The sequence below is a fragment of the Anolis sagrei genome, chromosome 1, assembly GCF_037176765.1.
Source record: "Anolis sagrei isolate rAnoSag1 chromosome 1, rAnoSag1.mat, whole genome shotgun sequence".
NCBI classification, from domain to species: Eukaryota; Metazoa; Chordata; class Lepidosauria; order Squamata; family Dactyloidae; genus Anolis; species Anolis sagrei.
Window position 1 is genome coordinate 165,535,665 of NC_090021.1, and position 288,358 is coordinate 165,824,022.

At 39.9% G+C, this 288,358-nt stretch overlaps 4 protein-coding genes across 6 annotated transcripts; 3 read left to right on the forward strand and 1 right to left on the reverse strand.

Annotated features, from left to right (window-relative positions):
* The first annotated feature begins 11,070 nt into the window (after positions 1-11,070).
* On the forward strand, positions 11,071-34,181 carry CNBD2 (cyclic nucleotide binding domain containing 2). The gene is given in 14 exon segments (XM_060783077.2): positions 11,071-11,081; positions 11,083-11,396; positions 13,632-13,669; positions 15,382-15,507; positions 16,746-16,799; positions 18,267-18,430; positions 19,229-19,385; positions 20,057-20,208; positions 21,865-22,003; positions 24,859-24,985; positions 26,651-26,843; positions 28,967-29,144; positions 30,663-30,802; positions 33,536-34,181. Coding segments are annotated over 14 exon segments (2,139 nt in total). The 3' UTR covers positions 33,882-34,181.
* Positions 34,182-45,248: 11,067 nt separating this feature from the next.
* NBEAL1 (neurobeachin like 1) lies at positions 45,249-179,432 on the forward strand. 3 transcript variants are annotated; one of them, XM_060783055.2, is made up of 56 exons: positions 45,250-45,367; positions 49,443-49,937; positions 71,121-71,212; positions 84,096-84,257; positions 84,872-84,953; positions 87,417-87,544; positions 89,042-89,124; positions 92,561-92,646; positions 93,739-94,045; positions 95,490-95,596; positions 100,463-100,549; positions 102,105-102,188; positions 104,535-104,633; positions 106,230-106,810; positions 110,409-110,541; positions 110,699-110,818; positions 112,852-113,155; positions 114,727-114,812; positions 115,477-115,566; positions 117,474-117,642; positions 117,912-118,045; positions 120,284-120,443; positions 121,534-121,636; positions 122,293-122,449; positions 124,394-124,552; positions 126,370-126,529; positions 126,773-126,861; positions 129,333-129,872; positions 132,094-132,269; positions 132,509-132,662; positions 134,164-134,292; positions 136,646-136,951; positions 137,052-137,201; positions 137,735-137,892; positions 138,816-138,940; positions 140,167-140,293; positions 143,418-143,566; positions 143,988-144,121; positions 145,862-145,963; positions 146,119-146,214; positions 146,327-146,451; positions 146,984-147,124; positions 150,225-150,355; positions 150,686-150,795; positions 153,160-153,277; positions 154,018-154,115; positions 155,265-155,381; positions 157,855-157,944; positions 158,385-158,494; positions 161,435-161,607; positions 163,594-163,688; positions 165,311-165,427; positions 166,255-166,416; positions 169,597-169,745; positions 172,199-172,334; positions 175,578-179,432. In XM_060783055.2, the coding sequence occupies exons 2-56, from the start codon at positions 49,887-49,889 to the stop codon at positions 175,677-175,679; spliced, it is 8,133 nt and encodes a 2,710-aa protein (XP_060639038.2). In that variant the 5' UTR covers positions 45,250-45,367; positions 49,443-49,886; the 3' UTR covers positions 175,680-179,432. The 3 variants fall into 3 exon arrangements, with proteins under 3 accessions (XP_060639030.2, XP_060639038.2, XP_060639050.2); XM_060783047.2 differs by having other exon boundaries at positions 45,249-45,367; positions 172,199-175,669; XM_060783067.2 differs by lacking the exon at positions 100,463-100,549.
* A 5,341-nt stretch (positions 179,433-184,773) lies between these two features.
* Positions 184,774-194,458, reverse strand: LOC132779341 (alpha-aspartyl dipeptidase-like). Its single transcript, XM_060783036.2, has 8 exons — positions 194,270-194,458; positions 192,670-192,758; positions 191,106-191,180; positions 189,192-189,271; positions 188,209-188,382; positions 187,446-187,505; positions 185,184-185,266; positions 184,774-185,075 (listed from the first exon to the last, which is right to left on the reverse strand). Exons 1-8 carry the CDS (start codon positions 194,380-194,382, stop codon positions 185,000-185,002), a joined length of 750 nt encoding a protein of 249 aa, XP_060639019.2. The 5' UTR covers positions 194,383-194,458; the 3' UTR covers positions 184,774-184,999.
* A 52-nt stretch (positions 194,459-194,510) lies between these two features.
* On the forward strand, positions 194,511-232,829 carry CYP20A1 (cytochrome P450 family 20 subfamily A member 1). Its single transcript, XM_060783026.2, has 13 exons — positions 194,511-194,686; positions 198,636-198,685; positions 199,375-199,541; positions 208,292-208,437; positions 209,812-209,979; positions 210,233-210,311; positions 212,239-212,354; positions 214,800-214,854; positions 217,902-218,022; positions 220,368-220,479; positions 221,839-221,903; positions 229,206-229,295; positions 230,962-232,829. The coding sequence occupies exons 1-13, from the start codon at positions 194,615-194,617 to the stop codon at positions 231,110-231,112; spliced, it is 1,392 nt and encodes a 463-aa protein (XP_060639009.1). The 5' UTR covers positions 194,511-194,614; the 3' UTR covers positions 231,113-232,829.
* The last annotated feature ends 55,529 nt before the right edge of the window (positions 232,830-288,358 follow it).

Below are 288,358 nucleotides of genomic sequence, written 5' to 3' on the forward strand. Positions count from 1 at the left end.
AATCGTTCCAGGAGTTGCATGTGATGTCTGTAGACAGTCCACGTCTCACAGGCATAGAGCAGGGTTGGGAGGACAATAACTTTATAAACAAGCACCTTGGTATCCCTACGGATGTCCCGGTCCTCAAACACTCTCTGCTTCATTTGGAAAAATGCTGCGCTCGCAGAGCTCAGGCGGTGTTATATTTCAGTGTTGATGTTGACTTTGGTGGAGAGGTGGCTGCCAAGGTAGCGGAAATGATCAACATTTTCTAATGTTACACCATTAAGCTGTATCTCTGGCATTGGAGAGGGGTTGGCTGGTGTCTGCTGGAACAGTACCTTGGTTTTTTCAATGTTCAATGACAGGCCGAGCTTCTCGTATGCTTCTGCATATACACATATTCATGCATCTGTGCATGTATATGCGTATATATATTAGTATATATTCGTCCATCCCATTTGAAATGGGATTCCTAGGCTGGATCTAGACTGCGATACAATCCAGGTTCTGAAATCCAGATCTGCCTTGAATGGCAGTGTGGACTCATATAATCCAGTTCAAAGCAGATAGATTATATGCCTTGACAGAATCAAATAATGTGGATTATATGTTTTGATATAATCCTGATTATATGGCAGTGTAGAAGAGGCCTATGAGGCTGGATCTACACTGCCCTATATCCCAGGATTTCACCTCAGATTATTTCTTTATCCCAGATTATCTAGCAGTGTAGACTCATATAATCCAGTTCAAAGCAGATAATGTAGATTATCTGCTTTGACATAATCAAATAATGTGGTTTATCTGCTTTGATATAATCCGGATTGTATGGCAGTGTAAAGCCTATGAGGCTGGATCTACACTGCCCTATATCCCAGGATATGACCCCAGATTATCTTCTTATCTCAGATTATCTAGCAGTGTAGACTCATATAATCCAGTTCAAGGCAGATATGGGATCAGATTCTAGGACAGAGAGCGGTGTAGATTCAGTCTGAGTCTACACTGCCATATAATCCAGTTTAAAGCATTGGGGCATGCCAGGTCCCTTCCACATAGCCATATAACCCGGAATATCAAGGCAGATAATCCGCAATATCTGTTTTGAACTGGATTATCTGCCATATAATCCCATTTAATGTAGATCTGAGTCAAAAGTGGTGTCAAGTTGCATGAATTTCTACAGTGTGGGTGTAGACTCAAAGTGAGTGCTTGCTTTCCTTCTTCCCCCCCCCCTCTCTTGGAAGAGTCGATTGGAAACCGGAATAATGGGGAAAAACAAGACATGCTCACTTCCCCTCGCCTCTTTCCTTCTGTGCGCAAAATTACATCTCACATCCGGCGCGTGCCAGTTTGAGCTCCTCCCCTACGCGCCTGCGCGGAAAGCAGCGCGGCGGTCTCCGGGGTGGCGCCTGCCAGATCTAAGGCGAGGTTGAGTAGACTCGTTCTGGAATTGACTCCTCCCTCTTCCCTGCCTTCCACTCCCGCTGGCGAGAACGCGGACGGTCGCGCGCCTTGGAGTGCCCTCGCGCCAGCCACGCATGCGCCTTGCCTTGCTCCTCTCTCAGAGGGGATCCCTGGAATGGCACTGAGGAGGGGTGTGTGTGTCAACTTGAATAACCCAAATGAAGGGAAAGCCTTCACTGAGGCAAAACTATAACAGGCTTCGGCCTATTCGCTTTCAGTGTTTGATCCACACTTTTGTAATCAAAAATGCTCAGTTAGTGTTAATATTTCTGACAATGTTGCTTTTCGCTTTCTTCAAGTTATTTTAGTTTAAATATTAAGCAACATTGAAAGGGCATCTATAAACATTACAACATATACACAGTCACAGACTACACTGTACAAGGCACACACAGAGGCCCTCTTGCACACAGCTGAATAAAATCCCACATTTTCTGCTTTGAACTGGATTATATGGCAGTATGGATTCAGGTAACCCTGTTCAAAGCAGGCATGGTGGGATATTCAGGGTTATAGAGCCGTGTGGAAGGAAGGGCCCTGAGGGATAACAACTTCCCTTGACCGGAGGTTATATTTAATACAAGTTTAAGTGGTATTTGTGCAGGTTGAGTATCCTTTATCCGGAAGGTTTTGGGAATACCTTCTTATATACATAAGGGGATATTTCACAATATAATAATCATAATTTTTTTTTGTTGTGTGAGGAGTGACTTGAGAAACTGCAAGTCGCTTCTGGTGTGAGAGAATTGGCTGTCTGCAAGGATGTTGCCCAGGGGACGCCAGGATGTTTTTATGTTTTTATCATCCTTGTGGGAGTGTTCTCCTAATGTCCCCGCATTAGGTGCTAGAACTGATAGAGGGAGCTCATCCATCCCGGATTTGAACCTGCGACCTGTTGGTTTTCCGTCCTGCTGGCATAGGGGTTTAACCCACTGCACAGGGGCTCCTTGATAATAATAATAATAATAATAATAATAATAATAACGTTTTATTTATATTCCACCCTATTTATATTCCACCCAAGGGGAGATCACAGTACACATACGCGGCAAATATTCAATACAGAGGCAGGCAGAACAGAAGGAGGTATATTATGTCAACGTCAATGTCCAGCTTTTTGGCGTCTTGGAAGGTTGTGCTTGAAATCCAGCTGCAGGGGGTGCTGCTGCTCCATCCTCTATGATGAAGAGCCACCAGGATTTCCTCCTTCCTTTTGGTTGCCCAACATTTTCTGATCTTTTTCTTTATGATGTCTTAAAATACCTCCCTCACTTGTTTTAGCGGTACCTAATTTCTCTAATTACAGCACAAGTTGCTTTCGAACTGCTTAGGCCAACAGTAAGCTGGACTTGATAGTCAGTAGCTCACGCCGACCCGGAGCTTCTTACTGGCAACCTTTCAGTTGGTAGATCTTTATCATTGCTGGTGATTTACCAGCTATGCTAAACCCCACAAAGAGGGCCCAAATCTAACCACAGAATTTGTTGATGTGAGCAAACAAGGCCTTGATTCATCTACACTGTAGAAATAATGCGGTTTGGTACCACTTTAACTACCATGGCTCAGGCCACTTCCACACTGCTGTATACAATCCACATTGAACTGGATTATATGGCAGTGTGGACTCAGGGCCCTTCCAACCAGCCATATAAATCATTTAAAGCTGAGAACGACAAATACCATCACATGACAGAATTGGCCATTTTGCCCATCTCAATCCTGATAATTTGCCAAAAGTCACTTCAGAAAGCATCTGAAAAGATAACCCTTTGCAACCCCTTTTAAACGCCAAGATATCTCTACCTTATACTTGAAGCCTACGTCATATGAGGAACACAGTAGGTTACCATTTCTTAAGTGGGTGGCTTAGTAGTATTTAATGATATATTGAGTATATTGCAATCTATAAAATAGCAACAAGGTATGCACGGCAGTCCACTAGTTACCATTTGTTATTATATTTTCATCTTGATGTCACTGACGAATAGATACTAAGGCCCCTTCTACACTGCCATATAATTCAGATTATCAAAGCAGATAATCCCCATATAAAATATAAAATCCTCACTGCTTTGAACTGGTTTATATGAGTCTACACTGCTATATACATCCTGTTCAAAGCAGATAATCTGGATTTTATATGGCAGTATAGAAAGGGCCTGAAAGACATCCACACTGCTGACAGGAAGCCCGAAGGCTGGTAACTAACTTTATATTTGTATATTAATTTAATATATTAAATTGCTAAAGGTATTGCGAGTTACTAAAAAGAGAAATAACAAAATGTAACAAAATTTGGAAAAAACGGTTCCTGCTTTGAAAGTGATATTCCTGTTTAATTGTGTGGTACTCACGCTGCAAGTAGTTGTCATACTCCAGAAACTTCATTTTTGTGACTTTTCTAAGCTTTCTTGGGAGCCCCCGGTGGCGCAGTGGGTTAAAGCACTGAGCTGCTGAGCTTGTTGATCGAAAGGTCGCAGGTTTGATTCCGGGGAGCAGCGTGAGCTTCCGCTATCAGCCCTAGCTTCTGCCAACCTAGCAGTTCGAAAACATGCAAATGTGATTAGATCAATAGGTACCGCTCCGGCGGGAAGGTAACGGCGCTCCATGCAGTCATGCCGGCCACATGACCTTGGAGGCGTCTACGGACAACGCTGGCTCTTCGGCTTAGAAATGGAGATGAGCACCACACCCCAGAGTCAGACATGACTGGACTTAATGTCAGGGGACTACCTTTACCTTTACCTTAAGCTTTCTTGAGGTTTTTCTAATATGGAAACTGAATAATCAGTTGAAAATAGGAATATCAAATATATAAATTGAAATGTATTCTGGCAACATTCCAGACCTGAGATTTTGATTGTTTGTCTCTCAGCCTGCACTGTGATGGAAGAAAATGCAGCTGGTCATGATAACTGCATGCAGAGAGACCAGGGTGTCTTGGCAAACTCTAACATGGGAGAATCAGAAGCTGATAGCCAGACATTTCAGGTAAATGAACAGATGCAAACTGTTGTCCTTGTACCAAGAAATAACTCTTGAAGGCATTTTGATTTTCAGAACACTGTGCTTTCTCTAGCTTTTTTTCAGGTGCTAAAATGCAGAGTTTGTTTTCAAAAGGTACCAAATCCATCAAAACAAATTTTACAAAAATAAAAATTTAAAAATCCCCAACAAGCCAAGAATGTACATTCTTTTGCTCTAAGAATACACATCATTCATTTTGTGTGTCAAAATAAATGAATGACTTTATCACACAAAATTGTAGAACTGGGACAGTAGAAGGACTGTCACTCTTGGTGATGGTCCCTATCCCATCATGTTGTGTGATGCCTGTTGATAGTTTGCCACATTTTCGCAATGAAGTTGTTAGGGGATATTAATAGACAAAGCTGGTCAGTACTCTGTGATCGTGCCAGTGTCTTGAGACTTGCCGTGTTCAGTACATCTAAGTTTTTATCTCGTAGTATCTGCTGAACTCCCCTCTCTTTTATTTTATTTTTTACAAAAAAAAATCACTTTGCAGATGCTTATTCCAAAAAAAGAGGAGAAGCAACATGGAGTTAGACTGCTCACACATAAGAGTGACTTCACGCAGCCACAACAATGCAATCACACAATGCCTGAAACTGTGTGAAGCAGCCATCACCATGATGGTAAGATGCTTCTATTCCATGTAATAGGATCAACGCAATATAGTGGCTAGCGTGTGATAGTGCCTCTCGCAAAATAAAAGGGACTACTATGATTGTGCTTGCGTTGTTTGGCAGCTGTCCTTCACAGCAGTTAAATTATGCCATTACATTCTCTTTGCTAACACACTTAATTATTTCCTTCAAAGATTATTTTTGCCAACCAGTCTGAAAATGGACAAGTGCTCCATGTTATTCCTTCAACATTGCCAGGTCTGGCACAAGTGATTATTCCCCAAGACCAGCTTTTGGATGTCACCAGCTCTCAAGGTGAGTTATATTCAGATTTATATCAAAATTTCATAATATCCCAACACTTTAATTCAGTGAGACCTACTGCAGATAAAGGCATTTTATGCATTCTTGTGACAAGACATAACATTCCCATTACTCGGTTGTACTTTCATGCTATAAGATTTAAACATTCTATCTATAATTATATGTATAATGCTGTTTATTTATGAAGTCATCTTGCTACTTTACCACCATATCTTAACACTGGGTAATATGTGTGTGAGCAGCTTACAGAAACCTCAGACACAGAGTGGCCCTTCCACACAGCCCTCTATCCCAGAATATCAAGGCAGGAAATCCCACATTATCTGAGTGTGGACTCAGACAACCCAGTTCAAAGCAGATATTGTGGGGTTTTCTGCCTTGATATTCTGGGATATAGGGTTGTGTGGAAAGGCCCAGACTGAAGACTCTAAGATTTTGAGCATTTTGAACATTGGGCAGAGGCAACAGAACATTTGAGAGAGCAATTGCATGCTAATCATCTATCCTCTGAGCTCACTACCCCACACTATTATAAATAGGATGAAAGAGAAAGTTGTTTGTTATTGTCTGCGCAGTTGTTTGTGGACAGTAACATACTTCAGTGTCATAGGAGGTAGTGTTACTTTCACGTCACTGTATGTTGGAAATGATTTGAAGGTTCCCAAATATAGACTTGTTCACCATTGACTTGTTCATAATTTTTCTGTGCAGTTACATTTAAAACTAATTGTATGTGTACACTGATTATAGATGCTTATTTCAAATATACTCCATATATGATTACAATAAGAATAAATGAATACATACATAAATAAACCTGACTTGAGACCAGGTTGTTTAAAGGAGTGTATATCTCTGTGTGAGCCTATTAGAGCTTTATGATCATCCAAGACTGGGTCTGGACTACCAAGTAACGCAATTTGAACTGCATTATATAGTCAGTGTAGACCCATATAATGCAGTTTGAATTTAACTGAACTCCATTATATGGGTCTACACCAGGCATGGGCAAACTTGGGCCCTCCAGGTGTTTTTGACTGCAGTTTAGATCCCATGCTCCTGGTTCAAGCTATTTTGTTCTGACATTATGTAATTTATCACAAGTATCCCTTTGGTTTTAACTTTGACTATATTTTAATTGATTATAACTTTGAATGTTTAAATACTGTTTTAATGTTTGTATATTTTAAATTGTATGCTAGTGCTTTTATGTCAAGCCGTGCTGAGTCTCCTTTTGGAGAGAGAAAGCAGGGTATAAGTGACAACAACAACAACAACAGTCCATGATTATTTGTAAATTTACTAAAGAAAAACACTCCCTCCCCCCCCCTCTTTTTTTTTTTTTTTTTGCAAAAATGTTTCAGAAGAGAAAAATGGTAATGAGGATTTGCAGACAGTGACTTTGGCTACTATAGCAGACAGTACAAGCAATTACATACTTCAGCCTCAAGTATCTTTCACATTGCTAAAGAAGGCAGCCATCAGGTATGTCAGAAGATGGCTATATGTCATTTGAAACTTTTTAAAGTTATGAGGTTCTACAGTTCTATTGTATTGTTCGATTTTGGTTTTATGTTTCTTCTACTGTAGTTCTGAGATAGCCATACAGTAGCTTGCTTTCCCATGAGTGGTTTATTTGAATTTCTAATCCATTTCATATTTGAATGATCATCATTTTAACTAAACTCCATAAAAATTATAAGCAAATGCAGCAAAATAACTGCTAGATTGTTTCAGACCCTTAAAGAATTTCCCAATTAAAAATAACACATGCCTACTATAATAGAGTTCTGTGACCACTGATACTATGGTTCCCTCCTTTTGTTTTTTTCTTCTTTCTCCATATCAATCTTTTCCCATTTTTAATATAATAATAATAATAATAATAATAATAATAATAATAATAATGTATTTTTAATTTATTACCCGCCTCTCCTTTTGGTCAAAGTGGGGCAATGCCACTCAAGTTTATAATAATTTATATAGGACAAATGTTTATCCATTTTTTGCATTGTTGTTCAGGATAATGAAGGAAACTTTCCCAGTTTCTCCTAAACCATTACCTTCAAATAAGCCTACATGGGCTCGCTATCTCAGGAAGTGTGAGGTAAGCAATTAAAAAAATCTGGGAGCTAGAGTATTGCCATAGCAAATAACCACTAAGTCACCTAGTTAACTCTGTCATGTCTCTGTTTCTTCCAATCCAATACCATCATTGTAAGATAAGAACATGTACAGCAGGGAGGTCAAGTTGATATTCATAGATCGTTAGTGGTTTTAATAACTCAGTTAAAAGAAACCAAATAAATCTCTGTCTTCTTTAGATAACTTAATTTTTCTGCAGAAGAGGTAAATTAATGAAGATGGAAATACTATCAAAGGTTATTCTCCAGTGTCTTACTTGAAATTCAACAATCACAAAGGATTAAGTTTAACTTTTAATACGTTTACAGTTATTCATTATTCAGTTACAATAAAACCCAGGTTAAATGCAGAGATAGAGGGGATGGGGGCAGTGGAGAAAGAAAGCAGAAGAAAACCCAAAATAATTACAGTTAAAACTTTCCCCTGGTTGTAAACAGTATGATAACAGACAAGCACAGAGCACCTGCAATCATAGAGAGACAGAACTACAGAACTAACAATTTTACGATGAAATGTGCTCTCTAAATTGAAGGTCCCAGTAGATCTCAGTGTTGCTGTACTTATTTGGCCCCTGTCTACAGAAACATGGCCAAAGGCTTCCCCCAACCGTTCTGCCTTCTATGAGTCACAGAATGGGAGTGGGTTTCAAGGATGGGGTCAGTGGTACCAGCCTAGCATAGGTTCAATCATGCATTTCAAAATTGTGTCTGACCTAAACTGTGCTAAAATATTGAGGATAATCACTGTGATTTCCAGGGATAGCTGCACTCCAGTTTTTACAAGAGTTTTCTTTCTGGCATCACGCCAGAAGAGAGCTTGTGTTTCTGTCTGGATTAAAAGATGCTTCGGGGAAACTGACATTCACCTCTTAGTAGCTTTTTTTCCTGTATAGGCAATCCCCAAGTTACGAACAAGATAGGTTCTGTAGGTTTTCTCTTAAGTTGAATTTGTTTGTAAGTTGGAGGTACATTTTTGAAGTGTAACTCTAGCATATATATATATATATAGAGAGAGAGAGAGAGAGAGAGAGAGCCCTTTGGGATACCATGGGGAAGGGTAAACACCCCTGTGGTATTTGTTTTGCTGTGTGTTCCCCTGTTCAAAAGATTTCCCCTCACTTTCTGTCCTTGTGATAATTAGATTTTGAAAAAAAAAGCTTGTTGTGGAATCAAGGATTGGTGTTAAAGCTTCAGTTGAGACACCTTTTCCCCATGAAATCTACTCTTCCAAGGAGTAGATTTCTCTCACCCTCTGTTGTGTCACCTCTGTTCTTCACTGTGAATCGTTTCTAAGTCGAATGTTTGTAACTCAGGGACTGCCAATATAGTTCATGCGCAAAGGTAGATGGTAACCAGTAATTAAACATCATGGCTTTCAGAGTATAATGTCATCTATACACTGCTGAATTTAGAATTGTCTTAAAGCAGGGGTATCAAACACATTTCCATTGTGGGCAATATCAGACTTATGGTTGCCTTCAAAGGGCCATTGAATCCATGAATGGAGAACTCCATTGGATCTTTCTGGATCCAATTACATTTTATCTCACTCCCACAACTATATGAATATGTTTTTAACCCTGGGCCTTAATACCATTCTGAAATGTTATTACATTCAATTGAAGTCAGTGTATAAATATATTAATTATTCAATTAGCCTTGTCACAAAAACTACACATGATAGAGAAAAAATAAACACAGATCTGGATTCAACGCAAAAACCCCCCCAAAAAACAACCCTATAAGAATAACCTAAAATTATATCTGATGAAAAATATTTGTTGGCTTGTGTTATCTGTAATAGATACTCAAAAGTAATATCAGACAATCCTTCTACGAGCAAGGAGAGGGTGGCTATTTCTTTTCATGTTCTCTTTATCAGGACTTAACAGTAACTAGTTGTAAAAATAGCTCCTGAAAGTACTTACTAGGAAGTAGTTACTTGTGATCAATTACTTTTGCCAATAAATATGGTAAATTTACATTTCATTAAGACTGAAACTTATTGAAAGATAACTTTGATAGTTTTATGGTGTAATGTTAACTTCAAGTTACTTCTGATTTACGGTGACTCTGAGGCTAACCCACCACAGGGTTTTCTTGGCAAGATTTGTTCAAAGAGGAGTTGCCTTTGTCTTCCTGATAATGAGAGATCGTAACTTGCCAAAGATCACCCATGGATTTCTGTGGACAAGTGTGGATTAAAACCATTATTTTTACAATTACTTGATACAACAGTGACTTATTATAGTTCCTGTGAGGCTGCAACCTCATGAAATGGAGAAGGAATATCACAAGAGTGGTAAATCCGCCCTGAGTCCCCTTGGGGAGATAGGGCGGAATATAAACGTATTATTTGAAACACAACAAGATTAGTACACAGCAAACAAGGTCACTATGTTGGTTGTTGTATTATTATTATTATTATTATTATTATTATTATTAGGTTGAGTGTATTCCACATTTCTCTTAGAATCATAGAATCACAGAATAATAGAGTTGGAAGAGATCATCTGTCCAACCCCCTGCCATGCAGGAAAAGCACAATCAAAGCACCCCTGACAGATGGCCACCCAGCCTCTCTGTAAAAGCTTCCAAGGAAGGAACTTCCACCAGACTTTGAAGCAGAGAGTTCCACTGATTTTTTTTTTTTTGATTTTTTTTTTTGGTGTCAGGAGCATCCTGTTGTGAGAGAACGTCTGCAAGGACGTTGCCCAGGGGACGCCCAGATGATTTTGATGTTTTATCATCCTTGTGGGAGGCTTCTCTCATGTCCCCGCATGAGGAGCTGGAACTAATAGAGGGAGCTCATCCGCCTCTCCTCGGATTCGAACCTGCGACCTGTTGGTCTTCAGTCCGGCTGGCACAGGGCTTTAACCCACTGCGTCACCAGGGGCTCCTTAGTTCCACTGATGAACAGCTCTTACAGTCGGGAAGTTCTTCCTAATGTTCAAGTGAAATCTTTCCTGCAATTTGAACCCATTCTTCCAAGTCTTTGTTTCAAGGGCAGACCCCTCTTCCTTATGACAGCCTTTCACATGGCACCTTTCAACCTTCTCTTCTACAGGCTAAACATACCCATCTATTTTAGATTCTCCTCTTAGGGATTCGTGGTCTCCAGACCTTTAATCATTTTAGGGCCCTTCCACACAGTCCCATATCCCAGAATATTAAGGCAGAAAATCCCACAATATCTGCTTTGAACTGGGTTATCTGGGTCTACACGCAGATAATATGGGATTTCCTACCTCAATATAGGGCTGTGTGGAAGGGCCCTTTGTTGCCCTCATCTAGACATCTTCCAGCTTGTCAATATCTTTTTTAAACTATGTCTCTCATATTGCATCGTGACCATTGGAGCAAAATATTAGCTACCAGAGTCTAATTGTTTATAATGTTTAGCATTTATTTTTCAAGTAACCAAAAGTATTTATTTTAGTTACTTTTGAACACGTTGAAACCTAAGCTCTAAGAGAAGCTGCCCTTTGGACTAAGAAGGATAACTAATGAATTTCAAAACTGTTTTCAGGTTCCTGGGTCATTGCAGGAACCCTTGTAGGTGGTGGAATGCTAGAAGGCATTGGAGTTGAGTTCCAGCCTCTGAGGCTGTGCTTGGGGTTCTCTTTGGAAGAAGAATGGAATGCGGACAACCCTGAGAGTCCACTGGATTGGTTCTGTGACCGTTGGCTCTCATCCTGTAAAAAGAAGAATGCCGCAGGTGGAGTAATCTCAGGCCTCCAGGGTACTGACTCCAGAAAACTGCTCATCATGACTACCCAGCCCTGGAAAAAGCAACTGCACACTACAAAGCTATTTCTGCGCCCTTGGCTTAGTGAGTGTTAAGCAGAATAGAATCCACCTGTTCTTATCTTTGTGTGTGTGTGTTTTGGGAAGGATCTTATCTAGGTTTTTTCAACTTGTGTTATAGTGACCACATTTCTTGCTCTTTTAACCTTCCACCACACCCCAAGCAACATTCCTTTCTGTAGGTATTCCGGTCCCCACAACATCTTCAAATGCAGTATTTCCTGCAGCAGCATAGCTTTGTTTTAATAATAATAGTAGTAATAATAATAATAATAATAATAATAATACTTTATTTATACCCCGCCACCATCACCCCACAGGGGGACTCGGGGCGGCTTACATGAGGCTACATCCATCAATACAGTAAACACAATATAACACAAAACATAACAGAAAATCAAAAAATATAATAACCTAAAATACAAAACCAATGTAAATAAGCAACACAACAATATAAAATCAAAACATTGAGACACTAAAAATGATCACCATGGGCAGGGCCAAATTCAAGGATTAAAATTTTAAAACACTGGGAGATAGGGCAATGCAGGCCCGTAGCCAGGATTTTGATTTGGGGGGGGGGGGGCGTGTCTGAGTGAAAGAGAGTCTACCCTAGCAAACCTTTTGTATCATTACCCCAATACCCCCATGCATATGGGATATATGGAGCGTGGTGATCAGATCATGATATGATTAAACATGACAGTTTGAATAATGTTTCAGTAAGGCCTTCTCGTGGATAACCATGAGAATTTCAGGGGGGGGGGTCTGAAGTCCCTCAAGCCCCCCCCCCCCCGGGCTCCGGGGGATGAGGTAGGATTTAATTGCGCAACAGAAAAATAAAGTGCTTCTGAGGGCATTTTATGCAGAATTTGGTCAGGGATTATCATATAATCAGTCATTGAAGGCATATTGGAACAGCCAAGTTTTCAGGCTCCTCCTGAAGATTGCCACGGTGGGGGCTTGCCTAATATCTCTGGGGATTGAATTCCAGAGCCGAGGGACCACTACAGAGAAGGCCTTCTCCCTTGTCCCCTTATCCTTCTTTACATCAGTTGATCCTGCTGCCAAGAGAGCTTGGGTGGGATTCTATGTCCCTCCCTTTTATATGTATGATTGCATGTCCCTCCCTTTAAAAAAAAAGAAGACTCACAATCAACTTGCGCTCACCAACTGTCTTGGTACCTTTCATGTATTTGGTTTCCCCCTCTCTTTTCTTTTAAAAGGGGTGGGAATCTTGCAGATGTTGTTGGACATCTTGCAGTGACTCAGATGTTGTTGGACTGCACAACTCTGCATCCCTAGTTAGCATAGCAAATTGTGAAAAATCCTAGGAGCTGCAATCTGTCCATTTGGAGGACTACTCATTCTCCACCCCTGAATTGCCCAATTAGTGCATCTGAGGTGCTTCAGTGTTGTACTTTGATTGACCGCATTGTAATGACCAAAACTGTGTTTATATTTTAAGAGCTTTCCCCTTGATAAATAATAACACTATGTAACATATTTTTTGTTCCTGGTTATAAATTCCATTTCCTACTTGGTTATCTCATGAAAACATGGAAAAGTTTATTAAACTGCAAAAACCTTTTTTGCGCGGGACATCCTGTAACACATTTTGCTGTAGTTTTTCAATGAAGATATCATAGAGTCTCAATTCAAATCAGTTTGTAGCAGCCACAAAAATGAAGTTTTTGGAGGATAACAACTACTTTCAAAGTAAGGAACACACAAGTAAACAGGAAAAATAAACCAGGAACAGTCTTTTTTTTTTTTCAAATTTTGTTACATAGTGTAATTCCCACAGTAATCTGGCCACCCCAAATAATATTGAGCATGAGAACTGGCCAAAGCATTTGTGTTTGAGAAGCACCTTGAATACTGAAGAAGCCAATCTTCACAGGTCTTTGTCCCCTCACTGACTTGTTACATGAGACCATGGCCTACCTTGTCTAGTCTCCTGTTTCCAATAATAGTCAGTTATCTGCCTAATGTAGTCTGAGACTGGTGGTCATCTCCTGTTGCTTGTCACCAGTGTCTAATATTCAGAAAGAGATTGTAAGTAAGTTTAATTTGAATTACAGGCTAACTAATAATAATGGCAATTTTCTGAATATGTATCTATATGTAGCCAAAGTAGCTATATCTTCTGCGATATTTTAGTAGTTTTAGAAAGTGTTTGAAAAAAGAGATAGAAAATATTTATGACTATTAAATCAGATTTTTTAAAATAAACCTATTGTTTAATTTTGTTTTGTAGATTACGGGACAGAAGATGGTGGAAAAGGGAAATCTAGGGTATGCATATTCTGTTCAGGCACCTCCAGAGAATCTGGATAATATTGGGAGGGGAAAAAATAAATGAAAATGAAGTTATCAATGAAAGATAAGACTACAGAGGTGTGTGGGTATGTGTGAGAAAAAGGAGAAGAATACAGTCATCCTTCCACATTTGTGGTTTTGTTTTTCAGGGACTTGATTATTCACAGACTTGAGTAAAGAATGTTCTCTTTAGGAATCTCAAAGGTCTTCCCAGTGTCACTCCATTTCCTATAGTCATGCTGCAGGACTTAGGCCCCTTCTGCACTGCCCTACATCTCAGGACCAGATCCTAGATTGTCTGATTTAAACTGGATTATGTGAGTCTCTATTGCTAGATAAACTGGAATAAGAAAATCTGGTATCATATCCTGGCATATAAATGCCGTGAGGAAGGGGGCCTCAGGGATTTTTAGAGAGAACCTAGAGATTTTTATCTGAAAGAACACTTCTCTAGGAGTTGCTTGGTCCTCCAATATGATTCTCTGTTCAGCTTCATGTAGAAGTTCATTAGAGCCATCCTGGAAGATCTCAAAAGTATTAGAGAACTCAGTTCTTGTGGGTTTTTTCGGGCTATATGGCCATGTTCTAGAGGCATTTCTCCTGACGTTTCACCTGCATCTATGGCAAGCATCCTCAGAGGTGAGGTCTGCTGGAGCTGGGAAAAAAAGGGGGTTTATATATCTGTGGAATGACCAGGGTGAGACAAAGGGCTTTTGTAAGTTGGGCTAGGTGTGGATCTTTCAACTGACCACCTTGATTAGCATACAATGGGCTGACTGTGCCTGGAGCAAACTCTTCTTGAAAGGTGATTAGATGTCCCTGCCTGTTTTTCTCTCTGCTGTTTTTGCTCTTGCAATTTTAGAATTTTTTAATACTGGTAGCCAGATTTTGTTCATTTTCATGGTCTCCTCCTTTCTGTTGAAATTGTCCACATGCTTGTGGATTTCAATGGCTTCTCTGTGTAGTCTGACATGGTGGTTGTGAGAGTGGTCCAGCATTTTTGTGTTCTCAAATAAAATACTGTGTCCAGGTTGGTTCATCAGGTGCTTTGCTATGGCTGATTTCTCTGGTTGGAGTAGTCTGCAGTGCCTTTCATGTTCCTGGATTCTTGTTTGGATTCTTGTTTATTAGAGAAGTTTTTATGGGAATGTTGTATCTCTAACCCCAGCAGTCATGTGGCACTGAAGAATTGGTTTCACAGTTCAGGAAGGACTAGAAATCTTAATCCAATTTAACAACTAGATGCATAGCATCATTAGGGAGAGGATTTTTTTATATCAGTAAGTTTGAGTTTTTCCATATTGAAGAAGAATTTTAGTAAAATCTGGATGAAGTCAGTGAAAATAATGTTTTTTTGGTTGTATGGAAGCATCAGAAACTGGCAAGAACAGCATTCCCCAACTAGCAACCCCCACATTTTTGAACTGCAGCTGCCCATCAGCTAAAAGGCCAGTGGTGATAGTAATGGGGAATTAAGTCCAAAATACCTGAAGGCCATAAGGATGAATAAGACTTTGGCCCTTTAAAGCTGGTGGAGACCATCTGTGTATGAGAGAGATTGTGTTTGAATTTTAACTACATGAATGGAGCCACTCTTAAGTGTCTTACCCAATTGCTATTTTAACTATATATTTTTGAAATCGAAGTACATCTTCTCTCTTCTTCTTTTTTTGTCTGCTCACCCCAAGAATTTCTTCAAGTTCATTACCAACCTTATCCGGATGATCAGAGTCTGCCGGTGTTTCCGACGTGGACTGAAGGGATTCCAAGGATATCAACTGATAGAGAAAGACGTCCGTGGGGAGATTGAGGAAGTAAGAACTTTAACTGAAACACCCCGTTTTTGAAAATTACCATTGCCCTTTAGGTTTTGCCCATAGGTTTCTAAGGCTGGCTAGGCGCAGAAAAGAAAACAAACCAATACACAGGCATATACACTAAAACTTGACAAATAAATATGAAGTCTAGTTTACAAACTTTTTTCTGTCCGATGGCTTTTTTTGCTCTAATTAGTCTGCTCCTTTAAATAAGTATTATATAGTCATACTTTTGCCTTTAACAACATACTACTAGCTTAAAAATCCCATAAGTAATTAGTCCTCCCATGATTGTTAGAACATGCTAACCAGTAAATCTGAAATCTTTCTTAAAGTTAAACACATATGTTTCTTCTGTCAGCCTAATTAATTTGGCCATCTTGATTAATTTACAAATCTTCATCAGCTGTTGCCATGAACTCTCAATACTTGTTTGCCATTTGGTTTTTCTCCTCCTCTTCTTCATTTCCCTTTCAATGTTAATTGATGTCGCCACAATAATTCAGCCCAAGCACTATATGGTGGATCCCACAACCAAGAAGACCCTCTTCTGCACTTTAGCCAAATGGGGATTGCATGGCAACAGAACAATAAACCACTCCATTGACTCAAAACATAGAGTCTGCAGAGAAGACGCTGGTCTATCACATACCTATTTTGTGTTCAAGTTCACTTCATGCAAACATGCAGTTGAATTTTGCTTGAAAAACTCAGTCACAGTCAAGATGTGAGTCTTTAAAGAGTAACGAGATTTCTTAATACACAAAGACAACGTATATGATGTTATCGTTTTAAGGAACTAACTTTTAAATAAGTCTATAGATGACTTTTGAGCCCTCGGTGGCGCAGTGGGTTAAAGTACTGAGCTGATGAACTTGTTGACCGAAAGGTTGCAGGTTCGTATCCCAGGAGCAGCATGAGCTCCTGCTGTTAGGCCCAGCTTCTGCCAACTTAGCAGTTCGAAAACATGTAAATGTGAGTAGATCAATAGGTACAGCTCTGACGGGAAGGTAACGGTGCTCCATGCAGTCATACTGACCACATGACCTTGGAGGTGTCTAAGGACAACGGCGGCTCTTTGGCATTGAAATGGAGGTGAGCACCAACCCCCAGAGTCGGACATGACTGGACTTAATGTCAGGGAACAACCTTTACCTTTACCTATATATGACTTTTAAGACATCTGCTTTCACAGTTCTTAAATTGAAATTAATTGTTCAATGTCTTGTTTTTAGGAAAAGACGGGCTCGCACATTGTATTTGAGCAGCATGAATTCATCGTTTCAAAGGTCCTGATATACTGTTTCCTGTTTCTTATATATCTACTCGGGGAAAGAGAGCGGGTTATAAATAAAGTATTATTATTATTATTATTATTATTATTATTATTATTATTATTATTATTGTGTTAAAACTACCATGAGTACAAATTTGTTCGTAATTTTTTTTTCTGGGCAAAGTGACATGAGGTGCCAAGAGTGACATCTCTAGTTCATCCATTAAAACTTGCCTTTGAGCACAAAGCCCTCTCTTTTATTGTTGATAACACCTTCACAAAATTTGAAAAATATCTGTTCCTGATTTGAAAGTGTTACATTTTCTGTTTAATTCTGCAGTACTTACTTTAAAGTAGTTGTTATACTCCAGAAACTTTTTTTTTGTGGCTGCCACAAACTAGGTTGAATTGGTTGAGACTCAAGGAGATATTCATTGAAAACTATAGCAAAATGTGCTGAAGGATGTCCCACAAAAACCAAGTTTTTGCAGTTAATCAACTTTCCCCATGTTTTTATGATAGAACCAATTAGGAAATTTATAACCCAGGAACAAAAAATGTGTTACATAGTGTAATTGTTGCCTCCACTCAGATGTTTGACAGGGTCAAAAAATGCAATTGCCAATATGGTTCAAAGGGGCCTCATAAGGCTATTGGTAGCCAGAACTTGGGAGAGTTACTTGTTTGAACTACAGAATCTGTCATCCAGCATGGGCAGTAGTCCTGCTGACTGGGGGATTCTGGCAACTATGGTCTGCAAATGTAACTTTTCTCAGAGCTGTCAATGACTATCAGTCATTGTAATGCCAGAAATAAAGTGCAAGTACCAGACATAGTATATCTGTATATCAGTTGCTGGGGAGCACTACAGGAAGAAAGATGTTGAATTCACATCCTTATTTTTGGGCTTCCAGTGAGGCATCTGATGGGCCTGTGTTCAAATGTCCATGCAAACAAAATACATGTTTGGGGAAAATTGGTCAAATGTATTTACAGATGTCCAAAATGGAATAAAATTTATTGAGTTAAAATGCCACATTATGATCTCTTGATAGCACTTCTGTGGAAAGAGATATTACTGCTGATTTTAAAACTGAGGCTACATTGGTTGCTGAGGAAGTGCTGATTTAATAGTTTTATATGGAAAAATTGTTGTGAAAACCAACTAAAATACTACAGTATGTACAAAATTGGCACAATTTTGGTATTGTGATTACACAATCATTTGATTTGTCCAGAGCAGATACTGCATCCCTTGCTTTCTCTGTGTAGTTGGGGTGTTGTTGTAAGACCATTTCATGGAGTGCTGCATAAGCGTATCTATAGGATAAGCTAGGCAATTAAATTGATTTGTGTTTGTCTCTTGAAAGCAACAGATATAATCTATCTGTCATGCATTGTCTGCTGGGTACAGAAACGTCAGTTTGGACTGCTATGGAAGTAATTGTTTCATTGAAAAATTGCTTGAAATCTTTTCCAGGATCATTTTCCTTTTAGAGCAATCCAAATAACCAGGAAGCCACCAGCATGGAGGACTGATCATGAAGTGAGGCACTTAAAAAACCGCTTGCAGCTCCTGGAAAGTTTCCGACAATACAGCCCAACTCTGCAAACTCTTCTGGCCAGAGTGGTTCGCTTTGAACAGTACGTCGAAAGAGAAGGAATGAAACAATGCCTTTTTCCTTAGCTTAAAAACATTTCTGTAGTTTTCATTATTTTCCATCTTTTATTCATATTTCTACTCAAAAATAAATCACTCTGAGTTCAATACGTCTTTCCATATGTAAATTGGAATAGGATTAATTGTTCTTCCACTAGAGTCAGGTTATCATTGATAGTGAATACATGCCAAGTTGAACACCTTCAATATCACCATCAGTTCATTCACACAATCAGATTTGCCAGTCTTTGATCTCATGACTGTTCTTCCACCTTTTTAGAAAAAAAACTGTTGTAATTTAACTTAGTAGAGAGAAAAACACTTGAAGTTCTTTATTCTCTCTTGTGAGAACAGAATAAGACAAGATGTACTGTACATCTTTAGTGTGTATCTGCTTGGAGACGGCGCAACACTTTGCAGCTTCACCGTTATCGCTAACTTCAGCCTGGGTTGTTGTAGGTTTTTTCGGGCTATATGGCCATGTTCTAGAGGCATTCTCTCCTGACGTTTTGCCTGCATCTATGGCAAGCATCCTCAGAGGTAGTGAGGATGCTTGCCATAGATACAGGCGAAACGTCAGGAGAGAATGCCTCTAGAACATGGCCTTATAGCCCGAAAAAACCTACAACAATCCAGTGATTCCGGCCATGAAAGCCTTCGACAATAAATATCTTCAGCCTGTTTCCAACCTTCACTTGCTGAAGATATACTCATGACTTCAGCCTTCCAATTGAGCTTTTTTCTTGCTTGCTTGTAATGTCGCCCGATCTTCCATTTCCTAGGTTTGGACGCAGGAGAGTGATTATCAAGAAGGGGCAATCTGGGGACAGTTTCTACTTCATCTATTTTGGTACAGTTGCTATCACTGATGATGAGGATGGGACCAGCGCCTTTGTGCAGCCATCTCCAACTCTAATTCACAGAGGCGCCTGTTTTGGAGTAAGTGTAACGTACCTCATGTCATAACTTATCATGAATGAGACAGTGGGCCTTTAGTATCCACTGAAGTTCTGGGATCCCCCCCCCCCCCGCCCCCATGGATTCCAAAACCAATGGATGCTTATCTCACTACTTAAAACGATGTAGTAAAATGGTACCCTAATTCTGAATTGCAAAACCAAGCTTTTGGAATTGTAAAACAATATTTTCAAGCCATGGATGCTTGAATCTACAGGGGTAACAACATAAAGTTGTTATGTTATTTTATTTTACTGTGTATGATTTTGCTTTATCGTCTTTGTACTCATATGTTGTATGTATTTTACTGTGTTGTTATTGTGTTTTGGTTTTACTTTATTGTAATATGCTGTTGGGCTTGGCCTCATGTAAGCCGCCCCGAGTCCCCATTGGGGAGATGGTGGCGGGGTATTAAATAAAGTGTATTAATAATAATAATAATAATAATAATAATAATAATAATAATAATAATATGTGGAGCACATTTTGCACATGAACATGCAAACAGGAGTCTAGAAACATGAAAAAGTAAAGATAAGGGAGAGAGGATACATGGAAAATTGTAACTAATGGGAAAAGAATAGAAAGCTAGAAATCAAATACAAATTGGAAATCATCAGCCGTATTTTTGCTTTCTCTCTGAATATTAACAGGAAGTTGCCCTCTTACAAGGAACAAAAAGATTGGCAACGGTTGTATGTATGGACGAAACAGAGCTACTGGTTGTGGATAAGAAGGATTTTTTCAAGTACAAACTAGACCAGGAACTTCAACGAGAATCAAAAATTCGGTTTGATTTTTTGAGGTAATGTCTTTTTATGTAATCCTTTTCCCCAGTCTCTTGCATCGCTTCTTTTCCTTTTTTGTTGTTGTTGTTTATTTGTTGGCTGTCGCCACCCTAGGCTCCGTTAAGGTCAAGCCAGTCACCTCAAGGATACCATCTGGTCCTTTGTCGGCCTCCTTCCTTTGTCCTTCCATTTCCCCAGTGTCGTTCTCTTTCCAATCTTTCCTGTCTTCTCATGATGTGGCCAAAGTACTTCATCTTTGCCTCTAATATCCTTCCCATCAGTGAGCAGTTGGGCTTTATTTCCTGGAGTATGGACTGGTTTGATCTTTTTGTGGTCCAAAGCACTCTTAGGATAGAAGTCAGCTCCTATTCTAACACTGTTGGAGTTTGTTTCAGAAAACGAATGGTTTTTATGACTTTTTTCCCCTCAGCTATATAATGTTAGTGCATGTCTCTGTTTCAGACCTGTTGCACCGTGCTGACCTCTTCTATGAATTCTTTCTACCTGGTCATTCTCAATTTTGCCTTCTGGGGGAATTAAAATGATAGATGAGCACAGGTTCTATATGTCAGTCTACAGTCGGAGATGAAAGACATTATCACACCATGTTGTTGTATTATCATTAGCATTCAATAGTTCCATATCTAAGGAAATAGAGCTGATGCGGTCCATACAATGCAATTGTCTGCATCAGCACTCCAAGTAATCTCAATAACAGGTCTGAAAAACAAGACACCAAGAAAATGGTTATTTTGCAAGGGGGGAGCTGTTTAATCAGCTACCCTTATGAGACTGCGTGGAGTAGCTTTCAATAATGTTACTTAAAGGAATTGCTTTAAGTAAAGCCCAAAGAAAAGCATAACAGCAGCGAGGGACTTGATTAAGATCACAATAGCACACTGCCTTGTTCACATTCCTGCCTCCACCTTTTAAATTGGATGCCACATGTGCTTGGTACAAATCTTCTATATAAATAAAAATGTATTATTCGTTTGTGGGATTAACAGAACTCAAAAACCACTGGACGAATTGACACCAAATTTGGACACAAGATATCTAACAACCCAATGTATGTCCTTCACTCAAAAAAATTGGTTTTCTCATTTGGGAGTTGTAGTTGCTGGGATTTATAATTCACCTACTATCAAAGAGCATTCTGAACCCCATCAACGATGGAATTGAACCAAACTTCCCACACAGTTCTCCCATGACCAACAGAAAATACTGGAAGGGTTTGGTGGGCAGTGTCCTTTGGTTTTGGAGTTGTGGTTCACCTACATCCAGAGATCACTGTGGACTAAAACAATGATGGATCTGGACCAAACTCTACACAAATACTCAATATGCTCAAATGTAAACACTTGTGGAGTTTAGGGAAAATAGAATCTTTACATTTGGGAGTTGTAGTTCCTGGGATTTATAGTTCACTTACAATCACAGAGCATTTTGAACCCCACCAACGAAAGAATTGGGCCAAACCTCCCACACAGAACCCCCATGTGGGCCACAGCAATGCGTGGCAGGGGATGGCTAGTTTTGGTATAAAAAGATGGGAATGACACTATTTAGACCTCCATAAAATGTAAGGATTGTTTAAAAACCAAGCATGCAGGAAAGCCTTAAGGTTTTATTTCAATTACAAGAAAAATTACAAGTGTTTCCTTTGTTTTCAGAACACTGGAACTTTTCAAAACATTGCCAGATTCTTCAATAGAGGACATAAGTAACATCTGCAAAGCTGAGCGGTCCCACTATGGACAGGTGATCACCAATGATCTTTCAGACTCCTCCAATGTAGTACTGATTTCGAAGGTGAGATCAGTTTTCATTCAATGTTTCATAATATGGTTTGTGGCATTTCCTTTCTCATCATGTGGAGATCCTTTTCGTGGTCTTTCCATTTGAAAGTGAGATATTTCGGATATCTTTAAAAGGGGGAAATAATTTTCCCTAAAAACTTATGGTGTGAACCCAAACTTCCAAATCAAATCCAGTCCCCTTAAAGCCATATTGATTCCAAGATTTGGGTAAATATAGGATATAAATAATGTTTTGTGTGCGTGTGTGTCACGAGCGACTTGAGAAACTGCGTGTGGGAGAATTGGCTGTTTTCAAGGATGTTGCCTAAGGGATGCCCAGGTGTTTTACCATCTTGTGGAAGGCTTTTCTCATGTCCCCACATGAGAAGCTGGAGCTGACAGATGGGAGCTCACCCCACTCCCCGGATTCGAACTGCTGACCTTTTTGTCAGTAGGCCTGCTGGCACAAGGGTTTGACCCATTGTGCCACTGAGGGCTCCTATAAATAATGTAATATAATGGGGTGGCGGGAGGGGGGGGGGGGGAAGGAACCCAAGGGATTGCTCCTTTCAAGCTTTCCAGTTCCGGAACTTTTAAGTATAAGGGTATCCTGCATCTTATATGACACAAGACAGTCCTCTGTTTCAAGCACAGTGGGAGAATAGTCTTCTATTTGAAAGTGTCACATAGAGTGGAACACTGGTATCTGCTAGGGTTTGCTTCCAGGATTTCCATCCCCAACCTGGATACCAAAATCTATAGATTATGTATAATGGGGTAGTAAAATTATATTAAATTGCAAAATCAATGTTTGCTTATGGGATTTAAAAAATATTTTTATACTATGGATAGTTGAATTGACAAATACAGAATCTGTAGAGATGGAGGTCTAATTGCAATTGAAGAGCTGTGCATTCTGAACCTGTTAATGAGATAACGAATAAGAGAGAACAGACTTTTCACTGCATTTCATATCTGAATAAGGAACTAACCATGTGCAAAGTTGATCTATCTAATCATAATTCACTATAATAAAGTATAAAAGACAGAAATTATCTCTAAATGTGTGTGTGTGCATATAATTCAACATATGCAAATTTTATGCAGCTTTGCATTCTCTTGTTATCTTTGGCAGAGGGATACTTTGCCTTTTTTCTGGTTGTGCAGTAGAGCGTAGATTTCATGGAAATAGAAAGCATGCTGTTCATCTAGTTTTGGTTGGAGTTAAGACTGTGGCTACTAACTAGTTAAACATTCTTTTAATTGACTAGGGACACATTCATTATTAATTGGGAAGCTTTTGAAAAAATGTAAATTATTAATATGATGTATTTATAAAACCTGGCCATGAAGAGCTCTAAGAAGAAACTGTTTGATTCACTCTCTTGTGTGGAGATTGTGTCTCTTCCCAGATGGGGTTTTGTTGATGTTGTTGTTTGCCTTCAGGTCATTTCTGACTTATAGTGATTCCAAAATGAGCCTATCAGGAGTTTTCTTGGCAATGCTTGATCAGAGGGGATTTGCCTTCCTTACAGGTTGAGCGAGTATGAGTTGCCCAAGGTCACCAAGTGGGTTTCCAGGGCCAAGTGGGGATTTGACTAATCGACCAGAGTCCTAGTCCCATGTTCAAGCCACTACACTATGCTTGCTGTGACATATACGTGAAACAGTGACTTAAGAACATGCAGACATGTTCAGATTTATTTAATTTATCTAATTTATTGAAACGGGTGGCAGACTTGCTGGAACTGGGCACATGCCTAAGAAAACCCCAAAACTTGGTTTCTTTTTTCTTCCTAGTTAGAGACAAAACCAGTTCTCTCTTCCTCTCTTTTCATAATTTGGCTTCCAGGCAAGATTTTAAAGTGAAAAAACATGTGGCACATTAAAGGCCAATGAATTAATTATAGTAGGCAATATTGCTGACTGGAGGAAATGATGTACTCATGTTTGGGTAGCTCTGTACACAAGGCACTGCTTGGTTTACATTTGGCAATCAATGCCCCACAAGATAAAATACAGTAAAAAAACAATTGCATATAGTATAAACCATATAAAAACAATAACATTTAACAATTAAAATAATAAAATACAGTTCTCAGCATCTCATCATTAAAATCAATATTATGTAATAGCAATACGTAACTGAAAAATTTAGAGAACAGCAGGTACGTTTGTTGAAAAAACATAGATCAACATTCAGAAATGGAGTGGTTTATAGGCATGTTGTAGGGAAGCGACAGCTTGGAGTGGCACTGAGATCTTCAAAAGGAGTCAAGACCAGGAAATTAGTTTAAGGGCATACAAAAGAGGGAGTTCAAGATATAGTCAAGCAATTGAGATCAGGCCTCTGAGTACCATAGTTTGGAATGCAACTCCTTTGCTTTTGGAACAAAAATTGAACATGATGGCAAAGCTGAAGGATAGAAAAGGCCACACATGAAGGCTTAGAATTGAAGATCAGTCTAGAAGTGAATTTGAATGCTCACGATGTAAACAGAATGCATGATTTCTTGTTTGTGTGTTGTGACCTAGAGTTGTGCTGGAGAACCTGTATCGAGTTCTTGAGAGACTATTTTAATCAAATCTGTGAATAATCTTATACGCAAAAGTTTTATCTGTATTTTATGACTGAAGAAGGGGGACATAATTCCTTCTGTTAATATTATAGCCCACCTATGTTTAAATCAGTCTTCATGCTTTGGGGTTATGGGAGTTGTAGTCCAACGTGTAAAGAGAGTTTCATATTTGGAAGATTTGATTTAGAACTGTGTGGTTATCACCTCCCACCTCCTAGACATCTTGGGGCAAAATCTCTGATTATGGATCCCAGGATCAATTCAACTGCTTTTTGTTTTATTTCGACAGGGCGTTTGTGAGGTTTTGCGACTGGTCGACCTCAGCACGTGTCCATCTTATCACCAGTGGCTCTCCAAGCAAATGCGTTTTCCCAAGCGCAAACTACAGATAAAAGAACGGCAGCGCTTGGCTGCTGGTATATTTCATTTTGGCTTTTGTGTATATCTAGACTTGGCATCTAGTTCAAAACTCTCTCTTGGTCTTAATAGGAAGTCCTCTCAACATACGGAAAAATAATATGGGCAAAGTTAGGTTTTGGTTGTATATTTGTTAAGTGGAAGGCGGAGCAACAAAAGTCAACACACTGATTTTTGTGCAAGACATGATTCTGCTTTTAGAATTATAAAGTTGGAAGAGACCTTATGGGCCATCCAGTCCAACCCCATTCTGCCAAGAAGCAGGAATATTGCATTCAAATCATCCCTGACAGATGGCCATCCAGCCTCTGTTTAAAAACTTCCAAAGAAGGAGCCTCCACCACACTCCGGGGCTGAGAGTTCCACTGCTGAACGGCTCTCACGGTCAGGAAGTTCTTCCTCATGGTCAGATGGAATCTCCTTTCTTGTAGTTTGAAGCCATTGTTCTGCATCCTAGTCTCCAGGGAAGCAGAAAACAAGCTTGCTCCCTCCTCCCTGTGGCTTCCTCTCACATATTTATACATGGCTATAATATCTCCTCTCAGCCTTCTCTTCTTCAGGCTAAACATACCCAGCTCTTTAAGCCGCTTCTCATAGGGCTTGTTCTATGCTTGGGAGATTAATGTATGGCTCTGTTTCACATATATCTAACTTGTTGAAAAACCAACACAAGTTGAGTATCCCTTATCCAAAATGCTTGGGACCAGATGTGTTTTGGATTTTGATGTATTTGCATATACTTAATGAGATATTTTGGAGATGGAACCCAAGTCTAAACAGATAGTTCATTTATGTTTCATATACCTCTTATACATTTTTTTATGACTTAGCCACCTATGTGGAGAATTTTGGATTTTGAATTTCCCGGTAAGGAATTCAATTCTTTAAAGAACACTATAGTCTTTGAAATCCCTGTTGGCTGTGTCCAACAACATTGGAGGAATCTAGATTGTAGGAAATGCCACTAAAATTATATCTATAGCTAGGGCTTGACAATGCTCCTTTGGAAAGTAATGTCTTACTCTTTGGGCATTGTTTCACTCCCAGTAGCACATTACTTGCTTGACCATGAGCCATAATTAAGAGGTAATTCCATATGTCAGTAATACTTTGTTCCATTGTGCCTGTATTATTTTATAGTTTGCTATAGAACAGTGTTTCTCAAACTCTGCTCCTCCAGATGTTTCGGACTTCAACTCCTACAACTCCTGGCTGGGATTTCTCAGAGCTGAAGTCCAAAACACCTGGAGGAGCAGAGTTTGAGAAACATTGCTATAGAACCATAGCACTCGAGTGCTATAGCATAATATGATCCCAGAAGCACACAAACAATAGAAGGCCCATGTACTTTCTGGCAACATGCTACTAAATTTGCAAAGTAGTTGTGCTTTATACATATCTTGATTTTGGTGGAGGGGGGAAAAAGAGATGTTTTGGGGGGCGGGGGCAGTGTGGGATAGAAGTCATGTAAACATTACTTAATGATGACCCATCATCCTTCCCCGGGAACATTTTAGAAGCTGAAATTTTGAAAAGCATGCCATTGTGGACAAGATTGTGATCACAGTGAGTTACTGGCAACTTCAGTACATGATAAAAGAAAAGGCTTGTTTTTTGGTTCAAGTGCAACTAGTTTCAAGGGCATCTTTTCTCTTTGTTTCCAGCGATAACTTGTGTGGACAGGTTTAAAAGCACCATGTGGAGCCCCTGTGCTGAATCTGGGCACAAACTGACTGAGTTGAAAGAACATTATACTCACCAGCCGAGCCAAGGCTACAGTAGATACAAGATGGGAAGTTACACCTCCAACAGGAGTCAAAAAAGTGTAGTGATAGGAGTGGATACGTGTGACAAGAGGTGAGTAGTAGGCTTTTTCTTAAGGGTGTTCACCTAGTGGTAATGGCAGGAGAAAGAAACCCAGAGAGATGCTATGTAATTTCTTTCCAAATAAAAAAAAATGAGCTTTCTTTTATTTTTTCAAATCATCAGATGTGCCATGTTTTGCTTCCAGATAATTTGAGAATAAAACTGGGTTAGTGTTCCCCTATGGGAGAAAATAAGTAGGCTAACGCAAACTATAATGGATGAAGGCAATATTTTGTGCATGGTTTATTAGAGCGTCTCAGATCTGTTGCTTAGCTTATGATAGGCTGCCATGGAATTTGGATCTGACACAACTAAGGTCCCTTCTACACTTCTATATAAAATCCAGATTATTTGCTTTGAACTGGATTATTTAGCAATGTAGACTCACAATCCAGTTCAAAGTAGATAATGCAGATTATCTGCTTTGATAATCTGGATTATATGACAGTGCAGAAGGGACCTAAGGAAATGAGGCCAGAGGCATGCCTATAAAGAAGCTGGAAGCCAGGAACTAAGGGCCAGAATCAGAGATAATTCAGTCACAGAAAGGCTGGTTTTATGCTACATAGGAAGGGATGGTGGGAATCTCCATAGTGAATAATGAGAGAAGTTATATTGCTTGTCCCTCAAGTGAAAAGGGACAAATATCCCCTCTTTAGCTGGTTTAGGATGATTAGGGTTGCAGCCCGGTGCTGTATTCCCCACTATTGTTCTAAAGCCAGGGATTAATGAAAGTAAAAGCAGTGATCTACAGCCAGCCCACCACATTTGCTGGGATTTGGCAGGATTCTGCCAAAGTAGAAAAAACATGAATAAAAAAACCCTGCTATTTTTTCACTTATGAATTAATTTTCCTAAATGTATACCCCGCCCTTCTCCCCTTGAAGGGGGACTCAGGGTGGCCTAACAAAAGCATCATACGATACTAGCATCATAAAAACAACCACAGTACAATCAAAATATTAAAAATTAAAACAACAATTAAAACAATTAATTAAGACACATCCATTAAAATCGAAATCCAAAAACCAGTCCGGGTCAATTCATTGCCATAAATTGTGTGATCTTCTTCCACTTGCTGCTCACTGAACAAACGCTTGGTCCCATAACCAGGTCTTGATTTTCCTTCTAAAAGACAAGAGGGAGGTGGCCAATCTGATATCTCTAGGGAAGGCGTTCCATAGGCCACTGCCGAGGAGGCCCTGTCTCTCATCCCCATCAACCGTGTTTGTGATAGTGGTGGATCTCTCGAACCTTCAGCATGACTGTGGTAAACTTCCACCAGACAATGACCATAGAATCAGGCTGGATTGACCTATACATGCCTAGATAAGTGTTATCTCCAGGAAACAATAGGTCCTCTAGCACAACTGACCATAGAGTTGTGCTGGAGGAGCTAGAGATTCCTACAGAGGCTGTATTATTCAAATCTGCAATTAATCAAATTCATAGGAGGGCTGACTGTATTCATTCTGAAAGTGTTTATACAAGAATATGATTTCCACCTTGCATTTGCTTCTTAGGGGCCTTCCAGATAGGGCTAAATCCAGGGAGGAACTGGGATATAGTCCCTACGCCTCCTCCAAAACCTGCACTTTCCCTGGAGATTTGCTAAATGTCCTCCCAGATCAATCAGAGGCTGACCTGGGAAGGCATGTAGCTAGCCACATAGCCCATTATTTTGCTTAAAAAGCTACTGGAGGGGCCTGGCTGCATGTGCAGCCCCATCGGAGACAGCTTCTGACGTGTCCAATTGATGTGCCGAGAGGTTGTAGGGGAAGCTTGAAGAATTGGGATGGCAGTGGGATATGACCTCCAGGATTGCGCAATGAGGTCCTCTGAGTCAATCCTCACAGGCCTGCGCCTGGAAAGAACTGGATTTTGCATTAAGGTCTGGATTTTTCTAGGTGTCAAATTAATCTGGAGTAAACTGGGAAAACCCAGTTTTCTCCCCATTCATTCAGGTTTACCTGAGGCATCATTTGGATGCCTCAGGTCAACCTGTGACCCATTGCAGAAGGAGAAAATATTGAGGAAAACGTTATATTTATCAAAATAGTGTAACATTAATTTAGGCAAGCCTTGACCAACAAGCTTACATCTCCATTTTCTAGTTCATTTAGTGAAGAACAACATCATCTTGGTGAGGAACAAGAGATGGTTCAAAATATTATATCAGGAAGAGAATTTGAAAAGGATTTAATGTACACCACATCTTACGGAGAGATGCCAGTTTCTGTTTCAGCAGCAGTATACATGAGAATGGATCAGTTGCATAAAGGGGAGTACATAGTGAGTATATTGGTCTATAGGTGGTCATCTGGTGGTGGATCTAAAGCTGGGCTGGCAAATAGATTATGGTTTTGATGCCCCCCTGTTTGCAGTACTTGTCTAAAACCCAGGATGAAAGAGTACTCTTTTCTCGCAGTCAGGTTTCACTCTTCCTTTTTTGCATGAAGGAGAAAACACAGTGAATAAAAGCCAAATATTAAATGATGGTTGTTGGGAAACAACTCAATAAAAGCAATATCATTATTATAGAATCCTAGAGTTGGAAGAGACCTCGTGGGCCATCCAGTCCAACCCCCTGCCAAGAAGTAGGAAAATGGTATTCCTAGCCTCCCCAACAGGTGGCTATCCAGCCTATGTATTGTCGAAGGCTTTCATGGCTGGAATCACTAGGTTCTTGTGGGTTTTTTCGGGCTATAGAGCCATGTTCTAGAGGCATTTCTCCTGACGTTTCGCCTGCATCTATGGCAAGCATCCTCAGAGGTTGAGAAGGTCTGTTGGAAGTAGGAAAAATGGGTTTATATATCTGTGGAATGGCTGGGGTGGGGCAAGGAGCTCTTCCCTGCTGCAGTTAGGTGTGAATGTTTAGCTGATCACCTTCATTAGCATTTGAAGGCCTGCCTGAGTCTGGGAAAATCTGTTGCTGGGAGGTGTTAATCTGTTCCTGGTTTTTTCCTCTCTGTTGTTTAGCTGTTATAATTTTATCCAGCCTATGTTTTAAAGCCTCCAAAGAAGGAGCCTCCACCACACTCTGGGGCAGAGAGTTCCACTGCTGAACAACTCTCACATTTATTATTTCAGACATTTGTATCCCATCCTATCTCGACCTTTGCAGAGGGACTCGGGGCAGCTAACAACTGGCACACCATGGTGCCCATAACCAAAAGTATAAATATACAATATAAAAACAGTATAAAAATTCAAACAGGAAGTTCTTCCTCATGTTCAGATGGAATCTCCTTTCTTGTAGTTTGAAGCCATTATGCCTTACTTATTACTCTCCTTGGGGCCAGAGAAGAAATTGCTCATTGTTTACTATTTTTCTTAAGTAAAGTTTTTGCTGAAAAACATCAACACTGTAATTTTAGGATGTAAATTGCATCAGTCATGCTTAGGGTAAGACATAACATGGAAATGAATTACTCCTGATAAAATACAAATTTAGAAGAGAAGGGGAAAGAGGGGAAAGTAGAAGAAGAAATGTGGCAGCACCATTAAAAATGATTTTTATATTTGCATGAGCTTTTGTGGATATGAAACCACTTCTTCAGCTGCAGTGCACTCTTTTTCAGATCCAATGGAAATTGCCTTGTGATACAGTGCTCCCCACTGTATCACAATAAATACCACAAAAAGGCTAGATCTTTGCATTTTTCTTTAATCAGAGCTGCAAATATAGGAGTGAGGAGCAGAATATTTGTGTGGAAAAGCTCATCCTCAGAGCTGAGCAGAACGCTGGAAACACACAATGGTTGCACTTCTCTTTTAACTGGTCTTTGCATTGTTTGCACTTCTTTTTAGGCCAACCTGCAAGATAACCGCACAATGATTTTGGTCAGTAAAGGGGCTGAGATAATCCGTTTGAAAAAGGAGAAGATTGAGGAATTTTCCGATGATACCACAAGAGCAAGGCTAAACGATATGGCAACTAAATATCCCAGGTATATATGGCTCAAGTATGAAAATGATGGTGAAACAGATGACTTACACTGTGTTTGTGCGTGGAGAAGGAATTATATCATGAGGAAACCATTAAATAGAGCATGAAAAAAAAAACTTTGTGGGGTACATTTCCACAATCTATCAATCAGCATGGAAGTTTTCATGGCTGTAGCATTCTGGGAGTTGTGACCAGAAAAAAGGAATTTCTTCCAAGTTCAGAAATGATTGTATTCTTTAGTATTATTTCTTTGGGTTATTTATTTATTTACTTACAGTATTTATATACCACCTTTCTCATCCCTGGGGGGACTCAAAGCGGGTTGTTGTGTTTCTGGTCATGAAAGACTTCAACATTATTTCTTTGATTTCTTTTGTCGGTTGCTTGAGAGTTCTGGTTACTTGATTTCCAGTTAACAGAGAGTCTGCTGTATCTACTATGTCTGTTTTATTTTTGTTAACACATGTTGCTATCCTGTTACAGCAGTGTTAAAATCTTGGATCTCTGCTTTGATTTGAATAGATATATCTCACTAAGGGGAACCAATAAAAGGGTTTATGCAATGTTAAATCATAAATGATGTGTGCAGAAAACAAGATGCTTGCTTCTTTATTTATCTCTTCCTATGTGACAAGTTCTGGTCATAAAATTCACAGGAGGGACCAAGAGCCAGCAGAGAGAAAGCAAGTGCCATTTCTATCCAGAACCATTGGTTCCTGGGGTAGGAAAAGACCTCAAAATTTATAATATTTACAGCAAATGAGAGTAATAAGTTGGCCCTGGTCTCCAGAAAGAACAGAAGAATGTCATGAGATCTTGGGAACTGTGTCAGAAACAAAGATGGGTGGGGACATGAGGTTCTTCAGGAGGCCATTTGCGCTACACAGTTATAGCATTTTGCTTCCGCTTCTACTTCCTATGAAATCTAGGGATCAGCAGTTTAGGGGTGGGGGTAGAAGTCAGAGAGTTCTGGTTCTCCACCAAAATGCAATCCCAGAAGTCCAGAAGAGGTAGCCATGGCAAATAAAGTGGAATTAAAATGCTATAAATGTGTAGCATGAAAGGACTGCGAGTGTTGTTCAAACTATAACTCTCAACATTAATTACCATTGGCTGTGGGAGTTGGGTAGGTTGGATGCTCTTGGGAGTATTAATCTAAATATATCTAAGGGTAATATGTTGTTCACCTTAAATCTATTATTTATTTATTTATTTATTTTGGGCACTTCTACCCCGCCCTTCTCAACCTCCGAGGGGGGACTCAGGGCGGCTTACAACCAGCACAATTCGATGCCAACAATTCAACAGATAAAATACATAACAGCAATAACCACAATAGTTAAAACGTTCAATTAATACAATAACAACTAAAAAGCCAATCTAGTGGCCAACGTTTACCGAGTTCTAAAACCCATAAGTCCATTCAGCATTACCATAGTCCGTTCCAGATTCTGGCCGTCATTACCTTGTCAGTCTGCCAGATTACCCAAAGGCCTGGTCCCATATCCATGTTTTCAACTTCCTTCTGAAGGAGAGGAGGGATGTTGATGACCTAATTTCCCCGGGGAGTGAATTCCACAGGCGAGGGGTCACCACTGAGGAGGCCCTGTCCCTCGTCCCTACCAGCCTCACTTGTGATAGAGGTGGGGCCAAGAGCAGGGCCTCCCCAGAAGATCTTAAACTCCGAGGTGGGACAGGTACGCTGGGCCGGAGCCGTATAAATCTAAGGCCCCTTCTACACTGTCCCTATATCCCAGGATCTGATTCCAGATTATCTGCTTTAAACTGGATTATATGAAGTCTACACTATCAAATAATATGGGATAAGAAGGTAATCTGAGATCAGATCCTGGGATATAACGACAGTGTAGAAGGGGCCTAAAGGATTTTTCCTTTTTCTGTGTGTGTGTGTATATATATATATATATGTGTCAAAGTAAGTATGTGCAGGCAGTCCTCAAGTTACAAACATCAAATTTACAAATGACTCGCAGTTAAGAACATGTTATCCAAAGCATACATGCATGTGTGTGTGTATATGTATGTATATATGGAATTATGCTTAAAATATACCTATTTTGACTTACATACAAATTCAACTTAAGAACAAACCTACAGAACCTCTTTTGTTTGTAACTTGCAGACTGCCTGTATGTGTATTTGGTTGTTCTGCAAGGACTCCTATATGGCTTGATAGATATTGGCACACATACTCTCATTACACAACTTAAAATTCTATTGGGGTTTGAAGTATAATTATTATTTTTTTCTAATAAATACCACTAGAAAACTCAAGCAACACCGGGTAAGTACACTATTAGTGAATAAACATATACCTTACTGCTGAGTCTATCTATCTATCTATCTATCTATCTATCTATCTATCTACATGTCTACTTATCTATCATATCTCCTGCCATATCTATCTTATGGCAGGAGATGAGGTTTTATGATCAGGATGGAGAAGGGATATATGGGGGAGGAGGTTATGGTTTTATCTGAAATGTAGGAGTTTATTGATTTTTGTTTATTTTGGTTTTATTTATTTTGTCCTCCTGATGGATTGATTTTAACGTTTGTAGTCTGTATGTAAGCCACCTTGGTTCCATGTTGTGGAGAAAGGCGGGATAGAAATATCCGTAAACAAACAAACAAATAAATAAAAGAGTGAAACTGTTCTGGTGAATTGCCATTGAACAACCTGAACTCTACTCATGTTGCCTTTCCTTTTCAGTGATGATGAGCTCTGCCAGGTCTTTCTCCGGCATAATTCCTGGGAAATGTTTAAGAAAGATCTAGTGAACCTTGTGTTGCAGCCCAAACTCATAAAGATGGTCTATCCCCCACACCCGTGCCCCACGGATGAAACCTATGCTTCATGGCTCATGAATCGATCAGGCATCTTGGACCTCACTCTCCTGCGCAACACAAAAGAGCCTTCCCGAGAGAAAATCAGATATGTTCCCACCCTCTTTGGCCGTGACAAAGATAGCCTGCCGATGATTCACTCCAAATTGATTCAGCCAAAATTGATTCATGGTATCAATGTCTTCCGTTCCAATTTGGATGGCGCATTTTAGTGAGCTCCACAAGTTTTACAAGCCATAGCAGCACCGAGACATTCCTGAAAGGTCAGGGAGTCCTACTTGGTGATTCATACAAGTGTACATACATACTTATATTCATTTTATGCAAATTTTGTTCCTTTTATGTGTTGTTATGCTATTTCTCTCTTTTTCTTTACAATAGATTTGTTTTGAATTCTGAAACTGTTACGTCTTATTTTCAATAATAGATGTTTTCCTTTCAAAACGCAGCATATGTGTGTGTATAGTGCTTGTGTGTACACACACACATCAATAAATTATATTTATAATATATTACTGAGGTGTTTCTAGATTTATATTAATTGGGGGGGGGGCAGTTCATAAAACAGTAGATCATAACTGTTTCTTTTAGCTCTTCATCTGTAGGCTTACATCCTAATGCAAGTAAGCAAGCAAGCAAAGTTTATTGATTAGTCCATTGACCGTATCAACATTAAAAACAAAAACAGAAGCGTGCAGAAATAGACAAGAATCACTATCCTAAGACTCCCATAATAGTGAACATACATTCAAACTTGATTAAGTTAAAAGATAATTAAAAATATCATCATTAAAATGCCAAGGTAAAATTTCACACCACAAAAATTAAAAACGAAGGTAACATGGGACCTGAATTCCCCTTTCGTCCCATATTTTTAAATAAACGGTTAAATCATTGCAAGACCTGACTGAGAGAATAAACATGTCTTAATGTATCACACAACAGTAAAATCAAAAATAACATACTGTATATACTTGAGTATAAGCCTAGTTTTTCAGCCCCCTTTTTAGACTGAAAAAGCCCCCCCTTGGCTTATACTCGAGTTAAAATTATTTATTATTTTACACTATTATTAGTATTATTTTTATTACATTTATTATTTTACTCTATTTATTATTATTATAACATTTACATTATTTTACTCTATTATTATCTTTATTACATTTACTATTTTACTCTATTATTATCTTTATTACATTTATTATTTTACTTTATTATTCTTATTACATTTATTATTTTACTCTATTATTATTGGTTTTATTACATCTCCATTATTTTATTCTGTTATTATTTCATTACATTTATTATTTTACTCTTTATTATTATTATTATTATTATTATTATTATTATTGCATTTATTATTTTACCCTATTATGACTATTACCATTACATTTCCATTATTTTACTCTATTATTATTTTTATTACATTTGTTATTTTACTCTCTTTATTATTATTGGAAGGATACGTAAGCACATTTACATTGAAGAAGGTTAGAATAATGGTTTAATCAGAGTTGGACAGTCTTATCTTAAAGTGTAATTTTATGTAAATATTCAAAAACATTTAACCTACTGGTGCCTCATTTAATGTAATTTTATTGGTATCTATTTCTATTTTGAAATTGACCAGTAGCTGCTGCATTTCCCACCCTTGGCTTATACTCAGGTCAATAAGTTTTCCCAGTTTTTTGTGGTAAAATTTGGTACCTCAGCTTATATTTGGGTCGACTTATATTCGGGTATATACAGTAATTCCCAGTCATTTAATTTCTAATGCTCCCAAATCCTCCTGATCTAATTTAACTGCAGTACAGAACGTACCAGATATAGCTGAGACTTTCTGTATTATTACTTAGAGCTTTTGTTGTGCTGGCATCATAGTAAGAACCTAGATCAGGCATTGACAGACTTTGGCCCTCCAGGTGTTTTGGACCTATTGGCTGTTAGGAATTGTGGGAATTGAAGTCCAAAACACTTGGAGAGCTGAAGTTTGCCCATGCCTGATCTATTGGACTCCAAATCCCAGTAATGCCATCTAGTTTTTGCAGTGAACAGGGATGAAGGACGCTGTAGTCTTGCGCCATCTGGAACATTACAGATTTCCCACTCTTTTCACAGGCTGTTGCGATTTTGCTTGTGCAAAATGAAGTGAATCTAGTTTGTAGCTTAGTGTGTGCTTGGGACAAGGATGCCTGAAAGTTATCTTGTTGGCATGCTTGATTTTTAAACCCCTAATCCAACATCTGCGAGAAACAAAAGCCAGCTCCACTCCTTATCTAGTAATCCATAGACGCATTAATCATCTTAGAATGGCTGTTATTTTAGTTTCCTACTAATCAGGGAGGATGCTTTAGAGACTTGGTGCTTACATGAATGAGTTTATGATTTTCAGTCAGCTTTTGTTTTGTGGTTATTCTAAAAGGAGAGCCTTTAGTACATAAGGATTTGTAAATACAGCTGTAATTCTCTCTCAGCTTGTGGTGTTCTATAATTTTTTTTTTCAGGAAGTCTTAGTTCTGTTCTACATTAAACTTCCAGATGGCAATTAAATCAATGACTGTAGTTTTATACTTCCTCTTTTCCCAGCTGTGGGAAATGCAAGGAAGACCTTTAGAGTGAAGACAAGAAACACTGGTGTTTTCTAAACTAAGATTTTATTATTATTCCCAGCAACAATTACTACAACAAGAATGAAACATATATGAAGGGCAAGCAATTGCTTTATTTATTACAGTTATCTACCAATGGACTGTGTCACTGGGCAATATTAACAAAATATTTCACTTGCTCAGGACTGGAACGAAGCAACCACAGTCATCTCAGGCCAAACTCTCAGAAGACACCATCCCACCTGTTTTGCAGAAGAACCAACTTTTTTGTCATCGTTCATGGAGCTAATAAACAGAAACTCAAAGTGGATCAGAAAGTACACACTGTCTCTTCTTTACTGCCTGGTGTTCTTGCGTAGCCAACAAAAGTGTCAAACACTTAATGGGAAAAGACCAACAGGTGCCTGATAACATCTGAGCACTGTTTAGCACACTGTTGTTCTTCGACTGTAGCAGAAGCACTGTAGACACTAAACAACCATGTTGATTTCATCTATCTGAAAGAAAAACTAGTAAGCTGATCTCCTTAAAATCACTTGTAGTTCCATTAGTTACTATAATAATAGACTTTAACTCTATGATGCACTGGACGTATGGTAAAGAACCAAGAAAATAAACTCCCTTCATATTGGCAACTAATATATTGGTGGAGGCCTACTCACTGCTGCCATACAATACAGCCACACTGCCTTTCTAAGATATTCGTGATAGCAGAATATTCAAAACAGGGACACAATTGCCTCTTCCTGTGTAATACAACTCAGACATATACCCCACTGAGTTCAACCCTTCTTCAAACAATTTACTCTCATTTTCTTGACCTCTCTCATATGCAAATTGTATGCTAATCTATTTATTAGGACAGTATGCTAAACTGCCAAGCTTATTGATATTTATCCCTTCCAGCTCAATGTCATCTCCATCCATGAAGTGTTGACAAAGACTGGAGGTGACAAGGTTAGAAATACCTTTTGTTACAGATGGTTATTGATGAATACTGGCATTAAAATAAGGCCCTCACAAAATGTGTTATATCAAAAATTGTTGCTATTGCTTCCATTTAAAAATGCTTTAAGATGCCCTAGCAAATTACTGTAGAATGTCCTTTCTCCAACACTACAGTGGGAGGTTTCTAGAAGTCTTGGAGAACTTTGTTGTGTTCAAGTGCCATTGGATGATTATACTCCGCATATTTTCTTTCAATGAAGCTGGCTTTTTTAAACTAAAAATAGGAGGCCACCATGTCTTTTGTATTTTGTGAAAGCCTGAACTGAAGATCTACTTCTCAAACTATATTTTCAGCATTGGAATTTGGGGGGGGGGGGGGGGGGGCTGTTCTCGAAACAGTTCTAAAGCAACAAAGCTTGACCTTTGATATATAATTTGGAGAAGCAGTAAACAGGTTTTTCAGAAATTATACGTGTGATCATATTTCCCTTTGCTCTTATCCTACATGCTTTGTACACTGAAATACCTATGTTTATTTCCAGCTAGTTAACTGTAACACAACGAAGTCTGTTTTCTATCTGTTCCTTTAAAAGTGGTTTAAACCTATAAAGAAAGGGCCCTTCCAAACAGACCCTATATCCCAGGATCTGCTCCCAGGTTTTCTGTTTATTCCAGATTATCCGGCAGTGCGGACTCATATAATTCAGTTTAAAGCAGAAAATCTGGGATCAGATCCTGGGATATAGGGCCTGTCTGGAAGGGCACTTAGTTGTGAACTCCCTTAGCATTTGCAGTTCCTCATACTGTTTGTCCCTGTCATATGAAGAAAAATGTGGGTACATTAAAAATGGGCATAGAGGAGTGAGGGAAAGTGATACATTGTCTTGGGGGAAGTTTTCAAAGATTTAACAAAGAAGGATTTCTTACAATGTTGTCAACTATTTTCTTATATAAAGGTAGTAAAGGAGCTGAATGTTGACAGTGTTTTCCACCAAGATGTTCCTTCAGTTTAGTGAACAGATGATAGTCACTGGGTGTGAGACTGGGGCTGTGAGAAGGGTGACTTAAAACATCCCAGCCAAATGAAGTCAACAACGTATTGTCGAAGGCTTTCATGGCCAGCATCACTGGGTTGTTGTAGGTTTTTTTCAGGCTATATAGCCATGTTCTAGAGGCATTCTCTCCTGACGTTTCACCTGCATCTATGGAAAGCATCCTCAGAGGTAGTGAAGTCTGTTGGAACTAGGAAAATGGGGTTATATATCTGTGGAATGACCAGGGTGGGACAAAGGACTCTTGTCTGTTGGAGCTAGGAGTGAATTTTTCAACTGACCACCTTGATTAGCATTTGATGGCCTGGCTGTTGTTTGGTGCAGATTGTTAGTGCTTGGAACAATCTTTTGTTGAGAGGTGATTAGATGTCCCAGATTGTTTCCTCTCTGTTGTTTTGCTGTGGTAATTTTAGAGTTTTTTTAATACTAGATTTTGTTCATTTTCATAGTTTCCTCCTTTCTGTTGAAATTGTCCATATGCTTCTCTGTGTAGCCTGACATGGTGGTTGTGAGAGTGGTCCAGCATTTCTGTGTTCTCAAATAAAATGCTGTGCCCAGGTTGGTTCATCAGGTGCTCTGCTATGGCTGACTTCTCTGGTTGAAGTAGTCTGCAGTGCCTTTCATGTTCCCTGATTTGTGTTTGGGCAATGCTGCGTTTGGTGGTCCCTATGAAGACTTGCATGGTACACGGTAGACTCCTGCAGAAGTGAGAGGATTCCTCTTGTCCTTTGCTGAGCATAGCATTTGTTGGATTTTCTTGATGGGTCTGTAGATAGTTTGCATGTTGTGTTTCCTCATCAGCTTCCCTATGTGGTCAGTGGTTCCCTTAATGTATGGCAATTGAACCACTGACTACTGTGTTGGCTGAGTGGTGTGCAGATGCTCATTGCGGTAAAGGAGACAGACTCCCATTGTCAGCATCCCACAACGTTCGTTATGGATGGCTCTTTGAAGTTTCTTTATGGTCTCACAATATATTCCGTATCCATTTTGTCACATTCTGTCTTTACATAAACTGAAACGATTTCGTGATGAATCGCAGCAGCGTTCATGCCCTTAGCATTTAGGTAGTGTATTACAGTGCAAATTCTGCACTTGAAGAGAAACGCAATGAGGATGCTTATCTGTAACATTCACCATGAGACAATGAGCTACTAACGACTGGCACTGCTCATTCACTTCCTCTGGCTTCCCACTCCACAGTAGTGATACCCTAACTTTCCCCGAGAAAATTCCCCACAAGAGCTACGTGCCTTTCTGGATAACCCTCGTATTAACAATTCACATTGACTTGGCATCTCTTACGAGTGGTGGAGGCTCCTTCTTTGGAAGCTTTTAAACAGAGGCTGGATGGACATCTGTCGGGGGTGCTTTGAATGCAATTTTCCTGCTTTTTGGGGGTTGGACTGGATGACCCGCGAGGTCTCTTCCAACTCTAGGATTCTATGATTCTATGAAAGCAATCTGGTTTTGTGTCAATTATGCGAATGTGCCTGACAATATATTTGGATACTTTTTTATTTGGATAGGTCAGCTTTGTTACTTATATCTGCTAAGTTGCTAATACGAAAATGGAAAGCCCACATGTATTGTTGTTTCTTTCAGGTGTTTTTGAGTTCCCTGTTCACTGGCTTGAAACAACTGCCCATTGTTCTCGACCTTTTATTTGCTTACACAGCCACCTTTCCAAGTCAAAAGATTACGAAGGCTAAATAAATTTAGAACAGGACCTTTAGTGTAGGCTAAGCCATTTCCAGATGTGAGTGAAGTAATCAAATAATGAGCATGTACCTAGTTCCTAAGTGAATGTATTTCAGATTCTTTCATGTGAGGCCCATCATTATATGCTGTAAATACGTGGAAACAGTCTCTTGCTTATTTGAAGTCCCACCCAATGACTAGCCTTAGAAAGAGATAATAACACAGAAGACGGGTCCTGCTGGATTAGACCACTGGTTTGATTAGTCCATTTTGTTCTCGCAGCAAGAAATCAGTTGTGTGTAGGAAGGATGTGATCTCTTCTATCCCAGCAAAAGATGCAGAAAGGCTTATTGTACAAATAAGAGGTCAGAACTCCCTGAAAGCAATCATCCCACTGTTCCAGTTTGGTAGGGACAGTCTAGATTAATCCTCTGCTGTCCCACTTTGTCAAAAAAAAAAAATGTTCCAGTTGCACCTTCCCCTTGCTTAAGCCTTTGTACTTAACTTATTGCCATTAATACCAAGTGCAAAAGTATTATGAACAGGGAGAAGGAGGCAAAAATCTTGATTTCCCAGAAGGCTTAGGCAAAAGCCAACTGTAGTTTATGCCTGGATAAGTGTTCTCTAGGAACCTGTAGGCCCTCCAGAATGATGCTATGGTTGACATCTGCTACCAGTGGTTCTCAACCTGGGGTCCCCAGATGTTTTTGGCCTACAACTCCCAGAAATCCCAGCCAGTTTACCAGCTATTAGGATTTCTGGGAGTTGTAGACCAAAAACATCTGGGGACCCCAAATTGAAAACCACTGTTAAAATTACACTGAGAACATATTGATCAAATTTACAAATAATCAGATCCACAGAAATCAATTCTACAAATGTGGAGGACTGACTGTATTTCAGTCCAGATTAGGGATGCTAACCTACTTTGTGTGATTTTCAGTACTGTGATTATTAGTCCTGTCTGAATTTTCTGTTAACCATTGATATACTTCAGAAATGACTGATCTGCAGACTCAACAGTACCTTTGGCTTGTTTACTCTGGGGCATGAAATTGAGGATCAAGTTATATATTCTTTGCTTACACTGCGTGCAGTTTCAAGATTTCAACAGATGATAGATATGTTTAAAAGTAATAAAAGTGGCTGTTAGTTGGAAAAGCAATTTAGAGTGATCATGAAACAAAGCATTGTGTTGTGGTTCTTTATCTCTAACTTGGCCAAGTGCAATTAGTGGTAACTGGGAATGGAAATACTACTTCATCATTAGTTGTTCCAGGTCCTATTTTTTTCTGTATAATTTAAAATTAGTGTAAGAGAACTTACCTTTCAGAAGTAAGGGAAAAGCAGCCTTGATCTGGGCTAGGATATCTTTGGATGTCTTCAATGACATCTCCCATCATTCCTTATCAGTGGTGAAACTGTTTCCACAGGATGTGAAAGCTTTAACCTTTGCCCAAAATCTCTGGAAGTCAAAGGTTCTTCTTCACTTAAAGATAATGTCACCTGTTGATTGGTGCTCTGCAAAAATGCTTGCTAGAGGGGATATTTGCTATTCGCTTTGGGGTGATATCTTACAGGACAGGTCCTCAGTGTTACTGCCATATTTGTTAGAGAGTATTGTACTGTCGAAGGCTTTCATGGCCAGAATCACTAGGTGTCTGAGTTTTCCATGCTGTATAGCCATTCTCTCCTGACCTTTCACCTGCATCTATGGCAGGCATCCTCGGAGGTTGTGACCTCAGTGGGTTGTTGTGAGTTTTCCGGGCTATGTGGCCATATTCCAGAAGCATTCTCTCCTGACATTTCACCTGCACCTATGGCAGGCATCCTCAGAGGTTGTGACACTCTGTGGATGCCTGCCATAGATGCTGGTGAGACGTCAGGAGATAATGCTTCTGGAATATGGCCATACAGCCCAGAAAACTCACAACAACCCACTGTTAGTATTTTTGGCCACAGCAAGTAGCAATAGGAATGCATTAAGCTTAAGGTAACAATGTCGCTCACAGAAGCAATTTAAGGATAAAACGTCTGCAGAGGCCTTAATTATTCATGCCTTTTGATTTATTCATAAATGACCTGATGCTGGGGTGAACTGTAAAGTGGCAAAGTGTTCCAATGGCAGAGAATTATTCAGGGTGGCATTTCATGAGGACTACAACAATACAATGAAGAGTTGTCCAGAGAAGGCAAACAGGCAGTTATAAAGCAAATTATATTCAATATTTGTGAGTACAAAGTGGTGAACCTTTGGTCAAAAATGCTATGCATATATTTTATGGCTCAGTTGCTTCTATCAGATGTGCTGGACTGACATATTTCTCAAGTGTGGCATGGAGCTACACTTGCTATTTGTTTATTGCTATTTGTTTATTGCTTTCTGGAAACCTGTAGCTGATGGCTCATTTTTAGAAGTGCTAGTACAGATGATGTCTGAACGAGTAATGGCTGACTAGTAATATTATTTTTTGAGGTAGTTAAGTGGAAGCATATACTCTATACATAAAGACAGTGAAAAATACATAGAATCATAGAGTTGGAAGAGAGCACATGGGCCTTCTAGACCAACTTCCTGCCATCCAGGAAAAGCACAATCAAAGCACCCCTGACAGATGGCTACCCAGCCTCTGTTTAAAAGCCTCAATTGAAGGAACTTCCACCAGACTCCGAGGCAGGGAGTTCCACTGTTGAACAGCTCTTACAGTCAGGAAGTTCTTCCTAATATTCAGGTGGAATCTCCTTTCCCGTAATTTTAACCAGTTGCCCCGAGGTCTACTTTCCAGAGCAGCAGAAAACAAGCCCGCTCCCTCTTCCTTATGAAAGCCTTTCACATATTTATACATCGCTATCACGTCTCTCATCATGAGGAGACAGGAAAGCTTAGAGAAGACAATTATGCTGTGGAAAATGGAAGGAAAAAGGAAGAGGGGCCGACCAAGGGCAAGAGGGATGGATGGCATCCTTGAAGTGACTGGACTGACCTTGAAGGAGCTGGGGGAGGTGAAGGCCGACAGGGAGCTCTGGCGTGGGCTGGTCCATGAGGTCACGAAGAGTTAGAAACGACTGAACGAATGAACAACAAACATCACGTCTCTGTTCAACCTTCTCTTCTGCAGACCTAAACGTACAATCTCCTTGCCAGGGATTATTAGACATGGAATTCTAAAGACATTAACATCTTTACATACATTTGTGAGATACCATCCTTTGGAGTATACTCAGCCCTTACATCTATGGATCCAACCATTATTTAGACACCGAGAACTGGGAAGCTCTGCCTCTTGAGTGCTCCAATTGGAGGTCAGCTATTACCAACAGTGCTGTGGAATTTGAAGAGGCACAAATGGAGGGCAAAAGGGAGAAACGTGCCAAGAGGAAGACGCGTCAAGCCAACCCTGACTGGGATTGCCTTCCACCTGCAGATTGATGTCCTCACACTGAAAGAACATGTGGATCAAGAATAGGGATCAATGGTCACCTACAGACCCACCAATAAGACGGTCCACTTGGAAGGCAAGCAGACTCGACCACAAGTGATAGCCTGTGATGATGACCCTGAAATTTTTTTAAAAAAATATTTCCAAAAGCAACGTTTGATTTTGCCATGTTGTATAAGGAACATCATTATACATCATGAAACCCACAGTTGAAGAAAGTGCTGGAAGCATAATTTGTCTAAAGGAATTTCACCTGAAATACTGGTAGGTCAAACTCTGCAAGGCCACATAATTCAAAAGAATGTATCATCAGCTATTAGCCAAAAACTTGAAAAGCTTACTTTTACAAATCACAATGTCTTTTGCTTGATACGTTCACAGAACTGCAATAAAAAGTGAGTTGCTGTGAATTTTCCGGGTTGTACGGCCACGTTCCAGAAACATTCTCTCCTGATGTTTCACCTGCATCTATGGCAGGCATCCTCAGAGGTTGTGAGGTCTGTTGGAAACTAGGAAAATTGGGTTTATATATCTGTGAAATGTCCAGGGTGGGAGAAAGAACTCTTGTCTGTTGGAGGCAGGTGTGAATGCTGCAGTTGAAATGCTAACCAAGGTGATAAATTGCAACATTCACACTTGCCTCAAACAGAGTTCTTTTAGATGGGACTACTGTGCCAAATAAAAATATGTTATTATTTAATGTGCTCCAAGATACTTTCTTATCTGGGGAATAGAGAAGAAGCTAAGGCTAGATCTACACTACTCAATATCCCAGGACTTGTTCCCAGATTATATGAGTCTATACTGGCAGATCTTGGGATATAGAGCAGTGTAGATCCAGCCCCATATAATGCCATTCAATACAGCTCAAACTGCATTATACGGCAGTGTAGAACTAGTCGTCCTCACCTAAAAAACTGGAGGCAAAATGTGCTCTCTAAATTCTCATCCACACTACCATATAATCCAGTTTCAGAATGCAGATTAATTGCATTGAATCGGATTATGTGAGGCCCCATCTACACTGCCATACAAAATCCAGATTATCTGCTTTGAACTGGATTATATAGCAGTGTGGACTCATAATCAAGGGTGCTTCCACACAGCCATATAACCTAGAATATCAAGGCAGGCCAGAGCTCCCTGTCAATATCTTGTCAATATCTCTCTTCAATAGTGGTGCCCAGAATTGGACACAATATTCCAGGTGTGGTTAACCAAGGCAGAGTAGAGCATGGGGAGCATGACTTCCTTCCCTGGATCTAGTCACTATGCTCCTACTGATGCAGGCCAAAATCCCATTGGCTTTTTTTGCCGCTACATGACATTGTTGGCTCTCACATATGGCCATCATGTCTCCTCTCAGCCTTCTCTTCTTCAGACTAAACATGCCCAGCTCTTTAAGCCGCTCCTCATGGGGCTTGTTCTCCAGACCCTTGATTATTTTAGTCGCCACAGTCAATCTGCATCCTCCAAGTAGTTCAGGCATGGAATTGTGGGAGTTGAAGTCCAAAACACCTGGAGGGCCCAACTTTGCCCATGCCTGAACTAGATTGTATGGCTGAGTAGGTCCATTCTAATTCGGCGCCGGCTCTTCTAGGGGTTCCGGACTTCAGCTCCCAGGATCCCTGATCATTGGCCACAGCAGCTTAGGCTTCTGGGTGTTGAAGTCCAAAAAAACCCCCATCTAGAGTTGGGAATCTATGTCTGTCAGATTTGTGCCAGGACTTGGCGTCATCTCTGCGCGACTGCGGAAGAGGCAGGGAGAGTGGGCGGGGCGAGAGAGAGAGAGAGAGGGGCAGCGCTGGAATGTGGGCGGGGCTCGAAGCGGGCGATGTGGCTTCCTATTTGCCAATCGCCGCCTCAGCTGCTCGGTCTGTCTGCGGCGCTGGGCCGTGGGAGCTGCCCGCGCGCGCATACCCGCGCGCCCATAGGAGACTCTTCCCAGGTAAGTCAGTCAGACAGGGAGTCAGTCAGGGAGTGAGTGAGTGCCTGGGAAGGATCTGCAAGGCTTCGGCCTGGAAGGAAGCAGAGGGAGGAATAGAGGAGGAGGAGGAGGCTGGGAGGGGACCACAACAACAAGGAAGCTGGGCTATTTAATCTCAGCCCTCAGGATACAGCCAGGCTCTGGGGGAGGAGGCAAATGGCAGCCAGTGGGGATGGAAGCCAGGGAAGGCAATGCTGAGGGGAAAAAGGAAGGAAAACTTAATTGTCAGGGTCAAGGAGAGGCGAGGGACTCCAGCAATGGTTCCAAGCCTTTATTTGCCTCCACCTAAAGTAAAGTCAAGGTATTCCCCAGACATTAAGTCCGATTCTGGGGGTTGGTGCTCATCTCCATTTCTAAGCCGAAGAGCCGGCGTTGTCCATAGACACCTCCAAGGTCATGTGGCCGGCATGACGGCATGGAGCGTTGCTACCTTCGCGCTGGAGTGGTACCTATTCCTCTTAATCATTTTTATTTGCATCCTTTTCAAAGTAACAATTTTTTTTGGTTGTGTCAGGAGCAACCTGAGAAACTGAAAGTCGCTTCTGGTGTGAGAGAATTGGCCGTCTGCAAGTACACCCGGATGATTTGATGTTTTTGTCATCCTTGTGGGAGGCTTCTCTCATGTCCCCGCATGAGGAGCGGGAGCTAATAGAGGAGGCTCATCTGCCTCTCCCCGGATTCAAACCTGCGACCTGTCGGTCTTCAGTCCTGCTGGCACGGGTTTAACCCACTTCGCCACCGGGGGCTCCTAAAGTAACAATAAAAGAAGGGGAACAAAACCAGTGTGAAGGAAAGTAGGAAATAAGATAGGAGGTGAGGTTGACAGTGTGGGTTGAGTATAGGGTAGGATGGGATAGGGTAAGTAGGGAGTGGGATAGGGTAGGTAACCGGGGGGGGGGGGGGGGATTGGGATGCTTCCAGTCCATTCCACAGAGAGATGGTCTTTCTTAACTGAAATTTTTGTGAGATTTCACTGTTTTGTTGTCTCTGGTATCTCTTTTTGTTCCGTCCTCCCCAATTTTTCAAATATTAAGTTTCATTTTCTCCAGCAGGTAAATTCTTATTGGTTGCCACTTGATTTGATTCTCCCTGTTATGATCTTTAAGTAATTGTTCATATATTCAATCATCTTTGTCGTCCACTTTTCGATTGAAGGAAGGTCTTTTTTCCGTCCATTTCTGGGCTACGGTTCTGTAGTCTGGTACCTATTGATCTACTCTTGGGGTCCTTGTGGACAACAAGTTAAACATGAGCCACAATGTGATGCGGTGGCAAAAAAAAACCAATGGGATGTTGGCCTGCATAAATAGGTCTTTAGGGTCTAGATCCAGGGAAGTCATGCTACCCATGCTCTATTCTGCCTTGGTCAGACCACACTTGGAATATTGTGTTCAATTTTGGACACCACAATTGAAGACAGATATTGACAAGCTGGAAAGTGTCCAGTCAGAGGAGGGTGACTAAAATGATTAAGGATCTGGAGAACAACCCCTATGAGGAGCGGCTTAAAGAGCTGGGCATGTTTAGCCTGAAGAAGAGAAGGCTGAGAGGAGACATGATGATGGCAATGTATGTGCAGGGAAGTCATAGGGAGCAAGCTTGTTTACTGCTTCCCTGGAGACTAGGACATGGAACAATGACTTCAAACTACAAGAGAGGAGATTCCATCTGAACATGAGGAAGAACTTCCTGACTGTGAGAGCTGTTCAGCAGTGGAACTCTCTGCCCCGGAGTGTGGTAGAGGCTCCTTCAATTGAGGCTTTTAAACAGAGGCTGGGTAGCCATCTGTCAGGGGTGCTTTGATTGTGCTTTTCCTGCATGGCAGGGGGTTGGTCTAGAAGGCCCATGTGCTCTCTTCCAACTCTATGATTCTATATATTTTTCACTGTCTTTATGTACAGAGTGTGGTGGAGGCTCCTTCTTTGGAAGCTTTTAAACCGAGGCTGGATAGCCATCTGTTGGGGCTGCTTTGGATGCAATTTTCCTGCTTCTTGGCAGGGGGTTGGACTGGATGGCCCATGAGGTCTCTTCCAACTCTATGATTCTATGATGCTACTCACATTTGCATGTTTTCGAACTGCTAGGTTGGCAGAATCTGGGGCTGACAGCAGGAGCTCACTCCGCTCCCTGGATTCGAACCGCCAACCTTTTGGTCAACAAGTTCAGCGGCTTAGCATTTAACCCACTGTGCCACCAGGGGCACCCTGGCCTTACCTAAGCATCTCTAAAACCCCGGCATGTAATATGATTTTTTGTTCCTGGGTTATGAATGCCATTTCCTAATTGGTTCCAGCATAATTATTTTATTTATTTATTATTTATTTACTAAATTTATATACCTGCCCCTTTCAGCCCAGAGGCGACTCGGAGCAGTTCACAAATTGGCAACAATTCGATGCCATAACAAGTAAACAGTAAAAACTATCAAGAAATTCTATTAAAAACAATATGTATAGTATAAAAAAATATAAAACATTGTCATGAGCGTCTCCATGTCAAATCATTATTCCATTGCATTGTTGAGTCGTTCCATAATTCCGTTTAGCTATGCGTATTTGGGAAGGCCTGTTCAAAAAGCCAGGTTTTCACCTTCTTTTGAAAAGTCAGGAGGGAGGGAGCTGATCTAATATCTCTAGGACGTTCCATAGTCGACATGGAGAAAGTGTCTTACACTGCACAAAACTTTGTTTTGGCGGGACACCCTGCAACACATTTTGCTACATTTTTGCAATGAATATCTCATCCATTCTCAGAGAACTCAACATTGGGTTGTTGTATTTATTAATTTATTTACAGTATTTATATTCCGCCCTTCTCACCCCGCAGGGGACTCAGAGCAGATTACAATGCACATATACATGGCAAACATTCAATGACATTTAGAAATACAACATATATAGACAGACATGCTCAATTCTGCTGCTTCACTGTCCACTTGTGACACAGAGTCCTTTGATGGAGTACTTCCTCATTCTTCTGCACGCTGCTGGAAGGTTTTATGGCATCATAAATTAGTTAAATTAGCTTCCCTGCATAAAGCTGTACCTAAATTTCCTACTTGACAGATGCAACTGTCTTTCAGGTTGCATAGGTCAACAGCAAGTTAGATGATTAATGGTCGGGAGCTCACTCCGACCCGGGCTGGCTTCGAACACATGACCTCTCGGTCAGTAGTGATTTAATGCAGTTGGCTGCTAACTAGCTGTGCCACAGCCCTGTCCAAGTATTCTCTCCTGATGTTTCGCCTGCATCTGTGGCAGGCAACCCCAGAGGGTGTGAAATCTGTTGGAAGCTAGGCAAGTGAGGCTTTCCAGCAGACCTCACAACCTCTGAGGATCCCTGCCATAGATACAGGCAAAGCATCAGGAGAGAATACTTCTGGAACATGACCATACAGCCCAGAAAACTCACAGCAACTCAGTGATTCCAACCATGAAAGCCTTCGACAATACAATTAAACATGGTTTGTGACATTCACAAAAACAAAAGTTTCTGTAGTAGAACAACTACTTTCAAAGTAAGGTCTGCACAATTAAACAGGTAATGATAGTTTCAAACCAGGAACAGATTTTTCCCCCCAAATTTTGTCACTTAGTACTATTCAAAAAGCGAACTGTTCACTTGGAGGAAGCCTCAAAGGCCCTTAACTTGGTCTAAACAAGCTCCCTGATGGTGCAGTGGATGAAAGCACTGAGCTCCTGAACGTGCTGATCGAAAAGTTGACAATTCGAATCAGGGGAGTGGAGTGATCTCCTGCTATCAGCTCCAGCTTCTGCCAACCTAGCAGTTTGAAAACATGCAAATGTGAGTAGATCAATAGGTACCTTATCACTTTTTCTGAAATTGGCAGATTTTGGAAAAAGCTTGTACTGAATTATTACTTTTATGCCACCTGTTTTGCAGGTAGTTAGAAAAATAGAACCAATCAATGGACCCTCTATCTGCTAGGTTTGAAATTCTGTAAGATTTTAAACAGCAAAACTAGAGTCCATGCCTTCATGTGCTTTAAAAACATTGTCAGTTGTTCTTTCTACAGGTGATCTGTGCATATTGGCTGATCTTATGAAACACTGAAAAAGAACATTTCCCGCCACCACTATTTGCTGCTGCTTACTGTTCTGTTTGACATTGAGAGGATGATGGACACGGAGTCAAATGCCGCTTTATTGAGATTTCATCCATCAAACAACACATCCTGGGCTTTTGCAATAATTCTGTCTTTCCTGCATCCTCATATCTCCAGCAACCTCCAAGGGGCTCATTTGTACTTTTGAAGATTAAATCTGAAGCCTCATTGATGGAAAGGAGAGTGAAGCAATCACCTTGAACCTTTTGATTTATGCACTAGTATTAGAGGAACTCATTCACTTTCCTCTGGATCGAATCCAGAAATCAAAGCCAATATTTTGATGCTCTGAAAGTGAACATGGTAGGATCTTGAATGTATGGTACTTCCCGACCAAGAAGGAAGGAGTGAAGGATGGCTTCCAGGGAGAGGTTGTATGAACTTTGGATGCTGTATTGCAATAAGGTAACTACAAATATTTGTTGGTTTTATGTTAGTTCATCCTTTTCCATGGAAAAGTTGCCAGATAAGACTTTTGCTTTTTAAAACTTACACAGCCCAATAAAAAAGTTCTTGGTGCCTGTTCCTGGAGTTATTTCAGGTGCTGATTCAGAAAATTGCATCTGCTCTACAAATCTGCTTTAGATTCTTAGGCCCCTTCCACACAGCTGAATAAAATCCCACATTATCTGCTCTGAACTGGAATATATGGCAGTGTGGACTCAGATATTTATTTATTTATTTATTTATTTATTTATTTGCAGTATTTGTATACCACTTTTCTCACCCCGAGGGGGACTCAAAGCAGTGTACACATAAGTAATGGCAAAAATTCAATGCCAGTACAAACAATTACAATTATATACTACAATTAGATATAAATCAAATTTAAAAATGCATCCATGAGCAATAAAACAATAATTAAAACAATAAAACAGTCTCGTCCGTTGAATCGCCGTTTCAGTCATTGTCCTTCCAAAATGCTGCATACATTTACTTCTACTGCCCAAAGGCCTGGTCCCAAAACCATGATTTTAATTTTTTTCTAAAAGCCAGGTGGGAGGGAGCAGATCTTACCTTGTTTGGGAGTGTGTTCCATAGGCCACAGCCGAGAAGGCCCTTTCTCTTGTCCCCGCCAGGAGCATCTGTGCTGTTGACGGGAGTGAGAGCAGGGCCTCCCCGGATGGTCTTAGATTACGAGGTGGGATGTAGATAACCCAGGGCCCTTTCAAACAGCCCTATATCCCAGAATATCTTCTTTGAGCTGGGTTATCTGAGTCCACACTCTGATAATGTGGGATTTCCTGCCTTGATATTCTGGGATATAGGGCTGTGTGGAAGGGCCCTCGGTTAAAAGAAGTTATTGTTGGACTTTCTGCCTTGATATTCTAGGATATAGGGCTGTGTGGAAGGGCCCATAGATGTGATTATTATGGCTTTCTAAGGGTGGGCAGATGGCAACTGGTAGATGGCAAATGTCCTATATTTCAAAACCTGATGGGGGAAACTGGTGCCATTTTTGAAGTCAGCAGGTCAAATAAACCCAGACACAGCGCTAACATTTGAGACACCAAAATGCATGTTCGCCAGTGTTATCATGGACCTATTTAGTTTATGTTCTTTACACAGCTGTTTTCTAGAGTCTTTCATAAAACACAGGTAATTAGGGTTTACTTTGTACATTGTGTCTATCCATGATATTTTCCAAAGTACTATTTTTACCCATAATGTTGGTGTGCTTGCTAAACAGGGTTGGCTTTGGTGTCCTGTGTATGTAAACCTAGATTTATCCGTATATAAACTCTGAAATACATATCTCTTAGTCATAAGGTAACTTCATGGGTGCTGCTGAAGATGATACAGAAATAGAAAAGCTGGTAAATCACAAACGAAAGAGCTGTTTATATGTTCTTTTAGGCTTCAATGTACCTCTTGGTTTTTTTTTCTCATCTTGATTTTAATAATACTAATGTTACTGTTATTTCAGCAGTTTTACTGTCCCAGATACTTAGCATTACATTTTTTTTGGAAGCAAAACATATGCAAAAATGTTCTTCAGAGAGTTGGTGATGCAGAATTTTTCTTAAGCCTGCAAGCTTTTGAAATACAAATGTCCTATTGTTTTGCTAAGAAGCTCATTATTGCTATGCTAATCGAGTTTTCCATTCTCCACATGGAACAGATATTATAATGTAAAAGAGCATTGATGCTCAGCTGGAGATTTTCATTACAATTATTAACTTATTTGACAATTAACTTCTAACTTTTTCTTCCTTGTAATTGTAACCACATCATCTTCTAGGTGGGAATCATCTGAAAACATTGCAGAGAATTGTGACCTTGAGCCCACTCATTTGATGAGAAAATTGGGTAAATTCATGTACACAGAGCTTGGAAGTTTGGTTTTTTGGAGTATAGTACCTGAATCCTAGAATAGCTACTGGTCCTGCAGACTGAGGATTCTGGACATTATAATCCAAAAAACTCCCAACAGTCTTCGTAGGTAGAATAAATGATCGACAATACTGATTACAAAATAACATAATGACAACTTGGATTGGCTCTTGAATATGACTTGGATTGTGTGATTTTAATTGATGTTTTATTGTTTGATTTTTAAATTGTTTTGGATTTGAATGGTTTTGTTTGTTTATCGATATGTAAATGTGGCATCGAATTATTGCCTTTGTAAGGCTGTCCTGAGTCCTCTTCGGAGTGAGAAGGGCAGGATACAAGTGTGGCAAATAAATAAATAAATGAATAATATAGTTTTTCAGTGAATATCTCCTATAGAGTCTCAACCAATTCAACATAGCTTGTGGCAACCACAAAAACAAAGTTTCTGGAGTATAACAACTACTTTTTAAGTCAGGACCTCACAATTAAACAGGATTTTTCAAATTCTGTTACTTAGTGTTATCAACTGTTGATATTTAAAACCCATAGCAGGTGGCAGTGGTTGTGCCACCCGCTGTGGCACAACCACGAGGCATAGAAATGTCCTGAAATTAGTTAGCATTCCTCTCCCTTTTGCCTCACTGTTAGATATTTTGACCCTTGAGGCAAAATTTATGTTGCCGCTCTCTGACCTTGGATTTGGTGATCTTCCAGTTCACCTAAAGAAAACATACAAGCCCAGAACATGGGGGACATGGGGGACAGAAACAACATCTGGACACATTCTCTTAGCAGACCCTGTGTTCTCCAGTAGAGGTGACCAGTTGCATATCATTCATCAAGTGAGCTTCAGTTGGCTTGTTTCCCCACTTGCTTGTCACAAAACTGCTTGTGAAGAAGGAGACCAACAGTGTGTTGCATCACTGCAAACAGTTGGCGAAATTGACAATGGTGGCAGAAGGAACTGGGCAGAAGTCTCTAGGCTCTTTAACTGGAGCCTACTCATTCTCACTTAGGTCTGCTGAGGTTATGTTTTCTTCCATATTGTACGGGGGGGGGGGGGGAGTGGAAACACAACTGAAAGTATAGAGTAGCACAAAACAAATGGGAGACTGTTATATGCAGTTATAGCACGGTGTTCCACTTTAACTATCACAGCAACATCATTTTTGTCCCTATGTTTTGGGCTATATCTCACAGAATTCCTGTTGGTCATGCTGGCTGAGACTTCTTTGAGTTGAAGTCCAAAATTCCTGCAACTTCCAAGTTTGGGAATCATTGCCGTAGTGCAGGCATGGACAAACTTCGGACCTCCAGGTGTTTTAGATGCCAACTTCCACAATTCCTTAGAATGTTGTCTTGGCAATTAAAGTGGAACCATAGTACCTCACGATGTAGTGTGCAAATTCCCCCAGAGTCACCACTATGTATACAAAGAACCCAAGAACCAAGATAACCATATGAATATATAGTTAACTGAAATTGTTTTACACTGAAACCTGTCTCTGCTGCCATTGCTAATCACCCAGTACAACAGCCATTGAATGAGCATCTGAGCTGTGTTTACAACTCCAGATTCCCAAACCTGGGTCCCCATAAATTGTTTGAATACTACTAATTGGATGATAGTGCTGATTGTTGCCGATCATTGTTGTTGTGTGTCATGTTGTTCCCAACTTCTAGCAACCCTTTCACTGAGTTTTCTTGGAAGAATTTATTCATAGGGGGCTGAAAGAGTCTGACTTGTCCAAGTCTCCCAGTGGGTTTCCATGACTGAGCAGGTGTTTGTATCCTGGACTCCAGCATTGTAGTCCATTGATCAAACCACTAAATCACATTGATTTTCCCTACAACATTCAGGGGCCCAACCTAGTATGTAGTCTTACTTCTTATAGCAGTTACAAATGAAGAAAAAATATTATTTGGAAGGAAGTCTCACTCTTTTAACTAGGGCTTATCTTGAATTGCAGTCTTCACATGAAATGAATGAGCATTCCTCCAGTGAGAATATGCTAAGAAATTCAGTTCATTAGTATATTATGAGATAGAGCATAATTTATATTTGGGGGGGGGGCACTTTAAGGAATGCTGTAGTTGTGCATGATGTGCAGGTAATAAAGTAGGTTAAGATGAATTTAATTGGGCCAGCATCTGCTGGGGAGAATGCATGAGTTTTTGAATTTAAAAGCCTATCAGGCAAAATCTACTGCTGTTAAAACTTGAATCTATAAGGGATTTATGGATGGTGTTTATACATGAAGGGCAAAATACTGCCTTTGTACAGCTTGTTATCACCAATTCCATATATCATAGTGTTGTTTGTTTATCTGTTTGTTTATCAGTTGTCCGATTTATGAATTGAGTCAGAAATGGTGTCTCTGTGAAAAAATGTCTTTTTTCTTTGTGTGTAATGGTTTTAAAATGTAATTAATAATAGTTAAAAGTTAAGGGTGACTGCTGTGGATAATTCATATTTGACTTGTTATTTTACATGTTTGTATTTTCATGGTGTGCTAAAGTGGATTGACAAGGCTGGAGTATTATGTAATATGGTCAGCCCTCTATATCCATAGATTTGGCTTCAGTCATCCATGGTCTGAAAATTTTTATCACCCTGCCCGCCTTTCAAATCCAGAAAGTAAACCTGACTTTTACCATTTTAGATGAGGGATACCATTTTACTGTTCCATTGTATATACAATTATCTGTGTTGTTACCCGCCTCAAGGCGTGATGAGAGGCGGCTAAAAAATAAATAAATAAATAAATAAATAAATAAATAATAATAATAATAATAATTATTAAAAGTTAGCTTCACTTCTGATGCCATCTTGGGTTAAAATTCCCCACAAAACATGTTTCCTATGTCAAGTAAATGTCTTACAGGGAAGAAGAAGTTGCCCTGCTTTCTTAAATGTTGTAGAAAATCATCTTCTGATGTGTAGTTTGACTTTGGAGATATAAACGCAGATTAGATTTAGGTATGTTGTTATTAGTAAAAATGGTTGATTTAGGGAAGTTATTTAACCTCCTGCTTTTGACTCCTATTATTTTCAAAGCATGTTTTTGTGAATAATAATGAATAATTACAGAAAAATAACATGTCACATAATAATATTTTTTTAAATTAAATGCAAATGCAAATGCAAAAAAAAAAACCTTTTCCATGCTTTGGTGAAATGTCCTACAGCTTGTTGTCCTGGCAGTGCACTAATTCCAATTGCTGGGAACCCAATGTGTAGATGTCCACAGTTGCATCATTTTAAGTAACCAATACAGTTATGAGCAAGATAGGTTCTGTAGGCTTGTTCTTAAGCTGAATTTGTATGTGAGTCGGAACATATACATTTTAAAAGTCTAACTCCAGATATAATAATAATAATAATAATAATAATAATAATAATAATAGCAACCACTTTATTTTTATACCCCACCTTCATCTCCCTGAAGGGACTCAGGGTGGCTTACATGAGGCCAACCCCAATCAACAAAGTTGAAACATATATATATGTATATATATATAATGTCTGTCATTCAATAGCTGCCATTTTTGTTGTGAGCCGTCCTGAGTTACTGACGAGGAGATGAGATGGGATACAAATAAAGTTTATTATTATTATTATTATTATTATTATTATTATTATTATTATATGCACTTTGGATAGTATAGGGAAGGGTTAATATTAATGTGGTGTATGTTTTGCTGTATCAGATGATTTCATTTCACTTTCTGTCCCTGTAATAATTTGATTTTGAAAGTTTTGGCTTGTTGTGGAAACAAGGATTGGTGAGAAAGTTTCAGTGGAGACCTCTTTTCTCCATGATAACACTTCCAGGAGTGAATTTCCCATCTGAGGGGTAGACTTCTCTCACTTTCTGTTTTCTCACTCCTGTTCTTAACTATGAATCGGATGTTTGTAATTTGGGACTTCCTTTATTTCATATGGCTGTTGGTGTATGACCACACAGAGTTACTTCCTTCGTGCTCTGGCACTTCAAATTCCAAACAGAAATGGGGAGAAATGCAGGTATGCTATACTAGTTGGCTCCTGAGGTGTTGCATTGCAATTTCCTTCTCTATCCTTTCTACCTACCTCCTCTACATTCACTAGGAAAAAGGCAGGTTGGTGGGAGAGTGTGTCTTAGGGGTTTTCTCTTGATTTGTCCCCACTGTTGATTGTGCTGTGGGCGCATGGGTGGACCTTACTTATGCAAATCTTTAATGTGAGCTGGTGATGGGACTTACTCAGGATTTTATGGGCCGCTGGCTGGAATGGATATGCTCACACCCTGAGCAACAAAACAAACATGCTCCAAGAGCCCCAAGCACCAGTGGCCAGCTGCCAAGCATTGCACCTTTTGAGCAAATGTCGTTTCTTGGGGCAGGCACTTGCGTTCTGCATGTAGAGGTTTAGATGAGGAGACAGTGATCTCATGGTTTAACTGGATCTCTGTGTAAATATCTTGCTTGCATAGGAGCAAGCTTTGTAAAAAAGTCTACCCGTTTCCTCCAGAAAAGAAGGGGACAAATCTTCCAGAAATCTGCAGTTTTCTTATAGACTGAATAATGCAGCCAGTTCTCTAAGCTCTCTGTCTTTAACAACAAACAGGAGTTGTGGTTACTGTGTAACACATTCTCACAGATCAGAAGACTCAAGACCTGCAGAAAGTGGAACATATTATCCTTTTCTTTCCACCCCCAGTTTACTTTGCTATTATAAGGCCAGTCTGCCATATAGCCATATTTATATACTAATCTGCCCATTCATTTGCAGCCCTGTAACTTTGCTAAATGAAATGTTTAGTAGGGAAGCAGTTTAGTCATAAGAAAAAAGATCCTACTTTGGGAGTTTTTCATTGTGAAGTCATTTCTCTGTGAAAAGAGTTAAAATATTTTGAAACAACCCTACTACTGACAAGACAAATTCCATAGGTGGACCATTATCTTTATTAGGAATTTTAAAGTATCAGGCCTAATAAATGCCTTTCTGAACTGTTCTGTTCTGTTCCTGTGGATCAGAATGATCATCGTGTTATCATATCTCTTGGATGTTGACTAAAACAGGTTTTCAGGATCTCCCAGCAGTGAGCAACACACACACTGATCCTTCTGTGTCCTAAGGAGATAGGATGACCCATTTTTGTCTATCTTTGCCAGAGAGAGAAAAAAGTTGGATGTTTTCGGAAACTGAACTGGCATTTAGGAGTTCATGGGATGTCTATCTTGGGGAGCTTCATGGTCTTTTATCTTATAGCACCAGATGTATTTTGTCATAAGCGACACTACTATTAGAATGATATGACCACTTCAGGCAATGGATTTTGGATATCATGTAAACACAATTAATTCTTAGTCACTCACATTGTATTTATGGTATTTTTATAGCTGCTCCAAGTGTGAAAATAATTATCTGGCTTTAGGTACATGTACCTTGGGTTAGTGTTATGCTGTGAAAATCGATGTGCAGAGACACAAAACCTGGTTTGTTATTTAATGGGATCAAAGGAAAACTCAACAAGCTTTTGGGCTCAGTCCATTAAAGAAAAGACACATTAAATCAGTGGAAATTTATTAAGTCAACATTTATGTTAGTTCATTAATATGACATGTTTACCCTAGTTGGAAATAATTAGATTTAGGTCATCATACTTCAAAATTGTTTGTTATTTGGCCTTAAATGGCCTTTTAAAAACATATATCCTTTGTGTGTCTTCCAAACCCGCACATTTTTGTCAGTTCCTTTTCAGTGGTATTTCCGTTCTAAAGAATCAGCATTGTGTAGTGGCTTGAGCATTGGACTGTGATTCTAAAGACCATGGTTCAAATTAGACATAGAAGCCTTGGGTTGGTTTTGGTCAAGTCACACTCTTTTATCCTCAGTGGAAGAAGGCAAAGATAAACCCCCCTCTGAACAGGAAAACCTTGTGATATATTCATTTTAGGGTCACCATACACTGGAAACAATTTGGAGGCACACAGCAACAGCAAAATGGTTAGTCCTTCGTCAGAATATCTGCCAATACTAAGTAAGTTATGCATCCATGGATCGGTTCTACAGGTTGAAATGTGATTCATGAACACCATGAATTTCTCCTTTCGAGATATGGTGTAGGTTGAAGGGTTTGTCCTCTAAAGGACAAAAGGGACAGTTTCTGTATGCCTTCTTCAGTTGTATGCTGTGTAGACAATTTTTTTGGGGGGGGGGGACTACTCTGACTGGGATTTTTACATTCATGCTGTTATGCATGATTTATTTATTTATTTATTTACAGTATTTATATTCCGCCCTTCTCACCCCGCAGGGGACTCAGGGCGGATTACAATGTACATATACATGGCAAACATTCAATGCCATAGACACATGACATATATAGACAGACACACAGAGGCTATTTAACATTCCAGTTTTTCATGAGGGTATTCTGGCCACCAGGGGAGCTTTCGCTTCAACGTCTATTTGTGACACTGATGAAGTACTTCCTCATTCTTTGCATGCTTGCTGGAGATTTTTATGACCTTGTAAATTAGTTAAATTAGCCTCCCCGCATAAGCGGTACCTAAATTTCCTACTTGACAGATGCAATTGTCTTTCGGGCTGCAAAGGTCAACAGGAAGCTACAAAAATTGGTCGGAAGCTCACTTTGACCCGGGCTGGCTTCGAACTCATGACCTTTTGGTCAGTAGTGATCTTAATGCAGCTGACTCCCAGCGAGCTGTGTCACAGTCCCAGTGCAGCTCGCTGGGAGTCAGCTGTATTAATGGCCATCTTGCAAGCTTTAACATTAATTTGTATGTTCTAATACAGCTGAAGTATAATAATGTCCCAGTGCTTTTGTATTTCCTTGCTTTTATTTTTAAGGTCGATATTATCAATGGCTAGAAAAATTGTAGTGCATGTTGGTTCTTGAATGAATATGTAGCCATTTTCACTGTATTTCCTCTTTGAAGGAACAGATTACCCAATTTGCTGTCCTTTCATGAGTTGAGAACAAGGCTTCCTGAAGCAGCCATGTCAGTCTACTTAATGACTGGGCCAGCTCACTTTAGTATTAAATGAGCATCAAAGTGTTGGTTACAGCACTCTTTGTGATATATAATGAAGCAAAGAGTCTGTGAAATAAAATGCCCGAAGAAAAATGAATGAATTCACAAAACTAGTGGCCAAATACCTCTTTGATGAAGTATATTATCAAAGGAGTTCATTGTTACAAGTGCATAAGAAGCTAGTCTCTGCACAGGCTGCCCATCACTGGTTGAGAAACTGCATGGATCTAGTAAGAAAGCCTTCATGTGCTGTTCTTGCTGTGTTGGGTTTTACTATGACCATCAGCATGGTCATACACATCCTTTAGGCCTAGTGCAAGATGCTGCTCAGTGACTACTATTGAAGTAAAATTTGATTGCCAGATTATTTGGTTTCTCCATATTTGGAACTGGAGGGGAGAGTGAAATGGTGCTATTTTGTTTCTTAAACCCAGGCAGCAGAATGGTTTGACCCTGCTCTGGTTAGCAATTCTCCATTTAGAAGTAATCTGGAAAGGAACGAGTATGAGAAACTAAGGATCAAGTTGAGGTCATAGAATCCTTGAATCTTACGAGTTGAAAGAGCCTACAAGCGTCATTCAGTCCAATCCCATTCCACCATGCAAGAAAAGCACAATCAGAGCACCCCCGCAGATAGCCATCCCGCCTCTGCTTAAAAACCTCCGTGCTTCACCACATTCTGTGGAAGCAGCATATTTCACCCTAAGACAGTTAGCACAGGAAGTTTTTCCTAATGTTTAGGTGGAATTTCTTTTCCTGCAATTTGAGCCCATTGCTCCATGGTAAACATACACAGCTCCATCAGCCATTCCTTTGATCATTTTGGTTGCTTTTCTTTATCCTTGTAGCAAAAGTTGATAAACAATTGACACTGAGCTGGGGCACTATTTGGTATATAGCACCAGAGTACTGGAAAACTCACTCGAGAATTCTGCCTAACTTAAGAATTTCAATGTTAATTTTTATTCTTTTATAACCTTTGTGGGACATTCCTCTGGCATTTAAGCTCCATGCTAGGTTTCAAAACCTGTTACTTTAAAAAGTATCACTACTCTAATGAAATTGCAGGCAGTCCCTGAGTTACAGATATCCAACTTGCACATAACTCATAGTTAACAACAGAGTGAGACAACAGGAAGTGAGTGGAAATTTCATGGGGAAAAGGTATCTCCACTAAGCTTTGTCACCAATCCTTGTTTCCAAGACAACCTGTAATTTTCAAAATCCAATTATCACAGGAACAGAAAGTGAGGGGAATCTTCTGGACGGGGACACAGACAGCAAAACAAGCACCACAGGGGTGTTAACTCTTCCCTATGCTATTCCAAACGTGTGTGTGTGTGTTTATATATACATATATGTGTGTCTGTCTACCTGCCTATCTATCGATCTCTCTCTCTCTCTCTCTCTCTCTCTCTGGTGCTACACTTAAAAATATATCTGGTCCAACTTACATACAAATTCAACTTAAGAACAACCCTTTAGGACCTATCTTGTTCGTAATCCGAGGAGTGCCTGTATATATGTTAATAAATAGAAAATACAAAGCAAGTTAATAAAAGTAGATTGTAAGGTTTTACATTTTTAAATTATTCTATTGAAGAATAAACAGTGCAATTTTTTTTGAGTTAAACTGGTTGTTTTGTTTAGATGCCTAAAATGAAATGATAGATGCTTAGTAGGACTTCCTAAGAAATGGACAGCAGGCATCCTTTGGTATTAGCCGGAGACAAGGCATTCTCCTTTAGATTATCTCCTGCATATCTGGAAGAACATGGGAATTGCATAGGATACAACTTTCAAGAATTGTGCTTTTTATGCACAATTCTTGAAAGTCATTTACTGGTTGTCTTTTAATTAGTTTATGATTCTTGTAGCTGATGAAAACAATTTTCAATAGAACATTGTTGTTTTGGGGGTGGTTAATAAACTTTCTTTGAACCGCTGCTAGTTCTAGAATTGCTAGATTACTTCACCTCTGTATTCTATGACACAAGTAATTCATATTTTGTAATAGAAAGAGTATGTATAGTGAGGAAAATGGTAGAATACGGTATATTGTTAGAATTCATGGATTAGATCCAGGATCTTTATTGCACTCAATGCTTATTTAAATGAGTGGGGTTTCTGGCATGACCAACATGCCATCGATATGAATGGCTCAGAATTTAGAGAGTGATCAGAATATATAGTCTGTTAAAACAATTAAAAAAATTATTTTAGAATCCTTTAAAAACCTTTAATGCATAAAAATATGGAAGACTGGGAAATAATAATAATAATAGTAATAGTAATAATACACTTTATTTATATTCTCCTCTATCTCCCCAAGGGGATTGGAGTGGATTACAGAATATATATGAGGAAAACATTCAATGCCCCTTATACAGTGAACACCAATGACATACAATACACAAACAAAAGGAAATATTTCCCTTTTCTATCTCTGGCATCTGGAGGCGATGCTCAGCTGTGGCCATGAGGAGGTGCTCTTGTTCCATTTTCCATTCCAAAGAGCCTGTTGTCTGTAGACCCTCCTAGATGTGTTTGATGGCATGGCTGTATGGGTGCCTTTTACCTTCCTGCTAAGATGGTACCTATTGATTTACTCATATTGCATTTTTCGAACTGCTAATTCAGCAGAAGCTAGGGCTAACAGCAGGAGCTCATCCCAACCCACTACTTCAAACTGCCAACCTACCGGTCAGCAAGTTTTTCTGCAGCTAATAGCTTAACCTACTATGCTACCGCAGAAGGTGCTTGTTTTATTATCTCTTTAATGTAGATAGTGCCCCAGAGCCCCTTCAAGGGGATCTTGAAAGCAGTGCTGGAACTTAGTGGATCCTTTGGTGAAAATTATTGTCTGCTGTCTGTTTACCTTCCTGCTCAGATTCAGGGCTCATTTGAGCTCCATGTCTCATCTGGAAGATACAGTAAAGCTGATGTTTCAGGTCTACCCAATAATTTCAGTTTGGAGTAAGGAAGAAATGAGAGTGCCCTCACAGATGAGGTACAACCCTCCTTTTCCTTATGCTGGGAGGCAGCTAACTTTTTATCATCCAGATTACCTCCTTCCCACCCCACCACTCACCTCTGAGACCTCGTCCTGAGTTTAAGATATGGATGCTCGTACACCGTGTCCAAGAAAGTACATGCATGCGTGGAAGCTCCATGTTACTAACAGGGTGTTGCCCAGAGTCTACAGACACTTTATTTTAATCATATCTTTATTGCTTTGGGATTGTAAACTTGAAATTAAAAAAAAACCCAAGTCTTGTTATGATTCGTTTTCTGCTTGTTCCTTTTGTCCTGCAATTTTAAGATGGTTTATTGCTGCTTTTACTGATGCTATTGATTTTTTTGGATTTGCTCTGCCACACTTTTATAGTTTTAAACAGAAAGGGTGTAATGTACAACGCCTGTGTCCCTGGAACAGGGGGCGGGATATATTCCTGGATTATGCATGAAGCCACAAAGCCACAAATGACTCCTATTGAAATGAAGGACCTCTGGTCCAAGAAAGAGTCATGCTGGAGGCCCTAGAAAGTACCCAGATAGGGCTTATTTTGTTGGATGTGAATAAATGAAGCGACATATGTGGGGTCATATTGTATAGAAATATTAAGGAAGTCTCAATAGATACATCTGGTTCCTGAGGCTGATTCCTAACATGCTTTTCCTCCTTGCATTTAAGCATGTCTTACATTTTTCTTCTGTCCTGCCTCTGAGGTACTCAGGGTAGTATGTATAATTTCCCCTCTTTTTACAGCCTGGTAAAATTAACTAGGAGGAGAGCAAGCTAAAAAGGAGTATGTGTGTGAGAAAGGCTGTTTGGATCTATTCTGTAAGCTTCAAGATGGAATTGTAGTCATTTCTTAGCTGAAGAGCAACCAAAGTATATTGTAGGGATGTCTAACTCATGTTCACCGAGGGCCACATTGGTCATTTGGATTGCCTTCAAAGGGCCATTTTAAATTGTAAGACTTTATAAAAGTAACTTTGTTGTCCTGCCATTGAAAGTTTTATGGACCACATAAAATGATATGACAGGCTGGATTTGGTCCATGAGCCTTGTGTTTGACATGCGTTTGGCTTGAATGATTGCCTAGTACTCTGAGAATAGAGTTTGAATCTCTTACTTAGCCATGAAATCCCAATGGCTGACCTTGGGCAAATCATATTCTCTTCGGCCCCTTCTACGCTCCTGGGATCTAAGACTGTGTGGAAGGGGATTTAGCCTCAGAGAAAGGCAAAAGCAAGCCCACTCTGAACAAATGTTGTGAAGAAAAATCTGTGACAGATTTGCCTTAAGATCACCAAAAATCAAAAGCACTTTGAAGGCAAACAATAAGAGTTTCTTGGCAACTTTTGTGTAAAGGAACCATTACAAATAGAGTGTTTGTATGGCTTGAAGCATAACAGTTTTCAAATATAGTCGTTTCACATTCTCAATCACCAGTTATCAGAAATGAGTAATTAAGTAATGTTAAAATGTCAGAAACCATCTAAAGACCTATCTCTTCTGGAAGGTCTACCTAGCCAGTTTTTAGACATGAATTTTAGACTCATTTCCATTGTTTAATTTTTGTTTTGTGTATTTTAATATGTATTTTATAGAAATGCGTTTTAATATGCATCTTTTAAAGAAATACATTTTAATATGTGTATTTGTGGTATTTTTAATGTTTATGTGTTTTAAATATTAGGTTTTAAATTCTCTGTGTTATTATTTATATGTGAGTTATGTTAATTGTACTGTTTTATTTGCATACTGTTTTGGTTTTACTGATGTGTTGTTGGGCTTGGCCTCATGTAAGCCACCCCAAGTCCCCTTGGGGAGATGGTGGCGGGGTATAAATAAAGTATTATTATTATTAATAATAATAATAATAATAATAATAATAATAATAATAATATGTAACCTTGAACCATGAGGAGAGGTGGAAAAGAAATAATAACAACAACAGTAACAGTAACAATAATAACAATAATATACCAGTATGCATATACATGAATATGCATATTGAACCTCAAAGACTTGTTTTAAAAAGAGAAATATTGAAATTAACTGATAAAAATAAAATATTTCATTAAAATTACTAGGGATGAGGGACCAGCCAAGTAAGTCTTCAACTCCTTGCAGATGGCCAATTTTTCACAGTTTCTCAAGTCACTCCTGACATACACCAAAAAGTCTCCCAACAGATAGTGAACCATTATAAGTTACATGATAATATTTAGACTATCACAGTAGAGGTGGTAAACGGTGTGCTTGCCATATATAACGTGTTGAGCAAGTATACAGTGGTTCGTCTTTGGAGATGCATTGATAAGATCTATAGGTACTCTGTTAAAGCTAAACGAGACAAAGTGTTTTGTGACCAACATGATGACTATTTGCACCAGGATGCAAGTTTGACCCGGTTGCGAAGCTGTACATTGAAAGACATATTTTCCCTGAGAGTGTGGAATGCAACACTGAAAATAGGCACCGGTTGATCCAGCTTTTGTTTATCGCAGCCTCTACTTCCTGATGTATCTGTAAACTGTGCTGAACTTTGCTCTCCTGATTGTATCATGAAGTTTAACGGAAGCTCAGGGAAATCTGTTTGGAAATATTCAAGGTTCCAGCCAGGATATAACTCAAGCCCAATTGAAAGATATTGTGTCCACACTGCACACTTTGATAGCTGGTTGTTGTGAGCATCTTATTCACAATATTCAGGACCATACAAATTAAGAACCATATCCCCACCCTCCAGTTTATAGGCAGCATGGTTCTAGTTCAAATTATACTGGATTGGCAAGGATATTTTTGCCATTATTGAGGAAGTAAAGATCAGTACTTTGGATAGATAATTTGAAGTTCAGATTAAAGCCCAGAGATTTTACACACCACACATTTATAATGCTAAGCCTTTCCTTTAATTACCATAGAGACATAGTATAGAATCCTGGTTTTCTTAGTTACAGAAAGGGCAATTACAATTCCTTCTGATGCCCATGAGTCAACTATAAATCCCAGAATCCCACAGGATGCAGCCATGTCATTCGGCCGGCATGTCTACTTATGGTATGGGAAAGATAAGGTTAACAAAGGCTTTAATAGGTACCCGATAAAAAACAAGCCTTCTAGCATTATGGAAAAGATATAATGAAGGGTTGGAGCCAAAGACTCCTTTATAGCTGCATTCTCTGGAAGCAGTTCTAAAACCAACATATAATGAGGAATGGAGGACGTATAGGAAATATCTAATGGAAGAAAAAGGACAATGGAAATAAAAGGGATAGAAGAGCTAAAGATAAATGACTGGTTTAGCTTAGATATTATCACCTACAGGATATATTTAGGAAAGATTTAAAAATGATATCGAAGTTGGAGAATATTTTGGAGAAAGAAAATAAAGGATTGATCTCCAGGTTCTACGAATATATATTCTAGTGTATAACCTAGAAGATAATCAAACAAAAACAGTAATTATTTCCAGGGCTAGAGACCCAGAGAAAAATATAGATTTGGATAATTGGGAATACCTATGGAATAAAAGATTAATTTTTCCCTAATGGGGTCTGGTAGACAAAACATGTGTGAAATGTTCTATAGAAGTTACATAACACCCAAATTAATGGCCAAAATAGATAAAACCCAATAGGGGGGGTTGCTGGAGATGCAAATTGCAAAAAGGCACCTTCTTCCATGTTTAGTGGATGTGTAAGGAGGTAAAAAAATGGGGAAAAGGTGACAAAATAAGCTAATAAAATGATTTCTGAAAAGATCAAGAAAACCCCAGAAAGATGTCTATTGGACTTGTTTCAAGAGAGAATTAAATGTTTTATTTGTATTCCACCCTATCTCCCCGAGGAGGCTCTGGGCAGATCACAGTGCACATATACAGCAAACATTCAGTGCTGTTATACAATTAACAAAGACAGACAGTACATAAACAGAGGTGAGGGCTTCCCATCTCTGGCATCTGGAGGCTGTGTTGAACTCTGGCCACAGGGTGTGTGCTGTCGCTCCATCTTCCATGCCGAGGAGCTTTGTTGTCTTTAGAGGCTTTCCTGATCTAATCGCTGGCATGTCCACATGGTCGCCTTTTATTATCTCTCCTCCCTATTTATCTACTTACATTACTGTTTGCAAACTGCTAGGTAAGCAGAAGCTGGACTGACAATTGGGAGCTCACCCCAATCTGGGCTTGAACTGTCAATCTTTCAAGCTGCCAGATTTTCTACAACTGGCAGTTTAACCCACTGTGCTAAACCCTGGCCAAATGTAATTAGTAAAGATGATGTAGAAATTTGCCAATATAGTTTTGTGGCTGCGGGAATTACAATAGCAAAGTCTTGGAGGGGGAAAAAACAACTAACCATTAAGAAATGGAGAAAAAAATAGTTGAGTATATCCAAATGGTCAAGCTCTCCAATGGCTTAAGGAGAAGAAACAATGAAGAACTTGTTAGAAAATGGAGACTTGCCTTTGGCTATTTAAAAAAGAAGACAAAATAGATTTTGAAATAGCTGCATGAGGAATTTATTAATGTAATGATAAGGATAGAGTTTTGTTAGATACTAGTTCCATACAGCGTGGTGTCGGAAGTCATGGGTGGTGGTTCCCGGGTGAGAATGGAAAGGTGGTGGGACTGGGGAAATAATATGTGTATCTTGATTGTTGAATTTTGTAGATTGTATGTTTTTCCTTCATATACAACAACAAAAATTTGTACCCCCAAAAAGAAAAAGGACGAAGCCATGCCATGCCAATTTAAGAGGCACTGTGAGCCAGTGTGATATAGTGGTAGAATCCCGGATTGCATCCCTACATAGCCCAGGGTTCGAATCCCTGCTTGTCCATGGAAATGACATTTATAACCCAGGAACAAATATCGTGTTACATAGTGTTATCTTTGTGAGAAGAAAAAGATAAGGACATGAATTTGCCTTTGAATGGAGTGGCAACATTATTAAAAAAATAAAAAAGAGGAAGCCAGGGAGGAGAAAGAAAAGAAAAGGAATATAGCAGCACTTCATTTTTATTTTTTTATGAATTTTCAGATGAAGTGGATTTGTATCCATGAAAGCTTAGGTAAAAATAAAAACCAGTCTGTCCTTTCTTTTATCCTTTTTTATGCTGCGGGAAATGAACATAACTACTGTCTTGAAAGTTTGTCCTAATAGGAGCTACGGAGACATTTGTGTTCTGATGTTGATGTCCAATCTCTTGTCAAACAGTGGGCAATGTTCACATGTAATTGTATTTATTTATTTATTTACTTTGCTTGTATACCGCAATTTCTCAGCCTTGTAGGCGACTCAATGCGGTTTACAACAAGAGCAAAAGTCAATCCAACAGCATACAAAATTTAAAAACCATTAACAGCAAATATACAAAATGACACATCAATAACAACACATTAACGTCTCGTAACTAGAATCGTGATCCAATTCGTCTTCCATAATTCCGTTATATTCATCGTGTATATTGCATTGTTTAACCGAACGCCTGTTCGAACAGCCAGGTTTTTAGTTTTCTTCGAAACACCATTAACGAAGGGGCTGATCTAATGTCCATGGGAAGGGCGTTCCACAGCCGAGGGGCCACCACAGAAAAGGCCCTGTCCCTCATCCCCGCCAGCCGTGCCTGTGATGCAGGCGGGATTGAGAGCAGGGCCTCCCCAGAAGATCTTAGAGTCCTGTTGGGTTCATAAACAGAGATATGTTCGGATAGGTAGCTTGGGCCAGAACCGTTTAGGGCTTTAAAGGCCAACGCCAGCACTTTGAATTGAGCCCGGTAGCAAATCGGCAGCCAGTGGAGCTGGTGCAGCAAAGGAGTTGTATGCTCCCTGCGCTCCGCTCCTGTTAATATCATGGCTGCCGACCGTTGGACTAATTGGAGCTTCCGAGCCGTCTTCAAAGGCAACCCCACGTAGAGAGCGTTGCAGTAGTCTAAACGGGATGTAACCAGAGCGTGGACTACCGTGGCCAAGTCACGTAATAGTCAGTAATAAATTGGTTGAGCCAGGAGTAAGGAGTGGGTGACTTTAGTAGACTCTTTCCCTTGTCAAATGTGCTCTTTCATTATTATTATTATTGTAAATATCGCAGGATATGATGTGGGCTTTTAATGTCAGTCTTGTATTTCTTGCCTTAGTGACACCTTTGGATAGACACCTCTGGATAGGTGCTTTCAGCTCTGCAAGTCAAAAACTGAATTGCAAATAAAGACATAAAAAGGCGGGGCAAGGAACAAGGAGATTGATAATTCCCCAGTGTTCACTTGGTTTCACTTTTCTACCCATTTCACTAGTTCAATGGAGTTCTGAATAAATATAGCCAATGCAAGCTGAATTGTGTCCTGTCCCATTTATTTCGCTATTTATATCCCATTCTCTACTCAAAACATCTTGCAGAATTTAAAAGGATTTAAAGGTTAAAACAGTGAGTGTTGGTGGCTTTTAAATAAAACCATTACATAGTAGTACATCTGCTGTGATTTATAAGCAGTGACTATATTTTCATGTGTTTGACCTTTGGAAAATGTTACCATGGATGACACTGGAGCTCATCCTTTTGAGACAGTGTAAAGCTCTCTTGCTCTTTCCCCCAGTGATGTATAAGCATGTTATCGAGAAGTATAAAAGAAAGTATCCACCGTGACATCACTTCAGTAAAGTCTTTGTTTGTCGTGAGTATGTGGGGAGGGAGTATTTCTCTTGCAATTTCAAAAATGTGTGCAACAGTGACCTTCCCCTCTAATCTTCTTAGGACCAACCCATGATGGTAACATTAGCTGAAAATGTGGATAGAGAGTAGACATATGCCCAGGGCCTTTCTTAAAACAGCAATACTTAACCTTTCCTTTACCTTTTGCTGTTACGGAACACCAAGCTGTATGTAATTCAAGATTTAGGATCTCAAAGAGCATCATATATTTATTTCTTTAAGTACATTTTTAAAACATCTAAGAATTCTAGGAAACAATAGATGTTCAGAGGGCTTAGTGGCACATTGTGGATTGCACTGGAGTTCATTGCAGCTACAAGTGCAGTATCTGACCGTATATATGGTAGCAAGAAATGTCACATGCTTTTATCTTAGCATCATTCATGTGCATCTTCTTACTATGTGCAGAAATACCAAGTACAGGCAGTCCCCAAGTTACAAACAAGATTGGTGCTATAAGTTTGTTCTTAAGTTGAATTTGTATGGAAGTAGGAACAGGTACATTTTTAATGTGTGACTCCAGCCATATGTGTGTGCATATGTGCAAGCTTTGGATAGCATAGGGAATGGTTAACAACCCTGTGGTGTTTGCTTTTGCTGTCTGTTCAGAAGATTTCACCTGACTTTCTGTCCTTGTGATAATTGTATTTTGAAAAATTTGGCTTGTTGTGGAAACAAGGATTGGTGAGAAAGCTTCAGTAGAGACACCTTTTCCCCATGATAACTCTTCCAGGAGTGAATTACCCTTCCGAGGGGTAGATTTCTCTCAGTTCCTGTTGTCTCACCCCTATTCTTAACTTAGGAATCATTTGTAAGTTGGATGTTTGGTTTGTGTCCAGCCTATCTTCATGACTGCATCTCCACTATGAACCAGCATGGGCTCTAAGATCTGTCGGGGAGGCCCTTCTCTCGGTCCCGCCTCTGCCTTTAGTGCGGTTGGTGAGGACGAAGGAGAGGGCCTTCTTGGAGGTACCCCCCCCCCGGCTCTGGAACGCCCTCCCTAGTGAACTTAGACAAGCCCCTACACTACAGCTCTTTAGGAAAAAGTTAAAAACTTCTTTATTTCCAGCAGGCATTTGATAATGTTTAGACAGTAACCAGAACTGATTGCCAATCACTTAGCACTTTATATCTACATTCTGTGCATTCAGCTGGACTGCTATATTGATTACTGATTCTATTTTAATAGAGGTTGGTTTATCTAATGTATATACCTGGTTTATATAATGTTATTATTGTTTTCATATTTTTTTATATATTATGCATTTTATGTATGGCTATTTTGTAAGTCGCTCAAGTCTCAATGGGAGATGATGATGGGGTATAAATAAATAAATAATAATAATAATAATAATAATTATTATTATTATGTTTGTAAATCGGGGACTGCCTGTAATGAGTCCTTTTTTGGTATTTTCACAACTTTTTTAAACAGTTTGAGATGTTGTAATGTAATGATGGCTATCACTAACTGGACTCTTCTCTGGGTTCAATATATGGCCATCTAATTCTTTCCCGTCCCCCCTTCCTCCCTTCTCTCAGGGTTTTTAAACAGATGCTGGATGGCTGTCTGTCTATGGTGCTTTGATTGTGTTTACCTGCATGGCAGGGGGAGTGGATGGCCCATGCAGTCTCTTCCAGTTCTATGACTCCTTCTTTCCTCCCTGTAAAAAACCCATCCTTGGAAGTATTGCTCTTTGGAAAATGTTCTTTAAAAAAAGAAAAGGTGAAGAAAGCAAGGATAAACATATTGCTTCCAGATACAAGGTTGCACAGCCAAGGTTCCTTTAAAAGTCAATTTAAAACACAATTTCCCACGCCCAAGCAATTTTCTCATGTTAGGAAAGGACTATCCATTTTGTGTTGCTCTTGGCAGAATACATAGTGACTTTTTAATCTCCCTCTGTGTGGGGGTGAGTCTCCAAGGGCTAAGTTAGTATTATTTGTTATTTAATTTTGTTTTTATCTTGTATTTTTTTTTCCTGCTACTAGACCCATGGCAGCTTACAGCACTGATTATTATGTTTGTTTATACCCCGCTTTCTCTCTCCACAAATGAGACTCAAAGCAGCTAATCTGCCAAGAGATAAATGTCATTTTGTTGCTTTATTTGTTTGCTTATTTTCTTTTTAACTATGTCTCCGCTCATTGAAGATGATGCAGGGATATAATATCAGAAGGCCACTGGTTTCAGGAAGACAGTAATATGTCAGGTTGTAAATCAACTAATTATTAGAAGATAACTGATTTTTTTTTACTTTAGAAAAAAAGTTTTAGGAAACCATATCTCTGGGAAAATGTTTATAAATGTCAGAAATAGACTGATTCGCAGCAAATATCAGGAAATAGACATTAAGCAAAAACTAATTTAGGCTCAGTTCAAAGAAATACATAATTATGATATAATTCTTTGTGGGGAGTGAAAATGTACTTTTAAATGTTTTTGGACAACGTTCAACTTAATACATCTATTTTCCTTCACAGAAAGACCCAGACTATTTGAAGCTATGGCTAGACAGTTTTGTTTCTAGCTATGAACAGTTCCTGGATGTGGATTTTGAGAAACTACCCACTCGGTATGTAGAAATAAATCTTCTTTTTGGTTGCTCCATAATAATAGCATTATGTGACACAATGTTTGTTCCTGGGTTATAAATGTCATTTCCTAATTGGTTCTATCATAAAAATATGGGAAAAGTTTATCAAACTGTAAAAACTTTGTTTTTCCGAGACATCCTGCAGCACATTTTGCTTTAGTTTTTCAATGAATACTTTATAGTCTCAACCAATTAAACATAGTTTGCCGCAGCCACAAAAATGAAGTTTCTGGAGTATAACAATTGCTTTTAAAATACCGCACAATTAAACAGGAACAACCATTTCAAATCAGGACCAGACATTTTTAAAATTTTTGTTACATAGTGTAATAATCTAACTGACTTAATACATATGTTCAATATATGTGTATCTATATATGACTGTAAATGAATATTATTTATATAGAACATAACTACATTGTGGTTTGTATTTTGCACAAAAATGTGGAATATAAAGCTAGTGATTCTGCACATCACTGAACATGTTCTAAATCTAGTATTAGATTTGGAAATAAGTGGAAATAAGTTTTGGAAATAAGTGGAATTGCATTAGTTGAGACTAACTAGATCTAATTATTTCAGTGAACAAAGGCAGGACTAATATTGTGTATAGCTTCCTATCTTCAACCCTCATCTGGTGGGATGGTGCATTCCTGGTAGAGGTAGAACAAATGGTTAGTGACCAGCTGATTAAGATCACAGGTACAGTGATCTATGCCAAGTAAACCAAGAAAATAGGACATAAAAGTCTAGGGCTACAATGCTAAGACAACATATTATCTGAACAGGGATTGGTATGTCATAAGAAACGCATATTATTCTATATATTCACATATAAGTCTAGAAATTTTAGTTGAAAAATCAACCCCAAATCCTTTGGTCGGCTTATTCACAGGTCAAAGCACATACTTTACCTTAATTATTAACAAAAAAAGGAAATACTCCTTTTTTTGAAAAGAGTGATGAGAGGAAAGAGCTTAGTCCACCCAGGAGAACCTCAAAGAAACACTGACCACCCTCTGTTTTCTCCCCAAAGGCTCTGCTTCTGGCTTTTTTGAATCCATGAGTTGCTTTCCTCTCTCTGCGAAATGACCTTCTTTATTCCTGGCTCATATTAAAAGCCATAATTTTAGCCCCCAAACCTACCCTCAATGTATACACAAGGTCCACTTGTACATGAGTATATTACAATTGTAGCGTAGTGGCAATATTATCCAAGCTATGTTTCCATACTGAACAAAACGTGATGGGAGATATATTTTTTTCTATCCATTTAGAATTGGCAGAAAGTCCGCTAATCAAATAATTAACATATCTTGGCACTGTTCAACATACACTGGCTGTTACTTCTGCAGTGTGGTGTTGGGTAAAATAGCCAGCAGACAGTGTGCCAATGTGCTAATTTCCTTGCTGGGATTATTGCAATATTAAAATAATATCCTGCGGTTGCTTGTGAGTGAAGCATACAATGAATGGCCCTTCATTAGGGAAGAATTTCCTCAGCAGAAACAGTTTTACAACTGGGATCGGAAACTTTATCACAGTACTAATTATGTTAGGTCTTTCTACATATAAATAAAAACAAAGATTCTCAGATATTTTGTTTGTTTTGTACTTGTTTCATGCCAAAACAGGCTTTTGGAAATACTAGTACTAAAACACACACTTTTTACATTTTTTGTCACTGAAAGGACTCTAGTTACCTAAAACAAAGATTCCACTACTTGTGATTGTGTGTTACCTGACCTTTGTATTTAGGTATTGAAGCTGCATTCACAAATTCTCCATTCAACATTTTTATCTCCTTCAATAACATTGCAATTTGCAGTAGGCCAGAAAATATCCCAGAAATCATTAAGTGCAAGCTTAAAAATTGAGAATAAAATATTGCTGAAGCATATAACAGGGTCATTGTTATATGTATGTTGCTCTCTGATTTTGTTCTATTGTCATTCCTAGTCAATATTACCATTTCTGTCGCCATAGATTGCACAAAAATGCAGTTACTTAATTCATTTTTTTTTCAAAGTAGAAAAAATGGCTTTATCTAGAATCTAGTAGGGTAAATATTTCTTTGTGTAAATTTTAAACAGGTAGGAAAGCAGAATCTGGATGATGTTGGTTGTTATAGTTCCTGGGGTCAGTGCATGGATTAATGGGGAATGATTATGCTATTTGGACCCAGTGTTGGCAGTTGACTCTCTTGGGAATAAGGATAGGTGGGAATGATGGGTCTGCTCTGGATTTTAGATTTACTTTAAAGAAGATATATAACATGCCAGTGTGGTTTGAGTGTTGGATTACAACTCTGGAGACCAGGATTAGAATTCTTGCTTGTCCCTGGAAACTCACTGGTTGACCTTGAACAAATCACACTCTTGGACTCAAAAGCAAGGCAATGGCAAACTTCTGAACAAATTCTTCGATCAGCTTGCATTAGTTTCCCTAAGTTGGAAATGATTGAACCGTATCCCCCAAAAGGTTCAGCAACACTTGGGATGAAGGGCTGCACAAACACAACAAGGACCAAGTACCAAAAGCACAATAATCCCAATTAAACAGCTCAAGGGAAGATCCCAGGGGCTCACATGTCTTTACACTAATGCACAGAGCATGGGAAATAAACAAGACGAACTCCAACTTCTAGCACTACACCACAAATATGATATCATAGCCATCACTGAAACCTGGTGGGATGACTCCTATCGCTGGAATGTAGATATCGAGGGGTATAACCTCTTTCACAGAAACCGAACAAAGGGGAGAGGAGGCGGAGTAGCCTTATATGTCAAAAACTCTTATGCTGCAGAAGAAATTCAAGACAGCAATCGGGGAAACCAGCTTGAAATCATCTGGATAAGAATCAAGGGAACTGGGACTCAAAAAGATGTCGTTGTAGGCGTCTACTACAGACCCCCAAGCCAGGAGGAAGATCTTGATGAAGTCTTCTGCCAACAGTTGACCAAACAGGCACAGAAAAGAGATGTAGTAGTCATGGGCGATTTCAACTATCCCGATATTTGCTGGAAAACAAACTCTGCCAAGAGCACAAGGTCCAACAAATTCCTCGCTTGCTTGCAGACAATTTCATGGTCCAGAAGGTAGAAGAGGCAACGAGGGGATTGGCTACTCTTGATCTCATCCTAACAAATGCGGAGGACCTGATCGATGCGGTCGAAGTGGTAGGATCCTTAGGGGCAAGTGACCATGTGCTCCTGCAATTTGAGGTACAAAGGAAGGCCGAAACTAAGACAAGTCAAACCCGCATTTTGGACTTTAGGAGAGCTGATTTCCAAAAAATGAAGGAAACGCTGAGCAGCATTCCGTGGACACAGATACTAAAAGACAAGGGAGCTACGGATGGATGGGAATCTCTCAAGAGTGAAATACTCAAGGCGCAATTGCAAACCGTGCCAACAAAGAGAAAAAATAGGACAAGTGCAAAGAAGCCAGAATGGATGTCCAAAGAACTTCTAACTGTGCTAAGACACAAAAGAGACATGCACAAGAAGTGGAAAAAGGGAGAAATCACCAAAGAAGAATTCAAACAAATAGCCAACACCTGTAGGGAAAAGGTCCGCAAAGCTAAAGCAAAAAATGAGCTCAGACTTGCCAGGGACATTAAAAACAATAAAAAGGGCTTCTATTCTTATGTCAGTAGAAAAAGGAAAAACAAGGAGGCGATAGGACCTCTTCGAGGAGAAGATGGGGCAATGCTGACAGGGGATAGGGAAAAGGCAGAACTACTTAATGCCTTCTTTGCCTCGGTCTTCTCACAAAAAGAGAGTCTTCAACCTCAGCAAGATGGAGTGGATGAGGGATTGGAGGACATCCAACCCCAAATTGGGAAAGAAGTCGTCCAGGAATACCTGGCCGCTCTTAATGAGTTCAAGTCCCCAGGGCCAGATCAACTACACCCAAGAGTACTGAAGGAACTAGCGGAAGTCATTTCGGAACCATTGGCAACCATCTTTGAGAGTTCTTGGAGAACGGGAGAAGTTCCAGCTGATTGGAGGAGGGCCAATGTGGTCCCAATCTTCAAGAAGGGAAAAAAGGACGACCCAAACAACTACCGTCCGGTCAGCCTCACGTCGATACCGGGCAAGATTCTGGAAAAGATTGTTAAGGAAGCGGTCTGCAAACACTTAGAAACAAATGCAGTCATCGCTAATAGTCAACATGGATTTATCAAAAACAAGTCATGCCAGACTAATCTGATCTCTTTCTTCGATAGAGCTACAAGCTGGGTAGATGCGGGGAATGCCGTGGATGTAGCGTACCTGGATTTCAATAAGGCCTTCGACAAGGTCCCCCATGACCTTCTGGCAAGGAAACTAGTCCAATGTGGGCTAGGCAAAACTACGGTGAGGTGGATCTGTAATTGGTTAAGTGGACGACCACAGAGAGTGCTCACTAATGCTTCCTCTTCATCTTGGAAAGAAGTGACGAGCGGAGTGCCGCAGGGTTCTGTCCTGGGCCCGGTCCTGTTCAACATCTTTATTAATGACTTAGATGAAGGGCTAGAAGGCATGATCATCAAGTTTGCAGACGACACCAAATTGGGAGGGATAGCCAATAGTCCAGAGGACAGGAGCAGAATTCAAAACGATCTTGACAGATTAGAGAGATGGGCCAAAACTAACAAAATGAAGTTCAACAGTGACAAATGCAAGATACTCCACTTTGGCAGAAAAAATGAAATGCAAAGATACAGAATGGGGGACGCCTGGCTCGAGAGCAGTACGTGTGAAAAAGATCTTGGAGTCCTCGTGGACAACAAGTTAAACATGAGCCAACAATGTGATGTGGCAGCAAAAAAAGCCAATGGGATTTTGGCCTGCATCAATAGGAGCATAGTGTCTAGATCTAAGGAAGTAATGCTACCCCTCTATTCTGCTTTGGTTAGACCACATCTGGAATACTGTGTCCAATTCTGGGCACCACAATTGAAGAGAGATATTGACAAGCTGGAATGTGTCCAGAGGAGGGCGACTAAAATGATCAAGGGTCTGGAGAACAAGCCCTATGAGGAGCGGCTTAGGGAACTGGGCATGTTTAGTCTGAAGAAGAGAAGGCTGAGAGGAGATATGATAGCCATGTATAAATATGTGAGAGGAAGCCACAGGGAGGAGGGAGCAAGCTTGTTTTCTGCTTCCTTGGAGACTAGGACGCGGAACAATGGCTTCAAACTACAAGAGAGGAGATTCCATCTGAACATTAGGAAGAACTTCCTGACTGTGAGAGCCGTTCAGCAGTGGAACTCTCTGCCCCGGAGTGTGGTGGAGGCTCCTTCTTTGGAAGCTTTTAAGCAGAGGCTGGATGGCCATTTGTCAGGGGTGATTTGAATGCAATATTCCTGCTTCTTGGCAGGGGGTTGGACTGGATGGCCCATGAGGTCTCTCCCAACTCTTTGATTCTATGATTCTATCTCTGAAAAAGGAAGACGCAAAATTATATTATTTTACCAGTCTTTCATGTACCCAAAGTATTATTTGATAAGAGGTCCACTGCATAGACCTCTTCTCAAAAAACAGATACAGTATTTTCAGGGTCCTATTTCTACATTTGGATTTACAAAACACAACTTTCAATTAATTCTAAACCATGGCAGGTTAATTATTGCTTAAAGTAAGAATAATCTAACTTAAACCTTCCATATGAATTAGGTGTCTACAGGGGGGAAAGTCGCACTAGTATTTCTTGATTGTCTTGATTTACATTCTTTAAAAATATCTTTGAACTGCTACGTTATGAAGCTGAGTAAACATTCTTGTTTGCAGTGAACCAGGAAATAATTTTGAGTGTACTTCAAAAGCAGAATCCTGGTTGTGTTTACTCAAGAGTAAACACGGTGTGTCCATAGGGGTTGACTGCTTAATAAAAGTGGTTGAATATTCAGGGCAGGACTTTGGAGATGAAAACCCTCTCTGCTGAGTACATACTAAGGAAGATAATAAGTCTGGATTTTGTTGCATTTCTCCAACCTTTCGTGCAATTTCCTCCCTGTTTTATGCGGATAGTGAGGCACCATTTTTCTTTCTCTTATGGAAATTCATATTTTTTTTACACATTTCCAATTACAGAGTGAGTATACCTTATCCAAAAGTGTGTTGTATTTTGGATAATCCCTCCTCTCCCCCATTTTCGAATTTCCTGTATTTGCATGTATGTATATAATGAGGTATCTTGGAAATGGGACCCAAGTCTGAATATGACATTAATTTATGTTTCATATACATCTTTAACACATACCCTAAAGATAGTTTTATTCAGCATTTAAAAATATTGTTCATAAAGCAAAATGTGTGTATATTGAACCATCAGAAAGTAAAAATGACATTATCTCAGCTACCTATATGAAAATTTTTGGATTTGGGAGTATTTATGAATTCAGAATTCCAGATAAAGGATGTTCAATCTGTATATGTAGTTTTCTAGACATTTTGCTTAATGCATGCCCTTTAATACAGCTTCCCTCCACTGACTAATACAGTTTGGTTCTCGGTTTCCAAAGATACATATTTTGAATTGTATGCATTTATTTATAATTCAGAAGTGAACAAGAAGAAGGAAAAATCTACCACCTGGTTTCTTCATGATGATGGGAAGGTGAAAAATACATGGTTATCTTGCAGACTATAAACTGGATTAATTCATTTAATACATTCAAATTACTGCAGATTTCTTTTTCCTCCTCAATACAAGTTGCCATCTAAATTGTTGTGTGTATAAAATCATTGAGCCCAGAAATCTAAAATTTCCAAATTAGATATTTAAATAACAGTTTTTAGAGTTGAAGCCTTAACTTACTTCTCATACAGATGGCTATATCTACCCTACCTTTGGATAGTTTAAACACTGTAGACAAAAATATACCAGTATATTTTTTCCTTCAGCTCTAATTACAGGAGACTTTGCAAAGTACTTCGCCAACTACAATCCGTGACTCGTGGGTCATATTTGGTCTCATGTATTATGTAGATTTGCAGGCACACTGTGTGATTAATTCTGGGTATATTTTTGGGAGAAGAAATAATAACCGTGGAATTTGTCAGAGTAATTTGCATTTTACTGCATTACCTTTTAGATAAGAGTATTACTGTGTTCATTTCTTAACTAATAATATTTTGGATAACAACATGACAAAAGATTAAAAAGGAGGAGGAGTAATCCACAAACTGAAACTCTGTATGAACAATACTTTTCTCATTATTGTGTGGTGTTTTTAGAGTGCTCAGTTTAAAATCTAGTGTTTTGCTCTGAGATTAATGACAGGATTAAGTAGTGACCTAAAAAAACAGCATATGTGGTTGGACTTGTATTGTAAACAGATGTACAAGAGAAAATATCTAGGGGAATGGAAGACTGCTACTTGGATGACTGGCATCCCCAGAGTATCATCCATTTATTATGTCTATATTAGATTAGAAGAATACTGATTTTTGATATCTGTAATGATTTGGATTGATATGAAAGAGAGCATCTTTCAGAATATGCCGCAGTATACTTGTGATATCTTTTTGTAATGCTGACCAAGTAATGAATATAAAATTGGATTTGTATAGGGAGAATGGCAATTGCTTTAAATGTCTGCTTTTATAGAATTGGTTTCTTCTTGTGGAGAGAAAAGCCGAGGTATAAATAAACATACACATACACATAATAACAATAATGGAGCCCCTGGTGGCGTGGTGGTTTAAACTGCTGAGCTGCTGAACTTGCTGACCGATAAGTCGCCAGTTCGAATCCGGGGAGCGATGTGAGCTCCTACTATTAGTTCCAGCTAACAGTTCGAAAACACGCAAATGTGAATAGATCAATAGGTACCACTTCGGAAGGAAGATAACGCCGCTCCATGCAGTCATACCGGACACATTACCTTGGAGGTATCTACAGACAGCGCTGGCTCTTCGGCTTAGAAATGGAGATGAGCACTACCCCCCAGAGTCAGACACAACTAGACTTAATGTCAGGGGAAACCTTTACTCTACTATAATAACAGTAATGCTTTGAAACGTGGAATTTTCCTTTGTTAAAGAACACTTTCCATGAAATACTTATTAGCCGTTTAGCTGAGTTGTTGCTAATTGCATTTATGTTTAGCAGACTTTTCTTTCCCAGTTAATTCTTGAAATAGGTTAGCACTCCAGTGCTATAAGATGCTAAATTCTATAGAAATAACAGTGGGAACATATGTTTAAGAATGTAATGAATCAAATGTATGAAACCCAAGAGCCTTCCTAGTCCACAGTACTGTTTGCAAAGTGTCCATGTACTGGACACTTTGTGAGAAACCTTCCTAGCTGCTGGTGTTCCCTCAAGCAACTGGTCCATGGTGGTGTATTGCCTCTGGTTGTTGTTTCCGACTTATGATGACCATATCAATGATATTTCTGAGGTTGAGTGTGTGACTTTCACCTCACTTTCTGCCCCTGTGATAATTGGATTTTGAAACATTTGGCTTGTTGTGGAAACAAGGATTGTAGAGAAAGCTACAGTGGAGACCCCTATCCCCCTTGATAACTCTCTCAGGAGTGAATTTCCCTTCTGAGGGGTGGATTTCTCTCACTTCCTCTTGTCTCAGTCCCATACTTAACTATGAGTTGTTTGTAAGTTGGATGTTTGTAACTCAGGGACTGCCTGTATTTTCCTTTTGTATTGAGTCCTCCAACATTCAACCTCAATAGATTCTGAGTTCTTAGTTTTACGAGAGGCAGATAGAAAAGCTTTTCTGTATTTCTTCCACTCATACATAGTTAGACATACCTTTACCCAATTCTCCCCTGATTCACCTTTCTCTAATGCTAAGCAAGTACATAGTCTCAAACATTGTAATTCTTCTTCATATGGAAGTTGTTCTGGTCCTGTGAGTATTTTGGTTGCCCCTTTTTCTGGTTAATAATATCCTAATTGAGTAATGTACTGAGAAGTGAGTGTCCTCGCCTCCTAGATGTTATCATGCCAGTTCTTGGTGTGGCTCTTGCTGCTTCTGTTGAGAGGAGAGGCCAAGCACTCGGCAGCAAGATAGGCTTCCTGACAGCTGTGCTTGCAGAACACAAAAAAGATTAATCCACTCCCGGAGCATTTGTGGCATCTTGTTCTACTTACAGTTGAAAGGGTGAAACCTTGCCAGCTGGTGAAAGCCTGTTTACCTCCCTGGAAGGGAGATCTTTTTTCATATTGCGAAAGAAATTCAAATCTCTCAGTCTCTTTTTTAGGGATGGTGCTGAATGTACAGACAAGGAGGTCCCTGTGACAAGGTGTCTCGAACAATAGGGTGTTTGATCCAGATGCATAATACATGTTATCACATAAATATAGCAATACATGTCAGGTTTTTTGTTTAACTATATTTTTGGGGACATTTTTGAAGTAGGCAAATGTTGATCTCCTGTAATTAATCTTGGAAATGATGTTTCTCATTTGACTTCTAACCTTGCAGTTTAGAACCAGTTAGTTCTGTTTAGGGAATTAAATACTGAGCAAAATAATAGGAGTATTAGGTTGTACTGGTACTATATTTCTTCAATTGTAAGACACACCCTAATTTCAGTTCCACCACCACTGACAAAAATATGAGTCCATAAGATACACCTGCTATCCTAAGATACACCCTATTTTTAGAGATTTTTATATAGGAAAAAAATTCATCTTAGAATTGAAGAAATACAGTAGTTTTCTTGCCCTTCTCTCTCTCTCTCTTTTTTTTTTTTTAGATCCAAGGCAATTGCAGAAATGCAGCAAAAATTTAAAGGCTCAGGGTTGTTGTTACCGCTGTTGTTGTTAACTGGAGGTGAAGACATGTCATTCACCACATGCTGTTGGACTACAACTCCAAGCATCCCATGCTTTTTTCTAGGCTTCGACAGTGTAGAATATATCTACACTGTCAAATTAATGCAGTTTAATACCACTTTAATTGCTATGGCTCAATGCTGTGGAATCATGGTATTTATCTTTTGGGTGAGGCACCAGCACTAATCGGGAGAGAAGGCTGAAGACCTTGTAAAACTACAATTCCCATGATGCTGTATTATTCCACCATGGTAGTTAAAGTAGTATAAAACTGCAGTAATTCAATGGTGTAGATGCACTCTAGATGTACGGAGACCTTTTCAGTAACATTTGAAGAGCTGTATGATTCTAAGTGCTCGTTTAAATTAATGAAATTATATTTTGTAGTTAGCAAAAATAGAGAAACATTTTGCAGTAAGGCAGAGAGTACAAACATTTTATGTTTGTGACACACTTTTTAGTCATACATCATTTTGTGACACAGTAATTGGCTTTACCAGTAAAATGGAGGTTTAACCAACTGCTTATAAGAGATATGAACATATATGTAAGTTAGAGAAATGTCACTCATTTGGTTGTTTTGCTATTCAGATTAGATCACTGAAAAATCTGAGATACAGGGATGGGATATCAGAGGACAGAGTGAGAGTAGCATGTGTAGGTACTTGGATGAAATAGACCACTGCTTCTTAAACCATGGGTCTCATACCCAAATGGGGTCCCTGTAGCTCAATGTTGGGGTCACAAAAACTTTGGCAAGAGTAAAACTTTTCCGAATGCCATCCATTTACACCAATCTGTTAGCAACAACACTCAACAACAATGAGCAACAGGGTTCTAAACATTTTATTAAAGGTATAAAGAACTACATTTTCTAGATAGAAAAGTTGGGGTCTAGACTATTTAACTAAATCTAATTAGAGATTGGGTTTATTCTCCATTTCCACCTAACATCAAACAAAAGGAAAGTCTCAAAAACTACATTCTGCATTCAACTTACAGAAAGACTTAGGGAGGAGAACTGGAGAGCACAAGATCTTGGGGGCTTAACACAAAAAGTATTCAACTGAGAACATCACTCTACTTCATCATGAGATGGGCGGAGGGAGTAGAGAGTGAGAAAGGCAGACAGACAGACAGAGCAAAAGGCATTTGGGGAAGAAAATGGGGAAGGTCTTTCTTAACCTAATCTTGTTTGCTCCCATTCTATGTTGTAGTTCAGCCCTTGATTGTGCTTGGTACTCATGGTAATGTGGACATAAGTCATGGGGATTCTGGGCCTGCGAGCCATCATGAAATTTTAAGTCCTGAAAATGAGCAGTTTATATTTCCAACAGTCAGTGAAGGTAACATTCCTCATGGTGCAGAGGAGCTGTTCTCTAGAGAAAAGAGTTCTGAGGCTGAAATCCCAAGTGCAGAAAATAATGAGTTGCTAGATAATGAGCTGGTAGATAGGAGACTTAGTTTTCACAAACTTTGGGCTGCTCAACAGAACCTCTGAAGGTCACAGCGCCTCCTACAGAAGAGACCCATAGCAGAAACTCATGGAGGAGGCATGGCTTCATGTCTTTATTAGACATATTCTGGCCATTTTGGTCAACACTGGTAACTGAGACAACAGCTTGTGCCAAGTCCTAGTCAAGCTTTCTGAGGGAATTCTAGTTTCATGTCTTTGCTCCTGTTTCATGCTTCCAAGTTTGGAGGATTGTTCCTGGAATTTTGCATTGGATTTTATGCTGCCTTGTATTTCCTAGTTTTCTTGCATTCCTGTGCTGGATATCCTGCTGCTTTGGGATTTTGGATTACTCTTGTACCTTGAACTTCGTGGACTATTTTACACTTATAGACTTTGAAGTTTTTACTGTTTTTGCTGAAGTGGATTTTATATAATCTTCAATAAACTGCTTTGCTGATTTAACTTGGTAGAATATGGTAGTTAAGTAAAGAGGCGTTTCCTGTCCTGGAGTGCAACACTCTGTTTCCTTGATGAAGAGTATAGTCTTGGATAAAATGTGGTAGAACTTACTGCTGGAGGCTCCTCTTCTGCAATAACTAAGCCAGGCTGGGAAGGCTGCTGGCCTCCAACTCCTCCACTGGCTCTTCTAGCAACTCCTTGTCCTTATGCCAGAACTGAGCAGTAGCAGGAAGCATAAGAGATATTTATGCTTTGATAATGAATGTCTGGAGAGGGCTTTGCAACTGTATGCAGCTGAGTATGGTTACAGAGTTCCTAGGAACCCCATGATGTCAAGGTTACTGACTGTAGGAAGTCTGTAGTTGTCTTAGCTGAACTTAAGAAAGTCTGTAGTTCTGTTAGCACCCTTCCCCAAATGTCCCCATGTACCTACCAGCATGATGCTGCTAGGTACATGGGGACATTTGGGAAATTGCGCTTGTATGAATACCTGAATTCCATGATCCATTTGGCCTATTCCACTTGAGTAGGCTTTTGATTTGCTGCTAAACTGGGCCAGTTTAGGCTACATTGTTGGTACGTGCCCTGTTCAGTTCAGGCCATACTCAGCCCCCCACCCCCAGCAGTACATTGCTTTAATGCTCTTTTCTTTGATTCCCTGTAAAGCATAGAAATTGTAAAATATATTTGGCATAATCCATCTTAAATTAAGTGCTTCTAAACCCACGATAAAACTGAGTATATAGCTATGTCCTTACTGTTGAAAGTAATGGGATTAAAGTGTGCTTTATTTTATAGGCATTGTGGCCATTGAAACCTTGTTATAATGTATATGTGGATCATCTGTTTCGTATTCAATGTTCGAGCCTGTACCTGTTTATGATCTCATCACTTCATGTGCCAGTTGTTATAGATGATGCCATTAGGAAGATATGCAGCTTTAAAAATCTAATATATATATTTTAGATGTCTGATTATAGGATTAAAGTGGAAGGAAAAAACCAGCCATACTTAAGTTATTGCTATGATTTTAATTTATTGGCCCGTTGGCGCTCAACTGTCAGAATTCTTTTGTGTTCTTCATAAAAACAATAGCGTTGCCAGTACATGCAAACGATCCATGAGTGTTGTTCTGGCTTTCTTGATATTTAGGGTGGATGATGTCCCTCCTGGAATATCGCTGCTTCCTGATAACATTCTTCAGGTCTTGAGGCTGCAGCTGCTGAACTGTGTCCAGAAATTGTCGGAAGGACTGGAAGAACCACAACAGGCCTTGTCACTCCTCCTAGTCAAATTCTTCATAATCCTTTGCCGGTATTTTATTTAAACTGATTGTCTTTTTAGAGAAAACATAGAAGTGCTTTGTGGGGAGAGGCACCAGTAATTCCTCCTTCAGTCCAGCCAACTCCCAGTTCTTTTGCTTAACCCTTCATGAAGCTGCTTCTTTCTAACTTTTTCACAGCACCATGTTCCCACATTGCATGATTTCCATTCTCATAATCATGGTGTGACATCAGTTCGGAAGAATTTGGAGTGATATATGGGCAGGCCATCTGGTGTGAAACACATTATCTTTCCATATTTTTGGTTCTAATTTAATTCAGTTCCAAACATACCACAATGTATAGGTGACCCTTGCAAAGTTTGAATGATTAATGCTCTATTTCTATCTGCTTTTGGGTTGCGAACAATGTTGTTATTGATTAAATGAGGATTCTAAGGCTCATACATGGTAGGATTTCGTGCCAAATAAGAAGGTATGCAGGCTCTTAATGTGAGGTCACTGTGTTTTCACATACAGCACAAAATGCTTTTAGAAATCTTGATATAGATCCCTTCCTGTCAGTCTTTTTTGAAGAATGTTAAATCATGTTAAGTTCAGTTAGTTTTTCCAGAACTTACCTTTCATGTGTTTATTTTTGTTTCAGAAACTTGGCTAATGTGGAAGAGATTGGGACTTGCTCCTATATTAATCATGTCATTACGATGACTACCCTCTATATTCAGCAGGTAACTTTCTTAACTTCTCTTTTCATAGTAACTAATGCCTCTTCCAAATTAACTCTTGATCTTGCTCTATCACCTGTCACTCATTTTTTTGTCCATCCCACACCTACTTGCCATTACAATTGGATTGTACACTCCTACTGCATTGCTAGAGTTCAGATTTCAGTGCCTGGTTGAAAAAAGGCTTGCTGGGCAGAAGGAATTAATAAAAGCTGTTTGAATATTTTTACTCACACCAATGCACTGTAACAGTTCCACAATGACCTATAAGCATTTGGACATTTATTTAGGAGCAGATAAAACCACTCCAGGATTTTCCTTGCCTAAGAAAACATACACTGTGTCGCCATAGTTGACAGGTGACTTGAAGGCACACACACACATTAAGGCTATGAAAGAATAACTATCCCAGAAGGATGTTAATAATTCTGCCTGCTAATCTTAATGTTTGGGCCTAATTTATCTTAATTTATTGGGCCTAATTTATTTAACTATGTTAAAAGTTTGGGTGAAACTTGTCCAAAATACTTGGGACAAGAAATGTTTTGGATTTCAGAATTTTTTAGTATTTTGGATTACCCATATTTGCATATGAATACATAATGAGCTATCTCAGAGATGGGACCCGAGTCTAAACAAAAAATTAATTTATATTTCATATAAACAGAGCCTGAAGGCAATCTTATATGCAATATTTTAATTATAATTTTATGCATGAAACAAAATTTGTGTACATTGAACCATCAATACATTATATCAGCTCCACTGGCTGCCAGTTCGCTCCCGAGCAGAATTCAAAGTGCTGGCTTTGACCTATAACTCCCTAAATGGTTCTGCTCCAGCAAACGCATCTCCCTTTATGAGCCAGCTAGAACACTAAGATCTGCTGGAGAGGTCCTGCTCATGGTCCTGCCGCCTTCACAGGTGCGATTGGTGGGGATGGCCCCTCAGCTGTGGAGTTTAGAGTGGTCACCACCCTCTTAACATTTAGGAAACAACTTAAGACTTGGTTGTTCAAGCAGGCATTCGATGAATGACAGAAATATGGAAATATGGAAGTAGCTAAAGATACTCTGGGATCGATGCAAGGTCAAAAGGTTTTATGTTGGGGCTGTGATAGTTGTTATAGTTATAATGGTTTTAATCTATTGTTATATGTTGTCAATTTGATATGTGATGTTTTATACATTTGAGGCATTGAATTTTGCCATTGATTATATTTACCGCTTTGACTCCCCCCAGGGGTGAGAAAAGAGGTATATAAAAGCAATAAATAAATATATAAGCAAGCAAAGGTGTTACTATTCCATGCAGACAGTTTGGATTTTTTAATATTTTAGAATTCTGGAGAAAAAGATTCTCAACCTGTACCAGTAATAAATGTTGTATTTTCCACACTCCAAATATATTATTGTTAGAAACAGTTTTGTCCTAAATTTACATTGAATGTCCACTGTTATAAATGTTGAAATCTAAGATATTTCTACTAATTTTGCCAACAGTAGTGGTACTTGTTGTAAGCATTTGTGTATAGCATGCTTTACGTGTTCCAAGTTTTTTGAGTAAATATTAGTTACATACACAACTGTAAGTCAGTAAGATTTGTTCCCATATTGCCAGTGGGACTTAAGACTTAGAGAAAATGCCTTCCTTAAATTACTTTTTTTGGATTACAGCACCAGACCGTGCTGAAAGCTTTAGACTTGATAGTGCATTGCTGTTGCTAGACCATGTGCTGCTGCTAGCCTGGTGCCCACATTCATGAGGGAAATTTTACTTGAAAAATTATTTCAAAGCATTAAGTATGATAGTGCCCCCCCTTCCCCCCCCCCCTGCAAACCCTTTGGTGCTGGCTGACTTGAAAACATACACATAGCAGCAGTTTTTCCACTCTGGCGGCTAACTTCTGCCAGTTTTATCTCTAGTGCGAAGCTGCTTTCTAATTTGCGGAGGGGAATTCACAATCTGCTTTTTAAAGTCCTCTTAGTCATTCTTGGCTTTAAAAGTGGTTTGGTGGATGAACCTTGGAAAAATACACAGGAAAAAATATATAGGATTTGACCCAGAGGCACTTTCTCTAGTAGGAAATTTTACACCGACTCTCAAAACTGTTTTTGGACTCGGTCCATTTCACATCAGCTTGCTGCTGAAAGGCAAATTGTGAGATGAGTACATAGGTGGTATAGTCTTTAGTGTATTTCTTACACAGTTATGAAAAGAACTTACTGTACTTCGGATTTTCAATGAACTTTAATCTTTGCTAAAATCTAGGCCCTGATCAGGTGTTTGACTGTTGCTGGTTTAGAACAGGGAGGAGATGCTTCTGTTCTTCTAATTGTGCCCCTAGAGGCTCCTCATCTAAGGGTTAATATCTTTTTCTTCCTGGGACTGCATGCATGCAAAATCTATGTATTTGGAAGCATTTTGATGGATGATAACATCCCCTGTTTCTCTGTCTCTATTCAGTTAAAAAGTAAAACCAAGGAGAAAGAAGTGGCGGATCAAACACCCATAGAAGAGTTTGTGAGGCACGCCTTGGCTTTTTGTGAAAGTCTGTACGATCCGTATCGAAATTGGAGGCAAAAAATTGCAGGGTATGTGTGAAGCTAGTGTGAATGTTTTATTTTCTTTGAATTCAGTCTCTTCCCAAGTTTTTTTCAATGCAATGCAGTTTCAGGCAGTGCTGGAAAAAAATGATCATATTCCCCGTGAAAAATTGTTTTCTTTACATTAATAGTTCCCAACCTTTTTTGACCAGGGTCCACACTCCAACATTAGTACTAAAAGGGTTACGAAACAGTTTTTGGTCAACTTTAGATTTGGTTTGGTTATTTGGGGTGCTGATTCAGAAATTTACATTGGATAGCTCTAGTTTCTGGTACAGAATATTTGCCATCTGGTAGTGGCCATCTGCTGGCCCACAGAAAACCATATTTAATAATCTAGAGCCAATGTGATCTATCTAATGCAATTTTATTAATCAGCACCCCACATAACCCAAGGAACAGGCCTAAAAACGAAGACACCAAGGTGCCCCCTGCTTCCAGACACCACATGGAACAGCTCCGCTCAGTGGGAGGGAGGAGGAAGAGAAGCAGCAGTCAGGAAGCTTGCTGTCAGGCCTTTTGTGGCTAATCAGCCTCTCTCCTCCCAACATCCCCGTTGCCTCGGCACTATAAGAGGCTTTCGCAAGACCAGTCTCTCTCGTTGCAACGATGTAGTAATGGTGAGGCTGCGGACCATACTTTAGTTCTTTCGAACCACTGGTGGTCCATGGACCACAGGTTGGGAACCACTGCTTTACACCAAAGATCCAGTTGTTGTTTATTCAATGATTGAGGCCCCAGCAGTGCCTGTCTTTCAAGCACTGTCCCCTCAATAACACAGAGCGGATGAAATCTGATTTTTGTGAATGTGAAATTTAAAAAGTGTCGAAAACAAATGAAATGAAAGCTATTACAGCTACACATCAGCAAAAGAAAGTTGAACCTTTGATGTATGATATATCAGGTACAATTCTCTTTAGCATGTGTCCTGAGAAATGTTCTCTTTCAGTTATAGTAATTTTAAATTAAATATATGGAAAGTAATATATATGCTGTTCCCTTTATAAAATTGCATTTTTCCAGAAAATATTTTGACATAAAGTCTTGAATGTGTTTGAGTATCACATTTAAACCAAATGTGCTAAATCAGGCAACATTATTTAGACCACTGGGATATTTTCCAATTCATTGCTGTTTGTAATTATTTGACTGTGGTCATTCTCTACAAAGCTACCTAACTACTAATTTTCTAATGTACAAAGCACCTTTTTTGATGCAGGCCATGATAAACTGCTTCTGGGATTTATAAAACTTAAATGGTAAAGCCATGTAATCTAATTTTTTCCATTCCTACCTAAAAGTAGAAGATGTAGAAATAAAGTCACGCCAAACAGTATCTTAGAAACATTGAAAATACCACTGTGTGGAATACTATTTGATTTACTTTGAATAAAGAATTGCTATGTCGTAAATAACTGCACGTATTCCCTAATACCGTGTATAAATCTAAATAAATTTATTTTTTCTTTAAAAAAAATTATGTAGGCGAATTATGACAACTGTTGAAAAAAGCAGGCAAAAATACAAACCAGCTTTGCTCACAGTGGAGTTTGTCCCTTTCTTTTACCGTGAGTATCACATGTTAGTGTTCATGAGGATCAATGTTTATATTATTATATAGGTGTTTATAGGGTAAGATTCACTTTTAAGGAACGAATTTTTTGCTTCCCAAGTGTTGAAAATATATTTAAATATATCAATGCCTTGATAAAATGAAAAAATTGTCCTTCGAATACATATTGTTGATGTTTGTGTCTCTGTATAAAATAGTACTGTATAAAAGAATATGCACGCAAACAGTATCTGACTTAAACTGAATATAATCAGTTTCAATGTTCCTAACAAGAAAAATGTTTTTTTTATTCACACTTTTGAAAGAAAAATCTTCAGGATTAAGGATTTGGAGATGTTAAGTGTGTACCGCTGATGGTTCATTGAGCTCTAATGTGGAACCTCCTATTTACTCTTATGTAAAAGCTATTTGCTTTTAAGTAAAGTTACATAAAAGTTTTAAGTTCTTAAATACAGATTTTGTTTCAATAGTCCCCTTGTTATTAGAATTGAGCTTTTTTTTGTAAGATAAAGTGGTGGCATTTTAACGTTGCTGGCTTATTGGGAGTTTCTCATGTTCCTAATTCCAAACAAAATAATCCTTTCAGTTTTGATTGCAGCTGGTTTATATGTATAGGGTATTGCTATGGCAACAGCTTCCAGGTTAATGTTTATAGCTATGAAAAATTCCTTAGGCCACTTGTTATGCCAGGTATGGCAAGAGAGCAAAAATACAGTGGAGTGGTTTTTTGGAGGAATGTGTCAGGCCTGACCCAATTTTAGCCAAAAGGAGTTGAGCCATCCCAAAAATAGCCTTGATCGCATGGAACATTTAGTCACCTTTTGCTGAGTTAAACTTAAATGTTTTTCATGTTAACAAGTACAAGCTCTGGGGACCATTTTTTCAGATGTCCTGTTTTAAACCACTACAAGGGAAACGACAGGGAGTCTTGGACATGTGAGATCCACCCCCTTTAACACATCAAAAATTTCTATTTCTATTTTAGATTTACCAAAGTTTAGCATTGTGGGTGGACTCTATCATTGTGTTCAGTCAACTTTCTTGTTGGAAAAAAGTTCTCTTGTGGCTTATGGTCATATATATTCCATGTCAAAAGCATTGCATAAATAAGTATAAAACTGCTAAAAAATATATAGAAGGAGCACAAGCGGCTAAATCATTTTTGACCAAAACCGGGCAACAGCAACCACGTTGTCTATAGCTTTCAACAATTATTCCTCTGTACATGAGGCAGGGCATAGTGGGCAAGTATACAAATATGGAGTTGTTTGTTCTGCTCCACAGTCGCACAAGGTGGAGGATTCTGTTGGGTGAGTGGGCTTATTAACAAAAGGCCCTCCTCATAAATGCACAGCAGAGTAATTTAGCAGCAGAAGTGTTACCCTGCACCAGTAGCCCAAAGTGATAAAAAGAACAAAAACACACAGATCAATGTTATCTCATCCATAGGAAGCTTTTCTTTGTAGCAAAATAATATGGTCGCACTATTTACAAGAACAGGTTTCTAAAACACAAATAAAGTTCTTTATACTTCTTTGCTTCCACGCTGGGCTTCTCTCTTGTGCAGATAAATAACTTCGCTCTCACAGAGCCTCTTCTCACACCAAAGTTACACAGGAGCTTCACACAGTAGCTTTTTATACACAGCAGCTTCACAGTGGAGCTTCACACACAATGGCATTCAACCTGAGGCTTCTCTCACTAAAGCTTCACGCACCAGGCCTACTCAAACTGAAGCCTTTCTCCCACTGAGGCCTTTCTCCCACTGAGAACTACCTCAGACTGAGGGCTAATAAACTACAGACAAACCTGCTTATATAGTACTTCAGCTTTTGCTGAGTCATTTCATCAATTTAACTCTTTCAGTGCTTGACTCACATTTTTCTAATTAAAAATACCTAGTTAATTTTTAATAATTTTGACAGATTATTCTAGATAATGCAATTTTACCAGGTTGTCTTTTGATCTGCCCACTCCACGTCTGAGTCTGTTCAGAGACTTCCAAGTTGCCCATATTTGGTTTGCCCCTGGAGGAAGACCCTCATGGGGGTCATCCATTTGGAATTTCCTGGTTTAGCTGCCCAGAGGGATACTCTTGCTGTTGCTGGGGGAACGTTAAGAGGAGTGGTGGTTCTCATGAGGCTTTTCCTTGATTTGAGTCTATTGGGAGGAGGCTGATAACCATGAAGTGGATGGCTTTCACAGTGTTCAACCTTATTTCTCTCACAGAGGGGCAATGCTAGCTAGCTGGTAGAGTTTATCAACAGAGCTTATGGTCATGGGGAGGGATGTAGAGTTGCTACCATTACTTTTAGAAGGGACAGAAGTGGCTCTGGGATTCACATGTGGCCTATAGCCCATGGCTTTCCTACTCCTGGTTTAGTATTTTGGGCCAGTATTTTCAAAAAGAAAAAAAGAAAATAAAAGAGGGGCACATATTTCTCAGCTGAGTAAACACTTTTAAAATTATTTTCCAAGTGGTCTCATGATAGTATTCCTATACAGTAGGATTTGAAGGTAAAGTGTTATTTATCAAATCTCTGAGCCATTGTTCTAGATCACATGTGTCAAACAGGCCAAATCCAGCCCTCCAGATGCTGGACTACAATTCCTGTATTCTTCATCATTAGACATTTATGACTAGATTAGAGCTGGTGGGATACAGTAACATCTGCCAGGTTGCAGTTTGTTCTGTTTAATCAGGAGAGTGGGGCCTGATTTTAGACACAAAGCTTCCGGATATGATATCACATTTGAAAATGTCCTTTAACAGTTCCCCTAACTCATAGCAACAAGTGATGGTGGGTTGTAATTCTCATTATTTCCAGTTCACATGGCGGATAATCAAAGTGATGGGAATTGTCGTTCGATAACACCTGGGGACTCAAACTGGGTAAAACCTAAAGAGCGCTGAGAGCGATGTAAAAAATATATATATAATTGGCCCTCTGTATCCACAAGCTTCCACTAACAGAAATGCACACACACACATGATCCCAAGAAATCAAAAAGATAAACATTTAATAAACCAGAAATGTAGATAGGAATTTAGAATTGACGTGGTGTGTTTGTATTCTCTGGCCTTCCTCAATGGTTGCAGAACCAAGTAAATAGCTATAAAATTAGTCATGTATAATGTTATGCTCTTATTGCTTGTAATGTTTGATCAAGAAATTATCCCTTTTTTCCTTCAGAAGTCTGATCTATTGGTGAATCTTTCTTATAACTGAGCCTGACCTTGTGATAGCTTCCTTTAAACATTTTATATAACTAAATAAATAACACCTGTTATGATGACTTACATTGTTTATATAGCAGTCCAGGGTTAACCTTTATTATGACAGTTAAAGAGTTTATTTGGACATTTGTCTATACATGTTTTTAGGCTCAAGACTGGTGTAGAAACAATTCGTTTTCTTTTTTTTTTTCAGAGTGTTTTCAAGAAAGTGAACATCTCAAGGAAAGCCTAAAATGTTGTCTGCTACATCTTTTTGGAGCTATCGTGGCTGGTGGGCAGGTGAGGAGAATGCTGAGAAGATATTAATATCATATTTTTGTCCATAGGACATGGGGAGTGGTATCTTCAATCACAGATGTTTTGGCTTATAACACTACATGACACAATTTTTTTTCTGGGTTATAAATGTCATTTCCTAATTGGTTCTATAATCAAATATGGGAAAAGTTTATTAAATTGCAAAAATTTTGTTTTTGCGTGAGATTCTGTAACACATTTTGCTATAATTTTTCAATGAATATATCATTGAGTGCCAACCAATTCAACCTAGTTTGTGGCAGCCAAAAAACCACATATATTTTTAAAAAACAGCAGCACAGTTTAACAGATCCATACTAACACAAATATTGAATATTGCATACCAGTGCAATAAAATACAGATTTGTAGCAGCTAAAAGCAGGCTATAAATACAGGGGCTAAAACTGCCATGGGGATTAAAATATGTGATCCGGGAGAAGCGGCGGTTGGACATTTCTCAGACTGTGTTGTAAATGAAGGCTTTCCAAACCCAGCACCCAACACCTTTCAAATCTGTTTAATCTAATTTATAAATTATTGGCTATGCAGGCTAGAATTAAATAGAATGGTAATCCAAGTTGTGGTAGACTCATTCAATGCAAGATGTTCAGCAACACTTCAGTAACCTTCTTCCATAAACAGTCACCAGTGCTGTATATGTCTGATGAATGTACAGAAATTACTGTTTGCAAATTTGCACAGTACACAAATTACACTGACCCTGACATTTGGAATGAGTAAACCCTTATCTTTTTTTTAAATCACTAATTATTAAAAAGAAAATATTTCATTATATATTTTTTCCTGTGTTCCTCTAAGTATCTAGTTTTGCTATGGGAAAAGTTGAAAAACTATTTAGAAAAAATGAGGGATGTTTCTAATAGAATTTTTCTGGCCCTTCATGTCTTTGTATCCACGCCCAAGTATTAATTTATCCATTCTCTATCAATAAAATTATAGCTTTCTAAAAGTTATGTGCTGTTGACTTTGTATATAATAAATAGTTACTGATGCTAAGAGATTTTTAATTTATAATAAATAGTTCTGATACTTAGAGCTTTTTGCTGCTTTAGAGAAATGCTCTTCAAGCCATATCCCCTGCCACCATTGAAGTCTTGATGCGCGTATTAGCAGACTGCGACATGTGGGATAATAGAGACCCAGACGAAGTGAGCCGGAAGGCAGAACTGACACTGATGTGCCTGACAGAAGTGGTTCACATCCTTCTGACCAGCAGCTCAGACCAGCGGCAAGTGGAAACTAGTACCATACTGGAGAACTACTTCAAATTGCTCAACTCTGACCATTCAGCTTTGCCTAACTCCCGGAGGTCTCGGCAGTGGGAAAGCAGGTTCATTGCACTACAGATTCAAATGCTGAGTAAGTAAAAGGATCCTTTGCAAGACGGCAAGATATAGGTGGAGAATGATGCCTGGGACCACATTTTCCTGTTGGAGGGTCATTGGTCCTCTCGGTATGTTGACCTGTGCTCCTCATCAGTCATTCACCGCGGCCAGTGGTAAAGGATTGGGGGAAATGATTTGCTTAGCATGAATGTTGGAGAGTCTTTAGTTGGAGTACAACTACTATTATCTTTTACAGTTGGCTATGCTGGGTAGAGCTGATGAGTGGCTTAAGTCAAAAATTATGAGAGGTAAAAGCTTCCAATCCTTAATTTCCTTTGTTATCTCAACATTGGGATTTGTATTTGGCTTAAGAGTTCTATCTTGTTTGAGAATTACGGGTCAGGAGCTTAGGTTAGGGCCATACATGTCATAAACTCATTTTGATGGCTTTGCATGTTGTGTTTGTGGGAAAAGTGAAATTGCTCACCACAATGTAGCTTTTTCATGGGTCTGCATAATTCTAACATATTTTTGCATTTGGATGGAGCCAACATGTGAATCTCATGAACTTCAGTTGATGTATCTTATGATCGGTGTGTAGGAGTGATGATGGTGGTGGCGATGATTTGTTTAAAAATGTCTATATTGCCCTTCAGTATTGATATTTTAGAATGTGGCAACAATATATAAGTTACAAAGATGACATTTTTAAAATATAGCTCTTGCAATGTCTACCTGGTTCTTTTAGAAGTGGATAAAGCAGATTATTATTCATGGTTACTACATCAGGCCTTTGTAAGTTCTGCAGATACTGTTGATTGCTAAAGAGATAAATAAATGGGTCCCTGAGCTAATAAAGCCTGGATTCTTCCTAGAAGCTAAGATGACTAAACTAAGACTGCATATCATGAAATGACGTTACTCACTAGAAAAGGCAATAATTCTTGTTAGGGGAGAAAGCAGTAGGAAAGATGAAAACTGCATGACTGATGAGTGGACTCAGTTGAGGAAGCCATGCCCTGAGCCTATAAGAGCTGTTGTTGATAAGGTGACTTGGAGGTCCCTCATTCATAGGATAGCCATAAGTTGAAATTGACTTGATGACAGAGTTAATAAGAACTGTTATTAACTGAGCCTTAGTTGCTACGTGGTAATATAAGGAGATAGCTGTTGCTTTTATTCACTAATTGTGGCCTTCTCATAGGCATCTGGATGTCCATTAAAGCAATACGACACTACAATGACCTTTCAGTTAAACACAATGGGACTCCTCTTACTTTCGGTCTTCACAAAAGCGTCCCTTGTCCTTTTGTATCGCACTTAATTCAGCACATTCTACATGTTCTTCCTTAAGCTTCACAGTGAATTCTTGTTATCATCTGTTCTCTGAAAGGTCTATTAATATAATTGTTTTGAAGTTCTAAAATATGTTATTACTTTCTCATTGATTAAAAAAAACCCATCACTTCTGCTTGTAGATACCATCACTGCCATGTTAGACTGCACAGATAGGCCTGTACTGCAAGCAATCTTCCTTAACAGCAACTGTTTTGAGCATCTTATTCGACTGATGCAGAATTGCAAGGTAAACTGAATAGTGTGTCCTAGTTCTTTACTGCTGTGTATGGATGTCTAAACCTCATTGTTCCAGCTTTTATAAGCACTTAGTTGTTCTAATGTCTTGACTATGCATTCGATAAAATCTTCACCATAACAATGTACAGAGTGAATTGATGTAAGGAATATTTTGCCCCTGAGAAACAGCTTGTGCTTCCTTAATGCTATTAATACCATGAGTGCTTCCAGAACATTGGAGGGGAGTCATTTTTGTTTTGTTGCTTAGATGTGCAGCTCACATTCAGTTGTTTTATTGGCAGTTGGACAGGGCATGAATAATAGAAGAATACATTGTACTCACAAAAGAAGCAACCCACATATTTTCATTCTAGTTATGCAGAGCTCTGTATTAATGGTGAACATTAACTGTTAAGAAGTGCTACATACAAACTGGACAGCAGTCCCTTTGTTCCTGAAATAGTTGAATGCTCCCCAGCATACCTTTCTCTTGTAATTTGTCGGTCAGGAGTTATATTAAGGAATATGCCTTCCCACGGCATCTGAAGGATATCTCCACATTCCCTTTTTCAACATAAACTAGTATACTTACCTATGTTTATGTATTATAGAAGTAATTCCTTTGAAACTCTAGGATTTCTAAGTAAAGGTGCATAGTGTCTATTAGTTTCCAGCATAATTACAAAAGGTGGTTAACTGTACTAACCAAACTTCTCTTGTACACTAGATGTGGTCTTTCAGACTCTTTGAGAGGAAGCTGGTGAACATTAACTATTAAGTAGTGCTACATATGTTACTTTAAAACTTAGCTTGGAAAAGAAAGGGGGTTCACGCTGAAGAGGAGAAAAATGAAGTGGAAACAGTATGTCTTCCTTAAGATGGCTCCAAATTTGCAAAAAAAAAAAACATTACAGGAAGCCTGAGGACCTTTGAACACAACCTTAAGTTGCTATTTACCATCAGACAATCAGATTCTACTGAATAAACTCCAGGTTTCCTGACCAGATACATGAAGCTGTACATCCCATTAAAATTGGTGGCGCTTACACCTGAGTAAACCTGAATGTGTTCCCAGTTGACATGTTCCCAGTTGACATGTGGTGTCAATTAGAATATATACAGAAAAAATTCAATATTGTTTCATGACATTTTCAAAGGTTTGGTTACTGTTTATTCAGGGTTGAGTTTTTAATTTGGGCCATTGTCATGATTTCACGTCTGTCCATCATTGAAATACTGAGCAATTATTGGTGTTTTTTTCTAGTTGTCATGCCCAAATACCAATCTTGTATATGTTATTCTACTTATGTCACACAGCAAGTAAAAGATGCAATGCTAGGAAGTTTCATCTGCTAATGTGGAGCTCCTGTTGCCAGATTCCCAATAGGGCCATTGTGAGTAATATAGAAGTAGTTCAGTCTTTCTGTCCTCGGAGTAGAGGGAGAGGTCCTTCTCCTTCCATAGGTTTCACTCTTCAGAATATTGGGAGTATTGAATGCTCGAATTATCCTTGGATCAAGTAACAAATCTGCTCAATTTGCAAGGCAAATCATGCCAGACAAACTCAAGTAGTTTTGTTATCTTAATAGGGAGGCTATAGAAGGGTATGAACTGTATGTTTAAATACTGGAACCAAGTAAAAATAAGATTTTCAGAGAAGTACAGATGTAGAGTGCATGAGGGAAGTTCGATTGCTACATCTTCAGCTTCTCCAAAACAGCTGGTAAAGCTCCTTGCATGACTCCTGCAGAGACAATTACAGTCAGTGTCGACTACAGTTTCCCAGATTTGGAAATACCAGATATCAAGCACTACAATTAAAATAAAAATTGCAGACCTTACTTATTACTTCTGTAGTAAAAACATTACCCTGTTCGAAGAAGGAACATTGGGAATGCAAAACCTACTGGGCACAAGAAACTGAGTACAAAGTGAAAGCTTGACGTGATACCAAAATGTCCTTATATTTGACTCAAGAAACTATAGCAACATACCTACCAGTATTTCATACAAGACAAAACAATTAATTTCCCCAAATCATTGTTAGAATACCCTAAAATAGATTTTCCTTCTAATGTGAACAAGAAAATTATCTCTGGATCAACTTTCTGCAAATGAATTGCACATATCCATATCTCTTTAATGATGATTCCACTACTTGTTCTCTTTCTAATAATCAACACCTGCCCATTATTGGGCATCCACAGATGCACACTCATACTCTTTCTACTCCTTATAATTAGCCATCAGCCATTATCTGATGCTTTTTTCTCTTCCTGTTGGAACCTCACATATTGCTTTTGATTGCAATCTGGAAAGCTAACAGTATCATTCTTTAGGGATCCTAGGTGTTCATATATGCTTGACATCCACAGCTAGTTGGGTTTTGGTGACCGTGCTTATTATTGTATAATGCCAAATTTATTTTTGAGATTTTTTTTTACTTGCTAACTTACCTATACCCTACAGATATCCTAACGATCTCATCAAATTGACAAGTTGACATTATTATTCAGGAACTGACAGCAGCATGAGACTTCAGATCTTATACTAAATTCACTTTGCTGGGAAAACCCTACTTAATTCAGTGGTGCTTCCAGGGAATTGTAATTGTAATTCCAGTAACAGAAAGGAAAAGAATATTTAATTTCCTTTCTCTTTCCTTTATTTTTTCTTTCTTTTGATAATTGTCTTCATAATAGCTTTTGTCTTCATAATGACATTATTATACAATAAGGAAAGCATTATTCCCTGTAACACTGATGACACTGTATGTGTGTGTTTGGCCACGGCAACTTCATTTTTCATTTTGATTTTTGTATACTACGTGGTTTCCAAACTTTTTTTGACCAGGGGCCACTTTGACCAGGGACCACTCTCCAACATTAATACCAAAAGGGTTACAAATCAATTTTTGATGAACTTTATATTCAGTTTGGTTATTTGGGGTGCTGATTCAGAAAATTGCATTGGATAGACCACGTCAGGTCTAGTTTCTGATACAGAACATAAGCCATCTAGTAGTCACCATCTGCTCACCCACAGAAAATCATATTTAATAAGCTTCAGCACTATAAGAGAGTTTCACGAGATGAGTCTCTCTCATTGCAATGGTGTAGAAACTGAGGTCATGGACCATAATTTAGTTCTTGCGAACCACTGGAGGTCCACGGACCACAGGTTGGGAACCACTTGTGTATACGTTAAATTTATTTACATAAACATTATTTTTCTTTGTAAATATTTCTATATTGTTTTTACGTGTGTAAGTATTAATTTGGAGGGGGGGGGGGTATCTCTTGCCTGGAGAACCTAGCCTTTCATGCCCATGATCCTCTTACTTTTAATGGTCTCAGGCTTGAAGGCACACAATTCAGCAGCCTTAGACCCCTTGTACACTGCCATATAATCCATGATCCACATCATCTGCTTTGAACTAGATTATATGAGTCTGCACTGCCATATAATCCAGTTCAAAGTAGATAATCTGGATTTTATATGGCATTGTAGATAGGCCCCTAGTGAAACTATGCCTATGTGGCGCTGATCAGTATATGGATGGAAAACTAACTGATAACTTAGTATAAGCTATCTTAAATTTGGTTAGGGAATATAGAAATAAAATAGAAATGTAACAACATTGTGGTTGTCCCTTCACATTTGCAAGTTAAGCACTGACACATTTGATTATTGCTCCACTCCTACTTTACATGAAAAAAATGATGTGTAGATCATCTAGAACAAGACTGTGGTCAACTTTAACTATATTTAGCCATAGAATCATGCTGGAGAACCTGCAGATGCCTAGAGAGGTGTTCTCTGATTATTTAATTTTATTTATTTATGCCATTTATATGCTACCCTTCTCACCCTGAAGGGGACTCAGAGCGGCTTACAAGTAATATACAATACAATAAGTAAAATAAATACAATATCTTCCTAGACCCCTCTCTTTACTCTGTTCCCAGAGTAGCAGTTGGTATTGCGGGGAGGGACTCTCAACTGATGACACTGAAGACGAGATTAGAAATAAGCATTCATAATTGGCATGGGTTTTCCACTTTTGTGGAAATGTGGAAGGACTGTTGTAACATTGACCTTGATTACAACATGTATGGCAGCAGGACTTTGCATGTGATATATAGTCTTTGTATCTCTTCAAACTTTGCTGGCAAATATACAGTATTTCCTATCTCTCTGACATAGTTACATGATTAGGAGCATAGTATCATTTTCCATTTTCTCATCCTCTCCACTGACAGGTTTTGAAAGCAGATTTTCTCAACTAAATAGGATGTGAAATTTAGATGTAAAATTTGAAGGATTTTCAAATTAGGGGTAACAAAAAACTTGCTTAGTATGAACCTTGGTCAGACAAGTGCTCTTAACTCTTAATAATATTTTAAATGGATCAGAATGAAGACACTGAAAATTTGTGGGAAAATGGCACCCCCTTGGTAAAAAGCTCAAGGTGTTGTATATGGACTATCCCACTGAATTCAAAATGTTTATAGAAAAGTGTTTTGGTGGGTTTTGTTTTTTAAGAGAAGCACATCTTTCACTCTGACTCCATTAATTAGTAAAAGTAAAAATATTAATGCTAGATCTGCCTGGCATTTTTCTGCATCCATAGCCACTTGTGCCAGTTTCCTCTCTCCATATTTCACTCTGCTGAATCCATATTTGGGAAGGAAAAATACTCCTCGCTCTTCCTTTTGGAAAAGAGGACATTCACTTGTGTCTGTCGTTGTGTTAACTTATCAGTGGCAAGGCTTTTGTGATGTTTGCAATGCTTTGCAACAGCCTTCATCGCGCCAGCTGTGGGTGAACTACCTAACACACCAGTTACCATTATTCTTATCTTCCGTTTTAACAGCTGTTTTTAAATGCTAACAATAAGGTGGCAGACAAGAATGAGAAAGACCTTGCCAACAAATTACTGACAGAAATGAATCAGGAACAGGTATCACCAGCAAGACTGCATTTTGCTTATAGTTGAATCTGAGGCACAGTGACCAATCAGTGGAACGAACTGTTTCCTGAACTTCACCTCAGATGGGTTCACTTCAAATACCCAGGCAATTCTGATTTGTTCACAGATCAGCCTTTACACAGAATATCTGCTCATTTTAATTAACTGAAAACTACAATTCAAGTTTAAAGAAGCTCCAAATATTACTTTTACTGTAAACGAACAAAGGTGAAGTCCAGGAATAGAAGTCCAGTTTCAAAATCATCAAGTTGTGATTTCATTTTATTTTAGTTTCTCCCCTTCTTCTTTCTCCCTCACTTCTTTTTAAGATTTGTCTCAGCACTGTGGTGTTTTGGGCTCTGGGCTTTGTGGAATCTGTGTGGTTGGATTGGATGTTTTGATTCTGTTGCCAAAAGCAATGTTCCTAATGGACAGACTGAATCTGGGAGGTGGGAAGAAGAGACCGTGGGTTTTGCTTTTAATGTTTCCTTTTGTCATCATGAAAAACTGCAGACCTTCCAGTTCTTACTTTAACATTTCTTCAACTATCATGTAGAAATTTTAACAACAAATAGGTTCTTGTGCCAAATGACTAAACATGTGAAAATAATGCACTGATGAAATTCTGGTTCTGTCTAAATTAATCTGTTTATAACTCAGCATGGTGATCATTGCATAAGAATCAATTCACTTAACATCTTTTAAAGACCTCCCATTTCATTATTGTGCACAGTATCACTTTATTTTCACACAATTCTATGCAGGTTAACCAATAGACCTTCCTATTTCAGTGGCAAAATATACCGTATCTAGCCTTAAAAAAAAAGAGTAGTAGACAAAATGTCTTACTAAAATGAAATAACTTTTAAGAAAGACTTGTGACTCTTTTGAGTTGAGATACTATTGGCACTGCTTATGAAGGAAGGATTGGAGATTAATACATTGTAGAAACAATAGGCTGCAGACTCAGGCCCCTTCTACACTGCCATATAATCCAGATTATCAAAGCAGATAATCCACATTGTCTGTTTTGAACTGGATTATATGAGTCTACTGTGCCATATAATCCAGTTCATAGCAGATAATCTGGATTTTATATGGCAGTGTGGAAGGGGCCTCAGTGAATGATCTTAGGTCTCTTCTTCTGAAGACGATTTCATGTGCTGGAGAATGCTTTGCTTCTAAACCACTGGTTCTACACATCATCCACAGAGGACTGATTGTTACGAAGCTGGTAGACATCCCTCCCTCTTGAGATTGTCCATTTGCAGCATGAGGAAACTTTGTCAGTCGAACTGTCTTAATGAGTATGTGTGGATGCTCCTCCTCTTCCTCCTTGAAATATGTGGCTACCCTTCTCTGATGTCCTCTCCCTTTGTAGGCTGTGGTGTCATCAAATCCATGCCTTTTGTGGGGTGATGATTGAAAAGCATGTGGATGAGCTCTTGTTTTCCTCCTGGCGAGCGACAACCGGGTGGAATGCCTTCTTCAAAGTATTCACTAATTATGTTTATGTACAATATGTTGTGTATTTTGCGGCTTTCAGGTGTTTCAGGGACAGCTGGACTGCTTGGCTGTATCGGCCATTCGAGCCCTCACAGCAGTGATGCACAAATCGCCAGCTGCGAAGGTAAGCAAGGCTTCTGTGTCGCAATTATAATTCCAGTCTTCTTAGCACCACTTTGGTTGATAATGTCCTGTCGGTGTAAGCCATAGTGTGGCTTGTTGAAACCTGGTTCGTTGTGGTGTGCAAACCAGCCTCTGCTAACAAGCTGTGGTTTGTTAACCAGCTGAAAATTGCATTTTGAATCCATAGCTACTTCTTGGCTTACATAGACTTATCGCAGTTCCCAAGCTTATAACTGTGTGCTGCTTCTCCAGCTGCTTGCCTGGAAATAGAAACTGACAAAATGGGTGGGTGACCAAACAAAGTAAGAAATCAGAAACAGGAAAGGCAAGCTATGGTTTGTTTAAGGGTTTTTTTTTTTTGGTCATTTGCTATGTACACCCAGTTTAAACAACAATGTACGACTTATTATGAAATGTGAACACACCCAATATAATTTATATCAGTGATTCTTTTTGTAGTAATGCTGATTACCGTCACTGTGAGAGTGTGAGATATTATACAGTACACCCCTCCTCTCATCATACTTGAGATCCATGGGTTCACTTACCTATGCTCCAAAACAATTTCCTCTCCTAAAGTCCTGAAAAGCTTTGAAAATATCCTCTCTTGCTGAAAGGTTTGTGGGCTTCTTTAGGATCTCCAGTTCAATTCTGTGGTATGCTTCTGGGCCAAAATTCAAGGCTCAGTATTATCCACTGTTTCAGTTATCTATGGAGGGTCATAATACAGTGATACCTTGACATTTTATATGGCAGTGTGGAAGGGGCCTCAGTGAATGATCTTAGGTCTCTTCTTCTGAAGACGATTTCATGTGCTGGAGAATGCTTTGCTTCTAAACCACTGGTTCTACACATCATCCACAGAGGACTGATTGTTACGAAGCTGGTAGACATCCCTCCCTCTTGAGATTGTCCATTAATCTGTTCTGTGACCAAGTTCGTAACTCAAACTTGCTCATATGTCAAAGCAAATTTCCCCATTGAAATGCACTGAAATGCTATTAATCAGTTCCAGATCTTGGTCACAGAACAAATTAAGCCCATTTGCCAAAGCCCCAAGGGGTTCGGGGCTCCAGACAGTTCTTTCTTCTTTCCTTCCCTCCTTCCTACCTACCTTCCTTCCTGAGCAGCTCTCTCTTGTCTTCTTCACAACCCAAACAATGGCGGGAGGCTGGTGCGGTCAACACTCTGGCTGTTGTCTCTCCAGTCTCCTGGCACGGTTGCCATCTTGGAAGGGGCTCATAACTCTGATCTGGCTCATAAAAAATAAAAAAAATCATATGAGCAATGGCTCGTTAATAAAAAAACTCAAAACTTGAGATGCTCGTAAGTTGAGGTTCCACTGTATATTTAAAATGTCAAAGCACGTGATTTGTTCTTTTCTGCCAATACATGGATGCTATTGTATGCAGACCTGCCTTGTTTACATTTATCAACATGACCTTGTAAGTTGCAGAGAAACTAGAATAGATGGCACTGTTTTTGAGGTATGGGAATAATATCTTTGAATTTTCCTGCCTACATCAAAAAATTACTGCAGTTGGAAAGCTAGCAGGACAAAGGACTAGATCTGAACGTATCTTGATGAAGGGTTTTTAGTTCTTTTTATATATAGGAGAACACTCAGAAGATGTATCTATCATCTGTAGTCCGAAGTAGCACATTGAGCCCTCCCACTTTATTTTGCTTTACGTGTAGATCCGGTTTTAGTTGCCATTTTGCAGAGTATACATTGGGCAGATAAAAAAACAAATACAGTATTACCCCTATATCTGTAGGAGGAATGTGCTTGAACTTTCCATGGAAAATGGAATCCACAGATAATAGGAAACCATATTGAAATTAACGACTTCTGGCAGAAATTACCAAAAATGTGCCCCGAAGGACTAGAACATTCATAGAGAGGTATCTTCTTTAGGAATTTGTAGGTCCTCCAGTGAGACTCTTTGGTAAATTTTGGCAGAAGCATACCACATAATTTAAGGGCACTTTGAAAATTCCGAAGGAGGACCAAAATTTATTACATTCAGGTAAATGAAACCTGGACACTTTATTTCATTTGTGGACTCGTTTTTGGGAATGCTGAGACATTTCCTCTTGGTTTTCCCAAAGATGAGGGAGGGAATCTAGCTACCTAAAATTGTGGCCATTTTGATGTTGTAGAAAAAATATGTAAAGTCACCAGTGGAAGTTGCTTCTTTCTAAAATAAAATATGCACTGTTAAATGAAGAGTTAATATGTAATCTTGGAACTTGTTTGGCAATGAAATTGTGATTTAAAGATACCTCTGTAGATTCACAGACAACGCTGCTTACAGCCCATCTTAATTTTGCCCCCTTTCCCCAGGAAGTGTTTAAGGAGCGGATTGGTTACGCTCATATATTTGAAGTCCTTAAATCTATGGGTCAGCCTTCACGGGAACTACTTGAAGAACTTATGAACATGGTGAGAGGCTTAGTTATTTTGGAGGTTGTTTAACAGGGTCGTTACATTAGTTGCTTGTCACCAAACCAACAGAAATTCTTTGTACAGTCACAGGAGCTTGTGAGGTTTATGATGGCATAAGGCAGTGGTTCTCAACCTGTGGGTCCCCAGATGTTTTGGCCTTCAACTCCTAGAAATCTCAGCCAGTTTACTAGCTGATAGGATTTCTGGGAGTTGAAGGCCAAAACATCCGGGGACCCACAGGTTGAGATCCATTGGCATAAGCTTTTGTGAACTAAAGCACCTTGTTTGGGCATATGCATCAGTACAAAGAAAAAGAGGCAGAAGCAAGGTCTGTGGCATTTCTATGCAAAGGCAAAAGGTACATAAGAAAGGAACAGCAACTTGTATATATTTTGACTTTCCATAGAAATGTCACAGTCCACATTTTTGTGCATGTGTTTTTAATGTATACGTTTCTGTGCATGTATTTATAGATATACACATTGTGGCCGCATGTGTCTTGATTTGCATGTATCCAGCACATGCATGAGAATATATCTTTGTGTAGATTTTTACATTATAGATTACAATAAATCTATAATGATCCTAATCCAGTTGTTGTTTTCAACTAGAATAAATCCACTGGAACAGCAGAAGTGGATTAAGTTTCCATTGATTTAATAAGTCTACTTTAGTTGAATTCAGGTCTGTCTCATTGTGAAATAAATATGAAATCATGATTATTTTAGTCTATTTGTACGATATATATAAATTCTGCCAACTGCAAACAGTAATCATGAAAAAATTCCAAAGCTATCTTTACTGTTTTGTAGCATAAATTTTGAAGACTTTACAGCAGAGCTTTCCAAACTAGTAAAGTAAGTAAATAAACTTTATTATTACGGTCGATGACCAGATCGTAACGGGGGACCCAGTCCACTTCAAACCCAAGGGGTGCCAAACTTTGTGTTGCAACATGTGTGTCCACTACAGTGTGTAGGTATGTTGCATGAATGTAACAAGAAACCTCCTGAGTCTTATATAAAATAAGCAGTACCAACTTGCTTGCATTTTTACACAGCAAAAGTGCTGATTGGTATCATTAACATTTTTAATATTAGTATTAATATTAAAATATTAATATTTTGATATTAGTATAAATAACATATTGATATTTGTAACTTACTATCTTACATATATTTTAAATACATATATGAAAGGTTTTCATGAGATATATTGTGTCCCCTGCACATTGCTTTATTACAATTTATGAACAGTATATGTCTGCACAGAGGTTGGTTTAACCTCTAATTTCCTAGCAAAATTGAATTACTGTATCGCAAAGTGCTTCAAGACTAAAATGTGTGTCACCAGCATGAAATGTTTGGAAAGCTCTGCTTTAAAGACTGATTTATTGTGACTTTTTATACTATTGCTCATGATGATAAATTGGACTCTGTGAATCCACCATAAAAGTTTCCTCCTCAAAGAAAAATCTCCCAGACTTTTATGTGCCAGAGAACATCTTGTTCTCATTTTGAAAGGGCAATTCTTAGACTCAATATCTAGCTATCTGACCTCCTGGTAACTTATTTGATTTGCTTTCCAATATAGGCAATTGAGGGCGACCACACATCTGTTGGCATGTTGGGCATAAGCAACGTCCAGCCCTTGTTGCTGCTGATCCAGTGGCTTCCGGAGCTCGAGTCACATGATCTTCAAGTCTTCATCTCAAACTTGTTGAAGCGGATTTGCTGTATTAATCGGCAGAGTCGTGCCATCTGTGTCAATACAAACATGGTCTCTCGTATCATCGAAACGCTGAATAGACACTCCGTGCTGCATGGGGTCTGTGCAGAGAACCTGATCGGCCTCTTGGGCTCTTTGGGGAGTCAGTCCATGAGTTCTGAAGACCTGCACCAGCTTATTAGGCTACTCAGGACTCAGGACCCAAAGCAGGCACACCCTTACGTTGTCGCTGTGATGAGGGCGATCCTAGCAATGGCTCGAAAACAGGGCCTGGACAGTGCTTTGCAATATTTTGACTTATCACATAGCATGGCGGGCATTTCGTTGCCAACCATTCACAAGTGGCCAGGTTCTGCATTTGCTTTCAGTGCTTGGCTGTGCCTGGACCAAGACCAAGTGACTCTCAATGCCAGTTGCAAGGGCGGCAAGAGGAAACAACTCTACAGGTATGGCCACCATCATGGCAAGATGGAAGAAAAGCTCTTGGTTGATATTATTTGGTAGTGAACTTGGTTTTATGTGCTTTTTGGGGGGTGAAAGGTTTTGCTAACCCCCTGTTTGTGCCTTCATAGCTCAGTAGATTAAAGGAAAAGGCATTTAAATGGCCAGGGTGGTCTTAGTGTGTGATGTCGGTGAAGGAAACAGCATGTGAGTTTGAGAATTGTAGAATTCATGTAAGCTTCAGTCTAGGAGGCCACACTGTCTCTATCATCAGGCAGATGGAGGTTGTTCCCAAAAATCAGTAGCAGATTCTGGATGGTGTGAAAATGTGACTGAGGCCCCTTGTACCCTATATCCCAGGATCCGATCCCAGATTATCTGCATATCCCAGGTTATATGCCAGTGGAGACTCACATAATCCAATTCAAAGCAGATAATCTGGAATTACCTTTACTCACTACTCTGCTGTCAGAGTGGGGATCAGTTTTCTATCTCATGCACCAAAATAACATGGCTGACTTTAAATACTATGCATCTTGTCTTGTGTGAATATAGAGTGCCACTTGTGCTGCTTCAGACAATTAAGTGTTTTCATAGTGTATTTTTGATTTATAAAGCCATTGGGGATGGTGTTGATATGCATGTGAAGACAACAATCAAAGGTATATTTGGGCAGATAAAGTGTGTGTGTTGGAGTGTATTAATGAGTTTGTAGCTTGAACCATTCTTTTTATATTTGAAGAGATCAAAGGTGTTGTTATAATATTGATGCACTGTGCATTACATTTGAGGTATTAACTGGCATATTATTCCAGTCTTATTTCCAGAAAGCTCAACACTCTTGGAAGCTCCCAGGCCCCTTCTACACTGCCATATAACCCATTTTATCAAAGCAGATAATCCACATTATATGCTTTGAACTGGATTATAGGAGTCTACACTGCCACATAATCCAGTTCAAAGCAGATTATGTGGATTTTATTTGACAGTGTAGAAGGGGCCCCAGAACAAGGTTTTGGCCAGTCTTATCCCTGTTTAGCTTACTATTTTGATGGCAGCTTGCATAGGGTATGTTTTGCTCTTCCAAGACTCTCTGCTTTTACTCAGCTAAGATTTTTTCAACAGAGAGACAGGGCCCATAGTATGTGTTGGAGGAATCTGGACCTTTATATAAGGCATGGAATGCAAACAAAGAATCCCTTTGCCAAGAGATCTTCCAATTTTTGGATTAGAAGTTAGAAGCTAAACATAGTATAAACTTGTTTTGAGTAGGTGACATCTTGCACTGTGGGAGGAACTATTGGCGGAGCCCAGGAATGTGGAAACTGTTGTCCTCCAGATGATTGATTTGGGCTTTCATTGGTTCCTGCCAGCATGGTCTATAAACTGGGAGTATGAGAACTGTAGTTGTCGAAGGCTTTCATGGCCGGAATCACTGGGTTGTTGTAGGTTTTCCGGGCTATATGGCCATGTTCTAAAGGCATTTTCTCCTGACGTTTCGCCTGCATCTATGGCAAGCATCCTCAGAGGTTCTTTACTATCTAGAGCAGGCGCCCTGAAATTAAGGCCCATGGGGCGGATGTGGCCCTCCAAGGTCATTTATCCAGCTCCCACCCTAAAACTTTAGATTTAGGGTTGTCCTAAATCTGAAATGACTGGAAGGCACACAATAATAACAACCCTAATTAACTTGACTATCTCATCAGACAAAAGCAGGCCCACACTTCCCATTGAAATACTCGTATGTTTATGTTGGTGAAAATTGTTCTTCATTTTAAATATTGTGGGTTTTTGAACTACAAATAAGATATGTGCAGTGTGCATAGGAATTAGTTCATGCTTTTTTCAAACTATAGTCCACCCCTAACAGTCTAAGGGACCATGAACCAGCCCCCAGCTTAAAAGGTTTGAAGACTCTTGATCTTTAACTTCAGTATTCTAATTTAGTAATATATATGCAACAGTGAATTTGCTTCTTCAAGTGCAGTTGGTCTGTACTCAGAATCCACGCCACCTACAAACAAAGAAGCTGATATCAAGTTATGTAGGGGAACCATACATTTTCCAGAAGATCTTGAGAAAATGAAATCTAAGTATGAGCGGGACCAGAAAACATTAAATGAGGACTACCTGTGTATGATACATATGGAATGAATATTTTTGGCAAGAAAGTATTCAGTTGGGAATGAACTGAAGGAAAGAAAGAATAGGACCCTAAGCAAGAGCTCTTCATAGTAGAACATTTTGTTGCAGGTTCTTGCTTCGAATCATAGACGTAATAAAGTTGGATGAGACCACATGGGCCATCTAGCCCAACCCCTGGCATGCAGGAAAAGCACAATCAGAGGCAATTAGTAGAAACTGAAGCTTGGAAAGACAGGGAATGGAATCACTTTTTGGACTTTCTGGATTAGGAAGCCTTTGTTCCATATAGATATGGTTGCAACCTGTAAATAATTATTTCTATTCATACTGTATAAACAGCTCCATATAAATTAGGAATAACCTAAAATCTGCAACTTACCATTTCTGAATTTTACTGTGAGCCATGAAACGGTGTAATTTTATTATATCCTTATAAACCGGGTGAACCCATAACACTGATTTTTTAAAAGTTAGTATATATTTGAAGCTTTAAGTACAAAGGCAATTTCCTGTTTAATACTAAAATGGTTCAACTGGTTTTCGGGATGTTGTGTGGTTTCCGGGGATCTCTGAAGATGCCAGCCACAGATGCAGGTGAAATGTCAGGAGAAAATACTGCTAGAACACGGCCATACAGCCCAGAAACTATACAACACCCCAGTGAGCCTGGCTGTGAAAGTCTGCAAGAATACAACTGGTTTTTCTCTGCTAAGATTTTTTCTCCTGTTGTTAAGATAAATTGAGAGTATAGATGGCACAATTGTTATTCTAAATGGCTGGAAAAGATTTTTTTTATCATGTCAGAAGCCATTTGAGAAACTGTAAGTCGCTGCTGTTGTGAGAGAATTGGCCATCTGCAGGGACGTTGCCCTGATGTTGTACCATCCCGCATGGGAAGCTGGGGCTGACAGACAAGGACATTGCCCAGGAGATGCCTGGATGTATTACCATTCTGTTTGGAGGCTTCTCTCATGTTCCCGCATGGGAAGCTAGAGCTGACAATGGGAGCTCACCCCTGTCTCGCGGATTCGAACCACTGACCTTCAGGTCAGCAGTTCAGCCAGCACAAGGGTTTAACCCATTGCACCACTGTAGCTACTTACTGGAAGAAATGAGTGATCTATATTCATATTTCACTGAATAACCTAGCATCTTCTCTGTAGTGTTGGGAATGCAATATTAAAAAATGTTAGTGAAGAGTGCCACCTATTGAAAAGCACTTGCATCCTCTCTGTATACTTTGAAGAACAATTTCCTAAATCCTCATTTATGTCTGCTGCATTGTGGTAGCCTAATGAATTTGCAGTGCAGATTGACACCAGGTTAACATTTGAAAACTGCGAGGACTAGAAAGAAGCCTGCATTGTCTCTGTAGTGAGTTAAGAGGAACGTGTGTGAAAACATTGAGTGGGACTCTCAATCCTGAAAATTCCTCCACCCCTTCTTTTTTTGTTTTAGTTTTTTCACAGGAAGCGGAATGGGCTTTGAGGCATTCATTACATGTTCTGGAGTTCTTGTGGTGGCTGTGTGCACCAAGAAGGAATATGCGACTGTGATGCTGTCCGACCATTGCTTCTGTGACTCTCTTTGGGTAAGGGAGGCTGTTTCCCTTTGGCATGCATACAGCACATTAAAAAATGGACGTGGTCTTGTCTGGCCGTTGCTGGGCCCTAGTTTTTTGATTCTGTGATTTTATAGTTTGTAATCATTCTAAACCGACTGAACATTGTTATTAATTGTCTCAACAGCACAACATAACCATTGTTCATATGCCTGGGAAAAGACCCTTTGGTCAAAGCCTTGTCTACATTTATGTAAACGGGCAGCAAAAGCTCTCAGCACCACTCAGATTTCCTGCTATGAATGAAGTAAGTCTCTGCTTTTGTTCTTGTTGTACCCCAAGCTAGGAGAAGTAACATATTTGGATATCTCTGTCTAATTGTTCCAGTTTCTGTTTGTTTTTAAATGCGTTGTACAGAAATCTTGACTTCAGTGATGGTTCCTAATACTGTTTTGTCTCATGTCAATGTGTATTTATTTATCTTGACAGATTTTTCTCAGTGCTTTCTCCTTTGTCACGTCCATGATAACTCTTTGCTTTAAAAAAAAGAGTAACTTGCATTGCAAACTGAGTGTCCAAATCTATTTATATTTCTCAATGGCTACTGCGTCATAATATGACAGGAATGTAGCTTTCAACCAAAGCAGCTGCATTTGTAACTTGCCAGCAGGAACCAGATGTGAGCAAATAGCTGCTCTTCTTGGCCGGTGAAATATATTGACCTAGATACTACTGGAAATTGCAAAATACGTATGTTTATATAAAGTACTGAGGAGCAATACGATCTGTTCTCTCACTCAACGTATTGTACTTTCTTCAACAGCAGGTGAAAATAGGCTTGCAGCAACTGGGAATGTTTATGAGAAGCAAAGGCAAAGGATACTTTATGTAGCTGTAAACCAAGGGGGAAATTGGATCCCAAACAGGAACAATTCTTTAAAAGCTCAACGTATTTTGGAAGATTATTTTGCTTCTTTGGGACAGCCTGAAAACAATAGACAGAACCCAGTGCAGAATTAAGGACTAAGCAGCCTTCCACACAGTCATATAACCCAGAATATAAAGGCAGGAAATCCCACAATATCTTTGAATGCTGAGTTATCTAAGTCCACACTGCCATTTATTCCAGTTGAAAGCAGATAATCTGGGATTTTATTCAGTTTAGTGTTTTCTGTCTGACTTGTCCTCCTTCCCTGTCTCTCTGTTGTTCTTCCATGATCTACTTCATTTTTTCTTTCTATCTGACCTGCCTTTCCTTCCAGAATGGGAAAATGCCTATTTATGGTGCCATGGAACGGGAATGGGTCTATCTGGGAAATCCAAGGAGAACTGGATCCTTTCCTCTGATATTTTTGATATAAACCCTTGTCAACAATGATTGAATTCCCACCCAGTTTGAAATTTTTTTCTTAAAAGTAAATTACAAAAATGTGAAAAGAATAATTAAAAATATCTCATGAAATGGCACTGGGTGGTCCTAGGCAATTCACACTCCCAGACCCAAGAAACCCTGTGTCTTAGGGTTCCCAGGAGTTGGGAATGACTTGAAAGCACACTACAACAACACATGTAAAGAAGTTGTGTTATATCATCCACATGCCACCTTGGAATAGATGTCCTATGTTTTATTTTTGTTATGTGTATATCATGTATTTAATAAATTTTGCACTGCCTTCACACTGAAGCCGCCTTGAGTCCCCATGGCTAGAAATGCGGGGTATAATGTTAATAATAATAATAATAATAATAATAATAATAATAATAATAATATCTTCAAGACAGATTGTGAATATTTGTAGCCCAGACTGTATTTTAAAAAAGGTAAATAACAAATAAGAGTAATTGTCCTGCAGGTCACTTGATTGCAAAAACAGAGTGATAGCATTGGATTTATTATACTCATGTTGATGACCCTTAAGTTACTTGAGTAGCTTGATAAATGCAGTACAGATACAATTCTGATGGTGTCTTTTGATTCCACCAATAGCTTGTTGCTTTTCTCTCTTCTTGCTTCAAAAGGTGGTGTATGTAATCAGTAGCTAATTTTCTTATTAAGTGTCACTGGGCAAAGCTCCGTTTACGCCTGTGAGCCCCTGAATTTGTTTTTATTTGTGCAGTTTGAATTCTGAGATACATGAAGCAGTATGCAGACAATATTTTCTGTACTGTTGAGTACGTGTAGCCTATCCCTCAAAAGTCGGGTCTTGTTTGGATACCAGTATCTCTCTCTTGTCAACATTTAACATGTATGACATTTAGCAGTTAAAGAAATTTGCAATGTGCCATACTGCATTTAATTTCCTCATGTTTTTTTCTCCTCACGTGGTGGAAATCCTACAGGCTTTCACATCTTGTTGCATCGGTTCTGCCGGTCAAAGGACAACCACTCCCCCACCTTCACAAATCCCGGACCCACCTTTTTCATCCCCTATTATGCCCCATCGGACCTCGCTGGGCGGGATCCTCAGTCCAGGCAGCTGGGGCGGGCTGATGTCGAAGCCAGAGTTAGTCACTAAGCTGATCTCAGCAGGGACTCAAGACAGCGAGTGGGGATGCCCTACCTCTCTGGAAGGCCAGCTGGGATCAGTCATCATATTCCATGAAATATTACAGCCTTCGCATGTGAAAGCATTGTATTTGGCAGGTGAGCATTTCAAAATGCACTTTTAAAAAGTACTACTTCAAGCCTCTTCTCTTTTTCTCATCTTCAGAAGTTATTTTACTTTCCAGTTGCTATCATATCTTCAAGTCTCTGAAATTGACTTTCTGATCCACTTTCTCATGTTCCTTGTCTCTGAAACTTATTCCTATCCATTTTGTAACCCTTAACGGTATGCATACAGGTTCTTGTGGGAAAGGGGAAAAGAAAATACAAGGAACTGAATCAGACTATTTTCATGATTGAACAAATAAAATAATATTTTTTAAAAGAGGTAAAACTTTTCTTAGAGGGAGGTGGATGAGAGGGAGAGGGAGAGTCAGGGGAAAACAGATAGATATTAGTAGACAAGTATAGAAATGGAAAGGCTAAGAATGTAAGTTACACCAGAAATATATATGTGGATGTTTTTTGTCTTTTTCCTTTATTTTTCTGTAATGAGAATGTGAAATGTTATATTCCAATTTATTTATTTATCATGTCAGGGGCAGACCAAACAGTTGCATTGCATTTTTTAACAAATAAACAAACAAAACACAAAGTTTGCAAGCTTGGTAGTTGATTAAATGTTCTAATAAGAAATGTAGAAAAAATATAGGTTCTTGTGAGAGACCTCCTCTCTGAGATAGTCCCACGTCGCCCTTTTGCCCTTAAGATCCTTGTTTAGATTTGGTACTTGGCTGCAAAGTGGCTGCCATACTCAGCAAATGTCTGGGTTCACCATCTCCAGTTTTCCTTGCTAAATAACATCTCAGTTTAAAAAAATTAGTACTCTCATTAAATTCTACTCATATTCTCTGCTTTCATTAAGCAAAACCTCTATCCCGATTTCATCCATTCCCTTCTTCCTATTTACCCTGTATTGATTTTAACGGACTCTGTCTCTATTTATGATTGGCTGTATCCTCTGTCCTGTCCCCCCAGCACACCATGACGTGTGATTGGCCGGGTGTGCTCTGGCTTGCTTAGTTTTTATTTTCCTTCCATGGATCAGAACACAGCTTGCAAAATTAACTTTTTACACCTCAGGTTCTTTGAAAGCCCAACTAGCTTGTACTCCTGAGGAATGGGAAAATCTGGTTGGTCTTAAGCATCATTGATAGATATCTGCCAGTATAAGTCTTAAGCACAAGAGAAACTGGAATGTACATAAACCATGAGATATAATAATATAATATAATATACTATCATGTAGATACATTTTGAAGGGATTGGTAGGCTTTCATGGGAGGGTGCTTTTGACAGTGCTTTTCAATAGATCCGGACTTTTGTATTTTCTCGCTTTAGTCTGAAGCAGGTTGTTACATCCCATAACTAGTGACCTCCTTTGGATTAGGAGATGCTTAGCTGGTGGTCATTGGAGCTAGATGTGCATCACAATACAGCTGTGCTTTGAGACCTTGTGCTGACTATGTGTATTGGCCTCTTCTGTTGTATACAAGACTTATTGATGGATTAAGAGAGACATTTTTTTTTAGTATTTACAACAGGATGAAGTGTCCTTAAAACTGTTATTACCCATATTAATTTACTGTCTTCTTTTCTTCGTTTTTAAGGTCCAAATTGCTTAACTCCATGGAAGTCTCAAGAATCGGAAGTGTCTGATTTGCCTAGTAAAATACTTCTTCACTATACTCCCAAGGTAGCAATCCATTTATTTTTCTGCCAACTTGCCACCATTGATGGCTTTAGGGGAATTTAAACAAATTTATAAAGAATTCTTTTATCACTAGGTGTTATATTAGTTAAATTGAAACTTGGTTCAAAAGTTCAGTATAGCTTTCTTTTCCGAGACGCTGCAGAGGACAACTAGGTCATGTTTTGTGCCCATCCAGAGCAATCTTTGTGGCCAGCAATATTGATATTGAATGCTTTCTTAGATGGATTCTGTCTAAGTACTATTCCAGTACTTGGAGCTCCAGCTAGTAACTAAACAAGTACTCTCTGTTGAAAGTGGAAGATCAATCACATATACCTCAATTTACATTGATTTTACATCTGCTCAGTCCCCCAACTTTTCCTTGTTTTCTGTCCCTCTAAAAGTGTTTAAATATTATCAGCATTAGTGAGAGGATGAAGGACTCTTAGACGTAGGGCCCTTCCAGACAGGCCGTATATCCCAGGATCTGATCTCAGGTTTCCTTCTTTAAACTGGATTATATGAGTAAACACTGCCAGATAATCTGGAACAAACAGAAAACCTGGGATCAGATCCTAGGATATAGGGCCTGTTTGGAAGGGGAGACTTTCCCTAGATATATGGAGTACTATCAGAATCTCCTTTTATTTCTCTCTCTTATGAACAGGCTTGCAGAAGTCCAATATGTCTTGACCTTTCACCAAATCTTCTCCATGGAAGGCTAACAGGGAACAAAGTTGTGAACTGGGACATTAAGGTAGGATTCTTCAGTAGCTTGTTGCAAATGCTGTGGGATTTACTATAGATCTGGATGGTTCTGAGAAATGGATGTGCAACCTACCAACTTGTTCAGAGAGTAGGGCATAGTTCTCTCCACTGGTCCTTTTTTCTTATTTTGCAAAAGGTTACAGTGCTAGTGGAAATAGTACAAGACTGATATAAACATGCCCTCTCCATCTACAAATGTGTGTTAGGTTTGCAACCTGCATTTCATGCCTGTACTGCAGTTTCCCACTGCACTGCTAAACTGGAGGAGAAGTTCCTCAGTGGAGAACTATAGTAGTATGTGATCATTTTTGAATTTATCACAGCAGGAAAGGTTCAGAGGCCTCTTCTATGCTGTTATATAAAATCCAGATTATCTGCTTTGAAATGGATTATATCACAGTTTAGACTCATATAATCCAATTCAAAGCAGATAATGTGGATTATCTTCTTTGATAATCTGGATTATATGGCAGTATAGAACGGTCCTAATAGTGATCTGCAAATAAATAAGAACAAGGCAACCTTTGTTCTCAGGGCCAGTTATGATTGCCCATCTGTTACTTGGAGAGTTAGTTTGATGAATTCACTCCACCATATGTGGTTGATCCTAATTTGGTTCTTCTCTATACTGTGTATGAAACAACATAGAAGCCCCATCTCTGTATCATGTGCTGTAATCCATTTAATAACTTTAAAAAATGCAATGTAGGCTGAGTGTCTTGACTAACTTTCCTCGCAAGAAGCAAGCTTCTTTAGATGATAATCTAAAGTGCTGTAGTCAGGAACATATTGAGGTAGAGACACAAGTGGTCTCCTTCTCCAAACTATAGTTTTTATTTATTTTGTGTCAAAAACATTGCATAAATAAATATAAAACCGATAAAATAGAGAGAGCACAAGTTACTAAATAATTTTTGACCAAAAACAGGCAACAGCGGCTGCATTGTTTGTGGCTTTAAACAGTTCTTCCTCTGTGCATGAGGCAGGGCATTGTGAATAAGCATATAGATGCAGAGTGGTTTGTTCTGCTCCACGGTCGTACAAGTTGGAGGATTCTACTAGGCAGTGCCATTTCGCCAGGTTGTCTTTCAATCTGCCAACTCCAATGACTTCCAAGTTGCCCATTCTTGGTTTGCTCCTGAAGGAAGATCCTCGTGGGGGCCATCAATTTGGGATTCCTTGGTTTAGCTGCCCAGAGGGATACTCTTTGCAAGGAGAACATTAAGAGGAGTCATGGTTCTAATGAAGCTTTGATTTGAGTCTACTGGGAAGAGGCTGCTAGCCATGCAGTGGATGGCTTTCACAGCGTTCAACCTTATTTCTCTCCCAGTTCGTAGCAAATTCCCACCATACATCGGGTGGGGTGGGGAGCAATGCAAGCTAGCTTATAGAGTATATCAACAGGTGAGCTACGGTTAACAAATTGGAAGGTTAATAGCTGTGTCTCAGTGGTGTCCCCACTTACTGCCTCCCAAAATAAATAAACGAGAACCCTTGTCTTCTACAAGAAAGGAGGAATTGGTACTTGTTTCAGAAAAGGAGGAGTTATGCTTTTTCCCAGGAGGGGATTGAGTGGTCCTTTAGGTGATGTTGAGCTGCATTTCCAGCTATTTCTCCCTATTAGCTATGCTCAGTAAGTCTAGTGACTTTGCAGTCCAACACACATTGCCTATCTTGCTCTGCCAGAAGCCTTATGTGACCCTAGCCGGCAAGTATTTGCCTAGCTATTGCAGAGCATACCAAAAATTCCTTGCCTTTGAAGTGAGCATTTTATTCTGTTGATGTATTCTTGGAGGTTCATTGGTGTCTTGGTTTAAAAAAAGATCTTTACCCTTGCAGTTGGTTTCAAAAGACTTACTACTGCTTTTTTCTCTTCCCAACTGGTCCTATTTTAAGGATATGATCAATTGTATAGGCGGCCTAAATGTGCTGTTCCCGCTGCTAGAGCAGATCAGCCTCCTGGATGGGCATTTAATTGAGAGGCCAGAGGTAGAATTTGTGCTTCCTGAGCTGCTGACGCCTGTAGAAGGAGACTGGGTGATGTTAACCTCCACCAGAGCTTCAGGTAGGGGAAGAACTGTACAATGAAATTTTCATGTAGCCTTTTTATGTGGGACTGGGGTCTGGGCAGCACATGTAACAGACAAAAAAAAAAAAAAAAAAGTAAGAGCCATATTTTATGTCCTTCTGCCATTCTTCTGTTGGCTTTGGTTTTCCTTAACCAAACCAAGGCATAAATAATTCTGATGGTGATAGCAATAATAGGAACAATGGCCACAGTAAGACTATATTTGCAATGCTATTTTAAGCTGAATTCCATTTTCTGCCTTCTAGAGGCCCGCTTGGAGAAGAACATTGTTTCGACTTTCATCTTGATGATAAAGCACTTTATTCAGAGGCATCCAATCAACCAGGATAATCTCGTTCATACACATGGAGTTGCAACTTTAGGAGCCCTTTTGAAGAAGGTACGAGCAAGTTACAGAAGAATGTTAGCATACTGCACACATTTAGCTCTCAGGGTATAAATGGCACAGTTAAACTCTATCTGAAGTTATTTATGTGTGTCTTTGTACATTTATTGGTGGTGCGCCTTCTTCACAAATCTGTCCTTTCCCTGCCTGCCTGAAGTTCAGAAAAACTTCCAATCTTCTTATTTGTATAATTTTTTTTATTGAACACTAGCCATCCCCTGCCACACGTTGCTGGGGCCCACTCTGTGTATATATGTATATGTGTTTGTATATATTTGGGTATATGTGTTTATATGTGTGTTTGCATATATATATGTGGTTTTGTGCATGTGTTGTAATGTATTTTTTGGCTTTTTAAGTCCCTTCTGCTGTGTTTTTCAGTGTTTTATGAGTGATTGTCACTTGTTGGCCTGATATGTGTATTGTGTCCAAATTTGTTGTCAATTTGTCCAGTGGTTTTTGAGTTATGTTAATCCCACAAACGAACATTATATTTTTATTTATATAGATTTACAGTTTTTACAACACAAAAAGGAGGAAAAAGAAAAGCAGGAAAGAGGGAAAAGTTAAAGAAAAAACATAAAAAGTGGGAGAAGGAGGGAGTTAGTGAATTAAATTATTACAAATATCAAGTGTTCCACAAAAAGGAAGGAAGTTGAAGAGAGGGAAAGGGGGCAATTAGGTTCTTGTGGGTTTTTTCGGGCTATAGAGCCATGTTCTAGAGGCATTTCTCCTGACGTTTCGCCTGTATCTATGGCAAGCATCCTCAGAGGTAGTGAGGATGCTCCTCACTACCTCTGAGGATGCTTACCATAGATGCAGGTGAAACCTCAGGAGAAATGCCTCTAGAACATGGCTCTATAGCCCGAAAAACCCACAAGAACCTAGTGATTCCAGCCATGAAAGCCTTCGACAATACATTAAAGGGGGCAATTGTTGGTGTACTAAGTTATTATCAATACATCTATTTTTTTCATATCAATTACAGGTAGTACCTAAAATACCAAAGACTCCATATTTCCCCTATATCAAAGAGAGGAGTAATATTGTCACCAAGCATCGAGTTCAATACTCATGTCTTCCTTGAGTATTATCCTATGGTCTTCCAGTCTCCTCCCCCAACTCTTCCCTATTACAAGTTCATCTTCATTATTAATTAACCCTTTATCTAATTGTTACTTGATAAATCTAAAAATTTAATTGAATCTGTTAGTAAAGTAGTTTTGTATAAAGCAAACATATAATATATTTCACTATCATCATTTCTTCCCTTTTTAAACAATACACAAAGTTTGTATATCTCTATTTAAAAGATCCAAAAATAGTACGAAAATGATCAGAAATACTGTTTGTTTCTTATGACCTGTTCCACAGTTTAATGGCTCCAGTATGGCTTATTGCTTTTATATTGTACTTCTCTGCCATCCATTAGCCTTAATGGGTAGCCACTCTGCAGAACAATGTTTTTTGCTTGCCTTCCTTTCCCTGCATTCAGAAACAGTTATGAGCCGTAGCACCTCCATTGTTGGGTTGAAATCAGTTGACTGGAGTTGGACAAACACTCAAGCATTTGTCAGTTCTTGTTATATATAAATCCATGCAGGGAAGACTGATCATAGAGTTTGTCCTGACTATTGAATAATTTGGGACTTGTTCGGTTACGACTGGGAGGAATGGCAAACCAGATGCTAATCATGTGCCAGATTGCAGAGAATATGATTTATCTTTCTGGTAAATTAGGTAAAGGTAAAGATTTTCCCCTGACATTAAGTCCAGTCGTGTCTGACTCTGGGGTGTGGTGCTCATCTCCATTTCTAAGCTGAAGAGCCGGCGTTGTCCATAGACACCTCCAAGGTCATGTGGCTGGCATGACTGCATGGAGCGCCGTTACCCTCTTGCTGGAGTGGTACCTATTGATCTACTCACATTTGCATGTTTTCGAACTGCTAGGTTGGCAGAAGCTGGGGCTAACAGCAGAAGCTCACGCCACTCCCCAGATTCTAACCTGTGACCTTTCGGTCAACAAGCTCAGCAGCTCCATGGTTTAACCCACTGCGCCACTGGGGGTTCTGGTAAATTAGCCAGTGTCAATAATATAGGCAGCAGGTGTGATGCTCAATCTGTCAGTTTCTGGAGTAGAACTACTACTTTCAAAGGAAGCACTGCACAATTAACATGTAACAATTTTACATAGTGTAATCATTTGCTTGTGCCTCCTTCCGCCCTCCCCAGGTATCTCCCAGCTTTGTGGATGTAAACATATTGATGGCTGTCCAGTTACTGATAGAACAGGTCTCTGCAGCCAAGAACACACATCTTTTGCAACAGATGTATCAGCACTTACTTTTCGACTTCAGCATCTGGAACCGTGGAGACTTCCCATTCCGAATTGGTGAGATTGGTCATTGCTGACTTGGAGAGGGAAACAAGCTCTCATAAAAGGTTTAATAGCTGACAGCCTCTGGGACTGGGTTGGACAATGGAATGAAAGGAGGCATTCTTCCACTTCTAATCTTGGCTGCTGGCATTGGTATTATCCCTAGAAGCAGAGACACAACTAATAGTCTGCTGTAGTTGGAACTAATATTTGGATTTAGGCCATCAAATTGGATGCCAAATCAAATATATTTTTGCGTATGAATTGTGCATGTGTGTGCATGCATAAGTTCCTTTGCCTTTTCTGTCTTCTACTATTACAATATGAGAAAGTGTCTCCTGTCTTGGATTCAGGCATTCTGTCCAAATCATAATGAAGTACAAGAATTGTGATGTTTAAACTGAGAAGCCAATGTTTTTGATCAGCTAGAAAACCAGAGCCTGAAATCACGGTTCAACAGTGGAATTGGAAGCCATTGCTTTAACTAATCATTGGGAGCCCCCGGTGGTGCAATGGATTAAACCCTTGTGCCGGCTGAACTGCTGACCAAAAGGTCAACAGTTCGAATCTGGGGAGCAAGTGAACTCCTATCTGTCAGCTCCAGCTTCTCATGTGGGAACATGAGAGAAGCCTCCCACAGGATGGTAAAACATTCAGGTGTCTCCTGGGCAACATCGCTTTAGACAGCCAATTCTCTCACACCAGAAGCAATTTGCAGTTTCTTAAGTTGCTCTTGACATGAAAAAAAAACCCTAACAGTTTGGTGGAATATTCAAATTGGCACGTCATAATTATACTTAAATCTATTAATTTGGGTTCACTTCGAGATCGTCCTGTGGGTTTATGTATATGTGACCAAAAAAATAGAAATTAGGATCTGTTTATGTAAGGAAAAGTGTCGAAGTGTTTTCCTACATATATCTGACATCCTCAGATATAACATGGGATATAATTATTATAAATAATAATAATGAATGCAACCTGTTTGCATAGTTAGGTTACCTAGAGATTAGTTTATGTGGAGTGGACAAACATCTGAAAAGTGCTCCACAGTATTTGAAAGGCTTGCTTGGTCTGCTCTAATGACAAATGTTCCCACTTTTAGGCCACATCCAATATATCTCTACAATTATCAGAGACAGCAGGAGGGTTTTCCGAAAAAAATATGGCGTACAGTTTTTACTGGATACTCTGAGGATTTATTATGGGTATGTAGTCTCAAATTCTTTCTTAATTTGCTATGTAGTGCTCTTGAGTTTAGCTTTCCGAAATACAGACATAACCAAAACTATTGAAAGCAATGCTTCAGTAGTTCCTTCTGTGAGCATGACAGTAGAATTAATGGGAAACTACAATGTACCTGTTAGCTCCCATCCCTGGGTCTTTTCTAGGATAATATTCTGGCTATATAGATCTGAAATTTCTTCCATTCAGGATTTGAGGGTGGTTAATAAGTATTCATTATTTCTTAAAGGTGGGTAATAATTTTAAAGCAATTGTCTTAAAAGAGAGCTTTAGCTCAAAATAAATTGGAATTGCAGTGTTTAAATATACGATTAGCACATTTTTAAATTTCCTTTGTCCTCATCTTTATTCCAGTGGTGCTGCCTTTCTATGTTAATTAAAACATGTGAAACATTTTTAAAATTCAGTTATAACAAGGATCACAACATTATTTGTACAACATATTTAAAATGTGCTAAAACTGTGTTTTCAATACCGGTTACAGACAAAAGAGGGTGCTTAGTCAAAGTAAATAATGTGCATAGTGGGAAGTGTTTGTGGAAAAAAGTGAGTAAATTAGTTCCAGTTATGACTTTCATATTCCTAATGTACAAACATTTATCTTTTTTGTTTTTGTTAGGAATAGCTACAAAGAGAGTGACTTGGCTCCAGATGATCTTAGAACCATAAGAACATCTCTTTATGGATTAATAAAATATTTCCTGAGCAAAGGAGGGGCACATGAAGAAGTCCAGAGCATCATGGGATATATAGCAGCCATCAATGATGAAGAACAGGTAGATAGTGTGTCTATATTCAGTTATACATTTTTCTCCATATATCTTCACAGTGATGTGACAAAAACCACACAGTACATAATGTGAAATATGTAAATAAATTAATAGTTTTTTGCAGTACTGCTATTTCATATATTTCTTTCTGGATAGATGAGCCTTTTCAAACGTAACTCCTCCATTGTTTTTTCCTTCTAAAGCAGTTAATATCAGGCCTGTGCAATTCAGCCAAAAAGTATACCATTTTTGGTCCTGTTATTCATTTCATTTACCCTATTTTTATCCCACCTTTCTCTGCCCGAAGGGGGATTCAAGGTGGCTTACATATGGCAATTATTCAATGCCTTAAACACATACAAAACATTACACTTAAAATCATTTGGATTAAAATTAATACATAGTAATCGTTTAAAAATTACATTCAATATTAAAATCATACCATCCAAAAATCGTAGTCTGAGGCCATTCCATTTTCGGATAAACTCTTATTCTGTTTACCGGGAAATTACTCGAATCGGGAGGGGGTTTCTGTTTTCATTCGGCAAAGATTCGGCCCAAACTTTAGGGGCTCAATCCTCAGTCATTTTAGCGCCTATCTGCATGAAGCCTCCCTCAGTTTTAGATCTCATTTACAAATGCAGGCCTGCCAAGTTTCAGAATAATTCACCAATCTATTGATTTTTTTAGAATTTTTTAAAGTTTTTACCATAACAGTTTTTAAAATAAGACAATCCGCAAGATGGGTTCTGGGAATTGTAGTTGCCGGTTGTGTCCATTCTCAGCCAATCAGAGCATAGACACAACCAGGTCTTTTATTAGCTGAGAAACAGAGAGAGAGAGAAACTCCCCTCATGCTCCGAGAGGAACTCAGAGACTTTTAAATGCCCGCCCCATGCAAGTGCTTCCTCTCTGGAGGAAGATCCTAGGGAACTTTTCCAGAAGAAATGGACACTGCTCCCGCTGCTGGGGAGGAAGAAAAGTCGCAGTTAATGCCATCTTCTCCAGGAGCCCCCACGACAGACCCCTGCCTCAAGTATATTGCAGAGTTAACTCCATTCTCTCCAGTATCCAAAAAACCCTGCTCTCTTGATTTGTTTCAGGAGGGGCCTTCCAGTCCCTCCCGCCCCCATCCTGTTTTTGGGGGATATACAAAATAAACTACCAAATTTTACAAATCACTTTTGTTCACACTGATCCGGGCCCAACCACAGTTTATATTGATTTTACTGTACTGCCAGATTTCTTAATCAGGATGTGAAGTAGATTTTTCAAAAACAGCTTAAGCAAATTGATGTCAGACTTTCCTTAGTGTAGTATTCCTTAGGCTATGAGGGATCAGCTAGGGGTTTTGTTTTTTTTGGGGGTTTTTTTTTTTTTTTTTGGTTTTTTGTTTTTGTTCTCAGTGTGCCAGGGCCTGGCATTAAATGTATGTCCATTGAATACAACTATATCTTTCTTTCCCAGTAACCTTCCAGAGACCAGTAGTTAGTGGCTCAGAAACTAGTATTGGTCTGTGGACTTTGATTTCTGGCAAAGGATTATTAGGTTATCAACAACTGCAACTACACATCCTAGATTCCAAAGCATGAAGCTTTGGCAGTGAAAGTAGTATTAAAGGGCTGTAAGTCTGTGGTATGGACACAGCTTGAACAGTGAACATCCAAATCTATCTTACACCTGCTTGCCTGACACATCTCTCCACGGTCCCCATCTTTCAATGTATATGGAAGCAGGGTGTAGCCTATAGTCAGAGTCATATTGGCCTTCTTTCACTCAACCAGAATTCGCTCCCATTTTCCGGTACCTCATGCTTCAGACAACTGCTGCATCTTTGGAGAATGAGAATCAGCACTTCTTTACGGTGAATAATAACCATGAAAATTGCCTAGAGTCTGCTTATGGAGCCTGACTGAATGTGTGCTTTTCTCCCCCTTTGCTCTCTCCAAGCTCTTTGGGATCCTGGAGGTGCTCTTCAGCCTGCTTCACACCAGCCCAACCCGTGACCAGCTTTTCTTGTTACTTTTTGAGCCAGGAAATGCAGACATCCTCTATGCTCTGTTGCTGAATCAGAGGTACTCTGATAGACTAAAGGAGCTTGTCTTCAAGGTATCTTTTTATTTCCTCCTTAAAAATTATAATTCTAGCAAGATGAAGATGAATTTGCATACAAACATCTGCTCTTCGGCAAAAAGTTGTGTTACCCTTGTTATAAAATTTTGTATAGGATACAAATCAGTAACAGTTTTAATCTCTGTCCTGTGTATTTAATATGTATTTTATAGAAATATGTTTTAATATATGTCTTTTATAGAACAATATTTTAATATGTGTGTTTATAGAATGTTTGTGTGTTTTGTCCTGTGACCCGCCTCGAGCCACAAGGAGAGGCAGGTGAGAAATAAAATAATCATAATCATAATATCAAAGGCATTGATGTGCTAGCATGTAAATAAATCTTGTAGCACCTTTGAAACTAACAGAGAGAAAGAAATTTGTGGCATAAGATTTCACAGACTTCGATGTATTTCATTTGATGCATGGAGTGAGGCACGCAGGAACAGGCCTTTATAGCCCTGAATAAGCTGGTTGGATGTGTGAATAGCAATAGAAATGCAAAACTTGTGGGTATGGTGATAAGGTGACATGTTCAGTTTGTCCCTTGGGAGATGAAGCCAGGAGCAAAACAAAATTGCCCACCGCAAAAGTGAGTAGATAGCCATATAAATAGTGGAGGAGGTTATTTGAAAATACTGTTATGTTTACTGTGATCCAGAAAGTAGATGGGTGTTGACTAGTTTTATAATATGTATAGTGTGTCAAGAAACAGTTGTTTCTGTTGAACCCACTGTGGTTAGACTGGACATACTCCAGTTCTGCTGTTTCTCCTTCCACAGAAATATGACTAAGAAATACATACCCGAATGGGGCTATGCAGAAAGAAGCAGGTTTGATTTTAGTGTCTGGGGTTAGTAAGATCAGGGAGAAGATTTATCCCTGGGGTGTGGAATGGATGCTTCTCTAGATAGTGGGAATTTGGCTTTCCCATAGTTTTAACTAACATAGCTCAATGATGAAGAATGATGGGGATTGCTTTTCAGCTTCTGGACACTTTATCCACCCGTGGCTGAGCCACATTTCTGTAGTACTCTCATGTTTGCAACTTCTTCATTCCACGTGAATACAGCTCCTAGAGAGATTTGTATGTGTTCTGTGCTATTTTTGTGAGCAAACCTTACAGAAAAGCACTGCATGCACTTGCGGATGCTTATAATTGACAAACCCTCCTTCTTCATAGACCTCAGATACAAAAATGATGAGCATATTAATATCCCAGATTCCAATAACACTCATTAGTTAATTTCCCCCCGATATTAAGTCCAGTCATGTCCAACTCTGGGGGTTGGTGCTCATCTCCATTTCCAAGCCGAAGAGCCAATGTTGTCCGCAGACACCTCCTAGGTCATGTGGCCAGCATGAGTGCATGGAGCGCCGTTACCTTCCCACCAGAGCGGTACCTATTGATCTATTCACATGCACATGGTTTCGAACTGCTACGTTGGCAGGAGCTGGGGCTGACAGTGGGAGCTCATGCCACTCCCCAGATTCGAACCTGCGACCTTTCGGTCAGCAAGTTCAGCAGCTCAGCACTTTAACCCAGTGCGCCACTGGGGGCTCCTGACACAAATTATGTCCCCGTAGTATCCTAACATCAAAAACTTCAGTGATTAGAGGGAAAGCAAAACCATCTTTGTATATAGACTTTAGTCCAGAATTCACTGTGATCACCTAAAGGTTTTATTAGCATATGAAGAATCTGCTTTCATTCTATTGTCAAGTAAAGAATGTTTTTATATGCCTGACAGCTGCTAGAGCATTTTGGATCTCACTGTGGGTAGTTGGCTTCATGTATCCTTTCTTGGCAGATTGTGGACCAGATGCTGAAGTGCACAAAAGTCTATGAACGAAGCAAACAACGTATGAAACTCAGAGAAGTTGGTTATTCTGGGCTGGGACTGCTCCTGAATGACGCTCCGGTTACTGTATCTTTCATCAAGAACCTTCTCAATCAAATTCTGAGTGCTGGTACATTTATTAAATAGTTATGCAGCATGCCTAACTGGGTGGTATTTGAACATCTATAACTATGGAGGGGACCCAAACATGCTTAAATCTCTTTTTTCACTGGAAATGCACTGGTTATTTCAGTTGATTTTTGTGCTTTCATGGCAAATTTGAAACAGCAAATAAGCAGGTGTGTTTAGGAGTGGATGTAAAATGTAACCTTATCTTCCTCTCACTGTGTGTGTCTTAATTCTTACTCTGCAGATCCAGTTGTGAATTACAGGGACTTCATTGCAGTCATATATTTGGCTCACAGAGCAGATATAAACATCAGAGTAGCCATCTGTCGAAAGGTTAGTAGAACGATGAAGGACCAGGTTATTGTTTATTGGTCAAAACAAAAGGTGCAAACAAATTTGCTTGATTTTTAAGGGCAGAGTGTTTTTGTTTTTTTGCAGAATTTCCAATGTACTTTCTTAATAAGAGATTTATTTGTAAAAATGGGAATCCCAAAACCTCTTTCTCCTGACTCAGCATCCTGTGACAATTTCACAATCAATTTGCCAGTGATATTTTCTTGGTGTTGAAGGGTTAGCAATGTAAACTAAGTCTCATTCTATTCCTGGTGATGACTTTATTTAACTCTCTGTTATTCTGCGGTTTGGATAGTTGGTGTCAGATAAGAATGTGAAGCCTTATGGATTCTACATGTTGACAACTCTTAATTTGGGGTTAATCTGTCACCATGTGGGTGCTTCTGTTCAGGTAACATACTTCAGAGCTGACCCTTTCATTATAAAACATGCAAGCATTTCCTTTTTTAAGTGCTTTTTATGAAAGATCCAGATAACAGGTTGCCTCCTGATTGAAACTCAGTATGGCTTCCCTTCAAGAATTAAATGAGTTTGGGGAGAAGATCTTAATATTACAGATGAAGATAAAACATGGAGAAGCTATGGAATATGGGCCCTATGTGTTCTGTTTCAGCCAAATTTTAGAGAGCATAACATTAAATTGATTTATTCATGGCACTGTGCCCTGTTGTGTATAAATTATATGGCGAAAGGGAAGGGCAGCTGTTGTTGGCAGTGTCATGCTTAACTTAAGTCTTGTATTTGGAGGTCATGCCATTATGCCTTATTGTTTTGAAATGAGGTCTTTCAAGAAATAACTTGCATCCCTAGTCAATAGACTGAACAGAATCCGGTGATGTATCTACTTCCACTGTTTCTGGAAGGAAATGCATCATTTCTTCATAAGGAACTAAATGGGATTTTATTTTTTTGCGGCTAGCTGTAAACAATCCCACAACAGTCCCTCCTTACCTCCTGAGGACAAAGCTGCCGTGAGAATATTCACAGGGCAGCCCCACATTTGGGAGCTGAGTGTGGAGTTGGGTGTGATCCTTCACCTCCTAAGGATAGGGCAGCTCTGTGGGGCCAGCAGCCATTCTTTGTACTTGCTACAAACATACCCCTCACTTTTCAGCATTTACATTTTCCCCTCTTTCACTGGGTTCTTGTGCCTCTGACCCCTGGGAGTGTGAAAGACTGACCGTGTGTTATTTTGACATCTGACAATGGACATTGGGTTTATCGCAGGAAATACACTATTTACTTCTTTGTGATGGTTCTTCTGTTGATGGGCTTACATACTGAAAATGACATCAAGCAGCTGTACCAACCAGCTCTGTGGAACACTGTCTTTGTATGGGCAAACAGGGTGGGCAAATTGCAGCCTTCCACATGTGGCTGGATTATAGCTCCCAGCGTCTCCTCCATCATTAACTATCCTGGATAGCATTAGAAGGAGTTGCAGTACTATAACATCTGGAAGACTTGAGATTGTTTACTCCTTTTCCATAGCTATGTATTCTAAAATTGATCTATTGTGATTGTGAGGGGTTTTCTTTTATAAACATTAATTGTTTTTGTATTTGGATTTTGAATAACGTAATTTTTGATCCTGGGTTATAAATGTCATTTCCTAATTGGTTCTATCATAAAAACATGGAAAAAGTTTATGAAACTGCAAAACCTTTGTTTTTGTGGGACATTTTGCAGCATCTTTTACTATAGTTTTTCCATGAATATTTCAACCAATTCAACCTATTTTGTGGCAGCAACAAAAATGAAGTTTCTGGAGTAGAAACTACTTTCAAAGTAAGCACTGCACAATTAAACAGGAAATAACTCTTTCAAACCAGAAACAGCTTTGCCCCCCAGATTTTGTTACATAGTGTAATTATAAAATGCATTATATGCTTAGGAAGATTAATTTTACACCAGCAAACCAGACTGATTGGATTGGAATTCAACTTAACCATACTTAAACATATAGCTGTAGAGTAAGAATTATACAGCTCTCCAGCTGTTGCTGAACTGCATGTTCTAGCATTCTTACCCAGTATAACTAATGGTGAGGAAAGCTGATGGTTGTGGACCAACATCATCCAGAGGTCCTCTTGATTAACAGTCCTCATACAGATGCACTGATATAAATACAGTGAAATAAAAGAGCTAATCATGGTTAATTAATATCCCATTGATTTTAGTGGGTCTACTCTTATTACTGTTTTCTAAGTCAGGATTCAGGTCAATAGTTCCATCATAAGTCACAATCTAGTTTAATACTTGGCTCATAACACACATGTCTTAACAGTTTTCATTGCCCTTTCCCAGAAATAATGATCTATGGGGAGGAAATATAGTTGTTCTTACAGAGCGAATCTCTTCAAGAAGCAGAACCTGAAGAATAACTACAGGCTTTGCATGGTTCATTAAATCTGGGTCTTCAGCCTATCTTCTTATTTTTTTTTCTACAGCTTTTGCAAATTCTACATTCTCAGCAGGATGCAGCACAACAGATTTCTCAACAGCTTGGCTGGCAGGAGACGTTGACGAGGCTTTTCCTGAAAGAGAATGCTGACGTCAGAAATGGAGATTTTGCTAAAGAGGATGGAAGGCGAACTTCTGTCAAAGACCACCCGAAACGCTGCCATTCCAAGGCAGATGGGGAAGATGGGACCAGTTTTGCATCTGTGAATGGTTCATGTGACCAGTGGAGCCTAGAAGAGGGCAAATCTGTGTCAGTGCTCGAAGACAACGCCCTGGCAGAGATGTCATTTAGACCTGAGGACCAAGAGGAGTTATGGCAAAAGAATCCTTCACACCTAAGTTTGGACTTGTCGAGTGTTGACTCCTATGAAATGGGTGATAATGGGAGCCAGATGGCAGATAGTTTGCCTAGCACCCCTTCACCCAGCGATCACACTAAGACGTTTTCTGGGCAGCTTGACAAAGAACCAGGTGCTGCAGAGGAGGTGGCATTCACCGCCGATCTTTCATTATTTGAAATTCATGAGGTAAAGAAGGGGCTGTCCTACTGCTTCGGAAGGAGGCCTCACTTTTGCATTTTGTGTTTCATTTTATTTCGTTTTATATTACTTTAAAAATGTGTTGGTGTCAGGCATCTTCATTCTGCAACCCATATAGAACAGAGTAGTTTTGCAATTTGTTCAGTAATCCAATCATTTTAAAGGGGAAGGAGCAGGTTCATGTTGCTCCTTTGATGGATTAATATAGAACAACAACAACAAGTAAATAAATAGCCTTAAAGATACTTGGGGGTGTATAAATAAAGTTAAAACAAGTGTAAGTAATTAAAACAATACAAAACTTGGATGTGTTCTTGAAAAAAGCCAAGTGGTAAACGTAATAGAAAAAAACAGCATCAACTTATGAAGTGCTTTGGCATTTGCGATGTTGGCATCAATTTCACCTTCACATTTAGGGTATTCTATAATTGGCATGCCACAATCTAGAGGGCTCTTCCCCTTTTTGACACACAATGCACTTGAGATACTCCTCTGATGGTATAAGGAGAAATCTTTGTGTGTGTGTGTGTGTGTACCTTCACATTGTAGACGTATGGTGGCCCCATGAATTTCATTAGGTTCTCTTAGGCAGGGAGCATTCACAGGGAACATAACCAATGCCTTCCCCTGAAATGCAGCCTTGAGCACCTGGTATTCATTGGCAGTATCTAATCAAAGTACTAACCAGGGCTGACTCTCTTTCGTGACTCCTGCAGATATTTGGATCAAAAGTTATTTGGGGCTTTAAAGGAACTAGTAAATCATTGCCTCCAAAACCCATCCTATATTGAGCCCATTAAAATAGTATGATTGATGTTGATACAAAAATGTAGGACGATCCTCTGTCTTTTCCTGGATAGAGGAAAAGCAATGAAACAATCTCAGTAACTGACCTAAGAAAGTGCCTACATTTAAACTACTGTAACTCCCCTCAGATCGTAGTTTTAAACTGTTTGCTCTTTTACACTTTAGACTTTTGTGTCACTCAAATATTAACCGAATTCATGTTCCTTTTAGTTTGAATGTGTGTTTCTTGATTTTAACTGAATGTTTTAGTAACCATGATATTTAATTCTGTTTTAATGTTTATATATTTGTAGATTTTAATTTTTTTAATGTAAGCTGCTTTGTGTCTCCTTGTGGAGAGAAAAAGTGGGATAATAATAAAAATAATAATGACACAATATGAGGATTTAAAAATCAAACTGCAAAGACTCTGGCACAAACCAGTAAAGGTGGTCCCAATGGTGATCGGCACTCTGGGTGCAGTGCCTAAAGACCTTGGCCTGCACTTAAACACAATAGGCGCTGACAAAATTACCATCTGCCAGCTGCAGAAGGCCACCTTACTGGGATCTGCACGCATTATTCACCGATACATCACACAGTCCTAGACATTTGGGAAGTGTCTGACATGTGATCCAATTCAACAGCCAACCGAGTGTCTGCTGTGGACTCATCTTGTTGTGTTTCAAATAATAATAATAGCATCTTAGAAATCTGTTGGCAAAAAAATGCCTATTCATTTTGAGATAAATAATTTAATAACAAAAATATTAAGAGAGTTTTCAGTGACAAGGGGGTAGGAGTTTTTATATGTATCTAAGCACGTATTTATTTATTTACAGTACTTATATTTCACCCTTCTCACCCTGAAGGGGACTCAGGGTGGATCACAGAACACATATACGGCAAACATTCAATGCCGATTATACAATGACAAGACAGACAGAGGTATATTTAGGCTTTTTCACATCATTCAGCATCTTTTGGAGGCATGTGAAGACAACCTTGTACAATTGCTCACAGATGCTCTGCATGATTTGAAAAGGCATACATCAAAACATCCAGGTGTCCTCTGGGCAACATCCTTGCAGATGGCCAATTCTCTCACACCAGAAGCGAATTGCAGTTTCTCAAGTTGCTCCTTACATGAAAAAAAAATGTTTTGGAGGCTGTGCTTGGTTCTGGCCACAAGGGAGTGCTGTTGCTCCATCTCCTTCCTGAAGAGCTTTCTTTGTTCATAAACTTTTCTCCCAAATGCGGTGCCTAAAATACCTTCCCGCTTAATGCGGTTCCTATTCATCTACCCACTTTGCTGTTTTTGATCTGATAGGTGGGATGTACATACAAGGTGTTGTAAAGCAAAATGAGATAAGTATGTTTTTGAAAATATTCTAAACTTTCTAAATGCCTGACTTTCTTGGAGGCATGTGAAGACGACCTTGTACAGTTGCTCACAGACGCTCTGCTCTGCGTGATTTGGAAAGGCATAGAAAGGTCAGATGATGCTGCTTGGATTGAGAGAGGACAAGTTTTCTCAGCTCTAACCAAACTGGGGATATCTAATGAGCTGTTGAAACCATCTGATGAAATAAAACTCAGGTAAGTTGATGATGAGGTTTACTTATATACATTTTGTATATGCCACCTTTTAAGACTAGTTAGCTAATATTTCTGTATTAAAATATCAATTAATGGGTTAGCTGAACGGGGATTTAAACCCTGATTCCCAGAGTATTAGTCCAGTGCCCAAACCACCATGCTGTTGTGGCTGATCTGGTCTAAATTAGAATCTATGGTAGTTGTTGATTTTGTAGCCATGTTTTCCTTTTATTACTTAGTCTGTTGGAGAAGATGCTTGAATGGGCGGTTACGGACAGCAGAGATGCCAAGTCCCTTCCAGTGTATGCGGAAAATGCCTTTCGGCTTCTTCTTGTTGTGCAAGATTTCCTGCAGGCAGAAGGTCTTGTGAATTCAAGTCTCTGGACAGAAAAGGTATGGATGAAGCCTTAGAGAAAGTGCTTTGAGAAATGGGATCTCCCTTGTCATCCTCTAACTTAAAGTAGATGTACATGATTAGAAAGAAGCAACTGATGAGAAAAACATGAACATCAATTTTGTATGAAACTTATCATTTGTTTTCTTTCTATAGCTTTCTGTGAAGTGTTACAGTTATTGGTTTAGATTTAATTTCCATATGAAGCTTCACCTGGAAATGTATTATTTGTATCCATTTTCTCTTGTTTTGAGTGCTCTGAGAGTGAGTTTATTTGTTATATTTTTAGGACTGACTTCATGAATATCCATCAGGAAATTTTGAATGAATATTTAAAACATTTTAAAGCAAAGAGCTGGCAGTTTAATTTCAGAAATTGACAAATCAAGGAGCCAATTCATAACACAGTGATGTCAAGTGCTTTCCAGCTCTCAGTTTGGCAGAGTAATGGCTGTTTACAAAGACATCTTTTATTTATTTTATTTATTTAAGTCATTTCTTTCTCGCCCATTTCAGCCCGAAGGCAACTCAGGGTGGCGTACAGACCGGCAACAATTAGATTCCATCCATGTATAATACGTTCATTCATATATATATATATATATATATATATATATATAAATGCTCTGTGCATAATGATTAACTTAAAAACAAAAGAACCAATGAAGAAAATCACACCAAATTTGGCAACAAAACGTCTCACAACACAAGGAGTGACCGTCACTCAAAAATTATGATTTTGTCATTTGGGAGTTGTAGTTGCTGGGATTTATAGTTCATCTACAATCAAAGAGCATTCTGAACTTCATCAACGATTGAATTGAACCAAACTTGGCACACAGAACTCCCATGACCAACAGAAAATACTGGAAGGGTTTGGTGGGCATTGACCTTGAATTTACCTTTCGAGATCCAAGGACACTTCCTCTAAATAGCTGTCTATTCATTTCAGCAGAAGAAGTTGCTTAGAAACCCTTTCTGAGTCTCATTTTGAGGCAAAAGGCAGAATATACTGTAGATCACATTACAAAAATAAATAAAGCACATTATGTTGTGCGAGTTGGAGTATAAGTCAAATTTTAACTGATATGAATTTTTGTTCAGTGCAAAAAAGAAGCACCACAACTTAATCAAAGCCAGTTCCATCTGCAAAAATTGATCTGAGCAAATAAACTTCTTTAGTAATATAATCCAGGGTGTCCTTTCACTGTCCATCTCTGGAAATTTTCACACAGAGAAAGGATGAAATTTAATCTTTTTCTGAAAGTACTTTACCTTCCGGAATAGTTGCCAATTATAAATATGGATGTTGGCACTTCATAATAACATTGTTCAATAAAAATGTCCCTGTTGGTTTGTTTCTCAGCTATTCTAATTTTGATGTTTCTGTGATGTTAAGTTGTACATGTCTTGTCTTGTTTTCTCAAGGACTACTTATGGGATTACCATCTTGCATAGTATTTTTATATTATCTTGATTTCTGAATGTTGTTTCACGTAGCTTTTGGAAGAACTGGTGACTCTCATGGATACTTTGTCAGTATGGTACCCATCTGGTCCGGAGTGTGTGAAGCTCTCTCAAGTACAGATTCAACTGCTTCTTGGATTCATTGGACAGGATAATTTACAGGTTTGTTGTTTTGTCAGTAATGTGATATAATTTGAAGCCATGGAAAGGAACAGAAAATAGCACCATCCAGATACTATGTGGTCCAGTAATGAAACATTAGTTATAGAAGTGGAAAGGTCTGAGCTTCCTCGTGATAAGAATATGTTTTGACGAGCATCAGACATGATTTTTCCTGCACTCCTTTTTCTCTTCTTTATGCACAATTATAGATTTCATTTTATAGTTTGGACCAAACCTCAGTTACTTGTGCACTCTTGATTTCTAGAATATGGGTTATTTTGACATGTGAAGTAGGCTAAAAAATAAGGGGCACCCATTTGCTACTTTAAAGAAATAATAATTTCTACTTCAATCTATATATGTGAAACAATGGTTTGGATAAACCATAGATTCATATATATGGATTCAAGTAGAAATTATGATTTATTTAAAGTAGCAAATGGATGCCGCTTGTTTTTTTAGCTCACTTCACATGTCAAGATAAACCAGGGCTCTGAGAAACTCATATGATTTATTCTAGGGTTATTTCTTTGGCTTGTCACAAGTTTTCTAATACAAAACTATGAAGGAAAGTGTCAAATACTGTGGTTCTCAACCTGTGGATCCCCAGGTATTTTGGCCTGCAACTCCCAGAAATCCCATCCACTTTATCAGCTGTTAGGATTTCTGGGAGTTGAAGGCCAAAACATCTGGAGACCCACATCTTGAGAACCACTAGTCTAATAGAAAATGTGTCGTGATCTGTAGAAGATGTGTTATCAAATGCTATCCTCTCCTTTTTTTTATTTTTTATTTATTTTATTTATTTTATTTTACAACTTTAAAAAAGACACACAAAACGATCACAGAAACAAACAGCTGATTACATGTATGACAAAGTACAAATACACACAAACATATACGTTAAAAACTTGGCCAACCTCAGTTGGCAGGACCTCCTCTCACCCACTCTAGTGGATTTTCTCTTTATCTTCGTTTGCAGTCTTCATTTTTATGTAGAAGTGTATGTATTTTCTCCAGTACTTAATTCTTGTATGGGTATATTCGATATTGTTCTTCATACTTCAAAAACTTTCGTGTAAATATCTTTGTTATCCTATCTTTGAAGGTACTCATGTTTTCCTATCTCATGGTTTCCCTTTACTTCTCGCTAGTTCGTTTCATTCCCTGTGTTCCCTTCCGCCCATTAACTTTTGTCTTGCTTCTTTTCCTGATCTATGTTGATTTACTTTTTAATATAGTGTTTGATATTTAATTAAGAGTTTTAACTGGAAATTTGCTTCATGTATTTTGGTTTGCGGCACTTAGAGAAGATTGTACTCCGTACTTGTAGAGAAAAACAAAAACAAAGAGAATGAATAAAATATAAGAAAACAAATAAACCCCTGAATTAACGTATTTGCCAAAAATAAGCGGCGGTTAGAGCCATAGCTGTAGGGGTGGTATTTGCCCATTTACAATTTTAACTTTTTTTCCTCCAACCACTCCTCAATCGGTGACCAGTTTGTCTCTGCAACCGGTATATTTCGTGTAATTGAAAGGATATATGATAAGTGATCCATATTCTTTATGTCCACTATTTTGTTGATCCATTCTGCTTCCGATGGTATTTCCTTTTTTCTCCAGACTTTGGCGAGGAGTATGCGAGCCGCCGTGACCAGATAGACGAATAGTTTGTCAGTCTTATTGTCCCATATTTTTTCTGTTAAACCCAATAGAAATATCTCTGGATTTAAGGGGATGTTTTTTCTTAATATTTTTTGGCAGTTTTCTTGGATTGTTTTCCAGTAAGCTTTTACTTTCACACAGGTCCACCACATGTGTTTGTAAGTTCCCTCCTCTAGCCCGCATTTCCAACATTTATTGCACATGTTTTTCGAGAATTTGGCAATCTTGGAGGGCGTTAGGTACCACTGGTGTACCATTTTAATCCAGTGTTCTTTTATCTCATAGGCATATGAATAGTTTGTTTTTATATTCCAGATGGTGTTCCATTCTTCTAATGATATTGTTCTTCCTATCCTCTCCTTTAATGCTGGCGGTCTTGGTGTATTATAGTTGGCATGTGATCCAATAAGACAAACAGATTTAGTTTTTGTTAGTGTTGAGATAGAAGACTGGAAAACTACCTTGACTGTGTGCCAAAGTGGGCAACTGTATCCCTTCAGATGTTTTGGACTACACCACCCATATTTCTACTCCATTGCCTGTGCTAGGTAGAGCTGATGAGAGCTGTAACCCAACAACATCTGGAAGGACATAATTATCCACCCTGAAATAGCTTTGTGTGATTTTGTATAGTTTGTTAAGGATATGAGTGAATGGGTTTCTCTTTATTTTCCTTGCTCTCCAGGTTTGTGCTATGGCTGCAGCCAAGCTCAACACCCTTCTTCAGACCAAAGCCTTTGACAACCAAGCAGAGTCCTGCTACCTCCTGGGCAAGTTGGAAGGTATCCTGAGCAGATCTATCAGAGAAAAGACAGAAACATATTCCTTCTTGATCCCTCTCGTTCGGACACTAGTTTCTAAAATATACGACCTTCTGTTTATGAACTTGCACTTACCATCCCTGCCTTCTACTAATGGAAGCCCTTCCTTTTTTGAGGACTTCCAGGACTATTGCAGCACTGATGAATGGCAGGTTTACATTGCTAAATATGTAAGTTACAATTCTTTTATTGCCTCTTTGTGCTTTCCTTTCTCTGGCAGAAGAAAAAAAGCTTGTTTTTTTAAAAATCCCTTTGCCCTTTGTGCACCAGATTATTCCAAATATGAAGCAGTATGAACTCAGCACTTTCAGCGATGGTCATGAAAATATGGCAGTATATTGGAAAGATTGCTACGAGGCACTGATGGTGAACATCCATAAACGGGAGCGGGAACGAGGAGAAAGCAAGCTCAAATTCCAGGTAAAGCCATGTTGTTTGTAAGCAGAGAATGAATTGCTCAGGAATTCATCTGATACGGTTATTTTCTGGCTGTAGAATGTTTTTCTGATGCAAGAGTGATGGTACCCCATATATAGGCTTATGAAAGACTGGCTCTGACAATGCAAAGTATAAGCATCCCTTTTGAGGTAGTATCTGGTAAGGTGATACAGGTTGAATGTCCCTTATCTGAAATGTTTGAAAGCAAAATGTTTGGATTTTTTTCCCTTTCAATACTTACCTTTGCATCTACATATGTAATGAGATATCTTGGAGATGGAACCTGGGTCTAAACATGAAAGTAGAAAAACTACTTTAAAAGTAAGGGTTGCACAATTAAGCAGGAATAATATTTTCAATCTAGAAACAGACAAATTTTCAAATTTCTTTACATAGTGTAATAAATTCAGAGAATAACCTTGATTCTGTATCTCTGATACAGTTTCGGTTGTCTTTTTATAGAGATTTATAATAAGTGTTTGTGGGGGGTTTTTTTGGTTTTTATTTCGCTTTAGGAGTTTTTTGTGGAGCCATTTAACAGAAGGTCACGGCAGGAAAATATGCGTTACAATAGCATGCTGAAACAGCTGAATAACCAGCACACGGCAACGCTGAGGCAGTGGAGAGCCACCAAACTCTACCTCACTTGTGAACAGGGTCCCTGGGCTGAAAGGTAGGAGGAAGTACTCTTTTCTCTCTTGCTTTGCCTGATAGTGTCTCATGGTTTCTTCCCTGTACAATTGCCAAATTAATTAGCTACATAGTCTTATATTCAACTTAACCTGAAACAAGGAGAGATGCAATATCAAATCCAATGTTGACAGATACAGTATCAGATGTAATGCTGACATCATCTGCCAGGACCCCAGGAGGACCGCCACAAGCATTGGCTGATGATATCATTATTCTGGGAGATCATTGTCAGCGTTGTACAGTTGCTTATTGGATGTCACTATTGCATCAGATACTCATTGGATGTCAGTATTGCATCAGTTGCTCATTGGATCCTGTGCATGGTCATTTTCCGCTCAAGCCTAGGTGGTTGTAGTTGTATGGGACGAACCAACCCCCCCCCCCATCCTTGTATCTTTTCCATTGTATGGAGTATGTAGGAAGAGTGTGTGGAAAAGCAGCTCCCCATCATAGCAGTCCTTGATAGGTAATGACCTTTTTGTTCAGGCAGCTGAATTGTTGCTGAGGCAGGGACTTTGAATGTGCGGATAAAACAAGGCCTAAATCCACATTACAATAGACTCAGCAAGTCAATAGGAACTTAGCAACACCAAGTAACACCAAGGATTAGTAATTAGATTTAGGTCCAGATAAATACTGTTTTTCATCAGTTTTAAGATGCCGTTTTTATGTGTGCAAAAATCACTCACAATTCTAAGATGTATCCCATTTTTAGAAATGCTTGTATGGGGGAAAAGTGTGTTTTAAAAACAAAGAAATACAGTAATGAGAAATAATTAGGCCTGGGAACTTTGAAACCCATGTTTCTTTTATTATTTCATGACTTTTCCATGTTAATTGCAATAGCAGTTAATGATGTGTATGGCATATTTCAACTTTTTTTGGATTTATTCTTTTAATCAGGAAACCAAACATTACTCACTGGAAACTTTCAAATGTGGAAAATTTTTCACAAATGAGGCTAAAATTAGTGCAGAATTACAATTTCAACTCTCACCTGGAAGCCAGTGCCCTTAGGGACAATCTAGGTAAGATATTACAGTGACTGTGTTCATTTCATATTGTTGTATTTTGATTCCTTTTGGTATAATGTGTGTTGTAGGTGTTTTGTGTGTGTGTGTATATATATACACACACACACATACATATATATTCTTAGCAAATCAGCCTTTTTAATGTAAAATGGATTACAGTGTAATTCAGTTGAGAACACGGCAGGCAGAAAAACAGGATGAGTCAATTTGAAAATTTATGTATTCCAGCATACTGCCCGTGGGTGATTTGAACGAGGAAGCATATGGGATCTTTCCTTCATATTCCTCAGCAATTAGTATGCAGGATCATCACCATGAAACTTAGCTAGTATCCATGATCAATAGCCATTGAATGCAGCAGAGAGTGTTTGAGGGTCAGGACATTCATCAACAAAGCTATTGTCTTCCCAACCCTGTTATACACCTACAAAATGTGGACTGTCTACAGACACTCAACTCATTGCCTCAGAAAAATCCTGCAAATCTCTTGGGAAGACAGGCAGACAAACGTCAGTGTGCTGGAAGATGCAAAGACCACCAGCATTGAAGTGATGATCCTTCGCGACCAAGTCCACTGTCTGGCCACTTTGTCCTAATGCCCGATCACCATCTCCCAAAGCAATTACTATATTCCCAACTCAAGAAAGGGAAATGTAATGTTGGTGGACAGGAAAAGAGATTTAAAGTTGGGCTTAAAACTAACCTTAAAAATGTGTAACAAACACCAAGAACGGGGAAGCCCTGGTCCTCAAGCCTTCTAATTGGAGTTCAGCTGTGACCAACAGTTCTGTGGAATTTGAAGAGGAGTGAAAGGAAGAAATGTGTCAAGAGGAAGGCACTTCAAGCAAACCCGTCAGGACTGCCTTCCATCCGGAAATCTCTGTCCTTACTTCGAATGACCATGCGAATCCAGAATAGGTCTCTACAGTTACTTACAAACCCATCACCAAGACTCTACTTCTGGAAGACAGTCATACTCAGCCTCAAGGGATTGCCTATGATTATTTTGATAATGTCATTAAAAAACCCGTCTTCCATAAATTTGTCAAGTCCCACCTAATGTGGTAGCTATTACTGTGCCTCAAGGTTGTAAATTCCTAGTAGAAATTTGATAGGAGCAGGGTGTTGGAAAGCAACAGTTTTGTCCTCAAGCAGTTACTTCATTCACAAATTAAAAGGACTGTCTTTGTTTACCTGGAAACCTCACTTTCTTCCAAAAGGGGTGCAGCAAATGCCACCATCGAGTGAGACTTTGCTCCTGGAGGCTGTGAAGCAAGTGAAAGTCAGTGATATGGAAGATGATATCCTTGAACTGCCAGATGAAGATCCAGCATCCATTGCAAACATGTATGTAGCCTGATGTGGGAATGCAAGGTCTAGGATCTAAAGGGCTATTTAATACCTTTTTCAGGATGTTAGACATTCTCAGTATCTTATTTTGGTTTGAACAAAGGATCAAGAAATCAGAAAGCACCCATGCCAAATTGTTTCAGTTTTGGTAAGGGTTTGGAAGAGAAGCAGGGTATAGATCCAATAAATAAACAAGTTACTGCTTTCAAGAAGCAAAAGCCTAAGGCAGCCCTTGTTGAACTGGCCTAGATTGAAACTGATCTAGATAGACCTAGAGCAGTGCTTCTCAACCTGTGGGTCCCCAGGTGTTGGCTTACAACACCCAGAAATCCCAGCCAGTTTAACAGCTGTTAGGATTTCTGGGAGTTGAAGGCCAAAACATCTGGGGACCCACAGGTTGAGATACACTGATCTAGTGAGATTTACATAAATGGGATTGGCTTGTCATTTAGTCCTTGATTATTAGTATTTATATCCTGCTATCTCTCTCAAATGAGACTCAAAGTGGCTAATATTAAAAAATTATGCAGGTAAAGGTAATGGTTTTCCCCTGACATCAAGTCCAGTCGTGTCTGACTGTGGGGTGTGGTGTTCATCTCCATTTCTAAGCTGAAGAGCCAGTGTTGTCCATAGACACCTCCAAGGTCATGTGGCTGGCATGATTGCATGGAGCGCCATTTTAACACATGCAATGTGTAAATTAAAACCTAAAGCACATAAACTTTAAAATAGAATTAAACTAGCTTGGGGACCCGGCGTTGCCCGGGTAATTAGAGAAAGTGGGTAATGGTGGTTCTGTATGCCAAGTTTGGTCTGTATTGGTCTTTGGATAACGGCTGCATTATTTTCAGGAAGTGAGTGAAGGTACTTGAAGTCCCATCATCCATGGCCCATCCTCCTACAAACAGCAGCAGGATATAGAGTGGGTCATGGGGGCTCTGTGTGGCAACTTTGGTTTTGATTGGTCATTAGATGAGTTTTGCAGCAGTCTTGGGTAGTGGAGGTACTTGAAGTCCCATCATCCATGATCTGTCGTCCTCCAAACTGCTCCAGGATGTAGAGTGGGTCATTGAAGCTCCATGTGCCAAGTTTAGTCTTGATGAGTCATTGGCGTGGGTCTCAGTGGTCTCAGGAAGTGAGTGAAGTGACTGCAAGTCCCATCATCCATTGTCAAATTCTTCCAAACGGCACCAGGATGTAGAGTGAGTTATGTGGACTCTCTGTGTAAATTGTGGTCCTGATCCATCATTGTTGGCAGCTATAATGGTCTTAGGAAGGGAGTGCAGGTATTGCAAGTCCCATCGTCCATGGTGCATCCTCCTTCAAACTGCACCTGGATGTAGAGTGTGTCATGGAGACTCAGTGTGCCAAGTTTGGTATTTATTGGTAATTGGATGAGGGTTGCAGTGGTATGAAGAATTGAGCAATGGTACTGCAAGTCCCATAATCCACGGTCCATCCCCGGCCAAACCACACCAGGACGTAAAGTGGGTCATGAGAGGTCTCTGTGCGAAGTTTGGTCCTGATCAGTCATTGGATAAGGTTAACAGCGGTCTCAGAATGTGAGTGGTGGTACTGCAAGTCCCATCATCCATGGTTCATACTCCTCCAAACTGCAGTAGGATGTAGAGTGGGTGATGGGGGCTCTGTGTGCCTATTTCGGTCTGTATTGGTAGTGTTGTGACCCAGCCCCCGGCCTTTCCTTTCCTCTCTTTGTCATCTCGGAATGTTGGATTTGAGGCTGGCCAATCAGAGACCATATGCAAATTTCCTTCTTTGATGCCCCGTTTCTGCCATGAACCCTCTTCTCCACCAGGGGCTCCTATTGAAGCTGGCCAATCAGAGACCATATGCAAATAGCACCACAGCGGCAGCCAATCAGAACGCTGCCACATACACTGTCCGCCCTTCCTCTGTCCGATACAAACAAACACTCTTCTTTATTATATATATAGATATAGATAGATATAGATATGGGACTTATTAAAATCAATAAAATCATTAAAAATAATTAAACTACATGACATAACACCCCTGGCTAGTATCTTAAAAATATCTTTAAAAGCTTGCCTCGAAAGAAAGATCTTAGCCTGCTGCTGGACAGCAGGGAGGGGGCCATTCAGGCTTCCCTGGAAGAAGGGAGATTCAGAGTCAAGGGGCAGCCACTGAAAAGGAAGGCTCTCTCTCTCTCCTTCCCCCCAACTGAGCTTGAGATGAAGATGAGACCGAGAGAAGACCTCAGGGCCTGAGCTGGTTCATTCAAGGAGATGCTATCAGCCAAATAGCCTGGACCTGACCCATCTAGGGCTTTAAAGTTCACAACCAGCACTTTGAATTGTGCCCAGAAACAAACTGGCTGCCAATTGAGTTGTTGCAATAGGGGGGTTGTGCATTCCCTATAGTCAGTCTTGGTTACCAGTCTGGCCGCAGCTCTTTGTACCAGCTGACGTTTCCGACTATTCCTCAAAGGCAGCCCCATGTAGAGCACATTGCAGTAATCCAAATGGAATGTACTAAGGCATGTATCGCTATGGCCAGATCCAGCATCTCTAGGAAAAGATGCAGTTAATGTTACAATATTAAATGTGCAAAGGTGCTCTTGGCCACCGCAGGTTCCCACTTAAGAGGTTCTGAAATGCATTAGAGAATCCTGTCAAGAATGTATATCCTGATTAGTGCTAACCACAAGATTGGTGGATATTTGAGCCCTCAACTGTAATTAAGGCTGGAAATGAAATCTGTTTCTCAGACAGAATGAGCTTCCAGATGGATGGCTCATTGTTCTATCAATTCAAAGTCACTGTGAAACTTTCTTCTCCTTCTTAATCACAATTCTATGATAAGGAAAAAAAGTGGAGGAAGCAGTGGAGGAACTTGGTAAGGTTGTAAATTGCAGACAACGTTGTCTTGAAACTCCTGTGACAATGATGTAGAATGATCACATATTGAAAGTCTAGTCTGGGAGCACTCTTGAATTCCCATCTTTTCCCTGCAGATAAGTAACCAGAGCTTTATAAGGATAGAGTGCTAACATAAAATGTTCTGAAGGGTATTTTGCCTTCTTGTAAGTTCTGGAACTCATGTTACTGTTTGAGCCTGTTACTTGGTTTTGTTGTTTCAGAGATGAGAAGGAAGAACAAAGTCAGAAAGAGAAACTAGTGCTGTCTGAAGACTGTGAACTTATTACAATAATTAATGTAATACCTGGCAAACTGGAGGTCACTACGCAACATATTTATTTTTATGATGGAAGCATTGAGAAAGAGGAAGGTAATGCCTCGGACAGACTTTCTTGGTATCACTCAGCCCCATACTGTCTGATATCAAGTTTTGAATGGATGTGAAACTTATTATTTAAAATATTATTTCAACATCCATTTGCAATCCTGCTTTACGTGGGGAAAAACGTATGGGTAGTAACTCCACTTTACGCTTGGTTATTGGGAAGAGAAAATGCTTAATAATGGGAAGCATGAAGTACTGAGTATACCAAAAATCTTTGTTTTAGAATTGTAGACACTTTTCCAGAAAAGTTTTAGGATTTTCATTTACAATAGCATTTGTCTTTCTTATAGGCATCTGATCTTTTCTGAACCACTTTATACCAAGCTTCTTTGTCTTTTATGACAGCAGTATTTGCATACTCAATTAACCTATTTCAGAATAATAACTGAAGATCTTCTGTCTCCAGGTATCGGTTTTGATTTTAAGTGGCCTCTTTCTCAAATTCGAGAGATTCACTTGCGTCGCTATAACTTAAGGAGATCAGCCTTGGAGATCTTCTTTATTGACCAGACGAACTACTTCCTAAATTTCAAAAAGGAGGTATGTATTGTTAAAGACCCTTCCTGCAGAATACTCATTTAGAATGAAATTCTTCAGATACCTTTTCTCATTGCAAGATTACTTCTAATGATTACCAATAATAATTAATTCTGTTTTAATGTTTGTATATGTGCAGATTTTAAATTGTATTGAAATGCTTTTAATGTAAGCCTCTTTGAATCTCCTGGCAGAGAGAAAAAACAGGGCATTAATAATAATAATAATAATAATAATAATAATAATAATAAAATCAAAGTGCAAAGACTCTGGCACAAACCAGTCAAAGTGGTCCCAGTGGTGATCAGCACACTGGGTGCAGTACCGAAAGACCTTGGCCTGCATTTAAACACAATCGGCGCTGACAAGATTACCATCTGCCAGATGCAGAAGGTCACCTTATTCAGGGATCTGTACACATTATTCGCTGATACATCACACAGTCCTAGACACTTAGGAAGTGACCAACGTATGATCCAATACAACAGCCAGTAGAGTGATCTTGTCTGCTTTGGACTCATCTTGTTGTGTTTCAAATAATAATAATAATAATAATAATAATAATAATAATAATAATAACAATAACAACAACAACAACACAACCTCATAGTTAAAGAATGTGGAGTTTCAAGTCAGCTGCACAATTCAAAAACATTTCTCATTATGCTTTTTGAGTAAAAACTTATATGCACCCAAATGTAATACTTCCCTGCTAGAGCTTGAAAGTAATACAGTAGAGTCTCGTTTATCCGATCTTTGCTTATTCAACATTCCTTCTTATCCGACGTTCTTATCTGACACCTTCTTTTCTTCCAATATTTCCCCTTCAATTAAAGGAGTGCTCCCCAACTCTCTCTCCATTCTCAATAAGTGAAAAAGGCAAGACGAGGAGGAGAAGGAGGGAGGAAGGGGGGGAAAGAGGCAGGACCGGAAGTGGAAGTGTCCTCCCTCCTTCCCTCTGTGATTTCCACACTCCTCTTCTGCATTTGGGCACTTCCTGCTGGGCTGTTCTAGCCCCGAGGTCTTGCCTTGCCTTAATTCTTTGAGTCTCTGTTGTTAGTATTCTAGGTGTCTAGCGCCGGGTCGGACGGGTAACAATAAGAGACTCCGTATTATCTGTCATTTTTGTTTATCCGATGTTTGTTTATGTAAGCTACAAATGCCATGGTTGGCTTACAGTGATCTCCTAAAGGAGCTGGGAGATAATGATGGCATATAGAAGTTTCATTTGAAAAACAATAAAGGAGTTCCCATATTGCTGTGACAAGTAGTACTTTCTGAGTCTTTTGAAATCATATTTAAAGATCACTGTAATCATTTTTATGCCAGTCTCTGGCATCTTTTCCATTTATAGCAGACCCAGAAATTCAGCTCTTTAGAAAGATGTCACAGATGGACTGTGCCTTATTGTAGTGTAAGGTGTGAAGATCTATTTTTTTTAATTCTAATGGTTTGAAATATTTTTAGGAATATCTAATGCTTTAAGCAAAAGGTAAATGAACATCAAGAACATGCATTTATTTTGGTTAAGCTGTTGTGTTGCATGCTAATTAGGTTTATGTATTTTCTGAAGTGGCCTTTGAAAAGGCAATTTATATTTTTCGGAAAGTGGAAGTAGAAAATGTTTGGCTAAATCGATGTATGTGTTTATGTGTGCATTTAGGGAGAAATGCCCATTCATTTCAGAACAGTTTCTTGGCATTTTATTGGACGAGTCACACCATGTACCTTCTTTTTTTGTAGGCAAGAAATAAAGTGTATAGCCGAATTCTGTCTCTCTGCTCTCCTAATATTAGTGGGACCAGATCTCCCCAAGAATTATTTAAAGCATCAGGACTCACCCAGGTAGGATGATGTTACCAGAAATGGCCTGGAAATTCTGTTTTTAATTAATGTCAGGATAAATTGTCTAGCTTCTGGTTATTTGAAATATTGGTAAGATGTGTGATTTCCTGTCCTGTGTGTTAATAGCTACGATATTGCATTTGTTTGTTCTTTAGAAATGGGTGAACAGAGAGATTTCCAACTTCGACTACCTCATTCAGTTAAATACTATGGCAGGACGAACCTACAATGACCTTGCACAATATCCTGTAGTAAGTTTTTTTGGTCCATTACCGATACATTACAAATACAGGTATGATGTTAGCATTTTATGATTAAAGAAATACCAGATTTGAATAAGACCTCTTTTCTCCCTTCTTCAAGTTTCCATGGATCTTAAAGGATTACACTTCAGAAGAACTGGATTTGAATAATCCTGCCATATTTCGAGATTTGTCCAAACCTATTGGTGTGGCAAATGAAAAGAATGTCAAAGCTGTACAGGAAAGGTATTTTATTTCAAAATAATTAATTGCTCAAAAGTATTTAGTCAATATTGCCTTATTATGTGCATTCCATTCCTGTTCTGATAATACTGTACAACAAAATTAGATGCATTTTCTGTTCCTGGTTTGAAAGTGGCGTTTCCTGTTTAATTGTGTGGTACTGATTTTAAAAGTAGTTGTTCTAATCCAGAAGCTTTGTTTTTGTGGATACTGAAAACTATGTTGCATTGTGTGAGGTATTCATTGAAAAACTATAGCAAAATGTGCTTCAGGATGTCCTCACTGGAGTTTTGTGTAGTTTCCGGGCTGTATGGCTGTTCTAGCATTATTTTCTTCTGATGTTTTGTCTGTGTCCGTGGCTGGCAGTGTCAGAGGATCCTCAGATGCAGGCAAAACGTCAGGAGAAAATGCTGCTAGACTGCAGCCATACAATCACACAACACCCCACTGTTTTTCTCATCCTTCTCAATATCTACAATATCTGGGACGGGTCCCAGAGTAATGAGAATACTTTTTCCCTCCATCATCATTTTAGGTATGAGAACTTTGAGGATCCTCTTGGAATCGTTGACAAGTTCCACTACGGCACTCACTACTCCAATGCGGCCGGAGTGATGCATTACCTCATTCGAGTAGAACCTTTTACCACATTGCACATCCAGCTTCAGAGTGGCAGGTATGAAATGAACAAATGGGAAAAGTTTTGATTCTTGTCGTCTCTTTTACTGTTGAATTGTTATCTTTCTGTAAAACATGTTTGCCTTGAATATTTTATTTTTCCTCTATTTTCCTCTAATCGGATTATCTGACTGTGTTGCGATGGGTCCACAGATATTTCAAAGAAATCCTTTTTCTCGTTGATGTTATGGGAAGTCTTACGGACCTTTGATCATAACAATAAACCTCTCAAAAGTCTTTCTTCTGACAGAACAAGAATGCCTTTCTCTTATCAAGTGGAAGCTGAACTTCCAGTATAACATGTCTCCCATACCAAACATAGAGTTGAAAATGACTGGTTTTACTGTTCAAAGTAATGAAAGCAGGATATTTGAACCACAAGACCAATCCAGATGGTCAGAATCTGGTTTGCATGAGGCACTCTTGATCGTGGGGACATGTACACTGACCATTTATTGCAACTTGAAGTCAGCTTGAAAGTGTGGTAGCTATTCAACACATACTGTGAAAGCATGCTGCAGCATGCTTTAAACTCTTTTAACCAGGCATGGACAAACTTCTGCCCTCTGGGTGTTTTGGACTTCAACTCCCACAATTCCTAACAGCTGGTAAGCTGTTAGGAATTGTGAGAGTTGAAGTCCAAAATGCTCGGAGGGCCGATGTTTGCCCATGCTTGCTTTAAACTGATACAAGTAAAATCCGAGAATAGATAAAAATGGAGCCCTTAATGTACATCAGGCCTCCAATATAAATAACATCACACAGTGGAAGCAACTCAGCAGAGTGTGAATTGTTGTGCAGAAACCCAAAGTGCTGCACTGATCCACATAGGAAAAAGCTGAAGACCTGGATGTGGGACCAGGCATTTGGACATTCTGGCAGCTAAAGAAAGATCTGATGATGAGCAGGAATTGACGAAACGGAATGGATTTACGGAACTCTGAACGCTGAGCTTAGGATAGTTTACTGTTATGTTATTGTATTGTTTGTACTGATGATTTTAATTTGTCAATTGTTTTAAGTGCTTTTATGTATGTATGTATATTTGATATAGGCATCGAATTGTGCCTTCCTTTGTAAGTCGCCCTGAGTCCCCCCCCCCCCCCCAGGGGTGAGAAGGGCGGGGTAGAAGTAACTGAAATAAATAATAAAATAATAAAATTCATACTCTGGTGAGAGAAATTGAGAAAAAAGATCTCCAAGCTGGCAAACTGGCTACTACAAATCTTGGAAGTGGTTCAAAGACAGACTTTAGACCACAGCTTTCCAAACTGTGGTTAGTGTGTTGGCTGCAGCTTGTAAGTGTGTTGCGTAAGTATAAGGAACAGAACAATTTTTATTGATTAGCCAGTTGACCTTATCAAAAACAGACAGTGCAAACACAACATATAACATATGTCTAGTCCTCTTAAAATAAAATACAAATATACAGGTATTTGTCAGTTTGAAACCAGTGTAGCTTGTGGCGTTATTATAAGGGGAAACGACAGAGTCTATGCGAAATAAGCAATAAATCATAATATAAGTAGAAGGTTTTCATGAGATACGTTGTGTCCCCATAAATCTCATTATTATCATTCATGCATGTGTCCGTATCTCTTATAAGGGGTTGTTTTAACCTCTAAGGTTGGATGTGCATTACTCTTTATCCCAGGATCTGATTCCAGATTGTCTGCTTTGAACTGATACATATGAGTCTCCACTGCCATATAATCTGGGAGTAGTTCCTGGGATATAGACCAGTGTAGAAGGGGCCCGAGTTGCTAGTAAAACTGAATTATTGTGTCAGGAAATGAGGCATGTCTAAAAGGTGTGTTACCAACATGAAATGTTTGGAAAGCTTTGTTCTAGCCGTTCAACCAGCATTTCCAGTCTACTAAACTGCCCACAACTTTCTTCTATGCTGGTTTGAAATTGATGTAAGGGTTGATGCAGATGTGTCCCCTGTCTGCTTCCCAAGAGAAAATAGTCTTTGCCATGTAAAATCTCTGCTATGGGATAGTAAAGATGCAATAATAATAATAATAATAATAATTATTATTATTATTATTATTATTATTTATTTATATACCGCCCTATCTCCTCAAAGGGACTCAGGGCAGTTTACAGACAAAAGAACAAAGTGGCAAACATTCATTGCCAAGACAAACAAACATCAAACAACAATAAATTGACTAGAGCTGCTGCAGCCTTGGGGAAGGTGATGGCAAGGCCTTCCTGGGCCTGTTGGTACTGTGGGGCCTTGAGGAGAGCAATGGCGAGGCCCTTCTGGGCCTGTTGCTGCCAGGCCGGCCTTGAGGAAAGCAATGGCAAGGCCCTCCTAGGCCTGTCTACAATCTACCACCGTCAGTGAGAACTTCCAGGAATTGTAGAGAAGGGTAGCTTTTCTGTGGTCCCTGCCTCTATTTGAGTTTTTCTCCCCTAGTTTAGATGTAGAAAACCTTGGTTTAAAGCTCCCTCATCCATGCAGGAGCTCTCATCCATAACAAATCTACCTCATATGACCTCATCAGACAGCTGGCAGCAGAAGATGGTGGTGCTCTGCTTTGCTGCGAGGTGTAGAGAATCTGGTGCCTACATCTTGTATCACCAGCTTGGGGGGGGGGGGGGTGATCACATGGGGGGCGAGTTGGAGTGCGTGGCTTCCCCCCAGGTACAGGCACAACATCGTCTGCCACCAATTCTATGATGAGGTGGATAGAATTGTTCTGTGGGAAAAGTAGTGTAGTTCACTGTTTGCAAACCTCCCCATCAAAACTGTTAAGCTTTTTTTTTTTTTAAAAAAAAAAAACCCTTAAAGCTGAAAGCAGACTTCCAGCCAATTCCAATCTTTGCCCCCACTGTTTTCTGGCATTTTGGGCAGTTTGTGACTCCTCCAGGAGATCCATGGGGGCATGATATTGGTCTCTGGCCACACTGTACTTGCCCACTCCTGATTTAAATGATTATGGAGAAGATATGTACACAGGGCTGTGTCTTGTGGGTGGAATCTTAGTGCAGTTATGTTTTGGATAGAAATGAAGGACAACTTGTTTTTGGAATTTGAAACTATATTCCAAGCTTTCTCAGAATCCACTTGTGTGTTTCCTAACCCACAGATTTGACTGTGCGGATCGGCAGTTCCACTCAATTTCTGCTACCTGGCAGGCCCTCATGGAGAATCCGAATGATGTGAAGGAGCTGATCCCAGAGTTCTTCTACTTCCCAGAGTTTTTGGAGAACCAAAACAGTGAGTCGAGTCAAGCCAATAATGGACATGTTTTCCTAATGGACTCTGCATTATATTACATAAGATGCTTGGCTACAGTCATGATCCCATAGATAAAAGGTGATAGAAAATCAGATTTGCCTGACAAAAAAAGAGTCATTTTAGCAAGGTGATGATGTATCATTCATTGTTATGAAGGTATAGTTTTTTCCTGAATTGATTTTTTTCTGGTAATGTATTGAGTACCCCTTTTTTATTTTGCTTTGGCAGTAGGAACGTTGGATAAATATTTGTTTGTTTGTTTCGTATGTTCCATTGTGGAAATCATGTTGTTTTATCTGCACTCTACAGATTTCAATCTGGGTCAGCTACAGATCTCAAAAGAGCCCGTGAATGATGTTGTTCTCCCAAAATGGGCACATTCCCCAGAGGACTTCATTTATAAACACAGGAAAGCTTTGGTAAGTTATTGCCCTGTTTCCCTGGGTGGAGGAAACAGAGAACACTATATGTTCTATCAGTGTGTGCATGTGTGAGTACACAAACAGAGACACATACTGATAGCACATTTGGCCAAAAAGGATAAAGTGACTGAGTGGAAATGAAGGATACATTCAACTGAGGATAAAATCAGATTTAAGACGCAAACATTATCCAGATATTTCTCAAAGGAAATCACACATAGACGTGTTTTAACTGGGCTAAGTCCTTGCAGTGGTAATGATGTAAACCACATGTGTCAAACACAAGGCCCACAGGCGAAATCCAGTCACAGCATTATTTCATGTGGACCACAAGGTTTCAATGTCAGGGCAACATATCGTGCATACATTTATACAGTCTTACAACTCCAAATGGCCCTTTTAAGGAAACTATAACGCTGATGTGTCCCTCGGTGCAAATGGGTTTGACACCCCTGATGTAAACAATTAACTGGAAAAGGTTTTGAGAACGGTTCTGTAGCACATAAACAATGTAGCACATAAACAAGGGGAAACAAGGAACTCAAGTATAAGAACTGCATGTTTATGGTAGTACAGGCGGTCCCCAAATTAGGAACAAGTTAGGTTCTGTAAGTTTGTTCTTAAATTGAATTTTTTTGTAAGTTGGAACAGATACATTTTTTCAGTGTAACTCCAGTCTATAAAAGGTTTGTTTAACTTAGATAAAGTAAAGAGAAAGATCCCCTGACATTAAGTCCAGTCGTGCCCGACTCTGGGAGGTGGTGCTTATCTCCATTTCTAAGCTGAAGAGCCAGCATTGTCCGTAGACACCTCCAAGGTCATGTGGCCGGCATGACTGCATGGAGCGCCATTACATAGGGAAGGGTTAACTCCCCTGAAGTGTTTGTTTTGCTGTTTGTGCCCCTGATCAGAAGATTTTGCCTCACTTTCTATCCCCCGGGGCAGATTTCTCTCATCTCCTGTTCTAAACTATGAGTTGTTTGTAAGTAGGATGTTTGTAACTTGGGGACTGCCTATACTTTACTTTCCAGAATTCTCCATCTTTACTAGAATGTGATATATAGCTGTGTATTTATTTATTTATTTATTTATTTGTAATAAAAATAATACAATAAGCAGATTTTCCCATTTAAAGTGAGAGCTGATCAAAGCCAAGGGAGTAGCATCTATTATTTGTTTGTTTTTTGCACTGATGTTTTGACTTTTATATAGAAAATAGTGCTTTATCTGCGGATAACTGGGGTGACTCATCTAAACATGAACTACACCTTAAGCCTCAGATGCAAAGGAAAACAAAACAGCTATAAAAATTGTACTCTTGCTCCATTCTGGTTGAGGAATTGTGTGGACTCCGGCAGAAATAAAATAACCAACCTCCTTTTCTCCCAACCAGGGCCAGAAAGACATCTTTATTTGATTAATGTGGCTTGATTTGTTTGTTTGGGTGTTTTTGGGAACGGTACTTCCTGTCCCTCCCATTTCTGAGGAGCTTCCTTGTCGTTTGTCACCTCCCTATGATGTGACTGCAAGAAAAAGAAAAGCTTCTGTTTGTGTTTCAGTGATGGGTACCTTTATTCCAATAAATGTTTTGGTCTATAAAATCCAGGAGTGCCATTGGGAAAGGGATTTGGGGTCTATAAGGCAAAAAATACCCAGAGAATTGATGGCTTCCTGGATTAGTGTTGCGTCCAAACCCTTTAAAGCAGTTCTCCCTTTCTAAATCACTGTTTGAAATCTCCCCGTGTTTTTTATAAAAAATATTTTGTTATGATTATGTTTTGGAGATACAAAATTTTTGATGTTGTGTTTTTTACTTTTGTAAAAAGTTTCTTCTATTTTTATTTGTTCGTTTTTTTAAAAACATGATTATTTTATCTAATAGTGTTAACAAGCTGTATTCAGTTTTATTTTGGGAAAATAAGTGGGATGTAACTCTGGTATATGATCAAATATATTACTACTTTGGTATGGAGAGCATTACCTCCTAGTTTGGAAGCCAGCACAGAATCGGATGTTATCTCTCTGAGTACTAGCTTTGATACAAGATGCATTTTTCTTGTAAGCTGGTTTTTCATTTGTTTTTCCTTTAGACAGATTACTGGTTCACAGTGTTTTCTAACACTTCAATGTTAACTCCTTTTTTTGCACTTCCCAGTATACTTGTATATATATCCTCATTTGAGGATCTTTATGATACTTGTTGTGTAAATGGGTAAATAACACTCCTTTTGAAAAATTGAACTTGTGCATAGTAAATATTTCTCCAGTTGGTGTTTTGTATCTCTGTTGTTATTTTTAACAAAAGCAAAGCTGACAAGAAGGAATTCCTGTTCTCAAGAATTTACTTTCTGTCTGTCTTAGGAGTCAGAATACGTCTCTGCTCATCTGCATGAATGGATAGATCTGATATTTGGATATAAACAGAGAGGACCAGCTGCAGTAGAAGCATTTAATGTTTTCTATTACTGTACTTATGAAGGTAACATATTTTCTTCTCATGTATTAATATGTCAACGATGATGATAATAATAATGATGATGATAATAATAATAATAATAATAATAATAATAATAATACATTTATTTGTTACCTGCCTCTTCTCTGGGAGAGTGTGGTGGAGATTGTCTGATAGCTTTCTTGTAGCAAAATTATGACACTTATGGCACAGTACTTAGCTCATAAAGAACTGACATAGCTTCTTCTGCATTTACAATAAACAGAATTTGCCTTCTTTGGAAGGCGATAGAAGCTTTTGTGTTCCTACCTCTTTTTGTATGTAATATTAAGCAAAATAAAATATGTGTGGTTTGTATATCCTATTGATAGTGTCCACTAGATTAGAATTATTAAGTCGATGAAATTTAGATAAGTGTTGTCTCATCACTGAATAATTGATACAATGGGTCATCTCTAGATTCAATGGCTCTTATAAGTTTTAACTAGAGCTTAACATATGATTTTAAGTTAATTAAAATATAAAAGACTGCATTATATTGGCAGTGTCAACTAAAGTAGATCACTTGAGTTTACAGATTGTAGATAAGCATTAACACACCACTGAGCAATTGATTCAACTGGTTGTATTGAGTTGGAATTAAACAGTGGGATTCAGGCCAGTGTGATATGCGATAGAGAATACATGCGGAGTTATCCATAAGAGGGCTGTCTTGAATCTTTTTTTCACTTCATTTATTATTTCCCATTTCCTACCACCTCCAGGAGCTGTAGATCTGGATGCCTTGACTGATGAGAAAGAAAGGAAAGCCTTGGAAGGGATGATTAACAATTTTGGACAAACACCTTGTCAGCTGCTGAAGGTAAACGCTTTGACTGTATACTTGGGGCACATCATGAGAAAACATGGCTCACTAGAAAAGACAACAATCTTGACAAGGTAGAAGGCTGTATGGAAAGAGGGAGACCACATTCCAGATGAATGGACTCAATCAAGGAGGCCACAGATCCTGAGTCTGCGAGACCTGAGCCAGATTGTTGATCATGGGGTCACTTAGAGGTGTCTCATTCATAGGATCAACATAAGTCAAAGTTGATTTGACAGTAACTAGCAACAACAAAGCAAATGAAGGCTTAACCCTCCAAAGAAACCAAGCTGAGGCTTTCACATTTCTATGATTCACTATAAAATATGATAATGCTTGGGAAGATAGAGGGCAACAGGAATAGAGTTAGACAGCATTTTATGGATGAATGGACTCAATCAAGGAAGTCATGGCCCCGAGACTTTGAGATCTGATGATATTGGGACTTGGAAGTCTCTCATTCATAAAGTTGCCATAAGTTGAAGTCATCTTGGAGGCAGTTAAACAACAACAATGTATGCTATGTGGGGCTCTCCTTGCCAAGTATTTAGATGTTACCAGTGATGAAGAATGTAATGATCAGACTGTCATCATGTATGTGTTTTAGAGAGCAGATGTCACTATAGGTAGTTCTCAAGTTATGAACAAGATTGGTTCTGTAGATTTGTTCTTAAGTTGAATTTGTATGTAAGTTGGAACATATGTATATTTTAAGTGATGAGCCAAAAATAAATAGATAAGATCTGTGGTGTTTCCTTTGCTTCTGTCCCTCTGATAATTGGATTTTGAAAAATTTGGCTTGTTGTGGAAAGGATTGGTGATAAAGCTTCAGTGGAGACCCATTTTCCCCATGCTAATAACTCTTCCAGGAGTGAATTTCCCTTCCGAGGAGGAGATTTCTCTCACTTCCTGTTGCCTCACCTCCATTCTTAACTATGATTCGTTTGTAAGTCAGGGACTGCCTGTATTATTGTATTAGCTGCATTGGTTTCCAGTTTACTTTTGGACACAATTCAGAATACTAGCTTGGAGTGAGAATATATTAAAAACTAAACTGTGGAGGGAGCGTGTGTTTCTGATAAATAGGCTTATTTTAGTTGGGACTTGTGCTTGGATTTAAACTTAAATTGTTATGATTTTCCTCAGGAACCTCATCCTGTGAGACTTTCTGCTGAGGAAGTGCTACAGAAGCAAACCAGAAGTGAAAGCTCTACACTTAATCTGTTTCACCATCTCCCTGAGTTGAAGTCCTTCTTCATTGAGGTAACAGCAGATAATATCAACTATGATTTAAGCCTAATTGAAATAGGCAGCTGGTCAATAGAGGGATCTGCCCCATGTGGGCAGACCTTTGCTTCCACATTTATTTGAATGTAACCCCACACTTCTTCCTTGGCTCCCATGGTGGGCTCCCATGTGATGAGCTACCAGGAAGGCCACACTATGAGGTATCCAATCTGACCTTAGATGGTTGGAAATCCAGGGGCGGCTGAAGTCCCCATCTGTTCCACAATTGCTTCTTCCCAAATTCCATTTGGAATATGTCTTACTCATTGCAAAGATTATTTTGTGAATGCACAAGGCTTATTTAAGTGGTTAGAGTTTCTTATAAAAAAAACTTGGAATAGTGTAGGTTGTCACTTCATTCTTGCAGCAAAGTGGGAGATTATGAGAGTTTGAGCATATTTTGATGGTTTTAACATGTTAGAACTAGTGTTTATTGACAGTAAGAAGAGAAAGGAAGAGAGATGAGAAACCTCTATTAGCTGAAAGGCAGGAGATTGAAAAGTGGAGTAGAAGAGAGAAGAGTTAACATTTATAAATAGAGAGAATTTGGACTTTTCCTCAACAGGTGTGGGAGGGAATCCCCAAGTGTGGACTCCAGCCACCCAGAGAAGCATTTTTTGTACAGAAAACAGTTTATCTTGTGCAAAATGCACAGCATTCTTCATAAAAATATTTACCTACAAAACTTAACTTTTCTGGCAAAAAAATGTATTTTCCACAACAAAGCTCTGAACCATTTGAAAACAGACTTTTGATCAGCTTATTTTGGCTTTTGATACTAACTGACCACTGCAAATGTTTTAAAAAAGCAATGCTTTGGGGTTTGGAAGGATTAGCTGCTTACAAGAAATGTTGCCTGGGGGACACCCGACTGTATTTACTCAGTCTTCAAGGAGGCTCTTTCCATATCCACTATGCCCTGCCTCATGTACAGAGGAAGTATTGTTGGAGGCTACAGACAATGCCATTGCTGTTGCCCATTTTTGGTCAAAAGATATTTAGCTGCCTGTGCTCCTTCTATTTTTTTATTAGTTTTATAATAATAATAATAATAATAATAATACTACTACTAATAATAATAATAATAATAATAATAATAATAATAATACTTTATTTATACCCCGCCACCATCTCCCCAAGGGGACTCAGGGTGGCTTACACAAGGCCAAGCCCACAATACAATACATCAATATACAATAGAACACAGCAATAGAATAAAAAATAAAAATAAAATACAAAACAGTACATTATAAATAATACATCAACAATATAAAATTGCAACATTTGAGATGGAGGGATAGATTTCAGTGGGTGGGGCCAATTCCAAAGGATTAGAAAATTAAAAACACTAGGTGAGACAGCAGTTTAGTGTGTCTGGACAGGGGGTCCGGGGGATAAGTGAGATTTGATTGCACTACTAGGGGAGATAAAGTGCTTGCAAGGGCATTTGCAGGGCTTGGTCAGGTCAGGGAATTCATTTATTCATTGAAGGCACACTGGAACAGCCAGGTTATACTAATTTATACAATGCTTTTGATACGAAATAAATAAATAACCAATGCAAAGATATGAAATACTTCAAAGACAGCACACAGTTCTGAAGATTTAGGATGAAGGTCATGGCTATTTCCCCGTTTGTATGAAGGCCTGTTTTTACTCATCCTGAGTTTTTAGTATTTTATCTTGCACATGCAGCCCGCTCATTGTCATTATGATCGTGAATGATTTTGTTTTGCATTTTATATTGTTTATTGTATTCACATGTTTTATGCATTTTACTATGTTGTTGTTGTGTTTTGGTTTTTATTTTATTGTAATATGATGTTGGGCTTGGCCTCATGTAAGCCGCCCCAAGTCTCCGCTGGGGAGATGGTGGCAGGGTATTAAATAAAGTTTATTATTGTTATTATTTGTTATTATCTTTCTGAATTCTGTTATATTCCATCCCACCCAGAGACAGCTTTATAAATAAGTGTAAATAAGTGTAATAACCTGAGATTTTAATATCACTGTATTTGCATCTCACTGAGTACACTGATATCCATGGAAGCTATCTATTTTTTTTTTAAAAAAATGAGTCTTTCAGATGTTTGTAGCTTTCTTTTTTCTCAACCCACCTCTCCCTTCCTCCTTTTTGTGCTATAACTGGCTAATATGGCTACCTCTTTGAAAACTATTCCAAAAATAATCTCACAATGTCAATTTATCTCTGTTTTTCCTTTTTCTTCATTCCATTTGCTGATATAAAGCTGCATGATTTGAATCCATTGGTCCATGTCTGGCAGTTGTTTCTGATCTTAGTTTTTGAAGTTGGATGGGGAAGTTCTCACCAAATCGAAAACTGTGGTTCCTTTGGTTTAATTTCAACCGTGGTCCGAGAATGGCCAGTACATTTGTCCTATACTTTTGAGTTGCCAGCTTGAAATGTTTTTCTGCTCCTCTCTTTTAGGGAATCAGTGATGGGATACCTATTGTTAAAGCCATGGTTCCCAAGAATCAGTACCGTTCTTTCATGTCGCAGGGGAGCCCGGAGACCCTGGTAAGTCGGAAATGCAAAAAAGTTTGTCCTGAAAGAACTAATCTGCAGTTATCTAATACACAATTTAAAAAATAAATTTATAGTCAGCGTTAAGCTGTTGCCTTACAGAACAGTGGAGCACTACAATTCGAAGTACTGTAATTGTGCAGAAGCAAATAATGAAAGGGCAATTAATCAGTTCTTCAAATGGATAAGATTCTTCTTATTGATTATTTTACATTTGGTACAGAATCTAGGCATTATACCTAAACCAAGTGAAGATACACAGGTCTTCCCTTAAATTTGTGGTCTAAAGACACACAGTAAAAGAAGAAAGGCAGTGAAAGAGGATGAATTGTGCTCATACTTGTTCACTGTCATAAAATAATGATTTTATATTTTATTTTATTTTAACTTTATTGATAGTTTTTCTGTTTTCCCTTGACTGTGTCTTTCTGAAGGTAACAGTGAGTCTCAACTGTGTCATTGGAACCCATGGGTGGCTACCTTATGATCGAAATATTTCCAACTATTTCACTTTCCTCAGAGATCAAACTGTGACAAATCCCAAGTGAGTGAAATGTTTTGTTTTCTGGGACTTACTGTGAGATAGCATTGATAGACTAAGAGCCTACTTTATCAAAAGCAATATGAAATTTATTGTGAAAAATACATATGTAGTAAAAAATATAGTCATGTTTACACACGCGTCATAAATACCTGTGGTTGGATGTGTTTTCAGTGGAGGGTAATACTTTCTTAATGAAAATAAGCTCTAAGCCAGGGGAGACGCACCATAATCATCTTAGTCTAATAAATGATAATGCTCTGCTCCTGGTTTGATACCCTAGCTAGAAGGAAATCTTTAAACCATGGTTTTTAGGTTCCATCATAGAATCATAGAGTTGGGAGAGACTAGATGGGCTATCTAGTCCAATCCCCCGCCATGCAGGAAAAGCACCCACAAGAGATGGGCATCCAGCTCTTATTTAAAAGCATCATGGAAACTATTTTAGGAAACAAGTTTTTCTGAAGCCAGATACAAAAGGATGTGTGATGGGGAAATGCACTGTTGCTTATCAGCCTGACATTTCCTTTGTTTGTTGCAAGCCTTTGAAAACATGTATAATGCAATAGATAAGAACTGCCAGCAGACTGAAAGCATTCATGCTCCCAATTTAGACCTCAATTCATCCAGGTCTGAATTGAGAATACAAGTGCTTACAGTTTGCACTCTTAAGGTAAAGGTTTCGCCTTAACATTCAGTCTTGTCATGTCTGACTCTGCGGTTTGGTGCTCATCTCCATTTCTAAGCTGTAGAGCCGGCGTTGTTTGTAGACACCTCCAAGGTCATGTGGCCAGCATGACTGCATGGAGCACTGTTACCTTCCCTCCAAAGTGGTACCTATTGATCTACTCACATTTGCATGTTTTTGAACTGCTAGGTTGGCAGAAGCTGGAGCTAACAGTGGGAGCTCATCCTGCTCCCAGATTCAAACAGTCAAGCTTTCAAACAGCAAGTTCAGCCGCTCTGCAGTTTAACCCACTGCACCACCAGGGAGCCATTGCACTCTAAACAAGGGCATCCTTCCTTTCATAGCCACCTCTACAGATTGCACCCAACAGACAGTCATTCCCTACCCTGGCTGTACAAATATGCTGTTAATTAATATCCATAGTACAGTAGGCCTATTTTAGTGGGGAGTTGTCAAGATAATGTATGTAAAGAATCTGTGAATATTTAGAGTGGGCTAGGAATTGTGTAGCCCATTGAGTGTTGTTAAACTATAACTCTCATCAGTCTCAGCCAACATTGACAACGGTGAAAAATTGAGAAATGCACTTTAACATCAGCTTGGGGGGCACATATTTCCCACCTATGTTTTAAATCTAGGCAGCCCCAAGAAGTTGCTGGAATTGTTGAAGGCTTTCATGACGAATCACTGGATTGCTGTATGGCCATGTTCCAGTAGCATTCTTTCCTGACGTTTCACCTGCATCTGTGGCAGACATCCTTAGAGGTTTGTTCAGAGATCTGTTAGAAATGAGGCAAGTAGAGTGTCCAGGGTGGGGAAAAGAACTTTTGCATGTTTGAAGCAAATAACTCTTATCTATTGTCGAAGGCTTTCATGGCTGGAATCACGGGGTTGTTGTAGGTTTTTCAGGCGATATATCCATATTCTAGAAGCAGTTTCTCCTGACATTTCGCCTGTATCTGTGGCAAGTATCCTCAGAGGTTGTGAGGTCACCTCTGAGGATGCTTGCCATAGATGCAGGTGAAGCGTCAGGAGAGAATGCTTCTAGGACATGGCCACATAGCCCGAAAAACCTACAACAACCCAGTAACTCTTGTCTGTTTGCCAGTTGCAACATTTACTTTTGCTTCAAACAGACAAGGGTTCTTTTCCAACTCTGGAAAGTCCACAGATATATATACACTCTACTTGCCTCATTTCCAACAGATCTCTGAACAAACCTCTGGGAATGTTTACCACAAATGCAGGCAAAACATCAGGAAGAATGCTACTGGAACATGGCCATACAGCCCGAAAAACTCACAGCAGCCCACTGTTGCTGGATTGCAATTCCCAGCATGCTTTACCATTGGCTTTCCTAGGCAGACCTGCAATGAAACAATGCCTGGAGGAATCAAAGGACTACATAAATGCTAATTACTGTTTGTACTTTTACATGATATTATTGTACATCTACGTAGATGAGTTTAGCATATCCTACTTCCCTGTACAGCAGTGTTTCTCAACCTGGGGGTCGGGACCCCTGGAGGGGTCGCGAAGGGGTGTCAGAGGGGTCGCCAAAGACCATCAGAAAACACAGTATTTTCTGTTGGTTATGGGGGTATCTGTGTGGGAAGTTGTTGGGGTTCAGAACGCTCCTTGATTGTAGGTGAACTATAAATCCCAGCAAGTACAACCCCCAAATCTCAAGGTCTATTTTCCCAAAACCCCACGAGTGTTCACATTTGAACATATTAAGTATTTGTGCCAAGTTTGGTCCAGATCCATCTTTGTTGGAATCTAGTGTTCTCTGGATATAGGCGAACTTCAACTCCCAAATTCAAGGTCAATGCCCACCAAACCTTTCCAGTATTTTCTGTTGGTCACGGGACTTCTTTGGTTCAATTCCATTGTTGGTGGGGTTCAGAATGCTCTTTGTTTACAGGTTAACTATAAATCCCAGCAACTACAACTTCCAAATGGCAAAATCAATCCCCCCACCAACCCCACCAGTATTCAAATTTGGGCATACCGGGTATTTGTGCCAAATTTGCTCCAGTGAATGAAAATACATCCTACAGATCATTATTTACATGGCGATTCATAATGTTAGGGTTATGGTTGGGGGTCACCACAACATGAGGAACTGTATTAGGGGGTCGTGGCATTAGGAAGGTTGAGAACCACTGCTGTACAGTATTATTGCTTGATTTGAGGATTTTCAGTAGAGCAAGCACGACATGTTAGCAGCTGTTAACATAAGCCATTGTTTGCAGGACACAGCGAAGTGTGAGCGGTCCTTTTGCCCCAGGGCTTGAGATCACACCTAAGCTATTTGTGGTGTCCCACGATGCAAAGTTGCTTTTCAGTGGAGGGCATTGGGACAACAGCATCCGAGTCACCTCGCTCACCAAGGGGAAGTTGATGGCACAACATATTAGGCATATGGGTAAGTCATTTTACATAAAGGAAGCCAATATTTACATGAATGAGTTGGGCCAGCTGCTGCCTTCCAAGGGATGTTCCACTATTTTTTTTATGTTTTGCCTTTTTAAAAACAGATTTGTGTAAAATAATTGGTAAAAATAGGTAAAAAATCAAATGAATGTTTGCACTTACTTCTTTATGTGTGGTTTTATTGTATTTGTTGTAATTTTTGTAGGCCCTTTACTCCTAGTTTTAGGGGGAAAGCAGGATACAAATGTGATGATGATGCATAAAATGGCATGCCAGTATGGGCCCTTCCACACAGCCCTATATCCTAGAATATCAAGGCAGAAAATCCCACAATATCTGCTTTGAACTGGGTTATGCTTTTGGAGAGTGACCACATATCTCTTTCCTGTTGTCTTCTCCTGTTGTCCTTATATTGCCCTTCCCCTTACCTTTCTTAAGGCCTGACTCCACTGTCCCGTCCCCTACAAGCTCTTCCATTACAAATACAATTTTTCATTGTTATCTCATCCAGAGTTTTATCATTTTATGTGTACATCTGGCCCGCCCATTGTGCTTGCTTTTTACTGTATTTTGCACTGTTCTGTTTTGTTCTTATGTCTCACTTATTTTATTGCCTTATTTTATTGCGTTGTTATTTTTGCTATTTTGTATTTATTTTATTGTAATTGTATTATTGGGCTTGGCCTCATGTAAGCTGCACCAAGTCCCCTTTCGGGAGATGGTGGCGGGGTATAAATAAAGTTTATTACTCGGATAATATGGGATTTTCTGCCTTTATATTCTGTGTGGAAGAGCCCTGAGTTGCTCTGTTCAATGAGAAAGAGTGGTATACAAAGCAAAAAGGAGCAAAAGATGTCAATCACTGAACAGATATTTTTGTTGCAGAGAATTAGAGCTGTGCTTGTAATTTTGGGGTGCAGGGTGTTGACCGTGTTGATTCCAGGGGATGATTCAGAGCAAAGATCAACATTGAATGGATTGTGTGCAAGTGCTTTTGTTCTCTCTCTGTCTTGACAAAGAACGGAAGCCCCTTGTGTGGTCAATGTGTGATAATGTGATATGGTGTCCACTCTTCTGATTTGGCCTGCTGAGAAAAAGATAATTGAAACAACTGCGACTTAACCAGTGAAATGTTAGATAGGGCAATTTAATGCCATCATGGTTGTTAGCATACTGCTGTTAGTAGTAATAGAAAGAGGAGTAGGAATAAAAAGCAGTAGTACTTCTTATTATTCCACCTCCTCCTCCATCCCCACCATATCAGTTTACATCTTACATCTCCCAAAGACTGAAAGTGGCATGTATAGTCCTTCCCTTATGTTATGCTCGCATAAATTTGTTAGACTGAGACTTTTGCAAAAGCTGTGACTTTAAAAAAATATTTTTTTCAAATACATTATCTGCTTTGAACTAAATTATATGAGTCTACACTGCTGTATAATCCAGTTCAAATAAAATAATCTGGATTTTATATGGCAGTGTAGAGGGGGCCTCAGTTCAGAAGCAACAGGAAAGTGTGGTGGTGTCATTGTTCGAAACATTCTGGTGCTTCAACCCTGCTCGCTGTGGTTCATCATCACCCCATTTGTTCCCCAGCAACTACCATTCAGAGGCATACCGTGTCTGCATATGAAAACTACATTCCCTATCGCCATGAATATTGATGTACTACTCAGTCCATTTTGAATATCCCATTCTGTGGAAATGAATAGCAATTGTTCAAGAGCATCACCGCTCTCTTTAATAAGTACTTGTACTAATTTAAATTGGTTTTGTGTATGTGAAAGTTTGTGTCTGCTGGAGTGAATACTTTTTTAATTTGGTGACAGCATTCTCCTGCTGCTTTGTTTCACAATTGAAAACCACGGCTCTGTTTTGTAAAGCACATCCCATCTGTCTCTAAATCAGACAGTGAAAAACTGGGGGATGTTAAAAGGATCCCTGTATTAATTGCTTTCCCCCTCCCACCTTCATACAGATATTGTGACATGCCTAGCTATGGACATCTGTGGGATCCATTTAATTTCGGGCTCAAGGGACACCACTTGTATGATATGGCAGATAGTTCAGCAGGTATGTTAACCTTTGCAGATCCTTTGCAAGCAACCTGCAGAGGACCAAAACACTACAAAACAACATCTTTAGATGGGGTAAGCTTCAAGGGAATGACTGAGCTTCAGATGAGCTTATTTTAAAAGCTATCTTTTCTTTCTTTCTTGACAATTGATGCTTTTTCTGAAGTGTGGGGAATTATAAACCACACAAAGATTGTGTCTCAGAATAGTTGCATTATTCAGTGGATACGTGCCAGAAAGCCATGATGATAACATACACAGTGAATTAGGTGCTACCACCTGAAAGCTTTTCTTAAAGTGCCAAAAGATTTGCTTTGTATATTGATTGGACATAATTCCTTGGAGGATTCAGCTGCATATTTGGATACAAGTCTCTTCTTCACACTTTCTATCAGCAGTGTATTTAAGATGGATGTGATAGAATGGATCTACTGCTACAAGCAGGCTAAAATGGAATTGGTTACAAGTAACTCATTTTTTGTAACTGGTTCCGTCTAAACCAGTGATTCCCAAAGTGGGCATTACTGCCCCCTGGTGGGCGCTGCAGCAATCCAAGGGGGGCGGTAATGGTCACAGTTGCATTTGGGGACGATGAATAACTGTAAGGGGGTGGTGAAAGCATAAAAAAAAGAAGAGAAGATTTAGAAAAATTGATTTCCAGGGGGTAGGCCAAATAAGTTTGGGAACCACTGTTCTAAACTATAATCCCCTTCTACATTGGAAATCCTATCCTCCCAGAGTCCCCAGTGGTGCAATGAGTTAAACCAGTGGTTCTCAACCTAGGGTCCCCAGATGTTTTTGACTTACAACTCCCAGAAATCCCAGTCAGTTTACCAGCTGTTAGAATTTCTGAGAGTTGAAGGCCAAAAACATCTGGGGACCCCAGGTTGAGAACCACTGGGTTAAACCCTTGTGTTGGCAGGACTGCTGACTGAAAGGTTGCCAGTTCATATCCAGGGAGCGGGAAGAGCGGCTGTCTGTCAGCTCCAGCGTCCCATGCAAGGACATGGGAGAAGCCTCCCACAGGATGGTAAAACATCCGGCATCCCCTGGGCAACATCCTTGCAGATGGCCAATTCTCTCACACTAGAAGCGACTTGCAGTTTCTCAACTCACGTCTGGCACGAAAAAAGTCCTATCCTTTCAGGCCATTTGTTTCAAATGGGCCTTCCTCCAGTTTAATAGCTTAGAATCATAGAATCAAAGAGTTGGAAGAGACCTCATGGGCCATCCAGTCCAACCCCCTGCCAAGAAGCTGGCAGTTGTGGGAAGACCAAGAAACCTTTACTAGAATGAGAAGGTTTACAGGTGACAATGAGGCCTCTGTTCAATTTTTGCTGAGAAACCTCTGTTTCAATGATAATTCAAAGCCATTTTGGAATTTGGATCTTGTTACTCTGGGGTTGACAACACTGGTATTTGATTTATGAATAAGACAGCAGTATACCGTTAAAACAAAATAATGTTATTGCATGGTATTATAATATTTTTTAGCACTGTTGCTTTAAGTAAAATTGCTTCATGTTGCCATTAGGTAAAGAAAGGTAGCGATGAATGAATGATATGAGTGTTCAACCAGAGGCAAACACATCTAATTTATTTTTATTTTTAATATTTTAGGGAGGAGCGCCTGTAGGTTTGTCCCCTAAACCTCTGCAAATTCTGTACGGACATACCAGTGAAGTCTCTTGTGTTGGTATCAGTATAGAGCTGGACATGGCAGTCTCAGGGGCCAAGGTCAGTTTATTTATCATTTTCCCTTTGGGCTTCTAGCTCCAATGTGCTTCTGTGGTATACATTTTGCTTTTTTCGTAGACTAGGATCACTTGGGTTTATTTTTGTCCTTCCATTTATGACCATCAGTTCCTCTACAGTACTATAAATGTGTATGTCCTATGCATTCTTCTCTGAAGGTAGGTCCCCCTGAACACAGTGAACACAATTTCCAAGTATGTGTTTACGACTAAAGTGGGTGCTGGAGAGAGTGTGGGGCTAAATGGTGTCCTCTGATTATTCAGATTGTATGTTATGGGTACAAAACGATATGCCGTTCAAGTTTAGTCATAAGATTTTTTACCTCTTTTTAAAAAATATTTCTTTTTATATATTTGTATTTCAGCCTTCTTTCTTTGATTTTTTTAAAGGAGAAGGAACTGAATATTGAGGATATGATTTGTAGAATATTTTTGAAAACTACAGTATGTTCACACAATGAAAAGCAGTGTTTATGCGTGGGTGGAGGGGTATTGTTAAAGAACAGCATCACATCATCCTTTGTATAAAACAGTATTATAAATACTTTCCTTGAAATGATCTGGGCTTCCCCGAAAACATAGTCTGAGGCCACTTGAAGAAAGGAATTTCAAAATTGCGAGATTGCAATTGAGGATGCCTTGTTCCATGGTCTGTCATAGCAGACATTGCGGTGTGTCTTTTGTTGGTTTATCTAAGTAGCTTTTATAATTGGATTGTTTAATATTATTTCATGTATGTCAAGTAAATTTGCTGGAAGTAACATTCAGAACAATTGGGGCCAGAACTTGTCTTCCCTTCGTTTTCAATAGGATGGAACTGTGATTGTTCACACCATTCGGAAAGGGCAGTACATGAGGACTTTGAGGCCGCCTTGTGAGAGTTCACTCTTGCTCACTGTTCCGAATCTGGCTGTATCTTCAGAGGGACACACAGTTGTCCACACAAGTCTAGAAGGAAAGACATCCCTTAAGGTATGAAGTCAGACTAAACTCACAAAGCGCCAAAATAATGTATTGCAACTTTTGGGGTGTGTGTGTGGGGGGGGGGGGGGTGACGTGGCATTAGGGCTTCTGGCCATTCCCTTTCTTGGTAACCTTTTTATGTATACATTCCTTTCCAAAGAATATTGGATGCATAGATGTGCACCTGCAGTGTACAACAGCACATACTTGAGTGTGTTGGTGCACAATGTGATATGGCTAGGTTGAGGTCCGTAAAAAAGGAATGGCTAGGCTGCCAACCTTAATCATTCTAAGACTTCAGGGCAACCCTCCTGCTTAGGATGCATCTACACTGTAGTATTAAAGCAGTTTGACATCAGTTTACATACCATGGCTTAATGTAATGGAATAATGGATTTGTAGTTTCACAAGGACATTCGCTTTCTTCGCCAAAGGATGGCTATTCCTTCACCAAACTATCCCAGAATTCCATAGCATTGACCCATGGCAGTTAAAGTGGCGTCAAACTGCATTAATTCTACAGTATTGTTGATTAACAGTGTCCCCTTTAGTCCTTCCCAATTAAGACTAGGAATTGAGGAGATTAAAATACAATGGTTTAATTCTGCAGAGTAACTAAGGGCTGGCTTTCACAAACAAGGCAAGCCAAGATAGCATCCTGAAAAAGTGCCACATGTGCCTGCCTCTGAATCATGGGTTTTATAGTCTATTTATTGTGTCTTAAGCAAATTAAGAATACAGTTATAATATTTAGAAAAACCTTAAACAAGGTTAAAAATTTGGCATTATACTAAATGTCCTTTGACCAGAAGCTGGCCACTTGGAGTGCCTCTGGTGTCACTGTACGAAGGTCCTCCATTGTGCATGTGGCGGGGCTCAGGCTACATTGTAGTAGATGGTCTGTGGTTTGGTCATCTCCACACTCGCATGTCGTGGACTCCACTTTGTAGCCCCATTTCTTAAGATTGGCTCTGCATCTCGTGGTACCAGAGTGCAATCTGTTCAGCGCCTTCCAAGTTGCCCAGTTAATTGACCCAAGGAAGCCATGGGCTTGTGTTCGCAAGACCCAAGGAGAGCTGTTGGTAAATAGGGCTGCCATAAATCAAAGTTAACATGAAGGCAGGTAACAACAATAAGCTCATGGGAATAAGGCTACTCATGTCCAAATGTATATGAATAGTGAGAGAGGATGGATAAACTGATAAGTAATGAATCTTCCAACTTTGGACAACAAATGGAATTTGTTGATAACCTTAAAATGACCAATTGTTAAGTAACATTTGGTTCTGTTTTTATGAGTATCTGAAGGGTATCTCCTAATCTGTCTCACTGTCCTTGAATCAAGGCAGTTATACCTTAATGCAGGGGTCCTCAAACTTTTTAAACAGAGGGCCAGGTCACAGTCCTGCAAACTGTTGGAGGGCCGGATTATAATTTGAAAAAAACGTGAATGAATTCCAATGCACACTGAACATATCTTATTTGTAGTGCAAAACACTTTAAAACAATAAAATAATTAAAATGAAGAAAATTTTTAACAAATATAAACTTATTAGTATTTCAATGGGAAGTGTGGGCCTGCTTTTCGCTGATGAGATAGGATTGTTGTTGTTGTTGTGTGCTCTCAAGTCAGACTTAGGTTGACCCTGAGCGAGGGCCAGGTAAATGACTTGGAGGGCCGTATCCGGCCCCGGGGCCTTAGTTTGAGGACCCCTGCCTTAATGAAACCTAATCTCTAGCTTGGAAATTGTGGCAATATTCAAGCTTCATATGTCTTTTTGATCATGGTTTCTATAGAAATCACTGCTCGTGTATGAAACACATGAAGGGAGAGAGAGAATGTTGGCAGTAGCATTTCACAAGGCATTTGACATCTCATTTCTTGACATATGTTTCCATGTAGTGGCTGGAGGAATCCTGCCTTTTTGTCTTTACCGTCTCATTGGTTCATAGCTGTGAGCTACATAAGTACTCAACATAGTGGAGATCTAGAGCAAGCCTTCACAAACCGTTGCCCTCCCAGGTGTTTTGGACCTCAGCACCCAGAATTCTTGTCCATTGGACAAGCTGGCCAGGGCTTCTGGAGCTAGAGATCGAAACACCCGAAGGACCACAAGTTATGCAGACCTGGGTTACGTGTTTGATCTCATATCTCCCTTCTCCCCTCTTTCTCACACTGGGAAATATGAGGCATTTTTGATAGACCGTGATTACCAGCAGCATAGACAACACATTCAACAGTAAGGAATCATGGAGAAAGCTGTTTAGTAACATCTGGAAGCCCCAGATGTTCCTTCATTTTGTGTGATCATGTGTGATGAACTTCTTATTGACCTACTTATTGAACAGCAGGAGGGGGGAACTGTTTAGTCACTGGAATTATTTTTCTTTCCATTGAGTAGAACTGGGTCTTTCCTTCTGGCACTGTTTTCTAAAAGGTCCTCTCTGTTTGCTAATATATTACAGAAAGACTGAGCTAAAAAAGAATGAGCAGGGATTGTGACTTTGGATTGGTCTTGCAGAATAATTGGCAAGTCAGAGGGAAACTTCCTAGTTTCTCTTAGACCTTGCAACAGAGGTTGTCTATCATACACTTTGTAACAATATTTGAAAAAAAATGTTCCTGGTTTGAAAGTGTTATTCCTGTTTAATTGTGCAGTACTTACTTTGAAAGTAGTTGTTTTACTCCAAAAACTTCATTTTTGTGACTTTCACAAACTATGTTTAATTGAATAAGACTCATGATATTCATTGAAAAACTATAGCAAAAAAATGTGCTGCAGGATGTCCTGCCAAAACAAAGTTTTTGCAGTTTAATAAACGTTTCTCATGTTTTTATGATAGAACCATTAGGAAATGACATTTATAAGCCAGGAACAAAAATCATGTTTGCGTAGCCTGCCTCCAGAAAGAGGTGAAAGATTAATCTAGTTCAGACATACTTTGCACATGCATCCATTCACACTATCTTCTATATATGATGGAAGGGTCACAAAATTTCAGCCCTACCTATTCCACTCTAGAGTTCTCTCTCTCTCTCTCTCTCTCTCTTTTCCACCATGTAGGAAATTGGTCACAAATATGATTTTGTATTGCCATGGCCTATTGAGGAGAAGTTACCTCTCTGTCCTATAAAATGTCTTAACTGCCTAATATCTGTAGACTTATTTTGTCTTTCATCCCAAATAGGATAAAAATGCACTCCACCTCTATTCTGTGAATGGAAAGTATTTGGGCTCTGAGAGCCTGAAGGAAGAAGTGTCCGATCTCTGTGTGACTGGAGAATATATTGTAATGGGGAGTGTGCAAGGATTCCTATCCATAAGAGATCTCTACAGGTAATGGAGAAGATTGAAAATAGTGTTGCTTAACTGTTTGCTGGCCTTGAGGCCTGGGATTAGCCACAGAACAGCAGTCGTAGTCTTCAAACACCAGGGAAATTTGACATCGAAACACCTTAGTTAAATGGTCTTGTATCTCAGAAACATGCAGACAACTTCCCAGGCAAAATCCACAATAGAAACATGGGTATTTATTATTCGTTATGTTTATATCTTGCCTTTCCTCCACTCAGCTCAAGATTATTTTTGTGATTCTCTTTTCCCCATGTTATCTTAACAGCAACTTTGTGAGCCTTTGTCAGGCCAACAAAGACTGACTTAAGATGCATCTACAGTGTTGAATTACTGCAATTTGAACTCATTTTAATTGCTATGACTCAATGCTATGGAATCACGGGTATTGTAGTTTTAAAAGGTCTTTAGCTTTCTCTGCCCAAGAGTGCTGATGCACCCCAAACTACAAATCCCATAATTCCACAGCATTGAACCATGGCAATTAAAGTGGTGTCAAACAACATTAATTCTACAGTGTAGATGTACCCAGATGTGTACACAAAGAGTGTTAACAGCTCATTGAGGATTTTAATCTGGATTTACCAAGTCTCAGCCTAGCCCTCTAAGCATTAGATTACATTAGCACTTAAATAGTCCTGAAATCTATGGGTTCTTCTTAACCATCTGAACTCTTTTGTGATTTCTTTATTAGTGGTACTCAACCTGTGGGTCTCCAGATGTTTTGGCCTTCAAGAAATCCTAACACCTGGTAAACTGGCTGGGATTTCTGAAGTTTGTAGGCCAAAACACCTGGGGACCCACAGGTTGAGAACCACTGCCTTAGATGATCTAGCCCAGGCATGAGCAAACTTCAGACCTCCAGGTATTTTTGACTTTAGCTCCCACAATTCCTAACAGTCTGTAAGCTGGCTGAGGTTTCTGGGAGTTGAAGTCCAAAACATCTGGGGGACTGAAGTTTGCCTATGCCTGGGCTAGCATGAAGAATTGTGAGCCATGCTGTTAGATTCTGAAAAACAGATGTTGCTGGTATCAGATTTCCGGTGTGTATTTTATTAAGGGTCTCTGCTATTTCTTCTTCCTTTTTAATGGTCTGTTTCTAAGCTTTAAACAGGATTGTGGGTACAGTTTCCGGCTACATTGCTTTGATGAGCATTGTGGTTCCATCTTAACTATCCTTATTATTGTGTTGTTGGTCTGATTCTTCGGGGTGCCTGTCTTTGTCTTTTGGCAATTCCTCCTTCCCATTGCAATTTCTAACTGAGCTGCCATCCCTGATACTCTGAGAAAGATTTTTGGGATAGCAGGAGACTGTTAGGCAGACTTGAAAAGAACATCTTCTGTGAGAGTTGATGCCCAATTTTAGATCCAACCCAGTCACATTGGGTGCTTGTTTTAATTATTATTTTAGTATTGTAACTGAGTTTTTAGCTGTATCTGTTTTTAACAGTCATGTTGTGAGCTGTACTAGAACTCAGTCTTAGAAATATAAACAAGATATGTAAATAATGTCACTATGTAATACTTTTTTTGTTCCTTGGTTATAAATATCATTTCCTAATTTATTCTAGTATAAAAACATGGAAAAGGTTTATTAAACTGCAAAAACTTTGTTTTTGTGGTCTGCACAAAGCTTAAAAATCGCATATTATCATTAAGGAAAATTACAAATGAAGTGCCTAGACCATGGGTCCTCAAACTTTTTAAACAGAGGCCGGGTCTCAGTTCCTCAAAATGTTGGAGGGCTGGATTATAATTTGAAAAAAAATATTCCTATGAACACTGTACATATCTTATTTGTAGTGCAAAAAACACTTTAAGACAATACAATAATTAAAATGAACAATTTTAACAAATATAAACTTATTAATATTTCAATGGGAAGTGTGGGCCTGCTTTTGGCTGATGAGATAAGATTGTTGTTGTTGTTGTGTGCTTTCAAGTCATTTCAGACTTAGGTTGACACTGAGCAAGTGCTGGGTAAATGACCTTGGAGGGCTGTATCCGGCCCTCGAGCATTAGTTTGAGGACCCCTGGCCTAGGAAATAGTAGTACTACCCTCAGCCACAAAAACTTGCATTTCTGGAATATAACAAAGTAGTTTCAAAGTACCACACAATTAAACAGGAAATAATAATCAGGAACATACAATATTTTAAAATTTTGTTACTCAGTGTTATTAGTAGCATCCCTTTGAGAAGACAGAATAGTCAACAGTAATGCCAATAGATTTTTTTCTGAACTGTATGTACATTGAAACAAAGCCTTGCCTCAATTTTCACAGCTTGGATTTGCATCTTAAAATGACCTTAACCTATATGCGAGGCATTTGTTTGGTGTCACTGTTCTCTATATGACTTATCTCTGTAAAATACAGATTCTGTGCAGTTCTTCTGCCTGTTGTAAATTTCATAGGATGTTTGATCTCTTTGTTTCAGCCTGAGCCTTAGCATCTCCCCTCTAGCCATGCGACTGCCCATTCGCTGCCTCTCTGTTACCAAAGAGTTCAGTCATATTCTGGTGGGCCTCGAGGATGGCAAGCTGATTATCGTTGGCGTTGGGAAGCCAGCAGAGGTAAAACCTACCCTCAAGAACTTGATCTATCGAACAGTGGGAAACTCGCTTATTTCCGCTTTCCAGCTGAGCAAGCGATCGCCTCTTTGGCAGGACAAGTCTGAGCTCCCTAAAGGGAAGAAATAATTTCCTGTCATTTCTTTGCAACACAGCCCTTCTGCTAGAAACAAAGAATCGATGGGAAACATTTAGAAAAATCCATGTGTGCCAGTACTCATATACAGATTGTACTGGCTTGGGCTGAGTATGCTAACAATATTTTATGGTCCTTGCTTGTTTCAGTCACCAGGTAAATTGCTGCCTGCCCTAGAGCAATGTAATTCTGAGGACTTCATCAGACGGAGTTGCGGAAAATAAGGAAAAGTGAGGGAAATAATCTTGCGTGTAAAATTGTCTTCTTTGCGTGGGATTCTGTCTTTAAATAAGACAGAGAATTTTCTTACCCCCGCCCCCATTACACAGAATCACCTCCTCCCACCTCTCCACTTAGGGGAGACCTAAGGCACTGTTCTTAAGACAGACACTTCTTCTGGGCTCCTCAGTCCCATTACTCTAGAGCAGTGGTTCTCAACCTGGGCTCCCCAGATGTTTTTGGCCTACAACTCCCAGAAATCCTAGCCAGTTTACCAGCTGTTAGGATTTCTGGGAGTTGAAGGCCAAAAACATCTGGGGACCCCAGGTTGAGAACCACTGTGCTAAAGCTTTCCCCATGAGAACTCTTTCAGGAGTGAATTTTCATTCTGAGGGGAAGATGTCTCTCACTTCCTGTTGTCTCACCCCTGTTCTTAACTATGAGTCATTTGTAAGTCAGATGTCTGTAACCCAGGGATTGCCTGTATTCCTTTTTCGTTCCTAGGAGTACTAGTATTTTCGTTACTACTACTACTACTGGGAATTGAGGAGATTAAAATACAATGGTTTAATTTACCAGCTGTTAGGATTTCTAGGAGTTGAAGGCCCAAAACATCTGGGGACCCCAGGTTGAAAACCACTGCTCTAGAGGAAACCCAGGGCTCCATTTTTAAGAATGCCCATTCCTCTGCGTCACTGATACAATTCAACACGGGTGAATCTAATAGATCCTATCCCACATGCTTTTAAGCACTTCCCCCCAATTCCAGGGACATCAGGAGCTAAGAAGATGATTTCTCACCAGCTTCAGTTCCCCCTGGTTGCTCCACATTTCTGATACACTGAGTTCACTGACAAAAAACTATGGATGACATCAAGAGGTCAAATGATAGGCTCCATGGTACTTTGTCCATGAACTGTTTTAGAAGTATGTAGAAACAGGGGGTGGGGTGGTGACTTTCATGTGATGAAGTCCTAAAGCATCAATGCTACTTGCAGTTCTTGACATTATCTTATGTCAGAGTCTTCTGTAGGCTGTCATTCTCCTTTCAGAGCCATGACTTTCTGAGTCATCATTGCTAGTTAGCACATCAGTACAATGCTCCTGTCCTCTCTTTTGCACCCTCCAACCAGCATTTGTCTTGTCTTACTTGGACAATAATTATGGTTTTGAACTAGGGAAGGCCAAACATTACTGGGAGATGAGAGAATAGTTTCAGAAGAAAAGAGCCTAGACTCATCCTGAGACCAGGGAGGTTCTATGGGCTGCACTTGCATGTGATGAAGTCCTAAAACAGTGGTTCTCAAGCTATGGGTCCCCAGATGTTTTGGCCTTCAACTCCCAGAAATCCTAACAGCTGGTAAACTGGCTAGGATTTCTGGGAGTTGTAGGCCAAAACCCTTGGGGATCCACAGGTTGAGAACCACTGTCCTAAAGTATCAACACTACTTGCATTTCCTGACATCAGACCTTGGAAACAACACTAATTTAGACTGTTATGAGATGTTTTTAGAATATTATTTAGGTTTTCACTTGATTGCTTTCTGGTTTATAGTTAAGCATTGACTGAATGGCACATTTTGCCATGGGTTTGGATGGTAAATAGAAAGAAATTGGATGCAAGTATCCATTGCACAGTGTTCACTAGGCCTGCACCTTAGCCCTGCTGCACAAAAGGGGTCTCACCAAAGGTATTTCTCAGAGCAACTACGCCAAAGTCCTCCAGTGCCACTGAGGAAAAAGGCAAACGTAAGCGTTCTGAACTGATGGAATTAACCAACGTCTTCTGTGAGAAAACTTCTTCTGATTTCACAGTGATGCCTCACAGGGTGTATTCTTAAGTCAAGCAAACCTCAGCACTAACACCTGCAGAAGATGCCAGGAAATAACTGAGAATTTTCTTATACTTTTTCCTGAGGGGCAAGTAACCGCTTTTGCCGTTTGTTTCTCAAATGTCATGCTGGGGGAATCACGCAAGCACTTGCACATTTCTGGAAGATTTTTGCACTGATTGCCTCTGATCCAAAACCTAAATGGGGCCTGAGCCATAGGTCTGAGAAAGGCAAAAGCACCCACGCACTGCACTATTGCTTAGGAATTATGGCACATTTGCCAAAAAATTTTGGCGTGCTTCTAAAATCATAGAAAGGCATGTGCCTCTAAAGTCACCAGCCTAATCAGGCCATTATGGATGTGGGCAAAGGCTTTCATTTCTTATTTATTTTGAAATTTTATTTTATTTCATAATAGATTGTATGATATGCTAATTATTTCACTCAAGAACAATTTCAATATGTATTTTGAATTGGGACCATGACAGTTTTATCTTTCCATTTTCTCATTGCTCTTGTGCAGAATCATATTTTATTTTGCTGTCCAACCTTCACCACCCCAAAACATTGTCAAGTGCTTAGTTTTAGCTCTAAGCGCTGTCCTATGCAAGTCTAGAAATCTCCCATTGTGTTCAGAACCTTGTACATTCACTTATGAATTCAGCATTATGTGGATATTCCTGCTTAATATGGTGCCTTTTTTACGAAACTGGATTCCCCCCCTCCAAAAAAGCACCAAAATGAGTCCAAATTCCTTTTTCTTCAAGAAGTAGAACATTTTAGCGAGATGCCAAGTGCTGTCTCTATAAAAACACTTGACAATGTGACCCATACCAGTTCCAGTATACAACAGAGACATCCACATTGTTTTGCTTGTCTGTCTGCTTTAGAATTTTCCAAGCACTATTGCCAAAATAAATGGCCTTTTTTTTTGTATGTTCGCTCTGTATCTTGTGCTGCCTACGCTTTTGCAGATTTGTCTGAAGTTTTTATTTAATTTATCCCTTTTATCCGCTCCCTCCCCCCTTCCTTTTTGTTTCTCTGAATTATTCTGAACAGATGCGGGCAGGCCAACTCTCCCGAAAGTTATGGGGTTCAAGCAAACGGATCAGCCAGATTTCATCAGGAGAAACTGAATATAACACTCAAGATTCCATGTGATTTCTGCTTCTGCCTTCTCTTGAGAGATACCACACATTTATTTAATTCTTTCTGATCAAATTTCAATCATATCTCTGAACTTTCTCAGTTACGTTGGGGCAACAGCACAATTTCCACAGGCAGATATGCAAATTGGCATCTGTTGTTTCTTCTACTTTTAATAGAAACAGAAGCAATAAGCCAATTCAGCATTAAATATATTGAGTGTTTATGTGTGCACGTACAGGTGTCAGAGGTTAACAGGTGTTGGCATTTGCATATGAAAATCACAATCCTAGGTAATAATAATAATAATAATAATAATAATAATAATAATTATTATTATTATTATTATTAATATACTGCCCTGTCTCCCCAAGGGGGCTCAGGGCGGTTTCCGACAAATAAGGCAAAACATTTGATTGTCAAAAAAGGAAAACCATACAGACAAATAAAATATAAAATCCTACTAAAACATACATACAAATTTTAAAATCTGGCAATGTGAAAATCAAGATGTCTAAACTCTTTGGACTCATATTTTGGAATATGGCAAATATTTCTGGGTTAGCATTCCCTCTTGTAAAAACACTTACCTGGGCTTGCTGATCTGAATCACCACAATGCTGCTATTCAGTGTCACCTATAAACTATGAAGGCCATGATCCAGTGATCCAATTTGCTAGATCATGATACTTTGCTAACTTGCTGCTAAGCCCCACTTCTTTTTCAAGTCCTTATAAACACATTCTAAAGCAGCCTTGTGATCAAAAGTCTTTAGGGGTAGGAATATTGTTGCTGTACCAAAAATAGAACAAAACAAACAAGAAGAAAATTTCCAGTTTGACCCCCAGATATGAGCCATGTGATCTTCTGCATTTTAGCAATTCCTTTAAATTATTTCACATTTTGTTTTTAAAAACCTCCCTCCTTTCACCGTGAGTCCTTCTTACTTTGATAAATCTGAACTGAAAAAATGCAATTTTTTAGACCCAAGGAATGGGGTAAGTTTGTCCTGGTCAGGGTGTGTGTCTTTTGATATATTATTTAGATGAGCCTTTTTGTTGTTTGCTACAACCTGCTTTAAATATTGTATTTTCCGTCTCCAGGCAGAATAGTTCTTTCGGAAGTGTCTCTGTTGCATTGTTTTCCTGTCACATCCTGGCTTGCTCATGCATGAATATGAATGGCAACATAGCAGAGGTAGAGAGCAGGACAGTGCTCTTCATATCATGCTAGTATGATGTACTTCCCTCTTGAACACAAAACTTGATTCACTTCCAAAATTAAGAAAATATTTTTGAGTATTACATTCAGACTTAGAGGGAAAAGGAATTGAATATTCCAAGGTTATTGAAGTATGTATTTATAGCTGAAAACTGTAGATAAGGAAGGATTATTGAATGTAGATAAACGTCTGATCCATCAGACACCAACCTGTAATTAGAAATATCCACAAAGAGTTCCTCCTGAGTCTGATCCTGTATGTGAGATAAAGGTATGAGAAAAGATGTCACTGAACACTCAAGTAGTTGTTTTGTATGGTGATGTAGTATTTGAACAGCAATATTCACTTTTTGGAGTATGCGCGCTTAATGTAGAGACCTAAAAGTGTGACAGATAGTTAGCTTGTCATGAGGAAGTCTCATGCAAAGAGGAATGGGGTGCTGACATTTATTTAGTTTGATTTAGAAGTATTTGAGAAAGAGGAAAAAATTAATGAGAGGAAGCTAAGCACTACATGTAGTTATAGTTATTTATTTAGACTGTACATTTCACAACTGACATCTATATTTTTTCTGCACAAGTGGAACTATATTGCCCAGAAACAGTAGCATATGCACTGGAACATTTTATCTTTGTTTTTCTTATAATTAGTTGTTTGGGACTCCTGTGTGTATTTTACTTATGAGAAGAGTATTATCTAAAGATAGGGTGGATGAGCAGTAATTTGTTATGGTGTTGCCATATGTCTGCTTAAGACAATTTTATGAAAATGGCTGTACCACTTCTTCCTGATTTGCTTCAAGGCTGAAAAGGACACTGAACCGGTAGGAGAAACACATAAAAGCATGGAGATAGTGTCAGGAAACCTTACTGATGTGTTGAACTACATTTTTTTAACCATGCTGTCTGGTTTAATGGGAGCACATCTGAAGGACAACAGGATGATGAAGGCAATTTGTGTGAACCATGTTTGTCTTTTGTGAGAACAAAATTGTGTTCTCGTATTACACTCAAACTAGTTGCAGTGAGGATTCTGCTTGTCCAAAGGTGCAGTCCTAAATTCACCTCCAGTGGGTATGAGCCCCACAGAAATCAACTGGATGTACTTTAGAACAAACTAAACCAGTGGTTCTCAACCTGTGGGTCCCCAGGTGTTTTGGCCTACAACTGCCAGAAATCCCAGCCAGTTTACCAGCTGTTAGGATTTATGGGAATTGAAGGCTAAAACATCTGGAGACCCACAGGTTGAAAACCACTGGAATAGAGGATTTTTCTGTAAGAAAAATCCTGTTATCTTTATTGCTGTTATCTTTTGAAAAATAAAAAATAGACACCTGATTTGGATGTAAAAATTATGATTAAGATATGGAATACAGAGACATATGGAATAGTTCTGCTAATTTGTTATACTTATACAAGCTTTGCTTACTAGGGATGTCAGCTATGATTTTAAGGGATTAATAGAATTTTCACACAACACAGAATTTTGAAAATAATATCAACACTAACAACATGGAAACAAGTTTAAAACGAAAATAGTATAGGAGCAATACCAGAGATAACCCAAAAACTGTTTATGAAAGTGGTTTGTTAGAATGTAAAAAAAACTTAAAGGAGTATTGCTAGAAGTTTGGATTGGGTGTTTTTATGGTGACGTCACTAAAGGAGCAATTTGAGGACCGTATGTTCATGGTTCTGTAAGTGTGTGGGTGAAAGCTGTATGTTTCAGATTGTTTTTAATGTGAGTGACATTTCAACCTGGCAAATGCCAATTTGCATTAGCGTTAGACCAGAAAGTCAAGTCTGGTGGGTTTCCATGTACATCTCTTTCTTGAATGAGATCCAACGTGATGTTCCTATAACTGCACCAGTTTCCTCCCCGCTTCCATGGTTCAAGTAGCTAATAAGTCTTACCATGTTGTTGAGTCAATAAATAAAAAATGTTAGGCCATTTTCAAAATTATTATTCTGAAAAACAATATGTTTCCATTCAACAGTGCAGTTATAAAGAGCCCCTCCTTTAAGTATAATTCCATTTCCATCCAGAAAATACTGAATGCAGTCCATAAGACTAAGGCCAGGAGGTATGGAATTTGACTGGAATAAGAAATAGGCTGAGGCATGTTTTCTTCTGTTTCTTTAGTATTATGCAAAGACACATATCTTTGTGTGATAGTTGACATTCATAAAAGGTACTGATTTGCAGCCAAGCTATGCAAGTGGGATTCAGTGCTCTGTTGCCTGGCTAGATTCCCGTTTCTTTTTTGAAATCTATTTTTTTTAATATGATTCTATCTAAAATGGCAGAAGCAAATGGTGGAACCTGTTAGTTATTTTCATGTCCACATGCTAGGACTTGAGTAATAACTTTGCAACCAAAGTCAGAACAGATAAAAACTATCCTGAGTACAAACACTGGACCATTTTTCTAATAACTATCATTCCTTTTGTTGTATTTATTTATTCACACCTTCCTTAGAAAACTGGAAGGAACTTAAGGAGTATTAAAATGATAAAATATACAATGGCAAACAGCAACATTAGCCTACCTAGTTTGCTTTAATTGAGTGGTACTTGTCAGTCAAAACTTTGCAATTTCAGTATCTTTCCTTTCAGTAGAACTAAGATTGCATTTTGCATAATATAAATATTATATTAATATAAATATTATAATAAATACTAAAAATGGCACTATTTCAATTGCGGGCATGAAAGGTGATGACTAAATATAATCCCACTGAAAATCCTTCTTGTTCATTATGTGTAACATGGGAAATAGCATTTGCCTTTTGTTCAGAAATTCTTGATTGCTTTTCACCATATTAGAACAAATTAAGACAAAGAGCAAACAGATTGCAGAGAACAGCTATTGTCTTTAAGCTGTGAGAGGTGAGGTTATTTGTGTGAACAAAGGACTGTGTTGCTGTGAATTTTGTGGGCTATAGCTATGTTCCAGAAGCATTATCTCCTGACGTTCTGGAAGATGGCAATACAGCCCGGAAAACTCACAGCAACCCAGTGATTCCGGCCATTAAAGCCTTCAACAACACATAAGGCTGTGTGTAAAACAAATGCATATTCACCCTTTGGTCCCACAGATTCTGGGATGGAAAGAAGGATGTTTCTCTGAAATCCAGTGGTATCACAACCTTGCATGTCTCTTGTAATCCCATTGGAAAAGAAGGAGAACTAGGACAGGCAGAGTCTTTCCCATTCTGTCTCTTCATATATATCTCCCAGATTGTTTCTTCTCTCGTTGGGTTTCAGAGCAGGACATGAATCTGAATGGGATCTGTCCAGGTTGGGGATTCATAGGAGAGAATTGCAGAGCATTGGAAGTATTTTGTAGTGTTTTGTCTTTCCCATTCTTTCCTAGTTTTTGTTACCTAGAGAAGTGCTTATTTTGTTTTAGACCTCATAACATACTCCTTTTCAGGTATCAGATCAATGATAAGCCCTAGCCAGCATAGTCAATGCAGAGAGGCTATAGGAGTTTCCCATCAGTGTTATTTCAGGAATGCTTTCCATTAAAACATGTGTAGATTTGATTGAAATCAAACCTACATATGTTTTAATGGAAAGAATTAATGAAATAATTGCATTGTCCAAAAATGCATAATGCAATAATGAAAGACTGAACTATCATACTAGCAAATACTATTTTAACCAGGGAAAGAAACACTAATATATATCCTAGAATAGCTGGACTTTGCAAAAAAGGAAAATCAGTCACTTGCCATGCTTCATGGGGGATAACATGTTTTTATTCCTGAGAGTGGAAACTGGCATAATTTGCATTCATTTCAGTAAAGCAGTGGTTCCCAATCTTTGGGCCTCCAGGTGTCTTGGACTTTAGCTCCCACCATTCCTAACAGCTGGTAAGCTGACTGGGATTTCTGGGAATTGAAGTCCAAAACATCTGGAGGCCCAAAGGTTGGGAACCACTGCTGTAAAGTTTTATCTCTAAGCTCAACAAAGGAAGGTTCTGATTTGATGTGCTTCTTGCAGATGGTAACATTTCAATCTCGATGTTTAAATTGCGTCATCATTTTGCACAGCTTCAATTCAGGCTTGATGAATGTGCCTAGCTTTTGTCCAAGTAACACAGAGCACCAGATTCATATATGTGCAATATGCATAGTGTATGTTATGTGGGCATTATGCATTCCTGTGTCACTGCTTCATCTCGTACTTATTACCTGAGTAGTATGGGTTTTCCTGCAGAATCAGAGTGGTTTGGGTTTATTTTGTGTTTTCTCCATGCATATAGCTGCTTGTGTACAGTGATAGACTCCTCGTCTGAAGGACATTAAAATTAGCTTTTAAAGTAGTGGGAAGTGATTTTGGATCTGTGTATGTAAGCTAGAAGATATATTGAACAGTTTAATGAAGACTGGAGAAATGACGTCTGTTAAGAGCATGTCAAGGGGATTCTGGAGATGATAGTCTAAGAAACTTTTCCAGGTTCTGCTGCTGAATAATAGTGTTTTGTTAAAAACCACATTTAAATTAGCCACTCGCCTTGGAAATTGTGCTGCTGTTTAAACCCATTTTTTTCTGAATCTCACAAACATATACAACTCACTTAACATGTGCCTCTGCATTTATATAATACACTACACACTGTAAAAATGGAACACTAAGCCTTATGTATATACAGGCAAATGATGATCTTATACTGATTATTCTGATTGTGCAATTGTGACTGATTACAAATGGGTTTTGATGCCAAAAAATGCCTTCAGATTTTAGACAGAAGTGTTTTGATATAGTTAGTTATCAACTAGCTTTTACGTAAACACAAAAATATTTGTTAGTCTTGTGTGCAATACCTTTCCTCATCTTTGGGTGCTTTGGAGGTTAAATAATATCCTGTTTGTATTATTTTAAAAGTTTTGTTGGTAAGGTTTAATAATTTTAAGCTTGTATGTATGTATGTATATTGGCTAACATTGGGTTTGTTTCTGTACAGCATGGTGGACAATGTTTTCCAGTTTGCACTTTGTAGGATTTACCAATTTGTAATTTAACTCTTTTTTAAAAAATGCTTGCTGACTTTGTACATAAAATGGATTGTCAAATTGGGTTTGTATATAACGGAAGGGTCTGAAGCCAATTAAATACAAAATGGGACACTTGGTTTGCTTATTAATGAACCTGGCAGTTGTTTTTCACTTTCCAAAAAAACTCTACACATGTATTTGGGGGGTGGGGGGGGGGGGGAGAGAGAGAATAGATGGATTTTGCAGAGGTTTCCTCTTTTCAGTCCAAACCATGGGATGATGTTCAAAGCAAATTCAAGAAGGTTCAGAGAGGAGAGAACTGGATGGAATCCCATCTATTTTCTTTGCCAAATCGAGCAGGATCAATAACATTTCCATCCAAACTGCAAGTTACCTCCCCTTATCTATGGGAAAAGTATTACAGGTAAGACAAACATTTTTTTCTTCTTCAGGCAGGGCTAGAGTTCCCACACAAAAAGGAGGGAGTGTTCTTTTTCATTCTTTTTAGTTAAGATGGTATCTAGTTTTCAACGAAACCATGGATACGCCTGTCAGCACACCAGCAGCAAGCATCTCTCCCCTAGTATTTTAACCAGAATCACTGAGAAGGAAATCAATGTATAATGAAGGAATCATGCACACATGTTTGGTTTTGGAAGGAGGTGTTCAGACACTGTGGAAGTGGAGAAACTTTGTTGGTGCTCACACGTCTCTCTTGATCACAAAGATGGCCTCAAAACATTTGTGTGAGATCTCCTTCAGCACCGAGTGAGAAAATGGAGCACACACATGGTTTCGTGGAATGGAGTTGTGTGGTCATGGCTGGAGACAGAATTATAACAATCATTCAGTGACGGTAACTTAGAAGGTGACAAAAGAAGTCACAAAAAAACACGGCAAGGTCTTTTCAGGAGCGAGATTTCATGTAGCAGCAGAAGTGATGTGTGCACTGTCCCTTTCCATCACTTCCCCTGTGCCATGGACTCTGACATCAGAAAAGGGGTATACAGTGGAACCTCGACTTAAGACTGTCCCAACTTAAGAGCTATTGAGTTAAGAGCTGTCGCTCAGCCCAGGTTTCACTTTGACACAAGGGAAAATTTGCTTTGACATAAGAGCAATTCGAGTTTCGGTCACAGAACAAATTAAACTCCTAATTCAAGGCCTCACTGTATCAACTTTACAATTAGAGGCCTAACCCGATCTTCCCCACTTGAAAACTAAATCCTTCTCAGACTTCAGTTGTCCTGTGTAATCATCTGAAATCAGTGGCAAACTAACAAGATGAAAAGCAAGTACCACAAGTCGCCTTTCTTTTCATCCTGCCCTGATCCTGGTCTTAAACTCAGAATTTTGCAGCAGTTTAGGGGGAGGTGCCCTTTGTAAAATTTTAATCAAGGCTTTCTAAATTACTGAACTTCAGAATTTTTTTCTAATGGCAGGACAGAAGAGATTTCTAATGTGAAATGTATATGGCATCATTAACAAATGTGTGAACACAGTGAGGGGAGCCACCTTTGTGGAAAGAAGGTAAGGTTCATGCATGAAGGGAACAGAAAAGATGAAGCAGCTCTATCCCAGACACAAAAAGGCTTTTTCTGTTTTATTTGGGCCAACTTGTAATGGCTAGGTAGGAAGACTCTTAAAAGAAGTCTTTATCAGTTGGTGCTGGTTGTATGCCTTCTATCATGGGGTTTTCTTGACAAGTTTTGTTCAAAGGAGGTTTGCCACTGCCTTTCTTGGAGGCTGAAAGAACATGACTTGCCCAAAATCACCCAGTGGTCATTTCTGTCTTATGGCAGAGTCTTCTGTAGACTGTCATTCCCCTTTCAGAGCTTTGACTTTCTGAGTCATTGTTCCAACAAGTGAGCACATCATTACAATCCTCATGTCCTTTCCTTTGCACCCTCCCACCAGCATTTGTCTTGTTTTGCTTGGACAACAATTATAGTTTTGAACTAGGTAAAGGTAAAGGTTTTCCCCTAACATTAAGTCCAGTCGAGTCACTTTGGGGGTTGGTGCCCATCTCCATTTCTAAGCCAAAGAGCTGGCGTTGTCCATAGATGCTTCCAAGGTCAGGTGGCTGGCATGACTACATGGAGCACCATTACCTTCCCGCCTGATTGGTACCTATTGATCTACTCACATTTGCATGTTTTCGAACTGCTAGGCTGGCAGAAGCTGGGGCTAACAGCGGGAGCTCATGCCGCTCCCCAGATTCGAACCTGCGACCTCTCGATCAGCAAGTTCAGCAGCTCAGCGGGTTAACCCACTGCACCACTGGGGGCTCTGGGACTTAGTTTTGAACTAAGGAAGGCCAAAACGTTGGGAAAAGAGACAATAGTTTCAGAGGGAAAGGACCCAGACTCATCCTGAGGCTAGGAAGCTTCTATGGGTTGCAGCAAACCAAGCAGTTTTCAAAGACTGACATTCTGTTGGTGAGGGTTATGCCTATATGCATACTTTTTCAGAGCTTGTGGAAGCTTTTTTTGAAATCGCTCACTTCTATGTGCAACATCTGGAGGATTGCTGTGATTCCCTGGTTCCTGGTCAGATGTGGAACTGCATTCAGTTCTTGAGCTCTGAGGGAAGATGGGGCAGCCTTTCTCTGACTGGCAGCACTGAAACAAGTAGTACTCCAGAGAGGGAACTTTCTAGTGTCACTGGCAAATGTGGGTGTTCAGGAGTAATCCAATGAGAGTGTGGGAAGTTGGACCATTGTAATGTTTTATTATTTTTGCAGGTTTTATTTTATTGTTTTTTCAGATAAGTGGGAAGTAGAGTATCAGGCAGATCTTGCTCTGGTTGATCTCTTCCTCCACTAAACTCAGATTTGGAAATCCTTTCACCAGGGAGTAGCTATGAAGTAGTGAGAGGAAACACTGTATGCTCTTGCGGCAATTTTTTTTATTACTATGTCTTTTTTCATAGCTGACTTGAGTATCTTTCCCAGTGAATGTGCTATGGGAAAGCACCGATTAATTCTGGAACCATTTACTAGGCTCTGGATGCCAGTAGCTGCTGGATACTGGATTTGTGCACACACAGTTCTTGCTCTGTTGCATAGCTGCTGCTTGAATTATTGCTCTGTTATGGTCTTTTCAATGGACATTACAACTTTTGAGGGCCTTCATTCAATAGAAAACTGAAATCTGCTCCAGGCTCATGTTCTGTTGGGTTGGTCCCCCTTAAAAACAAACAAACAACAAAACACAGTATTAACAACATTTGTCATCACTATCTTGTTTAAGGATTACATGCCAAATGGCGAGATGGAATGGTTTCTTTCTTTTACCTCACAAAGAGCCGAGCCCCTGTCTTTCCTTGCAAGGTGGCTTTGTCTCCTTCCACAAGTAAAAGGCATCCTTCACGTAAACCCTTCATGGGAGAGGAACAAAGTGTATGGTTAAAATAAGGAAAGAACAACAAGAACGTTACTCCTCCCAAAACACAGGGCACACTTTTCAGCCAGAGTTAAGTTGGAACACAGTTCTTGAGCAACTTGTCAGACCACAGTTAATAAGCGGTGGGCATATTGGGAAGAGATCACCATAGGTTGGACCACATCTTCGACTTGCCAACTTGACTGTGTCAGTTTCAGGTTTCAACTTACTAGTGTGAGACAGGTCATTCAGCTCTGTGCTCAAGCCATGCTTTGCATAGGAAAGAAGTGATTCTCAATCTCAAGCATGGAGAAAAAGAAGGACTCATTCTCTGAGATGGAAAGCTGCTGTCATTCAATGGCCCAACCCTTAAAACACCCGTAATCACAGAGTGAAATGTCTTTTGCTCACCAGCTTCACGTTGTATAGGTATTTAAGAAAAGCATCGCATATATCAGAAATGAGCGACCTGACATTCTTCGAAGATTGCTGACCTGTAAATGTCTACCTGCTCCATCTTTGGATGGTAGGAACTATAGGCCACCAACATGGTATCCTTCTGTGGTGGCTCTCCAGAATGGGTCTTGGGGGGATTGCTTTGCAGTGGCTCTGCTCCTTTCTGGAGAATTGTACCCAGTTGGTGAAGTTGGGACACACCTGCTCAGACCCCTGGCCATTGACCTGTGGGGTCCCCGCAAAGTTCCATTATTTCCCCCATGCTTTTTAACATCTACATGAAACCGCTGGGTGAGGTCATCGAGAATTTTGGAGTTCGGTGCCATCTGTATGCAGGTGACACTCAACTCTATTACTCCTTTCCACCAAATTCCAAGGAAACCCCCCAGATTCTGGACCAGTGGCTGGCAACCATAATGGACTGGATGAGGGCTAACAAGCTGAAGCTTAATCCAGACCAGAGGTCCTCCTGGTCAGCTGCGAGGTCGACCAGGGTATAAGTTGGCAACCTGTGCTCGAAAGGGTTACACTCCCCCTGAGGATACAGGTCCACAGTCTGGAGGTCCTCCTGGATTCAGTGCTGACACTTGAAGCTCAGATGTCGGTGGCTGGGAGGGCCATTGCACAGTGAAAGGTTGTGCACCAGCTACAACCGTACCGCAAGAAGCCTGACTTGGCTATGGTGGTCCATGCCTCGGTTACATCCAGAATGGATTATTGCAATGCACTCTTTATGGGACTGCCTTTGAAGACGGCCTGGAAACCAACTGGTGCAAAGGTCAGCAGCCAGGCTTCTCACTAGAGCCAATTACAGGGAGTGCAGAACTCCCCTATTAGAGCAGCTCCATTGGCTGCTGATAAATTCAAGGTGCAGGTTATGACCGACAAAGCCCTAAACAGTTTGGGCCCTGCCTATCTCTGTGATTGCATATTCCTTTTTGAACAGGTGTGGGTTCTAAGATCATCTGGTGGCCTTCTCGATGGTGGCCCCTCGACATTGGAACACCCTCCCTAGGGAGATTAGCCAACCCCCCACACTGTCCTCCTTTCACAAGGATCTGAAAACCTGGATGTTCCAGCAAGCATTTGAAAATGACTAGTCCCTAGTTATAAATGCCCAGTCTGTAGGTGCACCTCATCTAGTTCCCCAGCCCCATGGTATGTTGTTTTGCACTATCCCATGCCCGACCCTTTTACAGCCTGGTCACACCCATTTTAGTAATTTTTTTGTTGAACATTGTCTGATAGAGCTTCAATGCTGCTGTTTTATTCTTTATGTTTAATTGTGTTTTATCTGGATTGTTGTATTTTATGATGATTTTATTTTTGGTGTTTTTATTTTAATGCATTGTTTTGCTTTTTTGTCTGTTGGACATTCTGTCCATATGTAAACTGCCCCAAGTCCCTTCAGGGAGATGGTGGCGGGGTATAAGAATAAAGTTATTAACATCTGGCCAGCCACATGTTCATCCTGATAAATCCTGCTGCCATCTGTTGGTTGATCATTTTATAATCCATTCATTCACACTTGCTCTGTCTGTAGGTGCAAAGCCAACTCAGCACATTCCAATAATTTAAGTATTTTGCAGTCAGCAATGTTAATTCTGCAACAATTAAGGAACATACAGCTTTGTGGTATGTTTCAAATGAATATGTATCAAGAAGTTATCTGGGAGCAGAAATGGGTCTAGTATCCGGAATGAAAACATCTGACTCACTAATACTGGTGGGGTGTTTGGTTCTTCATGGTATTGCTGAATCCTTTTTTCACGGGTTTCCTGCAACAATGGAAAAGGGTTACCAGGAGCTAGGACTTTAACAGCATATTACAAATATGTTACAGAACACAACCAAATATTTCCATGTAGATTATGGATATAGCCTACTTCAAATTTTCTCATCTACCCCAGGAATCATGTATCACTGGTACTTGAGTTTCTGTTATTTATTATAATTCTGATCCAAATTAGATAAACAGATCTGCCCTTTAAAAAGGATGTAACAATGTCCTCACAGAGGGATCTAAATTGGGACCATGCTGGATGAGTGAGGACAGATAAACCTTTAGTTAAGATTCCTTCCACTTTCGCAAAAATGCTTCTGGCCTTGTTGATTATCAGAGGACTGTTTTTATGAATTGCTTTGCAGTAATAATAGTGATTTTAATCAATAAAAATGCTGTGGACTTCATCATAGCTGCAAGTAACTCTAAAAACTGTGAATGATCCTATTTATCAACTGGATATCCCACAGAGTCTCTTTGTTTCACCACCTAATGTTAAGGGACTCTGTGCTGCTTCTCTTTAGATGTCACACTAAATCATGCACATATTAGGAGTCTAAATTATGGTTTGTGTTTGCTGAAATGAGGGAGTAGGTAATCACTGATACTTTAGATGTTGGGGAATTACCACCCCTTTATCCCAGCCCGCGAAAGCCATTGGTCAGTAACGGCCTGTTACAAAGGTATACGATACTTACCCCCATGTGGGTGCTGTTAACATCTGGATCCAAATAATGGGGATTGATGTTGAAAGGAACCAGTCCCAAAGCCAGCAAAGAAGGTGGGTATACGATTGGCATGTCATTAGTTGTGTTGATACTGATTGTTGCTACATTGGTTCCGGCACTGGATCCTATGTATGGGACCCCATCCTGTAAGACAGAGAGCTCCATAGGTTGGATTTACACTGCCAAATAATCCAGATTATCAAATCAGATAATCCAGATTATCTGATTTGAACTGGAGTATATGAGCCTACACTGCCATATAATCCAGTTCAAAGCAGATAATCTGGATTTTATATGGCTGTGTAGAAGGGGCCCGAGTCTACATTTCCATATAATCCAGTCTAAAGCACATAATCTGGATTTTATATTGCAGTGTAGATGGGGCCTTAGAAAATCTGGGCAAGCCATCCTGATTGGCAAACAGCAATATCAACTAATCAAGAAGCTCAGATCACAATATTTTTAAATGTATTTCAGAATGCGGAAATGTATTTAAAGCAAGACTGAAAAAACAATGATCTTTCAGACCTGAATGCTACCAAATGCTACCAGCCCCAAATGGCCTAGTAAAGGTGAAGCATCAACCTCTGGAGGACTGAATGTTTTCCATTCCTGATTTAGAAAATGACCATTTCAAGTCGTTGCCCCCCCCCCCCCCCCCAATTTCAAATCATAGATTTGGAAGAGGCCACAAGTACCATCTAGTCCAGTGGTTCTCAACTTGTAGGTCCCCAGGTATTTTGGCCTCTAGCTGTTAGGATTTCTGAGACTTGAAGGTCAAAACATTTGGGGACCCACAGGTTGAGAACCACTGATCTAGTCCAACCCCCCTACCATGAAGGAATGCATGATTAACTTAATGCATTATTGCTACAACAGATTAAAATAGCCACACTTTGGGGGTAGGTTGCACTCATCCCTCCATATTTTGTTTGCACACTAAATCATACTACCTCAAGAACTCTTTTCCTGATTGGCTGTACCAGACCATGGTCGTAAAGGGTTTTCAAGAGACGAAAGGTATTGCCACCACCTGCAGGAGAAGAGAGTTCTTTTTGTCGTGTTTTTTTCCCTTGCTTTGAGCCCACAAGACCTATAGTTGGTCTGGGAGAAGATGAACGGGGCATCTATACTCTTTTTCAGGGCAGGGCTATTCCAGATAGTCTAGATAAGAGAGTTAGCATTACATACTTTGCATATCTACTCATGGAACTAGATGGTAATATAATGGAGGTTTAGCACAGCGGATAAATCGTCAGCTATTGTAAGATCTATCAACCAAAAGGTTGCAAGTTCGAACCCCGGGTTTGGCGTGAGCTGCCAAATGACACCCTAGCTCATTGTTTACCTAAGAAATTCAAAAATTAGAGAAATTAGCTACCGCTGAAATTAGCTACCGCTGGGAGGTGTTTTATGACGCCATAAAGAGAGAAGATCAGAAAATGCTAGGCGACCAAAAGGAAGGAGGAAGTCCTGACAGCTCTTCATAATAGAGCACAGAGCAACAGCACCCCCTGGACTCAAGCCCAACCTTCCATGGCATCAAAAACAGCTGGACACTGAATCGAAGCAAACCACCTCCTTCTGTTGTCTGTCTGTCTGTGTATTGTCTGTGCATTGAATGTTTGCCAAGTATATGTACTGTGATCCGCCCTGAGTCCCCTTCGGGGTGAGAAGGGCAGAATATAAATAAAGTGTTATTATTATTATTTATTATGGAACTAGATGGTAATATAATGCCCACGTATACAAGGCTGGAGCCTAATAGCACAATCCCATATGTATCTCTATTCAGAAGTAAGTTCCACTGAACTACGTTATTTCTGTCATTCGGTAGCAAGGCTTTTATTTGCAAAAGATTGAAGGCAACCCCATATAAAGACTCTGAAGAGCCATTGCTAATAGAGAGCCAAATGGTCGAGTTGGTGATGACTAAGGCCTCTTCTACACTGCCATATAAAATCCAGATTATCTGCTTTAAACTGGATTATATGGCAGTGTAAAGTCATATAATCCAGTTCAAAGAAGATAATCTGGATTATCTGATTTGATAATCTGGATTATATGGCAGTGTAAAAGGGCTCCGGGTGTAAAGTGTTGTCTACAAAGGCAGAAAAAAATCTGATTCAACTTGCGTTTTCCTAGTCTGCAGTGACCACGTTAACACCACACACATCTTTATTGCACTGAAATGAGAATGGCATTACCAGGCCCACATGTCCCCAGTGCAAGATCACTTTGATGTTAAAGAGTGGTCCTATAATGATCATGTGTGGTATACTTCACATTATTTCTAGGTCAATGAGGGACCATAGGAGCAGAGGTCCAACAACATTTACCATTTCTGAGTTATGCTTTCATTCTGAGCCAACACACAGGACCAGCACTTTCTTCCACATGCTTCCAGTCCCAACCTTATCAGTGAAAAAGCAGAATTGTGGTCCAAAGTTCCTTTTATTAAGCAACCACCACATTTCATTGTACTTTATCCTCTTATTACACTATGTAACAAAAATTGAAAAAAATCTGTTCCTGGTTTGAAAGTGTTATTTCCTGTTTAATAATGCAGTGCTTACTTTGAAAGTAGTTGTTCTATTCCAGAAACTTCATTTTTGTGGCTGCCACAAACTATGTTGAATTGGTTGAGACTCAGTGAAGAATTCATTGAAAAACTAGAGCAAAATGTGCTGCAGGATGTCCCGCCAAAACAAAGTTTTTGTGATTTAATAAACCTTTTGTGTTTTTATGATAGAACCAATTAGGAAATGACATTTATAACCCAGGAGCAAAAATCATGTTACATAGTGTTATCAGGAAGACAATTGAGCAACTTGGGTCAAAGTCATCAGCAAGGAGCTAATATTTACCAATGAATATAGCTTCAGCTTTCCTTACAGATTCTCCTGGATCAATTGCCTCATGGATACTGTCTAGCTTATAGCCTACAGAAAAAAGAAGAGAGGCCGAAGAACAATCAATAAGTTAAGTGGAGCACTGTCAAGGGACTTGAAAACCATTTGAAAAGTATCCTCTGGGAAGAATGAAGTGCTGCAATGAATCCTGGACCAAGAGACTAATAGAGCTGCAGGGCCCCCTTTCGCAGGGTTAACTATTTAGCTTGAAAAAGGCAGTTAAGAGAAACTACTCAGGAATGTTAACTAACTGGGAGTACACAGCCCTTCACATCTGCAGGTTTAATTTTCATGGATTTGATCATTTGCACAATTGATTCATATGTTCTCTCCAATCATCTCTAGATTTCCAGCAGAGTTGCACTGGATGAGCTAGGGAATCCTAGGGAAAACACGGTTCTAGGCATTTGCAGGTCCTCCAGCATGATTTGCTGATTTTTTTTTAAATTGTCATGTCAGGAGCGACCTGAGAAACTGCAAGTCACTTCTGGTATGAGAGAATTGGCCATCTGCAAGGATGGTTTGTTGATGCTCAGTATCAAGGGGAAGTCGACCAAAGTCATGCTGAAGGACCTACAGGTTCCTAGAAGAGTATTTTCTCAGGGGAAAACATGTTTTTAATTACGGTTTGATCACTTTTTCAGGAGTCTTGTACACCTACCCCCAGTGAATGTGGAAGGCTGATTGTGTAACAGGCATGGGCAAACTTTGCCCCTCTAGGTATTTTTGACTTCAGCATCCACAATTCCTAACAGCTAGTAGAGCTGGATGGGATTTCTGGGGGTTGGAAGTCCAAAACACACGAAGAGCCAAAGTTTGCCCATGACTGTTGTATAGTCATTTGTTATCACCATTTGCAAGCCAGTGATTTGACTTAAGAAGGAAAGAATAAGTCCAGCTGGCACACTGATGCATTATAGTCATTTAATCCTAGATGTTCAGTGTGTTTATAAACATGGAACTAACTGCTCAAATCAGAGAGAAGTTCCTATCTGAACAGTAAAACACGGCACCCAATTATTGCCATGTCTGCTACTTATCCCTAGTCAGAGCCTCTCAGACATGCTTTCCATCCTATCCAGGTCACTTAGATTGAATGCAAGGAGACAAGGCTTTCAGCTCACCTCCATTCCTTGAGCTACCAAAATGAATTCAATCTACCACACATGTCTATTCGGCTTCTTGAATTCTGGGGCCATTTCATTCCAAAATGATAGTATTGAGGCTCAGTCTCCCAAAATCTTTAGTATCTATTTCCAATCAGAGATTAGAAACAAGGAGATTAAAATACAATAGTTTAATTCGCAGGAAAACACTATCGGGTGGGTACGATTGCACTGGAGAGCTCTGGGTCACAAGTTCTGCAGAAACTAAATGAGCGAGATGTAAGATTTTTTTTCAGGATGTAGGGACAGTAATTTCAAACCTAAGGTTGAGGGTGAAAGGAAGGCCAATGGCTGGGTACTCACTAGCCTATGTGCCCTTCTGCTCCAGATCCATCAATGGCAAACTTTCTTACCTAAACTTTCAAACTTTTCCCTGGCCATCTTGGCATAGGCATTTCGGTCGTGCAGAGCATAAGGAACGAAGAGAACTCGCTTCACATTCCTGGGTAAGATAACAATGTCACAACATTAGCCAAAGTCTGCAATCGGACAGCATCCCTCTATGACAAGGTTTTAAATGAATGCTAGAAATGTGGAGGCTGGAGTGAAGCTTTGTTGGTGGCATGTTTCTTATTTGGAAAGCTATACCCTCCCTGATTACAAAATTAGACATCCCTACTCAATAATGGCAACCCACACACAACTATTCACAATTTCCAACCTGTGGCTCCCCAGGTTTTTTGGCCTACAACTCCCAGAAATCCCAGCCAGTTTACCAGCTGTTAGGATTTCTGGGAGTTGAAGGCCAAAACACCTGGGGACACACAAATTGAGAACCACTGCTCTAGAACAGTGTTTCTCAACCTGGGGGTCGGGACCCTTGAGGGGGTCGTGAGGGGATGTCAAATGGGTCACCAGAGACCATCAGAAAACATTGTATTTTCTGTTGGTCATGGGGATTCCATGTGGAAAGTCTGACCCAATTCTATTGTTAGTCAAGTTCAGAGTGCTGTTTGATTGTAGGTGAACTATAAATCCCAACAACTACAATTCCCAAATGTCAAGGTTTATTTTCCCCAGACTCCACCAGTGTTCACATTTGGACATATTGAGTATTCATGCCAGGTTTGGTCCAGCTTGCGTGAATCCACAGCGCTCCTCTGGATATAGGTGAACTATAACTCAGAAATTCAAGTTCAATGTTTACTAAATCCTTCCAGTGTTTTCTGTTGGTCACGGGAGTTCTGTGTGCCAAGTTCGGTTCAAATCCATCACTGGTGGAGTTCAGAATGCTCTTTGATTATAGCTGAACTATAAATCCCAGCAACTACAACTCCCAAATTACAAAATCAATCCTCCTCAAACCTCACCAGTATTTAAACTTGGGTGTATCAGGTATTTGTGCTCAATTTGGTCAAGTGAAGGAAAATACATCCTGCATATTGGATATTTATGTTACGATTTATAACAGTAGTAAAATGACAGATATCAGGTAGCAACTAAAACAATATTATGGTTGGGGGTCGCCAAAACATAAGGAACTGTATTAAGGGGTCACGTCATTAGAAAGGTTGAGGACCACTGCTCTAGATTATCAAGGCAGGAAACCCCACATTATCTGAGTGTGGACTCAGGGAGCTTCCACGCAGCGGATTAAAATCCCACCTTATTTGCTTTGAACTGGAATATATGGCAGTGTGGACTCACATAACCCAGTTCAAAGCCTGATATTCTGGGATATAGGGCTGTGTGGAAGGGCCCAAGTGGTCACAGGAAAATTAGTACAATACCAAGTTTGTAAACTTTGTGGTTTTCTAATGCATTACAACTGTATTCTCAATCAGCTTCTGACAGGATAAATCAATAAACTCCCACAGTTCCTAACAGGCGGCAAACTGGGAGGGATTTGTGGGAGTGGAAGGCCCAAACCCCTGAGTGGGGGTGGGTGGGGAGTTGTGCCAGGCCTGCTGCCCTGGGTCTTGAGTTGTGGGCTGGGTCCAAGGGAGCCCTTACTGGCCGAGGAAGCTGCGGATGTGGCTCTGGCAGTGGTCGAGGTAGCCTCCCCCGTGGAGGGTGGAGTTGGAGACCAGCAGGAGGCGGCGGCGGAGGCTTGCAGGGTCCCCCATTGGGAGAGGGGCTCTAGTCCTGAGGAGGCGCCGGGAAGCCAGCTCGGAAGGAGGAGAGGAAGGGAAGCCAAAGCAGGAGGTGGACAGCTCCTCCCTCCCTCCTTCCCCTGAAGAGGAGGGAGGCGGGCCTGCCTGCCTGCCTGCCTGCACAGCCCCTTCCTCCCTTGCTCCGGCCTGCAGCCTTGGCCTTCCTCTCCCCCTTTCTCTCCCTGTCTCCTACTCCTCTTCCGCCATGCTGGACTTCGCCATCTTCGCCGCCACCTTCCTGCTCCTCTTGGTGGGAGCCGTGCTTTATCTCTACCCGGTAAACCAGGAAGAAGAGGAGGAGGATTGGGGGGAAAGGGGGGCTCACTTGGAGAGGCATCTCAGGCCTCCTGAATAGGCCAGCGTGGGGCATCCACACAGAGGAAGGAGGGCACTTCCATACCCCTTGAACCGCCACGCCTCAGCTCTCAAGAATCCCACACAGCCCTATATCCCAGTTCAAAGCAGATATTGTGGGATTGATATTCTGGTTTATAGGGGAAGGGCTCTACATCTCTCTCTCTCTCTCTCTCTCTCTCTCTCTCTCTCAGGGCCCTTCCACACAGCCCCATATCCCAGAATATCAAGGCAGGAAATCCCACCATATCAGCTTTGAACTGGATTATGTGGCAGTGTGGACTCAGGTAACCCAGTTCAAAGCAGACATGGTGGGATTTCCTGACTTGATATTCTGGGTTCTATGGATGTGCAGAAGGGCCCTGAGAGAGAGAGAGAGAGAGATGTAGAGCTCTTCCCCACAGTGCTATATCCCAGAATATCAAGGCAGGAAATCTCACAATATCTGCTTTGAACTGGGTTATAGGGCAGTGTGGACTCCAGTAACCCAGGGCCCTTCCACACAGCCCTGTATCCCAGAATATCATGCCAGGAATCGCTTTAAACTGGATTATCTGGCAGTGTGGACGCAGGTAAACCAGGACCCTTCCACACAGCCCTATATCTCGGAATGTCTTGGCAGGAATCGCTTTAAACTGGATTATATGGCAGTGTGGACGCAGGTAACTCAGTTCAAAGCAGATATTGTGGATTTCCTTCCTTCATATTCTGGGATATAGGACTGTGGGGAAGGGCTCTACATATCTCTCTCTCAGGGACCTTCCACATAGCCGTATAACCCAGAATATACGGCTATAAGGCAGGAAATCACACTTATTTGCTTTGAACTGGATTATGTGGCAGTGTGGACTCGGGTAACCCAGTTCAAAGCAAATATTGTAGGATTTCCTGCCTTGATATTCTGGGTTATAGGGCTGTGGAGAAGGGCTCTACATCTCTCTCTCTCTCTCTCTCTCTCTCTCTCTCTGGGCCCTTCCATACAGCCCTATAACCCAGAATATCAAAGCAGGAAATCCCACCATATCTGCTTTGGATTCTATGGAAGTGTGGACTCAGGTAACCCAGTTCAAAGCAGATATTGTGGGGTTTTCTGCCTTGATATTCTGGGTTCTAGGGCTGTGTGGAAGGGCCCTGGGTTATCTGAGTCCACACTCAGAGAATGTGGGATTCTCTCCCTTGATATTCTGGGATATAGGCCTGGGTGGAAAGAAAGGCCCATAGAAGTCTTGCTTTTTCTTTTGGAGAGAAGGCTTAAGACTTTGCAAAACTGCACTGAGCTCAAAGCTTTGTAAGTAGTGTCAGTTCCACAGTGTAGATGCACTCCTTGAAGGTCAGCCCTGGATCTACACTGCTCTATAATATAGGGCCCTTCCCCACAGCCATATAACCCAAGGCCCTTCCACATAGCCCTATATCCCAGAATCTCAAGGCAGAAAATCCCACCATATCTGCTTTGAACTAGGTTATTTGAGTCCACACTGCCATATATTCCAGTTCAAAGGAGATAATGTGGGATTTATTTCAGCTGTGTGGAAGCGGACCCAGTTTCTGACTCCAGGTTCGCTGCTTTGACAATCTGGATTATCTGGCAGTGTAGACCTATCCAATCCAGTTCAAAGCAAATAATCTGGGACCAGATCCTCTATTATAGAGCAGTGTAGATCCAGCCTCAGTGGGGCTTAATTCCAAGAAAGCAGTAAGTCGTATTGAATTCAGTGGATCTCTACAAGTCTATAGAAATATTCTACTTCCTGGGCTCTGGATCTACACTGACATATAAAACAGATTATCAAAGCAGATAATCCAGATTACCTGCTTCAAACTGGATCAGATGAACCTACACTGCCATATAATCCACTTCAGATCTGGATTTTATATGGCAGTGTATATGTGGCCTGAGGAGTCATATAGAATTGTATATTGCAAACAAGGTCTCAATACACTTTTAGCAATCGTACAGGCTGAGACTTAGGGCCTTTCCACGCAGCCATATATCCCAGAATATCAAAGCAGAATAACCCACAATATCTGCTTTGAACTGGGTTACCTGAGTGCACACTGCCATATAGGCCAGTTCAAAGAAGATCACCTGGGGTTGTATTCAGCTGTGTGGAAGGGGCCTTGGGGCCTTTCCAGACAGGCCCTATATTCCAGGATCTAATCCCAGGTTTTCTGCTTTAAACTGCATTATATGAGTCCCCACTGCCACATAATCTGGGATAATCAAAAAGCCTGGGATCAGATCCTGGGCCTGTCTGGAAGGGCCCTTCTCTAAAATGCTTGGGATGTAAGTCTGGAATTTTTTTTACTGGAATACCTGCATATGTACACACATATATATACATACATAGAAGCCTTGGAGATGGGGCCCAAGTCCAAACACAAAATTCCTGTATGTTTCATATACACCTTGTACATATAGCCTGAAGGCAAAGTTGTTGAACACAGAAACATCAGGAAAGAAAGATTGACAGCCACTCGTATGGAAAGTTTTCAAGTTTGGTGTATTTTGGGATTTTGGTTGAGGGATATTCAATTTGAGCCACCAATTCCTCATTAAATTTGCCCCTGAAGTTTTATCCATCTAGTGAAGTGCCAAGGCAAGACTCCTGAGCTGCTCAATAGAAGAGCAGCCAGTCCCCAAGTAAAAAAATACAAAATAGATCTAGGTGCAGTATAGGAATTGCACTGCAAATAATTTATACTTTTGCATCCTAAATACATAACTGAAAAGCACACTTGTCTTTATTTAAGATAAAATATTTTGGATTATGACTATGGACCAGGGTTTGAATCCCAACTTGGCCATAGAAACCCACTGGGTGACAGTGGGCAAATCACACTCTCTGGCTACACTGCCATATAATTATTTATTATTATTATTATTTCACAGTTTTGTATACCGAGCTTCTCAACCTCGTCGAGGGACTCAGCCCGGTTTACAGCCATAAAAACATATACATTCATTAAAATATCATATATCACAAATTTACTTTAAACAACTTTAAAAACACTAAATATAAAACTACAGTGGTCAGACGTCCTAATAAGATGGATCTATATCCACTTCCATCCAGAGTCCTATGGTGTTGTCTCATTCCTCGAAGGCCTGACTCCACAGCCACGTCTTCACCCGTTTCCTAAATGTTAGGATGGATGGGGCGGTTCTGGCCTCCAGAGGGAGAGAGTTCCAGAGTCGTGGGCCACCACCGAGAAGGCCCTGTCCCTCGTCCCCACCAGCCGCGCTTGCGAGGCTGGTGGGACTGAGAGCAGGGCCTCTCCAGATGATCTTAGTAATCTTGGTGGTTCGTAGGGGAGAATACGTTCGGAGAGGTAAAATGCAGATTATCTGCTTTGATAACCTGGATTATATGGCAGTGTGGAAGAGTCTCTAGTCATGAACAAAAATGCTTCTCAGGCCCCATCTACACTGCCATATAAAATACAGATTACCTGATTTGAACTGGATTATATGACAATGTGGACTCATACAATCCAGTTCAAAGCAAATAATATGGATTATCTGTTTTGATAATCTGGATTATATGGCAGTATAGAAGGGGCCTCAGGCCCCTTGATGTGTGAGACTGAAAATTATCCAACTCCACCCCCAATGTGCCAGGAACCAGCATCATCTTTGTTCCCATTGGCAACTATTATTTATTTCCTTCCCTATAAATGACCAGGGACTGGCAGCCAATGGCTCAGTCGAGGGGCCATCAATTTGTGCAACTCTTCATTAAACCACATTGCATTTAGTGGGAAGTCTGGTCCTATAAATGGTTAAATACTTCATTTTTGGAATGCAATGACATGTTATAATCGATCCATACTTCAATGAATTGTCGTCTGATTGTTGCTTTCTTCCCTAGTCTTCCAGGCAGGCCTCGGGCATCCCAGGGATGACTCCAACAGATGAAAAGTAAGTTTGTGTTTGTCTTCTAGAGAATCTATATGCTATATATGCCTTGTGGGATTATTTATGTAGTTAAGATATGGTTCTTGTCCTTTCCCTTTCCGTGTATAGAGGGGTACTCCATAGATCAAGGAAGAAAACATCAACATTGTTAAGGGTAGCATTTGGAAGACCTTATGTTCCCCATCCCTGTGGTATATGGTCAGCCTCACCAGAGTAGGTCCATTAAATTAATAAGATTTACCTATGTGTTGTCTTGCCATTCAAAAATGGATTAAGGCATCTTCTACACTACCATATACAGTCCAGATTATCTGCTTTGAACTGGATTATATGGCAGTTTTATTTTATTTGTCGTGTCAGGAGCGACTTGAGAAACCGCAAGTCGCTTCTGGTGTGAGAGAATTGGCCGTCTGCAAGGACGTTGCTCAGGGGACACCCGGGTGATTTGATGTTTTTAATAGTCCTTGTGGGAGGCTTCTCTCATGTCCCCGTATGAGGAGCTGGAGCTGATAGAGGGAGCTCATCCACCTCTCCCCGGATTCGAACCTGCGACCTGTTGGTCTTCAGTCCTGCCGGCACAGGGGTTTAACCCACTGCGCCACCGGGGCAGTGTGAACTCATAATCCAGTTCAAAGCAGATAATCTGGATTATTAACAGGTATTTAGATTTGCTTGTCTTGCTTCCGTTGCAGAGATGGGAATCTCCCAGACATTATGACTAGTGGGAGCTTGCACGCTTTCCAAGTCCATCTCCATGAGAAATACGGCCCCGTGGTCTCTTTCTGGTTCGGACGACGGCTTGTGATCAGCCTCGGGTCCATTGATCTCCTGAAGCAGCACATCAACCCCAACAGAACATGTGAGTTCTCTCCTTGGCCAAACCAAAGCATTGTGTGGAACCATACAAACTGACACATTTATTGTAGCATAGAAGCCTCTGTTGTTTTTAGGACCTTATCACATTAGGAAATACTGAGTTTCTGAGACTGTTTGAGAATGATTTTGAATGTGTTCCATCACATGCCGTTTACCCCATCCTGCCAGTATTCATCCATCTGCAAAGCATTGCAGAAACTTATTATTTGCAGACAGAATTTTAATTGTGTTTACTGAGTGCTGTTTTTGTGTGTGATAGGAAAATCTGTATGCATCCCCATCAGAAACTATACTTTTTAAAAGGTCATAGAGTGATGTGGGGGGTGTTTTGAATGGATTGGAAGGAGCCAGCAGTATTTTCAGATCATAAGAAACATAATTATCAGGTGTGATGAGGAGAGTATACATCCTGCCTCAATACAGTATGCATCCAGTCCTACAAAAAATGAGATGCATACTGATATAAACGGATTATATCCCAATGTGATAAGGTCCTTAATCGGTTTTAGGAGACCTTCCGTTGGTGGATTATGTGTATTTGAATGTAAGGCCCCTTCCACACAGATTATCTGGACCAAATTTGGCACACAGTCCCCCCCCCCCCCCGCCCCTCAACTACTTCACATATTGGTGGGGTTTGGGGGAAAATGGCAGAGGTTGATGGGACTTGCAGGCCACTAATATCCTTATTCATTTTCTAATGGGTCCTTTAAGAAAATAGAAAAACAAACAATGACTTTTTTTCTAGTGTGTATCCTTACCAAATTACCAGGTACCTAAGCTAGTAAATAGTAAAACATGGATTAGGATGCAAATGTCATTCTGTGTGCATGCATTTTCAGTCCTCCTATTTGAGGGAGATTTAACATTTCAGTCCCATGTATTTGTATTCAGTTCCTACAGTAAGACGTAAAATGGTTAATGATAACAGTCTGAGGGATCATGAGCTGGCCCTTTGCTTAAAAAGTTTGAGGAGCACAGGAGGATTATTGTGGTCCCACTTGGTTCTAAGTGTCAGATGGTGACAATGGGAGATGTCTAACAAGACTCTGGAAAACTATTCAAGATTATATCTTGTCCCCCTTTCTGTTTAGCACTATGTGAAATAGCTCTATGTGAAATCCCTCTGTCTAGGAGCACGCATGATGGAGAGAACAGTTGGACTCTTGGTCATTTCCCATCTTCTCCCTGGGGTTCAATTTTTAGACCCTCAAAACACCAGTAAATCTTTTTTATGTCAGTACTATTATCTCATTTTTATAACTGCTACCTGGTTTGGTATGGTGCTCCGAATGAAGACTCAGATCCAAACATTCCTTTCTCAGTGTTATGCATATTTTTATTTAATTCTCTCATGTCTGCCCTTAGTTTCCTTTTTCTTTAGTTATAAATAGCCCCAAAGATTGTAATATTTCTTCCTGGGGAGGTGCTTTTTCTGTTTGATCGTTTTAGCTGCCCTTTTGAGTAGGTGAATGAACCTTCAGCAGTATGATTGATGCTGTCATTTCTATAGCTATGGGAATTCAGTTGCTGCATATTTTATACTGTGAATCACAAATCTACAGGGGGAAGTTTCTTGTGACAGAATCCTGAATCTGCGTCACCCACAGTTGGTGCTTTCTTATTTTTTCAAGAGACCATGAGATGACTTGGTTCTTGCTGCCTGCGGCAGATTGAACCTAGTTTGCCCCTCTAAAATTTGCCGTAACAGTTCTGCTATTCACTCTATAAAAGGTGGATAAAGAGGCACAGGGATATTTTTGTTTTGGTATTCCTATGATCTTCCCCTGCCCTCCAGGCTAAACTGCACTAGGCTGTCCATGGGTGTGTGTAGAGAGATCATGCTCTCAGAATGTTTTTTCCCAGTTGGATTGGGGTTGAACTAAGAGCAAAAAATAGAAAGGCACAATCTCCTCTCTCTTTTTAGTTATAATATCACCAGAATTGAATCTATGTGAAATCCCTCTGTCTTCTTCTCATACTTATGTGTCCATGCTTTGGTATTGTGCCATCTTCTATTATATTCTTTGGCTGTGTTTCCGTTTTCTGGTCTCAAGTATTCTGCTTTTGAGATTATCTTTTTGGCTACTCATTTAGATCATGTTACATCAGGGTTGATGATGTTCCTTCATTGGTTGACCATTACTTCTAGGATTCAGTGCAGATTTGTAGTTATAACTGTTCAAACCCTGTGCGATTGAGGTCCCCCCCCCCCCCATCTTTCAGCCCTCATTTCATTTTCTTTACATGCTCTGGAGTTTCGTTCTGTGTATTCTGTGGTTGTATCTACACTGTAGAATTAATGCAGTTTGACACCACTTTAACTGTCATGGCTCCCTGGCAGTTAAAGTGGCACTACCACTCTTTGGCAGAGAAGGCTAAAGACCTCATAAAACTCCCAGGATTCCACCTCTACAAAGGATGAGAATAAAGAAGGGATTATGGAAATCTGTGAAAAGGAACATATTTGGCAGAGGCTTTGTTGACAATGCCTGTGTTTGCTGACTGCTCCTCTCATTGATTTTTAACCTCAATTAAAAGCCTTCTTGTTTTCCCAAGCTTTTAAAATTTCATTTAAAAGCTTAGGAATCCAGCCTTATACTTGTATATTGTGGTTATTAGCTTTCTTGTACTGCATTACATCCGTTTTTATATTAAATTTTGAATAGCTTTTCTTTATAATTGCATTGAGCTGGTTTTATATGTGTATTGCTGATTTCCTTCCTATGCTCCTTGTTTTTCAAAAGATTGATAAATTGTATGGTTTTGTCAGGACTGGCTGTCTCTTGTTGTATGCTGAAAGTGCTGTATAAATATGTGACGGTAAAAAGAACAACCCAAGACCAAGCTGAAAACAGGGCCGGTTGAATAGGTGTACCCTATTGCGAACTACATGCACAAAGAAGCTAAAAGTAGGCCAGCATGGTTTAAAGGTTTGACCATTGGATGTTGACGTTGGAAGCTACAATTTGAATCCTTGCTCAGTCATGATCATCTTGTGCACATCACAGTATTTTAGGGTACATTTGCATTGTAAAATAACAGTTTGTCATCACTTTAACTCTCATGGCTCAGTGTTATAGAATCATGGGATTTGCAGTTTGATGAGGCATCAGCACTATTTGGCAAAGAAGGCCAAAGCTTATGTAGAACTATAACTCCCATGATTCCAAAGCATTGTACCATGGCAGTTAATGCAGTGTCAAATTGCATTAATTCTACAGTGTTAATAATAATAATAATAATAATAATAATAATAAATTAAATAATAAATATATTTAATACTGATATTGTACTATGCTAATAATATAATATATTGTATGTATATATATCTTGTAAGCCGCTCTGAGTCCCGTTCGGGGTGAGAAGGGCAGCATATAAATGTCGTAAATAAATAAATAACACTATTTATATTCTGCCCTTCTCCCAGAAGGCACTCAGAGCGGATTACAGCATATAAACAGACACAGACAAACATTCACTGCCTTGTTACAATGAAATACAATGACACATAAATACACAGACAAGGCAAAGGCTTCTCCTTTCATTTCCGGCTCTGGAAGTAGTTCTCATCTCCAACTCTGGGGGAGGTCTCTTTCTTCATTTTCAAGCCAAGGAGCCTGCATTGTCTGTAGACACCTCCTGGTCGTGTGGCCAGCATGACTGCATGGAGCATTTTTTTGCTTTTCCCTTTGAGGTGGTACCTATTGAACTACTCATATTTGCATGTTTTTGAACTGCTAGGTTGGCAGGACCTAGGGCTGAGAGCAGGAGCTCACCCCATCCTGTGGGTTTGAACTGCTGACCTCCAGTTCAACAGTTCAGCACACAAGGGTTTAACCCATTGTACCACCACAGCCCTAATGCTATTGATGCTGAGTCTCAGAGAAAGGCAAAAGATAAAGCCTTTGAACAAATATTTCCAAGAAAAACTCATGATCGGTCGAAATGTCCTGAAGGTACACAACAAACAATATATCATTGTGACTTTCCATAAGATGTTATGAAAGTATTCTGCATCGGTGGGATGAGAGCCTTGTTAATATTTGGTTCCAACAACGTGTTGTGTTGACTGTGATGACGTCAATAGCCCCCTTTAAGTATTCTTCTAAGGCTTCATGTTGTCTGTGAATGACAAGTGGAGGGAATAAAATACGAAAATTCTTCCATCCTCTCGTGCTGCAAACAAAAATACTTCTCTAGCCTCCAAAGATTTTTCTTTCTCTGTTTTGAAGAAAAGTCACAGACATTCACCACTTAGAGCCAGCAAGCACTGAATGGGTCCACCCACTGCAGTAAAAAAAAGCCTAGGAAATAAACATACCTCTACAGGTAATTCTTTTGAAAATTGTGCAAGCTTCCTTACACCCTACAAGTTTTCTCCTTAGTCTCATTTGCAGTCCGAAATACAATTTCTGAAGCAAAACCATCTCTTTGAAAAATTGCAGGGAAGATGTGATCCCTTGATTGTGGATATTTCAGGTCACAAATGACATGAATGTCTTAAACTTGTGCACATGGATGGCTGAGACAGTGACATCTTCGCTTTCAGATTGTTCAGTGCACACAAACGTTTCATGCGCAACATCATTAAACATCTATATAAATAAAAAATGTAATGTTCATTTGTGGGATTAACATAACTTAAAAACCACTGGGCGAATTGACACCAAATTTGGACACAATACACCTTATCAGGCCAACGAGTGATCATCACTCATAAAAACACTGAAAACACTGCGGAAGAGAATTAAAAAGCCAAAAAATAAACAATACATTACAGTGCATGCACAAGACCACATATATACAAATATACACATATATACACACACAAAACAGATATATACAGACTGGGCTACAGCAATGCGTGGCAGGGGACGGCTAGTATTTCATAAAATTACGTTCAAGCCTTGTTTATAAGGTGTATATGAAACATAAATGTATTCTATGTTTAGACTTGAGGCCCATCTCCAGGGTATCTCAGTATGTATGTATGTATGTGCAAAAACAGGTATTCCAAAATCTGAAGTTCAAAGCACTTCTGGTCCAAAGCATTTTTGGATAAGAGATATTAAACCTGTGCAGGACTAGTAGTGGGCAGAATAAAACTGTTTCTCTGTACGAATGCATATGCTCTGGTCCTAGGCTCAGTTCCCAGCATCTCCATTTAAAGCTAGGAATGATTCCCTGTCTGAGACCCTGGGGAGCTGTTGTAGGTCCATGAGTTAGATGCAGCAGTAGTTGAAGCAAGGCAATCTTCTGTGCAATCCCATGAATTCCTACTCTGAAATAATTCCTCTGTTCAGTGGGATTAACTCCCTGCTACAAACTCACCTGGGGCTTGTGCATTATTTTAGCCTGGAGATGGCACAGCATTGATGCCAGTTGCAGTATACGGCTGGATGGCTCACATTTCAAGCTTGCATGACCAATTAATGTCCCTGACAAGGGTACTAGGGGAAAAATAGTTACAGTTCATGTGTCATCTTTTACCCTACTGTAGAAAAGTGTAATAGCAGAGAAGAAAGAAGGAGTAGACATTTGAAAGCTCATGATACACAGTGTTCTGCCTGCTCAAATTTGTTATCTTTGTACTCAGTATTACTTTGACCTTACATATTAGAGGAGGTTAATTAAGGAGAACTCCACACACACGTTACAATAAAGATTATGTGCCTTTCTGGCAGAACCCTTTGCACAAATAGATGTGGGAATTTTTTGGAAATGCTCATTTCACAAGAATCTTGGAACTCAAGTGGAATCAGGTTTCTCAGCTCTGGATACATAAGTGTATGACAGTTACAGTTGGCATTTTGGCTGGAGTGTTCCCCACTAAAATTGTAGTGTAAGGAGGTCACTTATATGTGGTATTGATCTATAACAAAGGCATTTGTGGAGAACCTAATTGCCCTTTTGCTGGTTCAGACCCCACTGACTGCTAGCACTTGGCTCCTGTGGTGTGGTGAAACCTGGGTTTTCAGGGTCAGTGCATCAGGGCGTTTTAATGAGCAGGATTTTCTGTCACCTCTGAGCTTAGCTGCAACCTTCACAGCAATTGTGTGGAGGGGGGAATGATTTCCCCAGTCATCATCATAGGCTATCACTTGTAGCCAAGTATGCTTGCCTTCCAAGTGAAAGGTTTTGGTGGTGGTTCCGTAGGTGACTGTGGAGCCCCATTCTTGACCTGCATGTTCTTCCACAGTGAGGACATTGATTTCCAGATGGAAGCGGTCCCGGTCAGGGTTGGCTTGATGCGCCTTCCTCTTGACGCATTCCTCCCTTTCGCCCTCCATTCGTGCCTCTTCGAATTTCACAAACTATTGGTAACAGCTGATCACCAATTAGAACGTTTGAGGGCCAGGGCTTCCCCGTTCTCATTTTAAAGGTTAGCTTTAAGCCCATCTTTAAATCTCTTTTCCTGTCCACTGACATTCCATTTTTCATTCTTGACTTGAGAGTACAGTAGTTGCTTTGGCAGACAGTGATCGGGCATTTGGACAACTTGGCCAGTCCAACTAAGTAGATGGCGGAGGATCATTGTTTCAATGCTGGTGGTCCTCGCTTCTTCCAGAATGCAGACATTTGTCTGCCTGTCTTCTCAAGAGATTTGCAGGATTTTTTGGAAGCAGCGCTGATGGAATCATTCTAGAAGTTGAGAGTGACGTTTGTAGATGGTTCACGTTTTGCAGGCATATAACAGGGTTGGGAAGACAATAGCTTTATAAACAAGCATTTTGATATCCCAAAGAATGTCCCTACAATTTCCCTGGTAACAGCATGATGTTCAAAGTGATTTGTGTGATAATTCAAAGGGTCTTTCCCCCAAATTAGCTTGGTTTTGGATAACCAATTAAGACCCATTTGCAAAAAATCCACTGGCGGCAATGAAAAAGGTTTAGAACCACTAATGTATCAACAGACAATTTCTGGACTGCCCTTTGGTCTGTGACAAGGGGAATTGTCAGGATCCACTATACCACAGATTGCCCCAAGGAAATGCTGCCTTTAACGGAGAAAAAATTGGCCTTGAATTAAGGGCTGTGCACCAGTGTTCTCTTCAGAAGTGAAGCGGGAGGATTTATAAGCCAGCTGCACTGTGGCTAATTGAATTGAGCAGCAGATGGTGCGGAGTATGGATCATCTGACAGTGCTGAGCAGAGGATATTGAGAGCCAACAAAGTGACCTGCATAACAAATGGGTCTTATTGCCATTCTCATAATGGTTGAGGGCTGTTTTTCAGTCTTCTGATTGGTCCAGCATCAGTGAAAACAACTCTGAAGAAGAGTGCTTTAGTGATCTGGTTGGTGTGTGTTATCGACTGGATATCATGGAGTGGCTGAGATAGTGGGAATTTGTCTGGCAGCCCAGTCTTACAGGAAGGATGGATCATGGAATCTTCTATATAAATAAAACTGTAATGTTCATTCATGGGATTAACATAACTCAAAAACCACTGGATGAATTGACACCAAATTTGGACACAAGACATCAATCAGGCCAACAAGTGACCATCACTCATAAAAACACTGAAAAACACAGCGGAAGAGACTTAAAAAGTCCCCCCCCCCAAAAAAATACATTATAATGCATGCACAAAACCACACATATATACGCAAACACACATATATACACATATACACAAATATATATACACACACACACACACAAAATACATACACAGACTGGGCCACATCAATGTGTGGCAGGGAACGGCTAGTTAAAAATAAAACTACAATTTAAGCTCGAATACTTCCTACTGGGTATTATTGAGACTGACATGGTGGAAAACAAAGAAAAACTCTTCAGTTATCTGGTGAATGCAGCCAGAATGAATTATACTCGTTTCTGGAGGTCGAAAGAGATACCAACAAAAAACAATGGATTTTGAAATTTTTGGATATAATTAATATGGACTCTTTTAACACAAATGTTAAACCCCAATCAAAAGGAAAGCAACGTACTGGTCACCTATTAAGGATTATATGAATAAAGAAAACATTACATTGACACACAAAACACATATACACAGACTGGGCCACAGCAACGTGTGGCAGGGGATGGCTAGTAAATAAATAAATACATGTTTCGGTATTGGAAAGGATGTCATATTGAGGAGGGGGGCAGCTTATAGAAGCATAAAGTCGGAAGAGACCACATGGGCCATCTAGTCCATGCAGGAAAAGAATAATCAAAGTACCCTTGACAGATGGCCATCCAGCCTCTGTTTAAAAGCTTCCAAGGAAGTAGCTTCCTCTACACTCTGAGGCAGAGAGTTCCACTGTTACAGTCAGGAAGGTCTTCCTAATGTTCAGGTAGAATCTGAACCCCTAATTCAACATGCCATAATATGATAGTTGTAGTGTTGGCCTAGGATTGCGGAATATTATTCTCGCATCCTCACTTTACCACGAAGCTGATTGTATAAGCTTGGACACAGCTTGACCTACCTCTCATCCTAACGTATTTGAGAATTTGTCCCATTCCTTTGTCTTTCTTCTGCAGAGCAAAGGGACAAGTCTTAAGTGGTTTAAGCTCTTGATGGAAACCATTATTTTATGGTTTTCAGGTAACCTAGAAGGATAGACGCTTGTAAATTAAGGAATGATACATGATTCCTCGCCCACACAGTGTCCAGAACTTGCTAAATATCTTGACAGATCTACACTTAAGGAAGTGTTCAGTGTTGTATGTAAAGATTTCCTTTTTGATACTATGTCTTTCTTTTTTTCCAGCCGACCCCTTTGAAACAATGCTGAAATCTTTGTTAAGATACCAGTCTGGCCTAGGTGGAGATGTGGGCGAGAACTGCTTGAGGAAGAAGTTGTACGAAAATGGAGTAACCAAATCACTGCAGAGTAATTTCCCTGTCATTCAAAAGGTTAATAATGTCACTATCTGAAGACTCTGTTTTGTTAGGGGTGAACTTCAGCTGGCGAACTAGAGGCACTCTTTTGAAAATGGGAAAGTTTCTGATCCTGTTCAACTCCGAGCCAACCCACTTTAAATTGTTGCACTACTTCCATAAATTGGCACTACATTCCTCCATACGCCAACTTGTAAAAGTGCGATCACTGGAATAACTAATCGTTAGTTTGGCAAAATGCCTCAGTAGGATTTTGGCCCCTTTCCCAGCTCTTATATGAAGGTGTTTTCTGGGAAAGGCAGCTAGTATGGCTACTGTATCTGTAAAAGGGAGGTAGTTAGTATATTGAGATATAATTAACATCGAAGCTGCATGCTATGTCCTTAATTTAAGAATAACATTGTGGACGCATTTTGTCTAATCCTTCATCATTTGGAATCGGTTGCGACTTGAAGCCATTTATACCTGACAACTCTCCCATTCACCAGGGATTAAGAAGCCACACATTTTAAAGTGTTTGTATATTTTTAAATTGTATGGAAATGCTTTTAATGTAAGCCGCTTTGACTCTCTGAGTGGTGAGAAAAAGCAGAATATTAATAATAATATTAATAATAATAATAATAACAACAGCAACAACAACAACAACAACATAATAATAATAATAATAATAATAATAATAGGACCTAATGTGCATGTGTGCTGTGTTGTTATGTTCATGTAAAATAATAATAATAATAATAAATCTGCTTGTCTATCTAAAACCAGAGGGATTTTTTTTTGCCCTCAAATAACCAATATAATTTTGTCACTGTCTAAGACATTTTTCCTCACTCCTACTTTCTAAAAGTTTATACAGACTTTTTTCAAGACTGATTGGTTCTTATTCTGAAACAAAAACATAGGCTAAAAAGGTTGCAGAGAGAAGATACCTGGTGCTCTGTTAGGCCCCTTCTACACTGCCATATAATCCAGATTATCAAAAATTATAATCCATATCTGCTTTGAACTGGATTATATGAGTCTACACTGCCATATAATCCGGGTCAAAGCAATATGGATATTATATGGTTGTACAGAAGGGGCCTTAGTTGCTTTTGATCAAAGAAAGGTCACTTTCCCAAAGTGGGAAGACATAGGATTCTTGGGGACTGCAAATTAGCCTGTGATACATTTTGTCAAACTGGTTTTATCTTATTTGTTCCTTTAGAGCAAATTATTTTTTTATAATTGTTTTTATTTGGAATAAATGCTCTCAAGGGTGGAGCATAATAGAAAGGTGGTAAAGACTTTGCGTTGTATTAAAAAAAAAGAAATGTAAAACGTATACATGGAAAGTGGAGGAACAATATTCTTGAGATTAACACAGTTTCCTCTCCATTTTTCCAGCTATCCGAGGAGTTGCTAGCAAAATGGCTGTCTTTCCCAGAATCCCAGCATGTGCCCTTGTGCCAGCACATGCTTGGGTTTGCAATGAAGGCTGTGACGCAGGCCGCCATGGGCAGCCGGTTTGAGAATGATCAGGAAGTGATCCGATTCCGAAAGAACCACGATGCGGTATGCTTATGGGAGGGAGATGTTGTCCTGAATCCCACGTCACACAACAGAGGTCTCAATAATTGAAATCCAATAAAGGAAATAAATTTTATCCGTGAATGCCATTAATGCAGTTCATGAGGGTCATTTTCCGATTTGGTATCCTTCCTATATAGAGCCTCATTCCTAATTTTTAAAGTTCTAGAAAGATTTATATAAAACAAGACATTATTGAATTGGAAGGTCAGTGTGATTCGTTTGCCTTTATTTGCAGATCTGGGCTGAAATTGGAAAGGGTTTCTTGGATGGGTCACTTGACAAAAGTATGACCAGAAAAAAGATATATGAAGATGGTAAGTTGTGTTTATACTCCTTTTTCCGTGCACAGCGAGGCCCCTTCTACACTGCCATATAAAATCCAGATTTTCTACTTTGAACTGGATTATATGGTAGTGTAGACTCAGGGCCCTTCCACACAGCCCTATAAGCAGAGAATGTGGGATTTATACAGCTGTGTGGAAGGGGCCTCATATAATCCAGTTAAAAAGCAGATAATGTGCATTATCTGTTTTGATCATCTGGATTTTATGTCAGTGTAGAAGGGGGCTTCAATAGATTCATCACACCCAGAATATAATATATCTCTTATTTTAGTGAGAAACCAACTATCCTTTTCTTAGGGTCTGTTCAAAGGGAAATCTAAATGGTTGTCCTAAACATTGCATCATCTGTCCTGAGTTTTGCCTCTAGTCTACATACCTTGTTTTCATGAAAAAGAAAAAGAGGCTTATTCTTGCCCTGAAAGGAAGTGCTTTAAAATGCAAGCTGAATAATTGGGAAATCAAATACTTTCTAACTACAGCTAAGAGTACTCAAGGGACCCGGAGTGCTACCCCTGTGCTGTTCAGTAGTAGTGCCTCCGGCAAACTGGATAAGATAAAGTGTGTTTGCTTAAACACTTCCAGCTGCCTTACAGCCGTTCTCCAACCTAGTACTTTGTCAGATTATGCATCTTCTTTGCCAGAGGTGTGCTGTAATTAAATATACCTTCTTTCATTTCACCCACCCACTCACTGTCTCGTATTGGTGAATCCTTTCTTATCAAAATCTTCATTATCTTGGATGCAACCTAGGCCTCTTCTGCACTGCCATATAAAATCCAGATTATCTGCTTTGAACTGGATTATGTGGCAGTGTGGACTCATATAATCTAATTCAAATCAGATAATGTGGGTTATTTTCTTTGATAATCTGGATTATATGGCAGGGAAGAAGGGGCCTGAGGTCCACATAAAGCTGGAGAAAGGTTGGCATGTGAGAAAAATTCCCATGTTTCTAGGTGGAGGTTAAAAAGGGTTTATTTGTCTAGGTTAGAACAAGAGAGGGCATTATGCAGTTCTCCAGATGTTATAATGAAGAAAGTTGGTAGTGGCAATCAATCGCAACATCTGGAGGACTATATGATCCCCGTTCTTGTTCTAGGTATTTTAAGGTAGCTTGAAACTGGCTATATTGATCTGTTGATGATTTCTAGAAGTTGGAAGCATATGAGAGACTTTTCAAAGGATCCTTGAAATGCCGAGATAGGAATATCTTCAGGATGCAATAAACATCCCATTCCCAAATTGAGTTTCAAGTTGACACCACCTTAATGTCTTGACAAAATTTCCTCAAAGGAGGTTTGCCATTGCCTCCTTCTGAGGCTGCGGGCCCTTCCACAGAGCCCTATATCCCAGAATATCAAGGCAGGAAATCCCACATTATCTGAGTGTAACCCAGTTCAAAGCAAATATTGACTGAATTGCTCGAAGTCATTCACTGGGTGTCTTTGATCAAGTGGGGATTTGTGTGGTGTTTTCTTGCTGAAAGGGATCCAGAGTTTAGAAAAGTTCCTTTAGAGGGCCAAATCCACTTGTTAGTCTTGACTAGAATGGTCCAAAAGAATTGGTGTACAAAAGTTCCAGTTAATTCAGTGGTTTAGTTTAATTGGAACTAATAATTTGATTTAGGCCTTGAACTGAGGCGTCCAGATTCCTCCAGTCGTGCAGCCAGTAGCCATAATAGCTGAGTGATACTGGGAGCTGTAGTGGGGTTATTTTTGTTTGTTTGTTTGTTTTCAATTTTCCAATCTTTGAATAGAGATATGGTGAAATGTCTATGTGTTGCTGTTTTAATGTACCTTTCCATCTATCAGCAATCCCCACGTGAGAGAGGCCTTGTGTGGGGTACTGAAGTGCACCTTCTTGTTGAATAATAACCCATTCTTTCCTCTTTTTAAAGCCCTGATGGACATGGAATTGGTCTTGAAGAAAGTGATAAAAGAGCGACAGGGAAAGAACTTGAATGGGTACATCTTTATAGATTCACTACTGCAGGGGAACCTAAGTGACAAACAGGTATCTGCATCTGTTATGTAATTAACTGCTAATGTCATTCCCACTAGATTTGCTGCTAATTGCATCTTGGTGGATTAGATGAACTGAATCACCTGCACCATGTTTTGCTTGATCAAATCTTTTCCCTTGCAATGTGTTTATTTTCCCTGTTTCTAGCCTCGAGAAGGAATTTGTCTCCACACACATAGAAAAACAAAAGGAGGATCTGTGACTTATGACCCTGATCTATATTTTCTCCTAAAGGATGGGGAAACCGCCTTAAGACCAAAAAGAACACATTCCATTGCAGGGATATTGTGAGGGCTTTTTTCCAAATATTGGCTGGAGCCAAAGACAGAAAGGATAGAACCGAAAACACTATCATAATTTAATTTCAGTTATTGACTGGGAAGAACTGGGTACCTGGGGAGACATTTTAACTTTTTAAAGGGGGAAAGAAACCTGTATAAAAGTTGAGAAACTACCAAACTGTTGTGTCACGTGGAAGGTTGCTCTCTTTGGTTGAAATGGTTTAAGTGAGAGAATCTGGTTGAATCCTTCAGCAGCTCTGACAGCATCAACCTAAGGTCAACCTAAGTCTGAAACGACTTGAAAGCACAAAACAATAACAACAACAATCCTATCTCACCAGCCAAACACAGGCCCACACTTCCCATTGAAATACTAATAAGTTTACATTTGTTAAATTGTTCTTCATTTTAATTATTGTATTGTTTTTAAATGGATTTTGCACTACAAATAAGGTATGTGCAGTGTGAAGAGGAAATCATTCATGTTATTTTTCAAATTATAATCCGGCCCTCCAACAGTTTGAGGGACTGTGACCTGGCCCTCTGTTTAAAAAGTTTGAGGACCCCTGGCATAGACCATTTGTCCTTCAGGGATCTGCCTCTTCTTGTGTACCATTTCAAACAAATTGAGTATCCCTTATCTGAAATATAGTGATACCTTGACATACGAGTTTAATTCATTCTGTGGCTAAGCTTGTAACTCAAATTGCTCATATATCAAAGCAAGTTTCTGCATTGAACTGCTATTAATCCGTTCCAGAGCTCGGTCACAGAACAAATGACACCCATTTGCCAATGTCCCATGGCGTTCAGGGGCTTCAGCCAGCCCTCCCTCCCTCTTGGCTTCTCTGCCGTCATCCATCCTTCAGAGATGGAAATGGAGAGAAAGAAAGCCTCTAATTATCTGCACGAAGACTCCTCCCTCCCTCCCTCCCTCCCTGCAAGCTTGTCTTGCCTGCGGGGCCATCTCTGGCTCTTGTCGTTGCTGAGGAGGCTCTCCTCAAACTCCCTTGCCAGCCTTGCATGGCCTGCTCTGGGCCCAAGTGACAGCAGAGTCCTTCACCAGGTGGATGGAGAGATTGATGCTCTAGCCCAGTGGTTCTCAATCTTTAGGTCCCCAGATATTTTGGCCTTCAACTCCCAGAAATCCTAACAGCTGGTAAACTGGCTGGGATTTCTGGCAGTTGTAGGCCAAAACACCTGGGGATCCACAGGTTGAGAACCACTGCTCTAGCCATTCTCTCTCCACCTCGGTCTACCGGCGTGGCCACCACCTTGGAAAGGGCTCATAACTTGGATCTAGCTTGCATGTTGAATTAAAAAATTGGACAAGCAACAGCTCGTAACACAAAAAGTTTGCTGCTTGGGACACTCGTAAGTTAAGGTTCCACTGTATTTGGTCCCAGAGGTGTTTTGAATTTCAGATATTGGAATACCTGTGCTTGTGTATACATACATACTGAGATACTTTGGAGATGGGACCCAAGTCTAAACATGGCCTTCATTTATATTTCATATACACTTATACACAAAACCTGAAAGTAGTTTTATGAAATATTTTTATAATTTTGTGCATGAAACAACATTTGTGTGCACTGAATGGTCTGAAAACAAAGATGTCACTATTTTAGCCACCCATCTCGACAAATTTGGATTTTAGAGAAGTTCGGTTTTCCAGATAAGGGATACTCAACCTGCCTTTACATACAATCTTATTCAGTATTCGCCTACACATTTGAAGAATATGTTCATAGCACCCATATCTTTCATCCCATATTATTGAAATCAGAGAAAGCTGTTTTGATTCTTAACTGTCTTTGCAAATTACTTCAATTTCATGATTATAATCCTGATTTTGATTTATTAATGAGCCACGGTATAGAAGACCTTTGTCTATTTGAATGTTTTCTTCATTTAAAGTTATGTAAATGATATGTGATAATTAGTTTTGTTTTCTAAATGTTCAGCTTGTAATCCTGCTTTTGCACTTTTAGATATCAGGAATATCTTAAATATCCTAACAACATATTGTAATCAGATCTAGCAGTGATCTGTCACCTGCTATTTCCTTCCTGCTTTCTCTTAGTCAAGATCTTTGGTGGGATTGTAAAGCAATTATCGATTCTTTCTCTTGGCACTAAATTTTGTTTCCTAGGTTTTGGAGGACACAATGATATTCTCATTGGCAGGCTCCATAATCACTGCAAAATGTAAGTACATAAAACAGGATGTAATGGGCAGACATAGACCAGTGTATGTGAAAACTCATCTCGTAATAGTTTAGTTGATCTTGGGTCTTGTTTGTTTACATTATAACACTATGTAATACAGTTTTTGTTCCTGGGTTATAAGTATCATTTCCTAATTGGTTATATCATAAAAAATGGGAAAAGTTTGTTAAACTGCAAAAACTTTGGTTTTGCGGGACATCCTGTAGCACATTTTGCTCTAGTTTTTCAATGAATATCTCAACCAGTTCAACCTAGTTTGTAGCATCCACAGAAACCAAGTTTGTGGAGTAGAAAAACTACTTTCAAAGTAAGTACCACGCAATTAAACAGGAAATAACACTTTCAAATCAGGAACATATTTTTTTTCAAATTTTGTTATATAGTGTAATAATTGATAATTTGCATTTTTGCGATCCTAGCACCTGGACCCACATACTCTGCCTTGAACTGGGATATATGGCAGCATGGACTCAGATAACCCAGTTCACAGCAGATATTGTGGGATTTTCTGCCTTGATATTCTGGGTTATATGACTGTGTGGAAGGGCCCTAACGTGTCAATGAATCTAATGAATCAAAACCCTGAAACCATAAAAAGTCATTGCTGCCTTATATAATGCACAGTGCCAAATAGTGCATTCTTTCTAATTTTGCCCCCCCAAAAGGCGTGCGTTATAGTTGCTGCCTGCTTAGAATTCTTCTTTAAAAACAAAAGTGTTGGACATTGAAGCTTCCAGCAATGGAAAGGAAAACCTTGGTGTGCATCAATGCTGTAGAATGAATCCACTTTAATTGCCTTGGTTCAATGCTATGAAATCATGGGGGCTGTAATTTTACAAGGCCTTGAGTCTTCTCTGTCAAAAAATGCTCCTCAAACTACAAATTCCAGAATTGCATAGCATTGAGACAAGGCAATTAAATTATTTATTTATTTATTTATTTATTTATTTATTTACTTTATTTGTATACCGCTGTTCTCAGCCCTTAGGCGACTCACAGCGGTTAACAACAGAACAGCAAAAATTCAATGCTACAAAAACACGGTATATAAAAACAATTAATATCATAAACACATTAAACAATTAACAGCAGTAATCATTCACTGGCGTCTCATAACTAAAACATGATCCAGATTCGTCATCCATTGTTCCATTCCTATGTTCATTTCACTCATTGCACTGTCTATTCAAACGCCTGTTCAAATAACCAGGTTTTCACTTTTTTCCGGAATACCATTAGTGACGGGGCTGTTCTAATGTCCGTGGGAAGGGCGCTCCACAGCCAAGGGGCTACCACCGAGAAGGCCCTATCTCTCGTCCCCACCAGCCGTGCTTGTGTAGCAGGCGGGATCGAGAGCAGGGCCTCCCCAGATGATCTCAGAGTCCTAGTGGGTTCATAGGTAGAGATGCGATCAGATAGGTAACTTGGGCCGGAACCGTTTAGGGCTTTATAGGCCAACGCCAGCACTTTGAATTGGGCCCGGTAGCAAATTGGTAGCCAGTGGAGCTGGCGCAACAGGGGGGTTGTATGCTCCCTGTGTTCCACTCCTGTTAGAATCATGGCTGCCGAACGTTGGACTAGTTGGAGCTTCCGAGCCGTCTTCAAAGGCAACCCCACGTAGAGAGCGTTGCAGTAGTCTAATCGGGATGTAACCAGAGCGTGGACTACCGTGGCCAAGTCAGACTTCCCAAGGTACGGGCGCAGCTGGCGCACAAGCTTTAGCTGTGCAAATGCTCCCCTGGTCACCGCTGAAACCTGGGGTTCCAGGCTCAGTGATGAATCCAAATAAATTACCGATGACCTCCATCAAATAGGAGCTCCAGATGCAGCTTCTGAAACAGCTTTGGCTTTGGCTCAGCACTAAGATTGCCATAGTATTTGAATCTAAAATCCACTTGATTTTTGGCGTGGTAATTTAGCAAAAAAAAAGGTTGGTGTTAGACTTGAGAAGGGAAGTTGTGCTTATGGGAAGAATCTTTTCCATAACTGTAGCTCTTATTCCATGAATGATAGAGCCTTCTGTTTATGTGTCAATTGTATCAGTCAACACGTCATGATCCTAAAGTGACTAGAATGTAAGGGAAGATTTTAGATAAGACATTATTGTTTAAATTATGAGAAAACACCAGGGCTCTCCTATCCATTTTAGGAGCAGATATAGCCCAGTTTGCATCCATTCAAAACCTAATTGCTGTGTGTTAAAGGACATAATTTTAGGGAGTAGCATTTGAGACATTTCCTCCAATCTGTTTCTGCATTTGGTAGAAACATATGGGAGGAGAGAGGTGGAAGAGATCCTTTTGGTGCCAATGAGAATTTTGTTTTTGCAGTCCAATTGTGAAGGGAGAAGAGCAGCTGGGGGAAGGAAAAGAGAATGAACAAAGGACTGGGTTTGGGGGAATGTGGGTCTGTGAATGGGATGTATGTTTGTGTGTCTTTGAAAAGAGTGGGGTGGGAGGTGTTTAAGATGTTTGCTTATTTGTTTGTTTAACAGGCTGCCTTTCTCCCAATACAGGATACAAGAAAGGATGGGTGGATGGTGTGTTTGTGTCTGTCTATTTTTTGTTGGGAATCTCCCTCCTTTAGAAACTGCGGTTAGACCACTCCCATTCAGATCTAGATCTAGCTTTGGATAGTTATAAACAAGCCTTGGCCTTTCAAGCCTTCTCTCTAACACAGCAATGATAATAGCAGCCTACTTTACAATGTGGCTGAGGTAATAACATATTTGAAACACACTTGAGCACTTAGTAGGAGAAAGCATTATAATTGCAGTGTGGCAGCATTACTTCAAAAGAAAGCTGAGAATTGTAAATTCTTCTCCTGGCTTTTGCAAATATAGATTCTCATTTCCTCGAAACCCAACAAACAGCTGTTTCCTCTTTTTGTGTCGTATGATCTGTACAGCTACTTTGGTATTATTTTTAATTAAGCTAGAGTACAGGAGCTGTGAGCTACAAGAAAGAAGTTGCTCACCAAACGTATTAATTAGTTTGTTTTCTCTAACTACGTTTTTAAAATTTCAGTGTGCACCTGGGCTGTCTACTTCTTGACTACTTCACCAGAGGTCCAGGAAAAGCTTTACAAGGAGATGGATCAAGTTCTTGGGAAAGGCCCAGTAACACATGAGAAAATTGAACAACTCAGGTGTGTGTGTGAAAAAGAGGAAAGGGGAGGGAAAGGGAGAGTTCGTGCATGAACATACACACAGAGATAGCAAAAGTTGATTACAAAAGCCTACAGTCCTTGGGACATGGATATTTTCCCGGAAAGTTGGATTACAAAAGCCTACAATCCATCCACCAATGGGCTGATAGATCATGGTGACTTGGGGATTTTCAAGGTGTGTCTCTATGTAAAACAAATTCTCAATCACATTTGGATTCTAAAGGAGACAAACAAGTTGGCCTACAATAAAAAAACTCATGTTATAATACTTCCGCTTTTAAATTGCCAGTGGATTCTTGATTCTTTAAAAAAAATCCATTTTCTGAGGATTTTAAAATCACTTTTGCTGGTGGCCCAGTACTCATATTGAAGCCAATTCAGAGTGCTATCTGGCTGCGTCATCTATCACCCCATTGATACTGCTAATCTTGCTGGCTTGGTGGGTGTCTTCTTCCTCCTTCACTGCTCCATGTGTGTCCCTCCCGAAGCTGTGTGCTCTGTGGAAGAAGACAATCTCCCAGGTATAGAAGGAGTGTACTGAGGTCTCCAGTCTTTGGTCCTGGGTATACGATAGCTGCGCTCCCCTCCTAGAACCTCCAAACAACCTCAAGATATAGTGTGATGTTTGCATGATTGGGCTAAACCAAAATTGCCCTCATAAATAAAGTATTGGGCATCATACCTTGGCATTGTACATGGATATCTGGATGCCTAGACACCTCTACTTAGATACCATAATTTTAGACTTCCCACAATTGATTTTTAGGTCATTCTGTGAGCAGCAATTCAGGAATTTCCTTAATAATTTAGTCCTGCCCTCGAGTGTGAGATAATAGCAGCATCATCAGCATAGAACAATAAGAGGATTCTCCTTATTCCAAGCTTGGGCAAATGTCCATTGGGGTTTGAGAAGGTTTCCTCCAAATTATTGATGAATATGTTAAACAAGGTAGGGGCAAGGATACAGCCTTGTCTGACACATTGGGACCTGGATATTTCTCCAGAAAGTTATCCCAGGTTGCCATATCTGATCTGTAGCTTACTGTCACTATACAGAGCCTTAATAAGGCCTAGAAGTCTTTTATCCTTCAAGGTCTTGTCCATTTTTCCCATGGTTTATTTCTAGAGATGGAGTCAAATGTTAATTTCAAGTCCATGAAGGTCACAAACAGCTTATTCTGAAGCAGTCGGACATCTATCTCAGCAAGATGAAAGAGCACTAAGCAATGATCAATAGTTGAAGAGTTCTTTGTAAAAGCTGCTTGTGCTTTGGAGATTGTGTTATGTGATTCCAAGATAGTGTGCTTAGAATTTTCCCATTATTGAAAGCAGGCTAATAGGTCTGTAGTTCCCTGGGTGGCCCTTTTTTATAAATTGGAACCACAGTGGCTTGCTTCTAGCTAACTGGAATTTTGTCTGTGTTATTGATCGGCTAATAAAGGTGACAATTAGTCTTATCAGTTTATTAATCTGTTTGCAGTTGTGTACCTTTTAACACTGAACATAAAGTTTTGATTTTTTTTTGTCATGTTCAGGAGCGACTTGAGAAACTGCAAGTCGCTTCTGGTGTGAGAGAATTGGCCGTCTGCAAGGATGTTGCCCAGGGGACGCCCGGATGATTTTATGTTTTTATCATCCTTGTGGGAGGCTTCTCTCATGTCCCCACATGAGGAGCTGGAGCTGAAAAAGGGAGCTCATCCGCCTCTCCTAGGATTCGAACCTGCGACCTTTCAGTCTTCAGTCCTGTTGGCACAGGCGTTTAACCCACTGCGCCACTGGGGGCTCCTTGATAAGTTTTGATTGATATTTAGTTACTTAGATACATGTTTATTTAGATATGTAATAGACTAGGCCTAAATGTCCTATCCCTTCCTGTTCTCTCATCCATGTTTGTAACTAGGAATCATATATAAGTCGGATGTTTCTAGACACCCCTATTTAGTTACTTAGCTACTTAATCTGGTAAGATCACACCCAGATTCGAAGTAAACGTTGGAACAAACTGCTGGGGGTGAAATTTGCTGGGGCTTGTGTGAGGTGTATGTGAGCTCACAGCAGGGTCTTGGTCTTCAAAGCAAGGATATAGCCATTTAGAAAGTTACATCTCTGCTGGACCTTTATGGCCTAGAGAAATCCACTCATGTGCTAATGGATTAATCTTGTTACCGATTGTGCGGTGACTTGCTTGGCTTAATAATGTTGAGACCTTTGTTAGGTTCCTGCTGTGTTATGGGCTCCAAGAGCTCTGCCTCTCCTCTCCATAGGAGTGTGTGCTGCCTTTTTTATTTCAAAGGAAAAGGCTTGTAAATGGTATTTCTCTGCAGATATTGCCGGCAAGTTCTCTGTGAGACTGTGCGGACGGCAAAACTGACACCGATTGCTGCAAGGCTTCAAGAGCTGGAGGGCAGAGTTGACCAACATATTATTCCCAAAGAGGTAGGATTGGATGCCAGTACTCAAATCTTCGGTTTGATGTTGCTTTACTGCAGGGATGTATGGGAAGACAATTATATATGAGGACATCATGTTTTTAGCACCTGCAGGCATGTGTACATGTAGTCATAAAGACATGTAAACTAGACCATTAACATCTTTTTATAAAGGTTAATAATTTCGAACAATAGCATCTTGGTTAAAAAGCCAATATATGAATGAGGCATTTGCGTGTAAACTTCTTTCGGTCATTTTTTTTCACATACTTGATGATAATTTGTAAACATACAAACATACAAACAAACAAAAAACATACCTATGAAATACAGGAACACAAAATAAAATTAAAACTATGATAATTTTAAAATCTGCAAAACAACCTATACATATTCTAAACAAACATCTACTAAACTGTTGCATGTTGAGTTTAACTCCTTATTTGTTGGCCACCCTAAGTATCACATTATTTCTACCTTTCTATTTTTTAATAAGACTGTTATATATCAGAATCGTTGTGAGTCTTCTTTGGGAGAGAGAAAGCAGGGTATTAATAATAAGAATAAGAAGACCAATAGTTGATTATTGCCTCCATCTTTGCTGTATAAGAGTAAAATGTCTCGGGACCCTTCCAGACAAGGCCCTATATCCCAGGACCTGATCCCAGATTTCCTGTTTATCCCAGATTATCTGACAGTGCAGACTCATATAATCCAGTTTAAAGCAGAAAACCTAGGATCAGATCCTGAGATATAGGGAGGTATAAAAGGGGCCTTTCTTAAACACATTCCTCCTGATTTAACAATTGGAAGAAAAATGGCTCACTTCCAAATAAGTCTGCAGAATACCTGGTGATACAGATACAGGCAGATACATAGGCAGAACATACAGGTTTTCATGTAGAGATATAAATAGAGATATAAATATGGATGTGCATTTATAGGAATAATGTTATTGACAACAGGACAGAGGAAGTATAACAGTATGCAGTTCCAGAGTCTGGCAAATTCATTGCTTTGGGCTGCAACTCCCACACAGTATGGCTGCTAGGAATTGTAGATTCTCACAGTATAATTGTAGCCCAACGATTCCAACTGCTGTTGTTCCAACAAATGGAATCTTAAGATTTATAGTTTGGCCAGAGGTAGTGAAATTGCTCTTTGTGTGTGGGTTCTGCATCCTTTCCCAAAACTGCACATCACAAGATGGAGCCATGATAGTTAAAGTGGGCCCATACTGCTATAATTGGGTGGTGCAAAAGGGTCCTGGGAGTTGTCGCTGCTCAAAATAACGTTTCCAAAGTTAATTTTGTAGTTGTGGCATTGGTGTTGGCTAAAAATTGCATTTTTTTTCATTCTGTTCCAGGCTCTTGTACTCTATGCTCTTGGCGTGGTGTTGCAGGACAGCTCAGCTTGGCCTTTGCCTTACAAGTAAGGCATCAAAAATGGTTTTCTATATCCCTTTGCTCCCCATCTTTGCTAATATGTTAATATGCCACTTGGGTCTGAATGGGTGGTTGGCTGTGTTGTGTCCCATTGGGGGTGCTGCATTTTAGATACAGATGGAAGATTGTATGCTTATGCTGCTGGAATGATGATGATGATGATGATGATGATGATGATAATAATAATAATAATAAAACTCATGACCATTCATAATTCACTGCATTCTCGCAGTGATGTTGACCGGCTCTATCTGCTTAGAAAGTCTGGTGGCAGAGGACTTTTACAAGTAAAACAAGCCATCGAAGAAGAAAAACATGCCCTGGCAGAATATGTCAAGGAAAGCCAAGAACCTGCTTTAATTGAAGTCAGTAATCGGAAACTTCTCAAAGCACAGCAGACAAAGAGTCAGTACAAGAAAACTGTGCTCCAAACCAGAGCTGACAGCTGGCACAACAAAGCATTGCATGGGCAGTTCCTTGACAAAATTGAAGGAAAAGTTGATGAGGAGAAGACCTGGTTATGGCTCATGAATGGAACCCGGAAGAAGGAGACAGAAGGCCTGATTCTTGCAGCCCAGGAGCAAGCCATCAGAACCAATCCAATTAAGGCCAGGATTGAAAAATTAGCTGATGACCCAAAATGCAGACTGTCCAAGGAAGCTGATGAAACCATGGACCATATCCTCAGCTGTTGCAAGAAAATTGCACAGACGGACTACAAACAGAGGCACAACTCTGTGGCCCAAATGATTCACTGGAACTTATGTCACAAGTACCACCTGCCAGCAGTAAAGAATTGGTGGGATCATAAACCCGCAAAGGTCGTGGAAAATGAACATGCAAAAATACTGTGGGACTTTCGAATCCAGACTGACAAAGTTTTGGAACACAATACACCAGACATCACGATTGTGGAAAAGAAAAAAGTCTGGATTATTGATGTCACCATACCGGGTGACAGTCGCACTGAGGAAAAACAACAGGAAAAACTCAGTCTCTATCAAGACCTCAAAATCAATCTGCAAAGGCTCTGGCATAAACCAGTACAGGTGGTCCCAGTGGTCATTGGCGCACTGGGTGCCATGCCAAAATATCTCAGCCAGCATTTGGAAACAATAAGCATTGACAAAAATCACGATCTGTCAACTGCAAAAGGCCACCTTTTGAAAATACATCACACAGTCCTAGACGTTTGGGAAGTGTTCGACTTGTGATTTTGTGATATGAAATCCAGCATATAGATCTTGTTTGCTGTGACATACTGTGCTTTTGTGTCAGTAAAATAATACTTTATTTGTATTCTGCTCTATCTCCCTGAGGGGACTCAGAGTGGATTCCAGTACACAAACACAAAGGCAAACATTCAATGCCTGGAAACAGCGAAACACAGATAAAGGCAAAGGCTTCTCTTTCTGGCTCTGCGAGGTGGTGCTCATCTCCATTTCTAAGCCAAAGAGCCTGTGTTGTCCATAGACACCTTCTAGGTCAGTGGTTCTCAACCTGGGGTCCCCAGATGTTTTTGGCCTTCAACTCCCAGAAATCCTAACAGCTGGTAAACTGGCTGGGATTTCTGGGAGTTGTAGGCCAAAAACATCTGGGGACCCCGGGTTGAGAACCACTGCCCAAGGTCATGTGGCCAGCAAGACTGCATGGGGCGTTGTTTACCTTCCTGCTGAGGCTATACCTATTGATCTACTCACATCTGCATGTTTTCAAACTGCCAGGTTGACAGAAGCTGGGGCTAACAGCGGGAGCTCACCCCATCCCATGGATTTGAACCACCAACCGTCCGGTCAGCAAGTTCAGCAGCTCAGCAGTTTAACCCATTCTGCCACCACGGCCCCACAACCTCACAAGTAGCAAAAGAAGCGCATCAGCATAGGAATAGGCAACTATGCAGAAATCTGGACCACTCTCTCCAGTCAGCCCCTCTGCTGAGCTGCATCTCCCCATAGCAAATCCAGGGATTTCATTATGCCCACCCAGTCTTCCATTGCTTTTTATCAAACAGATTTTAGAAACTGATAGGAGTTGAATGAGATTTCTGACCCCTGCCCAGCATTCTAAAGTCAGACAAGGGTAGAAACTGTTTGTGAACACATAGTTCAGCTTCCTAGGGAGAAGCTGGCAAACAAAAGGAAGAACATGCACATTTTCTTCCATATTTAGACAGTTTTGTCAGTGTTACATCAGTGTAAGGTGATCTTGCAAACTGTCTTTGCCGTGTTCCATTCAACAAAACAATTAACTTGCTTTTCTAAATGGCCATGACTTTTTGTTGGAAATGCTATGTGCAGTTTTTTTTTTTAAATCAACTGTGAGCATGAAATGTTGTATCTGCAGTTCAGAGGAGAAAATATCAACGAAGGCCTTTTCTTCTGGAGGTCACGCAGGGTCACTCCCATTATTTCCAGACCTGAATGTGTTTTAGTTTTGTTTTGAAAGGATTTGGGCTTCAAAACTTCAATTTCACAGCGTGGCAGGAAATGTTGTAGCTCTCCGTAACCTCCAGATGGCAACTTCTAACATCATTCAGGAGAAAAACAAGGGCAGGGCTGAAGCTGGAATAGAAAGACTTACTTTTATAATTCGTGGAGGCATTCGGTTTAATTGAAGGTAAAGTTCTCTGAAGTCACTCTTCTTCCTCTAGATATTGTTACTTTAGTTTGGGAAGTGAAGAGGTGAGAGAGACTCGAAGCAGTGGAACTATAACTGCGGATGTGTCTCTAAGCAAGTCACCAGGCGATTCTGGGCTGCATCATTAGGAGTGTAATTGAAGGAAGTCATGGTCCCACTTTATATTGCTTTGGTCACACCTCACCTGGAATAACACTGTGTCAAATCCTGGGAACTGCAATTCAAGAAGCATATGGATAAGCTGGAATGTGTCCAGATGAGGGCAACCAAAATGTTGAAAGGTTTGGAGACCATGAAGCTTAGGGAGCTTCAGCATATGGAAGAGACTGAAATATCTGAAATGATGTCCCATTAAAGACAGAGGAAGTTTTTCTGAGGCTCTCCAGAGACTAGGACATGAACCTATGGATTCAAATTACGAGAGAGAGAGAGAGAGAGAGAGAGAGAAGGATTCCACCTAAACATTAGGAAAACCTTTCTGGTAAGAGGTTTGATCCCAACTGGTGGGAGGAAATGAAGGACAAAGGCCGTTATAGTAGTCAAGAATCATGATATAAATGGTCTGCTTATCCCCATAAGTAGAATAATGGAAAGAGTGGGAAATAAAAATGGGATAAAGGTATTAGGCTTATACAGTAAATTGAAACAGGGAAAATATGGAGAATGTGTAGGAAAGTAAGATGGAGAATATAATTAGAAAATTACAGAATTCAGAGAAAGGGTGGGCTGGAGTAACAGACCAATGGATGATCAAAGATGACAAATAAAGGGTGGCACACACATATGTGGTGGGAATGTCCAAAGGCAAAGCACCTTTGGGGAAAAATAGCAAAGAAAATGGATACATTATTTAAAATAGCACTCCAAGTAAATATGGATTTTATGTTAACGGGAATATTAGGAAACAATAAGATCAATATAAAAAAAAACAAGATTTATTTAAAGTGATGATCTTAGCAGGAAAGACGGCAATAGCATGGGTAAATATGGAAAATTGAAATAATTATTTGTTGGATCAGGTCCGATCGGATATTATAGCAAGTTTAATTCGAGAAGATAAGCAAGGGGCACAAAATCTATGGGGCACAAAATCTAAGCGAAGTGGTTGATTTATATGGAATGTATAAAAATGGTGAAGCCAATATAATTATTGTACAGAGATAAGAAAATTGTGTTCATGGATGAAGTTAAAGTTATAATGGAAAATGTGGTATGAGTACGGGGGGGGGGGGGGGGGTGAACAGAATTAAGATATTTTAGATATATGAGTAGATAATATAGAAATGAACAAGAGTGGGAAATAGGAAGAAGAAGGATAAAAGTTGTATTAAATAAAATGTGTGCATGGAATAATTGTGCATTATCTACTCACATAGCAGTCTATAATGCTATAGTACAGTATAGTAATATATAATACTGATATTGTACTGTGCTAATAATGTAATATCTATATCTATAAATCTGTAAGGGGACAGCAAAACTCAAAAAAACCCCAACAAAAATTAACCAAAATTCCCATGCACATACCTCAACCTACAAGGTACAAACATATCGAATCAAAATACTGAACAACACAACAACACACTCAGAAAAGGACAAAACAACTGAGCATGCGCAATGGCGCAAAGTCCCCGGCGCGCACGTGCACATGGCCAAACGGCCAACGCACTCTCCACACCTCCCTCCCTCGCCCTGCCCAGCACGATCACGCCACAACACGTCACCTCACTTCCCCGCCCCACACACGCAACACCACGCACCAATCTTACCTCCTCCTTCTTCTTCCCCAATCTTACCTCCTTCCCTTCCTCCTTCTTACCCTCCAAACCCCGCCCCCTCCAAGCCCCGCCCTGTCCAAATCATTCCTCCTCCTTCTTCCCCTCCAAACCCCGCCCCCTCCAAGCCCCGCCCTTCCCGCCCTGTCCAAATCTATCCCTCCTCCCCTCCTTCTTCTTCCCCTCCAAACCCCGCCCCCTCCAAGCCCTGTCCAAATCCATCCCTCCTTCCCCTCCTTCTTCCCCTCAAAACCCCGCCCCCTCCAAGCCCTGTCCAAATCTATCCCTCCTCCCCCTCCTTCTTCTTCCCCTCCAAGCCCCCCCCCCCCTTCCCATAGAGAAAGGGAGGGAAGGAAAGAAGGAAAGAGAGAAGGAAGGAAAAAGAAGAAGGAAGGTTACCGTCACAAGAAGAAATGAGATTTTGGACAGATGATATGTAAAAATTGTGGCTTGAGATGGGGTGAGGGGAGCACAGTGGTGGAAAAAAAAGGAGGGGGAATGTTTAAGCAGAACAATAAGACTACATGTTAAAGAGTGTGTTGAATAATATGTAACTGTTATAAACAAATGTATAACAAATGTAATAACTATGATAAAACAATAAAAATACTTTAAAAAGAAGGAAAGAGAGAAGGAAGGAAAAAAGAGACAGCAGAAGAGAAAGAGAAAGGGGGAAGGAAGAAAAGAGATAGAGAAGGAAGAAATGAGAGAAAGAGGGAGGGAAAGAAAACGGGGAGAGAAGGAAAGAAAAAAGGGAATGAAGGAAAGAAAGAGGGAGTGAAGGAAAGGGGAAGATGTAGAGAAAGAGGGAGGGAAGGAAAGAGAGAAGGAAGAAAAGAGAGACAGCAGAAGAGAAAGAAAAAGGGGAAAGGAAGGAAAGAGATAGAGAAGGAAGAGGAGAAGGAAAGATGGGAAGGAAGGAAGGAGGGAAAGAAGGAGAGAAAGAGGGAAGGTTGGCCACAGCAAATAAAAAGTGAAAGAAGGAAGGAAACATGGAGGGAAGAAAGGAGGCAAAGGAAGAAAGGGGGAAGGAATGAAGGAAAGAGAGAAGGATGAAACCAAAGAAGGAAAGAAATAAAGAAAGAAAGAAGGAAAGAAAGAAAGAAAGAGGTAGAGAAGGAAGAAAGGAGAGAAAGGGGGAGAAAAAGGGGGAAGGAATAGGAAGGTACCTCTCTTTCATAATAGTCCAGATATCTACCTCTACTTTGAAAAGATTTACTATAAGCCACAGCAACGCGTGGCAGGGTACAGCTAGTATTGTATGTATGTGTGTGTGTGTGTATATATATATATATGTTGTAAGCTGCTCTGAGTCCCCTTCGAGGTGAGAAGGACGGCATATAAATGTCGTAAATAAAATAAATAAATAAATATACCTAATAAAATGATTTTTTTTTTTAAAAAAAAGGAGAACCTTTCTGACTATAAGAGCTATTCGACAGTGGAATAGATTGCCTCAGAGGGTGGTGGACTTTCTCTATTTTGGAGCTTTTAAAATAGTGATCAGATGACCATTTCTCATGAATTCTTGTGTTGTATGCTCTTGCGTGGCAGTGGGTCTAGCAAATGGATATTAGGTTCCCATCCATTATGCAGAGAGAGTGGTGAATGCAGTGTTGCTTTAAAAAAACCCACCTTAAATCTTTTATTCACATCTATGTCTCCAAACTCTGTGAGTGCATTTTCGGTCCTGCGAGTTGAATGAAACTACGACGCAAACCTTTGCATTTATATTCAGTTACTAAAGTGATACACGAAATGGTTTTCGACAACAGAAGCCACGGGTGATTCAGAAGGTGGCGATAGAAGGAGGACAAGAAAACAAAACATTTTCCTCACCGCAGGGACCCAGGTCAATGAGAGACCTGGGGCAATTGCACCATTTGACTTGATGATAATCCAGCCGTGGTCTTGGAGCATCTCTGCAGTTTGCTTTATTGTTTTATGATTATCATGTATTTATATAGCACATTGCCCTTTACAAGAAAACACAACAAAGCTGTCCCCTGCCCTCTGGTTACAACCTTGGAGAGTGTTATATTTTTCACATTGCTCTTATAAAAAGGCCAGCTGGAATTTACAGGAAAACAAATTCTCATTGGCCATGAAGAAGAGGAAGGTGGAGAACTGTAACATACAGTTGACGACTTGGATTTTAATAAGGATCTGGTACCCAGTAAAACACCATGCTTTTGACAATTGTGCACATGTTCTGGTGTGACCTCTAATCAGTATTATGTGTTGCAGTAAATACTTTTCCCCCCTCTGTGGAAGTAAGCAACCCGGCATCACCTTCCTGCCTTGTCAATCCTTTGATTATAGGATTCTTAGCGTTAATTTGGGCCAGGCTGTGTAATTGCTTGTTTTAAAAACCTCTCTGACCCGATGGTGAAACAAGCTTTTCTTTCTAATGAATCATTGCCTCCTGTGTGCACATTTGTTCACATGCCAGCTGGGTTGAGGGGGAAAAACGGGAGGAGGCTCAGCGCAGGCAGCAGGGAAAGAAGCAGGAGCAGGAGAAATTACATGGCAACGCTCCAACCAAATGGTGCAGAATCAAGGGTTAGGATTGATCCAAACAACAGGGACTCATTGTAGCCCCTTCTTCATTGTGGTCTCTGTGAAATCACACTCTGTGAAATCACACAGTTCAAAACAGATGAACACATAATCCAGTTCATCTGCTTTGAACTGGATTATATGTCCTCACTGCCATATAACCCAGTTCAAAGCAGATAATCCGGATTTTGTATGACAGTGGAGAAGGGGCCGATGTGTTTCTCAATGTGTTGAGAATGACTTTTTCCTGATCAGCTTTTGTAGGAAGTCCACTAATCACTGTCTTCTGCCTTTTCACTACTATCATCCCATTTTAGGTTTGATCCGGACAGGTTCAGTGATGAATCTGCAATGAAAAACTTCTCCCTTATGGGTTTTTCAGGAAGCCAAGAATGCCCTGAACTAAGGTGAGGGAATAGCACACAATTTTTTTGTCTTTTAAAAAAAGTGGGAGTGATCCATTCCTTCTGAAGTTTGGTAGCATTCATCTAGTTCTGTCTATGTGATTAAGTCTGTGATCTTCAGTATTCATTCTCGCTTGGGCCCCAAGTGAAGTGGATGGGGGGAAGTTACTGGACTTTTTGTTCCCATCTCCATTCCAATCCCCGTTGTCTGTGCTCTGCAAGAAGATCCCTCCTGACTAATGAGTTTAGAGGGAATCACCCTAAACTGAACAAGAGCAGCTTTCTGTTTGGGCTGATTCCCTATCCCTTGTCCATATGACATGTTGAGGTGGCCACTCTACCTCCACCATCATCCACAGAGGCTTTGTGCTCGGTCTAAAATGTTCGTTTTCACAAATCTGTGTTAGTCATGCACTTTCTAAAGCTTGTTTTTGATATCATACTTTTAGTGTAAGTCACTTTAAGTCTCCTTTGGGAGAGATAAAGCAGGGTATAAATAAACATAATAATAATAATAATAATAATAATAATATCTAGGATTTGTAATATTTTGCTGTTTTGCTAAACTTCTGTTTTGATGGATTTGATTAGTTCTATTTTCACTTGTGGCAACTATATTGAGTCTTAATATTAGGGAAAGAGTGGGATTATTATTATTATTATTAGTATTAGTAGTAGTAGTAGTAGTAGTAACGAAAATACTATTACTCTTTTTATGATGTTGAGCATTGAATTTTGCTATTGTTAACCGCTTTGAGTCGCCCAAGGGCTGAGAAAGGCGGTATATAAATGAAGTAAGTAAGTAAGTAAGTAAGTAAATAAATAAATAAATAATACTCCTAGGAACAAAAAAGGAATACAGGCAATCCCTGGGTTACAGACATCTGACTTACAAATGACTCATAGTTAAAAACAGGGGTGAGACAACAGGAAGTGAGAGACATCTTCCCCTCAGAAATTAACTCCTGAAAGAGTTCTCATGGGGAAAGCTTTAGCATCAATCCTTGTTTCCACAACAACCCAAATTTTTCAGAATCAAATTATCCCAAGGATAGAAAGTGAAGTGAAATCTTCTGAACAGGGGCACAGACAGCAGAATAAATATCTCAGGAGTGTTAAACTTTCCCTGTGTTATCCAAAACTAAAAAAGATTTATATTTTGCTGAAGTTACACTTTAAAAATGTCCCTGTTCCGACTTACAAACAAATTCAAGAACAAATCTACCCAACCTATCTTGTCTGTAACTTGGGGACTTCCTATATGTCACTCTTCAAATGATAAGCAATTATAATGATATTAATATTGACAATAATAATACCACATTACCTCATTATCTGAAGAGTTATTTGCTCCTGTTTTATTATTAGTAGTTAGAAAATACAATTTTAAATATTCTTTAAAATAGTAGTGATAATAACAACTATGATAGTTATTATTCAGCCTTACTCCAAATATGAATTAAAATAGAAACAGAAAAAATAGATAATATGAAAGAACAACTAAACAAATAATAATGTTAAATATAAAATACAATAAAATAATAATGATGATAAAAATATAAATACAACACATACCATTTCAAATTATTGCCTTCAGTTAGCAAGTTCTGCTCAGTTGTCCTAGAATCTCTGTTGTCTTCTCAATTGCTGTCTCTTTTTTGATCGCTAGGTTTGCCTATGCGGTTGCGACGGTCCTGCTGAGTGTGATTGTGAGAAAACTTCACCTGCACCCTGTGAAAGGTCAAGTCTTGAACACCAAGTTTGAGCTTGTCACATCACCAAAGGAAGAAACATGGATAACCATATCCAAGAGAAGCTGAGAAAGGGTATAAAGTCATATTTTGGCAGAAGAGTCTTCTTAACACCAGTTCATCACCATTTTGGTGTTATAGGGCAACGATCTCCAGGCATTCTCAGCCTAAGATGCTTCCCCTGTTCCTGAACTGAAATGATCTTGCCACAGTAAACTCCAGTTTGCCTTTTGCCTTATTCTAAACAGACATGTAGTGTTCAGGAAATAGTATAATTTTGATTGGGATTTTAAAAAGAAATTAGAGACACTCTCAGAAATCAGAACTGCAAGGGAAAATTGTGGTAAGGTGTTCTGAACGTGGACAAAGGAATCTTTTGTAAAACATTTTGTATATATAATAAAGATCACGTGTTCAGAATTAAGATGTCGCACAGCAATTCTCAGTGCGGATGGATCCCAGGGATGCCAGATCTTAAATGTAAGCCCTGATTTGGCAACAAAAGACGTAGGCCAACACGCTTTTCATTAAAAATACTAAACTGGATGCTAGAAGAATTATTAAAAATATTTAAAGTGTCTTCAGAAATTGTAGTTGCCACTACTTTGTCTTGAGCTGTGGTTAAGGTAATTTGTTTTGTAATAGAATTGGAGAAATCTATTGATGAGTGTTTGAGATTGCTTCCAATAGCAGATAGGATACTACCATAAATACACAGAATGCTTATTTATACCTCTATCAGGGTTTGATCCAACGCAAATTAATCATTATTAAGCACACTGTGGACAAAGTTAACCAGGAGTTTCCATAACGGCACTTAGTGGCATGAATGTGAACTGGATGGGAAGTGGACTAATTCAAGTGTGGTTCAATACAGACAGAATCCATACATAATATTAGTCAAAGTGGTTTTGTTTACTTTGGAATATATTCACATATAATATACCAGTAGAAGGATATTGTCTTCTTTTTTTTTAACCCACAGCTGCTTCTATAGATTTTGGAGAGAGGTCAAGCCATTTCTACTAATAATAATAATGTTTTGTTTTAACTGAATGGAGCTTGGATCAAAATGAACCCAAAGCAATCTTTCTGTACGTTTACCCCATTACATGTCAAATATTCTCCAATTTGATCAAGTGTCCATTCAATCTGTCTGTCTCTCTTTTTTGTTCCTCCCCTCCTCTCGTAATCTTTTTTTGACTTTTAAAATTGCAAATAGTTGTAGTATTTGTATGCAATACATTTAATATAGAAAGTAAGCAACCCAATAAGTGACTATATATATATGAACGTCTCCTGATGACCAGTATAGAAATCAAATAGGCTACATAGTTGGAAGCAAAAGATGGAGAAGCTCCATTCTCTTTGTAAAAACAAAATTGTGGAATTACTGGTAGCAAAAATTAGAGTAAAGCTGAAATAACACTAAACAAAGTATCATGCTGAAGTACAACCAGAAGAACATCCCTATAGAATTTAAAGATTAAAAATTTAAAGGTGAAAAAATTGATGTACACTTTTAAGCCCAATTGACCAGTAACCAGAAGCACGCTGGACTGAAGTGAGGGACATTTCCATGGAGGAATGCAAAAAAGACACTTTCTGTTGCCAAAAAGATCTCAGTCAGTGGATGAAACTCTTCAAGTAGTTATGCTTATGTTGTTAGTATTCTTATTTTCCCCTATGTTGTGATTCTGTATGTGCTGGTGTTGATACTTGGAAACTGTCCTGAGTCCCTTCGGGGAGATAGAGCGGTATATAAATAAAGTTATTGTTATTGTTATTATTATTATTATTATTATTAGTAGTAGTAGTAGTAGTAAAAGGTAATAGAAATAGAGTAAGAACCGGAATGCAACTTTTTATTTACAGGGACAAGAAAAACTACTATCAGTGCAAAGAAAGAGAAGGTTACGACAAAAAAGGAAGCACAAGAGAGCTCTTCAGCAAGATCTGAGAAATCAAAGGGAAAGTTAAACCATGGTTGGGGATGCTCTATGACTAATAGGGCAGTACAGCACATGGCCAAGTAGAAATAAAAAGACAATGGAAACATTGCACAAAAATATATATAAAAGAGATGAAAAGTTGACAGGTGCATTAGAGGAAGAACCACATGAACCTCCAGTTTAGAAAGTGAAGTGGAAGCTCTTCGGAGAAATAAACCACCAGGAACAGATGGCATTTCAGTAAGTTTACAGAGACAATGTACTCCAGTTCTAACTATAATCTGGTAATAAATATGGAAAGCAAAAAAAAAAAAAATAGCCCACAGATTGGAAACACTCAAATGCATTGCAGTCCCCAAAGGAAGGCAACACTAGGGGTTGCAATAACCACAGGAACATTGCAATAAGTGATGCTCAGTATTTTACAACAAAGACTTATATGGACTGAGAAATGCCAGTGATTGAAGCTGGGTTTGGGAAAGGAAAAGGCACTAGGGATCATATTGTGTACACGTTGAATAGTGGAGCACACTCAAGAATTTTCAAAAGAAAATCAGCCTGTTCTTTATAATTTGCAGCAAAGCACAAATCAGGATTCACTCTGGGTTGCTTATTAAGAAATGGATTTGCCACAACATTTGTGTAACTTGAAGGAGCCCCTGGTGGTGCAGCGGGTTAAACCGCTGAGCTGCTCAACTTACTGACCAAAATGTTGGTTTGAATCCAGGAAGTGGGGTGAGCTCCCTTTGTCAGCCCCAGCTTCTACCAACCTAGCAGTTCAAAAACATGCAAATGTTAGTACCGCTCCAGTGGAAAGGTAGCAGCGTTCCACACAGTCATGCCAGCCACACGACTTTGGAGGTGTCTACAGACAATCCCAGCTCTTTGGCTTAGAAATAGAGATGAGTACCAACTCCCAGAGCCGGACACAATAGACTTAATGTCAAGGGGAAACCTTTACCTTTACTCAAGTCAAGAGACCACTGTTAGGACGGAGAAACAGAATTGCTTCCAATTGACAAGGGAATCAGGCATGGCTATATTTAATCACACAATCAGTTTAACTTGTATGATGAATGTATACATAAATCAGGATTAGTCTTGGAGAGAGGATACATAAAAAGTGAAGGAAGGAACATCAACAATTTTAAATATGCAGATGATCCCGTACTACTAGCAGAAAATAAGAGCGATCTGGAACTTGAAGGCAGAAAGTACAAAGGCAAGTTGGGCCTGAATTCTCCCATTTAGCCAAAATGACTAAATTGAAACTTGTATCTTGGACATATCATGAGAAAAAAAAGATTCACTAGGAAAGATAGTAGCATGGAGGGCAGTGGGAAAGAGGAAGACCTGATTCCAGGTGGATGGATTCAATCAGGGAAGTCACAAGACGACTTGGAGGTCTTATTCGTAAAATCCACGTGAAAGCAGATAATGACAACAGCAATATGATAGGAACAGCATGTGTGAAACCTTTAATATTAGAAATTTTGGCTATCAGCAAGATGAAGGTAAGGTTGATTTTACCATGACGTGTGAATTGGCCTTAAAGCTTGAAAAAGTTATTTACATAGCTTTGTAGAATATTTTTATTTTATTTATTTCATTTACTTATACCCCGCCCTTCTCACCCCGGGGGGGGGGGGGGGGACTCAGGGCGGCTTACAGTGGGGGCACAATTTGATGCCCAAGACAATTCACAAGCAATACAGATACAATCAATTCAACAATTAACTAAAAACATCAATACATAATAAAATCATAAAACAATCTCATGCTCAGGGTTCAGAGTCCATATTCATTCCATTCCATTTGTCCTTGTCTATCATCAGATCCTTCAGTTAGCTATCAGAGTGACCAAAGGCTTGATCCCAGATCCAGGTCTTCAGTTTTTTCCTAAACACCAAGAGGGAAGATGCCGATCTAATCTCCCCGGGGAGTGAGTTCCACAGGTGGGGGGCCACCACTGAGAAGGCCCTGCTCCTCGTCCCCGCCAGCCTCACTAAGTTAAGTTCTGTAGGTCTGTCTTGTTATTATGTAGCCTCTTCCTCCCCATACTAGCACTTGATTAGTATGAAAAGTACTCTTCCAAAGGGCTGGGGTACAGCAAGTGGGAGGGGAAAAATACAGATGTTGCCCCCAAATAAAAGATTTCTCCAGTCCCCAAATTTGTAGCATTGCAGCAACTGGGAGACTGAAAATCATTCACATCTATAACTATTCGCTTTGTTCACATTCCTTGATAACCTTGCTTTCCCATTCACTCTTTGGATACCTAAATGTGCACATTATGTTTTAAGTTATTGCAGTGCCTGAAGGAAAATTTCATGAGAGAGTTCATATTTGCAAGCAGGCAATGCTCTAATTTTGTCTCTTCCACCCCACCCAGCTACGCCTCTGATCTTCAGTAAGTATGAGCTAGTGCATGGAATAGTGTTTTACAGCAGGATATTGGGCAAGTGAACTCTCTGGACCCCTTCCAGCAGTACGCTACTGTGATATTTTTGAGGTTAGTACAATGTTTGATTTGCTTGCTCTCCAAAGCGATCAAAGTTTCTCAATGCAAACGCTGCACAGCTCCATTCTTGTGTACAGCATCAGAGCTAAGGAGGGATTGTTAGAAATTGCTGATCTCAGGATTCATGATGCATGTCTTAGGCATGGCTGCCAGGGTTTTAAAAAAAAAAAACCAGTTTCAGCATCAAGACCGCCAATGTTCCCAAGCATGACCTCAGAGAATTGTATTTTAAGAAGCAATCATATACACACGTAGTCACATGGGGGAATAGCAAATAGTATAGTAGAGTTTCATAAATGACCAAAGTAAATGCAGAATAACCAACTTGCAAGGCTGTGAAGGTTTGAAATTAAAATTTTGAAGCTGTAAGGTTGTTTAAGAGGCAAGATGAGAAAAAAGGTTCACAAATAATGTTAACACAATACTCTGCTTAATATACACGTGCATGTATATGTGTGTACATGTGCACACATGAGAAAGGACTGGGCATAATGCGGTTTTTGGGAGGAGATGCCAGAGTCGGCTTACTCAATCTTGAGACTTGAGAGGCAAGAAGTGGACATATATGATCTTTTTTTTTTATTTCGTGTCAGGGCAGCCAGTCAATTATATTACATTTCTAACAACAAAGCAAACAAACAGACAAAATACAAAATTTGTGAGTTTGGTAGTTGGTTAAATGTCCTTTGACCAGTAGCTGGCCACTTGGAGTGCTTCTGGTGTTGCTGCAAGAAGGTCCTCCATTGTGCATGTGGCAGGGCTCAGGTTGCATTGCAGCAGGTGGACAGTGGTTTGCTCTTCTCCACACTCGCATGCCGAGGATTCCACTTTGTAGCCCCATTTCTGAAGGTTGGCTCTGCATCTCGTGGTGCCAGAGCACAGTCTGTTCAGCGCCTTCCAAGTCGCCCAGTCCTCTGTGTGCCCAGGGGGGAGTCTCTCATTTGGTATCAGCCATTGGTTGAGGTTCTGGGTTTGAACCTGCCACTTTTGGACTCTCGTTTGCTGAGGTGTTCTAGCGAGTGTCTCTGTAGATCTTAGAAAACTATGTCTAGATTTAAGTCGTTGACGTGCTGGCTGATACCCAAACAGGGGATGAGCTGGAGATGTCTCTGCCTTGGTCCTTTCACTATTGGCTGCTACTTCCCGGCGGATATCAGGTGGTGCAATACTGGCTAAGCAGTGTAATTTCTCCAGTGGTGTAGGGCGCAGACACCCCGTGATAATGCGGCATGTCTCATTAAGAGCCACATCCACTGTTTTAGTGTGGTGAGATGTGTTCCACACTGGGCATGCATACTCAGCAGCAGAGTAGCACAGCGCAAGGGCAAATGTCTTCACTGTATCTGGTTGTGATCCCCAGGTTGTGACAGTCAGCTTTTGTATGATATTGTTTCTAGCACCCACTTTTTGCTTGATGTTCAGGCAATGCTTCTTGTAGGTAAGAGTACGGTCCAGAGTGACTCCCAGGTATTTGGGTGCGCTGCAATGCTCCAGTGGGATGACAATATATGATCTGATTCCAGGCTTTTTGATTTAAACTGGATTATATGAGTCCGCACTGCCAGATAATCTGGAATAAACAAATAACCAGGGATTAGATCCTGGGATACAGGGCCTGTCTGGAAGGGCCCTTAGTCTATACGGCCATATAACCCAGTTCAAAGCTTTGATTACCTGAATTATTTGGTGGTGTAGAAGGGGCCATAGAATCTCAACCAATTCAACATGGTTTGTGGCAGCTACAAAAACAACTACTTGCAAGGTAAGTACTGCACAATGAAACAGGAAATAACACTTTCAAACCAGGAAGAGAATTATTTTCAATTTCTGTTACATAATGTAATGCTATAATTCCATAGTCTGAAAATAGTGCATAATGTGAAAGGACCTGTTGTCTGATCTTTGGTTCACTGAACACTAGGCATGCCCCCCAGAAAGCAAAACGCATCACAGCTTTTTCCAATGCTTATGCAAAATCAATTTCCTTTAAGTTTACAGATGTTTCCAGCACCCTTGGAAACAATGCTAGTTAAAGGAATTTATTTTAAGCGTATGTCCCCAGGGAGGGATGAGGGATGAATACATGTTTATTTCCAAAGTCATCTCTTTAAAAAATGTTCCCTTCTTAGGGAAAAAAATGACAGTATAACATTGGAAGTGCTGTCTGGGCGTTCTTGATGCTTGCACACAATCCAGCATTTTGAGACAGCCACACAATGCTAATGGATGCAACAGACAGGCACTCGGAAAATCTCCTAAAATAACTGTCCCAATGAATCCATCTCCAATGGCAAGCCGTCCTCGAAAAAGGAAAGTAATTGTTACACGTGCCACATAATCCTATGCATGTTTACTCTGAAATGAATTCCATTTCTCCTCCTCCAGAAACGAGGACGCGGATTACAGGAAACGAGATTCCACATTAGGAAGAACTGCCTGACAGTAAGAGCTGTTCAACAGTGGAATATGCCACCAGACTATAGTTATATCTCCTTCTCTGGAGTTTCTTAGACAGAAGCTCAATGGCCATCTGTCAGGAGTATTTTGATTGTTCCTGATGAGGAGATATTGGAAAAATAGATATTTATTTATACATAAATTGTATGTACTTTACTAGCACTGAAATGTAAGAAAAATCAGGTTATCTCTGTGTTAGAAAGTTGCAGGACAGAGAGAATGCAGAAGGAGATCTGTATTAAAAGGGGGAGAAGGGGGATCTGTTATCTTAACATCCCAGAGAGACTGGTACAACATAGCCCAGCATCTTTGTTCTAAGTAAGGAGCCTATCCCCCTTCCCTCCTGAGAGGTCAAAGTAGGCCCCTTGATTGATGAATGTAAGCTGTATGCTGCTCTTTAGAAAGAAATACAGAGACATGCCTTTTGCATGTTGTAAGATATTTATTTATTTATTTACTTTATTTGTATACCACTCTTCTCAGCCAATTAGGCGACTCAGAGCGGTTAACAACAAGTAGCGGCAAAAAATTCAATACAAACATCGTACAGCCATTTAAAAGACAGTTAACACAATAATACAATAAGCAATTAACATCAATAACCATCAATAACATCAATAAACAACACACTGGCGTCTCATAACTAAAGTCATATTCCAAGCTCGTCATCCATTGTACTGATTTCCTATAATTCATTGTAATTCATTGCACTGCCTATTCAAACGCCTGTTCAAATAACCAGGTTTTTACTTTCTTCCGAAATGCCATTAATGAGGGAGCTAATCTGATGTCTGTGGGTAGGACGTTCCACAGCCGAGGGGCCACTACCGAGAAGATAGAATTTGATATTTCTATGATGCTAAAGTGACACAGTGAATGATGTCAATGTATGTAGAAGCATGTTTCTTTGTTTGCCAGCATTTGTAAGAGGTATAAAGGGCACAGTCAACACCTTTATCCTCACTCTGGTTTGCTTTTGGACACAACTCCTCACCAGAGTCCCAGCTGGAAATAAACATACTTTTCTTTCTCTGGAAAGGATCTCTCTTGATATTATCTCCTATCTGCTGCAACATTCCTTCATGGCTAGACAGGTTGGCTGGTCTCTTTCGACTCTATGATTCTGCCATATGGAGGGCTCAGGGTTGCCCACTCTTGATGCCAGACAATTTGCCCAAGGCATCAAATAGTGCTTCATCTGTTCAGAGTGAATCCTAGATGCTCGCCTTTCCCATTCCAATGTTGCATACCAATTTAAATGCCAATAAGCACAAACATGATCTTGGTTTGTGTTTCACTCTCCTCTCTATCTCATGACCAGGGATCAAGCAATATTGATATTGCAATATATTCTTGTGCGCCAGTCTTCCTGTGCCTTGAGGAGCTCCCCTCTCTGCTTCATTCTGTGCATCTCATCCCTTTCCTTCTACAGCTCTTGCGTGACATTAATTTTCATGCATTTGTCTATGTCATCTTACAGTATTGTCTAGACCAGCGGCATATGACTTTGTCGTACATTTTTTTTAGTATAATTATTCTTTCACTTTGCCAGCTGGAAAAGGCCTTTTTATTTAAGCAGGCTTTTAGCGTGTGAGCAAAAAAGCTTCTTATTGGGGTCTCGTAGTTTTTAGTGATTGGTTTTATTTTCTGTCTATTTTTTCATTGTTTAATGTGGGTTTTTAAAAATTGTTTTAAAATTTTCATAGGCCACATTCACACGGTTGTATAAAATCCACACTGAACTGGATCATATGGCAGTGTGGACTCAGATAATCTAGTTCAAAGTAGATATTGTGGATTATCTGCTATGATATTCTGGGTTATATGGCTGTTTGGAAGGGGCCTGAGTTAAGGTTTCATAAATGATTTATTTTGGGGAGACACTTTGGCTCCCATTTAGGGAGAAAAGTGACATAGAAAAAAAATCAATAAATTAATATAATGTTAAGGAGCCCCGGTGGTGTAATGGGTTAAACCCTTGTGCCGACAGGACTGAAGACTGACATGTCGTAGGTTCAAATCCGAGGGGAGCGCGGATGAGTTCCCTCTGTCAGCTCCAGCTCCCTGTGCGGGGACATGAAAGAAGCCTCACACATGGATGGAAAAACGTCAAAAACATCCGGGCATCCCCTGGGTAATGTCCTATTCTCTCACATCAGAAGCGACTTGCAGTTTCTAACATAAATAACAACAACAACAATGCTAATAAAGGTGGTCAGTTGAAACATTCACACCTAGCTCCAACAGACAAGAGTTCTTTGCCCCACCCTGGTCATTCCACAGATAGATAAACCTATTTTCCTAGTTCCAACAGACCTCACTACCTCTGAGGATGCTTGCCATAGATGCAGCGAAACGTCAGGAGAGAATGCCTCTAGAACATGGCCGTATAGCCCAAAAAATCCTACAACAACCCAACAATAATGTTGCTTCAGCATCAGTTGGTGAAGTATGCAGGAGGGGTACAGTGAATAAACCAATATTTACATTACTACAATAATGTAGGGCTCTTTTGGGGCCCTTCCATATAGCCCTATATCCCAGAATATCAAGGCAGAAAATCCCACATTATCTGAGTGTGGACTCAGATAACCCAGTTCAAAGCAGATATTGTGCGATTTTCTGCCCTGATATTCTGGGATATAGGGCTGTGTGGAAAGGGCCCAGACTAATGTTCTCTTTTATGAGAAACACAAATGTTCAAAATTGTGTACTACCACATTTCGTTGATTCTAAGAACTCTTCCAGAAAGGCCCTTTATCTCAGGATCTGATCCCAGGTTTTCAGCTTTAAACTGGATTATATGGCTCCCCACTGTCCAATAATCTGGAATAAACAGAAAACCTGGGATTCGATCCTGGGATATAGGGCCTGTCTGGAAGGGCCCGTAGTGTCCCTCAAAGTAGCAATGGAAAGACACAATTCTGGCCCTTTCTTCACCACCATATTAAATCCAGATTATATTGCTTTGAACTGGATTATAAAGCAATGTAGGCTCACATACCGTAATCCTGTTCAGATAATCTGGATTTTATATGGCGGTGAAAAAAGGGCCAGAATTGTGTCTTTCCATTGCTACTACGGGCCCTTCCAGACTTTGATAATCTGGATTGTATGATAATGTAGGAGGGCCCTCTGTTTCATGACTTTTCAGTATACATTTTCATTGCAGAGGGAAACTAAACAGAAACCAGCCTATGTTTAGTGCAGTATTTCTACATATCTCTTGTCATAGATTGGTTTATTTTTAAAAGCAATGGATAATAATACAGAAGGCACCTGTTCTTTGTTGAGACATCTGGGTTGTCCTGAATTATGCACAATTCATATAAATACCAGAAATAGCAGGAGGAGGATGAGACTTATTTGGTTCGTGTCCATCTTTAACAGGGCTGGCCCATAAATATAAAGTCCAGGTGTGCTGTGACATCATCCAAAGAATATGGAGACCAAGGTTCAATGGAAGACTCCCACTGGCAGAAGCAGTTCTGTCAATCCAGTTGTGATTGCATATAGATATAGATACAAAAGAAGTCACAGATATTTGCATGGTGGTGGAACCCCATAGACCTTCATCAGCGTTCAATATCTGCTCTGGGTAACTGGGACACCCTTTGTAAGTGGTTTTTGCGTTCTATATCTCTATACATACACACACACACACACACACACAAGGGTTGAATGAAAAGTAATGCCTCCACCTTTGTAACTCAACAGATGGTAGTACCAGTATGCAGTAGGTATTGGCTTGTTCAGTAGAATCTCCTCTACAGTTCAATTTTGACAGGAAGCCTTAGCATTGAACGGTTGTGTTGATCAAGTGCAAAGTATGGAACCCTGAGCAGACGGTTGGTCAATGCAACTTAAGCAATGTGCAGTCATTGAATTCTTGACAGCAGAAGGTGTCACCCAAAGGAGATTCATCAGAGAATGCAAGCTGTTTATGGTGATTGTGTTAATGTTGAGGTGACACCTTCTGCTGTCAAGAATTCAATGGCTGCATGTTGCTTAAGTCGCATTGACCGACCGTCTGCTCAGGGTTCCATATTTTGCTCTTTAACAACACAACCATTCAATGCTAAGGCTTCCCATCAAAATGGAACTGTAGAGGAGAGTCTACTGAACAAGCCAGTATCTGCTGCATACCAGTACTGCCATCTATTGAGTTACAAAGGTGGAGGCATTACTTTTCATTCAACCCTCTACTTCCAGAAAGGGGGGGGGGGAGTAAAAAGGTCCAGTTGAAATTGTTTGCAAAAGGAAGGGAGGATAGAGAAGCACTTAACTAAGCACATAATGCATCTTCATTGTCCTGTTTAGGACAGGTAAAGGTGGCAGCTAAGGGCCCATCCACACAGGCCTATATCTTGGAATATCATGGCAGGAAATCCTACATTTCCTGAGTGTGAACTCAGATAACCCAGTTCAAAGCAGATATTGTGGGATTTTTTTTTTTGCCTTGATATTCTGGAATATAGGGCTGTGTGTAAGGGCCCTGGGTGAAATGAGAAGCAGGGCTTCTGCCCCTTTAATGGTTGTATGGAAGAACTTTCAGCAGGTGATGCCTGTATAGTCTGCAACACCAACTGAAATTCCTGTTGTGTACAACATGGAAGAGAAAGAGCCTTGTCTCATTTCACTTGGCAACCTTAGTGACAACTGCCTCTAAAAACAGAAAGCCAACAGCTTGGGCCTTGTACAAAAGAGAGTTACCAGTATGTCAGGTAAGTTCTCCATTTTATACAAAGATGAATACTTAAAGTCAAAATGGCATTTTGCAGCAAACACATTCACGGTATATGTTACTGTGCATAGTGTGTGTGTTTGTGTGTGGATGTTCAATGTATTGTTGAAGGCTTTCACGCCTGGAATCACTCTGCATTTAGCTTTCAAGTGATGGCATTTTAGGCCCCCTCTACACTGCTATATAATCCAGAGTATCAAAGCAGATAACCCACATTATCTGCTTTGAACTGGATGATATGAATCTACACTGCCAAATAACTCAGTTCAAACCAGATAATCTGGATTTTATATATCAGTTTAGAAGGGACTGTAGGGCCCTTTTACACTGCAATATACTCCAGAATATCAAGATAGATAATCTAGATTATCTGCTTTGAACTGGATTATTTGAGTTTACACTGCCATATAATCCAGTTCAATGCAGATAATATGGATGTTATATGGCCGTGTAGAAGGGCCCAAAGGGCCCTTCAAGACAGGCCCTATATCCCAGGTTTTCTGTGTATTCCAGATCATCTACCAGTGCAGACTCATATAATCCAGTTTAAAGCAGAAAACCTTTCAGCAAGGTCCTTAGAATCAATGAAATGTGGTAGTACACAATTTTGAACATTTGTGTCTCTCATAAGAGGGAAAATTAGTATTTGCAAGCAGAACATGAGCAACGACCATCACCCAATAAATAAATAAAGCTTAGTCTTTGTAAAATATACAAAGCGGGTTAATTTATAACTTGGAAAGGTTTCATAGCTACTCATGATGGGAATGTCTATAACACATTGCTTTCCAAAGAAGGAGAAGTGGAGGAATCACAACTTCGGGCTCGAAAATGAAAGGCAAATAAATTCAGACTAAAGAGTAACTGATGCCAGAAGTGAGATCAACAAACGTGAAATCACAGTATCATATGCTATGCCTAAACTCTTAGGTCCCTTGCAGACAGGCCCTATATTCCAGGATCTGATCCCAGGTTTTCTATTTATCCCAGTTTATCTGGCAGTACGGTCTCATATAATCTGGTTTAAAGCAGAAAAGTTGGGGTCAGATCCTGGCATATAGGGCCTGTTTGCAAGGGCCCATAGAGAGCCCTGCAACCTAAAAGCAAGATTTTGGGGTGCTATTTCTAATAGAGTTGTCTTTCCAAATTCTCTCTACCTATAGTTTTAGTTTGCAGTTTTATAATGTAATTAAGTTCCATTTAAAAATAAAACTGCATTAGTTATATTGTTGTCATTGGAATGCTATAAGCCACTAGCTTGTGATATAAAATAAACTTTCTTCTTGTTGTTGCCTTAGCAGCTCAAACAGATCACTCGATCCATTTGATATTTCTCTTCCATCATTTAGTGACATCACAGCTTTAAGCTACTAAATATGTGACAAACTCCCCCAAAGAGCCATCCAAAATTTCTCTTGCTACTTGGTGTACATGGCAACCCTTGAATATGTTTCCTAAATATGTAGCAGTTGCCTCAAAAATGATTTAGGGCCGTATCACATGCAGCTTCTTTTTTTTATCACGCTTGTGTTTTAACACAGTTTCTTACAGTTTCTTATGGTACATGTCTCCTATACCATGACACAAGCTTCTATATAAGGGGCTGCAGTGGCACAATGGGTTAACCCAGGTGTCCTCAAACGTTTTAAACAGAGGGCCAGGTCACAGTCCCTCATACTGTTGGAGGGCCGGATTATAATTTGAAAAAAAACCATAAATGAATTTCTATGCACATTGCACATGTCTTATTTGTAGTGCAAAAAACACTTTGAAAACATGCAAATGTGAGTAGATCAATTGGTACTGCTTTGGCTTCTTCCAAGCAGTCATGCCAAACACACAACTAGGAGGTGTCTACGGACGCAGTCTCCTCGATTTGGAAATGGAGAAAGAGCACTGCCTCCAGAGCCGGAAATGAAATGAGAAGCCTTTGTCTTTGTCTGTGTGTTTGTGTCTCATTGTATGTCGTAGTAATAAGGCATTGAATGTTTACCTGTTTCTGTTTATATATACTGCAGTCCGCTCTGAGTCCCCCCGGAAAGAAGGGCGGACTATAAATAAAGTGTTGTTGTTGTTACAGTTTCAGTCTTGGATTTGTATCAATCTTGGATCTGTCTGCAAAGTGTCACTTTTATTCACAATGAATTAGTTACATATTAGACATGTTAGTTACATATTAGTTTCAATCTTAGATCTGTAGCAATTTTGGATCTGTCTGCAAAGTATTACTTTTATTCACAACTAGCTGTCCCCTGCCACACTTTGCTGTGGCCCAGTCTGTGTATGTGTGTTTTGTGTGTGTGTGTGTGTATTTGTGTATATATGCGTGTTTGCATGTATATATATATATATGTGTGTGTGTGTGTGTGTGGTTTTGCTCATGCATTGTATTGTTTTTTTTTTTGGCTTTTTAAGTCTCTTCTGCTGTGTTTTTCAGTGTTTTTATGAGTGATGGTCGCTTGTTGGCCTGATACATGTATTGTGTCCAAATTTGGTGTCAATTCATCCAGTGGTTTTTGAGTTATGTTAATCCCACAAACGAATATTACATTTATTTATTTAGATAGATAGATAGATAGATAGATATATTAGTTACATATTAGACATTCATTACTGGGAAAAGCAACTAATTACAAGTGACCAGATATTTATAATTAGTTACTTCCAAGCTCCAAGGATGCCTTATTTTGTTTTGCAGGTAAAAAAAAATACGCAATAAAACATAGACTGGTTATCTCTGCAGGTATTTTAGATACTGCTGCAGAATGCTGAAGAGATCCTGGAAACCAGTGGAAATATGCCAGGATTTTATAGAAACGGAAGGTGTAAATACATGTCTCTCCTGTACTGCAGCTTTAAATTTATCATGGCACCACTTGGAGTGTTCCTAAAATTTATGACTAATCATTTGCTCAGCAATGCAAGCACCTTGTTTTTCCCTGCTGAATACCAATCACAATTCCAGAGTGTTTTTTTCTTATTTAAAAATAATTGATCTGGCTAGTCTGGCAGTCAATAGCACTTCCTGTATAATTCTGTCAAAAACCTATAGTTATTCAAATCATTTTTCTCCTCTCTATCCTCCCATTATCCTTTGCTCCTTAGAAAGCATCACTGAATTAAATAAAAGACAATAAATAAATAAATGAAATAGATAACAGAAGAACAGCCAGGCTAGTTTCAATTAGGAACTTTCAAGTCCTTAAACAATGGCACGCCACTTTGCTCCTCTGGGTGCATTTACACCACAGAACTAATGCAGTTTGACACTAGTTTTAAGTGCCATGGCTCAATGCTATGGAATCCTCTGATCTGTAGTTTTACATCGTTTTTAAACATCTGATGCCTCACCAAACTGCAGGTCTCATGACTCCATTGCATTATGCAATGGTACTTAAACTGAAGTCAAATTGCATGATGAATTAATGGTTAGTATGCAAAGATTACTGCAGATGCAGACTGCAGCCAGGAAATCAGAAGACGTTTACTTCTTGGGAGGAGAGCAATGACCAATCATGATAAAATAGTGAAGAGTAGAGACATCACACTGGCAACGATGATCTGCATAGTCAAAGGAATGGTATTCCCCATAGTCACCTACGGATGTGAGAACTGGACCACAGGGAAGGCGGAGCGAAGGAAGATAGATGCTTTTGAACTGTTGTGCTGGAAGAAAGTTCTGAGAGTGCCTTGGACCACCAGAAGATCCAACCAGTCCACACTTCAGGAAATAAAACCTGACTGCTTATTGGAGGGAAGAATAGTAGAGGCAAAGATGAAGTACTTTGGCCACATCATGAGAAGATAGGAAAGCTTGGAGAAGACAATGATGCTGGGGAAAAGGGAAGGAAAAAGGAAGAGGGGCCGACCAAGGGCAAGATGGATGGATGGATGGATGGTGTCCCTGAAGTGACTGGCTTGACCTTGAAGGAGCTGGGGGTGGCCATGCAAAGATTTGAATTCTCATTTCCTAGAGTCCTAGGGTGCATCTACAGTTATTGTAGGATTAACGCCAGTTCGACACCACTTTTAACATCCATGGCTCACTGCTGTAGTATTCTAGGAGTTGTTATTTGGTGAGGCACCACAACACTACTGAAACTACAACTCCCACAATTGTATAGCCAGTTGAAGTGGTGCCAAACCTTATTCATTCTGATGTGTAGATGCAAATTGAGAGCAACACTCAAATCATTGCTTCACATTGGCTCTCAGAAAACAAAATACTATCTTCTAATTTCCTGCAGGTTCAGGAATAAATGAATGCAGTAACTAGTTCCAGCTAGAATAAAACGAGTAAATAAATTAGATTTGCCTAGGTGGTTTATTTATCACTGAGCAGTTGGATCAGTGTGTCTACTCTTGCTGGGACTATCAACTGGATTTGAGCTATTTATGGTGTCGAATGAGTCCTGACTTCTGGTGAAGGAAACCAGAAGTTTTGCCTGTGGAGTATATGCTAATGTGATATATAGGTACTTTGAGACAGAAACTAGAAAATGCTACACCGAGACTAAATTAGGAGGCTCCTCAAAAAGAAAAACAAAGCCCTTCTTACTCATAAGGAGCAGGGCATGGGGAAGAGATAACAGATAAGTGTTACCATGGCAATAGTTGCTCAAAGACGTGTATTTTTAAATCTTTCTCAGTGTAAGTATTCCAAACACATTTGTCTCTTCCTTTGAAACTGAGCTGTTAAATTTCTCCTGCGTTCCAGAGCACTTAAAAGGGCATCCTCCTCCATATAAAAGGAAGAGCGCGCAATGCTGTTAACACTTCCTGGAAAGGAAACCATCAAAGCAAAGAGGCTGGTGTATTTTTCTCGCTCTGTTCCTTTGGTCCTAAAAGCCCCATCTGAGCTCTTATTTTTCTGGAAATTCAGTTTTTTTAAATATTTAAATAGAATTAAAGGACTTCATTCAGATCAGTAATTTCCAAAATGAGATCCTCCAAATATTTGGGCTTCAACTCCCAGAAGTCCCAATCATCATGGTCAACAGTTAGGAAGTTGAAGTCCAAAGTAACTGGACAGTTAGAGTACACACTGTATGTATCTTATTTGTAGTGCAAAAATATGTGAAAGAACAATACAATATTTAAAATTAAGGACAATTCTAACCAGCATAAACTTACCAGTATTACAGTGGAAAGTGTGGGCCTGCTTTTGGCTGATGACATAGTCAAGTTAAATAGGATTGTTATTCTTGTTGTGTCGTTTCAAACTGAGGGGCCCTAAGTCTAAAGTTTAGGGTAGAGTGTGGATAAATGACCCCAGAGGGCTGCATCTGTCCCACAGGCCTTAGTTTGAGGACCTCTGTGCTAGATTTAAGACCCACACTATTTGTTTACCTGAGAAAACAGTCTATATAAATAAAAATGTAATGTTCATTTGTGATACCATCAGAACTCAAAAACCACTGGGGGAATAGACACCAAATTTGGACACAAGACACCTAACAACCCAATGTATGTCCTCCACTCAAAAAAATTGATTTTGTCATTTGGGAATTGTCGTTGCTGGGATTTATAGTTTACCTACAATCAAAGAGCATTCTGAACTCCACCAACGATGGAATTGAACCAAACTTAGCACACAGGGCTCCCTTGACCAACAGAAAAAACTGGAAGGGTTTGGTGGACATTGACCTTGAGTTTGGGAATTGTAGTTCACCCACAGCCAGAGAGCACTGTGGACTCAAACAATGATGGATCTGGACCAAACTTGGCACGAATATTCCATATGCCCAAATATGAACACAGATGGAGTTTAAGGGAAATAGACCTTGACATTTGGGAGTTGTAGTTGCTGGGATTTATAGTTCACTACAATTAAAGAACATTCTGAAACCCACAAACGACAGAAATGGGGCAAACTTCCCACACAGAATTCCCATGACCAACAGAAAATACTTAAGGCCATCCAGTCCAACTTTCTTCACCAGGGCAAGAAAATGTAATCAGAGCCCTCCTGACAAAGAGCCATCCAGCCATAAATATAGAGAGATAGATATGATTCTCACACACATACACACAGATATAGTATCACAGATTTGAAAGAAACCCTTAAAGAAGGACTATGATATGTTGCATATTCAAGGGTAGGCAAACCAGACACTCTCCACATCAACACTGACAAAGAAACAACAAGAAATACTGTTTACTCACAAGCATAAAGGAATTACTTATATTAGAAACCAACACTTTCTCATTATTTTCCAGATCACCAGACTGGGTCACAGCAACGTGTGGCAGGGGGCAGCTAGTTCTCTATAAATCTTTAGGTCCTTCAGGGCAACTTTGTTGTCCATTTCTTCCAGAATATGACCATAAAACTACACTGGTAGACCTACAATTGCCGAGGAGGGATTTGGGGGGCTGGAACAAGTTAATAGCATTTTAATGGGAAATTTGCTTTGATATAAGAGCGATTTGAGTTAAGAGCTCGGTCACAGAACAAATTAAATTCTTAACTCAAGGTATCAATGTATAATGGAGAAGGCATAGAGGCAATTTTTTGCAGTCGGTGCTTTCCTGATTGGTTCCTATAGCAGATCAAAGGAGCTAAAAACATTGGAAATTGTTGGCTGTGAGGGACATGGGAGAAGGGGGGGCAGGGACATAAAAGGAAAGTGAGGAGGGGATGCTGTGTGGTCCAGAGTCTGCACTGTGCTCACTTCTATGTTAAACATACCCTGTTAAACAGACCAACAGAAGAAGAGAACAGCACAAGGAGGGTGCTAAGACTGTAAATGCTCTGTTGCTAACAGTAATTTACCTAACTTCAACAGAACCTTAAAATAAAAAAGAACTAGTAGGGAGGAAGACATTCTTGGAGCACTATATAAATAAACAACCTTGCATGTGACTATTGCACATGTTTATTCTCCTGTATTTAAAGCTATGCCCGTGGGTCCTTAGCAAACGTTTAAACTTATCTGCCAAAAAAAGAAGAGGGTAGGCATTTTATCCAAAAGTATCTTACTCTGTGCACTGCCACAACAGGGAGAGTAAGTGTTTGAGAGGTAATAGCATTTCAGTAGAGCTTGGGTTGCATCTTCTGGGCATCTGTCCAGAATATGCTTCTGAAATTGGACGTTTCCCCAATGAAGTTTTAGGAAAGATCAGATTCCTAATAACAATACCAGCTGGGATTCCTTTCCTTATGTCTCCTTGTTCCCTTTCTGCAGCCAAATCCAAGCAGGTCCCTTCTGTAAAAATCCCAGAGAGGAGGAACCCGCTCCCAGTCTTGTCCTTCTGTCTGATTTCTAATTAACTAATTTTTTTTTAAACTGACACCTCTCAGAGTCCACATAGTGAGTCACTCGCTGCAGCAAGAGTTATATTGATCTATTTCTTTAGCTGAGCGAAAGGAAAGGAAATGCCCCCAATAACAATCCTGGGCCCTTAATGATCTGGGCTGAAATGCCAAGAAATCCTATAGATGCAAGTCCCTATCCAAGCATTTTTGTGTGCTTAGCTTGGGTGTGAAAAGGTCAGGCTTAAATGTTAATTAATTTTCTTTGCCAGAGAAGGGAGCATGTCTGTGCGAGTATCTGCATACATGCCTTCAAGTTGCCTGTTGACTTACAGCAACCTGCTAAATTTTCTTAGGCAATGAATATTCAAAAGTGGGTTGTCACTTCCTTCCTCTGAAATATAGCATTCCAGTTGGTAAATCATCTCTTTCCCATATTTAGGGCTCTGTTTATTCTGTGTGCAGGTGGGTTTACTGTTCAAACATTCCTACCACAATATATATTCTGGCTGCCTTCTATACACTTGCCCCATGTTATGATGTCTAGGTGATTATAGTATATGGAGGGAAGACTTATAAACAGGAAGTGGCTCTCTTTCGTTTTGACATATATTAGAGTCTCACTTATCCAACATAAACAAGCCAGCAGAACATTGTTGTTGTTCATTTGTTCAGTTGCTTCCGACTCTTCGTGACTTCATGGACCAGCCCACGCCAGAGCTCCCTGTCAGCCCTCACCACCCCCAACGCCTTCAAAGTCAAGCCAGCCACTTCAAAGATGCCATGCATCCATCTTGCCCTTGGCCTGCCCCTCTCTCCCTTCCAAACCACCAGGGTTTCCTGCAGTTTGAGGATAAAGGATTCTTACCCAGTTACTCACTTTCATTTGGCCTTTCATTTGGCCTTTCCCTCCATGTGAAAGTTGCACAATTCAGTGATGATGTCCATTATATGAACCTTTCAGCTGTTGCTGGCATTGCAAGTTCCAGCAGCTCTTGCCATCATAGCCAGTGGTGAGGAATGCTAGGCGTTGTGGTTCAACGAGTATCAGGAAGGAACATATCTATTTCTGTGGGGTAACCAATTCTTCCTTTAGAGCAACAAACATTCATGCTGTATTGGATTGCTGTGAGTTTCCTGGGCTGTCTGGCCATGTTCCAAAAGCATTATCTCCTGACATTTCCACTACCTTGATCATTTCCGCTACCTTGGCAGCTACCTCGCCACAGAAGTCAACATTGACACTGAAATACAACACCGCCTGTCAACACCACAACACAACACCACAAAAGTCAACATTGATACTGAAATACAACACCACCTGAGCTCTGCGAGAGCAGCTTTTTCCGAATGAAGCAGAGAGTGTTTGAGGACCGGGACAACCGTAGGGTTACCAAGGTCCTTGTTTATAAAGCTATTGTCCTCCCAACCCTGCTTTACGCCTGCGAGACGTGAACTGTCTACAGACGTCACATGCAACTCCTAGAACGATTCCATCAGCACTGCCTCTGGAAAATCCTGCAAATCTCTTGGGAAGACAAGCGGACAAATGTCAGCATGCTGGAAGAACCAAAGACCACCAGCATTGAAGCGATGGTCCTCCACCATCAACTCCGCTGTACCGGCCATGTTGTCTGGATACTCGACCACTGTCTCCCAAAGCAGTTGCTCTACTCTGAACTCAAGAACGGAAAAGGGAAAGTTGGTGGGCAGGAAAAGAGATATAAAGATGGGCTCAAAGCCAAACTTAAAAACTCTGGCATATACACTGAGAACTGGGAAGCCCTGGTCCTTGAGCGCTCCAACTGGAGGTCATCTGTGACCAGCAGTGCTGTAGAATTTGAAGAGGCACGAATGGAGGGTGAAAGAGATAAATGTGCCAAGAGGAAGGTGCATCAAGCCAACCCCGACCGATACCACCTTCCACCTGGAAACCAGTGCCCTCACTGCAGGGGAAGATGCAGATCAAGAATAGGGCTCCACAGTCACCTACGGACCCACCAGTACACTGATCTTGGAAAACTATCCTACTTGGACAAGGAGGGATTGCCTAAGTATTTCCTGACATTTCACCTACATTTATGGTAGGCATCCTCAGACCTCACAACCTCTGAGTATGCCTGCCATAGATGTGGGCGAAACGTCAGGAGATAATGCTTCTGGAACATGGCCAGAAAGTCCGGAAAACTCACAGCAACCCAGTGATTCTGGCCATGAAAACCTTCAACAACATACATGTATTTTTTGCTGAGGCCTGTTTTGCTAAAAAAAAAAGAAAGAAACCCCTTATAGTGTTGGGTTGATATGCCCCCTACTTCTGAAATGTCCTGTAAATGGCAGATTTGTAGTTCCTTGAACCGTACAGTAGATCATTCTGTTCATGCAGGAGTTTAGTCAGATGTAAAGGACTGATTACATTTATCTTGTTTGTTCCAGATAATCCTTTAAGGCAATTTAAGCTTTTCAGCTCGACTGCCGCACAGCGCTTTCTCCCCTGCTGTGATTGGAATCACAGCTGAATATCCATCCAGGGATTCTAATATATCCAAGCAACAGAGAGGCGTTGGCATCAGTTCAGCTCAATAGATCTCAGCCCCCAGTGATGTCAAAGAAATATGTTGATCTATATTTTTATACTTCCTCGGGTTGCTTGCGGTGTGTCGCCTCGTGTGCTGATAATGGCTGCAAAAGCGGCAGTGCATCAAACAATGGGTAACCGGATTATGTCGGCCTAGAACATTTGGAAAAGCTGCTGGCTGGCTTCAGTATTTATTAGCATTCTTTGCCATCCTGGGTTTTGCACCAATATGATCCCAGCCCCGAAAAGCTACCGTAGGCTGGAATTGTTCGAATCCGCCACTGACTGGCTTTCAGAATAGGAAGACATATGGAATGTGACCTGGTATGTCTAATGGGGTGAAAATGTGCTTCATTGGGAGATTTTTTTTTCTTTTCACACATTTTTTGTGTGAAGTTTATAGCCTCAGCTAAAATCATTCATAAGTCAAGAATTACCAAGTTTTCTCCTCATTTCCCTTTCGGGTTTTTTCCCTTCTGTCGCAGGTTTGTTCCCAAAAGGGGACTATGCTTTAATGCTAATTTAAAACAAACCCTTTTTCAATCTTTCCCGCTCTAGATTAGAGTTTCCATCCATCCCAACCTCATGTTGTGGTGACCCCCAGCCATAACATTATTTCTATTGCTACTTCATAACTGTAATTTTGCTATTATTACCAGTCGTTGTGTAAATATCTGATATGCAGGATGTATTTCAATTCACTCTACCAAATTTGGCACAAATGCCTAATATGCCCAAATTTGAATACTGGTGAGGTTGGGGGTGGGTTTTATATTGTCATTTTGGAGTTGTAGTTGCTGGGATTTATAGTTCACCTACAATCAAAGAGCATTCTGAACTTCACCAACGATGGAATTGAACCACACTTGGCACACAGAAAACACTGGAAGGGTTTGGTAGCCATTGACTTTGAGTTTTGGAATTGTAGTTTACTTACATTCAGTGAACAATGTGGACTCAAACAATGCTAGATATGGTCTGAACTTGGCATGGATACTCAGAATGCCCAAATGTGAACATTGGTGGAATTTAGGGAAAATAGACCTTAACGTTTTGGAGTTGTAGTTGCTGGGATTTATAGTTCACCTTGAACCCCACCAATGATAGAACTGGGCCAAACTTCCATGTTGTTCCAGCCCACATCCAGGCTGTCCAAAAACTTGAAGCCATTGCACAATAATTCTACGTCCCTGGAAAAAACTCACGGCCAGCTCAATAAAGTGGACTAGATTGATTTTACACCATTCCTCCTATTTCTCTCCTCCTTTCTATCCTTCCTTCCAATGCAGAAACGAACTATCTTCCCGACTTTATCTCCCCTCCGTCTCTCACTCCGCCCACTCTCTCTTCACCCCCTCTCTCGGCCACGTGGTTGGACATGTTTTCTCTTCCCTGATTCACAACCACTGTTGCACTATCAGCATAACACTAGCAGCACTGGGTCCCAGCTATCATACAATCACTAACATATTTATTCAGAAGAGTTTCAGAAGTATTCCTTGAGTTGCCCAAAAACATCTACTCTCCCTTAAAATATATTTGCCTTTAAATCATGCGCTCAAGATACAAAATAAACAGTCTTCTTTAAAAGTAACAGAGTTGGTTTACTCACAAAACTTCATGTATACAGCATACAGGCACTTTGCTTATGAATTCAGCTACAATAGGATTTTAAGTAGTCTTTCTGTGTAGGTAACACAGGGCATCTTCCTTAGAATCAATAGTCCGTAGTCTCTTTGTTTTGAGAGTCAAATAAGTCTCTGTCTGGTCTCTAGCTAGCATACTGTTCCTGCTGACATCTGAAAGCAAACTTCTCTACAGGCTTCTCAAGGCAGACACTTCCACTAAAATCTAAAGGAAACACTGAACTAAAATGGAGTCTTAGACTTGAACATGTCCAGGCCTGATCATATGGTCCGCAGCCCCTCCCACAACAAAGAGATTAGGTAAAATTGCAAACCCATACACACATACAATACAGTAAGCTATATATATATATAATCCCTGGAGTCATTTCTGGCAATTTGGCAACCTGCTCCTCGAATTCATGCAACCTATCATTTGAATATAATTGCTTCTAGCTTTCATGCGTGATACATACACCTATCATATAATTTATAGTTCTTGGGAAACCTCACCATCTCTGCAGCAGCCAAACTTAGAATGCCTTTCTGTCCTTTATATTTGGACACCTGCTCTTTGGTTTTCTGAAACTCTTTAACTTGCTTCTTGTTTGCATGTGCCAGTAATAGTGAAAAACATAGGAATTCTGAAATGGATCAATATGCTTTTTCAGTTCAAGCTTTCTCACATCAGCTGTTCGATCTGTCCTCAAGGCTCAGTCCTGAAAAGTATGTGGAGGTGTCAGCTGAAGGTGTAAATAGCCTCGTGCTTATTTCGGAGTGAGTTAGCACCCAGAGTGCATGGATATCTACTAAAGCTTTTTTGCTACTCAGTATGATAAATAGGTCTTAAATTCAAATGATGCCTTTTGTTTGTCTATTATTATTATTATTATTATTATTATTTTACTGACACAAAAGCACAGTATATCACAGCAAACGAGATCTATATGCTGGATTTCGTATCAAAAAATCACAAGTCAAACACTTCCCAAGCGTCTAGGACTGTGTGATGTATTTTCAAATGATGCACGCAGATCCAAGTAAGGTGGCCTTTTGCAGTTGACAGATCATGATTTTGTCAATGTTTATTATTGTTGTTTATTATTGTTGTTTATTATTTTACCGACCCAAAAGCACAGTATGTCACAGCAAATGAGATCTATATGCTGGATTTCGTATCACAAAATCACAAGTCTGCTTTAGATTTGCTTTAGGGTTGCCCAAAGTCAGAAGTGGCTTGAAAACACATCTACTCTTTAAATAATATATCATTATCTTCTTGACTCTTGGAATTCCTTCAGAACAATTATCTGAACAGTCAATTAGAAAGGCAAGGCATTAATTAATATTAAGACTTGTTCGTTCAATTGCTATGGACCACATCCCATGAGGGGGAGAAGCGTCATATTATCATGGTACTTACCACTCCATCATATCATCTTTTTATGTCAGGGTTCCTATTCTTTGAATAGCTATGTGTTGTGTGCATTTGGGGAGCAGGCAGTAATGCAACAATACTAAAGGAAAGAAGTGATGAGAACCATATACCCAATTAAATGCATTCCTTACATGTGTCGGCTTCATTGGTATGTGCCTTTTGGCCAACTCCAGTTTATCATGTTCTTCTCATAGGGTTTCCTTGGCAAGATTTATTAATGGGAGGTTTGTTATGTTCTGGGATTGAGAGGATGAAACTTGCCTGAAGTCACCCAGTTGGTTTTTATGGCTGAGTGGGGATGCCCAATCTAGGCTCCAGAGTAATAGTCCAAGACTTTATGATCTATGCACCTTATTGACCAGCCTATTTTTGACTTGTTTTCACACCAGCTCCCCCCCCCCCGCCGCCCCCATAATGAGACTTGAAGTATTTCTGTTTGTTGCTTATGATGCTTGTATTATTATTGTTATAATGTTGCTTTTATGTTGTTTTATGTTTTTAACTGTATGTGTTTGGGCTTGGTCCCATGTAAGCCGCTCCAAGTCCTTCGGGGAGATAGAGGCGGGGTATAAAAATAAAATAATAATAATAATTCATCATTATTATTATTATTATTATTATTATTATTATTATTTGAAACACAACAAGATGAGTCCACAGCAGACAAGATCACTCTGCTGGCTGTTGTATTGGATCACACGTCGGACACTTTCCAAGTGTCTAGGACTGTGTGATGTATCGGTGAATAATGCGTGCAGATCCCAGTAAGGTGGCCTTCTGCAGCTGGCAGATGGTAATTTTGTCAGCACTGATTGTGTTTAAGTGCAGGCCAAGGTTTTTAGGCACTGCACCCAGTGTGCCGATCACCACTGGGACCACCTGTACTGGTTTGTGCCAGAGTCTTTGCAGTTCGATCTTTAAATCCTCATATCATATCAGCTTTTCCAGTTGTTTCTCTTCAATCCTGCTGTCACCTGGGATCGCAACAACGACAATCCATACTTTGTTTTTTAACACGATTGTGAGGTCAGGAGTATTGTGCTCCAAAACTCTGAGAGTAGCTTGATGTTTTCATTTTCCGTAATTCTTTCCGTCTTGTGATCCCACCAGTTCTTTGTTGCAGGCAGATGGTATTTGTGGCACAAGTTCCAATGAATCATCTGAGCAACTGTGTTATGCCTCTGTTTGTAGTCTGTCTGCGCAATCTTCTTGCAGCAGCTGAGGATGTGATCTATTGTTTCATCTGCTGCCTTGCAGAGTCTACACTTGGAATCTGTCATCGACTTTCCAATTCTGGCTTTGATGGCATTGGTTCTAATGGCTTGTTCTTGGGCTGCCAGAATCAGGCCCTCCGTCTCCTTTGTCAAAGTTTCTTTTTTGAGCCACAACCATGTTTTTTCTTTGTTAGTTTGGGTCTCAAATTTTCTCAGGAACTGTCCATGGAGAGCCTTCTTCTTTATTATTATTATTATTGTTATTATTGTTATTATTATTATTATTATTATATAATAATAATAATAATAATAATAATAATAATAATAATATAATTTGTTGTTGTTGTTGTTAGGCTCAAACTACTACACCTGAAATTCTACCATTAAAGATAACGGGAAACAATCCTAAAGAACATACTAATACGTTTTGCACATTCTTTGTGGCTTTTATAAATGGAGTATTACTTGCAAGAGCTTACATCAGAGCAATTTAATTTCCCTAACCAACCAGGTGTCAGGAGGGGGGAAGACTGTTGCCTTTTCTGTTATGCATCTCCCCCGTGACTCTGCTATTGTATTTTCAAATATAAAGAAGTTGTGCGTGTGTTTTAACAATGCAACCTCTTTCTAAAATTGGTTGTGCCAAGTCTTTCACTGCCGTGACTCACTCGGTTTGCTCATGTGGGCAGAAAATGAAGATAACGCAAGCAGTTAATGGAAACCGGTGAGAAAGAACTGCTAGTTTCTTTGAAGGAGGTGGAGAAGGAGTATTCTTGTTGCCTGCATTTTGTTCGGAAATGCTGCTAAATTCAAGGAGCTCTCGTAATATTATAGAAGATTGGGTTATATTTTTTCTTTCATTCATTTTAAACTATATATATATATATATATATATATATGCACAAACTCCCAGTGTCTGCTCCATTTCCCCCCTCAAAGAAGATTCTGGTGAAATGTGGCCTTTGTACAATTGAACAATTACATAAATGTAATCTTTTTGTCCCTAAAAGCACATACCTGAATAACTGCGCTAAATATTTGTTCTGAAGCAACGGCTGTTTGGCTGTGCTGAGAATAGCTAGCGAGCGAGCGCCCTAATTAATCTTTTGTTTAAAAGCACTGTAAGTACTGACAAGAAACAGATCTGTATAAAATAAATAAATAGCCCTTTGAGACTATGCACACACTGCAGGTCAGCTAATATAATTAGAGTTCAAATACCAGAGAAGCTGTTCTGGTTACTCATGATTAAACAAAGTTGCACACATCCAGATTAATGCAAAAGGGAACCCGATAAGCAAGCATTTGGAAATCTGAGGGGTTGGCTACAACAGGTAGAAAATCCATACCTACTTCTATTACAGCACTGTAGAAACATACAGAGTACAACTATTTTCATAGTGAAAGCACTTATTTAATGTGATTTTAAAAAATATAATTATTTCTTTGCAGTTTCAAATTTTAAAAAAAGTTCAGCGCTATTTGCTGTAAATATTTAACATTAGCTTTTTTCATGTCAGGAATGACTTGAGAAACTACAAGTCGTTTCTGGTGTGAGAGATGAGCTGATTCCCATTACTATCTTAGGTATCCAGAGATGCCTGGGTTAGAGTTAGCCGCTTTGAGTCTCTGTGTGGAGAGAAAAGGAGGGATAATAATAATAATAATAATAATAATAATAATAATGGAAAAACTGACATGATTTGAGGATTTAAAGATCGAACTGCAAAGACTCTGGCACAAGCTGTTAAAGGTAGTCTAGTGCTGATCGGCACACTGGGTACAGTGCCTAAAGACCTTGGCCTGCACTTAAACACAATTGGCGCTGACAAGATTACCATCTGCCAGCTGCAAAAGGCCACCCTACTGGGATCTGCACACATTATTCGCCGATACATCACATAGTTCTAGACACTTGGGAAGTGTCCGACATGTGATCCAGTACAACAGCCAATAGAGTGATCTTGCTTCTGTGGACTCATCTTGTTGTGTTTCTGATTATGATGATGATGATGATGATGATGGATTTTGTAAGGATAGACATTAGAAATAGTCTTTGTGTTTAGATATTATGAATGGTCCCATTAGAAAATGCATAAGGATATGGGTGGGCTGTTAGTCCCATCATCATCTGTTACTGACCCCAGTTGGTCATGATGGGTATGTGTGCCAAGTTTACTCCATAGCTGTTGTCAGTGGGGTTTATAGTGCACTTTGATTAGGGGTAAACTGTATCTTTCATCATCATGCCATTGCCCCCAAAATGCAACAGTAGTTAAAGTTGGTCATGACGGTATGTTTGACAAGTTTGGTCCAGATCCATAATCAATGAAGTTCACAGGGCTCTCTGGATGTGGGTGGACTAAAAATCTCCCATCGTTCTCTGTTATTGCCCCCAAAACCACAGCAGTATTTAAAGTTGATTATGATGGGTATAGCAATTTGAAAACATGCAATATGAGTAGAATAATAAGTACTGCTTCAGTGGGAAGGTAACGGCGCTCCATGCAGTCATGTCGGCCACATGACCTAGGAGGCATGTATGGACAATGGTGGCTCTTTAGTTTATAAATGGAAATGAGCACACCCCCCCCCCCCCAGAGTCAGACTTGACTAGACTTAATGTCAAAGGGAAACTTTTACCTTTATGATGGGTATGTGTGCCAATTTTGGTCCAGATCCATCATCAGTGGGGGTCACAGGACTTTCTGGATGTGGGGAAACTGCGACTCTAATCATGGTGAGTCAATCACCCACAAACAAGGGCAGCCCCAAGGCAGAATACTCTGAATCGCAACTGAGTTATTTTGCACTTGTAGACAACCCCTGGTCTCTTAACTGGAGCCAGCAGGTTTTTAGAATCCTGTGAGTTTCTAAAAGGCCAGTAAAATCTGTGAGACAAGCAAGTCCTGAGGCAGTATCTCAAAAAAGTCTGTCCAACAGATTTTGAAGTGCTGTCAAGAGTTGAGTTGAACCCTTGAACCATTTAATTTGAATGTAGCCTCATCACTCCACACAATCTTTGTTGGAAAGTGTGCCTTCTCTACACATAGGGCCTAGTACCACTCACAATACTCAACTCTTCAGTCTGAATCATCTTCATTAGTAGCATGGACTAACCTTGGAATGTAACTTTTCCATTGACAGCACTTCAAAATGCTTCTCACGTCTCGCTTCTCTCATAGATTTTCTTGGGCTTCAGTGACATGTTTCCAGTACTATTTCTTCCTTTGTGGGGTTTGATGATGTCCGTGGCCTTCCAGAATATTTCTCATGGACGTTTATCTCTAATTTGACTAATAGTAAGTCACATTGGTAACTCCCTCCTAAACTGTCTTTGCACTTCAACTATGTTTTCACAGTTCCAGTAGCATTTTACAATGAATTTTCTTTGTTCAAAGCTTAGTCTGACTTCCATTATTAATTCCAGTGGGTTTAAACTGGGGGAAAAAACACCAATTAAGATATCAGATTTTAAAGTGTATATACATTGGGTTATTGTAGGTTTTCCAGGCTAAATGGCCATGTTCTAGAAGCAGTCTCTCCTGATGTTTTGCCTGCATCTATGGCAAGCATCCTCAGAGGTTGTGAGGTTTCACAACCTCTGAGGAACTCCCATGACGAAGAGAAAATATATATCAGTGATTGGTTGGGGGGGGGGGCAGGGGGCGGCGGCAAAATACTGTTTGCTTACCATTGAAAATTACCTAGGGCTGCCTCTGCTTGTCGTGGAAATACGAATTGGCGAGGAAGCTTCAGTTGAGACACCTTTTCTCCATGAAAACTCTTTGAGGAGTGAATTTCCCTTCCAAGGGATAGATGTCTCTCACTACCGGTTGTCTCACCCCCGTTCTTAACTATGAGTCATTTGTAAGTCGGATGTTTGTAACTTGGGGATTGCCTGTACTTAGAGTAAGGGATATACAGGTATTTATTTATCGTGTCATCAGCAACCATACTGCAATAAAATTAGAGCGTTCAGCCTGGGCAGGGCGGACACCACGACCACACCTCTGCCCCTAGATATAGCGGAGTTCAAAGGCTGACCCTATGTTGTATATGCAAGTGACCGAATGTTCTTGGTAGTATTTGCCGCCACCACCCCAGAAATTACTGGCCTGAGGAACCAAAAGGGTGTGAATGTATTTAGGTAAAGGGTGTTTGAGCTCTTGGTCTTCTATGGCTTCCTCCCTAGCTGGCTGGACTTTAGAAATGTGTTGAGAGAATGAGTTCTGGGGGAAAGATATGGATTGAGGCATACACCAGTTAACAGTAAACTAAGAAAGAGTTTATTTTAAACTTGATATTAACAACAACTCGTTAGAAATGAGTGGTACATAAAGCGTAATTCAGTTACAGAGGCTTAGCTGTTTAGACAGTTTTCCCTAAGAATGTAGCTTTGGGTTACTGTGAGTCTCTTTTAACTATACTGTTCAACTTCCTTTTGAAACAGTATATCACTGAGAACAGTCTCTCCTGTCTCACAGAGTAATTAGTCTTTAACTAATACTCTCCTCAGAGCAATAAGCATCAAGTGAACTTCTTTACTGACCCTCTGTACAGTAAACTTCAAGCCTTTGTCCCTATCTTATTCTCTCTGACTAAAAGACTCACTCCCAAAAGCTCACTTTCTTCTGTCTAAATTCTCCTCAGCTCCCCAGCCTAAAAATCCATCTACCCTCTTCGCTGTTCAAATCCCTTCTCCCCTTTTCTGTCAAACTAGACAGCTGCTTTCCCTCTCTAAGCTGACTCCTCCCCCAATTGCTACACCCAATCAGGAGTCAGCCTGACTCCTCCTCCTGCTCTGCTTGAATACCAAGATGCCAGCCACTGCTATGTAGGCTTCGGCCTAGCCGACTAAAAGGTAGATCTATCACACATACCATTGTATTGCATTTCTAACAGAGCAAAACAAACACACAGATTAAAAAACCCCAAAAAACCCCCCACAGATTTTGCAAACTTGGTAGTTGGTTAAATGTCCTTTGACCAGTATCTGGCCACTTGGAGTGCCTCTGGTGTTGCCGCAAGAAGGTCCTTCATTGTGCATGTGACGGGGCTCAGCGTGCATTGCAGCAGGTGGTCAGTGATTTGTTCTTCTCCGCACTCGCATGCCGTGGATTCCACCCTGTAGCCCCATTTCTTGAGGTTGGCTCTGCATCTTGTGGTGCCAGAGTGCAGTCTGTTCAGCGCCTTCCAAGTCGCCCAGTCTTCTGTGTGCCCAGGACGGAGTCTCTCATCTGGTATCACCCATGGATTGAGGTGCTGGGTTTGGGCCTGCCACTTTTGGACTCTCACTTGCTGAGGTGTTCCAGAGAGTGTCTCTGTAGATCTAAGAAAACTATGTCTTGATTTAAGTCGTTGACGTGCTGGCTGATACTCAAACAGGGGATGAGCTGGAGATGTCTCTGCCTTGGTCCTTTCACTATTGGCTGCTACTTCCCGGCGGATGTCAGGTGGTGCGATACCGGCTTAGCAGTGTAATTTCTCCAGTGGTGTGGGGCGCAGACACCCTGTGATAATGCGGCATGTCTCATTAAGAGCCACATCTACAGTTTTCAGGTGACAGCCCTAAAACACAGAAATTACAAAGGAAGACCAGCAAGAGAAACTGCTGCACTGAATTATATTCACAAATTTCAATCCATTAATGGATATGAACAAATGGCTGAACGGAGCACTGTATATATTCATACGAGAGGCCTCTCTGCTGCACACATGGCAAAAAGAATCTTCTCTGAGAGTTTTGAACCGAGGGAGGCTGACTTTTGGCAAGCTGATTTATTCCTTCCACACATCCACACTGTAAAGATCTAAAAGCTATGTGTCACCTCATTCAGTCCTTTGAAAATGTAGGGCAAGGGACATGGTTCGCATCTTTCTGGATCTTATTATATCCTGTCCTACTCGTACAATGGTATAAATGTACTTTATAACCTGAAGCTTTAATATCACTCTACACTGTATCTGAAAATATGGATTTATGGCTACAAAAGCACTGGCTAAAACAGTCTTAAAAGTGAGGCTACGTTCCTTTCCTCCCTCTTCTCCTTTTTATAGGCACATCTTTCAAAACGGCTAATATTGGGCAAATTGTCTCAGTAGAAGGCAGTTTCTTCCCTTTTCCTTGCCAGTGGATCTTCAATATAGCATTGTGCCCGTAATTGCTAATGATGACATTGCTGATGCATAAAAAAAAATTGAGTGAGTTATCAGGGCGTTTCTGTGAGTGATAATCACATGTCATCTAAAACACCCAAAGGAACCTTTCTGAATTTCTCCCCTGCTGGCCAGCATGGTTTTCAGCTAAGCCTCCAATGCAGTGAGCAATCTTTTCCCATCCCAATCAGAAAACCACTCAGCCCGCGGTAATGAACATTTGACTTGTCATGTAGCCAAAACCAATTTTATATTTTGTCAAGTGAACTGCTCCTCCGGGTCCAGCTTTCAACAAGTTGCCATCTGTTTAAATGACTTCCAATTTCGGTACTCAGTCCGTATCTCTTTCACTTCCCTTTCTCCCAAACCTCGGCAGACCCTGGTGCTCTCCGCGAATGACTCTGCGGTGACACTGACAGATGTAATGCTGCCATGCTTTCTTCTGGAAACAAGGAAACGCATCCCATCTGAGTGAGTAGAGGAGGGCACTTTGGTCTCCGATGATTCATGGCCCAAACGTTATCATGTTTTCGGTGTCAAAGTCAGATGACAGTAACTGGAAAGAGGGACATTCTGTCACTATGATTTTTGACAGCATACAAGAGAAGAAAGAAGACCTGCCAGTAATGCTTAGGAATTGGGATAGCCACTGTTACGGTTGACATACTGTACATAGAAGGCATTTCTGTTCGGATCAATACAAGCGCTCGCTTTAAAAAATGCATGAACAGACCGGTTGCCAAAGATATCACTTTTCTGAAGAAGATATTTATATACTTCTTTAAGTTAACAGACTGCAAGCGGTACGGTTAAGGATGCCTGAGCAATGGACTATGAAGAGGCTGGTGATTATTAGTGTGGATAAATGTGGCCTAAAAATGGGCTGCATAATAAGAAACTGGTTCATTCTGATGACTGGAAGCCAGAGTTTCCTGCAGTGATGTCTATGCTTTATTTATTTATTTTATTTTGAACACATTTACCCCGCCCTTCTCAACCCCTGGGGAGACTCAGGGTGGCTTCCATTTGGCAACAATTCGATGCTACATAATAAAATACAAAACACCAATAATTACAATAGTTAAGAGTATAAAAACATTAAAACTATATACTTACAGTCTACCGACAGTAGCATCCGTATTACCAGTCAGGTGGCCATTATCTAGCCGTATGCTATGATTGAGTACTCCATTTAACTTATCCATAATCCATTTTCAAGCCATTGTCAACATTGTCAATTGTCATTTCTGCCTAATTACCCGAAGGCCTGGTCCCATATCCACATTTTTACCTTCTTTCTAAAGGTGAGGAGGGATGACGATGACCTAATTTCCCCAGAGAGTGAATTCCACAGGCGGGGGACCACCACCGAGAAGGCCCTGTCCCTCGTCCCCAACAAGTGTGTTTGGGACAGAGGCGGGGCCAAGAGCAAGGACTTCCCAGAAGATTTGAAACTCCGAGATGGGACGTAGAAGGTGATACATTCGGACAGGTATGCTGGACTGGAGCTGTGTGTGTCTCAGGCCTGGCCCAAGACATGTTACTGCCAGGGACAGTGCAGTGATTGACAGTAGCATCCATAGGCTCCCATGCCAGTGAAATGCACTCTGGGTTATTGTCTGAGCTTTAAATAATTTATCCAATGTACTGATCCTATTTTGGGAATCGGGTTCAACACTTTGTTACCCCACTGTCATGGAAGAGTTACAAGCCTACTATCAAGTACTCGAGCCTAATGCACCATCGAATCTAATGTGCATCATAATTTTCAAAACCCTGAAACCCAAAAAAGTATTTACCATATTACATGAATCTAATGCATATCCAAATTTTGGGAAGGTAATTTCATCCAAAAAAGGTGAGCATTAGAATCGAGTAAATACAGTAGTATTCCCTACCAAAACTAACTCAAGGAACATAGTCCCTCCCCTGCTAGGCCAGCCTAGTTATTTTATTATCTAACATAGATAATCCCAAAAGGGAACTCTTTTCCTACCAGTAAACAATCAGTAATATAAATAGCTAACAAGTGTATGTACTCCTATAATCTGAGCTGGCTGCCTCACTCGATTTAATGCAGGGCTAGCCCTTGTAATTACATTCAAGTACACTTACATCACAGTTAACAAAGTAGATGTGTTCCTGGACTTCTTTTTTAATTTGGTACCAGAGGGAAAAAATATAATGGAAAGAATAGGGAAAGCCCCTTACGCTACAAAAATAGTCGTGTTTTAGCGAATTCTTTATTCAAAATAAACATTATGCACAGGTCAGGTAAGCCTTGAACAAGTAAAGAAAAGCACTTTGAATCTCCTAGAAACAACTTCTTCCAATATGGAGCCTATGATGATTTTTTTTCCAGTCAACATCTTCCAATTTCTTATGATTTTGATTTTGGTGATTAAATGTAAAGATCTACTATATTTCACCACATAATAGTCACACTCCCCCACTTTTTTTGAGGGGGGTGGCAGGAGGGTTCTACTATTATGTGGGGAAATAATTTTGCAGATACAGGGCTTCCTTTGGCTGCCAGCTACCCATCCGCTTCTCCCCTCTGAGCTACGGAGGATTATCTGCTTGCATAATAGTCACATCTGTTAACCGTGGCTGTGACTATTATGAGAGGAAAACAAAAATACCATTTTGGGCACCCCAAAAAGGGATGTGCAACTATTATGCAATGGTGACTATTATATGGTATATTTTTTAAAGCATGCCACAGGGTAATCTCCTTTCCTCTTTCTGTTTTGCTGTTCACACATATTCAGTAAGTGATTCTGGATGCAGCTTCTTACCTCACCTGTTGTACATCAGCACGCACAGCCACAGTAGAAGGATCATCTGGAGTAGAATCCCAATCTTACTTTGGTCAAGCTTTAAATTGAATGTTTATTACAGACACATTGCTCCTGCCCAACATGGAAAATCTGTCGTCTCCACCATCCTCCCAATGCCAGCTAAATAGAAGACAAGAAAGGGTAGGGCCTGGGCTACCATGAAAAGACTTTGTAAAATTGAGCTTTTCCCCCCTAGAGGCTTTGTTAACAGATGTATACTGCCATTGACTTTTTTCGTGTAACATGTCTGATTGAGTATTCTGTTGGCCATAAATCCCCGTGCTTGCAGTATTCTTCATACACTGAAAAATTTATATTTCCAACAGGAACATGCTGTTGGTATAACTTGTTATTGTTGCTCTCTTGTCCTTCCTGCCTCCTTATCTCCAAACCCATTATTACTTTCACAAACACACGCTTACCTTTGAGAGGACTTGGTACTTTTTCCTGACCCAACTCCCATCGCAGAGCTTCAGCACAGTTTGTTTTTCTAGGCAACCAACAATGAATACGCTTCAAAATGCTTCAAGTTTGACCTAAGAAGTGGTTCTGGAACATGTTGTGCCATTGGTGTTAACCACAAAAAGGATTTATCCCTTCATAGAATTAATAACACAGCTGAAGGTTACGGAGCCACCATTGTAGGGAAGAGTTGAAGATGCTCAATGAATATTCCTTGAAAAGCAGAATTAGGATAACCACATATTATTTACTTATACCAGGCTGTGTTTGGCCCTCGAGGGCTTTCCATTATTTTAAGGTGAAAACTCTTCTGTATATAGATTCTCTCGCAGCTAATATAGCACTGCAAAAGCAATCTCATCAGATAATCTTCCCCAAGGTACAGTTCAGAGGGTGTTGCTCTTTCTCTGGCTGCAGTCAGAACATAAAAAATATATTTATTCAATCGCACCATCAGAAAACTGAGTAAAATGGCATTTGCTGAAATAAGAGAGACTCTGTTTTCTCTGATCAGAGACCAGTGCGTTAGGCTTGAACCAATATCTGTTTTAAGCTGTTTTCTTCAGCCAATCTGGCTTCTTTGGTTTGTTCGGGTGCCTGTAACAGCAAAGGGTCAGCCGTCACGGATTCCCATCCAAAACGGGACCACATGGCAGCCGATCTCAATTCTTCGTCCCGTATTCAGCACCACAGTTTTTCCTTTATTTTCTTGATTCTTTTTATTTAGTGGGACTGACTGGGAGTTGAGGATGGGTGGGGATGGTTGTGTGGGTTGCTTGGGAGAGTCACCCTTTAAACTTTTTTTCCTCATTCCCGTCATCTCCTTCAAATACTTCAAAAAGATAATAATAGACCACATCCTCAGCTGCTGCAAGAAGATCGCACAGACAGACTACAAGCAGAGGCATAACACTGTTGCTCAGATGATTCATTGGAACTTGTGCCACAAATACCATCTGCCTGCAACAAAGAACTGGTGGGATCAGAAGCCTAAAAAAGTTACAGAATATGAACACGTCAAGCTACTCTGGGACTTCTGGATTCAGACTGACAGGGTTTTGGAGCACAATACTCCTGACCTCACAATCGTGTTAAAAAACAAAGTATGGATTGTTGATGTTGCAATCCCAGGTGACAGCAGGATTGAAGAGAAACAACTGGAAAAGCTGACACGATATGAGGATTTAAAGATCGAACTGCAAAGGTTCTGGCACAAGCCAGTCAAGGTGGTCCCAGTGGTGATCGGCACACTGGGTGCAATGCCTAAAGACCTTGGCTTGCACTTAAACACAATCGGCGCTGACAAAATTAACATTTGCCAGCAGCAAAAGGCCACCTTACTGGGATCTGCAAACATTATTCGCTGATACATCACACAGTCCTAGACACTTGGAAAGTGTCCAACATGTGATCCAGTACAACAGCCAGCAGAGTGTCTGCTGTGGACTCATCTTGTTGAATTTCAATAATAATAATAATAATAATAATAATAATAATAATAATAATAATCCTAGACACTTGGGAAGTGTCCGATGTGTGATCCAATACAACAGCCAGCAGAGTGATCTTGTTTGCTGTGGACTCATCTTGTTGTGTTTCAAATAATAATAATAAATAAATGCTAGCAAACAAAAAGGAAACACTCATTCTCTGAAAACAACTACCACCTAGTTACCTCTCCTCTAGAGCAGAAAGTAGAAACACCTTTAAGGAAGCATTAAACCCAGAGATTGAAGTGTGCTAACTCCAGATGGCCTGCAATAGAGAAAAGAAGAGTTCTTTTAAAAGGAAGCCTGGCGAGATAGCTTCATTTTGATCGCTCTTTCTTTCCTGGGAAGTTGGAAGCCTCCTTAAATGCCTTGGAAAGCTGCGTGCAGGGAGAGAGCATGCCCCTGCAGCCTGTTTCCTCTGTAGTAGACAGAAATAGCTTTAATGAAGCATTAAACCTGGTCTCTTCTACAGACAGAAGGGAAAGGATTGCAGAAAGAGTATCTCTGATGCTTTTAATCCAGGTCTTAATGAAGGATATGGAAGGGGAGCCTGTGGGAAGTCCCCCCCATAATGGGCCAGATGGGGTGCTTTATTAACCTCATTGCTGACACCCAGGTTCCCTCAAAGGACAAAACTAAAGGGTTCCAAGAACATAAAGCGGAGCCTTGTAAGTTCCCCATTGCCGCTAGTGGGCTGGATCTAGCCACATTTTTCTGCTATGGACCAAAAATGGCTATCTGGCTACCCGCCCATTTTTGGGTGTCGTGAAAAAATGGATATGGGGGCCTATCGGTATCTGGCCAACGGATCGAGGTTTAGCTGAAATGCACAAGCCTACTGTATACACTGGTCTTTTGCTGTTTTATAGCTATCGTTTGGAAGTAACACATTCCATGTCATATATCTATATAAATAAAAATGTAACGTTTGTGGGATTAACATAACTCAAAAACCACTGGACGAATTGACACGAAATTTGGACACTAAACACTTATTAGGCCAACGAGTGACCATCACTCATAAAAACACCAGAAAACACAGTGGAAGGGACTTAAAAAGCCAAAAAAGCAAAAAGATGCTACAGCGCATGCGCAGAATGACTCCCGCTGGCAAACAAAACACACAATAGCATATCCACACACTCTTACGGACTACAGCTTCCAGCATCCCCTTGACCAGGTCCTTTAGGAGAGGAGGGTGATCCAAATGCACTGCTTCCAAGCTGCTAGCTTTCTTCTCTTTGGATTTCTTTGAGAGCATATTTCCAATTTCCTATTCCTGAACTTCAACTCCCAGCAATCCTCCAGATAGATAAGATAGATAGATTAGATATAGATAGGTAGGTAGGTGGATAGATTGATCAGGACTGCTGGGTGTTGCAATCCAAGAATAGGTAGAGAAGGAAGAAAGGGGAGAAAGAGGAAGGTATAGAAAAAAAGGGGGGGGAGGAAGGGAAGAGGAAGGAAGGAAGGAAGGAAGGAAGGAAGGAGAGAACGAAAGGAAAAAAAGGAAGGAAAGAGGGAAAGAAAGAAGGAGAGAAAGAAAGGGAGAGAGAAAGAGGGAGTGAAGGTTGGCCACAGCAACCATGGTGGGTACAGCTAGTTAACTTTTAAAAAGTGTATAATTTTCAAAGTTACATAATAAGTGGGAAATTATATTACAGGTAAATCATAATTTGTGCTGCCCCATTTCATAACATTTCTGGTTTACTACATTTCCCCAGAAATAAATGAATGGAATCTAAGCCAGAATGCATAGCTCTCTCAACACACTTGCCGTTGAGTAAGGTGGGAAAGCAAGGAAAGCGAAGTGAGATAATGAAGCTATTTGGAGATTTGAGTGGGAAGAAAAGCTGGACTGGTTTTCCTTTGCATGTCTAAGTTGGGGGAATACAAAGACAGTAACTGCAATCCTAACATTGATGGAAGGCAGAGGGTTTTTTTTTTTTTTGCCTGCTTCAAAAGGGGGAAAACATGAATCTTATTGTCATTTGGAGGAAGAGACTTTTGCTTGCTAAAAGGGGGAACATTTTAGGGGAGAAAAAACTTGAATCTCATCGTTTGGGGAAAGTGGTGTTCTTTACCTGCTTAGAAGGGGGATATGTTGGAGAAGAAGAAACCTGGATCTCATTATTGTTTGGACAAAGGGATTTTTATTTTCCTGCCGAGAAGGGTTGCTTGAGAGGGAGGAAGAAACTGGCATCTTGTAGCACTAGTGTGGTTGGTTTCCTCTGCCTGTGTAGCTGAGAATGAGCAACTGAAGATGTATCATTTGAAAGGGAGGGATTTTTCTAACCTGAAAAAGGCCAGCACTGATATTTTATGCTTCAAGCCTTTCTAAAATCAGGTTGAATACAATTGCTAACGGAAATGTTGTGGTTCTTTCAGCTACATTGAAAAACATAACTCTGGTCTCCAATGAATACCTATAACATTGTCTCTTCATTTAGTTCAGGGGTCATCTAACTTTTTAAGTCAAGGGCTGGTTCACAATCCCTCAGATTGTTGGGGTGGGGGAACCATAGTATTAAAAATAACAAGAATAAATGTGTATGGACACTACACATATCTTATTTCAAATGCAAAAAAATGAAATAATATTATAATTAACATGAAGAATAATTAGAATCTCCTAGTGGTTTGATATTTCCTATTAGCCGCCCCCCTATTTTAGACACATACATGCACTTTAAACTGTAAGTTTAGTCCCGTGATGGTGAACCTATGACATGCGTGTCAGCACTGACACGCATGGCTGTTTTTGATGACACGCGGCCACATGTGGCCGCATACAGAGAAGTACACCTTATAAGAGCCAATCTAATTCCATCCTTAAATTTGTAAAAGGCTCTACAAATTTAACCTCTGCATATTTGACCATTGTTCACTCCATAACTCAGATTGGAATATACATTTTTCTTATTTAAACTATAAATATTGCAAAATTATGGGGGGGGGGGTTCTCGAAGTTGACACCCCACCCAAGTTATGCTCAGGTTTTTGGAAAATTTTGACACACCAAGCTCAAAAGGTTGCCCATCACTGATGTAGGCTCTTTGGCTTCCCTTGCAAAGTCCCTTTTCTCCATCCCATTGTTGTTGTTGTTCCCCCAAAAAATGTCAATACATCCATATTATAATCCCAGTCAGGGGAACAGATGTTGGCTCTTTCACTTCCTTTGCAAAGTCCCTTCTCTCCTTCCCATTATTGTTGTTGTTGTTGTTCCCCCAAATAATGTCAATACATCCATATTATAATCCCAATCACGGGAATGGATGTAGGCCCATGATGGTGAACCTAAGACATGCCTATCAGCACTGACCTCTGCATGTTTGACCATTGTTCACTCCATAACTCAGCATGGAATATACATTTTTCTTATTTAAACTATAAATATGGCAAAATTATTGGGGGGGGGGGTTCTCGAAGTTGACACCCCATCCAAGTTATGCCCAGGTTTTTGGAAAATTTTGACACACCAAGCTCAAAAGGTTGCCCATCACTGATTTAGTCTGTTTTTTAATCTGTTTCTTTTATAACATGTTTTTAATCTGCTTTTTTATCTGACCTACTTGGGAACTGTGATTCCATTCCTTGGGCACCTGGGCCCCATTCTATAGTGCGTTGGTCAAAGACCGTAATAAATCATTGATTGATTGATTGATTGACATGAAGAATAATTGTAACCATCATAAAAGTATCAGCATTTCAATTGGAAATGCTGATCTGCTTTTGGCTGATTAGATAGTGAAATTAATTAGGATTGTTGTTTCTGTGTGCCTTCAAGTCAAGGGCGACCTTAAGTCTAAAGTTTAGGGCAGAGACTGGGTCGGTGACCTCGGAGGGCCACATCCGGCCCACGGGCCTTTTGGGGGGTCTTAAGGCCCACACTATTTTTTTACCTGTTCTCTAGGAATCTTTACCCTCCAGGGCAACTCTGGTGTCCCAGAAGTTGACCATAAAGCCACTCTGGTGGACCTACAATTGCCAGGAGAAGCGCTTTTTATAGTCCTAGGACCTTCAGGCCAACTCCAGCCCATGGACCTTCATTTGAGGACCCCTGATTTACACCATAAGTCCAGGAGTGTAAACGCAACATAAAGGGATATCCACCTGCGTTTTTCTTTGGGTGTAACCAATTATATTTAGCTAGTACTCTTTTATATTACCTTTAAAGGGCATTTCAGACATTTAAAAGGTGGTTTGGACTTGTAGTCCATTCTCCCATCTGTCCTAAATTCACAGCAGCTTCTAAACTAGTGTTTCTCAACCTGGGGGTCGGGACCCCTGGGGGAGTCACAAGGGGGAGTCACAAGGGGTCCCCAAAGACCATAAAAAACCACAGTATTTTCTGTTGGTCATGGGGGTTCTGTATGGGAGGTTTGGCCCAATTCTATCATTGGTGGAGTTCAGAATGCTCTTTGACTGTAGGTGAACTATAAATCCCAGCAACTACAACTCCCAAATGTCAAGGCCTATTTTCCCCAAACTCCACTAGTGTTCACATTTGGGCATATTGAGTATTCGTGCCAAGTTTGGCTCAGATCTATCATTGTTTGATAGATCTGCTCTCTGGATGTACGTGAACTACAACTCCCAAACTCAAGGTCAGTGCCCACCAAACCCTTCCAATATATTTCTGTTGGTCATTGGAGGTCTGTGTGCCAAGATTGGTTCAATTCCATTATTGATGGAGCTCAGATTGCTCTTTGATTGTAGGCGAACTATAAATCCCAGCAATTATAACTCCCAAATATCAAAATCAATCCCCCTTCCCAACCCCACTGGTATTCAAATTTAGGCATATTGAGTATTTGTGCCAAATTTGGTCCAGTGAATGAGAATACATCCTGCATATCAGATATTTACATTACAATTCATAATAGTAGTTCTGAAGTAGTAATAACAATAATTTTTATTATTGAGGGTCACCACAACATGAGGAACTGTATTACGGGGTCACGGCCTTAGGAAGGTTGAGAACCACTGTTCTAAACTAATAATAAAAAACAATCCAAAAGCAATAACTAACGTAAGTTAAAAATAAATAAATAAATCATTTGTAACATCAATGGAAATCAATGACTTTTGGAACCTTTGTAGTGTCTTGCATAGCAAAATAATTTTTAAAAATCTCCAGATATTAGTCACTGAGCTTATTTTAGCAGGATCCCATCTTGTTTATGTTTTCTCGGAAACTTTATGTATGTTATATATGTTATGTATGTTATATATGATATGGAGGTCATCTAATAATCCTACCAAGTTTTCTAATTGGAAGGAAACCACCAGATTAGTTCATAGAGAGAAGTTCGTTGTGAATGCATTACAAATCACGTACTTCATGTTTGAATGAATATGTATGTTTTCTTTCTTTGAATATCCACGTAGAGATATATAAAGAATTGCATTTTTCCCCCAGCAATTGCTAGTACATACCTTGGACCTGATTAGTCTTTCTAGGTTTATTTTTAGACGACGTATTTATTCCTCCTGGTCATGGGTCTCTTGTTGTGCAGAAAACATTCCAATAATGGATGAATGCTCTTCAAAAGAAGGTGTTTATTATAGTAATGAAGATGGAGAGAGTAAAATTTTATCCACTTTAGCATATCATTTAATTTGACAGATGGAGACTAATTTCTTGGAATTAGGGAAATTAAATGGAACTCAATTATAGCCTTCTGGATTGAAGTAATATATTTCAGCATCAGCGTGAATCATCAGGAAGTTTATTAAAGGAGAACCATTGTCATGAAAGTGGGATTTTCGGAGTTTAATTCAAATTGAGACATTGTAGTTCCCCAGTCAGCATGTGCAGAGCCGTGCAATTATCCAAAAAGGCAGCTCCAAGATTTTGACAAAAGGCCCGTGCTTGACGCAGCATTTGTTCCCATTTAGAGTGCCATTTTCTTCAGACAAGTATGCTATTGAAGCATAAAGGCAAGGGCAGCAAAAATTGGGCTTAATGAAAGACCACGCCAGATCTTTCATTACGCAGTTGGACTGATAGGGTTTGGATTACTGCTCTATCTGAAAAAGTAACTTCTTATTTATGATCATTCAGAGAATTCTTAAAATAGGATGATGTCATAGATCTGGTCAATGTTGTGGATTTGACATATGAACCACTGGCAGATCAACTAGAGATTTGAAACAGTGTGTGTGTGTGAGTGTGATTATGTGAAAAGAGAATATTGTGCCGTCGCATGCTGGGCCTGAAATAATGTCTGTTTACAGGACGTGCTCTCTGTATGCCCAACGGGACGCCAGGCTGCCTCAGCTGAAGGGCCCTTTAAATTTCCCAACACAAAGTTCTATTGAGGCTCAAGATAAGTTCAACAAAGTTATTTATTTGGGCTTAAATCTTCAAACAAATGAATTAAACACTTTATAACCTTGGAAAACCGGTAGCTTCCTCAATCTGTCAACAAGGGCAGTTCTGTTGCAGAGCAGGAAGAGCCTTAGCAAAGCCTGATCAGAACTGTTGGTATCATCTATCCATTTGCTGGAGGCACACTGAGTCAGCATGTAACACTTCAGGCACTTCCTGGGGTTCCATAAGAACAAAAGGGCTGCATTGGGTTGGACTGAAGACCTGTCTAGTTGTCTTGGGACAGTGGGCTACAAGTTGCCTATGGGAAACCTGCTAGGAGGACATGTATGCAAACTATACCTGTCGTCTTGTATTTGTATCACAGCAAAGGACTGCTGCTTCACTTAAGCCTCTGTATTGAGAACATTACTACACACTTGCCACTATCCCACGCTGTTCCCATAGCATACGATAGTAGTAACTTGCTGTTATGGATATCTTTGTAGCGCCACTGATATTGTGCAGTTTTAAAATGTCTTTCCAGCAAAGAGGAGCTTACTTACTTACTTAGGCGATCCCTCATTGTCTGAGTAAGATTGTCTTCCAAGATCAGTGTCCTGGCGATGGGTCCGTAGGTGACTGTGGAGCCCTATTCTTGATCTGTATTTTCTCCTGCAGTGAGGGCATTGGTTTCCAGGTGGAAGGCGGTCCCGGTCGGGGTTGGCTTGACGCGCCTTCCTCTTGACACGTTTCTCTCTTTCGGTCTCCATTCGTGCCTCTTCAAATTCTACAGCACTGCTGGTCACAGCTGACCTCCAGCTAGAGCGCTCAAGGGCCAGGGCTTCCCAGTTCTCAGTGTCTATGCCAGAGTTTTTAAGGTTAGCTTTGAGCCCATCTTTAAATCTCTTTTCCTGCCCACCAATTTTCCCTTTTCTGTTCTTAAGTTCGGAGTAAAGGAAGTGCTTTGGGAGATGGTGGTCGGGCATCTGGATAATGTGGCCAGTCCAGCGGAGTTGATGGCAGAGGACCATCGCTTCAATGCTGGTGGTCTTTGCTTCTTCCAGCACACTGACATTTGTCCCCTTGTCTTCCCAAGAGATTTGCAGGATTTTTCAGAGGCAATGCTGATGGAATCATTCCAGGTGTTGCATGTGACGTCTGTAGACAGTCCACGTCTCGCAGACATATAACAGGGTTGGGAGGACAATAGCTTTATAAACAAGCACCTTAGTATCCCTACGGATATCCCAGTACCTGTTGCTACTGTCCCAGTTGACACCTCTGTGCAAGAGAGTCCCAAGCATCTGAATGTGAGTTTCCCATAATATGTCCAATATAATGTTACTTATGGGACGATAAACCCACTGGGACCAACCAATATGAAAAGGTGCTGAACTGACTTGGAGGGGGCTGATTAGAATAAATTTTTACAACTGCCCCTGTCCAACCCAGAGGCATTTCTGATCAATTGGCATGTGTGTGGTCTAAGAATACTATCTATACAACTCCTCTTGCTAGATGTAAGATATTCCTTGCAGTTCATGCAATCTTCTGCAGATGCAATTTCCAATGGACTTTCTTACTCCTTGTCTTGCATTTGCAGAACATAAGAATACTGTCTTTGGGGGAACATACCTGAATTCCTATAGTCCTCAGAACAAAGTGATTAGGCATTTCTCCCGCATGTTAGTCTTTGATGCATCAAGATAATTCTTTTTCTTTTTTCTGTAGAGGGAAATATCCTAAGATACATGAAAGCTCACACACACCGAGCACCAAACTGGTTCAATAAAAGGTTTCACTGTGACACATTTCTAGGGCAAAGGAGACAATAATAGATCTCTGGAATGGCATCATACAAGAAAGGCTAGGCTCCTAAAAATGCCATATAATGAGCTCTGCAGGAGAAACATTGGCAACTGCTCCAGATTGGTTAAATCAAGAATGTATAATGCATACTTCAATTCTGTGGCTGTTTTCAGACCAAGGTCTGACAGATCTTTCAAAGGTTCCTTGCTGACTGCAGTCATTGATTGAACACAAAATTTCCTTGACATCTTTGTCTGGAGGGCGATTCTTGTTTAACAATGACTAAAAGATTAACCTGCATGAGGCCAAACGTTAAAATCCAACAAATACTCTCGAGGGAACAGCTTCCTATTCACAGCTGAATTCGGGTTCATATTATTTCATGCCCTAAACAAAGCCATGAATATATTATCCGAATTATGGTACTTACAGCTCCTTCTTTAGATCAATTTTTGTTAAAACAATAGCAACAAGAAGAATTACCTATAGGGTCTTTTTTGACCCTAATATAGTAGCATTGACTGGAACAGCTGCCCCTTCCACAAGAAAATCCCAGCAAAATGACAACATTCAGCAAGCTTTGTTAACTTTAGTAAGTGGCTGAAAATTAAGGGCTTTTACCCACAGGGGAAATTATTCTAGGACTATATAAATTCTATAATGAGAAATGAATGTAACATACAATTTTGTATCACTACTAGGGTCCTTGTAAAGAAAACTACTGTTCCCAGGTATGGGTTCAGGCAGGGAAAGAAGAGATATATTGTATTGTCGAAGGCTTTCATGGCCGGAATCACTGGGTTGTTGTAGGTTTTCCCAGGCTATATGGCCATGTTCTAGAGGCATTTTCTCCTGACGTTTCGCCTGCATCTATGGCAAGCATCCTCACTACCTCTGAGGATGCTTGCCATAGATGCAGGCGAAACGTCAGGAGAAAATGCCTCTAGAACATGGCCATATAGCCCGGAAAAACCTACAATAACCAAGAGATATATTTCTCCATTTATCCTTAAGCTCATCAAACTTTATAGTTGTAGTTGCATTTCCATTGTGCATATTATAGTTGATTTTTGGTAGTATTCAGAAGACCTTACCATCTTTGGTCATCACTATATTTTCTCTTCCTTTTGCCCCATACTCCAAAGCTTACAAGGGACATAAGGACCCAGTTGAGATTTCTCAGTGCTTGGATTTTCCATTGTACTTTGCATCCCAGTTTTGCAGAAGGTCTTAATAATAATAATAATAATAATAATAATAATAATACTTCCGGATTCAGAGAGACAGAGTTCTGGAGCACAATATTCCTGACCTTACGAGCATGTTAAAAAACACAGTATGGATTTATTGTCGAAGGCTTTCATGGCTGGAATCACTGGGTTGTTGTAGGTTTTTTCGGGCTATATGCCCATGTTCTAGAGGCATTCTCTCCTGATGTTTCACCTGCATCTATGGCAAGCATCCTCAGAGGTAGTGAGGTCTGTTGGAACTAGGAAAATAGGTTTATATATCTGTGGAATGACCAGGGTGGGACAAAGGACTCCTGTCTGCTGGAGCTAGGTGTGAATGCTTCAACTGACCACCTTGATTAGCATTTGATGGCCTGGCAGTTGTTTGATGTGGATTGTCAATGTTGCAATTCCAGGCGACAGCAGGATTGAAGAGAAACAACTGGAAAAGCTGACACGGTATGAGGATTTAAAGATTGAACTGCAAAGACTCTGGCACAAGCCAGTCAAGGTGGTCCCAGTGGTGATCAGCACACTGGGTGCAGTGCCTAAAGACCTTGGCCTGTAGTTAAACACAATCGGCGCTGACAAGATTACCATTTGCCAGCTGCAGAAGGCCACCTTACTGGAATCTGCACCCATTATTCGCTGATATATCTCACAGTCCTAGACACTTGGGAAGAGTGTGACGTGCGATCCATTACAAGAACCAGCAGAGTGTCTGCTGTGACTCATCTTATGGTGTTTCAAATAATAATACTTCATTTATACCCCGCCACCATCTCCCCAAGGGGACTTGGGGCAGCTTACATGAGGCTAAGCACAACAGTACAGCAAATCTATCTATATAAATAAAAATGCAATGTTCATTTGTGGGATTAGCATAACTCAAAAACCACTGGACCAATTGACACCAAATTTGGACACAAGACACCTATCAGGCCAACAAGTGACCATCACTCATAAAAATACAGAAAAACACAGCAGAAGTGACTTAAAAAGCCAAAAAAAAAATACATCACAATGCATGCGCAAAACCACACACACACATGTGTGTGTGTGTGTGTGTGGTTTTGTGCATGCATACATGCAAACACACATATATACAAAAATATATACACACACAAAACACGTATACATAGACTGGGCCGCGGCAATGTGTGGCAGTGGACAGCTAGTATACAACATAAAATACAAACAGCAAAATAGAATGAAAATAAAAATAAATACGAAACCACTATAAATGAACACATCAACCAATATAAAATCACAGTAATTGGGCAAAAAAGCCAGACTTTATTTTCATAGAACAGTTCATTGCTCCTTTCTAATTGTCCCTTCCCCTAACGTACTGGTTTTAGAAACTTCATACACTTTTTAAAAAGTTACAACTGCAATTGCAAAATATCAAAATTCTCTAGGTCAGAGTTTCTCAAATTGTGCTCCTCCAGATGTTATGGACTTCAACTCCCACAATTCCTAACAGTTGGTAAACTGGCTGGGATTTCTGAGAGCTCAAGTCCAAAATATCTGGAGGAGCAGAGTTTGAGAAACACTATTCTAGGTTTACCATTTTGAAATTTGCTCAATATTGTGTGCCTCCCTACCCTATTCTTCTATTTACAATCAGAATAATAGAGTGATAGAGTTGGAAGAGACCTCATGGGCCATCCAGTCCAACCCCCTGCCAAGAAGCAGAAAATTGCATTCAAAGCACCCCCGACAGATGGCCATCCAGCCTCTGTTTAAACTCTTTCTGCATCCAGTGGTAGTCATTTCTATCTTCAAAGGCTCTGTCATTTAAAAAAAGAAAAGAAAGTAAAACGTGTATATGAGACTTTTACACAATAATACATATTGAGGTGTACATGTAAGTGTACTAAACATTTGGGCCAAGACATGTTAAAGATGTAACTTCATGTAAGTTGGGGAACAGGCAAATGTCAAAATGGTAAAGCAGGATTCTTGTGATTTTTTAAAAACATCTGCCCACTGCTCACAATGACCAGTTTTTTTTGGACAGGATCAAGGATGAGAGACATTGAGACCAGCAGGGCAGGTATATAAAACTCCATTTTGACCTTCCTGCATGTGTGGATAACATACAATGGATTTCTTTGACCTAAAACATAGCAGGAACAATTGCACTGTATATTTGTAAAAACAATTGACACCTCTAAAAGCAACCAGAATCTTTGGATGCTCAGAAAGTCACACATTTCCTGCATGGAAAATAATTCTGAGAAGGGAAGACAGTGAAAACATTGCAGTTTATCTTGATGTGAGTGTGCCAAGACTCTTTCTATCATAATGTCAAAAAATGTTTCCCTACCATACAGTTATTTTCAAAAGGCAGGAAAAGCTAGTCACTCTTTTCTCTTCCTTCCTTCCTGTGAAGATTGCCTTCTGTTGCTGCTTATGGGCATATGCCATTCAAACAATAGAAGAATTCTTTATAATGAGCCCAGCTTGCAATAGTGAAGCATTTGTTACAGGTAGACCCTTAGATGTGGCTTAAAATAGCAGCCTATTCTTCCTTTGCTACAAATGTGCTTCAACGTTGATGGGGACCAGATGCAATACTATTTAGATATTGTGCAGCAATTAGTTTGTCCTTAATGGGAGTAACTATCCTGCAATCAAATCCATATATGGAAGACTGCACAATTCAAGTTGTATTGTCGAAGGCTTTCATGGCTAGAATCACTAGGTTCTTGTGGGTTTTTTCGGGCTATAGGGCCATGTTCTAGAGGCATTTCTCCTGACGTTTCACCTTCACAGAGGGGAAACAACCAGGCACATCTTAACACCTCTCAACAAAAGATTTTCCCAGGCTCAGCCAGGCCTTCAAATGCTAAGGTGGTCAGTTGAAACATTCACACCTAGCTCCAGCAGAGAAGAGCTCTTTGCCCCACCCCAGCCATTCCACAGATATATAAACCCATTGTCCTAATTCCAACAGACCTCACTACCTCTGAGGATGCTTGCCATAGATGCAGGCGAAACGTCAGGAGAAATGCCTCTAGAACATGGCCCTATAGCCCGAAAAGACCCACAAGAACCTAAATCAAGTTGTGTTGGTGCCACACACACATATACAAGGATTTGGTGCAGAACGTATCATTTCTTGCTGCATATATCTTAAAATAAAGGTAAAGGTAAAGTTTTCCCTGATACGAAGCCTAGTCGTGTCCAACTCTGGGAGGTGGTGCTCATCTCCATTTCTAAGCCAAAGAGCCAGCATTGTCCGTTTGTTTGTTTGTTTATTAACTATATTTGTATATCACCTCTCTCAGCCTTCTGGCAACTCGAGGCAGTTTACAAGGCAAAATTCAATGTACAAAAACACAAGTACAATATAAAAAACATTAATATAAATAAAATCATAACAATAGCAATAAAAACATAAGTCAATAAATTCTCATTAAAACATTGTCCAGTTCCATCATGTAGTTGTTCCGTTTCCTATGTCCGTTACACAATATTTGCAAATGCTTGCTCAAATAGCCATGTCTTGAGTTTTTCCGAAATGTTAGGAGCAAAGAAGCTGATCTGATCTCCCTAGGGTGGGCATTCCATAGACGAGGGGCCACCACTGAGAAGATATTGTCTCTCATCTCCGCCAGATATACTTGTGACAAAGGCAGGACCAAGAGCAGGGCTTCCCCAGACAATCTTAAAGTCCTCGATGGTTTGCAAGGGGAGATGCGTTCGGACAGGTAAGTTGGGCCAGAACCGTTTAGGGCTTTATAGGCCAAAGCCAGCACTTTGAATTGGGCCCAGTAGCAAACCGGCAGCCAGTGGAGCTGGCGCAGAAAGGGGTTGTATGTTCCCTGAGCGCTGCTCCTGTTAGCAACCTGGCTGCCATCCATTGGACCAGTTGAAGCTTCCAGACAGTCTTCAAAGGCAACCCCATGTCGAGCACATTGCAGTAGTCTATATGGAATGTAATATGAGTGTGGACTACTGTGGCCAAGTCAGACTTTCCAAGGTACAGGTGCAGCTGGCGCACAAGCTTTTATTGTGCGAATGCTCCTCTGGTCACCGTCGAAACATGAGACTCTAGGCTCAGCGATGACTCCAAAATCACACCCAAGATGCGATCCTGTATCTTCAGGGGGAGTGTAACCCCGTCCAACAGAGGCCGTTGATACCTCCTGGGTCATGTGGCCAGCATGATTGCATGGAGCTCTGTTACCTCCCCGTTGAAGCAAGCATCTATTGATCTAATTGCATGTTTTTGAATTGCGAAGCTGGGCTTAACAGCAGGAGCTCACCCCGTTCCTGGATTCGAACTGCCAAACTTTCGGTCAGCAAGTTCAGCAGCTCAGCGGTTTAACCTGCTGTGCCACCGGGGGGGGGGGGGGGGAATTGCAGACAGATCTAGAGGTGGTGATTCAAAACCACACTTTCTGTATTAAGGAACAAAGACTTCTGAACTGAGTAGGATGTACTTGCATGAGACTATGATCAGGGTCTGCACTGTACAGATGGATGAAAGGATGAGGCAGAACACCTTGTGCGTTGATTCGTAAGATTAAGTCATGTGTAGCAGGCTAGGTAACAGTTGTCCTTACTAAATGTAAATCTATGTATCCCTTGTAGAATATGCATTATTTAATTGCCCCTGCATATCTAAGAACAATGTTCCTCATAAAATATGAATTAGGTCTGGTGAGAATTCAGAATAAAATAAATAGGATTAGCGATCAGTTTAAAGAGAACAGATGCATCCTGCAGTGTTCCAACAGTTGGACAGTGAGATATTATATGAGCATTTGTCGGAGGAAAAGGCATACAGAGCAAAGATAAATGTAAAAGTCTTTTGTCTGTTGTCCTTTGCAAACATTTGTTTCAGATTGTCGTCTTGGACCTGAAATGAACTGAAGATTATCCAGTATCTAGGGATATGACCTATAAACTCCTCATTCTTTAAGAGTGAGATAATTTCAAGATCTCCAAGAGGCCAAATGCATTGACGCAGCATTTCTTGTGTTTTGTGCTGTCTCCATGGTGACTTTAAAAAAAAAAAAATCTTGAAAATGGCCTGGGATTGTATCAAAACAAGGGATGCTCTGAGCATCTGATGCTCATGATATGAAAAAATAGGACACATTTAAGGCAAAGCAGTGACCTAATCGCCACTATTTTAAAGCACTATTTTCCTGGATCTGACAACAGTCTGTTCCATCTAGCTCAGAAATCTGTTTCTGCCAGTAACCAGCACGATGCTTATGAGAACTCATTCACCGAGACTCGAGAAAATTATCATTAACAGCTAGACTCTTTCTGAATGCACAGGTTCCATTCTGTACAGCTGTCATGGCACATATCACATTACCTTTTCGTAATTCACCTCAGATACTTATTATTTATTTATTTATTTATTTATTTATTTACTGCACTTGTAGACCGCCGTTCTCAGCCCTAGGGAGACTCACGGCGGTGTACAACATATAAAATCAGGTACAATTTACAACATAAGCAATATCACAACAACAGTAAACAACATCACTATCAATAATACAGTTACACTAAATCATTCGCGACGTCTCATCATTGAATCACAATCCAAATCTCGTTATCCATGTTCCGTTCCAATCGTCATTGCCAATTGTTGCAGCACTTACTCAAACGCCTTCTCAAACAACCACGTCTTTAGTCTCTTGCGGAATGTCATAAGGGAGGGCGCCAGTCTGATGTCCACAGGGAGGGTGTTCCACAGCCGGGGGGCCACCACCGAGAAGGCCCTGTCCCTAGTCCCCGTTTGAGTTAAGTGAGAGGTGAAAAACAAATGACCAGTAGGTCACATTTCCTTGCTTCTTATTTATTTATTTAAAACTTTTGTATCCTGATCTTCTCTACCTCCGTAGAGGGACTCAGACCGGCTAACAGCTAGGATTCAATGCTAACAATACAATCTAAAACATCGTACATCAACAATAAATTAAAATACATGTAGAATAAAATACATAAAAGCCAGTTCGTCAAGATAAAATCATGTCCAACTACGTCCACATTTGTGGTCAATAACTTTGGTCAATTGCCAGTTTCCCACCATTATTCTGGGAATGCCTTGTTCCATAGCCAGGATTTCACTAGCTTCCTGAAGGTCAGGAGGGAGGGGGCAGATCTGATCTCATTAGGGAGAGAGTTCCATAGCCAGGGGGCCACCACAGAAAAGGCCCTGTTTCTCATTCCCACCAGATGTGATTGCGAGAGTGGTGGGACCGAGAGCAGGGCCCCTCCAGAAGATCTTAGCCTTGATGGTTCACAGGGGAGAATATGTTCGGATAGGTAAACTGGGCCAGAACCGTATAGGGTTTTGTAGGTTAAAACCAGCACTTTGAATTGTGCTCGAAAGCTAATTGGCAGCCAGTGGAGTTGGCACAACAAGGGAGTTGTGTGCTCCCTGGACCCCACTTCCGTCAGTAGCCTGGCTGCCAAGCGTTGGACTAATTGCAGCTTCCGGGCAGTCTTCAGAGGCAACCCCATGTAGAGAGCGTTGTAGTAGTCTATACGGGATGTAACCAGAGCGTGGACCACCATGGCTAAGTCAGACTTCCCAAGGTATGGGCACAGCTGGCACACAAGCTTTAACTGTGCAAAAGCTCCCCTGGCCACCACCGAAACCTGAGGTTCCAGGCTCAGCAATGAGTCCAGGAACACTCCCAAGCTGTGAACCCGCGCCTTCAGGGGGAGTGTAACCCTGTCAAGCACAGGCTGTAACCCTGTGCCCTTTTCGGCCTTACAACTGACCAGAAGTACCTCTGTCTTGTCTGGATTCAGTTTCAATTTGTTTGCCCTCATCCAGTCCGTTACAGCGGCCAACCGGTTCAGGACTTGAACGGCCTCCTTAGTAGCAGGTGGGAAGGAATGACAAAGAAAAGGTGCTATTTCTGTAGCACCTTTTCTTTGATATCATGGTGGTTGGTATTTTATCTCTAAGCTCCTTGTGCCTATAGATGTATGAGTAATATAACTGTTAATTCTGCTGCTTTATTAATTTCTGAAAGAAAAAGCCACAATATGTATTAAATGACATACACCTCCTGTGTTAGGCGGGGGTGGGAACGGGAAACAAGTTTTGCCAAATGCTGCCTTTGGGTTTGCCTAAATTATAGCTTGGAGAGATGGATATGTCTGAGAAAACATGGGAAGCAGAATTTTTGATGAGGCAGTAAATCTGGTCTGGACTGTAAAACGTCAGAGTCCAGATAGGGACTCGCATAACTGAATGCCTCAAATTGGGTAAATAGAAAAATAGTATGTCAGGGTCAGAAAGATGGCTAGGTTACAACAATGATCCCTGGCATTTCAGTTTCCCTGTAAACAACAGCTTCACTAGAGATTGAAGGGGGGCACCAATCACACTCAGGGTCCTTCCAGACAGGCCCAATATCCCAGGATTGATCCCAACTTTTCTATTTATCCCAGATTATCTGGCAGTGCAGACTCATATAATCCAGTTCAAAGTGGAACACTTGGGATAAGATCCTGGGATATAGGGCCTGTCTGGAAGGCCCCTGAATGATACCATCAGAAGGACAGATTCCAAAATGAGTGCCTATACAATTTGGAAGTTGCATATCAATTAGATATAACCACAAAAACATTTTGCATACCCATCCTTCATGTATTTTTATATCTACAACATAGCTAAAATTCTATGCTAATTTAATTTTTGAACCTTCTAATATGCATGTACTTCGGCCAGAGCTGTCATTATTTTGGAATTACAATTATGCTTTTCATCATGTGGTTTCATCTCCATGCATTTCAAGTGCTCACTGTGATATTTGTTGCTGCTGTTTTTGTGCAGTTGTTGACTAAAATATTCTAGTATTTTAGTTGCAATATGTTATGATATGAGGAGGAGGTCCATGGATTACTACCATGAGTTGCTACACCAGGTGATGGCAACCCTAGCACTGCCTTTGCTTGTAAACAAATGTTTCAAAGGAGAACTCAATCTCTGGAGCCCACAAAATCTGAAAATCAGACCTCAGTGAAAGCCAAAATGAGATCTGCCACAGGACAGCCAATTGTGATAGAGAGCATCTGTGGCAAAGTGGGTTAAATCCTTGTGCTAGCTGGACTGCTAACCTGAAGGTTGAGTTGTAGACCTGAAGGTTGTCGGTTCGAATCCGCAAGATGGGATGAGCTCTCATCTGTCAGCAATAGCTTGTGGGGACACGAGAGAAGCCTCCCAGCAGGATGGTAACACACTTGGGCATCCCCTGGGTAATGTCTCTTCTCACACCAGAAGCGACTTGCAGTATTGTCGAAGGCTTTCATGGCTGGAATCACTGGGTTGTTGTAGGTTTTTCGGGCTATATGGCCATGTTCTAGAGGCATTCTCTCCTGACGTTTTGCCTGCATCTATGGCAAGCATCCTCATGCTTGAGGATGCTTGCCATAGATGCAGGCGAAACATCAGGAGAGAATGCCTCTAGAACATGGCCATATAGCCTGAAAAACCTACAACAACCCAGACTTGCAGTATGTCCTCAAGTCGCTTCTAACATGAGAAAAAAAGCCAATTGCGATTCACTTATTGAGATAACAGATTACATTTTTTGGGTGTTTAGAAAGTATATTGCTGGTAGAGCAAGCTGAGAAGGATAGTCAACACAATTATGGAGCATCTAAGTAATCCTACACCAGTGGTTCTCAATCTGTGGGTCTTCAGGTGTTTTGGCCACAACTCCCAGAAATCCCAGCCTGTATACCAGCTGTTAGGATTTCTGGGAGTTGAAGGCCAAAACATCTGGGGACCCACAGGTTGAGAACCACTGGCCTAGACCAAACGAATGCCCTCTAAATGTGTTTATTGCAACTCTGATCACCCCAAACATCATTTTTGACTGTGGCAATGGTATTGGTAAGAAACATATCTGGAGGGAACCACTGAAAAAATATTGTAGAGGGCAAAACATGTTCCCTTCCTCTTTCTAAAATGTTATAAAACAGCCCTGGTGTGTTGAGGACTTCTTGCTCTTTCTTCCAATGGGACCGTAGACTTCCACTCCCATATTTTATCTTCGTGAAATATGATTTATCCATGCTACAAACTGGTTATACAATCCTTCACATGCATTTTTGACAATGATTTAGGATACTGTAACAGAGATTTCTGCTCAACTCAGCAACAGGCAACTTGCCGTCATGCTAAAGTGGCATGAAATTGATTAGTGAAAAATGCTGAAGTTTGAAAATGCCTGGTTTGGTCTACACATTTGTCGAGCTTGTGAACCAAACGCTGTTTCCAAACAGGTTCTTCTTGGTGATTTTGTTCATGCACAACCCACACTGCAGCAGTTTAGATACCACATTTAGTATGTGTATGCTCTTTCACATTAAGCTCTTATTTCTTGATGACATTCTTTTTTATAGCCATGAATCATTCTGATAGATTTTTTTTGGTTTGGCGAGTATAACTTTCTCTCTGCCATCGCTAGTACTGAGATGACATGGATATAGTGCATCTTAAATCAATGGCAATATATGCGTCCGCACATTTAGCATTTTTAGTGAAAATTTATTTTCATAGAAAGCTTATAAAATAGCATAATGATTTTAATTCAAACTAGGGAAAACATGACTGCTGTTAAATGTGATGATGTATAGATAACATTGCTACCTCTTTCTTCAGATGCCTTAGTATTTGTTTCTAGTTTAGTATTTTCTTATAAGCTTAGATTATTTATATTTTTATGAGATGTGTTTTATAGTATACCTGTGCGGCATTGAATTTATGCTGGATTTGTAAGACACCTTGAGTCTCCTCCCGGGTCGAGAAAGGTGGAGTAGAAATGAAGTAAATGAAGAAATAATAATAAATAATAGTATTTAAGGGGAGGGGGAGGGTTGCTGATAAAAAGATACTGTCTTATCCCAAGTTGGGTTGATTTGGAATACAAAGTTGTTTGGGGGGGGGGGGGGGAAAGAAATTTGAAAACTACATTTTTCTTAATAATAATAATAATAATAATAATAATAATAACTTTATTTATACCCCGCCTCCATCTCCCCAAGGGACTCTGAGCGGCTTACATGATGCCAAGCCCAACAACACATCAATAAACAAGAAAGCAATAAACAAACAAAAAAAATCAATAAGCAAAAAAAAATCTTCTTCTTTAATTCAGTCACTATACTCAAATGTTCACAGGTGTGTCGCTTGGATGCAATATTTCACAGCTCGGACAACTATAAGTATACTGATGAAAAATGAATGCAGGTGTCCCAGCCCCTGCCTTCCAATTTGATGTTGTGTTACTGTTTGATGTATCTCCAAAGAGATTTTAATTGCATTTAATGAAGGACAGTTTCTGTGACACACACAAAAATGGATTGACGTTAGACATTTATTTATTTATTTATTTATTTACAGTATTTATATTCTACCCTTCTCACCCTGCAGGGGACTCAGGACGAATTACAATGCACATATACATGGCAACCATTCAGTGCCATTAGACATACAACATATATAGACAGGCACAGAGGCAATTTAACATTCCAGCTTTCTGGCTTCATGAGGGTATGCTCAATTCTGGCCACAGGGGGAGCTGCCACTGCACCATCCACTTGTGACACAGAGTCCTTGATGGAGTACTTCCTCATTCTTGCCCACTCTGCTGGAAGATTTTATGGTGTCATAAATTAGCTTCCCCGCATAAAGCAGTACCTAAATTTCCTACTTGAGAGATGCAACTGTCTTTCAGGCTGTGTAGGTGAACAGCAAGCTAGACTATTAATGGTTGGGAGCTCACTCTGCTCCGGGCTGGCTCTTGGCTAGTAGTGATTTAATGCAGCTGGTTACTAACTAGCTGCACCATAGCCCGGTCAATCAAAAATGGGATTCAAAAATCGTGTGGGAACATTTAATCCTCCCAACACACTTTCTCTCTGACCTCATAGTGGTCATACTTCAATGTCCAGGACATATTCCAATATGTAAATGCCCATGAATTATGAGGTTCTGTACTATATCCCGTGTCTTTTCAACAAAGGCTTGTCACCTTGCTAAGCTAATTAGCTGATTTATGCAAGTTTATCAGCCTGCATACTTATCAACAATTATTTTATTATCAACACACATATTTTTTCTGCATGTAATTTTTGATTTTCTTCCATTTGTCTCTCACCCGTTTCTGTGCTTCAGTGTTGGCTGCTTTTATTTACTTCACAATAGATGTTAAATGACCACTGCTTTAAAAT

Coding starts and splice junctions, on each gene's coding strand:
- NBEAL1 (XM_060783047.2), top strand. CDS start 49,887: ATGGCTTCCAGGGAGAGGTTGTATGAACTTTGGATGCTGTATTGCAAT. Junction 134,293..136,645: donor TTGGACAGGATAATTTACAG/GTTTGTTGTTTT, acceptor CTTGCTCTCCAG/GTTTGTGCTATGGCTGCAGC. Junction 146,452..146,983: donor GTCAAAGCTGTACAGGAAAG/GTATTTTATTTC, acceptor TCATCATTTTAG/GTATGAGAACTTTGAGGATC.
- LOC132779341 (XM_060783036.2), bottom strand. CDS start 194,382: ATGGGGGACCCTGCAAGCCTCCGCCGCCGCCTCCTGCTGGTCTCCAAC. Junction 188,383..189,191: donor TCAGGAAAAGAGTTCTTGAG/GTAGTATGATTT, acceptor TCTGTCTTACAG/GATGGGGTCCCATACATAGG. Junction 185,076..185,183: donor GGGGCTCGGCTCTTTGTGAG/GTAAAAGAAAGA, acceptor TTTGTTTTTAAG/GGGGACCAACCCAACAGAAC.
- CYP20A1 (XM_060783026.2), top strand. CDS start 194,615: ATGCTGGACTTCGCCATCTTCGCCGCCACCTTCCTGCTCCTCTTGGTG. Junction 199,542..208,291: donor CATCAACCCCAACAGAACAT/GTGAGTTCTCTC, acceptor CTTTTTTTCCAG/CCGACCCCTTTGAAACAATG. Junction 218,023..220,367: donor GAGAAAATTGAACAACTCAG/GTGTGTGTGTGA, acceptor ATTTCTCTGCAG/ATATTGCCGGCAAGTTCTCT.